At 41.1% G+C, this 284,498-nt stretch overlaps 3 long non-coding RNA genes across 3 annotated transcripts; 1 reads left to right on the top strand and 2 right to left on the bottom strand.

Annotated features, from left to right (window-relative positions):
• Window positions 1-56,156: 56,156 nt before the first annotated feature.
• LOC309608652 lies at window positions 56,157-284,189 on the bottom strand. The gene is made up of 2 exons (XR_014233038.1): window positions 284,015-284,189; window positions 56,157-66,878 (listed from the first exon to the last, which is right to left on the bottom strand). It is a non-coding gene; the product is annotated as an uncharacterized lncRNA (long non-coding RNA).
• LOC309608651 lies at window positions 112,344-230,563 on the bottom strand. The gene is made up of 2 exons (XR_014233037.1): window positions 226,972-230,563; window positions 112,344-112,430 (listed from the first exon to the last, which is right to left on the bottom strand). It is a non-coding gene; the product is annotated as an uncharacterized lncRNA (long non-coding RNA).
• Window positions 232,450-249,830, top strand: LOC309608647. Its single transcript, XR_014233033.1, has 2 exons — window positions 232,450-233,238; window positions 245,559-249,830. It is a non-coding gene; the product is annotated as an uncharacterized lncRNA (long non-coding RNA).
• Window positions 284,190-284,498: the final 309 nt, after the last annotated feature.

The following is a 284,498-nucleotide window of genomic DNA, read 5'->3' as shown; positions in this document are numbered from 1 at the left end:
GTTAAAGGAAGTCCTCTTCTAATCCTAGTTTTCCAGTACTTCTTTTTTTTTCTTCAAAAATTGGTGTTGAATGTAGCAATTAAAAAAATCCATCTATTGTTATGATCGAATTGTTTTTTCCTTGAATTTGTTAATATGGTAAAATAGATTGCTAGATTTGGTTGTGTTTTTGTTTTGTTTAGTACTTTGATGGGAAAACCTTGTGTCCTGGGGTATGAAGGTATCCTTATACAATGGTCTTCTGTTTCTTCTGAGACTCAGAGGTTTTACTATTTCTGGACTAGTCTTCACATTAATTTCCTGCTCTGGGATCCTCATACTGTGTGAGTAGTGTAAATTCTGACCACATATCCACCTGTGGAGTAAACTTGGACTTTGACTTTTCATGAGAGATACTTCATTTCTCTACTTAGATCCTTAGGCAGAAGACACTCTTCTTTGCTGCTTCCCTGGGCTTATATTTTTCAGAAGGTCAGGCCTTTTAGGATTCTGAGCCCTATTCTCCTAATCCTTGGGTGTTTATTTCTCAAGCCTCTAGCCATTTGTCCTCTTTCTGGGCTGGATGCTTCCAAACTGCTGTGACATAAATGGAAACTCTTGAAGGTTGGACTTTGAGCTCTTTGTTTCTGAAATCTGGGAATTTCTTTTTCTCTTCCCAGGATCAATGTATATTAAATTATTTTTATTATTATATTTCATCTGAGTCCAAATCTGGCCTCTGTACCTCGACACCAAATTACATCTTGGAGACAGAGTTTTGTGTGAAGTAGAAAAGAATAGCTTTATTGCTTTGCCAGGCAAAGGGGGCCACAGCAGTCTAATGCCCTCAAAACTGTGTGCCCTGACCTGGAGGGAGTAGTGAGGAGTTTTATAATAATGGTTCAAAGAGGGCGTGATCAGCTCGTGGACATTCTTCTGATTGGTTGGTTGTGAGGTAAGTGGGAGTCGGCATCATCAATCTTTTGGTTCCAACCGGTCTGGGGTCTACGTGCTTGTGGGCAGCATACAGTTAACTTCTCCCACCAGGTGGGGGGTTTCAGTATCTGCAAAACAGCTCAAAGATATTGTTATGTGTATCCCTTGAAGGGGGGACCAGGACCCTGCCCCAAGGCTGCACTATTATTTCTTGACTGTTCCTCCTTTGTCTCCACATCCCCTCCCTTCCTTAATTAGCATCTGTTGAACCTACCTGGTGGAACTCAGGGAAGGTCATGGAGGCTGAACGAAGCCTATTTCCTGGGGGGACACAGAAAAGCTTTTGTGCCCAGGAGCCCCACAGGGTCCTGCTTGGTATCACATCTAACATATCTATAATTGGGGGGTTGGAGGAAGAGTTAAAGTAGCTTAGTCTACCATATTTCTAAAATTTTTCTCCTTTTATAATATTTTTTTCCAGGAAGGAATATTTTTAGATTTCCAAACTGCTGTGATATTATAAGGAAATACAATGTAACTATAAAGTGAATCTCTAGCAGCCAGCTGCATCATTGGGATATTAGTGCCTACCTCATGGGGTGATTGGAGTGATTAAATGAAATAATGCCAGATAGTAAGTTTATTCCAGTTTCCGGGCCATGCTAATACTCAGTAATTGTTAACTATTATTAAAATGATTCAAATTATCCACACTATCTAGAGACACCTACTGCTCTGTTAGGGTAACTTTTTAAATTTAAATAAACTTTATTTTAGAGTACTTTTAGATTAAAGAAAAGTTGTACAGAGAGTTCCCAAATACTCCTCACCCAGTTTCTCCCACTGTTAGCACCTCACATGACCATTGTACATTTGTCACCAGTGAGGGACCCTGTTGGTCATTAACATTTCTATTAACTAAACTCCACACTTTATTTGGACTTGATTAGCTGTTACCTAATGCCCTTTTTCTGTTCCAGGATCCCATCCAAGATACCATATTACATTTAATTGTCATGTTTCCTTAGGCTCCTCTGATCTGGGAGAATTTCTCAGATTTTTCTTGTTTTTGATGAACTTGATGGCTTGGAGAAGTACTGGGAAGGACTTTTTAGAATGTCCCTCAATGTGGGATTGTCTGATGTTTTTGTCATGATGGGACTGTGTAGAGTTACATTTTAAAATTGAAGGAGAACTGTCAGGATGGAATGTGTTAGCTGTTCACTTCCTGTTGAGGTAAGAAGGAAGGGAAAGTTTGTTGAATTTCATCCCCAGGGTAATTACATAGGGCTATCATCTGGTGACTCATCCAGGGACAAAAATGTCCATAGCCACCTCACAAACACCTAATGTGTTATGTATGTGATATATATCTAATCTGTACCTGTGTTTATATCTGTATCTATACCATTTCTTTTTTTTTAATTTATTTTTTATTTTATTTTTGGCTACGTTGTGTCTTTGTTGCTGCGTGCAGGCTTTCTCTAGTTGTGGTGACTGGGGGCTACTCTTTGTTGCGGTGCACGGGCTTCTCATTGCGGTGGCTTCTCTTGTTGTGGAGCATGGGCTCTAGTTGCATGGGTTTTAGTAGTTGCAGCACATGGGCTCAGTAGTTGTGGTGCATGGGCTCTAGGGCGCAGGCTCAGTAGTTGTGGCGCATGGGCTTAGTTGCCCTGCGGCATGTGGGATCTTCCCGGACCAGGGATCGAACCTGTATCTCCTGCACTGGCAGGTGGATTCTTAACCACTGTGAGACCAGGGAAGTCCAGTATCTATACCATTTCTATCTCTCTCTATATACACACACACACGTGTGTGTGTGTGTGTGTGTGTGTAATGGATTATAATCTTAAATCCTAAAAACGACTCATCCTGGTAGGTTCTATTTTCTTTATCTTACAAAAGAGAAAACGAGGCTCAGAAGCCTTACGTTACTTGCTGGAGGCTTCCTACTGACAGGTGCTGGAGTTGGCATTTAAACCCCATCCAGCTGTCCCCAGAGCTGAAACTTCTAGCACTATGCTCCTCTGCCCCCGACTAGCTACATCTTTGGGTCACATTTGACCAAGGACCACAGTGGTGAGAATGCCCATAAGATTTATTAAACCTTTGTCCTTTCCCCAAGTTTGTTATTTTTTTTCTTACCTTCTGTTTTCCCTTTGAGGGTCAGCTGTAAAACTCCTAAAATAAAAAGGGCTTCTGTGATTGCTTTCAGGGAGAGTCTGGAAGAAGCACGCTGGGGGAGGTTACATCCCAGTCTGCAACCAGACCTTAGGACAGCAACTCCCTTGGGAAAAGAGTGGGGGACAGCAGCTTTAAAAGTAGAAGGAAAATAGCTGAACCCCCTAGAGACCAGCAGGAACCAAGCCTGAGACTGAAAAGAGACCCTGGAACCTCGGGTCCAAGATGTTTTGGAATACAGCTGCTCATGAGTGTGGGATTTTAAAATAATAGTGACACTGCTAATTGTAACAGTGAAAATAATTTTCAGCACATCGCTTCTCATCCTGTTCCCCTTTCCTTTCTTTATCTTCATTGGGTTTGCTCCCCATTCAGACATCCCCCTTACTAACAGTCCCTGCTCATCTGGGGGTGGAAGGAAGGCTGTGCATGACCAAAACATTCATGATTATCCATTTATTGATCAGTTTCCATAAAATTCCCTCACAGTTTTCTCAAGTTGTCTGCAATCTGATGTCCTGATTACTCCCTTATTAGGTTTTGCTTTGGATGGAATTACTAAGCCAAATTGAAATTCTTGGTTGTTATGAAGCATTTCCAAGACATCGCTCAGAAGCAAGTCAAGAGATGCCTCTTGCCTGCTTCTGCCCATTAGATTTTGGATCAAGATTCCCATGCCATGCCCATTAATGTGAGGTTGTTGCTTTATTTATGACCTTTACTCAGTATATTGCAGTTTATTTCTGTTGTCTCATTTTCACCAACTTATATCAAATTCTGACTCTCACCTTGCAAGGCTGCAGAAGCTGCATGTCTGCATTACTTTATTTAGCAGATGCCTGGACCAATTATAATTCCTTTGCCTTTTCCTCCTCTCTCCTTTCCTTGGACAAGGTGGAGGAGAGTGAGTAAAACCAGGACTTTCTCTATGTTTATTTTTAAACACAGCCTCTTTAAAACTTAAAAGATATCATCTCCTTCCTCAGGAAGCTGGCAGCTGTCTGGCCCAGGGCCACAATTACAGGTTTGTCATTAAGATTGGAAGTCACCCATCAGTACCTCCTCTCCTCTGTTCAGCACATGCCGATGGGAATTCATTTACTGGATCAGCATGGAGGACAGCATGACCTCTTAGGAGTTCTGAGAAGTGGGAGTTCAGAAGTGCACTCGTGTCAATGGGGCACCACCCTACATTGCTTTCCCCAGAAGTTCCTGGATTTTTCTCTTGCTTGTCACCTGCCCAGCAGGTCTATTGAGGTCACTCAATAGACGCTTAGTTGGGTGGGTGTCAGGTGATGTGGCTTCAGGGCAATGAGGGGGCAGTTCTCTAGAGTGGAACCAACAGAGGGGTTGAAGTCAGATAGTCCTCATTTCTAGTTCCAGCACCATCACTTATGCCCTTAGCTGTGAACTTGGGCAAATTACACCATATCCTGAAAATGCCATTTTCTCACCTATAAACTGGGAGTTAAAATACTTAATCCATTCGGGTGAGCAGCAAGCATATCAATAAGGGAAATATACCTAGTATTCCTGCTTACAGCATGCCCCATTGTGATCTCAAAATAATTTTCTAGAAAACTGTAAAGCTTTGGGCTAGACTGAAGCACAGGCTCTTGGGGGAAGGGCTTGGACCTTGGAATGAGATAGACCTGCATTCAAAATCTGGTTCTACCACTTATTAATTTTATGACCTTGAACAAATCGCAAAGATTTTGAGACTCAGAATTCTTACCTGTAATACAAGAAGAATTATGTGGAGTACATAACATATATGCAAAAACTATTAGTGGTTTCCTTTTCCTTCAGCTTTGACCTTGACCTTGACCATCGTTTGTTTGGGTTATTTCACTTCATATGGCTGATGTTTGGTCATCTGAGAAGGTGGTCATGTGGATTGATAGTCTTAAGATGACCAAGCACCTGGAGAAATTTTTCCTGTTCTAAGTTGTGTGTGTATATGTGTGTGTCTGTGCTTTTCCTTTTTCTTCCCACACATTTTTATCTCTTTTATTCTCTCCACCTGTGATCTACAGGCTAAGTCTCAGGCCTTTTATTGACCTCTGGGTTAGCCATACCATTTGTACCTTTGAAACCTGCCATCTAATGCAGAGACAGGGTGGGCTGAGGCTGGAGTGTGCTCCTGTCCACTGTCCCTGCAAAGACCCCAGCTCTGGGGATTATGAAATCCCTACTTCTTGCCTCCTAATGACCACAGGGATGGAAATTTAACCTTCACAACTCTTGAGCAAGGATATAAGAGAAAAACTCAACTTCCTCTCATTGCTTATTCTCCAAAAACCTCTCTTCCATGAACTTTTACTGCTTCTACCTCCCAGCCCTGATGAACCTGGCTCAGTCATCACCACAATGGATCTCAATGCCCCTATCTGCAGCATGGGGATAATATGGCCTCTTACCCCATATGGGGATATCAGGGGTGCTAAAACAGGTGTTATAGACAAAAAAGCTTGCAGAATCTCTGTCCTTTGTGAAGTGTGAAGATGGGGTGACTCCTTCCTGCTCCCTCAATTCCTCTGGTTTTCCAAGGACCTTCAGAGTTAAACCAAAGATGGTTTTGTTGTGTGGTTCTTCTGTACTAAACACTTTCGTTACCGAGTCTAAGCTCACTCTGTTCGCTGCACAACAGGCCAATAAATTGGGAGACAAATTGTTGAGGCAAGGAAGAGTGGCTTTATTTGGAAAGCGAGATGTCCGAGAAGATGGTGGACTAGTGTCCTAGAGTACCATCTTATCGGAGTCTGGATGCTAGTTTCTTTTATAGAACAGAGAGGGAGAGGAGGTGAGGAAGTGAAGTAAAAAGGCCATATGTCTTGCAAACTATCTCCTGGTTTTGGCCAGCCTCGGGGATAGGATGGGTTAATTTCTTCTTTTTTGCAGCCATTCACAGGTGGGTAGTGTCAGGGTGTTTCCCTGTGAGCTGAACAAAAGCACTTTAGTTTAACATTCAGGCTGAGGGGCAGGGTTCCCCGAGGCAGGCCAGTATGTATGCCTATAGCTATAGGCAGAACATAAGCAATGGAAAGCAAAGGTCAAAGTAAAAGAAACAGATTCAACATGGAGTCAGATTTTCTTCCCTGTTACACTTTTCCACTATGGGGCCTTCCATAGCAGCAGTGCGAGGCAGGTATTACCCTTCCAATGTCAAGATGAGGAAACTGAGGCTTAGTTGTGCCAGTCACCCAAAGTCACTCAGTTACTGAGCTGCAGAACTGATCCCCCCATTAGGTGCTCTGAGCACAGAGCCTGGAGTGTACACTCTTTTCAAGAGCCTTCAGAAATATTTACGACCTGAAAAATGATGATTAGCTCAAACATAGTAAAAGAACACTATACAGTCAAAATGAATATTCATTTAATTAAATATTTACAGACTATGACAGGTCAACTTGCCCTGTGCAACTTTTCGCTTATATAGTTATACATAAATTATATCAACGTGGAATGTGTGTTCATTTTACTGGTTTGTAAGCTGCGAGATATATGAGATAGGGCCTACAGAAGCAAAGGAGAGGAGATTGGTTCAAGATGGCAGAGTAGAAGGATGTGCTCTCACTCCCTCTTGTGAGAGCACCACAATCACAACTAACTGCTGAACAGTCATCGACAGGAAGACACTGGAACTTACCAAAAAAGATACCCCACATCCAAAGACAAAGGAGAAGCCACAGTGAGACGGAGGAGCACAGGAGGGGCACAATCACAATACAATCAAATCCCGTAACCGCTGGGTGGGTGACTCACAAACAGGAGAACAGTTATACCACAGAAGTCCACCCACTGGAGTGAAGGTTCTGAGCCCCACGTCAGGCTTCCCAACCTGGGGGTCTGGCAATGGGAGGAGGAATTCCCAGAGAATCAGACTTTGAAGGCTGGTGGGATTTGATTGCAGGACTTCGAGAGGACTAGGGGGAAAAGAGAGTCCACTCTTGGAGGGCACACACAAAGTAGTGTGCTCATCAGGACTCAGGGGGAACCAGACCTACCTGCTAGTGTTGGAGGGTCTCCTGCAGAGGTGGGGGGTGGCTGTGGCTCACCACGGGGATAAGGACACTGGCAGCTGAAATTCTGGGAAGTACTCCTTGGCGTGAGCCCTCCTGGAGTCTGCCATTAACCAAAGAGCCTGTAGCCTCCAGGTCTGGGTTGCCTCAAGGCAAACAACCAACAAGGAGGGAACTCAGCCCCACCCATCAGCAGACAAGCAGATAAAAGTTTTACTGAGCTCTGCCCACCAGAGCAACACCCAGCTCTACCCACCAGCAGTACCTCCCATAACGAAGCTTGCACAAGCCGCTTAGATAGCCTCATCCACCAGAGGGCAGACAGCAGAAACAAGAAGAACTACAATCCTGCAGGCTGTGGAACGAAAAACCACATTCACAGAAAGATAGACAAAATGAAAAGGCAGAGGACTGTGTACCAGATGAAGGAACAAGATAAAACCCCAGAAAAATAAGTAAATGAAGTGGAGATAGGCAACCTTCCAGAAAAAGAATTCAGAATAATGATAGTGAAGATGATGCAGGACCTTGGAAAAAAGAATGGAGGCAAGGATGGAGAAGATGCAAGAAATGTTTAACAAAGACCTAGAAGAATTAAAGAACAAACAGAGATGAACAATACAATAACTGAAATGAAAAACACACGAGAAGGAATCAATAGCAGAATAACTGAGGCAAAAGAACGGATAAGTGACCTGGAAAACAGAATGGTGGAATTCCCTGCCACGGAACAGAATAAAGAAAAAAGAATGAAAGGAAATGAAGACAGCCTAAGAGACCTCTGGGACAACATTAAATGCACCAACATTTTCATTATATGGGTCCCAGAAGGAGAACAGAGAGGGAAAGGACCTGAGAAAATATTTGAAGAGATTATAGTCAAAAACTTCCCTAACATGGGAAGGGAAATAGCCACACAAGTCCAGGAAACACAGAGAGTCCCAGGCAGGATAAACCCAAGGAGAAACACACCGAGACACATAGTAATCAAATTGACAAAAATTAACAACAAAGAAAAATTATTAAAAGCAACAAGGGAAAAACAACAAATAATATACAAGGGAACTCCCATAAGGTTAATAGCTGATTTCTCAGCAAAAACTCTACAAGCCAGAAGAGAGTAGCATGATATACTTACAGTGATGAAAAGGAAGAACCTACAACCAAGATCACTCTACCCGGCAAGGATCTCATTCAGATTCAACAGAGAAATCAAAAGCTTTACAGATAAGCAAAAGCTAAGAGAATTCAGCACCACCAAACCAGCTCTACAACAAATGCTAAAGAAAATTCTCTAAGTAGGAAACGCAAGAGAAGAAAAGGACCTACAAAAACAAACCCAAAACAATTAAGAAAATGGTAATAGGAATATACATATTGATACTCACCTTAAATGTGAATGGATTAAATGCTCCAACCAAAAGACATACACTGGCTGAATGGATGCAAAAACAAGACCCATATTTATGCTGTCTACAAGATACCCACTTCAGACCTAGGGACACATACAGACTGAAAGTGAGGGGATGGAAAAAAGATATTCCATGCAAATGGAAATCAAAAGAAAGCTGGAGTAGCAATACTCATATCAGATAAAATAGACTTTAAAATAAAGAATGTTACAAGAGACAAAGAAGGACACTACCTAATGATCAGGGGATCAATCCAAGAAGAAGATATAACAATTATAAATATATATGCACCCAACATAGGAGCACCTCAATACATAAGGCAAATGCTAACAGCTATAAAAGAGGAAATCGACAGTAACACAGTAATAGTGGGGGACTTTAAGACCTCACTTACACCAATGGACAGATCTTCCAGACAGAAAATTAATAAGGGAACACAAGCTTTAAATGACACAATAGACCAGATAGATTTAATTGATATTTATAGGACATTCCATCAAAAAACAGCAGATTACACTTTCTTCTCGAGTGCACATGGAACATTCTCCAGGATAGATCACATCTTGGGTTACAAATCAAGCCTCAGTAAATTTAAGAAAATTGAAATCATATCAAGCATCTTTTCTGACCACAACACTATGAGATTAGAAACCTATGGACACTAAGGGGGGAAAGTGGGGCGGTGGTGGTGGTGGTGGGATGAATTGGGAGATTGGGATTGACATATATACCCTAATATGTATAAAATAGGTAAGTAATAAGAATATGCTGTATAACATAAATAAAGAAATAAAATTTAAAAAAAAAAGGAAAAATAGCAAAGTAGATTAAATCGCTGGAAGAGACTGAAACAGCCCAAAGTGAAACCCAGTCATAGAGCGTGGTCCATCCAAACTGCTTTAGCCTTTTTGGGAGTTTAGCTAAGGCCTGGTTCTGGGTTTGTCTGTTCTGTGGGTTGGGTGAAGGTGCTTTCAGATTTACTTCTAAGGCTTACAGGTGAGTCAGCGACTTCTACAGTCCCTCATCTTTCCACAAAACTGTCTATGACCATATTCACTTTTTCTTCTTTCCTTTATGCCACATGTTTGGTCTTTAGGACCTACGTGATCTTAATTAATCCCTTGTATGCTTCTGCCATGCAAAACTGTAATTGTTGGTGGGGTTCATTGGATTTCTGCCTCATACTCAAAAGAGGTTGTGGTCCTCCCATTCCCATTGTTGGGAAATGTAGCTGTGACTGAACTCAGGTTTGGCTGCTTGCTCTTCAAAAGCAAGTACTTGAGAAGCAAGTGTTGGTAGATAGGAAAGTTGCTTTAATTAGAAAAGCCAGCAATCTGGGGAGAAGATGGACTCATGTCCCAAGATCCAAAGATTCTGTTTGGCCATGAAAGTTTTTGAAGGGAAAAGGAAGAAATAATCTCAGTTAATCATTAAGGTAGGAGGTCAGATTCTTCCTCATTTTTCCATTGCTGTCTTCTCCTGATCTTCCATTGGATGTTATCTTTCCCACGTGGTCCACTTGCAGTTGGATGCTATCTTGCCCACTTGGTCCACCTGCAAATTTGCTAAGGGGGATGCTGAGGGTACAGAGTCAGTCATTCTTTAACTACTTAATTCTTCATTCTTTCTCCTTTTAATCTAGGAAAGGAATCAAAGGGTTAGGTAAGGCGTTGTGTACATTCAGTAGAGCAGAATTCAGGAGTTAGGTTAATTGTTACCTAGTGATCTCATTTTTATAATTAAGGTCTAAAGAAAACAGAGATGAACAAACAGAAAAAGGGGCAAAAGAGCTGCTTCCATAGCTACTGCTTTCATTTCCTATAGGTCTACACTGAAAACAAACCCAAGGACACCAGGCCTAATTTGCCTATCAGTGATGACCTCCCTGCTTGTCTGCCTAGTTCTATTGGCGGAAACATGCAACATATTCCCCAGCCTGGGCACTGCCATCTGTCACGGTGTCTTCTACCCTGGCAGCGGGCTGACTCCCCACAAAAATTAGGTAAATAGAGAGCCCTGAGTCTCTCTAAGAACTGCCCTCAGCAGAAGTTCATGTTCTCACCTAAGCTCATGCCCCATCCACAGGGACCGCCTGCATCTAATGACGGGTACATGTAGGAGGATGGGCTGAGGCCTCTGTTGTGACTATCTCACAGCTCAGCTTTTCCCTCTGCCTCACCCCACCCCCTCTCGCTTCTTCACAGCTTATCCCAAGGACACCCTCCAACATGCTTCCTGCATGAGGATTTTCATCTCAGAATCTGTTTCCTGGGAAACCTGGCCTGAGACCCTTTTATATTACAAATGTTTTATTATGTCCCCTTTGTAGGAAATTTATGGATAATATACCTACTTCAACAGAAAATTAAAAAAAAAATCCCCAACCACAAAAAGCACATTAATGTTTAATAAAATAGTAACGCATTTAATATTCAATAAAGTAATAATTTATCAGGTGAAACTGTATCAGAAGATAAGAAGCATTCAGATGCATGTGCCATAAAATCACCATGAATTTGAGAGACGCATGATCCAGGGGTGTTGTTTTGCCAACCTGAATGCTGCCAGCAGTGCTGCTGTGGGAGACAGTTTGTGAATTAGTTATCAACTCCTGGGAAAGTTCTGAACAAAAATATAATATTCTCTTGATTTACATGGTAGTTTTACTTCTGGATAATTCAGTGTAAAAATAGTATAGAAATAGGGAAAAATACTTTGTGTTTTTATGTAAAGCAGAGAAAGTTCTCAGGCTGGATAACTATATATTTGTGGATTTTTTTTCCATACACGTTTGTCTGTAGGGATGCTAGGAGGTCATGAGGGTCATGGGACAAGTTTTTTGTATATGAACGTGACCATTGCAGAGAATAATCACACTGGGTCCCCACCTATAAGCGCACCCATCAGTGAGACAGTCCTAAACATTCCCATAAGTTTTCCATATGCCTCCTGGGAATACTGCTGGCTCTGCTAAAAGGAAGGCCAGTGGCAGCTGCTCCCAGTGTCTCTGATTCTCTATTAAAACTCTCCAAAACTTTTTTCTACAAATGAGTGCTGGACATTTCTTCTCTCTCACCTCTTTTCTCCATCTTTTCAACTTAACTTTTTTTCTTTTCTTGCATGTGTCTTCCTCACATGAATTAATATGGCCTCTTAGACTTACACAGTGCTCTAATTCACCCATTTCCTGGATCAACACAGCAAAACCTCATGCCTGAAATTACCAAAACAAAGTATCCTTCCTCTTTGGGAGGTAGAAGAGAAGGCTTTGGAAGAAGAGAGACAGATGAAAATATGTATATGTTAATTTTTGAAAATATCTGTCATAGAGAATTTATCATATTTGTCTTGTTTATCATTGAGAATATTTGAAAATCTAATCATCCAACAACAGTAGACTGGTTAAATTCATTATGCTAAATTCATGCAATAGTCTTTGATGATATAGCTTTCAAAAAGTTTGTGTGTGTGTGTGTGTGTGTGAGTGTATATATGAAGTATCTTTAATGACACAATAATATTCATATATTAAATTTTAAATCACTAGTTTAAATAAACCGGTGTGTATGATTAACTCCTCCACTTTTTATTACTGGTTATGTTGATACATCAAAATATCTCTCAGTAGGATAAGAAATTATGTCTTCTTTTTCTTATGTCCTATGTTTTCTAAATATTTTATAGTGAACATTTGTGATAAGATTAAAATTAACTTATTTGTAAAAAAATAAATAACTAAAAGGAAGGCCAGTGGAGTAAAGGAAAGGAAGTGAATTTTGAGTAGTAGCCCCCAAACTGAAGACATCCACATGTCACACTTGTCCAGCAGGACCCAAGTTTGAACCCAGCCCTGGTGCCTCTCCTATCAGCCCACTCTCCTGTTCTTATTTAGGAAAGGTCAAGATTGAAGGAAGGGCTTGTCTGACTTCCAGGGACCCCACTGCCATCCTCTCTTTTATCCTCACCAACTTGAGGAGTGTTGAAATGCAGAGCCTTTTTAAGCGGACCCTCCCCATCCAGCCTCAGGGGTCATGCCAGTGCCCTCTGAAATGCTGCCACGTGGTCTCTGCTGAATTAGCAGCTTCTATTTTGAGCACCATGGTGGATAGGCTGTGGCCCCACCCTTCTCAAACTCCTTTTTGAGATAGACAGTTTAATGGGCAAGTTTAGCTTTCACGGTTTGACAGCCTGGTAATTGGTAATTAGTTGGTGAAGGCTGTGTCTTAACAGTTGCAGAGGCCATTTGTGAGGGTAGTTACTCTGTGGGGGAGCACACCTCCACTCCCTTCCCTTTTCTTTCTTATTTCCCGTGTCTTCCTCTGAGTCTTCCTCTTTTCTTCTGAATCTTTCTTTTTTTATTTTTCTTTTTTTAATCGAAGTATAGTTAATTTACAATGTTATGTTACTTTTTGGTGTACAGCAAAGTGATTCAGTTATGTGTATATATATATTCTTTTTCAGATTCTTTTCCATTATAGGTTATTACAAGATATTGAATATAGCTCCCTGTGCTATACAGTAGGACCTTGTTTTTTATCTGTTTTATATATAGTAGTGTGTATCTGTCAATCCCAAACTCCTAATTTATCCCTCCCCCTTCTTCCCCTTTGGTAACCATAAGTTTGTTCTCTATGTCTGTGAGTCTGTTTCTGTTTCATAAATAAGTTCATTTGTGCCATTTTAGATTCTGCACATAAGTGATGTCATATGATATTTGTCTCTGCCTGACTTACTTCACTTAGTATGATAATCTCTAGGTCCATTGCTGCAAATGGCATTATTTCATTCTTTTTTTTTTAATGGCTGAGTAGTATTCCATTGTATATATGTACCACATCTTCTTTATCCATTCAGCTGTCGTTGGACATTTAGGTTGCTTCCATGTCTTGGCTATTGTAAATAGTCTTCTTCACCTTTCTTAATTAGACTGCTCCACTTCTCATGTGAAGATGTAGATGGTGAGGGGAGGGAGAGAGTTGGTGGGGGAGAGAGAAAATACACTTACAAATGCCCAATTTCAAACTGCACTTCCTTTCCAGATCCTTACTCCTTGCCACGTTGTCTTAGTCTGTCTGGGCTGCTATAACAAAATGCCATAAACTGGGTGATCCAAAACAATAGAAATTTATTTCTCACAGTTCTGGAGTCTGGAAAGTCTAAAATGAAGGTGCTAGCAGATTTGGTGTCTTGGGGAAGAGGGTCTGCTTCCTGGTTCATAGATGGCCTCACATTGGAGGTAGTGAGGTTGCTTTTATAAGGGCATGAATCCCATTCATGAACGCTCCACCCTCATGACCTAATGACCACTCAAAGGCCTTAGCTCCAAATACCATCACTCTGGGGATTAAGATTCAACCCATGAATTTTGGGGAGACATAACATTCAGTCTACAGCACAATGATGTAACAGTCCATGGCTGGAGGATGCTGAGAATCCCCTTTGCCCTGTGCTATCTCTTTGGTAGAAGATTGGGGGAGCATATAAGGCTATGGGTTGCAGAATTAGTCATAGAACTAACAGAATAATTTTCTCTGCAAGGGTTCTTTCTTTGTAATCAGTGGAGACTGACACACTAGCCTAAGTAAGGAAGAGGCTTGTTCAAAGGCTATTAGGTATCTCACAGAATTATAGAACTTTCTGAACAAGCCAGCTGGCAGGTAGGACAAGAACCAGGGCCCACCATAGCATCTCAGCATTAGAAACATGTGTACTGCTTCTGTGGGCTGCTGCCATCAGATGACCAAGGGCAAGCACCCTCTGGCTTTGTGAACCTTTCCTTACGATTCAGATTCCTCCTCAGAAACAGATGCTGATGGCCCTAGCTTAGGTCAAGCCGCTCCTTCAGTGGTGGGGGTAGGGGAATGGTGTGTGTGGTACGGAGTGCAGCCCTGTGATTGGCAGGGAGAAAGGGAGGTTTCCCTAAGGGAAGAATGCTACCTAGACTAAAACCATGACATCCATCAAAGGAAACTAGAACTGAAGGCTGTATTGCTCATTTTCCCTTTTAATGCTTGAGAGCTAACCCCATGATCCCGTGCTAGAACACGCCAGTAACAGACAACTCAACAATATTGAGGCCACCCTCAAATCTAGCATCTGTGGGAGAATCAGCCCCAAAGCAGAACTGAGTTGTTCTACCTCCAGGTAACTCACTCCTCTTGCTCCTAGCACGTTTTCCTGGAGTTCCATAGAGAGTCAATTCTGTCATTCAAGAGATGATGCATTAAAGATTTGATGATGGAAACCACATCTTCTTGGGTCATTTCTTATGCAGGCTTAAACATCCATCGTTCCTTCAACCATTCCTCAATCTCTTGGTGGTTTCTGGCCATTGAACACGTGCATTCATTTCCAGAATTACACATCTCTTTACAGTTGCTTAAGGCAGATTCCAATTTGCAGATCATACCTCCATTCAAGAAATATTTATGAAGCACCTGCTTGGGTCAGTCACTGTAATAGATGCTAGAGATACAGTACAAGCAAACATAGACCTCCCCTCTACCTCATTATCTGGATCTTGGTCTAGGACTGACCACCTTCCCCCCTCCCATGCCCCTTTCCCTCTATTAGACAGGCTTCATGGGGAAAAAATGGAAGAGGTAACAGAATTATCTCCACCTTTTCCTGTCCCCAGACCTAGAACACCCTGAATTAAGTTTCCTTACTTTCCAATCAAGAATGGAATTTGTTCCTTTCCAAATAAAATATGTAACTAACAATTGTTGAGCATCTGTCACATGTTAAACGTGACATTAAGCAATTTCTTTTCCTTTATCCCTTATCAGCAGCCTCTTGGGAGTAAGTACACTGGTCCACTTTTTACAGATGAGGTGCCTGGGGCCCTCAGAGTGTAAGTGAATTGCCCAAGGACAAGCTGGTATGGGGGCCAAACCACGTGTCTGTGATTTATCAAATAGGAAAAAATCCTTTGTTTTCTGCTGATGACAAGACCATGAGCCTCTGGAAGAAAGACACTATCGTTGGTTCATCTCTGAACTCCTAGCACCCTGCACATGCTAGGGGCTCAATACATGTTGGGTGACTGGATAATCGTCAGGTTCTTGGGGTGTGAACAGACTTTTGAGGACGTGGAGTCCATCCATATCTTACATGCTTTCCAAAGGGATGAGGGAGATGTCTGTAGCTCCCTCTATAGGCCAGGCTCCCTCATGCCTTTGTTGATCCTCCTGGAGGGCAGGTTCCCCGCCCCTGTGTTATTTTGGCCTGGCAAATACCCATTCATCTCTTAAGCGTCACGTTAAATACCATCTCCCTGCCTTCCTGATTTGGAGTTCCTGCACTCTCATTTCCACAGTGCTTTGCACAGACTACCAAGGTACCAACTGCCTTGCTGTGTCAAATTATCTGTTGGCTTGACTGTCTTTCCACTAGGCTGGGAGCGTTTTGAGGGCAGGGGCTGTGTTTCTTCTTTGCATCTTCAGCATCCAACATAATGGGTGTCATATGGCAGATGGTCAGTGAATATTTGTGGAATGAATGAATGAGTGAATAATGGATATATCTTGGAATTGATACAAAATCCAAGAATGATTATCTCATGACCATCGACTTCATGAAGTTCCCGGTGTCAAAAAGTATAATCAATAAAGCCTAAAGCTTAGCATTTTGTTTAGATTTCAGGAAAACAGTCAGAAATCACTTTATGAAACGATTCTGTGCAGCAAGAATAGGAACCAGGAAAATTATCACTTTCCACCAGAAGGAGATCAATGAGTTTTTATAGCTCTGTAGACAATGTGTCTACAGAAAGAAGCATAGTTAGTACTGATGATAAACTTTATGAATATGCACAAATTTTCACACTCTATTTAATGACTTAAGTAATTACCTAAAAATGTTTCATAAACTTGACCTTAACTAAGCAAAAGGGTCCTAATGTGAATTCTCTCTTAGAGAAAAACATGGTCCAGGCTAAAAGGAATTTTTGTTTGCTTGGTTTTTATTGTGTTCCTCCTCCAGTGTCAAGAAGTTTAGGGAGTTAGAAAGAATAGCATGAAGTAGAAATACGATCTGATTTGAGACTTGTCATTCTTAGCAAAACAATTCCACAATGGAGAGCATTTTAGTGATTAAAGCCAACTTCTTTCTTAGAGGGGAAGCTCACATTATGTTATTCTACATTTCCTCCAGAAAGAGGGTCTTGTATTTTTTGTTTTTCTTAGTCATATGTGGAGCTATGCAAAGAAAATCCCAAAGATATGCACCCAATTTTCTACAAGTTTCAGTCCTTCATGTAATAAGGCCTGCCCATAGGACATTGGAATTGGGATGAGAGTGAAAATGATCTTCTTCCCATGGAAAGGGGTCAATGTAATAATAGGACCCACTTATATACTGGGTCCTATTGTGTGTCAGGTGCTTTCCAAACATCACTTCATTTAACTCTCACTGGCCAGCCCTGTGGTATTGTCATCCTCTCCTGTTATCATCTGCCTGGTGGAAGGCAAACTCGTCTCTCAAAACTCTATTCACTTCACAACGGCCAAAATAGGCCTTGTAAAATTGAAGTCTGATGATGTCGCTCTTTCACTCAAAAGATACATGCACCTTTATGTTCATAGCAGCACTGTTTACAATAGTCAGGACATGGAAGCAACCTAAGTGCCCATTGACAGATGAATGGATAAGAAGATGTGGTACATATACACAATGGAATACTACTCAGCCATAAAAAAGAATGAAATAATGTCATCTACAGCAACATGGAGGGACCTAGAGATCATCATACTAAGTGAAGTAAGTCAGACAGAGAAAGACAAATATCATATGATATCACTTATTTGTAGAATCTAGAAAAAATGATACAAATTAACTTATTTACAAAATAGAAATAAACTCATAGACATAGAAAACAAATTTGTGGTTACCAAAAGGAAAGGGGTGAGGGAGGGATAAATTAGGAGATTGGGATTACATATACACACTACTGTATATAAAATAGATAAACAACAAGCTCCTACTGAATAGCGCAGGGAATTATATTCAATATTTTGTAATAACCTATAATGGAAAAGAATCTGCAAAAGAACAGATATATATGTATGTATAACATAGTCACTTTGCTGTACACTTAAAACTAACACAATATTTAAATCAAAACTCTACTTCAATAAAAAAAAGGTGGGCTTTCCTTGTAAAATTGAAGTCTGATAGTGTTCACTCCTCTACTCAAAACCACCTGCGGCTCCCCGTCTTACACAATGAGAATGACTCCCTTGGCTCAGGCAGGCTCTGTAGGACCTGCCCCCTGTGCCACATCACTTGTCCGGTCTCATCTCTTATCACCTCCTGTCACTCAGTCTCTCTGCTCCTGCCTTTCTGGCCTCCTTGCTGTTCCTCCAACTGCCAGGTGAGTTCTCATGGCCTCACCTGTTGCCATCTCAGGGTCTTTGCCCTTGGTCTTCCCTCTACCCAGAGTCCTCCCCCAGATATCTGCACAGTTTTCACTTCATTCCTTCAAGTCTGAGCTCAAATGTCCCATCTCAATGAGACCTTCTTTGACCCTCCAGTGCATTTAAAACTGGACCCCTCTAGTAGATTTCCCTTACTCCTTCTCTTTTCTTTTTCTTCTCAGATTGCAACACCTTCTAATATACTATGTAGTTTACTTAGTTATGCTGCTTGTGGCTATCTCACCCCGTCCCTCCACTGTGTCCTCCATATACCACTAGAACGTAAGTTTCATGAGGGCAGGCACGTTTGTGTGTGCTTCCTTTATCTTGGCCAGTTGCCCAGCCCATGACATGTGCTCAACACGTATCTGTGGAATGAGTCAACAAGAAAACAGGATTAGAATGATAGAATAACTTGGCTGGAGTGACACAGCTATTAAACAAAGGTGTAAGTGTTCCACCAGGCCAGGTTTGTCTCAGCCTGGAGCCAATGCCATCCCCCTCTGCAATGCTGGGTCTGTATCTCTTTGTGGGCAAAGAAAAAAAAAGAAGGATGAAAAGGCAGTACATATTTAAATGGCAGGAAACTTTTGTGGGGCTGGTGGTGTGTGTGCTTTTTTAAGTCACACTGGGTGAGAAAACACAGTACGGAGGCCAGACCTGAATCTGGGTCCCAGCTCTCCACTTTCTAGCTGTATGACCACAGCCATGTTACTTAACTCCTCTGAAACTCATTTTTGTCATCTGCAAAATGAGGATGATGACGGTCATCATGAAGTCATCATTAGAATGAAATTATATGATGCCAGTAATGTCAAGGTAAGAGTTCCATAAATATAGGTCATTACATCATGAAATGATAAAAGTTAATAATGCTTGAGTGCTCTCAGATTTTCTCCCTTTTCCTGGTTGCTAAGATGAATTCTGACCTAGCCCAGTTCAGTCTCTCCCTGCTCCCCATCTTGCCCAATGGAAGGACATCCAGTGTCGGTATTTAAGTTACGTGTATCTTGCGTGGGGTTCAAGACACACAAGCAAAGACTAGTTGAAATTATTTTTACCTGTTTGAACTCTGGTCTTTGGCTCTTGCACTGCCTCACCCAGGGCCTAAGCCCAGCAGGTCCCAGCTCTCTAAGGAGTGCACTAAATTATTGAATTCCTTCTCGACCATCCTCTTCCGATGGAGCCGGGTCTCGTTTATCCCTAATACGTCCCTAATTCTCCATCCAGATTGTGTTAGGTTTCACATTCCACCACTACTGTACATAATTTACCACTTCCCCTCACAGCTAGCTCACTGCCTATTACTTTGAATTATTTACAGAAGAAATTCTGACTTGAGAAACTAAGATTATGTCACAAGTTATTTGTGCAAAAAAGAATGCGAGCTTTCTCGGACTTCCCTCCTGCTTTCTAACTTCCCTTGTTTGCATTTCTTAGCTCTGGCCCAGCATTTTAGAAACATTAACCAAGTTGGTTTCTACAGTCAATCTCACGTCAAAATGAGAGAAGTTACTGCTTCCATTGAACAGAAGGATAAAGGGACCAGTTCCCACGTAGAGTCTTGGGAAGATGCCCTTTCACAACTTATGGCTACAGAAATCCCTGGAGGCTAAGATTAATTTTCCTCTATAGCTTATTTAGGATATAATGTAATTGTGCCTTTTATTTCAATTTAATTATCATTCAGGGCAGCAGAAAAGACATTACGGAATTTTTTGCTAGTCTTATATATGTACTTGCATTGCTGCATACCATGAATTTCTTCTTTCAGAAGCTAGTTCTTGACCCTTTTTATAGTTTTAAAATGACACTGTCCTGAATGTTTCTCTGACCACAGGCACAGGTGAGGAGTTTTATAAGGACCGTAAAATGACTTCTGTCATGGCCTGTCCCTAAGCATTGTTCTCCACACTCCATCTTCAAACCCATTCTGTTGCCTAGATTTGAGGGGTGGGAATTAATCACACCCTTCCTCTCAACTTTGAGTCCAGAACAGGATGAGAAATAGTTGTCAGACAATAGAAGGGTAAAATACTCCTTTTATAAGGGATAATGCTAGGTTGAAGAACCTGCCTTGGGTCTGTGGCAACAATCAGGCATCTGAGTTTTTATCCTTGAACTGAGGCCTCAGAATGATGCATCCAAGGGAAAGCTGGGGTCTATGAAGCTGTCCCTCTTATCCAGAATAGCTGCATGAAACATATCAAGGTCAAAGAGTGAGGTCAGAGAAGGATGAGCCTTGAGACCTGCCCCTAGAATGTAAGTGTGGACCCTGATCCTAATGTGTGTGCCCCATGGTGACAACAGTGGAGTAGAACATATCCAATTTGCAGCAGGTAGATCAGAAAGGGAGGCCCAGATAGGATGAATCCACACATGCTTATTTCCCTTTTCTGGTATCACCTCTCAGATAAGTCATCACTGTATCCAGAAAGCAGGGGATGAAATGTTACTTACATAGTGTTTCACCATGGGAGCAGAAGTTTCTGTATGGAAACATGAAGGCTGGGAAGAAAAGGTACGCCTAATATCTCTCTTGCAGATTATGGTCCAGACCATTTTCCTTAGACCGACTGTATTGGTCAAGCCCCTTGTGGTTGCAATTCATTGAAACCCCAGCTCAAATTTAAGCAAAAGGGACTAGAGTGGTTCATCAAATCACAAAATCCAGGACCACCACTCATTTTGTACATGGCGTATCAGGAGCTCAAAGAATATTGTCAGGATTCTGTCTGCTTCTTTCCTTCTCTTGTTTTCCTCTGTTTTGGCCCTATTCTCAGGCAAGCTGTCTGCTTTTGGTAACAGGATGGCTGCCAGCTTACATCTTCTCAGTGATACTGGTGGGGAGGGGGAAGAGAATCTCTTTCCCAATAGTTCCAACAAACTTACTGGAGGTGAGTCTCATGGGCCTGGCCTGGGTCATGTGCCCATTCCTGAGCCAATCACAGTGCCCATGGTGAAGGAATGCTGTGATTGGCTGGGCCTGGTTCATATACTGTTCCTCCACTGGAATAAGGATGGAGGGAAAAGTTTTATCCAAACCACATGGACTAAGGTTAGAGGAGGAGAGCCTTCCCCAAGAAGACCAGGAGACACACACAGAAAAAAAATCACAGCCTTTTATATTTTTACTGATCCCTATGGATTTTTTTTTAAAATAAGCTTTTTATTTTAGTATAGTTTTAGATTTACAAAAAGCTTGTGAGGATAGTACATAGAGTTCCCATATACCCCACACTCGATTTCCTCTGTTAGTAGCATCTTACATCACTATGGTACATTTGTCACAAGTAATGAACCAATATTGATGCATTATTACCCACTAAAGTCCATGCTTTATTTGGATTTACTTAGTGTTTAGCTGATGTCCCTTTTCTGTTCCAGGATCCCGTCCAGGAAACCATATAACACAGAGGCATCAGGTCTCTTAGATTCCTCTTGGCTGTTATACTTCCTCAGATTTTTCCTTTTTTTTGATGACCTTGACAGGTTTGAAGAGTGCTGGCCAGGTATTTTATAGAATCTCCCTCAGTTGGGATTTGTCTGATGTTTTTGTCATAGTTAGACCAGAGTTGTGGGTTTTAGGAGGAAACCCACAGAGGTAAAGTACCATTTTACCTCTTTCACACCATATCAAGAGTATATGCTATAAACATGACATGTCACTGTTGACAGATACCATGATCACCTTGCTGAGGCTTTTTTGGTCAGGTTTTCCAGCTGTAAAGGTATTGATTTTCCTACCTTTCCATACTGTACTCTTTGGCAAAAAGTCACTAGGCACAGTTTATACATAAGGAATGACAATTATGCCCCATCACCTTGAGGGTGCAGTATCCACATTAATTATTTTGAAAATTTCTGTGCAGGAGATTTGTCTATTCTCCCTCATTTATTAATTTATTCAATCAATCATTTATATCAGTATGGACTCATGGATATTTGTTTTATACTTTGGGTTGTAACCTGATTCCACATTCTTTATTTAGCTCAAGTAGCTCCAGCTTTGTTCTTGGGAAAGGTCTTCTTGCAGTTGGTTCCTGTGTCCACTTGTCTTATCCCATCATTGTGTTTTTTCCCCCTACTTTCTTGCTTCCTAGCATTACAGGATGCTCCAGGTTTATCATGTATATTTGTGTATTTCCTGTCCTGATCCTAGAATCAGTCATTTCTCCAAATATCTCTGGTTCCTTTTATTGTGGAATGGTTTTAGAGACCAAGACCAGGGTGTTCGATGTGCTTGTTGCCACTGGGGTGTCCATGCTTTTAGGCCCTTTCAGCTGATAGAACAAGGAAATAACACGTTGTATACTAATAGGTGTATATACATATATCTATAAATACTTCTGTATGTAACCGTCTGTATCTATATTAAGCTAAACATGAGTTCATGTTTATGTGTTGAACTCTGGTCCATTACCACGTGGATCAGCCCAACCTTCTCCCCTTTCTTGTCTGTAACCTTCCACTCTACAGCGAGAAACCGAGTTCCCATCTCTGTTTGTTCAATTCCAGTATAAATGGTTGGTTGATTCAATTCCAGTATAAATGTATAGTGGTTTCAGAATTATTAACCCTTTATCTCTTTGGAGTTGATGTCTTCCTTGTATTGCTATTTACCTTGCCTTTCCACTAACTGTGCTATTCAATCCAGTAGCCACTAACCATGTGTGGCTATTTAAATATAAGTTAAAATTAATTAAAATTAAATAAAAATTGAATGTTCAGTTCCTCAGTTACCCTTCAAGCCACAGTTCAAGTGTTCTATAACCACCTGTGGCTAATGGACAGCATTAGAAACAGCATACTTCCATCATTACATAAAGTTCTATTGCATAATTTAGACCCTGTTTTTTTTCTGTGTTCCTCTGTTACGTGTCTGGTAGCCACAGACCAGTTCTGTCTTCCTAGCCTTGGCTCTCAGAGAGAACCTTGGCCCAGGTCAGATCCAAGAACTCCTACTTACCCAAGAAAGGGAGTTGAGACATCATATGCTGAGATCTGGGAGCCAAATGTGCTCCACCCCGAAGAGCACAGTTCTGTATAAGGGAGAATTGTCATAGCTCACAGAGGAATACAAGACTGAGACTGGGGATTGATCAGAGAAGGCATCCCAAGGGAGACAGTGCTCGTGCTACGTCTTTAGGATTTCTGCAGGTATGGTAAGAGAATGGAACAGCACATGAAATGTAAGGGCGTGAGTACTGGATGTATCATATTTGGTAAATGGAGCCATAGAGTGTCAGAGTGTTTGCAATGGTGAGTGGGTTTTGGAACATGGAGGAAGTGGCTGGGTATAGACTTGGAGAGTTGACTGTGAATGGATTATGTCTTGCAAGCAGTTTTGGACTTCATGATGAAAGTTGTGAGGAGTTAGGAGAGAGTTTTACACTGGAAAGTGATGTGATTTGATCTCTAGTTTAGAAATCTCACCCTGGTGGCTGTTGGTGAAGCTGGGAATAGAAGAGGTGGGTTAGTATTCAGGGGGAAGAGGACCAGGATTTTTTTTTTCAGTTCTCATATCATTTAATTTTCCAGTAGTTCTTAAAATAGTTAGCCACCTTCTATTTCTTGAAACTAACCTCCAAGAATTTTCTTGACAAATCCTCTCTCCTAGGTCTTTTATCTTCCTGTTTTTCTTGAGTGTATTAGTTTTCTATTGCTTCCATAACACATCACCAAATCTAGTGGCTTAAAACAATGAAAGTGTATCATCTTAAAGTTCTGTAGTTTAGACACCTGACACATGTCTCACTGGGCTAAAGTCAAGGTGTCAGCAGTCTGCATTCTCTTCTGGAGACCGTAGGGCAGAATTAGTTTCCTTGTCTTTTCCAGGTTCTAGAGGCGCCCACATTCCTTAGCTCATGGCCCCTTCTTCCTTCTTCAAAGCCAGCCATGGTGGATCAATTTCTCTCCCCACATCCCTCTGGCCTCTCTTCTCTCTCCCTCTTCCACTTTTACCTTGTGATAACATTGGCCCACCCATATCATCCCAAACAATCTCCCATCTCACAGTCATTAATTTAATAAGTCAATTCTGCAAAGTCCCTTTTGCCATATAAGGTAATATATTCACAGGTTCCAGGGATTAGGTGGGGGCATCTTTAGGGGACTGTTATTATGTCAGCCCCTCTGAGTGTCCCATAGTCGTTTCTGGAGTCCATCTGTAAATTCACAGTCATCCTTGGTTCTTACCCCAGACCAGCTACTGGACTCATATTTGGAATCTGTTTTTATCTCTGTGCTACATATTTGGAAAAATAGCCTTGTGAGGAAAGGAAACGTTTGTTCTGTGGAGCTACCTAGGATAGAATTAGCATAGAAATGAAGATGAGGTTGCCCCCAGCATCTCATATCCCCTCGTTGCCCTGGCTATGCAGCACTGTCAAGTTCACGGTCCAGCCATGTGAAGGAGCAGAGTGAGGTCCAGTCAGAGCCCGCTGTGCTGCTCCAGCGAGGCAGAAAGGTGGGAGGGGGTCAAAGCAAAGACACCAGGATGGTGGAACTGCACCCACAGAGGGAGCTTCTCATAAGAACCGGAGGAGAATGAGCGCAGAGAGAGCCACGCAACCTGGGGGTGGGGGGGCAGCGTGTAATTGGATTCAGACCTCTGCTGGGGCAAATTAGGACCCTGCTTTCCCCAGAACAAAAAAGATTGTAAGTTTTTTATGGGAACAGATGCAAAGACTTCTGGCAAAGAGCAAAGCTTGCCTCTCGGACTGATTGCTCTGTGATATCAGACTTCATTAGTAGAAGTGTCTACCTAGAAAGATAAAGATAATTATTATTTGCTGAGTGTTTAGCATGTCCTGGGCTCTTTACAACTATCATCTCTAGCCCTCCTAGTAACCCTGCAGTCTGTATTTAAGAGACGAGGGGATTGAGGCTTAGAGAGATGTAAAATCCCTACAGGATTTATATGAAGGTCTGTAAGATATTAAAGCTAGAGCTCTTTCCACACTACTATATATAAAATAGATAACCAACAAGGGAACTATACTCTATATCTTGTAATAACCTATAATGGAAAAGAATCTGAAAAAGAATAGATTTATGTATATATAACTGAATCACTTTGCTGCACACCTGAAAAGAACACAGCATTGTAAATCAACTATACTTCAATTAAAAAATACAGACAAAAAAAGAAAAAGAAATCTAGAGCTCTATCAAACATACTGCACTTGAGGGCAGTTGTTGGGGAGAGAAACAAGGTAGCCCAAGAGCCCTGGAGGACTCAAATCCCTGGAGCAGTGAGATGGGCTTGTGGTGCCATCCTGGAAACAGGTATTCACAAATAAGACTGTGTTCAGAGGAGGCCAGTAATGACGAGTCTGAGAACCATATATGGGAACTGTTCTATGGGAAGTTTAGTCTGTTTCAGAGAGGACTCTGAAGGCAGCTAATTTATCTTTCTAAATATCTGAGGGTGGACACATGCAAAAACAACCCAGCAGTAATTACAGGGAAGTAGTTCAGTGTCGTAGAAGGAAGCGCTCACTAACCGTCATGGCTTGCCAGCCCTGGGGTGAAGCCTTGTGGTTGCCTACGTCACATGGCATGGCACGTCTGCCTCACTGCAAGAGTTCCAGCAGAATGTGTCTAAACAGGTATCTGTCAGGTGTGACCCAAAGAGGATTCCATCCTGAGGACAAGCTGCACACGTGCCTCTCAGATTCCTTTCGCTCTGGGATTCTAAGATCATGGAATTCTTCCTTTCTCTTTGCTTCTGCATTACCTGTCCCCTTCTTAGGGCTCTCTCCAAAACGCTTTCCTCCAGAGAGCCTTCCAAGACCACAGCAGCTCACTATGATGCAGGCTCCTTAGAAGATATATCTTTGGTCTTATAAACCAGGCGCCAGTAAACTGTATTTGTAAAGGGACAGGTACTAAATATTTTAGGCTTTGTGAATAAAATGGTTTCTGTTGCCACTACTCAGCTCTGCTATTGTGGTAGGAAAGTAGGCACAGATAATACTTAAACAAATGCGGTGGCTGATTTCCAAAAAAAATTTGTGTTTATGAAGTCAGATTGAGGGGCTGAATTTTGTGTTCCTGGGCAGTTACTTGCAGATGCCTGATCTAGACCATTTATTTTGTGAAAAATAATGTCTTGTTTAGAGTTATCTTCTAATTTTTATTGAAATATAGTTGATTTACAGTGTTGTGGGGTATTTTTTTTTGTTTTTTGTTTTTGTTTTTTTGGCTGCATTGGGTCTTTGTTGCAGTGTGCAGGCTTCTCATTGCGGTGGCCTCTCTTGTTGCGGAGCACGGGCTCTAGGCGAACAGGCTTCAGTGGCTGTGGCGCACAGGCTTAGTTGCTCTGCAGCACGTGGGATCATCCCGGACCAGGGCTCGAACCCGTGTCGCCTGCATTGGCAGGCAGATTCTTAACCACTGCACCACCAGGGAAGTCCCATAAATAGTCTTTAAATAGCCTCATAAGCCTAGCATGATGACTCCAATCCCAAGTCAATTTCACTAAAACTTGTGGCTTTGAACAAAAAGTCATGGAACCATTGACATTTTTGTAGGTCCGAATGAATGACAGAGAGCAAGTGATTAAAAATCCCATTTCTCAGATGAAAACCTTTAAAGCCAAGGCAGGAGCTATGTCTTTTCCAATGTCACACAACTAGTTGGAACCAGATGTCCTGCTCTGTTGGCAAATGAGCTCATCCTGCACTGCTGGGGGCCATGGTGGTTTCTGGCCACCATAAGACTGTCACTTATTCTGGGCCTGCTGTTTGCCAGACAGAGAACTAGGAGCTGGAGACCCAGAGGGGAGGAAAACTCAGCCTTTACTCTCAAGACCTATGTGGGATAGAGATGAGGGGGTCAGCTATGCCCCACAATGCATGCCTCTCTTTGTGTTACTGACAGTGAATTCTCCCAGCGAGTTAGATTCAGACAACGGGACCACGCGGGGTCCTCTTAGTAATAATGGCTGCCATTTATTGGGCGTTTCCCACATACCTGGCATTGTATTAAGCACTTTGAATGCGTTTAGTTCCTTTCCTTGGATGACCCCAAGCCCTCTTACTACAAACATATTAAAATTTTAATTAAAGGAACACACCATGGCACACACACAGTCTCCATTTAGTGTGTTGCTTCATTAAGTATCTTGCTCCTAACAGGAAGTGGGAACATCTGGGTGACTTCAGACAGCAAAAAAATCCATGTACCTCAACTATGTGGGTAAAGTGTAGCTATTTCCAGAGTCAGGCCTCAAGGCTTCACGCTGCTCTTACAGCTGGTCACCCCACTGGACATGCTTCCTTTGGTCCCCTCAGGCAATGGACTTTGAAGGGACACATTGCCGCTTCTACACAGACCAGGTCCTTCTTAACGCACATTAATTCCCGTTACTCCTACAGCCCCAACGTCTGTGGAAATTTCCTGCATCAGTGACATATGTTAGCCATTGCCAGGCCCAATTCCCATCACAGCCAGGTAGATAAAGAAATGCTCACCCTAAATAAACTGTTACAACCTAACAGCTCCACTCATGGTCTGGAATGCATGATAGGCACTTAATAGATATTTATTGATCGATCATTTATTTTTCCCCAAAATCGTGCTCACACGGTGTTTGTAACACAATACACATACCATCAATTTTCTGTAAAACTCCAGGGACTTGACAGTGAGCTCCCTTCGAGCCCAAGCCCTCTCTTGGTTATTTTCTGCTACTGTCTGTATCTGATGGTGAAATGTGCTCACAGGGGAACAATGGCAGGGAGGCCTTTCTCTTTTGCCGTCAGTCCCCATGCCGAGAGGCAAGCCAACATTTTCCTGTGTCTGTTTGGGTGCTCATAAACGGACACCAGAGCAGAGAGGACAGAGGAAGAATTTGTGTCATCAACCAAGATTCTGTGCTTTGCCGGTCAGAATGGCCATCATCAAAAAATCTACAAACAATAAATGCTGGAGAGGGTGTGGAGAAAAGGGAACCCTCTTGCACTGTTGGTGGGAATGTAAATTGATACAGCCACTATGGAGAACAGTATGGAGGTTCCTTAAAAAACTAAAAATAGAACTACCATATGACCCAGCAATCCCACTACTGGGCATATACCCTGAGAAAACCATAATTCAAAAAGAGTCATGTACCACAGTGTTCACTGCAGCTCTATTTACAATAGCCAGGACATGGAAGCAACATACGTGTCCATCGACAGATGAATGGGTAAAGAAGATGTGGCACATATATACAATTGAATATTACTCAGCCATAAAAAGAAATGAAATTGAGTTATTTGTAGTGAGGTGGATGGACCTAGAGTCTGTCATACAGAGTGAAGTAAGTCAGAAAGAGAAAAACAAATACTGTAGGCTAACACATATATATGGAATCTAAAAAGAAAAGAAAGTGGGTCTGAAGAACCTAGGGACAGGACAGGAATAAAGACGCAGATGTAGAGAATGGCCTTGAGGACACGGGGAGGGGTAAGGGTAAGCTGGGACGAAGTGAGAGAGTGGCATGGACATATATACACTACCAAATGTAAAATAGATAGCTAGTGGGAAGCAGCCGCATGGCACAGGGAGATCAGCTCGGTGCTTTGTGACCCCCTAGAGGGGTGGGATAGGGAGGGTGGGAGGGAGATGCAAGTGGGAGGGGATATGGGGATATATGTATACATATAGCTGACTCACTTTGTTATACAGCAGAAACTAACACACCATTGTAAAGCAATTATACTCCAATAAAGATGTTAAAAAAAAAAAAGATTCTGTGCTCTGAAGGCTGTGTACAGAACCGAGTTGAAGTCCATTGCAATGCAAGTGGTAGGGAGATGATCTTGACCCGGTGTGACAGCACGGTGCGTTTTATAAGAGCACGGTCCCATTGAGCTTGCTGCAGCTGACCTAATCAGATCAGGCAGAAACATGGGAGGTAGAGAATTGGAGGTGTGTCTATTTCCCCAGGGAGAGCAATGGAAAAACACAAGGAGAGAGAGCTGAACAGGTAGGGCCAGAGTCTAAGCTCAGCTCTGCTGCCCTGAGTGGAGCAACTTGGGGTAAATGACTTAGCTTCTCATAGGAAAAAGGAAGGAGCAGCAGAAAGGGCTGTACTGGATGCCCTTTAATGTCCCATCACACTCTGACACTTAGGGATTCTCTGGAATCAGGAAACATTGCTTTGATTCTGAATCAGACAATGGGACACCCCATCGTGGATTGACTTGTGCCCATCCCCAAAAGATATGTCCACTTGCTAAACCCCAGCACCTGCAAACGGGACTTTATTTGGAAAAAGAGTCTTTGCAGATGTACTTAAGTCAGAGATCTTGAGATGAGACCATCCTGGATTACCTGGGTGGGACCTCAACCCAATGACGAATGTCCTTATTAAGAGAGAGAAGACAATATGAACACAGAGGACAAGACAATATGAACATAGAGGCAGAGATCATAGCGATGGGGCCACAGCCCGGGAATGCCACCCAAAACTGGAAGAGGCAAGAATCGAATTCTCCCCCAGAGCCTAGATGAAGGGCAGTCCTGATGACACCTGGCTTTCAGACTTCTAGCCTCCAGAACTGTGAGAGAATACATTCCTGGCTTTTTTTTTTTTTTTTTAACATCTTTATTGGAGTATAATTGCTTTACAATGGTGTGTTAGTTTCTGCTTTATAACAAAGTGAATCAGTTATATATATATACATATGTTCCCATATCTCTTCCCTCTTGCGTCTCCCTCCCTCCCACCCTCCCTATCCCACCCCTCTAGGTGGTCACAAAGCACCAAGCTGATCTCCCTGTGCTATGAGGTTGCTTCCCACTAGCTATCTATTTTACATTTGGTAGTGTATATATGTCTATGCCACTCTCTCACCCTGTCACATCTTACCCCTCTCCCTCTCCCCATATCCTCAAGTCCATTCTCTAAGAGGTCTGTGTCTTTATTCCCGTCTTACCACTCCTGGCTTTTTTTTTAAAGTCACCCAGTTTGTGGTAATTTGCTCCAGAAGCCATAGGACACTAATATACACCCCCAAAGACATATAGAAAGAGGGACTTATGTCAGGAATGAAGCAAAGCCGTGATTTTTCAAATTCCATTTAATTTTTCCGACTTAAGACCCCTCAGCTATTTTTTGGCTGCAGCTTTCTGCCCAGTCTCCTCGGAGCATAAGCACTTGACAACTGATCTTGCGGAACATTCGAACACAGGTGGCTTTGCTGCCTGCTTCCCCTGAAAGGATAGAATTGCCACTGTCCCTTTCCTGCTACGGCCCGGGGAAGTGACGACCAGCGGGAAGACAGCCGCCTGGCTGGTTCTGCACCCACAGACTTCCGCAGCTCTGCGGAGCTAGCCGAGGAGGTGGCCTTTCACATCCATTTTTAAGGCAGTCCAGATCAAAAGGGTGGCCTCCAGAGAGCTGCCATGGCAGGCAGAAGCTCTGGACAAGGATCCCCTGGGACTCTGCAGGTAACACGTGGGGGATCAGAGACTTGTACTTAGGTGCTGGAGGTTATGCCTTTCTGCTCATGCTTCTGTCCTCCAGAAGTCTTGTCTTTGGGTATTGCCTCCTTTCCAGAGTGGGGTGGAATGAGAACGAGCTGTAGACTCAGAGAAGGCAGATCCTCATTCAACACTGGCCCTTCCCAGCTGTCACCCTTCATCCTCCAGAGACTTTGTGTCTTCATCCATGGCGTGCAGGCGATGACGGCCACCCCGCAGGGCCCTTGATGATTAAGTATATGCTGAAATCACTGCAGCTCATTTTACTGAATGTTTATTTTGTGCCAGGCATGATGTTAAACACTGGACAGGTATTATCTAGCAATTCTTATCCAGCTGCTGAGATAGGTGTGGCTGTGATTTCCACTTACTACAAGAGGAAACAAGGACTTAAAAAAATGAAGTAACTTGCCCTTCATTATGGAACCAGTGTGGGAGCAAAGCTGGACTCAGGCACAGGACTGTCTTTAGTAAAATCTGTGCTTGACCCTCCCAGCTGTTACGAGAGTAAATCTGTTGCATTGCTCTGGTTTGCATTTGTTACAGTTTTAAGAATATTATTTTCTTTCCATGAGTCTCTGAAGTATTCCTTTTCTTTCCTTTTTGTATTAGAGCAGGCCAGGGGTGGCAAATTATGGCCCACAGGCCTTATCTGGCCCACCACCTGTTTTTGTAAACAAAGTATTGTTGGAACATAGCCACGCCCATTCATTTACACAGAGTCTGGCTGTTTTTGCATGGCAATAGTTGAGTTGAGGAGTTGCAACAGAGACCATCTGGGCTGCAAAACTGAAAATATTTTCTATCTGGCACTTTACAGAAAAACATAAAGCTGAGCCCTGGGGTAGGGGAGAGAGCATGAGCTTCGGGAAGAACTGGTTTCAAATCCTGACTCTCACCGTTTCCTAGCCTGGATAAACCCCCTGGCCCTCACTTTCCTCCTCTGGGAAGCAGGCAGGCTGACACCGGTCCCCAAGGGTTGGATGAGGAAGCCTAGCAGAGTGCCTGCACACGTGTCCCCTCCCGTGTGCCCTCCTCCCCCCACCCCCCTGGCCCCTGTGACCAATCTAACCAGGAGCCTTTCCCAGCATCCTACTCTACAGCCTCCCCAGCCTTCCTGGAAGGATGCTTCTTCGCTCTCTCTGTTACTGGGTGGTGTGCAGGCTTCCCCACCCAAACTCTGCCCTGGCTGTGCAAGACTTCTGTTCATACCAAACAGGTCTGCCTCTTCTGGTAGGCTTTCCTTGCCTCTGAGAGCCCCAGGACTCTCCTCCAATGGAGAATTGGATCAGTCCTGTCCGGTCCCGACATCCTTCCACCAAGCTGTGCAGAAACCTGGCATCCTCACGGTGAGCAACCTTTAGATTCTTTGAAACATCCCGCGGCTTGGCCCCTGTTTTCCTTGACTCCCTGCCAAACCCATTACATGTGTCAGAGCAGCAGGGGGCTGGAAGAATGACGATTTCCATTTGGCTTCTGCGGCCGCTTAGTCTAATTTGCAACTGGCTTTGAAATATAGCAATTGCTGTTTTTGTTGGGATTTGGAGGCTGTTTCAAGTTCTGTCTCTTTTCTCCTGTTTTTCTCTTAGCTCTTTCTCTTTCCGGGATGGGGGTGGGGCAGGAGGCCTCACAAGTGACGAAACTCAAGCTTAGCTGCCACCATCAGAGCCCGCACTCTTACATGGACTCGTTTGCTCCAGCACCAGATTTCATTAACTGAAGGGCTGCATTGCAAAGCGAAGTGTGATCATGAGGTTGAAACTAATCTGAACATATGGGATGATTTTACCATTAGCTACAATTCCGGACTTGGGAGGGGGCGTGCTGGTGTGGGTGTGTAGTTTAACCAGGATTGTATTACCCACGTGGGGTTCCATCCATGATCCCTGAGTCCCTTCTCTCCAGGGTGGCCTTCTTCTCCTATTCGCATCCTTCACCCCGCAGCCCCTGCCAGCCCTCCTGGGGAGGAGATCTTGGCCACAGGAATGAATGAAAGTTCACAGAATCAAGGACTGGTCTTGCCAAAGAAAGTTCCCAGCACCTCCTCGTTGACAAATCCAAATAAGACTCTTCTATCCTTTTCTGCTTGACTTCTTGGCAGGTGTGACACCACTGACCATGCCCCTTTGACCTCAAATGAGTTCTGGGACTTTGGCCTCTCTTGCTTTTCTTCCTTCTCTGGACCCTTCTTCCTCCATCCATTTTTGCAGGTTTATTTGTACATGTTTAGAAGCAATCTCATTGCTAGACAAAGTTAGGAAGTTTTGGGAATCAAAATAGAGTAACTACCATACTACTTCCCCGATACTTGCCCAGCTGCCCTGTCCCCCTCCCGTTTTTCTACCTCCTTTTTTTTTCTTCTTTCTCTCCCTTTCTTTGTACAGACTTTTTTTTTTGGTCACACCACACAGCATGCGGGATCTTAGTTCCCCGACCGGGGATTGAACCCTCGCCCCCTGCAGCAGAAGCACAGAGTCTTAACCACTAGACCTCCAGAGAAGTCCCTCCCCATCTCTTAAACGAGATAGTTGGCCTGCAACAGGGCTGTTGAGACGGTGCAGGCAACAAACATACTCTAAGTGCCCTCGGCGTGGCCCTAGAAGTCCACACAAAGAGGTGGCCTTCGTCTCTGTCCTCCTCAGAGAGCAGCGTACGCCCTTGAAACATGTAAGGTGAAGAGGCGGGGGAGGTGTTTCCCTGGCAGAGCCAGGAGGGTGTCTTGACTGAAGTAGAAATGGTTATGAAAGCCTGATTTGCGAGCACAAGACCACGAAGCACTGCCTCTCTTCTGACAGATGTCAGGTGAATTTCCTCCAGGCAGATATGCTTTGGATGGGATGACACAGGTTAGGTTGCCTTCATCTGAGAATGGCTCATAATTAGATGACATGAAGGGCCTACACTTAAGAAGAAGAAAAATAACCTGGATTGGATTCAAGCATTTTCCTTTTGCATGCTTCTCAATGCACACCCATCCGAGAACTTAGGGCTGCTCCCTGCTAGTACATTCCGTTTAGAAGTCAGTGCAAAGAAACATATTTACTGAGGACATCCTATGTGCAAGGGGCTGGCACGGGGTGTGGGAAGGCAGAGTTTGATGGGAAAGACATATTCATGTGTAACTAGATGACTAAGTGGATTCCAATGTTGTTTACATGGGAGGGTTTGTAATCAGGAGGAACTTGTGTTTCTCTATCACATGTTCTTTGAGGTGCCCCATCTCCATGGCCAGCCCCCTAGCCCAAGATCCATCCTTTCCTTCCTGGACCGCAGCAATCACCACCTCACTGGTCTCTCCACGTCCAGTCTTGCCTCTTTTCTGTCCAGTCCCAACACGGCAAGCCACAGAGAGCTTTTAAAGAGGCAAATCATTCAATGGCAGTCTTTTGCATTAAGCCCTTGACCAGCACCTTGTAGCCTGGATCCCCCACTTGTGTATAAGGGATCTTAGCTCTCCTCTTGACCTTGCTCTTGAGTCCAGCTACTTTGACCTTTACAGCCGCGCTCCTTCCTGGCTCAGGGATCCCACTCACATACTCTTCCCTCTTCCTGGAACTCCTACCCAACCTTTGGCTCTCTACTCGACCACACCTCCTCCAGGGAAGCCTTCCCTGCCCTCCCAAAGCAGGTCAGCCTCCTTTCTGTAAGCCCTCACTTTCTCAAACTCTGCCTTTAGAGTGTGTGTGAAGATTATTTATTGACTAAGGAATGTGTGATTGGTGGTTTGACTGTTTTATTCACTGCTGCGTCCTTAGAGCCTATCACAGGGCTATGCACACTGTAGACCTTTGATGTATTTTAATTGACTGTATGAATAAATGGAGAGGTTAAATCAGATAAACAAATCATATTGCGCCTATCTGTTGATCTCTATCACTCTCTCCTTTCAAATCCTTGGGCTGGTATGTCGTAGCCTGGTAATAACAGTGACAGAGAATATATATAGCACTTTTTGAATTTTTTAGATTTCATAAAATACCTTCACCTGCATTCCCTAACTTGATGTTTACAACAAGCCTGTGACTGTATTCCCACTTTACAGATGGGAAAACTGACCTTCGGTGGGATGTAGGTATTTGGCAGAAGCTGTGCCAGCTCTGCTGCTTACTAGCTGTCTGAGCTTGGACAAGTCAGGAAAACTCTCTGAGCCTCAGTTCCTTCAAGGGCAAGTCAAGTTCTCCCCACTGAGCCTGCCCACAGCAGCTCTGCCTACCCACACCGTGGTGTGTTTCATACTGTATTTTAATTTAAAAAAAATTCTCTTCTCTCCTGCACCAGACCCGAAGCACATTGAGGGTAAGGATTGTGTTTTATTCACAAGCACAGTGCCCAGCACAGAGTAGCCCTATCTTAGTCCCTTCGGGCTGCTATAACAGAATACCATAAACTGGGTGGTTTGTAAACAACAGACATTTAATTTTCACAGTTCTGGAGGCTGGAAGTCCAAGATCAAGGTGCTGGCAAATTTGGTGTCTAGTGAGTCCGGCTTCCTGGTTCATAGACAGCTGTCTTCTTGCTGTGTCCTCACAGGGTGGAAGGGGGGAGGGAGCTCCCTGGGGTCCCTTTTATAAGGTCACTGATCTCATTTATGGGGGTTCCACTCTTACTACCTAATCACCTCCCAAAGGCCCCACCTCCTCATACTATCACATTGGAGTTAGGATTTCAACAAATGGACTTTGGGGGGGGGAGGGGGACACAAGCATTCAGTCCATAGCAATCCTCAAAATGTCTGCTGAGTGAAAATCTAATGAGACAGCGCATGGGGGAAATCTCCCAAATCATGATACTAACATGGTGACCATGGAATCATCGCCCAGAGTGGGAAAAGACCACGGGCTTTGGACAAAAGTCTGTAGCCCCTCTTGGCTGCAGCCAAGGTCGCTCCGAGGGTTAAACCTCATTGCTGGGCACATGGGAGGGACTCCTGGTGCAGACACATCATTTAAAATTGCTGCTTGCACTTATCTTGCAAGCTCCGGCGACATAGCGTATGTCTCTTATGATTTGTATGGAGATTTCTAGGTCCCTGAATCTTTAAGGATCACTCAGAATTGAGTGGGTCTGAGTCTGCCTTTTAAGCCTATGATTGCAAACTTGAGTCTTTACCTCATTCTCCTGATTGGGTTTTCTCTTGATTTTTCATTGTGTGTGTCTGTTAGTTTTCACTTCCCACGAGTTACCTGATTAACCCGCCATGTTTCCTCACCCAAGAAGAGGGCAGTGGTAAGAAAGCTGGTCACAGGCCCCTATTTTTGTGATTCTACTTTTTATTTTTTTCATGTACCTCTTGGTAAATACTCTATTCAATCTGAAGAATGTTAATTTTTTTCTATCAATCATTTATCTGTCAACATCTTTCTCCATTCCCTTGCACTTGATTGAAATGACCCTCTGAGGCCATTTTTTTCCTTAGGCAACCATGGGGTGTGTGTGTGTGTGTGTGTGCGTGTGTGTGCATGTGTGCACGCGTGCATGCGCATGTGCGTTTGTGCAGGTTTCAGAGGGTCAAGGATGATTTTGGTGCATGACATACGCAAGAATCAAGTAACTGTATCAGGCTATTAGTATTTTTTTAAGTCTAATTTCAGTTGGTTTATGTGCCTGGTGACATTTGTTTACACAGCTCTGGTTATTTACGGCACATGGTGAAAGTGGGCAAAGAAATGAATTTACAGCCTGGAATGAGTCAAATAATTCACAGTAACAGCATCTCCCTAACAGCCCCATTAAGGGCGCTCACAGATATAGCTTTGCAGCATTGTGCTCAAAACGGGTTCCTGGGCCTTAAAAAGCCCAAGCTTCTAGGCAAGCACTTTTCATGTCACACAAGCCCTCCCTTACATGGACCCCATCTCTCAGGCCACCCGCAGTGCACGCCATTTTAAAACTCCTAAATCAGATGGGTGAAAAGTATGAACTGATCACTCATGTGTGAGGAAATACAAATGGGAATTAAATACATGGAAAATGTTCAACCTCACTGACTGTCAGAAGAAAATATGAAGGTTCCATTGTATCTCTATTATATAATAAAAAATGGTAGCCATCCGGACCACCAGTGCTGGTTGGGTAGTTGTATTAATGCTATATTTATAGACTTTGGATGGCAGTGCAAATTAGTAAAACATTTTTGCAGGGCAATTTGGCAACACACATCCAGAACTATATGATGCTTCGTACCTGTTGGCCCAGCATTTTTCCTCATCTGTGTGGAAAATGAAGAAATAATTCAATGAAAGAGGAAAAATACCCAATGTGCCTGAAACCCTTGCAGGCAGCATTATCTATAGCATGTAAAATTGGAAATGACCTCCGAGAGTGGGAGAATAATTAAGTTTACTTAATCATTGTACAGTCACTCACTGGAATACTATATAATTATTAAAAAGTGATTATAAAGACCATAGAAACAATAAAAATGTGTCCAACATAGTGCTGAGAGGAAAGAGGCTAAAAATCTAATCTGTGATTACAAAGTAAAACATGTAACCGCATATGACAAAACTAGAGAATAGAGCTCAAAATGAGAATCTTTGGGAAAAGATCATTGTATAAATATGTTTTCTGTGTGTATGTGTGTGTGTATGTATAAAATAACATATTTTCTTTTAAAAAAATCTTGATGTTAAAAATACTGGTGGAGGTCAGGGAAAGGCAGTATTCCATATTTATTCAGTTATTTTGGAATTAAACATGTCATGAAATCTTAGCCACTTACTGGTGGTGTAACCTTGAGCAAATTATTAGACTTCTCTGAGTCTCAGTGTCTGCATCAGTAAAATGGGAATAAAAAAATACAGCTTGTGTTTTTGGACTATGGTGGGGATTAAATGAGGCAATACATGTAAAGAACTTACTACAATACTTGACATAGCTAACCTTCAATGATTACTATTATTATTATGTCTATCTATCTATCTATCTATCTATCTATCTATCTATCTATCTAATCTGATCATAGTTTTAAAAGACATAGTTGTTGACTATCCTATATCCATTTACCACAAACCGCTAGTCAAAACCATCATGGTACCCCCTTCCTCTTGCCAGTGATTGATCCAGGCATTGGCATGAGAGCTAACCCTAAATAATGATACTCGGGGGGAGAAACACAAAAATAATGGATCTGTTTTCTTTCTCTGGGCATTGCCAAGTTTCGATGTAAGACTTGGACCAATGGTGGCCTTCATCTTCTGAGGATGAACGCAATACCAGGAATGGCAAAGCAGAGGGATAGAAAGAATCTGGGTCCTCACTGACATTATTGAGTCTTTGGATCAACAACGCACATGTCCACCCTACCTCACTTCTTCCAGATAGATGAGAGAATAACTTTTAGAAATGTTTTAGTCAGTTTGAATAAAGGCATTCAGTTACTTGCAAATAAAAACATCCTAATATAATTAGGATACAATGGTTACCTTTCTTTGGGAGGCCTGAAATTTATTGGTCAGAAAATGGTTTATATGACACCTGGCTGCTCTGATGTCTTCCTTTCCCTGAACTCTAGACCTTCCTATATACTGTGGACTTGATAGCTCCTCTTGGACATCCAAAAAGACACAGCCCAAACTTTACATCTCCAAAACTGGGCTCATGATTTCTGTGTGTGCTGGTGTGTGGACACACATGTGTATGTACATTCACACACACATGTACACACACATACACACACACACACCTCCCATGGTTCCTTGTCTCAGGAAACATCAGCTCTACCCAGCTGTATAACTCAGATCTCATCCTTGACACTTCCCTCTCCTTCTCTCCCCATATTCAATCTTTTGGCAAATCTTATTGATTTCACTTTTTAAATATTTTTGAATCTATCCACTTCTCCTAGTTTCCACCACCACTACCCTGGTCCAGGCTATTATAATCTCTCACTTGACGTGTAACAATAGCCTGATGTTGGGATGTTCCACATTGAAAGTTGTTTTTCTCTAATCTATTCTCTATTTAGGCTATAGATCTATATATATCTATATCTAGATCTGATACACATCCCATCATGTCACCTTTTCGTTTAAAACGTTTCAGTGTCTTCCACTTGCTCTTGGAATAAAGGCATAACTATTTTACATAGGCTGAGGGACCCTACATGATCTGACTCCTTTTCCTCCAAATGTTCACCCACCATTGTTTTCCAGTCCTGGATTTCTCTCATTTCTTCCCTATATGCCATGTTCCTGCCATCAAAAGACTTTTTGCATATTCTTTCTACAGGGAAAAAAAATCTTTCTTCTATTTTATGCCAAGCTAATTGTATTGATTTTTTTAGATCTTGGCTCAACTGTCACTTCTTTGGGGAAGAGTTCCAAGACCAGGTCAAATCTTCCTGTCAAACATACTCGTGTATCTCCCAAATGGATATAAGGGCCACTGAAATTTTGCATTGATTTTTGTGACTGTTTGATCAAGGTCTGTTTCTTCTCCAGTAGACTGTAATTTTTATTGCCCACCATTCTCTCCCCAAAGGAGGGATTGAACAAATATTTGTTGGGTGACTGATGAATGAATGGATATTGCCCTAGTTCATCCCCTTTATATTACATGAGTTACAGTCATAGCCCCATAAAATGGTTTTGTCTCTCCAGTTATGCATACAGCTTCCAGAATTAACTCTGAATCATAAAATCTGATTGTTGTTATTTCTTTGCATGAAAATTTCCAATGGTTCTCCACTGCATCAAGAACAAAGCATGTTATATTCCTGACTTCATTTTTCAATTTTGTCTCCTAATTCTACTCTTTCCACTGCCCTCTGCATTTGTTCTCTCACATGCAGTCACACCCAACTGCTTTCTGTTCCCTGACACTTTTGCTTTTCCTAGCCTTGTTCATGCTGTTCCTTCCAGCCAGAACCCCATTCAACCATCGCCTCCTTTCAAAAGTGAACCCGTCCTTCTAAATTCAGAGTAAATGCATTCTGCTTTAAGTTTTCTGTCATTCCTCTGATTCATTTTAATTTCTCCTTTCTCAGTGGTCTCATAATCTACAAGATACTGGGCACAGAATGATCCCAAACTGTAATATGCCTTAACCACTACACCCAGGGATATCTTGCATGTGTTATTGGGAAGAGCCACATGAGTCATGTCTCCACACCATAAAGACTCCATTTTCAACTTCAATCCTTTGTTAGGGTTGTTGTTCACAAATATCTGCTACTCCTCTCTGGGAGCCTCAGTCAGTGTAGTGCCCTGGAGTTTGGGGTGACAGAGGAGAGAGGAAGGAGAAAGTTTCTCAAAAGAGGGGAGATGAATGCCCTTGGATGTATACGTGTGTTATGTGTGAGGTCAATGGGGTTCTACTGTCCAGCTCTTGGAATTACGACCTGGGCAATCTCTCTTTGGGGCAGGTGGGAGAGGGAGAGTTGTGTATGGCAGTTTGGAGCCATTCGCACTCAAATACCCCTCTGCTAGCTTCAATCCCGAGCTGCATGTCCTTGCCACCGCAATCCTTGGGTCCCTTCCCAAATTCAATTTCCATAGATCCCTTTTAGGCTTAAAGGAAGGAATTCTTCTTGCCCTTGACACAGAGTTTCCTTTTAAAACGCGTTTATCTAAGGTGTTTTAAATGCATCGATGTAAGAAAAAAATAAGTAAATGGTTGGTTCAGACTGGTAGTAAGCAGATAACTGAGGTCTGGGAAGCAGGGCGAAGCCCTCCACAGCTGCCTGCAGAGAATTCTGAATGTCAGCCCTCAAGCCGGCTCCCACAAGGCCACCTGGCCAGGAAGCCTTTGAAAGAAAATTAAAGCAACTACCTGCCATTTTGCTGTTCACTCCTTCTTAATGGTTCTTGAGTTGCTGACTTTTTTTTCCCCTTAAAAATAAGTGGAAAATGTCCTGAACTGACAGATAAGACTTGATGTCCTCCTGGGAATTTACTATACAAACAGGTACTGGTTGGAGTCTTGGAAAGATAGAACAGAGGCAACGTTTGAAAACAGGGAAGTAAAAATACTGCTGACAATGAAATTGGAAAAAAGGCAGCCAACAAAGCAGCTCCTTCACTTCCCCAGACCTTCTCCTTTACATGGCAGGAAAACTTGTAGCAAATCATGCCGCTGTCTTTTTAAATTAGACTTTTTGATCTTTGTTAGAAAAAAATAATCCTGCAGCTCTCCCCTGCAGAATGAAATGTGTTGGACAAAACCTTTCTGCTTAAAGCAGAGAGAGGAGTGCCCTTACTTATCTCTGGGGGGCCGTTTGTAGAGCCAGTGTAGGGCAGGTGAGGGGGGCTGGCGAGGGTCTATAGCAAATTACAGTGTGTGGGACTCCTGTAGCCACCTGGATGTCTGGTTAAATAAACGCTGTGCCAAAGTCTTTAATTGCTGTCTGGACCTGAAACAAAAGCTTCAACCATCAATTTGGCAATTACCCCACCACCCCGTGGTGCTAAGCCTTCAATTACTCTGTCGCCGTGTGCTGCCCACCAGATCGTTAACTTCTGTGCCACTCCACTCTGCATAGCAGGTAAATTCCCGGGGATCTAATGCCACTGTTTATCAGGTGAAACTCTAGTGCAGTTCTCATGGGGGGAGAGATATGTCCATTTCTTATTAGAAATGATTATGATAGCTGCCAGTTTCCATCCTGGCTCTGTCACTGAATGTCCAAGGTTTCTGATTTGCATCATAACTGTCTGTAATTGACAGGTGTAACACCCACTTTGTCTCTCCACAAAATATAATGAGATGCTGTGGAAAGCTACTGAACATTTAGAAGATGTGTTCCAATGCTAGGTTGTGGGCCTGTCGAGAGATCTAAAGTCTCTGGTATCTTTCTCACCCTTCACCCGCTACTCTCTTTAAAGGAAAGAAGAGCTGGCAGAGACGCCTCAAGCTCAAGGTCAACTTTTGGCGAGAAAGTATAGAAAGAAGGTCATGTGATAAAGGGATTAAAACTTTGGTCTCAGTATGGGGATGTTCCCTTTCTCCTCTTTTTCTTTCTCTCTCTCATTTCTCTCTTTTACTCTTTTCTCCCAAAGCAAGTACAGTATAATGGGCCAGGGATTGCCCCCTGAATGCTTCTTCACCCAGAGAAACTCAAGATGGCCAAGGCAGCTGCTTTAGACATTCAGAGAAGCCAGGGTTATATGGTAAATGTTTAACTGTGGCTCTCTGGAAACCGAAACAACAAAAAAATGTCCGCATTTGTAGTGTTTGCCAATTTCTGTGGTGTAAATGTAATAGGGAAGAACAAATCTGACTCCATACTGGATTTGTCTCTTTTGCTCTAACCTGTGTATTCTATTGCTTTTGCTACAAGTTAATCACTTAAGGGATGTTGCTTATAGCTTGAAGTATGCATAATGGCCCTACTCTAGGAACCCTGCTTCCCATGCCTAAGCGTTACTCTGAAATACCTCACAGGAAACATCCTGACTAGGCCCACCTATGAATGGTTTCAGGAAAGAAGAAATTAATACATCCCCTTCGGAGTCTGGCTGGAACCAGGAAATATTTGCAACAACTTATTGCCTTTTTCACTTTACCTCCTCACCTCCCCCTTCTTTGTTCTATAAAAGAAACTAGCATCCAAACCTGGGCAAGATGGTTCTTAAGGACACCAGTCCATCGTCTTCTCGGTCTGCTGGCTTTCTGACTAAAGTCGTTATTCCTTGCCCCAACACCTCCTCTCTCAATTTATTGGCCTGTCTTGCAGCAAGCAGTAAGAGCATGGACTCAGTAGCATAAATACTCCCTCCATGACCAGTTTCTAGCCATCAATTTGAAGTGGCTGTACATGATATTGAGAAGAAAGGCATGCCTTATCTCCCATGAGCCAATAGGAGCCAGCTCTGCACACCCTGAGGCCAACCCCCTTTCCCGTTCTTTCCCTGGCATGCTTTTCCTTAGGCCCATCTTTCCTATCCACTGGAGTGCACCCACAGGGAAAGGGGAAAGGAGATGGCTTGATCTGCTCTGGCCCTGGCCTTGGACCTGTAGCCTTGGGGCTTCCTGAAGGCTGGCTCAGCTCACCAGGACTGTCCACATAAGGCTTTGGGGTCAAAACCCCAGAGGTCATTTGCTTGGTCTTGTCTGCAGTACAGGTGGGTGATTGTGGAAGGACAGGGTTTGAGCTCAGGAGACAGGATCCCATCCCTATAAGGCTACTCACACAGGTGGGTTCTCAATAGGTGATGAACTTCAATCATAGTACAATGATTATAGATAAGTTTTACTTCATTCACCTTTTTAAAACTGAAATATAGTTGCAGTACAATATTCTATAAGTTACAGGTGTACAATATAGTGATTCACAATTTTTAAAAGTTATACTCCATTTACAGTTCTTACAAAATATTGGCTATATTCCCCATACTGTACAATAAATAAGTCCTTTTACTTCATTCACTTTTACTAGAATATGAACTTTGGCTGCACAATACTGCCATGCAAAGGGACATTAAGAATATTCTCAATGAGATCACAGGATTGCAGTGAGGCTGCTACTATTTCGGCTGGGATAGAAGTAACCATGTAGGTGGTACATAGGGATTAGAGTCTCCTCCAAAGTGCAGTGACTCAGGAGCAGCTTGTCCCTATCAGGACAGCTCTGACCCTCACATACCTGGGGCCTGCTGGATAAGGCACTAAGCCAATCTCTTCATTCAGACACTAGATACCTTGACAGCTGTGACTGGCTGCTTCAGGAAATGTCCGATTCCACTGTCACATATAGGTATGTTGCTGCTTCCTTCATGAGATGATGCCTTGGGAATCTCATTTAGATATATCTAGATTAAGAATTATAGTAAGGATATATACATATTCTAATATATATAAGAACACATATATACACACACACACACAAATGCATATTATATATATATATATATATATATATATATATATATATATATATATATATCCCTAGTTCTCCAAACATTTCCAGTTGTATTTCTTCTAAGCAAATGATAAGATTGCACTTCCAGAACACTTTGAAGTTGGGCAAGACCATGTGATTTGCCTTGGACAGTGAAATGTGAAGCCTTTATGATTCCATTTTCATTCTGCCACATTAGTTTCTCCTTTCCATGGCAACTATTATGTTTCAGATGGCGGTGGCTCCATTAGCCTGGGTCCCTGAGTGACAGAAGCAAGGAGCAGAGACCCTAGATGACCCATAATAAACATGTAACATGAATCTGAAATAAACCTTTGTTTGTGGAGCCACTGAGATTTTTGGAATTGTTTGTTACTGCAGCATAACTTAGTTTACTCTGACTGATGCATTGAGAAAGATGGCAGGGTCTGAAAAGGGGTTGCTCTGACAGAGTCTCCTGACAACACAGAGATAGGAAACCCAGAAAAATCTGTCTTGATCTTTTACATTCAGTGATTTCATCCACTTATTTATGACCAATAAACGTCGTAAAATCTGGCCAATCAGATTACTCTTTCCTTCTCTTGGGGGAGAAGTGAGTAAGGGGGGGATACAGAGAAGGAGGCAGAGCAGGAAAACATTTCCTCTATCTTCCCTTTCCTGATTGGTCCCTTCCTAGGTCCTTTACTGTTCTCCCTCTAGCACACTCCTTGAGTGACGTAATTCTTGCTCCATGACTAGCCACCATCTCCATACTGATGACTCACAAATCTCTGATTCACTTTGATATAAAGCAATTATACTCCAAAAAAGATCTTAAAAAATAAAATAAAATAAAATAAAATAAAATAAAATAAAATAAAATAAACTGCAACATGTCAAAAAAATTAACTCATGTCTTTCTCTCCAAACTGGCTCTGTTTTCCCATGTTCCTTATTTCAGTGATAACACCCATTTACTTGTCAACCAAGCACAAAGCACAGCAATCACTCTTAACCTCATCTTCTCCTTTCATCTTCACATGCAATTAGTCACCATGTCCTGTGAATTCTCCCTCTGAAATGGCTTTATATTCTGTCCTCTCTCTCTTTCTACCTAGTTAAGGCTCTTATCACTTCTTGGCTGGATTATTACAATAATCTCTAAGAAATTTCCCTCCAGATAATCATCCACATAGTAACCAGAGGGAGATTCTTAAAATGCAAATCAAATGGAGCCAATTCCTTCCATAAAAATCTTCAGTGGCTCCCCCTCGCCCTAATTATTAAGCATGACAAACAATGTCATCCCCTGATTGTCACCTCCTGCCTGTCCGGCCTCATGCCTTTCCGATCCCTCTTCAGAATTACACCTTAGCCATAATGAGTCATTTCATGTGCCCCAAACATGTCATCTGTGTGAAGGTCAAGTCCTCTTTATTGGAGCTTTTCCACATGCCGTATCCTCAGGCTAAAACACTCTCCCTATATCTTCTTAAAATTAAAAAAATTAATTGTATTTTTACTTGCCATAGTAAGTAAATATTTTATTTTGGGGGAAAAGTTATATTTATTTGTATCAATGTATATTATGTTCATAGTAGACTTGGAAATTAACCTTTTTTCAGCTTTATTGAGGCATAATTGGCAAGATTGTAATATATTCAAAGTGTACGATGTGATGATTTGATATATGTATATATTGTGAAATTATTCCCATCAAGTTAATTAAAACATCAATCACCTCACACATAGTTAACCTTTTCTTTTATGAGAAAGCTTAAGATCTACTCTCTTGTTAATTCAAGTATACAATACAGTATTGTTATTAACTATGGTTACCATGCTGTACATTAGACCCTGAGAGCTTATTCATCTTATTACTGAAATTCTATACCGCTTGACCAACATGTCCCCATTTCCACCACCCCCCAGCCCCTGGCAACAACCAGTCTACTGATTCCATACAGTATTTGTCTTTGTCTGGCTTATTTCACTGAGCGAAATGCCTTCTAGGTTGATCCATGTTATTGCAAGTAGCCATATTTCCTTCTTTTTAAAGGCTGATTAATATTCCATTTTATGAATATATATGTAGTGTCTTCTTTATCCATTCATCTATAGAAGGACGCTTCGGTTGTTTCTATTTCTTGGCTATTGTGAATAATACTGCAATGAACATGGGCATGCAGATATCTCTTCATGATAGTGATTTCATTTATTTTGGCATATACCCAGAAGTATGATTATTGGATCAAATGGTAGTTCTATTTTAATTTTTTGAGGAACTTCCATGCTGTTTTCTATAACAGCTGTATCAGTTTACAATCCCATCAACACAAGGGTGCACAAGGGTTTCAGTTTTTCCACATCCTCACCAAAATTTGTTATGTCTTGTCTTTCTGATAATAGACATCCTAAAATATATGAGGTGATACCTCACTATGGTTTTGATTTGCATGTCCTTGATGATTAGTGATGTTATTCTTTTCATGACTAGTTGGTCATTGTAATCTTTGGAAAAATGTTTATTCAGGTCCTTTACCCATTTTAAAATTATCTTTTTTTTTTGCTATTGAGTTGTAAGAGTTCCTTATATATTTTGCATATTAAGCCATTATTGGGTATATGGTTTGGAAATATTTTCTCCCATTTTGTGGGTTGACTTTTCATTTTGTTGATTTGTTTCCTTGCTGTGCAGAAGACTTTTGTGTGGTGTAGGCCCACTTGTTTATTTTTGCTTTTGTTGCCTTTGCAACAGATTTTATATAATTAACTACTGTGATCCTGTGTCATCATGATAGCTGACAGCAGAGGATGCTTTAGTCAACTTAATCTCAAATTTTTAACTATGAAATATTCAATTATACAAGATTGTAGATTGGGGTTGTCCAATAGAATTTTCTATAATAACAGGAATGTTCTATAATATGCTCTGGCCTATATGACAGCCACTTGTTTTCCAGGACAGCAATCACTAGCCACATGTGAGCACTGAACACATGAAATGTGTCTAGTGTACTGAGAAACTAAAATTTTAATTTTATCAAATTTTAATTAATTTATTTATTTTTGTTTTTATTTCCATTTCTCTAGGAGTCAAAAAGGATCTTGCTATGATTTATGTCATAGAGTGTTCTGCCTATGTTTTCCTCTAAGAGTTTTATAATGCCTGGCCTTACATTTAGGTCTTTAATCCATCTGGAGTTTATTTTTGTGTATGGTGTTAGGGAGTGTTCTAATTTCATTCTTTTACATGTAGCTGTCCAGTTTACCCGGCACCACTTATTGAAGAGGCTGTCTTTTCTCCATTGTATATTCTTGCCTCCATTATCAAAAATGCGACCGTATGTGTGTGGGTTTATCTCTGGGCTTTCTATCCTGTTCCATTGATCTATATTTCTGTTTTTGTGCCAGTACCATACTGTCTTGATTACTGTAGCTTTGTAGTATAGTGTGAAGTCAGGGAGCCTGATTCCTCCAGCTCCATTTTTCTTTCTCAAGATTGCTTTGGACCTAATGAAACTTAAAAGCTTTTGCATAGCAAAGGAAAACGTAAACAAGATGAAAAGACAACCCTCAGAATGGGAGAAAATATTTGCAAATGAAGCAACTGACAAAAGATTAATCTCCAAAATTTACAAGCAGCTCATGCAGCTCAATATCAAAAAAACAAACAACCCAATCCAAAAATGGACAGAAGACCTAAATAGACATTTCTCCAAAGAAGATATACAGATGGCCAACAAACACATGAAAGGATGCTCAACATCACTAACCATTAGAGAAATGCAAATCAAAACTACAATGAGGTATCACCTCACACCGGTCGGAATGGCCATCATCAAAAAATCTACAAACAATAAATGCTGGAGAGGGTGTGGAGAAAAGGGAACACTCTTGCACTGTTGGTGGGAATGTAAATTGATACAGCCACTATGGAGAACAGTATGGAGGTTCCTTAAAAAACTAAAAATAGAACTACCATATGACCCAGTAATCCCACTACTGGGCATATACCCTGAGAAAACCATAATTCAAAAAGAGTCATGTACCACAAAGTTCATTGCAGCTATATTTACAATAGACAGGACATGGAAGCAACCGAAGTGTCCATCAACAGATGAATGGATAAAGAAGATGTGGCACATATATATAATGGAATATTACTCAGCCATGAAAAGAAACGAAATTGAGTTATTTGTAGTGAGGTGGATGGACCTAGAGACTGTCATACAGAGTGAAGAAAGTCAGAAAGAGAAAAACAAATACTGTATGCTAACACATATATATGGAATCTAAAAAAAAAAAAAAAAAAAAGGTTCTGAAGAACCTAGGGGCAGGATGGGGATAAAGAAGCAGATGTAGAGAATGGACTTGAGGACACGGGGAGGGGGAAGGGTAAGCTGGGACAAAGTGAGAGGGTGGCATGGACATATATACACTACCAAATGTAAAATAGGTAGCTAGTGGGAAGCAGCTACATAGCACAGGGAGATCAGCTTGGTGCTTTGTGACCACCTAGAGGGGTGTGATATGGAGGGTGGGAGGGAAATGCAAGAGGATGGAGATATGTGGATATATGTATATGTATAGCTGATTCACTTTGTTATACAGCAGAAACTAACACATCATTGTAAAGCAATTATACTGCAATAAAGATGTTAAAAAAATTTAATTGGTTTAAATCCAAAATGAATTAGCCACATGTTTACTACTACTAGTGTCTACTGTACTGGAAAGAATAATATTTAAAAGCCCCTGTGTCCACTACCCAAATTTATCAAATATTTTTCATGTGTGTTTCAGACTTTTAAAAAAGAAACAAACATTATAGAAGCAGGTAAATTTCCCTATAAACACTATCTGCATACTCCATCTCATTTGTATCCCTTCCTTACCAGTTGGAATCATTCCTCTGGACATTCCATGCACATTTTTATCCTTGTACTATATATCTATCCATAGGCAAGTTGTTGATGTATTTTGCATGTTTTAAAAGTAGGTTTATGTCACACTTTACATATCTTTACACAACTCGTTTTTCTCCATATGCTCTTGGGATTCTTCCATTTTGATATAGGTAGTGCTAGTTCAATCCTCTTGCCTCCTGTATTCTATTCCAATAAATTAACCTATTTATTTATTGGAATAGAATTTATTTACCTGTTCTCCTTCAAAGGGACATTTAGGCTAATTTGAAATTTTCACATATATAAATAATGTTACAGTGAACAGTCTAGTACATGTTCCTGAGTGTGGGAGAGACCCTCTACATCTAGGAGTGGAGAAGTTGGGTCACTGGGTATGTGCATCTTCAACTCTGGAAGATGCTGCCAAATCCTCCTCAAAAGGCTTGTTGCAACGTGCTCTCCTATCCCACCAGCAGTGCATGACTGGGACTCTTTCTACATCTGGGAGTTTCTGGGAAAAATGTGTTAGCTGGACACTTCCAAGTGTCTGCCTCAGGATATGCATGGGACATCTGCCTTTTATCTCAGTAACAAACTCACTTTTGTATGAGAAACTGAAAGTAACCTATTGACCTTCCGGAGAGTCTGTATTCTTTTGTTACAATAAGAAATGCTCTCTCATTCATTGCTAAGACCCCTCCCTCGCTTCCTCCCTTTTCTCCTTTCCTCTCTCTCTCTGATTCTCTCTTCCTTCCTATTCGCTAAAGCAGCAAACACTCACAGAGGAATTTAGAGTGTAAACAGAAATAGAGCTGAAAGGCACAGCTGTTTTCTCAAGGAGCTCCCAGCTGAGTGCACACATAGGGCTAAACCCCTGTGCATACGTAGGCTGCAGGAGGTGAAAGATGGAAGTATGGAATACATGGTAGCCTGAATATCAGGAAGGGCTTTCTCTCTCTCTCTTTTTTAATTTGGTGCTTTTATTTATTATAATTAATGTCAAATTTCACAGGTGTCACTTCTGACATTATTGAGAATGACTATTCTCACTGTTAATTTCATTTATTTTATTCTCTGCCTTTTTTTTCTAATTCTATTGTAAAGTCCATCCTTACTCTTAAAAATTGATCATCCAGCAAAGCCATTGTTCTAAATAGGACATCTTTCCTCTTAGTAGGAACTCTATTCATTCATTTTTTTCTATCAAAATTTTCTCTTTCACATCTTAATTCTTCTGTTTAATCACATGTTATATGTTCTTTTATATGGCAGTTCAGCCTGGTTCTTCTTTTTCTTCATATTTTTATTGAAGTAGAGTTGATTTACAATGTTGTGTTAATTTCTGCTGTACAGCAAAGTGACTCAGTTATACGCATATATACGTTCTTTTCAAATATTCTTTTCCATTATGGTTTATCACAGGATATTCAATATAGTTCCCTGTGCTATACATTAGGACCTTGTTGTTTATCTATTCTAAATGTAATAGTTTGCATCTACCAACCACAAATTCCCAGTCCATTCCTCTCCCTCTCCCTCCACTTGGCAACCACAAGTCTGTTCTCTATGTCTATGAGTCTATTTCTGTTTTGTAGATAGGTTCATTTGTGTCATATTTTAGATTCCACATGTAAATGATATCATATGATATCTGTCTTTCTCTTTCTGACTTACTTCACTTAGTATGATCATCTCTAGTTGCATCCATGTTGCTGCAAATGGCATTATTTTGTTCTTTTTTAGGAAGGGCCTTCTGTTAAAACATCACATTAGAGCTGAATAAAACAGGGTTTGGGCAAAGACACAGGCAGGGGACATTTCCAGTAGAGGTTCAGAGGTAAAATAGAAAGCAGGATCTCCTCCAAGTACATACCACCAGAGCACAGTTATCGACAGACTTAAGAGAGGAGGCAGGGGAGGTAGACAGGACCAGATGGTAAAGGCCCTTGTATGTCACGCTAAAGGGTGTGTATTTCATCTTTAGGACAATGATGTACCATTAGTAGTTGGCGTCTGTTGTTTTTGTCCGCCAAGCTTTCATTTCCTTCTCCTGATATCACTCCCCCCAGTCTAGCCTTTGGCAGAACTGCCTTTCCAAATTCCGTATGGTTCTGGGGAGCTAGCCAATCATAGCCTTCTTCCACCCATATGACCCAAGTCTGACCAATGCTAGTTCCCTAACTCCTTGATCCAAACGCAAGGGATATGTAATCTAAATGGACCAATCAGGCTCCTTCTCTAAAGTTCTAAATAAAGACAAGGAGGAGGAATATTTCTTTTGGGAGAAAGAGATAAAGATTTTATTTTTCGATTGATCATAGGACATAGGTAGAGATGTTCAATAGGATGTTGAATACCTGAGTTTGGAGAAACACTTTCCTGGAGATATGGATTTGGGGACTGTTTGTTTTTTTAAAGTTTTATTTATTATTTATTTATTTTATTTATGTTTGGCTGCATCGGATCTTAGCTGCGGCACGTGGGATCTTTGTTGAGGCATGCGCGATCTTTCATTGCAGCACGGGTTCTTCGTTGTGGTGCGTGGGCTTCTCTCTAGTTGTGGTGTGCGGGTTTTTTTCTCTTCTCTAGTTGAGGCACACAAGCTCAGTAATTGTGGCATGTGGACTTAGTTGCCCCTGCCACGTGGGATCTTAGTTCCCTGACCAGGGATCGAACCCATGTCCCCTGCATTGCAAGGTGGATTCTTTACCACTGAACCACCAGGGAAGTCCCGGGGACTGTTTTTGACTGCTCACTTTCTCTCGTCCCCTACGTTCAACTCAAAAGTAAGTACTTAAATATCTGCCTCCAAAATTTATCCTCATTCATTCAACAGATATTTAGATATAGTACCTAATAATTTTCAGGCAATACAACAGTGAAAAAGATAGGTCCTTGTTCTGATAGAGCTTACATTTTAGGGGGTAAGGAGAGAAAATAATTAAAACACATAAACAAGACACTTTCAGTATATATAAAGACAATAAAATAGAATGATATAAGAGAGTGATTGGTATTGGATTAAGTGAACGACACTAAGGTTGGGTGGCTTTCTCTTTCTCTCTTTTAAAAAAAATTTTTTTTTCTAGATGAAGGGGTCAGGAGGTTAGGAAAGATGAGTAAAATGATCTTATTTACATGATACATTTTTTTCTGACTATTGTGTTAAAATACAATGTGTGTGTGGGGGGGTCAAGGGTAGAAGCAGGGAGAACCAGTTTGGAGGTTCTTGCAAGAACTGAGACAAGACAGTACGGTAGCTCTCTTTCTCTATTTTAATGTAAGATTTTTTTCTACCTCAGGGCCTTTGCATTTGACGCTCCATCTACTTGGAGCCCTTTGCTCCTAGATATCCTTATGGCTGCCTCATTCTTTCCATTAACTCAGCTCAAATGCCATTTCCTCCGTGAAGGTCCCCAGACCACCCCATCCAGTCTAGCTATAACCGTAGTGTCCATCTGTTTCATGAAATGCCCAAATAGGGACCTGGGTGTCTGTGAGCCTGGGAATGGGTGAACATCTTCAGAAAGGGGAGGAGTACTAATAGGAAATCCACTCCCAAACTCTTTTTCCAAGCTCCTGCCCATTTTGAACTGTGGAGGGCTGTTCCACAGCAGTGTTCTAGAATGTTCTTATTTAATATAAAGTCATCATAGATGAAAGACTAATAATACAGATGAAAATAAAATCTGGACACCAAGAGGTAACCAGAGATGCAGGCAATTTCTCCAAAGACCCAAATGAAGATAACTGCCACAAAAGATCTCTCGCTCTCTTGCTCTCTCTCTCTCGCTTGCTCTGGATCTCAGTTATTTCACCATAAAATGACACTATTAGATCAGGAAGTGCTAGAGGACCTGCTGTTCTCTGAGCTCTGCCTGTATCGTGCCTGGTGTTTGAGGCACCAGGTCGCTCCATAGAGTTCCGGAGTGCTTGGTGCCGGCAGAGCCCAGAGTCGACCGTTAGCTGGGAGAGTTCACTTCACATTCAGTGATTCTGGGGGCTTCACCGCAGACTCCACAGTAAGCCTGGAGGGGAGCAGGAAGGCCAAGGGGGCTCGTGAAAAGCTCTTTGATCACTGGAGGGAGGGTGAGAAGGAGAGGTGGACCCAGGAGTTGCATTTGCAGCTACATATTGCTTTTCAGGCTCAGAATTGGCTCTAAGGAGAGACCTATCAGGTACGAACTGCTCCCCACAACCACCTCCCGAGTTGTCACGTGAGGCTCTCCTAGGAACTCATGGAGAAGGCAGGGGAGGGGATTGCGAGATGCATGCTGATGGGAGAGCAGGAAATTAGCCTTAGCTGAACCATTCTATATATCCGAGGCTGCAATGTGGTCTCTGTGTATCTAAAAGAGGCCAGAAACGAATGCCCCTTCAGTCTCTGTCTGCTGGACAAAGGTTCCTCCCACTCCTGGACTCCATCAGGAAGGACTGTTGTCTCTGCTTTTGTAGCAGCTACAGTCATAGGACTGGGTATACCTGGGGATGAGCCTGGGCATCTCTGGGGGCATTGAGTCACAGCTTTCTCCTCACCTGGCTGGACCAGACCAGGCTCACAGACAGGCTTCCTGCCTCAGTTTCCTATCGAACACATCACTTCCCAGGGGCAGTTGGAGCTCTGTCCTGACTCTCAGCTCCCTGACTCCTTTATCTACCTCTTAACAGTCCCTTGGGGTCCTGTCCCTGTTGCTGGAAATGTTCTGATGACTAACACATGGATCACAGACATGACACACCACCTGGAGTATCACACCCTCATGGGATCAGACCTGTTAGACTAGATTGTTGAGCCCCTGCAGATATGGTGTATTGGACCACAGGGTGCCATGCCCCACTACTACCTAGACTCATCTTCTTACCTGCATAACTTTCAGCCGAGTCCTCCCAATCTGTGCAAGTCAGAGACATGAGAGCCATTCCCTGCCAGGCACTAGTGCCATAATGATAAAGAAAACAAGATTCTCAGCCCCAGTGGGTCACAATCTCATGGAGGACTGAGGCATTCACAGTTGACCAGAGTGTGACTTGAAGCAAAGTAGAGGAGATGAAAACAAGATCGTTCAGAGAAGGTTGTTCAGAGAAGGTGGAAAGCAGAAAGTGGTCAGTTCTGGTCAGGGGGGTAGCAAGAGCCCTCCCCCCTCTCAGCCATCCTCTCCTACCTGTCTTCCTTCCCCTCACCTTGCTCCAGGTGTGCCACCTTCCAGCTGTTCCCTGAACTCGCCCATCCTTCCTTTCATTCAGGTCTCCACTCAAATGTCAACCTTCTCATGAGAGAAGTCTCCCCTCACCACCCTGCCTTCCCTCTACCCCATCACTCCCTATCACCATACACTTCTTATTCTTCTCTAGAGCACTTATCACCACTTGACATAATTTGGGTGTTTATTTGTCTGTTTGCTTATTTTCTGTCTCTTCCAGTTAGAAGGTAAGCTCCATCAGGGTAGGGATTTAATATTGTCCACTGCTGAATCCCCAGTACCTCAAAGGTCATTAGGAATGTAGTGCATGCTAAATTGATACCTATTAAATGAATGGGTGGATGGTACAGAGGGTTTCCCGCAGATGGTACATCTTGGGCTGACCATGAAGGATGGGTGGGATTGAACTGGGTTGGCCTTCCAGGAGGAAGCATTAGTACAGGCAAAAGCAAGAAGGTGAAAAAGTGCAGGAGAAATAGAGCAGGTGGGGGATTAGGATGATCGAAAGAGGAAGGGATGAGAGTTAGTAGCTAGAAAGGGGAAAAGTGGAGGTTGGTTTGTGTAAGCAAACTCTCACTTCAGCCTGTGATTGTGTCGGATACCCACCCAGCCACCTCTCATGCTTCCTCTCCATTCCAAACACTGCATACCCTTTGAAGCTCAGCCAAAGTCCACCCCTCTAATGAACTCTCAACCATGTGCTTTGTAATCTCATAAATTTCAGTTAGAGTCTTGCCTTTGCTACTTACTAGCTATATGCCCTTGCAGGGTCTCTTCTCAGGGTCCCTGTGTCTTATAACCTGGACCACACATTGTAAATGTGTTCCCTGGGGTCACCTCCCAGCCTTCAGGTGATGTATTTCATCCATCAGACCATGAACTTCTATGGGACATGGCCCCGATTTTACATCAGTATTATGAAAGAGCGACTCTCAGGATGAAGAGAAAAGCAGAGGTGAATCTGATTCCTGGTCCTACTCCCTTACTGGCTCTATAACTTGGGCGAGTCACAACCTATGTGGACCTCAATGTCCTTATCTATAAAATAGTAGTTCAAACACTTCTGTTGTGTGTTTGCTGTGAAAATAAGCAAATGCAATTCCGTTTAAAGTGCTCAGGGCAAAGAGGTGCTCAAAACAATTAGATCTTGCCTCCCTCACGGTCAGTTTCATTTCTGCACCACCAACCGCCCCCCCCCCCCCACAAAGGTACTGCGGCTTCCGGTGTGAATCTTCCCACGTGACCAACTCCACACCACTTCACAGGGCCTGGGCCACCACAGACAGCCAGGGCTCTTGCTAATTAATGGGTTGAATTTTTCGAGCAACTTTAACCTCTCAGAGAGGATCATTAGCCCTATTAATCATTAGACGGGGACTTCCCTGGTCTCCTGTAAGGCAGCCTCGGGCATTGTGCAAAATTCATCATAAAAATCCAAATGAGATGGCAAAAGTATGTTTCCATTTGAAAATTCTGATTACCCGTTTGCTAATGCAAGCTGGCACCGAGAAGGGGTGACATTTTTATTTATTTATTTGTGGGTTGTTGTTTGTTCTTGCAATGATGTTTTTATCCTTCTTCTGAGCACTGATTGGGGCCCATTCAGCAAGTAGGGTGCGTTTATTTGCTTAGAATCTAATCACATTATAAAGCAGTCAGGGGTGGCATCTTGCAGTTTTTCTAGTCTGCTTTCCTTTTCCAAAGCATGAGGGCAGGTGGACAGAAGAGAAATGTTATAAAGCAACCATTTTTCTCTGAGTTGGTAAATAAGAGGGACCAGAGGATATGAGTGGATCCACTTCTGAAAGTGAAAAAAGCCAAATCATCCCTTTTAGTTACATGCCATGAAAATATTTCACATTCAGCTCGCATACATCAATGGGAAATCTGTATCCAGACGATACCCTGAAAAGGTATTTCTTCCTTCCCATATTTACATGGTAATAAGCAAAAATACTTACTGAGCTCTTATGAGGTGCCAGATACTGTTCTAAGCACTTTAGTTGCATTATTTCATTTACTCGTCATGAAAACCTTATTGGGTAGGTAGTTTATTATCCCCATGTAACAAGGAAATGGAAGGATACAGAGTTTAACTTGCCCACTGCCAGTTATTAAGTGGTGGAGCTAGATGTCGAAACCAGGAAGGCTGGCTCCAAAGCTGTATTTTTAACTGTATTAGTTACTAATATCAATAGATTAATACACAGGTTAGTTGAAGGATAATGGCAGATCATTACATTGATACATGATGATTCTGGTGGAGTCTGATGTTTGTTTTCCAAACCTTTTCCTTCTTCCCGGATGCTCAGCTCAGACTACGTTTCCCAGCATCCCTTGCAGTGAGACAGTTATGTGACCAGGCACACCAGTGGAAAAGGAGTGGAAGTAATGTGTATCCCTGGGTTAATAAGAAGCATCTGTCCTGGACTTTGCCTGTTTCCTCCTCACTGATTGATATAGTGATGACTGGGGATTACCTCGGGAGCCTCAAGTTAAAGGCAGAGCCACAACTCATGCCCAAGGCAGCCTGGTTCTCATGATGATTTTATGGAATGGGGGCTGCCAACCTGCCCCTACACTGTTATGTATGTCATAAATTTCTTTGCTCTTTAAGTGACTGAATGTTTGAGTCTCTTTGTGATGGCAGCCTAGCCTTTAGTCCAACTAATATAGTGATTTTCTTTCTCTCTCATAGAATCAAAGAATCTTTTCCTTGAAAGGTAGTGTAGACTAACTTTTGAATCTATCACTTGATAGACCATCTCTCTTTTTTTTTTTCTTTATAAATTTATTTATTTATTTTTGGCTGTGTTGGGTCTTCGTTGCTCTGCGAGGGCTTTCTCTAGTTGCGGTGAGCGGGGGCTACTCTTTGTTGCGGTGCGCAGGCTTCTCATTGCAGTGGCTTCTCTTGTTGTGGAGCACGGGCTCTAGGTGTGTGGGCTTCAGTAGCTGTGGCACGTGGGCTTCAGTAGCTGTGGCTTGCGGACTCTAGAGCACAGGCTCAGTAGTTGCGGTGCACGGGCTTAGTTGCTCTGTGGCATGTGGGATCTTCCTAGACCAGGGCTCGAACCCGTGTCCCCTGCATTGGCAGGTGGATTCTTAACCACTGCGCCACCAGGGAAGTCCTGATAGACCATCTCTTGAAGACCTTGAGTTGTAGAGGACTTACTTCCTGTTGAGTCAGCCCATTCTATCTTTAAAAACTCTACCATTAGAAAGTTGGTAAAATTTAAATTCTAAGGTAAATGTAGCTCAGTATTTCACATGCAGGGTCCCATTCTCCTTATGGCCACATAATACAATCGTGATTCCCATTCCTACATTCAGAGTCTTCCATTTTCTAAAGATAATGATCATGTCCCATGAGTGCTCTCCCTGGGCTAACTGTTCTCCATCCCTTCAACTTTCTTCAAATAGCATTGCTTTGAGATCCAGGTACAAACTCCCCTACCATACTCCAGGGTTTCTGTAGTCCTCAAAGCATGGTGACACAAGACAGATCCCAATCTTGGACATATGTTTTGCCCAGCTTAGAGAACAACAGGATAGCTATTCTTATTTTCATGTCTATGCTTGTATTCATTCACCTTTTTTTCTTTTTTTTTTGGGCAAAGAAGAACCAAAACCTTATTCACTGATGAAAGGTCAGGGAAGGGAGAGCTCATGCTCTAAAGACCCCTTCCTATTCATTCATCTTGATACTAAATTCAACAAACATTTACCAGCTTTCTCTGTGTTCAGGGATGCTTGGAGTTTGTAGGCGTGGCTTCAGTATATTCTTAGCGCGGTTGATTTACTCTGAGCCTTCTGTGGGCTGCTGTGTTTTATTGTCCTCATTGCCCTGTGAGGACAAGGGACAGCTGGTCTTTTTGAACACAGGTGCAGAAGCTAACAAATAACCCTGTACAAGTCCATACAATGACATTTAATTCCCCACACTGTCCAGACAAATTGTTCCCTCCCGATTCTGTCATCCAATGCTTCCTCCAATACTGGTTAGGGTTATCAGTATGGGTAAAATTAAGCTGGAAGAGTTTGGAGGACAAATGTGTGGATAAATAAGTATCGCAATATTCTCCCAGCACAGCTAATTAGAGAAGACAGAGGCCACTCCTCATGTAAACTCATGGAGTCTCAGGATCCATTCATTGTCCTCCCGAGTCCCAGCAATTATTTCAAAAATGCAAGAAAACAGTGATAGGCCAGTTAAGTGCAAATACCCCTCCACTACTAAAAAGTTGGATGTGAATAAAAACTGGACTCTGAATGCCAAAAATAGTCTATAATGACTTTTTGGTATTCTTAATGAAGATTTGTTCATTTAACACATTTTTGCTTAGAACTTCTATGTGTGGGATTTTAATGCTGGAGGCTAGAGAATCACCCTGACAATGGTGAATAACCCATGACACCACGTCTTTGCTCACACTGTTCCCTCCACCTTGAATATGCTTCCTTCTAACCCCCTTGTCTTCTTGGCAAACTGATATTTCAAAACTCTGTTCACACATCATTTTCTGCTTGATGCCTTCCCCGATCTTTCTGTGTGTAATATTCTCTCCTCTGTGTTCTCATGGTGTTTCTTCCTGGTTTCACTTTAACACATCATATTAGGTTGCAATGGTTTATTACACAGGACTGTAAGCTCCTCCAAGGCAAGGAGAACGTCTTAATATTTGTCGTTGTGAGATCTTGTGTGGATCCCAGTAAATGTAGATGCTCAATAAATGAATGAATAAAAGAATGAAAAAAAAGAAAAAGGTCTGTCCAGGAGAACTCAGGGTCTAATAGGGAAATAACATTGATTTCATCTAGATCCCACAGAAATAATGAACGGTAGATTTTATTATGCCCATTTTACAGTTGAGGAAACTAAGTCTCACAGAGGCTAAACTACTTGCTTGAGGTCACATAGTGAACAACCAGCAGACTGGAGATTGAAACTGAATCCAGTGTTGTTCCTACTGCTTCACAAACACAGTTAACTGTGACATAGTGGTCTGAGAATTCCTATAGCCTCAGGAGGAATCCACATCTTGCAGGATTGAGGGTGTTGTAGAAGATTGTACGTTCTTCCAGGTCTGCGATAGATGGAAGAGGCTCAGAATGGAAATTGGGGAGGTAATGGCCTCTCACTGATCAGATATTAAAGCGAGACTCTGATGGGACTTGGGATTATCTGGTTGAAGTCAGACCATCAACCTCTGGATGACACTTCTGCCAAATTCATCTTCTTCCTCACCCGAGGGGAACAGCCTGGGAGGGAGTGTGAGACCATATTAAATCCAGAATATCCATTTGATAAAGTGGAAATGCCCTGATGTTTGATCCTATTTACTTGAGTAAGACTTTATATCCAGGCATCTCGAGTTTTAAATTACGTGTCAGAGGTAATTTTGCTCTCTGGATGTGACATGAGAAGTTGTCCTTTCAGGGAAGCCAATATGAGCTTAGTGTTGGGTATCTCCCTGTCTCAAGGAAGGGGAAGCTTCTTGGTTTCATTCATTCTGCAAACCTACACTGACCCTGTGCTGGACCCTGTGCAGACACGGATGACATGGTTCCCGTTTTTTTTTTGTTGTTGTTGTTGTTTTTAATTTTATTTTTATTTTTGGCTGTGTTGGGTCCTCGTTTCTGTGTGAGGGCTTTCTCCAGCTGCGGCAAGCGGGGGCCACTCGTCATTGCGGTGTGCGGGCCTCTCACTGTCGCGGCCTCTCTTGTTGCGGAGCACAGGCTCCAGACGCGCAGGCTCAGTAATTGTGGCTCACGGGCCCAGTAGCTCCGCGGCATGTGGGATCTTCCCAGACCAGGGCTCGAACCCGTGTCCCCTGCATCGGCAGGCAGATTCTCAACCACTGCGCCACCAGGGAAGCCCCATGGCTCCTGTTTTTAAAACGCTCAGAACACAGCAATGTTAATAACCACTATTAGCCTACTCATTCCTTTAACAAATATTTGTTGGTGCATCTACAGTGTGCAAAATACTGTGTCAGGCATGTGGAATCTATCAGTGAACAGGATAGACAAAACCTTGTTCTGCTGGAGTTTATATTCTAGCAGGGGAATAGTAAATAACAAGTACAATAAATGAGTAAATTATGTAATATGTTAGAATGTGATACATGCTAAAGAAAATGGAAAAAAATAAAGAACAGCATTAAAGGGATTGAGAGGGCTATAAGAATGAGAGAGAGGGTTGCAATTGCAAATAGGGTAGTGGATTAGATATTTTTTAGGAAGTAGTGTGGGATGGAAAACATGAAGGAGAGAATGAAGCATGTAATAATCTGGGGAAAGCATGTGTGAGGCAAGGGAATAGCCCATGCAAAGGCCCTTAGGTGCAGTGTGCCAGGTGTGTTTTGAGATACAGCAAGGAGGCCCTGGGGTTGGAGAGGAGAGAGAGGAGGGGCTGGGATCAAAGAGGAAATGGGGGGGGGCATAGCATGTGGGCCTTGTAGGCCATTGCCAGGACTTTGACTTTGATTCTGAGTGAAATGGGAAGCTGCTGGGAGGGTTTTAAGCAGAGGAAGGATGTGATCTCACTTACTACTAGAGAGGAGGATTCTCAAATTCCACCAGGGGTGGAAGCAGGGAGACAGGTGAGGAGGATGTGCCTTCATCCAGATGAGAGACAACAGTGACTGGGGGAAAGTGACAGCTTGGGGCAGTGAAGGCAGGTAGAACCAAGGAGAGATCCTGATGGATCAGATGCGGAGTTGAGAGAAAAGGAGGGCCAGGAGTTTAGCCTCAGCTAAAGGTTGGCTTTACTATCCACTGAGATTGGGAAAACTCTTCGGGGGACAGGTCTCAGTGGGAAATCACTGGTTCCGTTTTGGATATGTTACATTGGAAATAGCCATTAGGCATCCAAGTGGAGAAGCTAAGTAGACAGTTATTTATGCAAGGCTATAATTGGATGTGTATGTGGGCAGATTGGATGGCGGGGTGGGGAGGCTCGGACCGGAGATATAAATTCCTGGAGTACTTACCAATTGCCAACACTGTATTAAGAATTTTATACACTTTATCTCACTGAATTCTTAACACTACCCTGGGAGATAATATTTCCTACTGATGAGAAAACTGAGACTTAGATAGTTTCAGGCAACTTGACCAGGGTCATGCAATGAATCACTGGTAGAGCCAGGTCTCAAACGCAATGTCACTCTAGGATGAACAGTGGGCATTGGTACATTGGTCCACCAGTCAGGATTATGCTACATCAACTGTTAAACTGCATTGGGACAGAAATTGGGGGCCAAGGTAGGTTTGTTGTGGTGGTGATGGTGCAGGGCCAATGAAGTCTACAGGGTCAAAGAAACACTTCAAGTTAGTGTCGGTGGGATGAGTTAGGTACCCAATTCCAAAGGAATCATAGGCTACTAAGCCAGCCGTTAACAAGGGATGGAATTAGAGCCTGAGAATAATGGAAGCAGGAAAAGGAAACAAGGATTTTGGGATACTCTGTCTTTTGGTGGCTCAACATCTGCTTCCCTTTTCTCCTCATGAGTCTTCCAGGGCCATGTTGGTAAGTCTAACACACAGAGCTAGACATTTTGCTTTAAATCCTTCTCTGTGAAACAGAGCCGGACCCTGTGGTGCTCCTGGGCACAAAAGCCTTTCTGTGTCCCCCCAGGAAATAGGCTTCATTCAGCCTCCATGACCTTCCCTGAGTTCCAAAAGGTAGGTTCAAACAGATGCTAATTAGGGAAGGGAGGGGATGTGGAGACACAGGAGGAACAGTCAAAAAATAATAGTGCAGCCTTGGGGCAGGGTCCTGGTTCCCCCTTAAGAGATACACTTAACAATATCTTTGAGCTGCTTTGCAGATACTGAAACCCTCTCCGGGTGGGAGAAGTTAACGGTATGCTGCCCACAAGCACATAGACCCCAGCTGGAACCAGGTTGATGATTCTGACTCCCACTTACCTCACCACCAACCAAGCAGAAGAATGTCCACGATCATGCCCTCTTTGAACCATTACTATAAAATTCCTCACTACCCCCTCCAGGTTGGGACACACAATCTTGAGGGCATTAGCCCGCTGAGAGCCCCTTTGCCTGTCATAGCAATAAAGCTATTCTTTTCTACTTCATCTAAAATTATCTGAGATTTAATTCAGTGTCAGGGTACAGAGGCTGGATTCGGCTTCATCTATCATAATTGTGGCATTAGCACAGTTTAGCAGGTTTGGGGGTATTTCCCAAAAGGAAGGGTATCTGCCTGGGCCCATTGTATGTAATAGGCAATTAATAGTATCTCAGTGAGACCTCCGATCCTGTGGCTTTCCAAAGTCCCCTCATATGGAGCAGGTAATAATAATAGATAAAATAAATGTCCTGACAAGATCTCCATGCCTTTCTTAGCTTTGGATACTTGTTTCCATCTCAGGGAGCTCCTTGCCTTGGTCCTACTTCTGAACATTGGGGATTGACCAAGTCAAGAATGGTACAGCCAAGAAAGCTTTCTCTGCTAATCTTATTCATGGAATTTCAAAGGTAAAAGGACATTAAATTATCATTCTCTAGCGGATGCATTAATCTCTCCTAGTGTCCCTGAGATATCTATCTATATATCTATATATATATCTATATATAGATATATATATATATGGTTTTCCAATCTTTTCTTGGATGCCTTCCATGAGAGAAGACTTCTTAGACCATTGATGGAGAGACAGTTAAAAGCAAATAGGATTTGTAATTAGATGGATATGGGAACAAATTCTTCTACTGATACATTCATTACCTGGGTCCTTTAAATTTTTAGCAAGTTCTTACATTTTTGACTTCAGATCTCTCATCTGTAAAATGAAAATGCCATCCTATTCCAAGCTGGTTGCTGTAAGAATCTAGCATGGTCGGATAGTTCTATGGTTAAGAACATGGGCTGTGGAGTCAGACTAAGTTCAAATCTCTGTTCTGCTCAAAGCCTGTCTATTCCTGGGTAGTTTACTTAAGCTCCCTTAAGCCTCATTTTGTTTAGCTCCAAAATGAAAGTCAGAATAATGCCAACCTCCTAAGCAGGCAGGACCACTGTGAGTTTACACATCACCTGGATATAAATTAGAAAAAGGTTCTCCTTCCTCCAAGTGGACACAGCTCCGCACCTGGGCTCAACACTTGGCAGGCAGTGTGCTCCTTTAGTCAGGCAGGCCCCTTTCTGCAGGACATGCCTGCATAACAGGTCACAGTGGTCTGCTCACAGTGTCACTGCCATGATTAATTCCAGTGAGCCACTCAGAAAATTGTCTGATGCACATAATAAGCACTTGATTAACATTTGTAATTATTATGATGTAAAAATATTAGCTCTTGAGGGCGCCTTCAAGATGGCAGAGGAGTAAGATGTGGAGATCACCTTCCTCCCCACAAATACATCAAAACTACATCTACATGTGGAACAACTCCTATGGAACACCTACTGAACACTGGCAGAAGACCTTAGACTTCCCAAAAGCTTTGCTTTGCCATTTGTCCTAGGGGTCTGACTGTCCTTTTTTTTTTTTTCTTTTTTTTTTAAGTATAGTTTTTAGCGCTTGTTATCATTGGTGGATTTGTTTTTTGGTTTGGTTGCTCTGTTCTTTCTCTCTCTCTTTTTAAATTATTTTTAATAATTTTTTTGTATTTTAATAACTTTCTTTTGTTTTCTTTGCTTCTTTCTTTCTTTCCTTCTTTCTTTCTTTCTTTGTTTCTTTCTTTCTTTCTTCCTTCCTTTCTTTCTTTCTATCTTTTTCTCCCTTTTTTCTGAGCCATGTGGCTGACAGGGTCTTGGTACTCTGGCCAGGTGTCAGGCCTGAGCCTCTGAGGTGGGAGAGCCAAGTTAAGGACATTGGTCCCCCAGAGACCTCCCAGCCCCACATAATATCAAATGGTGAAAGCTTTCCCAGAGATCTCCATCTCAATGCTAAGACCCAGCTCCACTCAATGACCAGCAAGATACAGTACTGGACACCCTAAGCCAAACAACTAGCAAGACAGGAACACAACCACACCCATTAGCAGAGAGGTTGCCTAAAATCATACTAAGTTCACAGACACCCCCAAAACACACCACCAGATGTGGTCCTGCCCACCAGAAAGACAAAATCCAGCCTCATCCACCAGAACACAGACACCAGTCCCCTCCACCAGGAATCCTACACAACCCAGTGAACCAACCTTACCCAATGGGAGCAGACACCAAAAACAATGGGAACTACGAACCTGCAGCCTGCAAAATGGAGATTCCCAAACACAGTAAGTTAAGCAAAATGAGAAGACAGAGAAATACACAGCAGATGAAGGAGCAAGGTAAAAACCCACCAGACCAATCAAATGAAGAGGATATAGGCAGTCTACCCGAAAAAGAATTCAGAGTAATGATAGTAAAGATGATCCAAAATCTTGGAAATAGAATAGAGAAAATACAAGAAGCGTTTAACAAGGACCTAGAAGAACTAAAGAGCAAACAAACAATGATGAACAAAGCAATAAATGAAATTAAAAATTCTCTAGAAGGAATCAATAGCAAAATAACTGAGGCAGAAAAACAGATAAGTTACCTGGAAGATAAAATAGTGGAAATGATAGTAAAAATCAATACAACTGAAAGCTGGTTCTTTGAGAAGATAAACAAAATTGATAAACCATTAGCCATACTCATCAAGAAAAAAAGGGAGAAGATTCAAATCAATAGAATTAAAAATGAAAAATGAGAAGTAACAGCTGACACTGCAGAAATACAAAGGATCATGAGAGATTACTACAAGCAACTATATGCCAATAAAATGGACAACCTGGAAGAAATGGACAAATTCTTAGAAAAGCACAACCTTCTGAGACTGAACCAGGAAGAAATAGAAAGTATAAACAGACCAATCACAGGCACTGAAATTGAGACTGTGATTAAAAATCTTCCAACAACCAAAAGCCCAGGACCAGATGGCTTCACAGGAAAATTCTACCAATATTTAGAGAAGAGCTAACGCCTATCCTTCTCAAACTCTTCCAAAATATAGCAGAGGGAGGAACACTCCCAAACTCATTCTACGAATCCACCATCACCCTGATACCAAAACCGGACAAAGATGCCACAAAAAAAGAAAACTACAGGCCAATATCACTGATGAACATAGATGTAAAAATCCTCAACAAATTACTAGCAAACAGAATCCAACAGCACATTAAAAGGATCATATACCATGATCAAGTGGGGTTTACCCCAGGAATGTAAGGATTCTTCAATATACACAAATCAATCAATGTGATACACCATACTAACAAACTGAAGGAGAAAAACCATATGATCATCTCAATAGATGCAGAAAAAGCTTTGACAAAATTCAACACCATTTATGATAAAAACCCTCTAGAAAGTAGGCATAGAGGGAACTTACCTCAACATAATAAAGGCCATATATGACAAACCCACAGCCAACATCATTCTCAATGGTGAAAAACTGAAACCATTTCCACTAAGATCAGGAACAAGACAAGGTTGCCCACACTCAGCACTATTATTCAACATAGTTTTGGAAGTTTTAGCCACATCAATCAGAGAAGAAAAAGAATTAAAAGGAATCCAAATTGGAAAAGAAGAAGTAAAACTGTCACTGTTTGCAGGTGCCATGATACTATACATACAGAATCCTAAAGATGCTACCAGAAAACTACTAGAGCTAATCAATGATTTGGTAAAGTAGCAGGATATAAAATTAATGCACAGAAATCTCTTGCATTCCTATACACGAATGATGAAAAGTCTGAAAGAGAAATTAAGGAAACACTCCCATTTACCATTGCAACAAAAAGAATAAAATACCTAGGAATAAATCTACCTAAGGAGACAAGAGACCTGTATGCAGAAAACTATAAGAAACTGATGAAAGAAATTAAAGATGATACAAACAGATGGAGAGATATACCATGTTCTTGGTTTGGAAGATTCAATATTGGGAAAATGACTATACTACTGAAAGCAATCTACAGATTCAATGCAATCCCTATCAAACTACCAAGGGCACTTTTCACAGAACTAGAACAAAATATTTCACAATTTGTATGGAAACACAAAAGACCCTGAATAACCAAAGCAAGCCTGAGAAAGAAAAACGGAGCTGGAGGAATCAGGCTCTGTGACTGCAGACTATACTACAAAGCTACAGTAATGAAGACAGTATGGTACTGGCACAGAAACAGAAATATAGATCAATGGAACAGGATAGAAAGCCGGGAGGTAAACCCACACACATATGGTCACCTTACCTTTGATAAAGGAGGCAAGAATATACAATGGAGAAAAGACAGCCTCTTCAATAAATGGTGCCAGGTAAACTGGACAGCTACATGTAAAAGAATGAAATTAGAACACTCCCTAACACCATACACAAAAATAAACTCCAGATGGATTAAAGACCTAAATGTAAGGCCAGACACTATAAAACTCTTTGAGGAAAACATAGGCAGAGCCCTCCATGACATAAATCACAGCAAGATCCTTTTTGACCCACCTCCCAGAGAAATGGAAATAAAACCAAAAATAAACAAATGGGACCTAATGAAACTTAAAAGCTTTTGCACAGCAAAGGAAACCATAAGCAAGATGAAAAGACAACCCTCAGAATGGGAGAAAATATTTGCAAATGAAGCCATTGACAAAGGATTAATCTCCAAAATATACAAGCAGCTCTTGCAGCTCAATATCAATAAACAAAGAACCCAATCCAAAAATGGGCAGAAGACGTAAATAGACATTTCTCCAAAGAAGATATACAGATTGCCAACAAACACATGAAAGGATGCTCAACATCACAAATCATTAGAAAAATGCAAATCAAAGCTACAATGAGGTATCACCTCACACCGGTCAGAATGGCCACCATCAAAAAATCTACAAACAATAAATGCTGGAGAGGGCGTGGAGAAAACAGAACCCTTTTGCACTGTTGGTGGGAATGTAAATTGATACAGCCACTATGGAGGTTCCTTAAAAAACTAAAAATACAACTACCATATGACACAGCAATCCCACTACTGGGCATATACCCTGAGAAAACCATAATTCAAAAAGAGTCATGTACCACAATGTTCATTGCAGCTCTATTTACAATAGCCAGGACATGGAAGCAACTTAAGTGCCCATTGACAGATGAATGGATAAAGAAGATGTGGCAAATATATACAATGGAATATTACTCCGTCATAAAAGGAAGTGAAATTGAGTTATTTGTAGTGAGGTGGATGGACCTAGAGACTGTCATACAGAGTGAAGTAAGTCAGAAAGAGAAAAACAAATACCTTATGCTAACACATATATATGGAATCTAAGGAAAAAAAAAAGGTTCTGAAGAATCTAGGGGCAGGACAGGAATAAAGACACAGACATAGAGAATGGACTTGAGGATATGGGGAGGGGGAAGGGTAAGCTGCAAGGAAGTGAGAGAGTGGCATGGACATATATACACTACCAAATGTAAAATAAATAGCTAGTGGGAAGCAGCCGCATAGCACAGGGAGATCAGCTTGGTGCTTTGTGACCACCTAGAGGGGTGGGATAGGGAGGGTGTGTGGGAGAGGCAAGAGGGAGGAGATATGGGAATGTATGTATATGTATAGCTGATTCACTTTGTTATAAAGCAGAAACTAACACACCATTGTAAAACAATTATACTCCAATAAAGATATTTAAAAAAAATATTAGCTCTTAAGGCCCTGTTTTATTGTGGTACAGCTTGGACTATTTCCACCCATCTTGTGAGATGTTTTCTGCCCCCTCACAACCAGATCTTCACTCCTCTCTCTGTGGCTTCATAAGCTCTCTTCTGCAGCATCACCCCTGGGGCAGTTCTTGTGGAAGATTGATTATAGAAATGTCCCCAATTCTCCCCTTCTCTCTGCATCCGTGCTCTTTGCCTTTGAACTTCTCCTCCTGTTAAGAGTTAGAATCTATTTTCCCATCCGGTGAATCTGACATGGCCTTGGAACTAGTCCTTTTGTGCTTCCCTTCTTTCTTGGAACTTTGTCATCACCATACGATCAAGCCCAGTCTGGATGATGGGAGATATATGGGATGATGGCTGGATGATGGGGTTCAGGACTTGCTACCCCAAAATATGGCACTTTGGCATATTGAATATTTTAAGCTGAGGGAGTTTGAGAAAAATAGCAGAAGTAAGAAGGTCACTCGGATCTTCTCCCTGCCTTCTCCAGTGAAGCAATTCATAAAACCCTCATGTGAGAGGTGCCCTCCCTATATCCAGAGGAAAGGAGCATCCTTATCTTTGAAGACAAAGGGATGCTGAGAAGCATCTGAACAAACAGGTCTTACTAAGTTTCCCTCAGTTTTAAATTCTTTTTTTAATTTTTATTTTTTTAAAAAAATATTTATTTTATTTATTTATTTTTGGCTGTGTTGGATCTTTGTTGCTGCGTGCAGGCTTTCTCTAGTTGCAGCAAGTCAGGGATACTCTTCGTTGCAGTGCACGGGCTTCTCATTGTGGTGGCTTCTCTTGTTGTGGAGCACGGGCTCTAGGTGTGTGGGCTTCAGTAGTTGTGGCACGCAGGGTCAGTAGTTGTGGTGCATGGGCTTAGTTGCTCCACAGCATGTGGGATCTTCCCGGACCAGGGTTCGAACCCGTGTCCTCTGCATTGGCAGGAGGATTCTTAAGCACTGTGCCACCAAGGAAACCCAGTTTCCCTCAGTTTACTGCACTTACTTCATACTCTTTGCCCTATCATATTTTTCTATGACAATCTACTCTTTATCAAACCTAGCATAAAAATACTCAGGTTTAACTTCTTCTTTGGCTTTTCATTTCCTTATGAAGATTCCTATGTGATGTAAAACTTTTATTAAATAAATGTATATGCTTTTCTCCTTTTAATCTGTCTTTGTCAGTTTAATTTTCAGACCCCATCAGGGACCCTAAAAGCATCAAGGAAAACTTTTGCCTTCCCTCCACCTCCATGTCCGTTGCTTTAGCTGATAGCCAGCCAACTGAAGGACAGGGGAGTGAATTAGATCAGCCATCCCCCAAATGACCCAGCAGCTGACCACAGACACAGCAGCGAGATCAGCTGAGATTAGCCAAGCCTGGCCCACAGACTTGGGAGAGAAGATCAAATGCTTCCTACTGTATGCCTGTGAGGTTTGGGGACTGTTTGTTACACTGCATTACTGTGGCAGTAGATAACTGATACAGGTCTGGATGATTGGTGGCCATATCTAGCCATGTCTCTATTGCAGACAGAATTCAATCTACCCCATGTCATTACTATCATCCTTCCCTCTTGTCCTGTTATCCACCCAGCTCTGAATTTATAAGTCCCCCCCCACACCTCTTTTGCCCCTAAGGCCAAAGTGATTTTCTGCTCCCCACGATTCTTTCCCTGCCACCTCCTGGATGAGACTGCAGGGGCCAGACTTGGTCTGGAGGAACACAGCACTGGCCCTGAGGCTGTCTTTCTGCTGGTCTCCATTTCAAAGGACATTTGATTCTGGCACCGCCACACACAGTTTTGGGCTTAATGATATCTCAGTGCTCCCACTAGAAAAGCCCTGGTTTTTCCAAGGGTGTATAACTTAGCTATTATGACTCACTCTAGGGTAGAACTGGGCAAACAAGTCCTACCGCCTGAAGGCGATTTTGATTTTTAAATTATGAAATAAATCATCCTGAGCTTGTATGTTTTCTTGGGGTTGTTTTTGTTTTTCTCTTTTGCTCCAAAACTTCCACAGTAGCTCTCTGGTTTGAAATTATTTATCACTTGGCTCTCTTCTCATCCAATTTATCACTTGGCTCTCTTCTCATCCAAACTGTATTTGTTTTGTAAAATGACAAATCACCCCTGTACACTCTAGGCCAGAACCTTGTGCCAAGTGGCACCTGTGGGCACAGAAAGGATTGAAAATAAAACAACGGAGGTTAGTTTCAGTTCAGCAGTGGGGCTAAGGGTCCCAGGGGTAGAAGAAAAAAAGAAAGAGTTCCCAAACCATGTTAGTATGGGGATAGGGTTTGAATACACATTTGCTTGACACTGACATACCTGCTTTGGTGGATCTGCTTTTCTTATTATGTACTTGTCTTGGTTTCCTCATTTTAAAAAATCCCCAGAGGGTTGTTGTGAACACCAAATGTTTTAACCAGAGGTCAGACACCTCCCAGAAATGATGGAGCTATTGTTCAGGGCTCTCAAATCCACAAGTGTTCCAGAACTGTCTGTAGAATAGATGGATACGGTGTCTCACAAATTCACATGTTCATCTTTGTAGTAAATGTATAAAGAGTCACCACCACACATGTGAAATTCTATTTTGATTAAGAAAGCAGAAATTCATTCAACAGCATCTCTAACTTCATCATAGATTTTAGCCATTAGGCACCTTTTCCATTAGTGAGTATTAATACATGACTTCTACCAGGAGGGAGGAAGTTGGCTACATTTTACTTTGTTATATATGAGTCTTAGCACTTGAAACTTATAGGAAACAAGTTCAGATATACAAGGAGAAAGGGTACCTGAGTGATTGGGCGTGAGGAATGGTGGGAGGATGAAATATATTCCTCTTGGGGGTGTTGACCAGATTTACGGATGAACTAAGATAGCTGCTAAGGTTGCAAGTCTGGGAAAGGAACAACAGAACATCAGTGGCAGGTTCCTGGCTGGCTCAGAGCCACGGCCACCAACTATGGGGTAACTGCGTTGAGGAAGATGACAGACAGCTTGAATTAGGAGAGCTGGGAGAAGGTGATGATCTGGCTACCCACTGGCTAACACACTAATGTGATCTCCAGACTTGTCACATAAGGTAACTAAGGTCTTTTTGCTTAAGCCCCTGTTATTTGGGTCTTCTGGAACTTGTGGTCCAAAGTGTTCCCAAGTGTTTGCTGAATATGAATCTGTATTGCATTGTGCATCTTGAGGGTAAAATTCAGTATTAATCACATTTCAGCTCCCCACAGCCTTCAGTGCAGTGCCCATTACAGTGTTGGGCCAAAAACACGAGTTGAGTTACATTCTCTTTTTCCCCCAAAATAAGAAACCAGAATAAATCTGATGAATCTCACTGCTTCTAGTCTCTGCTGCCATCTGTCCTTTGCACAGACACCAGGCTGATGACAAAATTCCTCTTTTCTAAAACTTACCATGGTTCCCCACAGGGTCTATAATAAAGTCAAAAATACATTGATAAGGGAGTTGAGTTTCTCAACAACTTGACCCTAACCTGTTTCCAACTTCATCTTCGTCTGCATCCAGACCAATTCTCTACGCCTTGTGCACTGCACTGGTTTCTTCGCTGTCCTCTGTCCTCTCTCCAAGCCGGGCACACACCCACGTGGTTCTCCCATCCTGGAACACCTGGTTACCTCCCCTCTATTCGTCCGAACTCCTTCATTTAAGGTAGAATGCAAGCTCTACCACCTTGTCTATTCATCCGAACCGGTAGGAGCAAGGGCTTGCTTGAAAAGGATAAGATGGATAGAAGAGACATTAGAAGGGGAAATCAACTAGATTTGGACAATTGAGCCAAAAGGACAATTCAGCCTGATCAGCTAAAAAGGGACCTGTGAATATGTCCGTACATTTGCAAGAAGTTTTAAAAGATTACCACTGAGTCTGCCCATTCGTTTAAGTGGAGTAAATCACCGCCATGGACTTTTACACTGCAAAGCTACGAGATCAGAAGATTTTTTGGGGGAAAACACATCTCAGATGGCCAAACTGGAACTGTTGTGCTGAGTTCCCACCTGGCCAGAGCCCCTCCTTTTGCAAGGCTGCAGAAAAACATGATGAAGAACAAAATTATCCCTAATTGAAAAATCGTTCTTGCACCTGTGAGTTGTAAACTCTCCACTCCGGTGGGGGTCACTTACCCATTTCTGTGAGGGCTACTAGAAACTCATAGCCACATAGGGTCTGGCGCTTGGTTCCTGCAACCTGCTGGTTGTTTACTTCTATTGCTCCAAGGGGGGGAGTGAACGTAGGCATGTTTTTTTCTCTTTCTTTGGGAGAAAGCAAGAGAAGACACCTGAGTGCATAAAACCTCAGTCCAAGTTCACATACAGAGAGTTAGAAGAAGTCCACCTAAAACAATGCATGTTGTATTCGGTCAGAAATTGGAAGGGAAAAATTTCAGATAAAGCCAGATGCCAAGAAATTTCTTTTCTGGCTAGAAATGTGTGGCAGTGGCAGTGGCATTGGGTGTGTCAGCATCAGGAGAAGAGAGAATCAGTACTTGCTGAACTATTATGCGCAAGATGCTTTGTAGGCTTTCTCATTGAATCTTTGTGATAAACTGAGAGGCGGGCTATAGGAAGGCATCTTTCCGTTTCATAGATTGAAAAAGGGAGGCACTGTGAGCTTACCCAGAGCAAGCTGGTGGGAAACAGTGGCACTGCCTCTCACACCCATGTCAAGCTAATGCCCCGTGGTCACTTTCATTCATTCCATCAGTATTCTTTGAATGCCTACTGTGTGCCAGACACCAGTCTACGGCATATCTGGGAAATACCTGCTTCCGATGGCAATGTGTGAAACATTCAGAAATGAAAAATAAGCTGGACAAGTCTTTCCCATTCGACTGTACAAGGTCATGGTCCAGAGGGGTTGATCCCAAGGTCACAGAGCTGGTCAGCAACAGCATTGGAAACAGAACTCAATATATTCTGGCTTCAAAGTTCATATTCCCTTTATTGGATGCAGGGTCCAAACTACTTCCGCTTCAGCCTGGCTAGGCTTGTTTCTCATTTCTGTACCCCACAACTCTCTCTCAAGAAGCTCTCTCAGGTCTAAACTATACTTTCCTGTGTTTCAGCCCTTCGCTGCTTATGGGGTGGTTATTAACTGATTCAATAAATTACTCCGTGCCAAGGTCTTAAAGGGTACCTTAATGTCGTGTGCAGCCCAGACAGCATATTTACATTTTAACAGCAGCTTTTAATTCAGCCCCATTCACCTCAGCGTAATTCAAGCAATACGACGAGGTTAGCTACGTACAAGGCACTTGGCTACGTTCTATGCAGGGTACAAAGTGAAAAAGGCCCAGGGTCTCTCTTCAAAGGACTCTCAGGTTCTTCAGCAGGGGCAGGGGAATGTAAATAACTAACCTAAATACACAGAAAAATAATGCCAAATAAAATTTTAAATGCATGCTATAGGAGCTTGAAGAAGAAGCATTTTGCCTTAATACAAATGAAATTGTATTATTGAAAACTGAAAATATTGAGAAATGAGGTCAGAGGGATAAATGTCCTTTGGGGTCCTTCAGAGACTCCGAAAAGACATCTTGATGTATACATCTTAGCTATGATATTCGACTAAGAATTCTTATCCTGTGGTCTATGAATAGTGTTCAGGTTGTCCACAAGCCCAATGCAATATCAGGCAACTTTTCCAATAAGCTTGTGTATTTTTATGGCATGTGGTTCCATAGCCTTCATTAGATTTCCAGAGGGGTCTATGACCTAGAAAAAGGTTAAGACCACTGATTTAAAGACACCAGACCATCAAAAGCTAACACTGCCCTGTCTTTGATGCATTGCCCACCATGGTGGCTTTGAAGCTGAAAAGGCCATTCTCAAAGGTTTTCATGTTAAAGCAGGGGGCCCAAGCGTTTTCTGATGAGGAGCTTTTTTAACTTCTCTGAAGCCTCCTGAAAATGGGCCTAGCAGGTGTAGTAGTGAGGTGGTGGCTGGTTCTGAGAGTGCAAGTCGGCAAGGGATGGTGTGGGCAAGTGCAATGGCACCAGTGGCCATGGTCTATTCCCTACTGGGGATCCCAGTGGGCTCCAGAGGAGGGGGAAGAATGTAATTGTTGCATTCAGCTGGGAGATCAATTCTGTTAAACTTTGAATTCATCTGGTGATTCTATACACAGCTTTAGGAAAGATCTTGCAGGGAGCCCCAGCTCTAGTCTAGAGCAAACACAAAAATGTGCCAGACGTTGAAAACTGGATTCTGTTAAGCCAGTTGACAAGGGCCCTCACAGAATAGCATTGATGGTTGGATGGGCTTGTTAGAGGCAAGTGGGTAGTTTGGGGAGGAAAAGGTGCCATTTCTGCTACTGACATTGTAGGTTGCAAACTCTGCCGTAATATTTATCCTCAGCCTTCTTCTAGAAGGGTGTGATATGACTGATAGATAGACAGATACATAGATAGATAGGTATCTAGGTAGATAGATAGATTTTGGACCAGAGCTAGGCATATATTCATACATGTGTTTTTTTCAAAGAATTGCAGAACTAATTATTGTTTTATAAATACACTCATTTGTATACAATTCTAAATGAAATCTTACTTGCATAGTTCAACTATGGCATCGGGGTCCTTGAAATATCCAGTCTGGAAAGGCCAGATCAGCCCTGAACAGAATAAGGTTCAGCCTTCCTTGACTCCAAGGCAGATGCCTGAGCTTCTCCAGACACTGCTGTATGCCATTCACATGCTTTCTAGGATGATTCATTCAATCATTGATATACATGCTAACACACGCACACGCATACACACACACACGGGAAATTATTTCCTGTTAATTTTTCTTTGGAACAATAACCCTTTGCCTGTGAGGACCCAAGATGGAAGTTTCCAAGCAAATCAAGTTCTGCTCCTTTAAGAAATGATATTAGGCTTTTCTCTGGCTAGCTGGAGAGAGGGGAGGCACAGGCTGTGCTCCTGGGATGTGTCGTCTGCGACTACAATGTGTGGCAGCCGAGGTCCCTTCTGAAATCAGGGGGCCACAGACTTCAATTAAACTTTCTTGACTGAACCTGGCTCTGGCTAATGAAGCAACGAACTCTCTGGCATGAGCAGCCTTTCCCAGTGTGGTCAGGTGATCAGGCATCCCGTAGAGCTCAGATTCCCTACCCCTCCCTCCATCTTTCACCCCTTCTATTTCTGCATAGGGCGGTTTAGCCTAGACTGGCTTCCTTGGCATTATAGCCTTTATTTTCGTTTAACGTAGTCCCAGCAGGGATCTCAGACACCTGCCCAGAGCAAACATCAGGGGCCTTCCTGTTGTGTGTGTGTTGGGGGGGTTTGGGGAGCTCTTCCTATCCCATATTTATTCTGTCGTTTTCACTCTGGAGCCCACAGCACACATAGAGTGAGAGAGCTACAAGATTGGTTACCTGGTCTCCTTTGAGTGACCACGAAAGGTGCAGTTAACCCCCAACAGCATCCTAAACACTTGTACAAATTCTTGAGGTGACTTTTAGGGATTAGATTCCCTCATTCTACAAGAAGGCTTAAGGGTAAAGAGGGAAATACTCCCCAGAGAGAAAACCCTTTGATCTAAGTTTATTTACAAAAGGTACACAAGGAAGGGGATGGGACAGCTTATCTGGAGGAGTCAAGACTCAGTGACTGCACCCCGATAGTTGTCAAGAGGCAGGAGGTGCACCTTGGACTGGACAGCCCAGGGAGCTGCTTTGTTGCTCAAAACAGGAGATGCAGGAGGGTGATTTCAGACCAGAGCCAGGCTGGCACTTCCCCAAAGAGGCAGCAGCACAAGGGGCAATGGAGAAATGAGATGCTCTCCAGACAAAGGAGGGACTGTCTGCCAGAGTGTCGGGAACTGCATCCTCCCTCCAAGCCCCTTTGAAAAGATAATCTCTAAATGTCACACCTTCACATATATACGATGGAGTATCACCCAGCCATTAAAAAGAATGAAATAATGCCATTTGCAGCAACATGGATGGACCTAGAGATCGTCATACTGAGTGAAATAAGTCAGACGAAGACAAATATCATATGATATCGCTTATAAGCAGAATCTAAAAAGAAATGATACACATCTTCTGTATCCATTTGTCTGTCGATGGACATTTAGGGGGTACATATATACAATGGAATATACTCAGCCATAAAAAGGAACAAAATTGAGTCATTTCTAGAGACGTGGATGGACCTAGAGACTGTCATACAGAGTGAAGTAAATCAGAAAGAGAAAAACAAATATTGTATATTAATGTACATCTGTGGAACCTAGAAAAATGGTACAGATGAACCGGTTTGCAAGGTAGAAATAGAGATACAGATGTAGAGAACAAACGTATGGACACCAAGGGGGGAAAGCAGGGTGTGGGATGAATTGGGAGGTTGGGACTAACATATATACACTAATATGTATAAAACAGAACTAATGAGAACCTGCTATATAGCACAGGGAACTCTACTTCACTTTGCTGTACAGTAGAATCTAACACAACATTGTAAAAGAACTATACCCCAGGCTGGACCTTCAAGATGACAGAGGAGTAAGACGCGGAGATCACCTTCTTCCCCGCAAATACATCAAAAATACACCCACATGTGGAACAACTCCTACAGAACACCTACTGAACGCTGGCAGAAGACCACAGACTTCCCAAAAGGCAAGAAACTCCCCATGCACCTGGGTAGGGCAAAAGAAAAAAGAAATAACAGAGACAAAAGAATAGGGACAGGACCTGCACCTGTGGGAGGGAGCTGTGAAGGAGGAAAGGTTTCCACACACTAGGAAGCCCCTTCACGGGCGGAGACTGCGGGTGGCGGAGGGGGGAAGCTTCAGAGCCACGGAGGAGAGCACAGCCACAGGGGTGCGGAGGGCAAAGCGGAGAGACTCCCGCACAGAGGCTTGGCGCCGACCAGCACTCACCAGCCCGAGAGGCTTGTCTGCTCACCCGCTGGGGCGGATGTGGGCTGGGAACTGAGGCTTGGGCTTCGGAGGTCGGATCGCAGGGAGAGGACTGGGGTTGGTGGCGTGAACACAGCCTGAAGGGGCTAGTGCGCCACAGCTAGCCGGGAGGGTGTCCGGGAAAAGTCTGGACTAAGAGGCAAGAGACCATTGTTTCGGGATGCGCGAGGAGAGGGGATTCAGAGCACCGCCTAAACGAGCTCCAGAGATGGGCGCGAGCCGCGGCTACAAGCGTGGACCCCAGAGACGGGCATGAGACGCTAAGGCCACTGCTGCCGCCACCAAGAAGCCTGTGTGCGAGCACAGGTCACTCTCCACACCACCCCTTCCGGGAGCTGTGCAGCCCGTCACTGCCAGGGTCCCGTGATCCAGGGACAACTTCCCCAGGAGAACACACGCTGGCCTCTGCTGCCTGCAGGCTCACCCCGGATTCCATACCCCTCTCTTCCCAAGGCTTGAGTGAGCCAGAGCCCCCTAATCAGCTGCTCCTTTAACCCCCTCCTGTCTGGGCGAAGAACAGATGCCAGAGGGTGACCTACATGCAGAGGCAGGGCAAAATCCAAAGTTGAACCCCAGGAGCTGTGCAAACAAAGAAGAGAAAGGGATATTTCTCCGTGTAGCCTCTGGAGCAGTGGATTAAATCTCCACAATCAACTTGATGTACCCTGCATCTGTGGAATACCTGAATAGACAATGAATCATCCCAAAATTGAGGTGGTGGACTTTGGGAGCAACTGTAGACTTGGGGTTTTCTGTATGCGATAGACTAGTTACTGATTTTTATGTTTATCTTAGTATAGTTTTGAATGCTTGTTGTCATTAGTGGATTTGTTTATTGGTTTGGTTGCTCTATTCATTTTTTTATTACTTAAAAAAATTTTTTTATTTTAACAGTATTTTTTTATTTTTTATTTTAATAACTTTATTTTATGTTATTTTTTCCTTTCTTTTTTTTCTCCCTTCTCTTCTGAGCCATGTGGCTGACAGGGTCTTGGTGCTCCGGCTGGGTGTCAGGCCTGAGCCTCTGAGGTGGGAGAACCGAGTTCAGGATATTGAACCACCAGAGACCTCCTGGCCCCATGTAATATCAATCAGCGAGAGCTCTCCCAGAGATCTCCATCTCAATGCTAAGACCCAGCTCTACTCAACAACCAGCAATCTCCAGTGCTGGGCACCCCATGCCAAAGAAATACCGAAACAGGAACACAACCCCACCCATTAGCAGAGAGGTTGCCTAAAATTATAATAAGTTCACAGACACCCCAAAACACACCACTGGACATGGTCCTGTCCACCAGAAAGAAAAGATTCAGCCTCATCCACCAGAACACAGGCACCAGTCCCCTCCACAAGGAAGCCTACACAAACCACTGAACCAACCTTACCCGCTGGGGGCAGACACCAAAAACAACAGGAACTACGAACCTGCAGCCTGAGAAAAGGAGACCCCAAACACAGTAAGTTAATCAAGATGAGAAGACAGAGAAACACACAGCAGATGAGGAGCAAAGTAAAAACCCACCAGACCAGACAAATGAAGAGGAAATAGGGAGTCTACCTGAAAAAGAATTCAGAGTAATGACAGTAAAGATGATCCAAAATCTTGGAAACAGAATGGAGAAAATACAAGAAACATTTAACAATGAGGAAATAAAAAAATACTTAGAGGGTTTCCCTGGTGGCGCAGTGGTTGAGAATCTGCCTGCCAATGCAGGGGACACAGGTTCAAGCCCTGGTCTGGGAGGACCCCACATGCCGCGGAGCAACTGGGCCCGTGAGCTACAACTACTGAGCCTGCGCGTCTGGAGCCTGTGCTCCGCAACAACAGAGGCCGCGATACTGAGAGGCCCACGCACTGCGATGAAGAGTGGCCCCCACTTGCCCCAACTGGAGAAAGCCCTCGCACAGAAACGAAGACCCAACACAGCTAAAAAAAAAAAAACAAAAAAACAAAAAAAAACACTTAGAAACAAATAACAATGGACACCAAAACCTATGGGATGCAGCAAAAGCAGTTCTAAGAGGGAAGTTTACAGCAATACAATCCTACCTCAAGAAACAAGCAAAATCTCAAATAAACATCCTAACCTTACACCTAAAGCAATTAGAGAAAGAAGAATAACAACAACAAAAAAAACTCCAACGTTAGCAGAAGGAAAGAAATCATAAATATTAGATCAGAAAGAAATGAAAAAGAAATGAAGGAAATGATAGCAAAGATCAATAAAACTGAAAGCTGGTTCTTTGAGAAGATAAACAAAATTGATAAACCATTAGCCAGACTCATCAAGAAAAAAGGGGAAAAGACTCAAATCAACAGAATTAGAAATGAAAAAGAAGTAACAACTGACACTGCAGAAATACAAAGGATCATGAGAGATTACTACAAGCAACTATATGCCAATAAAATGGACAAACTGGAAGAAATGGACAAATCCTTAGAAAAGCACAAGCTTCCAAGACTGAACCAGGAAGAAATAGAAAATATAAACAGACCAATCACAAGCACTGAAATTGAAACTGTGATTAAAAATCTTCCAACAAAAAAAGCTCAGGACCAGATGGCTTCACAGATGAATTCTATCAAACATTTAGAGAAGAGCTAACACCTATCCTTCTCAAACTCTTCCAAAATATACCAGAGGGAGGAACACTTCCAAACTCATTCTATGAGGCCACCATCACCCTGACACCAAAACCAGACAAAAATGCCACAAAAAAAGAAAACTACAGGCCAATATCACTGATGAACATAGATGCAAAAATCCTCAACAAAATACTAGCAAACAGAATCCAACAGACATTAAAAGGATCATACACCATGATCAAGTTGGGTTTAACCCAGGAATGCAAGGATTCTTCAATATATGCAAATCAATCAATGTGATAAACCATATTAACAAATTGAAGGAGAAAAACCATATGATCATCTCAATAGATGCAGAAAAAGCTTTCAACAAAATTCAACACCCATTTAGGATAAAAACCCTCCAGAAAGTAGGCATAGAGGGAACTTATCTTAACATAATAGAGGCCATATATGACAAACCCACAGCCAACATCGTTCTCAATGGTGAAAAACTGAAACCATTTCCACTAAGATCAGGAACAAGACAAGGTTGCCCACTCTCACCATGATTATTCAACATAGTTTTGGCAGTTTTAGCCACAGCAATCAGAGAAGAAAAAGAAATAAAAGGAATCCAAATCAGAAAAGAAGAAGTAAAACTGTCACTGTTTGCAGATGACATGATACTATACATAGAGAATCCTAAAGATGCTACCAGAAAGCTACTAGAACTAAGCAATGAATTTGGTAAAGTAGCCAGATGCAAAATTAATGCACAAAAATCTCTTGCATTCCTATACACTAATGATGAAAAATCTGAAAGAGAAATTAAGGAAACACTCCCATTTACCATTGCAACAAAAAGAATAAAATACCTAGGAATAAACCTACCTAAGGAGACAAAAGACCTGTATGCAGAAAACTATAAGACACTGATGAAAGAAATTAAACATGATACAAACAATCTACAGATTCAATGCAATCCCTACCAAACGAACAATGGCATTTTTCACAGAACTAGAACAAAAAATTTCACAATTTGTATGGAAACACAAAAGAGCCTGAATAGCCAAAGCAATCTTGAGAAAGAAAAATGGAGCTGGAGGAATCAGGCTCCCTGACTTCACACTATACTACAAAGCTACAGTAATCAAGACAGTATGGTACTGGCACAAAAACAGAAATATAGATAAATGGAATAGGATAGAAAGCCCAGAGATAAACCCACGCACATATGGTCACCTTATTTTTGATAAAGGAGGCAAGAATATACAATGGAGAAAAGACAGCCTCTTCAATAAGTGGTGCTGGGAAAACTGGACAGCTACATGTAAAAGAATGAAATTAGAACACTCCCTAACACCATACACAAAAATAAACTCAAAATGGATTAAAGACCTAAATGTCGGACTGGACACTATAAAACTCTTAGAGGAAAACATAGGTAGAACACTCTATGATGTACATCACAGCAATATCCTTTTAGACCCACTTCCTAGAGATACGAAAATAAAAACAAAAATAAACAAATGGGACCTAATGAAACTTAAAAGCTTTTGCACAGCAAAGGAAACCATAAACAAGACGAAAAGGCAACCCTCAGAATGGGAGAAAATATTTGCAAAGGAAACAACTGACAAAGGATTAATCTCCAAAATTTACAAGCAGCTCATGCAGCTCAATATCAAAAAAAAAAAACAACCCAATCCAAAAATAGGCAGAAGACCTAAATAGACATTTCTCCAAAGAAGATACACAGATTGCCAACAAACACATGAAGGGATGCTCAACATCACCAATCATTAAAGAAATGCAAATCAAAACTACAATGAGGTATCACCTCACACCGGTCAGAATGGCCACCATCAAAAAATCTACAAACAATAAATGCTGGAAAGGGTGTGGAGAAAAGGGGACCCTCTTGCACTGTTGGTGGGAATGTAAATTGATACAGCCACTATGGAGAACAGTATGGAGGTTCCTTAAAAAACTAAAAATAGAACTGCCATACGACCTAGCAATCCCACTACTGGGCATATACCCTGAGAAAACCATAATTCAAAAAGAGTCATGTACCACAATCTTCATTGCAGCACTATTTACAATAGCCAGGACTTGGAAGCAAACTAAGTGTCCATAGACAGATGAATGGATAAAGAAGATGGGGCACATATATAGAACTGAATATTACTCAGCCATAAAAAGAAAAGAAACTGAGTTATTTGTAGTAAGGTGGATGGACCTAGAGTCTGTCATACAGAGTGAAGTAAGTCAGATAGAGAAAAAGAAATACTGTATGCTAACACATATATATGGAATCTAAAAAAAAAAAAAAAAAGTGGTTCTGAAGAACCTAGGGGCAGTACAGGAATAAAGATGCCAACATAGAGAGAGGCCTTGACGACACAGGGAGTGGGAAGGGTAAGCTGGGACGAAGTGAGAGAGTGACATTGACATATATACACTACATATGTATACTACATATACTACATACATATGTATACTACATATACTACTACATTTTACTAAATGTAAAATAGATAGCTAGTGGGAAACATCTGCATAGCACAAGGGAAATCAGCTCGGTGCTTTGTGACCACCTAGAGGGGTGGGATAGGGAGGGTGGGAGGGAGCCGCAAGAGGGAGGGGATATGGGGATATATGTATATGTATAGCTGATTCAGTTTGTTACATAGCAGAAACTAACACAACATTGTAAAGCAATTATACTCCAATAAAGCTGTTAAAAAATAATAAAATAAAGATGTTATGGTATCAATCCTCCCCCCACAAAAAAGCACTATACCCCAATAAAAATAAATAAATAAATAAAAATAAATAAATTAAAAAGAAATGATACAAATCAACGTAGAAAACAGAAACAGGCTCACAGACTTAGAGAACGAACTTATGGCTACCCGGGGAGAAGCGTGGGGATAAGGGATAGTTAGGGAGTTTGGGATTGACATGTACACACTGCTATACTTAAAGTGGATAACCAACAAGGACCTACTGTATAGCACAGGGAACTCTGCCCAATATTATGTAACAACGTAAATGGGAGAAGAATTTGAAAAAGAATAGATCCATATATATGTATAACTGAATCACTTTGCTGTACACCTGAAACTATCACAACATTGTTAATCAACTATACTCCAATATAAAATAAAAAGTTAAAAAAATAAATGTCCCACCTTGTCTAAGATTTGACAAGAATCCCTGATGCCTACCTGGGAGCTTGTTGACTTATACAGGGTGAGAGAGAAGAATGAGAAGTTGAGGTTCTGAAAAGAAACTGTACCAGGGGGGCACCAGGGGGACAAAAGTGTGTGGGAGAGGGTTCTGGGCCCCAGACCTGAGCTTTGCCTGCTGTGCCCTCTGCAGACTGAGAGGAGGGGCTTTTAAGTAGATCTCAGGTTCTCTTACTGCTGATGCAGAGAAGACTTGGAGGGGCATGGAGGGCACACTGGGTTTAGTAAGGAAAGCTAGGAAAGGAAGCCAAAGAACTACAGCGTGGGTACACTTTATTTACAAGCAAGCATCAGTGTTAGCAAACCTATAGTCTAGCAGTCAAAAATCTCTGCACCAATATCTCCCAACAGTGTGCCATGTATTATGATTTTGTCTTTTAGATAGAAAGTGATCGATTGCATTTCCCAACAGACCAACAGTAATGCACTTCCATTGAATGGAGCACAGGACAGCTGGGCATTCCTCTCCAGCACTCAGATGACTTGGGAATGTCAGTGAAAATCTCCCAAACTGCTACCTTATCTCTGACATGCAAATGACATATATGAGTGGTTACAAGTATCAGGGGTTCAGGGTGGGGCCTCCACTATGCTACAATGATCTCCTCTCTTCAGGGGAGGAATGTACACAGGGAGAAAGAACCAAGTAAGGACCAGGGAACTGTTTTTATTGAGAGCTTGCACACCCAGGTGCGGGTGGCATTAGAGAGCAAAGAGGCACAGGTACCAGGATCAAGTGAGACATCCTACTTTGTGCCCATAATCTGAATCTAGAGAAGGTAAATGCTTTCCTAAGCCTACTTTTATACTGAGAACCTCTTCCTTATCACCAAGTAAATTTGACTTTCAAAAACATGCTTCAGAAAGGTGGAGGTGAAATCATAAATGTAACCAGTGGCTAGCAGTCTAATTATAGCCATTTGATGAGGGCAAGAGGTCTGAGACACTCAATTTATTTTGGGAAACATGTTGAAGAACAGTAGGACGCACCTGGGTTTCTAATACAGTCGATCTTTGTTTCTGTTGGTTTATCTTAGGCAGAGGCATACAGAGCTTTCAGAGCGGTGTGTTGTAGGAAAATGCACAAGACTTGGAGTCAGAAGGCACAGCTTTTTTTTTTTTTTTAACATCTTTATTGGAGTATAATTGCTTTACAATGGTGTGTTAGTTTCTGCTGTATAACAAAGTGAATCAGCTACACATATACATACATCCCCATATCTCCTCCCTCTTGTGTCTCCCTCCCACTCTCCCTATCCCACCCCTCTAGGTGGTCACAAAGCACCGAGCTGATCTCCCTGTGCTATGGGACTGCTTCCCACTAGCTATCTATTTTACATTTGGTAGTGTATATATGTCCATGCCACTCTCTCACTTTGTCCCAGCTTACCCTTCCCCCTCCCCGTGTCCTCAACTTCATTCTCTAGTAGGTCTGCGTCTTTATTCCCATCCAGCCCCTAGGTTCTTCATGACCTTTTTTTTTTTTTTTTTTTTTTTTAGATTCCACATATATGTGTTAGCAATACGGTATTTGTTTTTCTCTTTCTGACTGACTTCATTCTGTATGACAGACTCTAAGTCCATAAAAAGAAGGCACAGCTTTTGGGCTCGTCAACTCTGCCATCCGAGGAACTCTCTGTGCTTTAGTTAGCATATCTGTGACATGAGTGTAGTAACACCAGCTTCGCCAGATTGCAGCCAGGGTCAATACAGACCTTCTTTCTGAAACCCGGGACATCAGAAATAGGGTGTTCAACTATTATATATAAAATAGATAACCAACAAGGACCTACTATATAATACAGGGAACTATATTCAATATTTTATAATAACTGACAAAAGAATCTGAAAAAAATATATATATGTACAATTGAATCACGTTGCCATACACCTAAAACTAACAGAACATTGTAAATAACTATACTTCAGTAAAAAAAGGAAAAAAAAGAAATAGGGTGTTCAATAAAGTTACTTGCAACTGAACTAAGAAAAGTTTCAATCGAATTAGAAGTCTCTTTTCTAGCCTCCACTTTCCTCATTTAGAAAATAAGGGGCTTCCCTGGTGGCACAGAGGTTGAGAATCTGCCTGCCAATGCAGGGGACACGGGTTCGAGCCCTGGTCTGGGAAGATCCCACATGCCGCAGAGCAACTAGGCCCGTGAGCCACAACTACTGAGCCTGCGCGTCTGGAGCCTGTGCTCCGCAACAAGAGAGGCCGCGACAGTGAGAGGCCCGCGCACCGCGATGAGGAGTGGCCCCTGCTCGCCGCAACTGGAGAAAGCCCTCGCACAGAAACGAAGACCCAACACAGCCATAAATAAATAAATAAAATAAATTTAAAAAAAAAAAGGATAAATGAATCAATGTAAGGGAAAAAACACATGAGGAACAACAAAAGCAAAGCTAAGAGCTTTGCCCACACTCAGTGACCCACACTGAGGATGTTATGTCTGTGTTCTGGTGAGATTCAGAACGTCCAGAGAGAACAGGAAGCAGGTCCTAATTAGGGGCTTAATCAGAATGAAGTGATGGTCAGTTTAGGTTTTGTGTGAAGAACATCCAGGTAGAAAACAAGAAGACTTGGGTCGCTGTCGTGGTGCTGGGCATTTTTTGTGTGCCTCTCCTGATCTGCTCCCCACCCTTCTCCACCTGCTGTGAGCCCAGAGGCTGACTTCTGTGAACAGCATCCACCTGGCTCCCTTGCCCCTTGGCTTCCTGATGGCCTTGGCCAATGGGAGAAGCTGGCAGGAGACGAGCAGTTTGGAAGGGAGAGAGATTGGGGTCTTAATTTCCCTGGATTCCTACCCAGTAAGCCTGAGTCCTTGTGCATCTCGCCTGAAAGTCACAGCTCTAACGGGTCAGATATCTCCTACAGCTTCAATTCTTGCCAGTTCTGGTAACTATTCCCATCCCTTGTCCCTTCTAGACCTCGGAGTGGTTATAGCGTCCTTCTCTGTATGGTCCAGGTGCTCCACCCTCCTTTGTTTTTATTTTTTTTTATTTTTTAATTTTATTTATTTATTTATTTATTTTTGGCTGTGTTGGGTCTTTGTTTCTGTGCGAGGGCTTTCTCTAGCTGCGGCAAGTGGGGACCACTCTTCATCGCGGTGTGCGGGCCTCTCACCATCGCGGCCTCTCTTGTTGCGGGGCACAGGCTCCAGACGCGCAGGCTCAGTAATTGTGGCTCATGGGCCTAGTTGTTCCATGGCATGTGGGATCTTCCCAGACCAGGGCTCGAACCCATGTCCCCTGCATTGGCAGGCAGATTCTCAACCACTGCGCCACCAGGGAAGCCCATCCTCCTTTGTTGTTGCTCCTTACCTCTGTCCATGCATTTGTAAATAGTTCCTTCCTTAAACACTTAGCCAGGACTCTGGCTTATACAGTGATTGTACCAGAACTAGTTAAACAGGATTAAGGGATTGGATTGCTCACATATCGAATAGCCTCCTTGCTGGGAAAAATGAGATGCTGGCAATCTGTGGGATGTGTTGGTGTCAATTACTTAAATTATTGCTGATGGTAGCACGGGAGAGTGCTGGTGGAGGCCAAGACTTTGGGAGATCAAAGAATTGAGATGCTTAGTTACTATGGCAACAGTAGAGATTTCAGAGATGTCATGTGGGCAGGTTGCATCTGGTGGCGCTGGAGAATACATACAGAGAAAAGGACAAATGACAAATTGTAAGACTTGAATATCCTTGAGAGGACACAGGGGTAAAATAAGAAAGCCCTTATGGTCATTTTGAATGAGTCTTTAATGCCCAGTAATAGCTGCTGAGGGTCAGGCTCAGGGCCTGATTGTAAGGGTTGTGGAGTTGCAGAGCCAACGGCTGGTGTATTTCTTATGGTAAAGCAAAAGGCTGGAGGATAGAGAAAGACCCTGAAACATGGCATGGGGATTTTTCAGGTGCACAGCAAAGAGACTCAGCCATACATATACATGTATCCATTCTCCCCCAAACTGGATGGGGATTTTGGATGGACATAGCTGCAACTGAGAACACCCCTTGAATACTCCTTGTTGTTCCTGTGTGAGGGGAAGACTTCCCATACATAAATTCCTTTCATTACCTTCACCCAGACAACTGTTGAATTCTCAGGACTTACCTCCTATCTCTTTGCCTCCAGGCTCCTAACGACAGTCAGAATCTTGTTCAGACAGACAGAGAGTAGAAGACCTGCTCCAAAAGGAGCTAACCTATTGCTTTAGTTTAGTTTAGGGTGACTAACAATCCACCCTGAAACTTAGTGACTTTAACTAACCACTATACATTACCTCTCATGACACTATAGGTTGGTTAGGGCTCAAACGGGCAGTTCTTTGGCTGGGAGCTTAGTTTGATGGGGAACATTCAAGATATTTTGGGGCCTTCCTCCACATGACCTCTCTCTCCAGCAGTAGGGGTCTTCTTATATGATAAGTGGCTTTGAAGAGGGAGTGGTCTGAGGTGAAGGCAGAAGTTGCATATATCTTAAGGTCTAGCCTCGGACCTTAAGAAAGTAAGTATATAATATTACTTCCACCATATTCTGATGTCCAAAACAGATCACAGGGTCAGCTAATATTCAAGGGGAGGAATGACCATTTTCCTCATTTATGGAAAGGATTGTATTATGGGCTGAAGTGTGTCCCTCCCAAATGTATATGTTGAAATCCTAAACCCTAGTCCCCTGGTTATGACTGTATTTGGGGATAGGGTCATTAAAGAGGTAATTAAGGTTAAATGACGTCACTAAGGTGGGTCCTAATTGAATATGACTGGTGTTCTTACAAGAAAAAGAGAGTAGGACACAGACTTGCACAGAGGGAGGACCATATGAAGACTTAGGGAGAAGATGGCCATCTACAAGCCAAAGAGAGACCTTATAAGAAATCAACCCTGTCAGTATCTGTATCTTGGGCTTCCAACCTCAAGAACTCCAAGGAAATAAATTTCTATTGTTTAAGCCACCCTGTGGAACTTTCATATGGCAGTCCTAGAGCAAACTAATACAAATAACAAAGTATTTTCAGCCATCTTTACCAGATCTCTAAACTGCTAGATTTGCAGTGTCTTGTTGACATTTATCAACAGAAGCCTAGAGATTATGGGAGTTGATTCTAAGAGTAATAGATCAGGTAAGAAATCACAATATATGATGAAATCAGAACGAATTTATCAATGGGGGACATTCATCTAAGATTTGAGATTTAATGTATTGATGTAAACAGCTGGGAATGGCATTAGATTGGGTTACTATTACTAGATTGGGTAATTGAAGCCTCCATTTAATAGCACCCTATAGTCAAAGAGATATGAATGCTAGAACTTTCCTGGCAAAGAGGAGGGAGTTCTTGAAAAGTTCTGTGCTGACTGTGCCATGTAGACCCACGATGATGGTGGGAGATGCTGCAATAAAATTGGGCTCACAAACTTCAGTGAGAATAATGGGATCCAGGAGTTGTAGAGGCCTGTGGGGTTACTTAATTGTCAGAGATAAGTGAGTGCAATTACAAGATTAAGCCTCAGGGAGAGAGTGGCAGTCAGAGTGTTTTGACTCACAGGAAACTGTGGTGATGGCTAATTGATCAATGGGTGCCTAGTAATGAAATAGATGTGCAGCCTACTAAGATGATGCTTGACTTACAAGCGGAAAAACTTTAGCTTTTGTGCATACCAATCTGCCTCAAGTTGCCATAGTGAGGATTCACGATCTTATTTCCAGTTCTCAGATCCAGGATAGCTCATCTATCTACAGCCCATCCATTGATGGGGAGGTCAGGTCCCCTTGAAAAAAGACTCTTGGGAAGCTTACTTAATGAATCTTTCCCTAGTTTCTTCAGAGGGACCTGTTACCATTTCCTAGGGTGAAAGTGAACTAGGGAATGAGAAGTATCTGGACCTCCCAGAAATGATAAGGTATTGGCTCTAAGCTGATGCCTATTCCTCAGAGACATGACATAAAATAATGTGGTCCCATCATTCAGAGTGGAGGCTTATGGAAGTCAGGTGATGAATTAAGTATTGGCATGAGTCTAACTCACAAGGGACTAAGGGCCTGTGAACCCATACTGGGGTTATATTCCCAGACTACAAATGTATATTGACATGGCAGGTAGATTTCTGTGAATGACTCCCAGTGACTCTCACCCCTTGTGTAACGTCCTATTCCTTGAGTGAGTGTGGAACCTGTGAATATGATGACTTGTCACTCCTGTGATTATGTTACATTATATGTCAAGAGGGACAGCATCTGAATGGGCCTAATCTAATCACGTGAGCCCTTTGAAAGCAGAGTTTTATTCCAGCAAAGTAAAGGAAAAAGTGGCAGAAGAGGAAGTTAGAGATTCGAGGCACAGAGGGGTTTTGAGGTGCCATTGTTGGTTGCAGAGATGAAGGGGGCCACATGCCAGGGAATGCAGGGGGTCTTTAGAAATTGTGAGCAGTCCTCAGCTGGCAGCCAGCAAGGAAATGAAGACCTCGACCCTCCAATTGCAAAGAACAGAATTCTGCCAACATTCTGAACGAGTTTGGAAGCGGATTCTTCTCCTGAGCTTCCAGATAAGAGTCCAGCCCAGCCAACGCCTTGATTCTGAACTTGTGAGACCTCAAGCAGAGAACCCAGTCTATTCCACCCAGAATTCTCATCTTCAGAACAGCAAGATAATAAACATGTATTTTTTTAAGCAGCTAAATTTATGGTCATTTGTTACTCAGCACAGAGAATTAGAAATACCATTGGGAGTAGACATATTTAGTAACTGGCAGAATCCTTATGATTCACTGACCCATTAAGTGAGGAACAGTTTGATATTTGATAGGAAGGAATTGTCCACATTTCTTCCAGAAGAAGAAGCAACACTGTATCTCTGGGGGCAACTGTGGACATAAACACCACCATAAAACACCTGAAAGACTCAGGGGTGATGGTTCCCTGTTTAACTTGCCTCTTTGTTCAGTGCAAAATCCAAATAGCTTGAGAATGACTGGATAATCACAATACAATCAGGTAGTGATGCCAATTGCAGTGGTAGTTCAAGATGAGAGATGTTAAGTAGAACAAATCAAGTCTCTGTCATCTAGTATACAGCTGTTGATAAGGCAAATGTTTTATGATTTTTTCCCCCAATATCTGTTGATAAAGGTAATCAGAAGTAATTTGCCTTCATGAGGCCAGGACATGAGTCCATTCTCTTAACACAGGGTTATGTCAGGACTATGTCAGCTCTCCTGCTCATTGTTTCAATATTGTCATGAGGGAACTCTATTATCTTGATATCCTGTAGAATATTATGCTAGTCTACTACATGAAAGGCATGATACTAATTGGACTAACAATTTATATACTTTATGAGACACATGCATGCTAGAGAATGAGAGAAAAACTGAAAATTCAGGAGCCTGATATATTGGTAAAGTTTCTAGGAACCTAGTGGCCTGGAAAAATTTCCCTTAAGAGTGAGATACAAGTACTCACCTCTTCAAGGGAATGTGTGTGTGTGTGTGCGTGTGTGTGTGTAGATAGTGTAGTGTAAGCTCTGACAGTTGGCTTTTATTTTTGTAATTCATGCCTGACAAGTTTTGATTGCCCAGGTATCCACTTCAAAGAGACATCCACTTCAGCGAAGGCTATCTCAAATAAACACTTGCCGGCCACAGGACTAGATAAAGGGCAGAGCAGGACATGTGCTCACCAACCCCCAGCCCCCCAACCCCCCGCCCCACACACACACCATAAGACTCCTTTGTGTAGAGATCCTGGTTGATTTAGATACCTGGGCATTTAGGGTCCCCCCCCCATTTTTCTTCCTTTTTCTTCCCATGCTTTAAATTTGCCAATAAAGAGTGAGCTTAGGAGACCTTAGATCCCCACACTTGACCCCCATAAAACCAGAACCCCAGGACCTGAGCTTGCATTCTCTCTCTACCTGTGACCTGGCTGTCTGCCTGCTGGTGTGCCTTGTATGCGCCAGGGTCTATAAGTAATAAACTCTTTTTTCTTCAGAGTTTCCTAATAGTTATTGCTGAAGGGTGTCTTGCAATCGTAATAAGAACCACAAGCGTCGGTCCACTCATAACACTGTTTTGGAAAGAGAAGATGTCCCTGGGAAGCTCATCAGGGCTCAGGTGACTGCCCCCAGGCATTTCTAGCCGATAGCATTACCGTTGATAGGCTAGGACCAGCACAAAACAGATGGATGGATGGTTAGATAGATAGATAGACAGATATAGGTATTCTCGATATAAACTAACCTTCCCTGCTTGCAATGCTTTTAATGTATGTATGTATGTATGTGGCCATGCATTGCGGCATGTGGGATCTTAGTTCCCTGACCAGGGATCAAACCCATGACCCCTGCGGTGGAAGTGCAGAGCTTAACCACTGGACCGGCAGAGAAGTCTCCTGCTTGCAATACTTCTGCCAGCACCACCAGTCAAGGACTTATAAGCGTTTATTCTATTGCCATGTTATCCCATACTTTATGTCTCTGATATAGGAACTTATTTTATGGTGAAAGAAGTACATAGCTAGACTTACACTCATTGAGTCCCATTGCTGGGGAGAAGCTGGCTTGATAAACTGATGGAAAGCCCTGTTTGAAGTACTTACAGTGCCAGCTGGGAGAAAACACTCTGTGAGGTCAGAACTTACAGGGTACAGCGCATGCCTTAAATCAGTGGCCCAGGTATGTTTTTGCTTCCCTCCATAAAGGATTGGAAGTGAAAGTATACTGAAGGAATTTTTGCTTCCTTTCCCAAAAACCTTACCCTGAAAGTGTTTGGAGGTCCTTGTTCCCAAGGGAGGAATGCTTCTACCAGGAAACGCAGACACAGTTCTGTTCGATTTGAAGTTGAGAATTCCTCTAGCCATTTTTGGCTTCTTATCCTGCTGAACCAACAGGCAGAGGTGGTCACTGTAAAGACTGGATCCAGATTACCAATGAGAATGTTGCTTGTTGCCTTTTCCCTACAGTAGCCCACATTATATCACTTATTATATTATTAACCTATTGCCATATAATAAATTACTTGAACTTCAGTGGTTTAAAACAACAGGCATTTATTCACTGAGTCTTATGCTGAAAAATCTCTCACAAGGCTGCAATCAAGTTATCTATCAGGGTTGCATCTCATCTGAAGGCTCAACTGGGGAAGGATCCACCTCCAAGTTTACTCACGAGGTTGTCCGCAGAATTCAGTTCTGCAATCACTATTGAACTGGGGCCCTTGGCTGTTGATTGGAAGCCACAGGGTCCCTGACAACATGTTGGCATGCTTCTTCTCAGAGCAAGTATACCAGGAGAGCAAGAGAAAGGCTGGAGTGGGCGGTAGGGAGAGAGAGAGAAAGAGAAAAGGAGGTCAAATCCTTAATAACCTAATCTTGGGAGTAATATACCATCATTTTGGCCATAATCTATACATTAGAATCAAGTCACTAAGTCTCACCCACACCTGCACAATCAGGGGGAGGAATTTACACAAGGGTGTGAATGCCAGAAGGTAGAGATCACAGGGGTCATTTTTGAAGGCTGCATACCTCAAAGTACTTATTTTATGATAAAAGAATTGAAGCAATAGGCTTTCTTCCTTTGTGCCCTATCTCCCAGGAGGACTAAATTGAAAACCAATCTGGGACCCAAGGAAATTCTCTGGGTCCCTCTTAGTACTTCCTTGCCCAAGAGTCCTAGTCAATGGAAAATAGTTACAGTTCAGTAAAGAAAGATGATCAATGTCTAAGACCCTAAAGAAATGAGGGTGTGGTCATACAACCTGGTAAAGAAGATGCAGGAGATGTTCTGTAGGTAGTAATTGTAACATGGTAGAAGGAAGCTATGGTCATCAATTCATGCCTTGTGACTACTTACAGAAGTGTGAACTATAGCAGCTAAATTTTAGGTGAATTAATTTTTCCTTTGCCTTCTCCCTGCCCCCGCTCCCCCCCACTAACTTATATAAAGAGCACTCTTGGTGTTAATATTTAAGGTTTAAGGTGGGAATATGACAGGATTGGCATTATCAGATGATGATAGAATAGCTGATGGAATTTTGTGTGTTCTACCTGTTAAGGACATGAATTTTCCATCCAAAGCTAAGAGTGAATGCAAAGGGACAAAGGAAGGTAGATTATGCTGAATGTTCTTCATTTTCTCTCCCAGATCCACTCCGTACACTTTTCCATCACTCCTCTGTGCCCTGAGAGACTGACCTCTAAGGATTTTTGGATTCCTGTAGGATTCATTCAATGAGAGTCTTTGGCATAAGATTAGAGGCTGGCAGGGGAGAAATCTTGAGTATTTATCATCTCCCTGTGTCCCTTTTGCTTCACAGTTTGGCAATGGATGCTTTCTTCTAATGAAAGTCACAGCTCCAACTGGAAGACCAGGTCCTGCTAGATCTATAGCTGTCATCAATTTTGGTAACAGCCTCTTCCCTTGCCCCTTCTGGTATAGGGGAGGTAAAAGATTTCCACTGTTACTGGCCTCAGGGTGCTTCACTGTCCCTTGTGGGTTTCTCTTAACCCTCCCATCACTTTTATAAACAGTCCCTTCTTAAACTCCATTCCTTTTGTGCAAACCTTCTGTTTCATGTTAGGACCACAATCAGTTCAGTTACAGTGATGCATTAGAAGTTTTTCTGAACGGCGTTGCTTTCCTTTTCCATTCAGAAGATATATACGATTGAAGTTTATGCTCATGAATTATTTAGTACAGTTATGATAAAATTTGTTTTGTGTTTCACAAAGGATATTCCAGAAAAACTTATTGAATGAAATGTATGAGTTGTGACCTGAAATCTAACAAGAGCATCCTTTTCATAGGGACAAAACTAAGGAACCTTCCAATATAACAGTCACTGCCAGAGTCTGAAAGGATTTATGTGACTGGCCAGAGTTCGTGGTGTTCTGAATTTTCCTTAAAATGGAACTGTCCACATTTGGTCCTTTACAGAACTTATTTTGATAGAGAGAGGAGAGAGAGAGAGCACTGGGGGTGAGAAAGTTCTCTGGTGAGGGGCTTTCAGGAAGGGGACATGAAAAGACAGAGAATGCTAAACACAACTTTCTGCAAGTAACAAATACTAAAGGCTGACCCTGAACTTCAACTCCAGTCTTCCTAAAGCAGGGGAGTGAGTAGTGTGGCCGTCTGCTTGTTCCCTTGAGATCCACCAAAGCCTGGTCCTCCAGTGACTGGAAACTCACCGTGGGTTATTTCACTCCCCTCCCCCCACTTCCTGTTTGCCAAATGCAGGCTGATGCTATCAGTGTCCATAACATCTCAGAAGGACTAATTCGGTTTGCAAAATGCCTCTATTTTATTTATTTAAAAAAATTTTTAAATTTTTATACAATTTTTAGAGGTTACTTTCCATTTGCTTCTGACTATTTTTAAGGCTTGACTTTCAATTGACTTCAAAGCACCATATTTGGCTAACATGCTATCCTTGGCTTTGAGAAGCTGGCATGAGTTGGCCCAGTGAGGCACTTTTTGATCTAACTTTCCTCAGATGGGGAGAGTCATGGACCACAGTGAGTACCAGATTTCTTGAGCCTCATCCTAAGTCCTTAAGACTTTCACTTTGACTCTGGGAAAGTATCTACCAAAACCCTGGTCTCAGAGTTTCCATATGTATATATGTTTCTTTCTTTTAATTTTTTCCAGAAAGATAGTCCCTTGAGTTCTTTGTTCATTTTCAGCTGTCTTTGGCCTTTCTCTGAGTTTCCTAAGATGTAGTGGTGTCTTTCTGATTGATATCTATGGAAGAGCCATTTAAACTGACATTGCTAGAGAATTTGTAGAATATGGAAAGAGTTTGTATTACAATGTTATATTAAAAAAGGACTTTACAGAGCCATATAAATAGTATGATCACAACCCCTTAAAATATACTCAGGAAATATAACAGCAAACATGCCTTTGGGATGTGGAAAAATGAGTTAATTATAGATATTTAAAATAATTTTTATGATGACTAAATATTGCATGTATAGTGAAAATGTTAACTTATTTAAAATAGGTTCACCATTTGCAATTGTAGAGTTTGTACACTGCTCATGGCACCTGGCTGAAGAGATCAGCTGGGGCTGAAATTTAGACCAAGCTTGGCTATAGTGTGGAGGTCACCTGTCCAGGGTCCTATCTCTTTTTAATCTATCTGCCCAGAGGAGGCATATTTTCTAATCCCCATGGAAGCTTTATAAGGAAGAGTGGAAGCTCATAATATAGAGCTCTTGAGTAAGCTGGTTATCTTCAAAATGGTGAGGTTGGGGTCCTAGGTAATTTGTCTAAATGGGACAATTGTGTTTTACATGTTCCCCATCCTCTGACATCAGTTAGAAGCCCAGAACGACCGTTGCATAATTGTGCTTTGTTGGTTCCAAATAGAGCTGAACGATTCAAATCCAATCCCCTGTGCTGGGAAGGCATGCCAAAGCCAGTGGCAACTTTGCAGCCTAAAGTTTGATTTCAGCAAAACGTTGTAGGTGTTTTGGATCATTCAGCCTAAGACTCTCTGAGTAAGTGTTGCTCTCAGAAGAAACTTGGGTTGATTCTATCCGGTAGAAGTTAATCAGAAATTTCTTAGCCCGGGTTTCCCAAGTTGACTTCTGCAAGATATTAATGTGGTTTATATCCATACAGACACACATGCACACATAAATGATGGAACAATACTTTTAATAAAAGGATATTAAATGAGGTGCTTCCTATTTTCTCAAAGGACTCAAAGGTCAAGAGCAACACAATAGCCCTTAGGAATCCCACTTGCTAGAGAGATGTGTTTCCAAGGATGTGAACACATTTCAGCTTGCACTGGCCCAACACCCTTTCCAGCCTCAGTATTAGGGGAGGTGGATGGGATAGAAGACTTTGGAGAGATTACAAAGTGAAGACTTTTCAGAGAAAGAGCTGTCAGGGAGCTGTGAGTCCCCAATCTCCTCTCCACCATATAGCGGGGGGCTGCTTCCCTCACAACTCCAGGCAAGCAAGGAGAACTTCAAGAAGACATATCAAGAATTTGACGTGTGTTCCCTGGAGTTGAGGAGTGCAGGGTATCTGACTCGCATTTGAAAAGTCTGAAAATGAGAACTGGGTTGATGCTTCCCCAGCTGGAACGAGAGCAAGTAGAGCTGCTCTGGGAAGGGCCCTGACTTCTAGAATTTTGGGCACAAGAATGCATGTTTTTATGGAAAGTCAAATAAGGACCCCTAGGAAGGGCATGTGACTTGGGGGTCATGAGAGGGACTCTCCCCCAAAAGACCACCTGGCAGGGGGTGGAAAGGTAAATAGAAAACAGGGGTGGGCCCCTGGAAACCGGGGAGCTGTAGGGAAAGTCATCAAGGAAACAGTGACTGAGAAGATGCAGAGACCCAGGGAGTTTATAAAGACCCTAAAAAGATACTGTAAGAAAGGAAGAGTCACTTTTGGACATGCATCCTATCTTTAAGGTTCCAATAGCAAACTCAAACAGTGTTTGTCAGATCCGAACTTCCTACCCTCTCCAAACTACAGGGGTCTCAAATAGCAGCTGGGAATTGGAAGAAAAGGTCATATAAGGTGGAGAAGTAGAGAAAAAGGGACTCTAATTCCTCTTCCCATCTAAGCTTCCCATCTCAGCCTAAGGTTGACCTGAACTGGGGACAGAGAAAGGTTTTAAATTGTCTGAAGTTTGGAGTTTTGATATTTCTTTGGTCTATTTTTTTGATACCAGGGCAAAGGCTACTTGTTAAATAACATAGATATGAAACTATGAGATCTTTCTGAGGTTTCATCATAGATAAGGAGGAATAAGTCAAGAGAGAGAGGTTCAAAGAAAAGTGCTGTGAAAAACACAGTGAGTTTCTGCTCACATCTTACCAAGTTCAGCTCATTCAGTTGACTGGTTATGGATGTTTAAGTATAACGTCTTGGGTATTGACCTCACTTGCTGATAATAGCAACTTGAACTTGTGCTTTCTTTACAATGTTGTTATAGAATGAGCACCCAGCATCCTACTTGTTAGAGATGATTTCACATCAAAATGTCCCCTTCAAGTCATTTGAGTTTTTTCTGTGATGTTGCAATTCTTACCCGGAAGGGCATGTCTTTTTGGTCCCCCCATTCCAATTTTCTTGTTGCAATTTGCTGCCTCTTCTGTTGTTGATTCTATGACAAACAGCTAGTCTCTGTTGATTCCACTGGGCTGACCTCGATGACTCCTCCCCGACCCCAGTGAGAAGGCAGTGCTTTCCTCATATCCACGGTGTCATCTTGGCTGGTTGCACAGCTTCCCTGGAACAAGAAATCAGACCTGCCCCTTGAAACAGGTGCTTTTACAACAGTTGTCTGTTTCAGAAACCAGCTACTTCTTCGGCTTCTGGTGCTGATGCTGACACCTGTTGAGAGTTCCTGAAAAAACAGAATGCCCAGTGGTGCCCCTCATCCTTAGCTGTCTCCACATATCTGGGGACCATTTACCTCAACCACCTGGACCACTTCTGCTCTCTCCACTGCTTCCAGCCCCAGAGAGGAGGAAGTCCCTCTCTCCTTTGTTCCAAAAGCCACTCTATTTTCTGACCCCAGATTAACGACTTCCCCAGGATGACTGACAAAGCAAATGTTAATTTCCTTTACGGAAAGTGCCCTATCACTAGTGCATAATTTTGGCTCCAACAACCTAGTAAGCTGATGACAAAATTGACTTTTTCCAGGGTTGAGTATCCATGGTCACTTTTTCACATAAAAAACTAAATACATTTACAGAATTGTCTTAATCAATATGTGATAAACTACTTTAAAAATGTATCCTGTTGCTACATTAATGTCATACTTTTTAGCATATTATCTTATAATCTCAATACACGTTTATGGTAGTATTCAAATTGTATTGCATGGTAGATATTTATATGATTTCAACTTATTCCCCATGTATCTATGGCAGAAAGAAGGAAGCTTTGAACCAACTGTGGAGTCTCATGTTCTTCAAACTGTCTGAATCAAACAACAACAACAAAAACAAACAAAAAACCCCTCAGCATGCAATTCCAAGTGAAGACAAACAACTGCGCTTTATAATGCATGAGCTGCTGTTGGCATCCCCCAAATGCATAAAAGTTATGACAGTGTTCAAAGTGTCAAATGGTTTAATAATTGGGAAATACTGTATTATCAGATGAGTGGGGGCTGGTAGTAGGGAGTAAGTGGGGGCTGGTGAGGTTGTCTCCAAATCACATGCCCGTGAGTCCCTGCTGGGATCCCAGTGGCAGAGAGAATGAACAATCAGAGTTTGCTTTGCAGTTAAGAGTGTGGGAGTTTCAGGAGGTGCCACAAAAATTGTCATTTATCTTTTGCTGCCCAGGAGGTGTGGATGGAACTAACTCAGGTGACCTGCAAGGAATGAATTAGGTTTGTCTTTCTCCCTGGAGGCTCTTGTCAGTTATGGGTTCTATAAATGTAAACTGGGAACCCTGCTGTGGAGAAGGTTACAGGGCTTTGGGGATTTCTCTCTGTGCTGCTTCTTATTAGTGAGGATGAAACAGTCCCTGTCTGGGTGGGAGACATAATCCAATAAGGTCAAAGAAAAGAAAAAATTCAAGGGAGGAAGAAGAGGAATTAAAACTATTGTCATGAGGTTGGCCAGAGGAAGAAAGCAGTACAGAAGAGCAAGGAAAGGGACAGGCTTTGAAACTAGAGTGCTGGCAGGTCTGGGGCTCTGCTTGCAGAAGGTAACCCTGTACCTTTTGAACGAGCTGTAGCAGCTCATGCTTGAGAGCAGTAAAGGAGCAGAATCAAGGAGTCTTACGACTATGGATCCAGGAGAAAAAGACACCAGGGGTGGTCTGGAAGTCTGCTGAGCTGTATGGGGGTGTCTGCAAGCAGATCGGATATGCCTGATCTGGAAGGGAGCTGGCTTCTTGCAGTGACTGAGTGTCTGCCAAGATGTATCAGACCTAGCAATCACTACCCACTTCTTCCAGGATGTGTGGGTAAAATTGATCCAACCTTATGTAGCTTGAAACTTCTCTCAGTATTAAGAGTTTGATGACTGGGAAAGAAGACTGAAGGCCCCCCAAACACAAGCTATTGACATTTCTTTTTCCCCATGAAAGGATGATCATTGAGGAGAAAGGAGGATACGTGGAGTGAGACTTGTAGAAAATGTCAAAGAAATGGGTCATGGCTTTCTAGACTGTGTTTTGAGATACTAGGATAATGAGCTTGCTACTACCAGAGGCAACTGGAAAGATAGGCTTTTGTTAAAAGCAGACTTGCTTCCCCGATCAAGAGAGTTTTAAACTGAAACTTGAGAGGGATGTGAGAAGGATTCAGATAAAATGGTACATCAAGAGACTGTGGTCCAGAACAGCTATTCCCAAATGTAGGCGCTTCAGTTCTCCGTGAGGTTAATTGTTCAGCTAAAAAAGGTCTGTGATGAAGGAAGAATGGGAAATCTCAGGGTACACAACCTAATCAGGTTTCTTTTGGGAAGGACTTCTCACACCAACTTGTGCTCTGACTTTCAGAGGGGGTGAGGGAACAAACTGTCCCCTAAATTCTTTGACCACAGAATCTTGTTTTTTCATGGAAATGTCTTAATGTATCATAAAAAAACTAGTGATCCATGGCAGCCGTTGGGGAAACTTTGATCTAGAGGAATGTAGCAGTTCCATAGAATCATGTCCACCTCCTTCCACGATTTTATAAATCCCTGAGCAGATCGGCTGATTTTGAGAGGGATCAATAAATGGCAGGTTTATTCTCTGTCAGAGTTAGGAATAGATTTAGAGATGATCAGCAGAATCAAAAAGGAGGGCATTGAGGAGGACATTTTACTAATCAGAACCGGGTGGAGAATGTGGCTTTAGATCTTTTATTCAGGTGGTGCTATAGTCATAATTGTGCCCCTCCAAAATTCATATGTGAAAGTTCTACCCATCCCCTCCCACCCCCCGCCATGTGATGGTATTTGCAGATGGGGCCTGTGGGAGGTAATTAGGTTTATATGATATCATGTGGGTGGGGGCCCTCATGATGGGGTTAGTGCCCTTAGAAGAAGAAACACCAGAAAGCTCTCTTTCTCCTTCTCTCTTTCCCTCCCTCTCTGCCATATGAGGACACAGGGAGAAGACCACCATATACAAATCAGGAAGAGGGCTCTCACCAGAACCTGAACAGAGTACTTTTACCCTGTTCTCGGACTTCCAGCTTCCAATAACTGTGATGTTGTTGAAGCTATCCAGTCTATGGTATCTTGTTATGGCAGACTGAATCTAAAGCATGTGGGCTTCCTGAAGTGAACTCAACCCACTCAGTCATAAAGCTCTGGAAAAATGCAGTCCTCTGCAATGGGGAAGTCTACTGCTTGGCTAAGAAATGACCAGAATCCATGCAGATGAGCAGAGCTGCCATGCAGACCAACTGTGTTCTTCCAAACTCACCAATTAGATATGTCATGCCTTCTACTTTAGGGAAGAGTAGAAGGAAGCATTAGGAATGGATGAAAATGTGTTCTTCCCTCACAAGTTTCCTATTCACCCCCGGAGAAGTTAAACTAGTGAGGAAGAGTTTTCAATAATATTTACATCCTGTGTGACCATGGAATGAAACCAAACAAAGAGATTAACTCAAGAGTAATCTCACGAGTGCGTAAAGCCCGACTTGGTGCCTGCTGCATTGTGTGTGCTCAGTGAGTATTTGCCAAGTGGGTAAAATCTGTAAGATGCATCTGTGTCTCCCTGCCTGGTCATGGAAATTCCAATGAGCTCATTAAGACGAGGAAACACTTCAATATACACGAGTTCACACCTGTGGACCCCCCTCAATGGCATATCCACGTCTCCACGCATTGAAGAGAAAAACTCAGTGAGCTAAGTGTATCCTTAGGAGATAAAGGGGAGATCGGAAGTTCAGGGTGGATTCTAAGGACTCTTGGCAAAGAAGTCAGGAACTGGGGGCCATGGCTCTGAGAAATTCTGGGACCTTTGTAATATTCTTCCATGATGTATTTTTCCTGGAGCTTCTCCTTCCATTTCCATTTGTTTCCACCATGATTCATAGTAAAATGCATAAAAGGCAAAGGGCTGTGAATTTGCCTTTGGAAGCATCCAGGAGGAGAGAAATGAGAGAGATTCAACCAGGCTTGGGGAGAGGGATGCCCAGTGATCAGTACCTGTGGGATTAGTGGCAAAGCAGAGTGGGGTCCCCAAGCCAGAGAAGGGACCCTGATCTTCAACAGTCATAGGACTTGGGGGTTTCACAAGGGTGGGACTTATGTCTTAATATGAAATATAAGGATGCAACTCATTTAACTAAAATAGGTCTAAAAAGTAGGCTTGTGGAATAGCACTTCCACCAAGGTAATGAACCCTGGGGTGGAGAAGTTCAAATTTACAAGTTGAAGCAAGTGCTCTATCATATTGAGCTCCAGGACTTCCCATACAACAGGCATCTTCAAGGTGTATATTGGTTATAAAACCATAAACTAATTAATTAGGTACACAACTTACATAGACTCCTGTTGGTTATAACACAGTTGAAAATTAGGGATGCATAGTAAAAAATAATAATTGCCAAGGTTCCAGCGTTGTCTTTTAAAAAAACTCTTGTGATCTTTGGTCTTTTAGTTTACTCAGATGTATGCTACATGCAAAACTATAAGATCATGGGACTTCCCTGGTGGCGTAGTGGTTAAGACACTGTACTTCCACTGCAGGGGGCACGGGTTCGATCCCTGGTGGGGGAACTAAGATCCCGCGTGCCGTGAGGTGCAGCCAAAAAATTGAAACAAAACAAAACAAAACAATAAAATCATGGTCAAGGATGATAAGAGAGACACCTGTGAATTGAAGGGCAAACAAAGCTGCGCTGACATTTGGTTTTAAAACATTTTTTCTAACCAATTGATTATTTTTAGCTTGCAATAACAAGGCCAACTTTCAGCTATGAAAAACACCTTTTGTTCTGATATTTTTGAAAAAAACCCAGCTTTGTTATTTTGAGTCTGAAATTCTCTACTCCACATCCTTTCTTTCCTAGAAGAAACAATTGTTATTATAACACAATTTCCTGATAAAAGTTGTGTTTTCTCAAAAAACCATCCTTTATATTTTATAGGAGAACAAAGAGTGGACAGAGGACCTGTCGTGTGACAAGTTCCTTCTTTTCTAGTCAATGTCTTACCTTGGATGTCTCTTTTAGGGGAAATCCTCTCCATCTCCATTCCAAGGTTGGACCTTATCACAGTGGGTTGTTATTATGTACTTACATGTTGCCCACCCATTCTGGACTAGATTTTACCTTCCCAAAGGGCAGGGGCTGTGTCTTGTCTACTGTTTATAGTACACCAAGCACAATACAGACCTTCAGTAAGTGCTGATTGAATGAGTGAATTGACAAAAGAGATTTTCGGTGAGGTTTAAAAGGAGAAGGAACAGATGAGGTCTTGCAGAATCTGGAGGAGCTCATTTGGCCAAATCAAGACATGAGGAATAAGTATGAGCAAGTGAGTTGAAGAGGTGCAGGGGTGGGGAGGAGGGATACGGAGAGCAAGAAGAGTTCTATGAAGAAGGAACAGCATTTAGAACCCAAAGAAGGCAAAGAGACAATGCACTCTGTTCTGCTAGAAAAGGAATACAATGTTCTTGAAAAACTTCATATGATAAAAAAAATTAAGTTATTAAAGTATCATTTCAAGGCGAAAAGAAGTTCAGGGGGTTAGAGATTTTCAGACTCAAAATAACAGATGATGCCCTCTCTATATGGATTTCAAAATCTGCAAAGAACTAAGGTTTCTTACCAGTTGGAATTTCAACGAGGCAGACATCTGCTGGAGGTCTAACTCTGTGAAAACACATCAACTGATAAATTGTTGTAAAAGCCTAATAATCATTTCATTTTTCAGAGGCTGGAATGAGAAATAAAGGAGAGGGACGCTGTGAACTTAGCAGTGATAGACACAGAACAGGACAGTGATACGGAAGTGGAGGCCCTTTATTTGAGTACTTCCCTCTGTTCCTCTCCCTCATTCTCCTATCTCCCTTCGACACTTACTGTGTGCTCAGTGCCAGCAATACAAGATGAAGATTAATAAGAGTCCATTCATTTCTGTCCTTGAGGAGTTCACAGCCCATGGAGAAAACAGCTAGACAAAGATAACTAAAAAGTAATGTAAGAGATGCTATATCTGGGTTCAAAATGCAAAACTATATATACAAAGAATTATGTGCACAAGATGGCATTGTCTAGGGGGATGTTTCCATTTTGAAATTGCCTTTTTAGAATGTATAGGAGTTTCTACTTCAATTGAATGAGATATGCAAAGGAGTTTTCAAGAATTCCAAGTGGAGGGGGAAGCTTGGGAGAGGCATGGACATGAAAAGGTGTCATGGTGATGAACAGTCTGGTGTAGCTGAATAAAGAGGAATAAAGAAAGAACGCCAAGGCAAGACTAGAAATGTGAGCCCGTAAAAGGTGTCTGCCTCACACATGTTGTATGTGTTAGATAAATGTGAGTTGTAAATGCAAATAAATAGAAGAATTTTAAAGAAAGGAGTTAAATGATTAGATTTGCATTTTAGCACATAGAACTGAGTGGCTAATGGCATAGAAAGGAACACCGACCATAAATAATTAATGTAATCTACCTTACTTAGCTTGGAAGACAGTAGACTTTGAAAAGGGTCAGAAAAAAATAGGGAAGGTCTTAGAACTTTGGATGTGAGAAGAGAGAACTTGTTAGGAGATGCCACAGAAGAAACTCGATACATTTATTTATTCATTAATTCAACTAAGTTTTATTAAGTAACGAATATATGTCAGGGATTTTAGTAGGTTCTTGGGATAGAGCTGTGAACCAAACAGCTCTGATCCCTGCTCTTGTGGGCTCACAATCTAGAATGTACAGTCACAGCTCATTAGTTGGCTATGGAATGAACTTAATGAGTCTGTCAAGAAGAAGAAGGAGGAGAAGTAGAAGGAGAAGAGAAGGGGAGGAGGAGGAGGAGGAGAAGGAAGGGAGAGAAGGAGGAGGAAATAAATAATGTGGCGTAGAATGGAGTACAATAGAAAATGTCAGGGCACATCCCACATAATAAGAGCAAAACCTGCTTCATTAAAATGTTTCTCCTGTGGCACCCATATATGAATATATGTACTGGGTCATGGTGTAATATATGTGTCTCACTGTGAGTGAATGGTTTCAGGCATATCACGTTGAGGGCTTCCTCCGTTGAAATCCATTCCAGATACAACTCAAGTCCCATCATCCCCAAGCCTCCTCTGTTGACTGCACATCACAGTGTCTCTCTCTCTTCTGCTCCTGGTACCTCTTTTCTCTTCCATTCTTTTGGCACTTATTTAATGGAATTCTTTTTTCTTTTTTTTTTTAAATTTAATTTTATTTATTTATTTTTGGCTGTGTTGGTTCTTCGTTTCTGTGCGAGGGCTTTCTCCAGTTGTGGCAAGTGGGGGCCACTCCTCATCGCGTTGCGCGGGCCTCTCATTGTCATGGCCTCTCGTTGCAGAGCACAGCTCCAGACGCGCAGGCTCAGTAGTTGTGACGCACGGGCTTAGTTGCTCCGCGGCATGTGGGATCTTCCCGGACCAGGGCTCGAACCCGTGTCCCCTGCATTGGCAGGCAGACGCTCAACCACTGCGCCACCAGGGAAGCCCTAATGGAATTCTTATAGTTACCTTTGTGAGGGATAGACTGATAATTATTTAATTAACATAATAACATTTATTGAGGCCCCACATCATGCTAAACACTGATGATTTAAAGGTGACTTGAAACAAACAAGATTCCCTAGCACGATAGGGTTTATACTCTAGTGGGTGAGATAAACATCAATAAAACATCACGTGAATAAATGCATAATTGCAAACTATGATCAGTGATACCAAAGAGAATCTCTGATTGCCAGGACAGGATTTAACTGGGTGTGTGTATGGAAGGAAGTTCAGTTTTGAACTAACTGAAAAGGAGGAGCATGGATTGGGGAAGGTATATTGGTTTTCTAGGGCTGCTATAACAAATTAGATGGGTTAAAACAACAGAGATTTATTCTCTCCTAGTTCTGGAGGCTAGAAGTCCAAAATCAAGATGTTAGCAGGACCCTTCTCCCTCTGAAGGCTCTAGGGAAGCTCCCTTTTTCTGGTTTCTGGTAGTTGCCAGCAATTTTTGCTCTTCCTTGTCTTGTAGGCCATCATTCCAATCTCTGTCTTGTTATCACATGGACTTTGTTCCTGTGTGTATTTCTGTGGGTCCTGTTCTCTTTTTATAAGGACATCAGTCATTGGATTTAGGGCCCACCATAATTCAGTATGAGCTCAGCTCAGCTTAATTAATTACATCTGCAAAGACTGTATTTCCAAATAAGGTCAAATTCTGAGGTTCTGGATGGAGCTGAGTTTCGGGGAATACTGTTCAACCCACTACAAAAAGTTTTCTTGAGCAAGAGTCAAGAGCTGAAAAATGAAAATTATGCATTAGGCAAAATTATGCATTATGCATAATTATGCATTATGCATTAGGGGCTTGGGGAAGAGAGTGACCAGCGAGAGGGAAGAGTGTAGTTGGAGGGAGTGTGGAAGAGGTCATCAAGTGTGGTCAGAGCCTCAGGGAGGGACAGGAGAAATGTAGTGTGAATAGTGGTTGCTCTTCCAGGGACCAGATCATGCAGGGCCTGACCTGCCATGTTAAGGGGCTGGGTGTTCTTAGGATGAGGGGCAATGGAAGGACATTGACAGCTTTAAGCTGGGCCAGATTTGCCCCTTACCTGTCCAACTGGACTTTGTCCATAAGGATGTTTTGTCTCAAAGGTGCTGAAGATTACTTCTGTCCTCTTCACAAACACCTGTTCTTTCTATGAAGTCCTGACTGAATAGACCTCCTGAACAAAACCCTCTCTGACACTCCTCTTTCTCACCCCCCAGCATGGGATTGGGTGTCTCATGATAGGACTCTCATCCAACTCCGTGTTTCCTCCACCCCAGCACCCACTGCACTGTACTGAAATTGACTGCTGATTTGTTTCTTTCTCAGTGTGAAATGTGAATGTCCTGAGACAGAAAATTGCTGAGCCTTAGCAGTAAATATTTAGTGAAGGAAGGAAGGGAGGATGGAAGGAAGGAAAGAAGGAAAGAAGGAAGAATGAAGGGAGGGAGGGAGGGAGGAAGGAAGGGAAGAGAGAATTGGAGAGGGCAAAATCTCTGACAGTGAGGCAAAGACCTTACTCACCAAAGCAGAAAGTGGTCAAAGAAACCTTGTACTTGTTTCAATGTGTGTCTCTTGAGGCCATTTTCTCCTGTCTTCCATAAAACCTAAGACCAAAACCGCCCCTTGTCTGCATCCCAGGGCAATCTTCAGGCTCCATTAAATATGCTCCATGTCTGTGGCATGGGCTCTAAGGGAAGAAGACTATTTCTTTTCTTTTTCTTTTACCTTATGATCCCATTTATGAATATATGATATATGTATAACTGAATCATTTTGCTGTACACCTGAAACTAACACAACATTGTAAATCACCTATACCCCAATAAAATTAAAATATTAAAAAGAAGAAGGCCATTTCTAATGGAGCCATTTATTCTACTTTGTAGTCTAACGAAAGCCTAATGTAGCTTGGGAGGTGGAGACGAGGTCATTACTTCCCAAATTAGGAGTTGAAAGTGAATTGTATTATCACTGACTGGCTTCTTATTTTAGCTACAGGTCTGTGCGGGAATTTTTTACCTTATTTTTTTAGATCCATACTTAGGATATATGAGCTGGACTCACTCTGCTATTTGGATTTTACTGATGCGCAGGACTTCTGCACCCCCTTCCAAAATATTCCTCTGCTTCTCTCCCTCAAGATCCACCTTCCTTCCAGGCCAGATGAAATAGTCTTTCTTTCCATCCAAGTCTGTAAGGCAAGGAAATCAGTTGGGCCAATGACAGCGTGATTCAGTGGGCACTGGGCAGAGGCTGTGGGATTGTCTCCTGGCTCTGTGGGTGAATGGGGAAGCAAAAGGTGGAGAAATATGAATTACCAGGCAAGGTTGCTGTGAAAGTGTTTTTTAAGATGAAGGCACGTAGCACACTAGAGCTATTAACAGAAGGGGACTCTGACGTCTTCTGAAAAAACAGTAAAAATAAGAAGAAGAAAATAAAGTAAGAGTATACTCTGACATCCAAGAATCTCAGAGATATGATGCTGCCTTAGTGATTCCGGCTCTGCTCCCAAGTCCCCCCAGAGGCTCCCAGCAGGGCATGGATGCTGGGAAGGTCTGAGAGCCAATTCTCTGCCAAGCGCTGAGCAAGGAGCTCTTCATCCTCAGGCTTGGCTCTGTGAGAAAGACCTGATCATGCCCGGAACAGCGCGGGACACTGAGGCTCCCAGAGGAAAGTAGCTTGAACGAGGCCATTCATTCATTCTACAGGTAACGTCCTCTGTGTGTGGCTCGGCCCTGGGCAGGGGGATACAGTGGTTAACAAATTAGGCAAGATCCCTACCCTCAAAAAGCTGTGAAACCTGGACAGCTGGTATCTAAAGAAATAAAAATGTAATTTTAGAGAGTGATCAGTACCATGGAAACAATAGTGATGTAACATGATTAAGATTAACTGGGGGTTTATTTTAGGTGCTGTGGTCAGGGAAAGCCTCACGAGAGAGAGGATATTTGAGCTGAGAATACCTGATGAGAAGGAGCCGGGCGTGAGGATGCCTGGGAAAGAGTGTCTCAGGCAGGTGACGTGCAAGCGTGAAATGTCCTCGCTGGGAATGAGCTTGACATGCTCAAGGGGCAGGAGGGAGGCCAGTTTGGCTGAAGCATCATGTACAAGGGGACACAAAGGCCCCTCAGGGTTTGATCAGAGAAGCAGAAAGACTGCGATGATATAATGAAGACATTTATTGTGGGGATTTGATTTGGGCAATTGTGGGAGCTCGTTAAAGAGTTTACATAAGGCTGTTACTTCTACACCTGGTGTTGGGTCTGAAGTCAATAGGACAGGTGGTTGGGAAGGAAAGATGGACATGAAGTGGGGGAGACCAATGATGTATGCGACCAGCAGCAGCTGGCACCCTTTGCCATGGAGTTGCACACACTGGGCCAGGATTTGGAGGAGCTAAAGGAAGAGATGGAGTGGGAGCTAGAGTTGCCCCAGCCGTGTAATCAAGGTAAGGCTGCAGATTAAGGACAACGTGTAATATGTGAGTGGTAACAGCACTTGGGCTCCGTACAGATCTTCATGGTGTTTAAAAAGAAAAAAAAATAGAGCTGCCATTTTTTCCCTTCCACTTCTCAATCTCATGCAAGTGCCTCTTGTGGCCCGTGTATCCTGATGTTATACCGGGAATTCTGGGAAGCCCAGTTCTAGATTACTATCTCAACACATACTCCGTTCTTTGTCAACTTGGCATGCATTCATATCTCTTTTAACCATATTTAACTTCTCAACAGTGACAATAGCAGAATATAGTATCCATCTAACATGCTTTTATACACAACTAAAAACACCCTAACCATCTCCCTAAAAATAAGATGCACATTCTTTTACTCACCTTTAGGTGATATCCCTTCTTTTTCCAGTTAGGTCACATTCCTCTGATATCTTGTAGCTTAAATATTGAGATATAAGATTAAACACATTTTATGTTAAATGGTAGGGAAATGAGAGAGGGAAAGAAAAAGTGATTAATATATGCACAACTATATTCACATCAAAATAAGGAATAAATACTCATAACTATTACAGTCTTTGTTTCTCAACTGGTCATGTGGCAGTAGCTGATATTTATAACTTCCTTTTATCATATTCCCTTTACCCTCAGCAAGCAGGTTGGCTGCTTGTGGTCCTGTGCCTTTTGGTGACTCAGAGTTTATTCCTGAAGATCATTGATAGTCCTGCCTATATTGGGTTGTGGTTTTCCATTTGACTTTAATCATGGGACATGGGAGTGTAAGTGGCACCTCAGGGCATCTCGTCTTCCCAGACATACCCCTCCTTATCCCAACTGTGTAATAACAACCTAATTCCCTCTTGGGAATATAGATTATAAAGAAGATTAACTATTTGGGCAGATCATCAGGAAGGTGGGATCAAACTAGGGATCTGAGGGACAACATTGGCTCTAACAGAAGAGGTGGGGAAAGTATTCTAGGCAGAGATAAGACAAGAAAAAAGCCCACGGATGGGGATTACTGAGACTGCTTAAAGGAAAAAGAGAAGCACAGCATACCTGAGATTTCATGTACACAAAGAGAGAGGACCACAGAGGCTGGAAAGACTACAAACAGTATTTGAGGCCAAGCCATGGGTGGGTAGGAATGCTCTCTCGGGGATACAGACTTTCACTGTACAAGTGAAGAGGAGTCACTGGTGATCTGAAGAGGAGTATGGTATGATCAGACCTATATGTGGAATATTTCTTCTTCCCTCCCTCCCTCTACATAGACTATTCCAAGTGCTAATCAGCATGCTAAGCCTGGGGAACACGGAGGTGAATAACATAGGGTCCCTGCCTTCAAGAAGCTCATAGTGTGTGTACAAACGATGAAGTATAATAGAATAAAGAACCCCAAATCCTATGGTTAAAGTCTGGACAGGCCCCCTGGGGGAGGGGTCAGAGGAAGGAACAGCTAATTATACCTGGGGAGCGGGTAGAGGTCCATTCAAGAATAAAGTACAGGAGAGGGAAATGGAGACAGAAAGAACACTTAGAAAGGCTCTTCATTCATCTATCTGACTAACATCAATTGAGTACCAACAACATGCCAGGCATTTTTGTAGACATTGGAGGTGGAAGTGCACAGGCATGTAGGGATCTTCTGCCTTCATGAAATTACATTAGAGCGGAAAGAGAGAAACTGCAATAGGAAAATCAGATAATAACAAGAATAATATCTGACATTTATGGGGTTCTTAACAATGTGCTCTAAGTGTCATCGATGAATTAATCTTCACAACAACCTTGGGAGGTAGGTATTATTATTCTCCCCCTTTTATAGGTGGGAAACAGGCATACAGATGGTAGTTAGATATCTTTCCTGAGATTTTACAGTTAACAAGTGGTAGAACCACGATTTGAACCTAGAGAGCTGGAGCCCAGAGATAAAGGTCTTAACAACAGGGCCACGTTACCTCTTCAGTAATTGAATAGAGATATTTCAGGGAATGAGAAGTGCCGTGAAGAAAGCAAACCAGGGCAATGGGCTAGAGAGTAAAGAGTACGGTGCGGTGGTGCTACTATAATGGGATGCTTCTGGAAGACCTCACTCAGGAGGTGATTCTCCAATGATATCTGAATGATGGGGAGGATTTGGCCATGAAATGATCCCAGCAGGAGGGTCTAATGGCCTCCCCTGGACCACTGAGAGTGAAGGAGAGAAAAGCAACAAAAAGGCAATTTGTCTCCAGGCTGGATGCACAGGTCAAAGGAGGGCTGAGCTGGAGATGCTTTCAAAGGAGACTTAAGCCTACGTGGCATCAAGGCAGGATGCCAGCCTCTGCCTTACTGCATAGCTGCCCTGGGCCCCTGCTTGCTGCGACTCTCTCCAAGTCCCAGCCATTTCTGGCTAATGTTCATTGGCCTGGTGCTCTGGCTGAGAACTTAATGATATACCTAGGCAGTCTGAGCTTTGAACAGGTAAGCATGTATTTCCTAATTCTGCCAGAGTTGGGGGCCAAGTCTCAGGGAGAAACATGTAACCAGGTGTCTTTGGAGTGGACGAGGAAGTGAAGCCTGTGGCAGAAGGCTGAGGGCTCTCTGCTGATCAGAAGACCAGAAACCTTGTCCAGGAGGTTGTGTGGGAGGCCAGGTCTTTTGAAGGAACACTGGCTAACTTTCTGACAAAGCAGATGGGGAAAAATGCAGTTTTTGCAGAGCCCTGGATCAGGAATTTGGCGATCTGAGTATTTACACTGTTTCTGCCACCAGCTGACTGTGTGATCTTGGCCAAATCATCTTTTTTTTTTTTTTAATTTTCCTCTCTGGGCCTTATTCTTCCTGTTAAAAAAAGGGGCATGGGATTGAATGAACTCTAAAGTTCCTGGCAGGTGCCTTGTTCCCAGGGCTCTGGCACTCAATTCGTGAGCTGAACCCCACATAGGGCAAGTGCAATGAAGGGGCAGCAATCAAAAATTGTTTTTCCAAATCATTTGATATTTCAACAGATGCTTCTAAGTGGTTATCATGGGGAGGAATCAGAGCTTTGTGGGATTCTTTGAAGTTTAATACAACGTTGTCAAGATGAGAAATACAATGATGAAGAAGTACCATCCCTTTCAGTACTAAGTGTCCCTGAGGGTGCTAGACCAGGCTTGCTCAGTCCTGCTCTTGCCCTCATTCATGTCTGGGGCAGCTTGGAGGGTGGGTGTGGGGTCCTACTTGCCTCCCCGGATTCATGTTCTCAACAGAAAACTCATATTTTTGCCCAAAACTTGACACTTAGGGATTACTGGGCTGGGCCATTTGGCTCAGGGATCCCATCAAATTTTTGCTTCTATTTCCCTCTGAACCCAGCCCCTGCACTCAAGACTCAGAACACAGCTTGAATGATAGAATCGTAAAGTGTAGAAGCTCTGATTCCCAAAGGATTGTGACAGCAGATGTTTCTATAGATCTTTCAACGCTAACTACATTTATTCTTCCAAATTATAGGCTTCTACTTCATTCCTGTTGCAACTAATGTGATTTTTAAATTACAGTGGCTGATGGCCAATTGGCGACTCGGCTTAATAAGCTTCAGACTTAGCAGGTGGGGGGAGGGTCAGTGGGTACAACCATTGGCCCCATTGTTAGTGCATCATTTCTTAGAGAAATGAAAATAGCTATTTCAAATTTGGATGCTGCCTCCTTCAACAGGGTGAATTCTCCTCTTATTCTTTTTCCTGTCCTATTTTCAGGAGGCTCAGTTACCTGTCTCTTCTCCTAGAGACATGGGACATGGGATCTGATTGTCACAAATAGAGAGACAACAGACAAAAGGCACAGACTGTCCTGGGCAGCCCTCACCTGGAGCTAGCATGCTAAGGAATCACACCTCACTGGTACCAGCCCAGTACCAGGACTTTTTCCTCCCCAGGGTTTATAACCAGAGGTGGGTTTACCTCGAAGCCAATAAATGAAATGGAAGATTCAGGACCCCTACTTGCACAAGATCCTTTTGAGGCTTGGAGGAAGCCCTAGCAATATGCTCACATGTGCATTGCTGTCTGAATCCATTCAGGCTGCCATAACAAGTACTATAGACCAAGTGGCTTATAAACAACAGAAATTCATCTCCCACTGTTCTGGAGGCTGGAAGTCCGAGGTCAGGATTCCAGCATGGTTGAGTTCTGGTGAAGACCCTCTTCTGCACTGCAGACGGTCAACTTCTTTCGTCCTCAGGTGGTGGAAAGAGAGCCAACTTCTGGCCTCTTCTTAGAAGGGCACTAATCCTATTCATGAGGACTCCACCCTTATAACCTAATTACTTCCCAAAGGCCACCTCCAAATACCATCACATTGGGCAATAGGTTTCAACATATGGTTTTGGAGGGACTCAAACACTGAGTCCATAACAATGTACTGCTGTAAAATCTGTGAAAGTAAGATGTATTAACCACAATCGGTTAAGAAGGCTATCCCCTCATGGTGGGTGGTTGTTGGTCTTGAGGGACCTTGAGAATCTTTGGCATTGGCAAAGGGGGCATTGGGGTGGGAACACATTTATTCTGGGATTAGTGAGGTATTTTGATGTGGTTGCAGCCTTGCAGCCATTACTGCATATAATCACAGTATCGCTGGTCATTCTGGTGTAGGAATGGCTTCCTGCTGTGTGCAATTCCCTTTGCAGTGTGACCTGAAGACCCGGCTGGGGCCTGTTGTGAATGAATATGTCCTGTAGCACCTGGCACTGGTGGTGCATGGGTAGTGGGAAGAAAAAAACAGGTTTGAAATGTATGGAGCCAGAAATTAGTATGTGGAAGATTCTTCCCCTCATCAGAGGATGTAAATTTTTAAGTAGAGGATTGATTCCTCTCCTATCAATGCCTCATCAACATGAAAGCTCCCTTGTCAGAAATAGACTTGATAATGCAGCATGTGCAATGAAAAACACCAGGTACTTTTGTTTGGGGGGGTGTCTTTTTTGAAGGGAGTTGTGGAAAATATGGTTTATCACAATTGCCATGTTTTTAGGGAGAAAACCTATAGCAGTACCACATACAGTGAGTGCAACCTTAACGGCTCATATGTGAAGCACACATGATAAAAGATTTACCGCATTTTGACTATAATCATAACAAATTACATGACATTACCAACACTGAGTTGTGAAGCCGGGAGCCTTTTTATAAACTATTAACAAAATTGTTTTGATCTGGAGTGAAGCCCAATCATCTCCCTGTTCTTTGTATAGAATTACGCTACAAAATTGTTATCACCTGGAGAGCAGGTGACATGCAGAGTATGCTGCCCAATGTTTAGAACAAAAGGATTGTGGAAGTGTTCAGTTCATAGAAATACGTTATTTCTCTGACGTTGTGGGGTTTTTTGTAAGTGTCTTTTTAAAAGAAGTATTTATTGGCATATAGTTGATTTACAGTGTTGTGTTACTTTCTGCTGTACAGCAAAGTGAATCAGTTATACATATACATATATCCACTCTTTTTTAGATTCTTTTCCCATATAGGTCATTACAGAGTGTTGAGTAGAATTCCCTGTGCTATACAGTAGGTCCTTGTTAGTTATCTATTTTATATAGAGTAGTATGTATGTCAATCCCAATCTCCTAATTTATCCCTCCCCCAACCTTTCCCCCCTGGTAACCATAAGTTTGTTTTCTACATCTGTGACTCTATTTCTGTTTCGTCAGTAAGTTCACTTGTACCATTTTTTACCTGTTTAATTCCATTTTAAACCTAATTTTGCATTCCTTTTCTTAAAGAGGGCCCAAATTATCCAGACCCCATAAAGCATGGATCCATCCACACCTCAGTCGTAACCACCAAAGCCTTCCACAGTAGCCTGCAGCCAAGCCCTGATCCTGAGCAAATCCCAGCAGGGGCAGTAGCTGCTTCTCTTCCTCTTGTCTGTAGAAGTTGGGGTGCAGTCCCACTTTCAGATCTGTTCTGGGACCCACCATGGTGGCTGGAGTCTTCTGCCACCCTTGGAACCTCCACACATCCTGCCCAGGCCTGAATCTAGCTGTGTGGAGGTGAGCCCTGAAATTTGGAAGGCAGCAGCCCTTCCTCTCGCCGTTTATGCACCCCTACTCTACTCCCCGATCCCCCATCAGAGTGACTGTGGTCAAGGGTCTGGGCCGTATTCAGGCTTCATCCAATTCAAGCCAATCCACATGACTGAGACTTACTCTGGGTCAGCCTCTGTAGGATGTAGGAATGAATAGGATGCAACACTAGGAATATAGGAATGAATAAGAATAAATAAGAATAAGGGGCCTGCCCTAGTGCCAGATGAAGACAAAAAGACAGTGACATGCCGATTGATGTAGACACTCTTGGAGGTTGAATGGAGAAAACAGGGTGACAGGAGAGAAAGTGAGGTCTCCTTAGTTATTTGTAATAAAGGTGATGATAACACTACACTTACCTCTAATAATATTAATAATTCTCAATAAGAAGGGTGATCAATTTTGAATTCTATAAGTACAGAAGCCACACTGGTTTATAAACTTGTATATCTGCAGCATCTGGTGCATAATAGATACTCAACAGATTGCTGTTAAATGAGTGAAATGATAAGTATTTTGAGTGCTTACTTTGTGTCATGCATTTCCTTTAAACCTCACAGCCACCCTGTTAGAGGTGATAAGAACATCCTGTTCCACAGATGAGAAAACTGAGGTGGGTGAATGTTCCATCGAAAAGGTCCTACAGCCAGTAGGGGCAGGTCCTGAATGGTACTGTTTTCTTGCCTTGTTCTAAGCCAGGCAAATTGCTTTCCCTTGCTCACTACCCATCTCTGGCCAAATCTCAGACCATCTGGTTGGGACCCAGGTGTCCCAGCTGCCAGTCTTTGTGCTAGCCCAAATCTTGCTGCCTGCAGAGACAGGTTCTGGAATGAGAACAGAACCACAAGCTCCCAGGTGTTGGGCCATTGGCTGGGCTTGCTACTTGGCCTGTCTCATCGGCTGGCTGCAGATGGCCTGCTTCTGAAATCAAGGCTCATCTTGTTCCCAATCTGAACCCGTACAACATGACCAGGTTGTCCTGCATGACAAGTTTAAACTCATGCCTCTCTGCCACCTGCCTGCTGGGTTTCCAGTTGTGTCCAGCTTTCCCCCCCACCCTGCCCATCCACTGCATCTTTAGAAGTCGCTTAGAGCTTGGACTATTATAAGCATCATCAGTGTTTTGTACCTGCCTCCTCCAAAAGACCATGAACTCCCAGAGGCAGGGGTTGTGTGATCTGTCTCCCTCTATGCTCTGTGCCCTGCATGGAATCCTATATGTGACAATTTAACAGGAAGATTCCAATCTTGGTTCTGCTCCCTACTGGTCATTGATCTTAGGCAAGTGACAACTTCTGTTTCCTCAGTTTCTTCATCTGTAAAATGGGGAGGGATAATAGTATATACCTAGTAGGGTTGCCATGAGGATTAACTTAGCCAATAAATGTAAAGATAAAATATGCCTGGCACAGAGAAGCTCTATATTATTGTTAGTCATTATGATTCTTAATGATTCATAAAGCACCTTCTTTCCTTCCCTTTTAGGGTGTTAATAATCCACACAATATATTTTAACACCAAAACATTGGCTGGCTGGTGTTTTTTTCTGATTGTTTCTTATGGGTAAGTTTTGTTGCCCCGATTACATTTTGCAAACTCCCTAACATTAAGGGATGTTCATTAGGACACTGGTGGCTTTTAACCTGGTTTGGGTTACAGACCTTTTCAAGAATCTAATGAAAATTATGGCTGCTACTGCCTTGCAAACGCACATGGGACCATAGAAGCAAAATATTGCCCACCACTTTTAGGAGCTTTACTCACTGCCAGCAAGGGCTTTCTAGTCAAGAATCTCTGTTCTGACTCCAGGTCTGGCTCTGTCACCAACAAGCTGTGTGTTACTGGGCAAGCAACTATCCCTCTCTGGGCACAGTAGGGGAGACTAGGGGCTCAGTGGATCCTTCCAGCAGGGACATTTCACACTTTTCATCCTCTGCTTTGCCAAGCAATAACTTCCATCTAAATTCCATTAGATCAGATAGAAGGGGTAAAAAAAACCCAATCAGATTCCATTGCAGCTAAAAGTTTTCTCTGCTCTTCCTAGCATCTTTTAAATGTGACAGACAGAAGGCTTCATAAATCTCCAGTAAGCCAAGAGCTTGACTATAATAATTGCAAGATGGGGTGGGAAGGGCAGCTTGCCCTCCCACCTGCTATGGCTGGAATCAGCTTCCCTCAACCCCCATATATCAAAAATCAAACGGAGGGCACCCCTGTATATCATCTCACTCCAAAATAGAGGTGGGGGTCAACAGCTGTCAGACTTTCAGGGATCTGCTCTCTCCATCTCCTGTCCCTTGGGTCTTCTCTTGAGTCAGCTGTCTAATAGGTCCATTACTCTGCCTCCATTTCCTAAACTTGTCATTCTGCCTTCTCCATCACCCCCCACCCCAGATGTGCTTGTTGGTACTAGGAAGAAAGTACATAAAATATGTGACCTTCTGTAAGCACTTGGTCTTACTTTCTTAGACCTTAGAATATTTTCCTAAACCCCCAGCTTGGCATTTCCAAGGTAAGGCTCCATCAGAGAGAACTTGGTATACAAAAGTCCTGTGGTGGAGGTTCTCTCCAAGAACTGAAAGGTCAGAGCAGCTGGACACTGAAGGGTGTGGTGTGAAATGTGGTGGTGAGCAGCGGCTGGTTCTTGCAGGACTTTGAGCTTCCCATGTAGTATTTTAGTGTCCAGGAGAATTAGGAAGCCTACTGACAGGTCTCAAGCAAGGGTAAGGATGGGGATGGTGGCTTAAGTTCAATGGCAGCCTACAAAGCAGGATGTCTTAGAGGAGCTGGGACATGGCAGGTCACCCAAGCAAGGCTCAAGCACCAGGTAACTAGGTGGGACCCAGAAGCAAGCAGAAGCCTGGTTTCTAGAATTGGAACCCAAGTTAGCAAGAAAAGCAGCAAAGGCATCCTTAGTTTGTGATTAAACTAGAAATTCTTGAAACCACACCGCTCCTCCTTCTTAGGAAGTGGATAAACTATGGCCAGCACGTTGGCAAGGACAACTGTGTCTGCAGGTGAGGGGCAAGTGACACCAACTGGGGGCTGGAGGGCCACAGGATGGGCCATGGGGAGTTTGGGGCTTGATATCAGGGATGTTGTAAAGGACCTGTGCTTCATCCTGTCTTTGAGGAGCTGTGAAGAAGAGGGATATGGGGGAAGGAGGATTGCTGAAGGTGGGGCACTGGTGCATAGGTAGAGTGGCTGTTTTAAGATTATGTTAAAAAGTAGTAATGCGGAGACCCACTTCCTTATTTTTAGTGCATTTGCATTCAGGATCACTGGAGCTGAGAGCTCGCCAAGGTCATTATGATGGGCATTTTCTCTTGCAGGGACTTGTTAATTTATCCCATTATGGCTATGCTTCTCCATTCTCCAAAGTTACTTAACAGAAGTCTCAATTCTGCCCCCTTTAAAGCTGAGCCATGGGAATGGCTCCCTGAATTATGGGGTCAGTGCCCCTTTTCCCAGCCCACCCTCCCAATTTCCTCCACCCTCAGTTGTCACAGAACCATCATCACCTGTCTGGAGTAACCCATTAGCTAAAGAGCACCTTAGCATAGATGGCTTTCTCAGATGCGTATCTTTAGGAAGCAATTCATCCAGCTCAATACCCTAAGGGGGCAGGAGTTCAGGAAGATTCATTTTGGTGGGAGGCAGTGTGGTCTCCTAGAAGGAGACAGGACCCCAGATTCTGGTTCTCATTATTCCATTTCTCGTCTATTTATTCATATAAAAAGTTTTTTTTTTTCCTGATATTTCCTAAGTGCCAAAGACTCTGCCCTCAAGGATTCATAAAATCCTATGGTAATGATATGATGGGCATACAGGCTTATTTTAATATCTCCATTTCTTCAATTAAAGGAGTTAAGGGAGTTCAGGGGAAAATACATTCATATTGCAGTTTGGGGTAAAACAAGAAAGTCTTCATGGAAGAGTTAGCATTTGAACTAGGCTTTGAAGAATGAAAAGAGGTTGAACAACTCTTGATGTGTCACCTGGAATGTGTTACTTATCCTTTCTATGTCACAGTTTTTGATCACATCTGTAAAATGGAGAAGCTTGCATCTAGCTGTGTAAATGGATCACCCTTTAGTGAGCACATTTTCTGAGGCAGGGACTGAGCTAGACACTAGGGATAAAGAGATGGAATGGGTGGGATCGCTCAGTAAACAACCTCAAAGACATCACAATATGAATCACAAGGGCTAAGCATGAAACCATCTGCTTACCAACTTCTGACTTTTCCAGACACGTCCAAATCTTTATTTCAGAACCAAGGCCAGCACCTACGCCTGCCTCCTTTGAGAAATGTTGGTCAGATTCTATCATTAAATTGTCCATTAGCATATATACACTACCAAACGTAAAATAGATAGCTAGTGGGAAGCAGCCGCATAGCACAGGGAGATCCGCTCGGTGCTTTGTGACCACCTAGAGGGGTGGGATAGGGAGGGTGGGAGGGAGGGAGATACAAGAGGGAAGAGATATGAGAACATATGTATATGTATAACTGATTCACTTTGTTATAGAGCAGAAACTAACACACCATTGTAAAGCAATTATACTCCAATAAAGATGTTTAAAAAAATATTGTCCATTAGTATCTATGATATGTTTGCAGTATTCATGCCTAGTCTTGAGGTGTTTTATGGACATGATTACCACCATTGTGTCAGGTAGGGGAAAAAGCAGATACGGTGGAAGTTTCCAGGAAAAAAAACACACAAAAAACCAGAGTGTAATTATGGAAGGGATAAAAGCAGAAAACTGTGAAAAAAGAAAGATGCTGTAATCTCTATGGGATGATCTGATCCTAAAGGCAGAACACAGACCACGAAGCACATGAAAGAGGCTGTGTAGGTGCAATCATCTCTCATGAGGAAAAGCAATATAGAGACACCATTAGAGCACCTGCAATTTGCCAGGCAATTTCTAAGTGCTCTCTGTATACCTTAACATGTTTATTTCTTGCAAAAATCCTCAGGAGGTGGGGGTCACTATCATTATCTCCATTTTACAGATGTGGAAACCGAGTCACAGAGTGGCTAAGCAACTTGCCCAAGGTTACAGTTAGAAAAAGGCATTCTCTCTCCATTCCCCACTAATAATGGACACAGTTTAATATATATTGAGACACTGTTTCAAGCTCCATCTAACCATCTGTTTCCATGTAACTTCATTTCATTCTCAGCACAACTCTATGAGGTGGGATCTAACTATGGCTCTCCTCCTGAGATTGAGAGGTGTTGAGTAACAAGGCAGAGCTGGGAAGTGAATCCAGCCTGCCTAATCCCAGAGCCTTCCTTTGCCTCAGAGAATGAAGGCAGTGCCATGTTTATGGAGGAAGGGGACCAAACTGACAAGCATTCAAGAGGTAAAGCCCAAATGGCTCTGTGGCTGAGGATGCAGAACAGGAAGAAACCAAGGTTTCTATATTATTTCTTCCAGCTCCCCATCTATGCTTCAAAGGAGGAGAGCAGATGCGGGGCCATTGTAAGCTGTCTGGGGCTCTTGAAGCAAAGACTGAACTGGCCTGGGATTGCAAAGGCTGGAGCTGGTATGCAACCAACTGCTGACTTCAGGCAAATTTTTTTACTTCGCTAAGTCTGTTTCCTCATCTGGAAAATAGAGGAAATAAGATCTGCTCTCCACTTAACCTCACGTCAGTGTTTTCCAGATAAGAGACTGAGTTATGCAGAATGTTATGACTTAATGACTGTGTTGGGGGGTGGGGGGAGCCCGTGGGTGAATGACTGACATCTGCAAATTCATTCATTCACTCACTCACAAATTCACTATTTCAGTTATGGTATCATAGACTTTTTTTTTTTTAACATCTTTATTAGTGTATAATTGCTTTACAATGGTGTGTTAGTTTCTGCTTTATAACACAGTGAAGCAGCTATGCATATACATATATCCCCATATCTCTTCCTCTTTATCCCACCCCTCCAGGTGGTCAAAAAGCACTGAGCTGATCTCCCTGTGCTATGCGGCTGCTTCCCACTAGCTATCTATTTTACATTTGGTAGTATATATTAGTCCATGCCACTTCCTCACTTCATCCCAGCTTACCTTCCACCTCCCCTCGTCCTCAAGTCCATTCTCTACATCTGCGTCTATATTCCTGTCCTGCCCCTAGGTTCTTCAGAACCTTTATTATTATTTTTTTGATTCCATATATATGTGTTAGCATATGGTATTTGTTTTTCTCTTTCTGACTTACTTTACTCTGTATGACAGACTCTAGGTCCATCCACCTCACTACAAATAACTCAATTTCATTTCATTTTATGGCTGAGTAATATTCCATTGTATATATATGCCACATCTTCTTTATCCATTCATCTGTTGATGGACACTTAGGTTGCTTCCATGTCCTGGCTATTGTAAATAGAGCTGCAATGAAAATTGTGGTATATGACTCTTTCTGAATTATGGTTTTCTCAGGGTATATGCCCAGTAGTGGGATTGCTGGGTCGTATGGTAGTTCTATTTTTACTTTTTGAGGAACCTCCATACTGTTCTGCATAGTGGCTGTATCAATTTACATTCGCACCAACAGTGCAAGAGGGTTCCCTTTTCTCCACACCCTCTCCAGCATTTATTGTTTGTAGATTTTTTGATGATGGCCATTCTGACCGGTGTGAGATGATACCTCATTGTAGTTTTGATTTGCATTTCTCTAATGATTAGTGATGTTGAGCATCCTCTCATGTGTTTGTTGGCAATCTGTATATCTTCTTTGAAGAAATGTCTATTTAGGTCTTCTGCCCATTTTTGGATTGGGTTGTTTGATTTTTTGATATTGAGCTGCATGAGCTGCTTATAAATTTTGGAGATTAATCCTTTGTCAGTTGTTTCCTTTGCAAATACTTTCTCCCGTTCTGAGGGTTGTCTTTTCATCTCGTTTATGGTTTCCTTTGCTGTGCAAAAGCTTTTTTTTTTTTCTTAAATTAATTAATTAATTAATTGTTTTGGCATGTTGGGTCTTTGTTTCTGTGTGAGGGCTTTCTCCAGCTGCGGCAAGCGGGGGCCACTCTTCATCGTGGTGCGCGGGCCTCTCACTATCGCGGCCTCTCTTGTTGCGGAGCACAGGCTCCAGACACGCAGGCTCAGCAGCTGTGGCTCACGCGCCTAGTAGCTCTGCGGCATGTGGGATCTTCCCAAACCAGGGCTCGAACCCGTGTCCCCTGCATTGGCAGGCAGATTCTCAACCACTGCACCACCAGGGAACCCCTGTGCAAAAGCTTTTAAGTTTCATTAGGTCCCATTTGTTTATTTTTGCTTTTATTTCCATTTCTCTAGGAGGTGGGTCAAAAAGGATCTTGTTGTGATTTATGTCATAGAGTGTTCTGCCTATGTTTTCCTCTAAGAGTTTTATAGTGTCTGGACTTACATTTAGGTATTTAATCCATTTGGAGTTTATTTTTGTGTATGGTGTTAGGGAGTGTTCTAATTTCATTCTTTTACATGTAGCTGTCCAGTTTTCCCAGCACCACTTATTGAAGAGGCTGTCTTTTCTCCATTGTATATTCTTGCCTCCTTTATCAAAAATAAGGTGACCATATGTGCGTGGGTTTATCTCTGGGCTTTCTATCCTGTTCCATTGATCTATATTTCTGTTTCTGTGCCAGTACCATACTGTCTTGATTACTGTAGCTTTGTCGTATAGTTTGCAGTTAGGGAGCCTGATTCCTCCAGCTCTGTTTTTCTTTCTCAAGATTGCTTTTGCTCTTTGGGGTTTTTTGTGTTTCCATACAAATTGTGCAATTTTTTGTTCTAGTTCCGTGAAAAATGCCCTTGGTAGTTTGATAGGGATTACATTGAATCTGTAGATTGCTTTCGGTAGTAGAGTCATTTTCACAATGTTGATTCTTACAATCCAAGAACATAGTATATCTCTCCATCTGCTTGTATCATCTTTAATTTCTTTCATCAGTGTCTTATAGTTATCTGCATACAGGTCTCTTGTCTCCTTGTGCAGGTTTATTCCTAGGTATTCTATTCTTTTTGTTGCAATGGTAAATGGGCATGTTTCCTTAATTTCTCTTTCAGACTTTTCATCATTAGTGTATAGGAATGCAAGAGATTTCTGTGCATTAATTTTGTATCCTGCAACTTTACCAAATTCATTGATTAGCTCTAGTAGTTTTCTGGTAGCATCTTTAGGATTCTCTATGTATAGTATCATGTCATCTGCCAGCAGTGACAGATTTACTTCTTTTCCGATTTGGATTATTTTATTTCTTTTTCTTCTCTGATTGCTGTGGCTAAAACTGCCAAAACTATGTTGAATAATAGTGGTGAGAGTGGACAACCTTGTCTTGTTCCTGATCTTAGTGGAAGTGGTTTCAGTTTTTCACCATTGAGAACGATGTTGGCTGTGGGTTTGTCATATATGGCCTTTATTATGTTGAGGTAAGTTCCCTCTATGCCTACTTTCTGGAGGGTTTTTATCCTAAATGGGTGTTGAATTTTGTCAAAAGCTTTTTCCTCATCTATTGAGATCATCATATGGTTTTTATTCTTCAATTTGTTAATATGGTTTATCACATTGATTGACTTGCATATGTTGAAGAATCCTTGCATTCCTGGGATAAATCCCCCTTGATCATGGTGTATGATCCTTTTAATGTGCTGTTGGATTCTGCTTGCTAGTATTTTGTTGAGGATTTTTGCATCTATGTTCATCAGTGATATTGGCCTGTAGTTTTCTTTCTTTGTGACATCTTTGTCTGGTTTTGGTATCAGGGTGATGATGGCCTCAGAAAATGAGTTTGGGAGTGTTCCTTCCTCTGTTATAGTTTGGAACAGTTTGAGAAGGATAGGTGTTAGCTCTTCTCTAAATGTTTGATAGAATTCACCTGTGAAGCCATCTGGTCCTGGGCTTTTGTTTGTTGGAAGATTTTTAATCACAGCCTCAATTTCAGTGTTTGTGATTGCTCTGTTTATATTTTCTATTTCTTCCTGGTTCAGTCTCAGAAGTTGTGCTTCTCTAAGAATTTGTTCATTTCTTCCAGGTTGTCCATTTTATTGGCATATAGTTGCTTGTAGTAATCTCTCATGATCCTTTGTATTTCTGCAGTGTCAGTTGTTACTTCTACTTTTTCATTTCTAATTCTATTGATTTGAGTCTTCTCCCTTTTTCTCTTGATGAGTCTGGCTAATGGTTTATCAATTTTGTTTATCTTCTCAAAGAACCAGCTTTTAGTTGTATTGATCTTTGCTATCGTTTCCTTCATTTATTTTTCATTTGTTTCTGATCTGATGTTTATGATTTCTTTCCTTTTGCTAACTTTGGAGTTTTTTTTTTTGTTCTTCTTTCTCTACTTGCTTTAGCTGTAAGGTTAGGTTGGTTATTTGAGATGTTTCTTGTTTCTTAAGGTAGGATTGTATTGCTATATACTTCCATCTTAGAACTGCTTTTGCTGCATCCCCTAGGTTTTGGGTCATCGTGTTTTCACTGTCATTTGTTTCTAGGTATATTTTGATTTCCTCTTTGATTTCTTCAGTGATCTCTTGGTTATTAAGTAGTGTATTGTTTAGCCTCCATGTGTTTGTATTTTTTACAGATTTTTTCCTGTAATGGATATCTAGTCTCATAGCGTTGTGGTCGGAAAAGATACTTGATACGATTTCAATTTTCTTAAATTTACCAAGACGATTTGTGACCCAATATATGATCTATCCTGGAGAATGTTCCATGAGCACTTGAGAAGAAAGTGTATTCTGTTGTTTTTGAATGGAATGTCCTATAAATACCAGTTAAGTCCATCTTGCTTAATGTATCATTTAAAGCTTGTGTTTCCTTATTTATTTTCATTATGGATGATCTGTCCATTGGTGAAACTGGGGTGTTAAAGTCCCCTACTATGATTGTGTTGCTGTCAATTTCCTCTTTTATGGCTGTTAGCATTTGCCTTATGTATTGAGGTGCCCCTATGTTGGGTGCATAAATATTTACAATTGTTATATCTTCTTCTTGGATTGATCCCTTGATCATTATGTAGTGTCCTTCTTTGTTCTTGTAATAGTCTTTATTTTAAAGTCTATTTTGTCTGATGTGAGATTTGCTACTCCAGGTTTCTTTTGATTTCCATTTGCAAAGAATATCTTTTTCCATCCCCTCACTTTCAGTCTGTATGTGTCCCTAGGTCTGAAGTGGGTCTCTTGTAGACAGCATATATACGGGTCTTGTTTTTGTATCCATTCAGCCAGTCTCTGTCTTTTGGTTGGAGCATTTAATCCATTTACATTTAAGGCAATTATCGATATGTATGTTCCTATTTCCATTTTCTTAATTGTTTTGGGTTTGTTATTGTAGGTCTTTTCCTTCTCTTGTGTTTCCTGAGAAGTTCCGTTAGAATTTGTTTTAAAGCTGGTTTGGTGGTGCTGAATTCTCTTAGCTTTTGCTTGTCTGTAAAGGTTTTAATTTCTCTGTCGAATCTGAATGAGATCCTTGCTGGGTAGAGTAATCTTGGTTGTAAGTTTTTCCCTTTCATCACTTTAATTATATCCTGCCACTCCCTTCTGGCTTGCAGAGTTTCTGCTGATAAATCAGCTGTTAACCTTTTGGGGATACCCTGTATGTTATTTGTTGTTTTTCCCTTGCTGCTTTTAATATTTTTTCTTTGTATTTAATTTTTGATAGTTTGATTAATATGTGTCTTGGCATGTTTCTCCTTGGATTTATCCTGTATGGGACTCTATGCACTTCCTGGACTCGATTGACTATTTCCTTTCCTATATTAGGGAAGTTTTCAACTATAATCTCTTCAAATATTTTCTCAGTCCATTTCTTTTTCTCTTCTTCTTCTGGGACCCCTATAATTCAAATGTTGGTGCATATAATGTTCTCCCAGAGGTCTCTAAGACTGTCCTCAATTCTTTTAATCCTTTTTTATCTATCCTGCTCTGCAGTAGTTATTTCCACTATTTTATCTTCCAGGTCACTTATCCCTTCTTCTCCCTCAATTATTTTGCTATTGATTCCTTCTAGAGATTTTAAAATTTCATTTATTGTGTTGTTCCTCATTGCTTTTTTGCTCTTTAGTTCTTCTAGGTCCTTGTTAAACGTTTCTTGTATTTTCTCCATTCCATTTCCAAGATTTTGGATCATCTCTTTTTTTCAAATTTATTTATTTATTTATTTATAGCTGTGTCGGGTCTTCGTTTCTGTGCGAGGGCTTTCTCTAGTTGTGGCAAGCGGGGGCCATTCTTCATCGCGGTGCACAGGCCTCTCACTATCGCGGCCTCTCTTGTTGTGGAGCACAGGCTCCAGACGCTCAGGCTCAGTAATTGTGGCTCACGGGCCCAGGTGCTCCACAGCATGTGGGATCTTCCCAGACCAAGGCTCAAACCTGTGTCCCCTGCATTGGCAGGCAGATTGTCAACCACTGCGCCACCAGGGAAGCCCTGGATCATCTTTAATATCATTACTCTGAATTCTTTTTCAGGTAGACTGCCTATTTCCTCTTCATTTGTTTGGTCTGGTGGGTTTTTACCTTGCTCCTTCATCTGGTGTGTGTTTTTCTGTCTTCTCATTTTTGCTTAACTTACTGTGTTCGGGGTCTCCTTTTCACAGGATGCAGGCTTGTAGTTCCCGTTGTTGTTGGTGTCTACCCCTAGTGGCTAAGTTTGGTTCAGTGGGTTGTGTAGGCTTCCTGGTGGAGGAGACTAGTGCCTGTGTTCTGGTGGATGAGGCCGGATCTTTTCTTTCTGGTGGGGAGGACTGCATCCGGTGGTGTGTTTTGGGGTGTCTGTGACCTTATTATTATTTTAGACAGCCTCCCTGCTAATGGGTGGGGTTGTATTCCTGTCTTGCTTGTTGTTTGGCATAGGGCGTCCAGCACTGTAGCTTGCTGGTCATTGAGTGGAGCTGGGTCTTAGTGTTGAGATGGAGATCTCTGGGAGAGCTTTTGCTGCTTGATATTACATGGAGCTGGGAGGTCTCTGGTGGACCAATGTCCTGAACTCGGCTCTGCCACCTCAGAGGCACAGGCCTGACACCTGGCCGGAGCACCAAGACCTTGTCCGCCACATGGCGTAGGCTTCTAAAAATGCATCAAGCATCCACTGCATAGAAGTCTGATTTTCTCCTGTTGTAATTCACTTTCCAGTCCTTGCAGATTGTCTCTATTAGGTCATTCTTCTGATGCTCAGCAAGGCTCCTCACCGCTCCAGTCAGCAGCTCATTTTCTGCCTTAAGTGGGAAGATCAGACCGACTGGAGGGGATCATAGACTCTTATAGCGAGTTAGAAGGGATCTTGGGGTTTCCTCCCTCAAAGCAGGAATTCCATTCAAAATATCCCTGCGTAATCCTTTGTGCAAACATTTCCAATGATAGCTAAATACTGACATAGCAAGGATATGCTTCCCACTGTTAAAAAAATTTGTCTGATGGAGAAGGTTATTCTTCCATTTAACTAAAAGCTGCCTCTCCATAGCTTCCCCTTAATGTTCTTATTTCATTCATTTAAAAATTTGACTACTGATAACCGCTAGCCATGTACTAGACACTGTGGAGGACCAAAGAGAAACCGCCATTGACATTTCCCTGAAGGAGTTTCTAATGTGTTTGAGGATATAACGTGAACATTCCTAAAGATCTATACAACAAATGAAAAAAATATCAGAAGGCTGAGCACTTCTGATAGAAGGTAGGTATAGAGGGTATGTCACAAGGAAGGTATAGAGGGTATGTCACAGGGACTCAAAGGAGAAAGAGAAGCCAGTGTAAACTTAGTGACCAGGAAGACCAGCTGGAGGTGGAATTACAGGGGAGCTTAACAGGAGAAGAAGGTTTGAACAGGCAGAGAGGAGAAAAGCACAGGGAGCAAAGTGCAGGGACAAGAATTCAGAGAGGCTGTGCATTTTGTCCTTCAGAATTATCCCTACTGTGTGAGGAGCTGAAAGGTCAGACCCATAATTTTCTCCAGATTTAAAGTGAGAGAGAAATCTGGACAGTCCAGACTATGATGAGCCTAGAATTGCAGCCCCAAGGACTTTAGGTTGTAGTGGAAGGTAATGTGTCCAGTGGTTAAAATCTGGAAACTAAGAGTGGCATTGGCTGGGGTGAATCTCTGCTTTCATCTCTTACAGACTGTGTCCCAGTGCAACTTCTTTAACACATTTAAGCCTCAGTTTTCCCATCTATAAAATGGAGTCAATAATGATACCCAACTCACAGGACTGTTGTGGGGATAAAATGAGACACACATGCAGGTAAAATGCTTAGCACAGATCCAGGCACAAATTGAGCAGTTAGTGAATGTGAGCTGCTATTGGTATTGAGGCTTTTGTTGCTTCACCTATAGTCTCAGAAATGTGGAACTATAATCCTCTGTAAGCTTCAGGTTACTGTATTTTTCTTCCTGGGAAAACCCATTTATCTTACTAAGATCCAAACTTGTGGTCAGACTATTCTCTTTTGATTGTTCCAGATCTTTTCCTGGTAGGAGATAGTAATGACCCCCCAAATAACCAAGAGGTCTCTTAGCTAAAGGAAAGAAAGAGAAACCGACAGACTGGAGGGAGAACTGTAGGTGTTAATATCAGTTCCGTTATCACTAACCTTGGGTGAATCCCCTACCCTTTCTTGCCCCATTTTCCTCATCTGTCAAGGGAGGGTCTTCATCCTGGCAATCACTAGGGACCATCTTCCTGCACCCTAATGTGTCTGACTGCAATACCCAGACTAGATATGCCGTCTGTGAATAATTGTGGCTTGTCTCTATATGAAGTGTAATCATTATTCAAATTAATTCTTGTATTTGTCTAGCACTTTTTACACTTCATGAAGCTTCCCCATTTATCATCTCACCTGTGTCTCTTCACAGCCCTGTGAAATATTCAGGGCAACTGCTCTTCTTCTCCTCTGACAGATGGGAAACTGAGGTCTAGAGCAGAGTAGTCACTTGCCAATGGACCCAGAGCCCCTACGTCTCTGGATATGGACTTCCCATCTCTCGGTTGATTTCACTCCAGGGAATCTTCTAAAAATATATGTTATTTAGTAAATTGAAAGTTGTTTCTCTTTTTCCAAATGAAGCAATCTATTTAATTTCTCCTCCAACAGTAATCTTTGCTGCTAATTCCACTCAACCTTTTTCATTGCAGTTGCCAAAATTTCAGATTGCTTGCAGTACCAATATTAATTTGACTAATGAGACTTGAAAACTGTCTGATCGTATTTTCCAGTTACCGTAATATAGAAATTAAACATGCAAAGATTGGAATAACGAAGCAGTCTCAGATGTTTCTGCCTCAAGAAAAACTTGATAAAGGCTGAGATCTCTGGGTGGGTGGAAAGGTCAGATAGGTATGTACACCCATCGAAGCTGGTTAAGTTACACTTGAATATTTGAAATACTGATACTTGAAAACATAGGGTTTAAAAGTATGAAGACTGGAGAACATGGACTAGGTTTTGAGTTGTATCTTTGTCTCTTGCCAGGTGTGTTACGGTATGGGAGGTGTAATTTGACCTTTCAGAGCCTCAGTTTTATTATCTTTAAAGTGGTGATAATCATAGCATCTACTTCATAGGGTTGGACTGAAGATTGAATAAGGCAATTAGTATGGAGTGTCCTTTATAATGTTTGGTGCATATAAGAGCTCAGAAAGGATAGCTGCCATCAGCATTAGTTTAGGACCTAGGATCCCATGGATCTAAGATACCCTTGTATGTTAAGGTCCCCAGGGCCTTTGCATCTCAGTTCAGGCTCCTCAGCTGGGCTTCTAACCTACATATCTCACTATCCATTCAACATCTCTTCCTGAAAGTCATACAGGCTCATTGGTCTCAACAGATCCAAAAGAAAACTCATGATCTTTCTCCCAAACCAGCTTATTCCCCAGTGTTCCCCAACTCAGTCAGTGGTACAAATTTCCGTCCAATTGCTCAGCTGAAAAGTAGAAAGCAATCGTAGATCTCTCCCGCTCCCTGCTGCTGCTGTACACCAGGCATTCCTGTTAATTTCACCACCTAAACATCTTTCAACTCTTTCTATTTTCTTCTACATCCATTGCTATCATGCTAGCTTAAGAATCAGCGTGTCTCACTTGAAACGCTGGCATGGTCTCTCCTTGTCCTTTCTTGGCCATCTCTAATCCATTTTTCACAACCAGCCAGATGGACTTTTGAAGTCAGTCCCAGGATACTTATTGGTATCCTTGCAATCCCGTCCCCCGCCCCTTACACACTAATGAATTTCTAACCACAGTCCTGTATATTTTCAACATCATCTACAACCTGTTCCTGCCTCTCCACTGTGGTTTCATCTCATGGTTCTGGGTGGTTTTTTTTTTAACCAGTAGACTTCATTTTTATTTATTATTTATTTTTATTTTTATATTTTTTAACATCTTTATTGGAGTATAATTGCTTTACAATGGTGTATTAGTTTCTGCTTTATAACAAAGTGAATCAGCTATACATATACATATAACCCCATATCTCCTCCCTCTTGCATCTCCCACCCACCCTCCCTATCCCACCCCTCTAGGTGGTCACAAAGCACCGAGCTGATCTCCCTGTGCTACGCGGCTGCTTCCCACTAGCTATCTATTTTACATTTGATAGTGTATATATGTCCATGCCACTCTCTCACTTCGTCCCAGCTCACCCTTCCCCCTTCCCGTGTCCTCAAGTCCATTCGCTATGTCTGTGTCTTTATTCCTGTCCTGCTCCTAGGTTTACAGGAAAATTGAGCATATAATACTGAGAGTTCCCATATACACCCTCCCCCACACAGTTTCCCCTATCATTAACATCTTGCATTAGTGTGGTAAATTTGTTAAAATTAATGAACCAATATTTATATATTATTATTAACTAAAGTCCATAATTTACATTAAGGTTAACTCTTTGTGTTGTGTTATTCTATGGGTTTGACAAATGCATAGTGTCATGTATCCATCCTTACAGTATGACACAGAATAGTTTCACGACCCTAAAAATCCTATGTGATCTGCCTATTCATATCTCTTCCCCTCCCCTAAACTCCTGGCAACCACTGATCTTTTTACTGTTGCTATAGTTTTTCTTTTCAAGAATGTCATATCGTTGGAACAATACAGTACATAGCCTTTTTAGGTTGGCTTCTTTCATTTAGCAATATGTGCTTAAAGCTCCTCCATGTCTTTTTGTGGCTTGATAGCTCACTTTTTATTGCTGAATAATATTATGTTGTATGGACGTAACATAGTTTGTTTATCCATTCACCCACTAAAGGACATCTTGGTTGCATCCAGTTTTTCACAGTTATAAATAAAGCTGCTATAAACATTTGTGTGCAGGTTTTTATGTGAACATAAGTTTCAACTCCTTTGGGTAAATACCTAGGAATGCGATTGCTGAATTGTATAGCAAGACGATGTTTAACTTTGTAAGAAACCAGCAATTGTCTTCCAAAGTAACTGTAGCATTTTGCATTCTTACAAGCAATAAACGAGAGTTCCTGTTGCTCTACATTCTTGCCAGGGTTTTGTGTTGTCAGTGTTTTGAATTATAGCCATTCTAAGAGGTATATAGTGGTATGATCTTTTAATTCATAATTCCCTGATAACATATGATGTTGGGCATCTTTTCAAATGCTCAGTTGCCATTTGTATATCTCTTTGATGAAGTATCTGTTTAGATCTTTGGTCCATTTAAAAATCAGATTGTTTTCTTGTTGAGTTTTAAGTGTTCCTTGTACATTTTAGGTACAAGTACTTTATTAGATATGTATTTCCTCTTAGTCTATGACTTGACTTTGCCATCTCCTAACGGTGACTTCCACAAGCAGAAGTTTTTAATTTTATGAAGTCCAACTTGTCAATGTTTCTTTCATGGATTTGTTTTTGGTGTTGTGTCTAAAAATTCCTTACCACAACCAAGCTCACACAGATTTTTTTCCTATGTTATCTTCTAGAATTTTATGGTTTTGCATTTTACATTTAGGTCTATGGTCCATTTTTATAGATTTTTGCGAAAGAAGTAAGGTCTGTGTCTAGATTGGTTTCTTTTTGTTGTTGTTGCTGGGGTTTTTTTTTTGTTTTTTTGCATATGGATATCCAGTTGTTCCAGTACATTTGTGGAAAAGACTATCCTTTCTCCATTGAACTGCCTTTGTGCCTTTCTTTATTTGTATGGAAATACGTTAATATAAATGTTTCAGACACTACGTGAAATTTCTAAAAATCTTATATGTTCTGGTATAATGTTATAAGTCATAATTCTAGTTATTACTTTAAAATGTATATCTCAGAAATAACTAAATTTCCTTGTCAATTGTATTATTATGAACTTTCATCAAAGCTTTTACCATGGCCATTTTTAAGTCTTTTGTCATTTACAGACAGTTCTGGGTGTACTCTGATGCTTTTGCAAAAATGTTCCTATAAAAGGGTTTCATCTTCAAGGAATTCATGGAAAAGACTCTGACAAGTACAGGTTTCTGGTAACTGACTGTACTGCTGAACTGAATGTATAAGCATTTTCAGAACTCTAATGGAAAACTGATAAATTCATAAAAGTGCTAACAAAAGATCAAGATGAAAAAAAATTAATTACGTGGGACTGAGTGAACTGATGAGGATGATTATAATTTTTGTGACTTTCTGTTTGAATTAAAAAAAAAATCCCACAAGGACTCAGAGGCAAAGAATATACAAATCAATTTTCACTGCAAAGTAAAGGAGCTGTTACAGTGGAGGATTACTGGACTGAATGTCAATATTATGACACAGTATGAGTGTGTTTCGTGTTTGGTAATTGCAATCATTGTTGCTTTTGTTGTGGTCATCCATTTACAATGCTTGGTGTCAGTCTATTTATCTCTTGTAAAAATAAAATACAGTGTGTGTGTGTGAAAAAAAAAAAGGTACATCATATAACAAACAAACAAAAAAAAATCAGTTGACTCTATTTCTTTGGTCCCTTTCTGGGCTCTCTATTCTGTTCCATTGGTCCATATGTCTGTTTTTTCACCAATACCGCACTGTCCTGATTACTGTAGGTTTATAGAAAGTCTCGAAGTGGGATAGTGTCAGTCCTCTAATTTTTATTCTCTGTTCTGTGGTTTTTGATAACTTTAGTGCACACCTGTCATGTCTAGGAGGTCAACTCCTAAAGGATCCTTCATAAACCTCACAAATGTAAGAGTGTTGAGATGTCCCTAGTTACTCGTTCTGTAGGAAAATTTCAAGCAAGTTTTGTTCACTTCCACACTAGCCAGGGAACAATATTTTCCCTCCTGCCCATCCTGTGTAAGTCTTCTGCCCTCTGATCACTAGAAGGGGTGGCTTACCATTGGGTGGTGACAATTGACCAGCAGTTTCCTTAGAGAATGAGTTCGTGAGAGGGTCCACAATAGTGGACACACATGTTTGGAACCTCTTTCACTCTTTGTCCTTCCCATCCATCCTTCCACCATGATCAAGTCAGCTCTCCACTTTCAGAAACCTGGTGAGAATTGGTCGCTGAGTCTCTTGTCTCCCCCAGAATTTTCCTGGCATCTCTACTCTAGCAGCAGATTAGAATAAAGGTATGATACCTGCATCTCAGCTGGTGTCCCAACTAGAAAGTAAGATGTCAGTTCCCTTCATGGAAAAAGAAAGCAACATTGCAATAGGGTTCTTTAGTAATCCTCTCACTTTCCTTTGAGTTAGAGTAGTCTTCTCTCATACCGAGGGCAGGAAAAGTGCAACCACGACTCTTGATGAGGTCCACAGTTTTCTGAAGATTTTCATCTTCTCTTCCTTGGGCTGCTTGGGATAATGGAGGTGAGGAGTGAAGGATCAGGTCTTCTATCTTTTAATGAGATCTGTGACACAAAATCTGGCCCCTTCTAGAAGGTGAGCATAGTTTGATCCTATTGTTTTTAACTATGGGTCTTTAGTCAAACATGGAGACCACAGAGAAACTGCCAATTAATATCCAGTCACATGCGAACCTGCGAACCTGAGTCCCTTTCTCCAACCCTCCAAGTTTCTTGCCATAACTTATTAAGACTCTGCAAGTCAGGCCCTGGCTTCTTTCCCGAACTCAGCTTCCACCACTCTCCCTCTGGTATGTTCTGCTCTGGCCACACTTCTCCATGCTGTGGGTCACACATGCCACGTTTGAGCTGCCCTGTGATCTGTGCCTTCTCTGTTCCCTGTATCTGGGACTCTCTTCTTTCAGACTGTTACATGGCTTAGTCACTTCATACAGATTCCTGCTCAAATGAGACCTCTGGCAAGTGGTCTTAGCCACATCCCCTCACCCTCTATCTTCTCATCCTGCATTTAGCACTACCCGTGTATTGTCTTGAACATAAATTCTATAAGGGTGGGTGGATGTCTTGCTCACCTTTGTGTCTCCAGTGCCCGGAACAGTGCCTGGCACGCTATGGGTGTTCACGAAATATTTGTTGCAGATTCAATTCATTAATTACTCTGACGATGTTGACTAAATGCTTGCTATAGATTGTGTCATTTGCTATCATCTTTATATGTTATTTCTAGCACTTTCCAAATTATTTTGATTCTGTGACAGAGATTATGATGATAAGATTGTAGAAGACCTAGCACAGAGCTGGGCACACGAGGACACTATCATGTTTGTGGATAGACTGATATCTTTGCTCTTAATTTGTGCCTTTGAGCTGAGGACGGTATAAGCAACACCTACATGGAGCGTATGGAATTAAGTGTCCCAGCAGCCTTTAATAAGATATTCAATTCTGTACTAATTTTTGTCAGTTGCTTTTAATTTTAATTCATTCCAACATTCTCTTTTCTTTTGCACTCCCTCTGAAGTATTTTCACTGAGCAGATGTCCTCATCTGAGCAGATGTCTTTGCTGAACTTTCTGGGATGACTCTGAACTCTCCCGAGGGAGAGTTCAGCCCATCACAACATGAACAAAGACTTACCATATTCCTTCCAGCACACTCTACCAAGCACTAGTCTTATGTCCTATTTTGTTGTCTGAGTATAGGGTAACTGCCCAATTGTTAAAAAAATTCCTAGGGGTTCTCAGAGTCTTCTTTTGCCCCAAATCCTTTTGACACAAATGGAAACTTTCGGCTTCACATTAAGTCAGGATTTTAGGAATATACCCTAATGGGACTCATTCTTTAGATCTACCCTACCCATGTGTGTGCTGCAGGATGGGGTGTGGGGGAGGCCAGGGGGTTAGAAATGGGTGCTGGTGCCCACAAGGAAGGAACCAGAGTGGAGAATTCCTAACTGAATCAGCCAAGGGTACTGAGAAACAAAGAGTCACATAAAATCAGAGTCTTTATGGGACATTATAAATTCAAACACCAAGCACACCAAGTCAAACCCTCAAACCAGAGTTCCAAAGGCAAGGATGAGGACAGGGACTTGAAGCCAAGAGCTGACAGCTTGGCTTAGATGGGGTGGGAAACACAGGAGATCAGGATGGGATTCTGAGGATTCTCAAACAGTTTTTTTGAGCCAGAAGGCTCATGGAGAGAAGGAGGGAGGTGGGTCCAAAACAGGGAGAATAATCACTGTTTTGGAAGGACTTTTGATATTTCTGTGTGACCACAACAACCCTCACATGAACATGTGAATCTTGATGTAGAGTTTATGGAGAACTTTAACACGTGTTATTATTATATGTGACTAATTCTGCTAGTTAAAAATGATTATATTTTCTCATTTTATAGGTGAGAAAACGAAGACACAGAGAAGTTATGTGACTTACCCAAAGTTTCATGGCTAGGAAATGGCTGAACCAGGATTCAAGCAGAGTTATATCTAATATAGAAGTTCTTTTCCTTTTTATTTATTCCATGATAGTTACTTAGTACTTACCATATGCCAGACACAGTTCTAGATGCTTAGGAAATATCAGTGAATCACAAATACAAGGCATCTGCTCTTCTGAGTCTTACATTTCTCCATTATAGCTGCATCATGCAGACCTTTTTGGCAGGATCTTAATCCAATGAGTAGAGGGTGATTGTACCTTGTGCAGTATAACATATCTGTTCATGAAGGAGACACTTTCCAACCACAACTAATAATAATAAGAGCCAGGACTTATTAAAAATTTAATATGTGCCAAGCATTGTGAGAAGTGCTTTCTATGCATTATCTAATTTATCTTCACAGTAATCCTCTGAGTAATCCTATTGTCACTATTTTACAGGTGAAGAAATTGAAGCTCTGAGGAAATTTTAAAAGTTGGGCCACACAGCTAGTTATATTAGAGCCAGATTTAGATCTAGGAGGACCTGAATGCCAAACTCATGTCCTTTGTCATATAGTCTGACTGTTACTAGAAATTTTATTGCATAGTGTAGAAAAAAAATAGAGATGGTAGGAGATATAATCAAGGGTGGGATACTATACCAACTTCTGTGAGAGTTGCACCTTTCTTTCGTCTCATCTTCATGAACAGGACGATGGTTCTGCAGTATTTTCAGCAACTGTGGGATACAGCCCCTCTCCTGAGAAGGTCCTGTGAGATTAAAAGCAATTAAAAATCAAGATGACCATTAGTGACTTTGTTAATGTGGTTACAAAAGAGAATTCAAATGCAAAAATATTCACAAAAGAATAAATTATAAAAGAGTAAAAATAAATGAAGTAGGTATACACACACACACACACACACACACACACACACACACACACACTGGAATATTACTCAGCCATAAAAAAGAATGAAATAGTGCCATTTGCAGCAACATGGATGGACCTAGAGATGATTATACTAAGCAAAGTAAGTCAAAAAGAGAAAGACAAATACTATATGATATCACTTATATGTGGAATCTAAAATATGACACAAATGAACCTATCTATGAAACAGAAGCAGACTCACAGATATAGAGAACAGACTTGTTTTTGCCAAGGGGGAGGGGAGGCGGGAGATGGAAGGATTGGGAGTTTGGGATTAGCAGATACAAACTATTATATATAGAATGGATAAACAACAAAGTCCTACTGTATGGCACAGAGAACTATATTCAATATCTTGTGATAAACCATAGTGGAAAAGAATATGAAAAAGAATATATACATATGTATAACTGAATCACTTTGCTGTACAGCAGAAATTAACACAACATTGTAAATCAACTATACTTCAATAAAATTTTAAAAAACAAATGAAGTATTTAATAATAATAATCCAGGACTAAGCTCCAAATTCTATAAGCAAGACTGGAAAGTTGGTAGAGAAGCATTTAGAGGGAGAGATGTATGCTTATGTCTTCATTATATAAGGAATTAATCATGGTTTCATTCTTGAAGTTGATAAAAAGAAAAATATAATTTCAGATATTTTCTGTAACATACACGGGATTTGACATTAAAGATATACTTATATTCTCCTTCCACTAAAGGAAAAGTAACTATAAACAGAATGAGAGAAGACTCATTAGCAAATGAAAGAACTGTAAAAACCTGGAAGGAAGAAGCGGCAACTAATAAAGCAGCATGAGACTCGATTTATGGTCCAGCATTTTGTCAATTTTAATAAGTATTTTTCCCATATGCCCTTGAAAAAGTATGCATTTTGCAGTTTCTAAATGCATGTTTTATATTTTTTATGATTTCTAAGATTAAGTAAGTACCTGTTATTCTTAATTTACCATACTGGATGCTAGGGATTAAGAGTTTTATTTAAAAGCCACCCTCCTACACTATTGGTGGGAATGTAAATTGGTGCAGCCGCTATGGAGAACAGTATGGAGGTTCCTTAAAAAATTAAAAATAGAGCTATCATATGATCCAGCAATCCCACTCCTGGGTATATATCCAGAGAAAACCATAATTCAAAAAGAGTCATGTACCACAATGTTCATTGCAGCGCTATTTAAAATACCAAGACATGGAAGCAACCTAGATGTCCATTGACAGATGAATGGATAAAGAAGATGTGGTATGTATATATATATATATATGTATATATATATATATATATATACACACATATACATATACATATACAATGGAATATTACTCATCCATAAAAAAAGAATGAAATAATGCCATTTGTAACAACATGGATGGACCTAGACATTTTTGTACTAAGTGAAGTAAACCAAAGACAGATATCATATGATATCATTTATAAGTGGAATCTAAAAAAACAAAAGATACAAATGAACTTATTTACAAAATAGAAATAAATCCACAGACATAGAAAATAAACTTATGGTTACCAAACGGAAAGGGGTTGGGAAGGGATAAATTAGGAGGTTGGGATTAACATATACACACTACTATATTTAAAATAAATAACTAACAAGGACCTACTGTATAGCACAGGGAACTCTACTCAATATTTTGTAATAACCTAAGGGAAAAGAATCTGAAAAATGTCATATATAGTAAGTCCCCTACATACGAACGAGTTCCTTTCTGAGAGTGCGTTCGTAAGTCCAATTTGTTTGTAAGTCCAACAAAGTTAGCTTAGGTACCCAACTAACACAATCAGCTATATAGTACTGTACTATATAACTTTATAGGTTTACAATACTTTTCACACAAATAATACATAAAAAAACACAAAAAATAAAGAAAACATTTTAAATCTTACTGTACAGTACCTTGAAAAGTACAGTAGTACAGTACAAGAGCTGGCATACAGGGGCTGGCATCGAGTGAACAAGCAAGAAGAGTTACTGACAGGAGGAGGGAGAGGAGGTGGGAGATGGTAGAGCTGAAGGATTGTCAGCAATAGGAGACGGAGGGCGAGCTGCAATTTCACTCACACCTGACGTTGATGGAACACACGTTCGCATCTTTGAAAGTTCGCAACTCTAAGGTTCGTATGTAGGGGACTTACTTAGTATAGATAGCTGAATCACTGTGCTGTACACCTGAAACTAACACAGCATTGTAAGTCAACTATACTTCAATAGAAAAAAAAGCCATAGTGCCTATTCTTAAAGAGTCTACAATCTAGCTCCCACTGCAATTCAAATTTTTCAAAAAATAGGTTTACGAAGGTAATAAAACCATCAGTAATCTAACAAAAACATTAGTGTTTTATTTTATTTATTCCAGTTTTCCCTCCTAAATATCTATTACTAATCTTAATCATATCATTAGGGCAAAGTAACACATTGCGTTTCCCCACTCTGTTAGATATCTCTACTTTGTCTTTTGACATCCACTCTCCTTAACCCTACTCTATGTCCTGGGATTCTGGCTGGTGTGGACACATCAACAGTTTCTCTTCCCTCTGGCTTCCAATAGGCATTTGGCTAATGGGAAATCCCAGCAGGAGATCAGAAGGAGGGAGTAGAATGATACTGGGTTAATTTTTCTCCTTGCTCCCTTCCTGCAATTCACCACAGGCAGATTTCATTCTTCAGCTGAAGATCAAGGCGCCTGTCGAGGATCTTCTCTCCATGTGACCTCCTCCTTTCAGGTTCCGGAAAGCATTTCTTTCCCCCTTTCCTTCAGACTGAGGGGCTGCACCACCCTGGGGGAATGCACTGTGCAGCTTGACCCTTCTCTGATCTTCCTAAGTAGTCCATTTATTAGGCTCGTATCAGATTAGCCTAAATAGAGTGTGCCATTTGTCTCCTGTTTGGATCCTGATTAAAATGATAAACGGTACTGAAAGAAGTTCCAGAACAGAGACCTTCAATACTGGATTCTGGGATTGAGTGGCTCACATGTTTGACTAATATAGGGATAACATCCGTGCCAAGGGGAATGGGGTATGGGTAATCCACGGTAAGTGGTGGTATGCCACGTGATTATTTGTTTTCATCAGTGGTAGCATGGATGAAGTGCACGTGAGGGAAAGGTGGAGGGAAGTTAAGTGCCTGTGACACTTTGTTGCTATGATGATAATGATCGTAAATATTGTGAATTCACATGGCTTCTTTTGATGGCCTTAGAAAGTGTCATTTAGGAAAAGGAGAATTTGCAAGCTGTAAATATCAAGCTGAGAACACTGATGGACAATCAGGAAGCTTTGATGCCATGTGTGAAGAAGCCCCTCATCCAATGTTGTAAGATAGCTATATGGTGAAGACCAAGCCAAATGTCTCTGTGATGGGTTGCAGAATTCGTAACATCCATCATTTGCACATTTTGGGTGCTCTACACCACAGGTAAGAGATAGTGGTGGGGAAAAGTATGCGATCCTAAGATATGGGATGACAACATCTGGCAGACATGGATGAGGCTGAGAATGAAAACTAAGCCCTCAGATTTCTTAGATTCTTCTGAACCTCCTTTGTCTACAGAAGCAGCTCTACCCCTGTGCCTTCCTTATCCCCAGCCGCTGTCAACACTCTTGCCATCCGAGGGGCAGTTGCTTCAGAAGCTGAAGCTGATCATCTCAGGACTCACTGCCAGCACATCTCATTGTCTCTAGGCCCATGACCAGACCCAACATAGTGAGGACCAAGAAGTACAAGGCCTGTTCCTACAAAAGAGCTTATCCACCAGCTTATTCCCAGGTCTCAATGCCTGGGAAGCATGTGTGGGACTGAATTATAAGGGTGTTAGTTCAAGGGGGATAGAATGGTAAGTTCTAATGGGCCAAATTCATGGACGTGGGAGCATCCTTCTAGGATTTGGGGCTTAATGTGTTAGTTAGGCTACATACCCTAAGCATCCATCATTTCCTAGGTTGGATAATTTAAACTTGGGTTCAAATAGTGGAAGTTAATAAGGTTTAAATACTGGAACTTTTTTGGTGTATTTCAGCAGAGGAGGTTTGAAGGATCAGGGAGACGTGAATGTTAGAATGGATCTATCATGTGTCATCTGTTTAGACTGCCCCTAACCATATCCTCACAGGAGGGTGTGGCAGACATGTCCTCCAAGACATTAAGAAATTCATTGGTGAGAGAAGAGAAGCATCAGTGAAGTATATTGTGTTGACTGTTTTCTGTGGGCTGGAGATTTTGGAATTGGATTTCTCTAACATGATGGAGTTAATGGAATCCCAGACTGGCATAAACTAGGTGGCAGCTCTTAACCACTGGAGACAAAGTGGGTGCAGGTAACAGGATAGCCACAGGTATAGAATGGTCATCAGAATGTTTTAACTCTCAGAGATCTGTGAAGATGGTATTGATCAGAGTGTCCCTAAATACAAAATAATCTACAAAGGTGCTGCTTTACATATACAGTAAAAATTCTAAGATGGCTGGACAGAACTATGACTTGAGTCCCTGCAGTGGGAAATTTTCAGCCTTTTACTTAGTCCCTAAACCTAAACCAGTTCTTGTATCCACAACCTATCAACTCTGGGTGAGACTGGCCCTCCTTGAAGAAAGATTCTGCAGTGTTCTTCTACGTGTGTAATGTGAATCTTCCCTAAAGCCTTCTCCAAAGGTATCTGTAGCCACTTATTAGGATGGTTATACACTGACAAAATGATAATACCTACATCTTCTATGGTCATCAGGTACTAGCTCCTAACTGATGTTAATATGCAGAAACCTGAAATATCCCCATGGTCCACTCATCTGGGTGGGGCCTTGTAGAGATAAGATGATAGATGGGATCTTGGTTTGAGAATGTCTCACATGGATCCAGTGGCCCCAAATCCCACCCATTTCCCTCCAATCTTGGAATATATATATATCCTGGTTAGCAGGAAATTTCAAGCACCCTGCAAACCTTAATAAGATATGTCCTTGTCAGAAGGTAGAAGATAAAACCTGTTAAATTTCCAATGCCTATCACATTGGTGTGGTTTCTAGGGTCCAATGGCCCTGTGCTTATCATTCACCATGAAGAAAGAAGCACAGCTCTTTTTTTTTTTTTTAACATCTTTATTGGAGTGTAACTGCTTTACAATGGTGTGTTAGTTTCTGCTTTATAACAAAGTGAATCAGCTATACATATACATATATCCCCATATCTCCTCCCTCTTGCATCTCCCTCCCACCCTCCCTATCCCACCCCAGTAGGTGGTCACAAAGCACCTAGCTGATCTCCCTGAGAAGCACAGCTCTTGGTGGGTCTTTTTGTGTTTTGTAGGCAACATACATCACACTTGGTCATGGTCCTTTAATCCATTTATTGAGTAACTCATAATGATGACAATTTTGAATGGGGCTTAGAGCAAAATAAGGCTCTGGAACAAGTCCAGTCTGTGGTGCAAAGTGCTACAGAGCTTTTTGATGCTGCTGCAGGCCCAATGGTATTGGAAACATCAACAGCAAAGAGTGTTACTGTAGGAAGCCTCTGGCAAACCCGAAAGGTGCTTGACTCTTAGGGTTTGTTATGAGACCTTCTTCTATGACTATTATTCTCTATTTGAAAAGCAGCTCCTGGACCCAGGTAGAAGCTGAATGTCTAGCCATGAGATGGCAAGTGACTATGGGACCTGAGGGGCTCATCATGACCTCAAAGTTATTTGATACACTCAAGCATAACATTGGCATGTAGAGTAGCATTTCGTTGTTAAGTATACATGGAATATATGGGGCCAGGCCTGCACTGTCCTGGAGATACAAGTAAGCTACAATTACAGATGGTAAGACTCCTCTAAATTCATCTACTGCTTTGCTGCCTGTCTCCCAACTCACTCCTCTAGCTTCATGAGGAGTTCCCTATGACTAGTTAAAGGAAGAAGGAAAAGTATAGGCCTGATTCAATGATGGGTCTGCAAAGTATGAGAGAATAAGCTGGAAATGGATGGCTGCTTCAGCCCCACTCTGGGACATCTCTGAAAGCAATGGAGGAAAGAACCTCAGGCACTGCATCTGGTTGTCCAATTCATGGGGGAGGAAAGGTCTGAGCGTCAGATCTACACTGACTCATGAGCAGTGGTCAATGGGTTGACTAGCTCCTTGGGGGAAAGAAAAAGACTGGACAACTGGGGATAAAGAGATTTATAAGGAAGCGATAGACCTGGACTTCCCAGAATAGGTAGAGGTATTTTAATCCTACATGAATTCCTGTCTGTGGGCATCCATTGCAGAGGAAGCTTTTATAAATCAGGTGGACAAAAAAGAATGTTTTGTGCTTGTCAGTCCCTAGACACCCTAGGGTTTGCTCAGTGGATACAAAGTGGTATCCATGACAGCAGAGATGGAGGCTACCATGATCTCAGCATCACTGACATCACCTTATCAGTGCTAGCTTGTCTGTGCCATGTTGGGTGCTAACTTGGCAAGATCACAGGCCAACTCTAAGCTCTGGATATGGAAACATTCCAGGGGGAACAAGTCAGCTATCTATTAAAATGTTGATATCACTGCATCCCTCCCGTCACAGATAGGGTAACACTTTGTTCTAACAAAGATAGGCACAAATTGCAAGTACGGATTTACCTTATCTGCTCAAACTGCTGTTAGCACCAATGTTCTTAGTTCATAATTACATTATGCTTTATCCTTATCACTATGTCTGATATACCATCTACTTTGACTAACTCACTGTATAGCAAATGAAGTGGAGTCATGGACTCATATCCATGATCTGCACTGTTCTTATGAGTTTCTCCACTACTCAGAAGCAACTGGCTTGATAGAATGATGGAAGGGTCATTAGAGCCTCACTATGGTACCATATGGGGGCCACACTGTGGGCGGTTGAGGTACTAGGCTACGAGATGTGACAAATGCCGTCAGTCAGTAGCTAAACCACAGAGCCAGAATGCATCCTTCCACGTGGAGGTGGGAATTGACTCTCATACAATACCTAACGACCCGTTTGAAGAACTTACGCTTCTTGTTCTGGTAAACTTAGGCTTGGTGGGCTTGTAGGTACTACTACCCAAGAAGTAATGTTTCAACAATTATAGTTATGGTTCTGATGATTTGCTGAGATTATTCTCTGGCCTTTTTGGATTCCTTATGTGGGCAAGTGAACAGGAAGAGAAGGGATCTCTATAGTGGCCAGCATAACCCTAACCCTAGCCCTAACGCTAACCCTAACTCTAACCCTAACCGTAACCCCAACCCCAACCCCAACCCTAACCCTAACCCTAACCCCAACCCCAACCCCAACCCCAACACTAACCCCAACCCCAACCCCAACCCTAACCCTAACCCTAACCTCAACCCCAACCCCAACCCCAACCCCAACCCCAACCCTAACCCTAACCCTAACCCTAACCCCAACCCCAACCCCAACCCTAACCCCAACCCCAACCCTAACCCTAACCCTAACCCTAACCCCTAACCCTAACGCTAACCCTAACCCTAACCCCTAACCCTAACCCTAACCGTAACCCTAACCCTAACCCTAACCCCAACCTCAAACACCCCACAAATCTTAGAAAGATATTTCTGCATCAGAAATACCCAGATCGTCCCTTGACTTAAAGGCATCTGAGCTCCTGTCAAGGTGAACCTCTCCACACGAGCGTACTCCTTGCAAGTCTGGCAGTTCCCACACTTCATAAGGCTTAGAGTGGCAACAGCATTTCTTTTACTAGCTCCATGACATAAGTTTTCCTATACTCTGTCCCTGACTCTGTAAATAGTTTCTTTCCTGAACCTGCCTCAGATTATTCTAATTTGAACTCATCATCTGTTTCCTTCTGGAACCCTGACTGATATACCTACTAACCATAGGTGAATATATCATAATTGACTCAATTGCCTTTCTGTTATTAATGTTACTTAATATAATCATTGATTATTTTAAATTATGCTGTAGAGAACCCCTTGCTGATGGCTCCCTCCCCTTCTGTTTCTCTTCTTACTCTAACATTTAAAAATACTTTTAGCTTAGATCCTGAAAATTGGAAATACAGCTTAAAATTTTCTGAAGTCTTTTCAAGTGTCTTTGCAAATTATGAAAGTGTTTTGTAAAAGTATTACACAAATTCATACTACTTCATGCAGTAGATAAGTGTGATAATTTCTTTACACATTTACCAGAATTGAATATTCTTATTTTAAAATAATTTTACCCATTCCATGGTTTTAAAAGTTAGTCCTTTTTTTTTTTAAATTGACCATGTTCTTAATTACCAGTGAGTTCATATCTTTTCCCATGTTTGTTTATTGAATATATTTTCCTCATACGTGAATTTTCTCTGTCTTCACCCACTTATTGATCTAGGTCTTAGCAATTCTTTCATATTAATTGTTATGAGCTATTTATAGAAAAATTAACACATTGTTAATATTTGCTGCAACTATTATTTTAAGTCTAATTTTAACCTTTGAATGTCCTGTGTCGAGATTTTTAAAAATTGTGAGTAGTTGAATCTCTTGATTTTATTCTTTGTGTTTTATTTCTTGCTCTAAGCTTGGAAAGTTCTTTCTCTTCTGGGGATTGAATTCTTATTCACTTCTCTTTTTTCTCTAGTTTTTCTAAGATTTGATATTTTTTGTATTTAATTCTTCAATCCATCTGGAACTGATTTCTCTGCATGATGTGAAGTAAAGGCCTAAAATTGATTTTTTTCCCCCTAAATTGCTACCCAGAGGTCCTAGTGCCATTTGTTAAATAATCCTTCCTTTTCTCATTGATGTATGCTGTCTCTTTTATCACATATTAAATTCTCATACATAGTGGAATCTATTTCTGGGCTACCTATTTTGTTCCATTGATCTTTCTGTCCAGCCCTGTGCAAGCATCACACTAGTCAAAAAGAACTTTAGACATGTTTAGAATAAAAAGATATGCAGGGAAGAGATAGGCTGACCATTTGAGGCCAGTCGTAAAATTCTGAGGTAACAGTGAGAAAATCATATTCTTTGTTTTTTCCCTTTATGTCTGTCTCTTTCAGGGAAATATCTCATTAAGAAAGAAAAGGCAGGGACTTCCCTGGTGGTGCAGTGGTTAAGAATCCACCTGCCAATGCAGGGGACACGGGGTCGATCCTTGGTCCAGGAAGATCCTGCATGCCACAGAGCAGCTAAGCCCATGCGCCACAACTACTGAGCCTGCGTGCTGCAGCTACTGAAGCCCGCGCGCCTAGAGCCTGTGCTCGGCAACAAGAGAAGCCACTGCAATGAGAAGGCTGCTCACTGCAACAAAGAGTAGCCCCCACTCGCCACAACTAAGGAAAGCCCGCACGCAGCAACGAAGAACGGATGCAGCCAAAAAAAAGAAAGAAAGGGCAAATATTAGTTAACAGGGTATTAGGAGCTAAAAATGGGTGGAAAGTTACGGAAAAAATAATTAAAATTTTCGTTTACCTTTTTCAAATGAGCATAAGTCTTCTGACCTACGTTAGTTACTGGTGTCTTCTACGGTCCAAGAATTGTGTCTGAACTTTAAATATGGATCTTATTTAATCCTGAGATAATTCCTTTGCAGGACACATGTAGTTATCCCTATTTGCCATGTCTTTAAGATTTCTCAGGCCTCTGCAGCTCAACCAGGATCCAAAATAGAATCCCAAGGAGTTGGGATCAAGATGGCAGAGTAGGAAGATCTTGAGCTCACCTTCCCCCATGAACATATCAAGACTACCTATAGAACAACTCTTGCTGAGAATGACCTGAAGACTAGCAGGGTGGCTCTTCTACAACCGAGGCTGTAAAGAAAGAGGCACACAGAATCTGGTAGCGGGGAAGGAGATGTGATCTAGTCAGGACCCACACCCCTAGCAAGTGATCCAAAGGAGGAGAGGGATATCACAGACTCAGGGATTCTCCCTAAAAAGCGAAGGGTTCAAGCCCCATATTAGGCACCCCAGCCCAGACATGTGACACTGGGGAGATGAGCCCCCTTAGCTGGTTTGAAAACCAGTGGCGCTGATTGGAGGGCTGTAAGGAACTGAGCCTCCACTCTTGAAGCGCACACACACAGACTTGCTTGCTCCCAGGCCCAGTGCAGAGGCAACAGATCGAAAACTGCCTGGTGCTCCGGCTGGCCTGCTGGGACCAGCCCAGGATGCTCCCCAGTTCACACTGGGCACCTGCTCCAGCCCCTCCTGCTCCAGTACTGCTCCTCAGCAAGGTGGGGACTGCCATTGCCATTGTGTGCAACATATACACTCGGGGGTGGGGGAAGTGGAGCCAGCTCAGTAGTATGGCTCTGACCCCTCAGGCCTCAGCCCTGCCTCTAGCCAGGTGGGGACTGCCATCGCCATCCTGCGCACACATGCACACAGAAAAAGCAGAGCCAGCTCAGAAGGGCAGCTCCAATCCCCTGGGTCCCAACCCAGCCTCTGACTAAGGTGGAGACTGCCATCCTTCAGGGGAGAATCCCAACACCCTCAGGGCTCCTTCTCCAGCCCTTCTGGCCCCAACCTTGTGCCCCCAAGAAGGGGGTGACTGCCGAGCTTGAGAGAATGCCCGGTTCTCACCTGGCTCTGCCTCTGGCTCCTCTGGCTACCAGCACACCCCAAAAGAAGATGTGTTCTGTGCTCACTTCAGATCCAGCTCTCCCACCAAAGCCGCTGGCCACACGCAGGCTGCACCACGGTGCTCTCACACAAGGACGCACCTTCAACACCGGGACAGGTAACAGTTTTGCCTAATTTCATAGAGACAAACAGAGAGAGTCAAAATGAGAAGACAGGGGAATATGTTCAAATGAAAGAACAATATGAAACCCCAGAAAAAAATCCTAATGAAACAGAGATAAATAATTTACCTGATCAAGAGTTCAAAGCAACAGTAAAAACAAATGCTCAATGAACTTGGGAAAAGAATAGAGAGAAACACAGTGAGAATTTCAACAAAGAACTAGAAAATATAAAAAAGAATCAACCAGAGCTGAAGAATACAGTAATTGAAATGAAGAATATGCTGGAAGGAATTAACAGCAGATCAGGTGATACAGAAGAATGCATAAGCAACCTGGAAGATGGAATAGTGGAATAGTTTGATGAAGATGGAATAGTCTGATTCATCCAATCAGAACAGCAAAAGGAAACAAAAAAATTTTTAAATGAGGATTGTTTAAGGGACCTCTGGGAAAACATCAAGCATTTTACCATTTGCACTATAGGGGTCCTGGCAGAAGACGAGAGGGAGAACAAGGGGCAGAAAATATATTTGATGAAATAATGGCTAATAACTTCCCATTTACAATTGCATCAAAAAGAATAAAATACCTAAAAATAAATTTAACCAAGGACGTGAAACACCTACACTCTGAAAAGTATAAGACATTGACGAAGGAAATTGAAGATGATACAAAGAAAGGGAAAGATATCCTGTGTTCATGAGTGGAAAAATTAATATTGTTAAAATGTCCATACTACCCAAAGAAATCTACAGATTTAATCAATCCCTATCAAAATATCAAGGGCATTTTTCACAGAACTAGAACAAATAATCCTAAATATTGATGGAACCATCAAAGATCCTGAATAGTCAGTGAGATTCGAAGTGTGAAAGGAACTTGATGCAATGTGGCTGGTTTGAAGACGGAGGGACTATGAAAGAAGGAATATGGGCAGCCTCTAGGAGAAGAGAGTGGCCCCTGGCAGCAAGGAAATGAGGACCTCAGTCCCATAACCACAAGGAACTGAATTTTTCCAATTAACGACGTAAACTTGGAAGCAGATTCTTCCCCAGAGCCTCCAGATAAGAGCCCAGCCCAGCTGACACCAGGATTTTAGCCTTGTAATAGCATGAGAGAGAGCCCAGCTAAGTTCACCCAGACTTCTGACTCACAAAGTATGAGTTAATAAATGGATGTCAACTTAAGCTGCTAAGTTTTTGGCAATTTGTTATAGAAGCAATGATAGATAAATATCCAGACAGACCTCAGAGATACTGCAGGTTTGGTTCCTGCAAACATCGTAATAAAGAGAATCACACGAAATTTTTGGTTTCTCAGTGCATATAAAAGTTATGTTTACAGTCTACTGACTACTATAGTCTATTAAGTGTGCAATAGCTTTGTGTCTAAAAATAATGTATATACTTTAATTAAAAATGCTTTATTGATAAAAAATTCTAACCATGATCTTAGCCTCCAGTGAGCTGTAGTAGTAACATCAAAGATCATTGATCCCAGATCACCACAACAGATATAATAATAACGGAAAAGTTTGAAAAACAGCTAGAATTGCCAAAATGTGACACGGAGACATGAAATGAGCAATTGCTGTTGGAAAAATGGCACTGATAGACTTGTTGGATACAGGGTTGCCACAAAGCTTCATTTGTAAAAAACACAGTGTCTGCGAAGCACAATGAAATGCAATAAAACGAGGTCTGCCTGTACTTGGTTGATGTGCCTTGATAACATAGTAACAACAGTAACAAACAGTTTATTGGTATGTGCTGAGTATTTTAAAGGGATTCTCTCAATTAATCTTCATCCCAGCTCTATGACCTTGGTTACAAATTGCTCAAAGTAACCTACTAAGTAGTAAAGCCAGGCTTGGAACAAAGCTGAATCCTTCTATTCAATTGTAAAAGGACGCTACTCCCCACACTTTCATGCATTGGTTCATCAACAACCCCTGGCCTGCAATCACTGCCAGTTTTTCAAATACAGATGCCACATCCCATGTATCATCTTTGCTGTCTCCTCTTTGCTAAGGGACATCACAGGGCTATATGCATGTCCTCCTTTTGCTCCAGCTTCCCTGTACTCCCTTTCAAGGCTTCTCTGGCTACCCAAACACTCGGGTGCCTCTACTTCCTCCCCATTTCCTGAGCACCAGGTATTAGCATCACTTATTTAGCATTTAGTGTCTTGCGGCATTATGACAATTCCTCTGTATTTTATTTCTTGTATTTCTACCCCCCCAGCAAAATATAAAACTGTTAAGAGAAGGAACTTTTCTGTTTTGGTCACTGCTAGGTTCCAAGCACCAAGAATAATTGTTAATTCACTAGAGATACTCAATACATTTTTGTTGAATGAATGAATAAACAAGTGAACTTAGACTATTTTCACCTCTTTTATTCAAATTATGTTGATTGGATCCATTTTTTTTTAAACATTTTTATTGGAGTATAATTGCTTTACAATGGTGTGTTAGTTTCTGCTTTATAACAAAGTGAATCAGCTGTACATATACATATATCCCCATATCCCCTCCCTCTTGCGTCTCCCTCCCACCCTCCCTATGCCACCCCTGTAGGTGGTCACAAAGCACCAAGCTGATCTCCCTGTGCTATGCAGCTGCTTCCCACTAGCTATCTATTTTACATTTGGTAGTGTATATATGCCCATGCCACTCTCTCACTTTGTCCCAGCTTATCCTTCCCCCTCCCCGTGTCCTCAAGTCCATTCTCTACGTCTGCGTCTTTATACCCGTCCTGTCCCTAGGGTCTTCAGAACCATTTTTTTTTTTTAGATTCCATATATATGTGTTAGCATACGGTATTTGTTTTTCTCTTTCTGACTTACTTCTCTGTATGACAGTCTCTAGGTCCATCCACCTCACTACAAATAACTCAGTTTCATTTCTTTTTATGGCTAATATTCCATTGTATATATGTGCCACAGATCTGATGCATTTTAAATCAATTTCTTCCAGAGTTCTGCATGACTTTCCACTTTCTACCATATCTGAACTTCATGGAAATTATGCAGAAGATGAAATATTGGAATTTTCCCTTTTACCCATAGCCATTAGTGCTCTAGCTAGGCATGGGAAATACTATTTATTAAATGCTTTGTTCCTGGCCTTTATTAGGTATTTTACATTTATGCACTATTTCATGTAACCTTCATACTACTGTCTGAGGTCGGTGCTATAGCTCCCATGTGACCAAAGAAGTTGAAGATCAGAGAAGCCAGGCCAGATTACTTGTCTAGTAGAAGCTATGACTGCCATTCAGATAGTTCTGAATACAAAGCCTATGTCTTTCCACTATAGCGTGACCACTAGAATGTAAGATCTATGAAAATAGGCTCTTGGTTATTGTTTATTCCTATATCTTTAGTGCCTGGCACATATTTGGAGATCAAATGCACATCTATTGAAGAAATGAATGAATCAAAGAGCAAATGAATGAATCATGCCTCTTCTCTGGTTCTGCTTCAGAGGGAAAGGCTCTTATCTTTCATCCAAGTAACTTTGATTTAGATTCTACTGTACATGCTTTAGCAAACCTTCTACTTTCTTATTGACTTAATAGAGGTATTAGCATATTGGAATTGGAAGCATTCTTAGAAGGTGGTTTTCAGTTTCCCACCAACGTAGAAATCCTTTTTATAGCCTCCTGGACAGATGGTTGCCAGACTCTGCATGAACACCTCCAGTGACGGAAAACGGAAGAGAACAGGAGGCGGCCTGTTTCATTTTGAAGACAGTTCTGATGATTAGAAACATTTTCAATTGATTGAACTGGATTCTGCTGTGTCAGTAAGGATTCTTCATGTTTCAAGAAAAGGAAAGCGCAACCGAAGTTGGATTTTTAAATAATGAGGGCTTATCAACTCAGTGATTGAGAAACTCAGTGTTAGGGTGAGTTTTAGGTGTAGTTTGAGTCAGAAATCCAGTGTCCCCAGGGTTCTCTTCCATTTCTCGGGAATTATCTCTGCCCTGACATCCTCCAGGTGTCAGCACCTTGCTTAGGATGATTTTCCTGTGTAATAAGAAAAGAATGAGCAGTTCAAGGGCTTTCTAGCCACACACCACTGTTACATAGAGGAAGAGAGAAAGAGCTTTTACTCCAGCCAATCAAGCAAAACTTGTGAGGCTTCTTCTGACTAGATAGGATTAAGACCTAATAATTCATGCGGCCAGGATGGTGAAATATGGTGATGGACTGAACCTAAGTCAAGCGTCCCGAGGGTTCCAAGACCATGAGAAGGGGAGTATAATGAACACTGTTGGCTACCCTACAATCCTTCCACTGTTCCAACAGAAACCAGATTTTATTCATTATCCATGCAGTTCATGTGACCCAGAAGAAGCCACTCTACCCCTGGGTGAATTTCATGGTTGACTCCTGATTAGCCTAATACAGTCAGTACATGGAACTCCTCTGGTGACTGTTATTGGCTTGGGGTTAGACCATAACCTAAGTTGAACCAACCAGATAAAGAGGGAAGATTTATATTGTGTGCTTACAGAAGAGGTTATCCTCTCTCCTTGAGGGAGATAAAGAGGAAAGTATAAGGTCCTGATTGCCACCAGCAGCTGTTTTGTGACAATAATAGTGGTCAGACTTAGAAAGAAGCTACTGCTATTGGTAGCAGAAGGGAGATGGAAAGGACCTGGTTACCAGCAATGTTGTTGAGCTCCTAGTAGTTCCATGCCGGGACACTTCCCCAGCCATAGCTCCCTATATCTCGATTATTTAACTGTTTGAGTTGGGATTTCTACTCTTTGAAATCAAAATTATCTTTACTGACACAGGTAGAATGGATATTGGAGAGGCTATCAATTGGCAAGTGTGACCTCATGGGATTCCTCTGTCATCTATCCATTGGCTCAAAATCTACCACTGAAGAATTTAAGAGTGAGTGCCCTCCAAGATGGTGCAATACTTTGTCAGCTAACATGCCTTAGAATTCTATCCTTCAAGCTATTACTCCCGGGCTATTTGATAAATCTCCGTATAATATGGCATCCAGACTCTCATCATGTTGGTAATTCTCTCAAAGCTTACAGAATTGGACACCATATTCCAAATGCAGTCTGTTCTCCTTGGGTATGAAGAGAATATTATGCTCCATATATATGATTCAGCTTGGTGTAATGGAAAGAAAACTGGAGTGTCATAGTAATGGATTCAAGTCCAGGATCCACCCACTATAAGCAAATCTTTTAACCACACTAAGCCTCAGCTTTCTCTTTGATAAAATGGGGAAAGCAATCCCTGTTTACCTCAAAACGTGGAATGCAAATCAGATGAAATAACATATGTAAAAGTTCTTTGTAAATTGTAAAACTATTCAAATGTAAGAATGATGATTAATGCATCTTAACATGGTGTCAGCTTCCTTCGGCAGTTGTATCACATGGCTTAATTACACCCTGCCTTGTTTCAGAAAGAATTTCAGGCATCTTACAAGAGAACATAAAAAAGAAAAGATAGCATAAATTAGAAACAAAATTAAAAAAAAAAAAAAAAGGAAAAGAACAGTGTAGCCAAAAAGCAGACATTGAAAACCTGGCTTAGAGTAGGCACTGAGTAAACATTTTTCAATGAATATTGGGGTTGGTCAAAAATTTTCCTCCAAGCTTTCTAGAAGCCAGTGTGATTACAGACATTGTGTCTGTTAATGCAGTTCTCAATTCCCATGAAATAAAAATGAATGTAACCTCTCTGTTGGTAGCTTTTCTGGATTTCCTAGCTGATAAGACACATTATCATCACATTTGCATTAATATCTCAAAACTCATATTTACATTTACTACATTAGCATATTATGGAACTTGTACCTCTGAGATGTGGCTCTACAGGCCAAGACCCACCCTATGAAACTTTTCACTTGGAGTCTCCTTAACTAGTTTCCAGGCTATCTTCACAGGTCAGAGGACCATGGATGTACTTTCCACCATGCGTGTCCTTGTGCATATCCCCAGCACCAGTCCCAAAGTCCTCAGTGTCCAGTTCAGAAGGAAGAAGAGGTTCTGTCCTCACCCAGATCAAGGACAACCTTCTGCATCCTCATTTCCACCCCACATTCTGCATCTTCTCATTAGATTGGCAGATTGAGTTGTGCTTTCAGGTAAACCCAGCCCCATCCAGAGAGATGTGACTTTACTCTCTGGCCCCAACAGGACAACTACATAAACATGCAAAATTTTCACCTGAGTACAGTTCCCCAGGGCAGAGTTATTCAATCTTAAACGTCCACTAAGCTCAGGTTGAACTTTGCTCTTGAAAGCTGGTTTTCATGGTCCCTTTAGTCTGAGGAGAAGATCAGACTTGCTCCTCCAAAAAACAGGTTTGTTGAATGAAAGCATGAATAAATGATTTGAATGAAAGCATGAATAAATGATACGTACAGTTTAAAGCAACTTTTCTGAGTTGCATTTGTGTAGTCAAAGTACTCAAGTCTATCAAAATGGTCATGGTGATTAACTGAATTATTTTATATAGGTTTCACTTAATTGTCAGAGAAGTGCTGCAATTAAGTGTACACATAAGGAAATTGAGGATTAGAGTCAATAGTAGCCTTTCTAGGTTGGTAGAACTAGTGGGCAGCAGCCAGAAGGTTTGGATTCAGACTTGTCTAATTGTAAACTCTATCACTTAATCTGGCCTTAATGCAGCTATGTAGGACCTACATGATTAAAAGAAGAGATGAATTAATTCAACAAATATCCCTTGAACCCATACTGTGTGCTAAGCCTTGCATTTAGCCCTTCAGCTCTATTACTTATCTTTCGTTAATGAATTTATTAATTTTTCCAATAAAATTTTTATTCTCTAAAGCAGAGTAGAGCTTCCTCCTTGGATTTCACCTTTAAGGATATTGCCTAAGACTTGGTACCCAAATGACAGATGCCCCCATGAATGCAGAACCATTAAACAGAGGGAACACAGCGCTTCCTCCCTCTCCCCCATGCGGTACCACTTACTTTATGTATCATTATCCCACATTTAATTAGCCTAGGGAATTCCTTCCAAAGCTGCATGCAACTGCCTCCAGTCCTGAGATCTATCACAGTCTGCTTCATCTTGGGTGGTCTGCCATTTGCAGTTAGGGACCTCTGTCTTTGGTTTTCCTACCTGGAAAAGCAGTAGCATCTGTCACTGTCGCACCAGTGCTGACTTGAGGTCCTTGTTGGAGTTTGGTTCCGATAAGCTCGCAAAGGAGGCTATTATGTTAGCTTCCCAGGGCCAGAGAGTGAGTCAGAGAGAGAGGACAGGTCCCTGAAACCTGGACGGTATATGCATGAGAATGTGTTTGTTGGAGGCATGCAACCGAGAGAGTGTAAATCTGTCGGTTAGCTGGAAATGAATACAAATCAGCCCTCATTTGTATTCATTGATTCCACGAGCTATCGGGCTTGAGAGGCTGGAGGGCTTAGAACACTCCAGACAGGGAAGAAAAGCCTGGCTTCTTGTCTCGGCTGTGCCGCTAACTTGCAAGCAAACTTGGGCACATTATTTGCTGCTTGAGTCTCAGAGTCTCCCTCTGTAAGGCAGGTTCATTAATAACTGCCTGTCTACAGAACAGTGGGTTTCTCATGGGTCAGACAGGCCCATTCTTTTTTTTTTTTTAACATCTTTATTGGAGTATAATTGCTTTACAATGGTGTGTTAGTTTCTGCTTTATAACAAAGTGAATCAGCTATACATATACATATATCCCCATATCTCCTCCCTCTTGCATCTTCCTCCCACCCTCCCTATTCCATCCCTCTAGGTGGTCACAAAGCACCGAGCTGATCTCCCTGTGCTATGCTGCTGCTTCCCACTAGCTATCGATTTTACATTTGGTAGTGTATATATGTCCATGCCACTCTCTCACTTCGTCCCAGCTTATCCTTTCCCCTCCCCGTGTCCTCAAGTCCGTTCTCTATGTCTGTGTCTTTATTCCTGTCCTGCCCTTAGGTTCTTAAGAACCTTTTTTTTTTTTTTTTTAGATTCCATATATATGTGTTAGCATACAGTATTAGGCCCATTCTTGAACCCCATCTCCACCACTTGCTGGTTGTGTAGCACTGAGCACGTTACTTAAACCTCTGAGCTGCGATTTCTCATCTGAACAGTGGGAATGAGAGTAATAGCTAACTCACAAGGCCATTGTGGAGCTTAAAGGAAGCAGAGCATGTAAAGTATTTAACACAGAACTTGGCACATGGTAAGCACTGAAATAGTGTCAGTGGTTCTTGTCAATATTATTTTCCCATACGGTGCTTGTAAATAGCAAATGAGACTTTATGTATACTCCCATTTGATACAGCCCCATGAAGTAATTGTAATTATATATGGACAATAAAAACTACATTACGGGTTTAAAGGATCATTGATATTGAGCTCTACTCAGCAATATACTAAGATAATAGAAACACCTATCTTTAGACTCACAGGATTTTAGAGATGATCGGACCCTGCTCTCTTGTTTTATAGGTGAGAATATGGAGGCACAATGAAATAGAATTACTTGCCAATATCCCGAGCTAATTAGGGCCAGATTGGGACTGGAAACCAGATCTTATGACTCAGCATATGGTTATATTTCCATCTGTTCCATTTAACGTACCAGGAAGCTAAAGTTGGAGAGAAAATGTATTACCCGTAGTCACATAGGTGAGTAGTGATAGATCTAGGAATTACATTTATAACAGTTCACCTTTATGGCGTGCTTTGTAGATGCCAAGCCTTGGCTCAGTGCTTTGTGTATATCAAATAATTTAATCCCTACAGCCTTATGAGTTACTAATAGGATCCTCATTTTTCAGATGTGGGGTTGGAGACCCAGAGAGGTCAAGTAAATTGCCCAGGGATACACAGGAGGCAACCACATTTGAACACAGATCATCTGGATTCTGAGTCTGCATGATTCACCTCCACAGTATTCTGAGTCTCTCTACCTGACCCTGTTATTTTTTTTCCCCCTTGAGGTACAAACAAATCTGAGCTCTAGTTGGGGAAATAAGGTATAAAGGTAAGGAACAGTGTCAGTAGACATACAAGCCAGTCACTGGTGATGAGAGAGAACATGTTTGCATGGAGGCTAAAGAGCCTGTGGGTATCAAAGGAACCAGCATTTATTTTGAGCCTGTTGCTTTTTAAGTTTCAGTATTATTAGAACCTCTCTGATGATTGCACGGGACACTGTTATCTAAACTAACCAGCTATGGCCCATAGAAGGATCAGTAATAGTACCTGCCATTCAAGTGTCACTGTACCTAAAGGATAGACCCTGGACCAAAGATCTGCTTTCCACTGGGGATGGAAGCTGCCTTGCCCTCCACCTACATATCGTGGAAGAACCGCTGCTGGCGGCACTGGTATCACAGCAGCAACACATGGGCTTGCTGGACAATGTGGCCCAGATTTTAGAGTCAACCCTGTATGAAGCAAGGGGAGGAAATAGAGGCTCGTCTGCTGGCTGGTGATCCAGCCAGCAGCCTCTATAGATAGATCATCTATCTTTCTGTAAAGTATCTGTAAACACAGCCGCCTTTTTTTGTGCTGATTAAACATTCTTGGAGCATTCAGGAGAAATGGGGAAGGCCCCCATAGAAAACTCTGGGCTTCTTGATAATCTGGGCATATGGGAAGCTTGAGAAATTAAGTGTACTATTAAAAGAGCTGTGACTTTATTTGTTCTACAGCTAGTTACATGAAATAATAGTGGGGATGTTAATGAGAACTTACGATGCTCCAGGCACAGTGTCAAGTAATTTACATAACTTAACTCCTTCAATCTTTGCAATACGAAGGGGTACGCTGTACTATCCACATTTTACACGCAAGGTGACTGAGCCCCAAGAAGAGAAATCACTCGTCCGAGGTCACAAAACTGTGGTGGGGCAGAGCCAGAATTCAGACTCAAGACTTCTGATAGCAAAGGCTATCCCTTCCCACTGGGAAACACAGCCATGCTTGGAATAAAGAGGCAGAAGTATTATAGTAAACATGGTAAACACAGTGGATTAAAGGATGTGTATGGTGAGTTTTGGTGAGTTCTCTGGCATGGAACAAGCTAAATCATCAGTGTGTCTTACCTTTAAGAGAGAAGGTCCAGTGGAAGAAGCTGGTGTCCAAATGGAAGGAGTAGCCCTACTGAGCTCATGACCTGCCAGGTGAACTTGCCCATGTGGATTTTCTTTCTAGTCTAAGAGCTGTCCTGCTGGAGAAACTAGGCACGGCACAAGAGCCTTTGTCTGAAAAACAAATCTCGTAACTGAGCCAGGCTTTGTCACTGGGGGAAAAATTGCCACAAAATGAGAGGCAGGAAACATCCTTTTCTAACCGCCAGAGCTACTCCAGGGCTGTGTGAAAACATGCCAGCAGGCAATGTAATTAGCAAATCCGGACACCAGTGGCTGCTTCTCTCCTGGGCAACGTCTGTGTTAGAGCCAGCATCTGTCTGCTTACCTTGCCCAGCCAGGACGGAGGCTGTACCAGCCCTGCTGCCCGCACACTCCACGCCAGGCACACCTGGCAGAGCCCCGCCCCCCAAGGGCTGTGTGGCATGGCCATCTGGAGGAAGGGCCCAGCCTAGAGGCCCAAAGGTCCCAGGTGGTCCCACAATCAATGCTGCAGCTGCCAACGGAACCCCTTGCCTGTGAATACTGACCACGGCTCAGAAGACAAGATAAGCACAGTAAATAAGATTGAATTGGACCCTGAGCATATTAGAATGTCTTTGCTGCAAGGCACTGGCAAAATTTGTTTGTTCAACAGAACTAATAACATTAGCTAGCACCGACTGAGCAGGGGTATTAGGTGCCAGTTCCTCTTCCAAGTGCTTTGGGCACATGATCTCCATCGATCTTACAACACAGGGAGGAAGGTGTAACTACACACGCCATTCTCCAGATTGGGAAACGGAAGCTCAGAGAGGCTAAGTAACTTGACCACAATACCGGTAAGAGGCAGAGCCCAGGTAGAATTAGAGTTAGTCCCAGCTCAGAAAATTCTCATTCCACACTGTCTTCCCCCCGCCCAGTGCCATCCTTGGTAAAGTGAATCCTGAAGCACATACCACAGGGAGTCAATCCCTTTTAAAAGGAAGACACAAATGCACGTCTGCCTATTTCATGCATTTTTGTGACTATATATTCACAATCACGACTCGTCACAGCACACTTTCCTGGGGATGATGAATCTAGATTGGAACTCTGGTCAAAGAAGTGATTCTCAGGAAAAGTAAATTTTGGAATTTTAAGCAAGAGTCCGTATGTCTTTTTTTTCCCTCTGGGTCTTAATTTTATCTCTAAAGCTAGAGAGCAGGACAACAGAGTATCTGAGTTTCCTTCCACCTCCATAATGCCGTGATCGCTCAGAAAACCTGCACCACAGGCATGATGAGAGCAAAGGGGACGCAACCAGCCCCCATGCATGGAAATGATGTATCAATGTTGGGTCCATTACCCTCTGTCCTTCTTCCCCCCCAGTAACCTCTTTCTCCTTTTTCACCTGTCCGAATTCTCTCAAACAGCATAATTCCAACTCTTGTGCCATTTGTTGCCCGAAGACTTCGATGAGCCACTGAGATAGAGGTGGCTTCTTTTTCTTCAAAACCACCGGAACTCCACCAGCATATCAGTGCCTCTTCTGTGCTGTCTTGTAGCATAACAAGGTTGAGAGTTGCATGTTAGTGCCACTTGGACTGGCCAGCAGGTGTGAGCCAACAGGGGCCTAGGGGTGGTGGCGGCTGGGGTGGTGGAAGGAGGAGCATTGCATGAAGAAGTTGCATGTAGGGACTCGGGAAGTGGAGACGGGAAAGATATTCTGCTGAGTGCGAGAGTTTAGGGAGAGGGACACAAAACTTACAAAAAGAATTATTGGGAATTATTAGGGTCAATTGTATCCCCATCCCTTAACCTTTAAAGTAAGATAGCTGGGAAAAATTTGATTGCCATTAATTACCTCTTGGCAACTGGACTCTTTGAACGTGACTCTGAAGAGACTGGGCCACGTGGAGCACTGAGATTAATATGGTTTACAGTTATGTGAACTGACGTTGTATGTAACTGTTTATGGTGATTTCCCACCGTGCTCTAAATTCACCTGCCTCCCACCCCGTGCTTGAGATTTGCTCCATTGCCCATGTTTCCCTTCACGTCAGCTTGTTTTTGTTCCTACTTTTCTTTCTGCCTGGAATTTCCTTTCTTTTCACCCTCTGGAATCCATCTCTCTTGATTCATCTCAAACATCACCTTTTTGAAGCCTCCCCAGGTATTACAGCCAAGTAGATCTATCCACTCACTCCAATGCCTGCACTGTAGCCAGGTTAGATATGCACCACGGACGGATGCTATAGACTTTTACCTCCACTGAATTATTTACAGATCTGTGTCTTCCACCACATAGTGAACAACTAGAGGGCTGAGGCCATACCAGACTCCTTTTTAATCTCCAGTGCTTGGCAAGTGTTTGTTGAATTAGCAAAGATGAGAACGTTCAAGGCACCAAGTGCAAAGTTTTTATGTGATTAATAATTAATAATATCTCACAGTTATTCAGTGTTTACTATTTATCAGAGAGAATGCCAATGCTTTCAATGATTATCAGATTTAATCTGTTCAACAACTCTATAAATAACCATATAAAGTAGGTTCTACTACTACCGCCATTTTATTTATGAGAAAAATGAGGCTTAAGAGAGAATAAGTAGCTCAAGTCTCTACTACTAGCAACTGGATGATCCAGGAATCAAAACTAAATTGAACTCATGTATTAAACTTCAATATTGTATTGTATCAGGATGGAAAAAGGTGAAGGAGGGAACAAATTATATATAACATGAAAACAGGAGCCAAATATTACCAAGGTGTTATAATGAAGTAACATGTCTAAATTTTAAATTAGCACGTATCACCTTATAAAACTTGATAGGTATTGATTACGCATCCTCTGATTATTATATGTGGTTGATTATTATCCCTTTTTTGGGTAGCCACCTAAGGAAGCTGCAGATTCTAGGCCATATTTACTCGAATTTCTTCAGTAAGAATAACCAACTCAAAGACATCTTTGTTCACCAAGAGGATGCCCTATCTGGAAAGAGTTGAAGGTCACTGGGATCCAAGTCTGAGCAATATGGTGGGCTACCAGGCAATATGGAGAAACTCCATTCTCTTAGTTTAGGAAAGGAACGTAATGTTATAGGAAGAGAAGGGTCTTTGAAGCCACAAAGCCCTCAGTTCCCATCTCCTACCTGGCACTCAGAAAATGTCTGACTTTGGAAAATCACGTAACATTTCCAACTTCCACTTCTTGTAGTGAAATGGAAATGGCAATAGCATGTATTTCACAGTGCAATTGAAAAAAGATAAGGTGTGTAAAAAACATAGTACAGTGCCTGGCACATAGCCAACATGAGATAGTACTCTGACAGGCAAGATTTTCAAATGATAAGCCTGATTTTCAAGTGTACATTTGGGTGTATGCTTATGAAGTACAGGCCATTCCTAATCGAAGATCCAGAAAAGTTCTAAGGCAAGACTGTATCACGTAAGATCTGCAAAGTATTCCCCTTTGAAGATGAGCTTGCATTCCAAATGCATTAATTCAGGTGAAATCGGTGAACATCTTACTTTAGACACACCTCATACATCTCTGTATCCTCTAAGGTATTTTGTGCACAAAAAGACCTCAGCAAATAGTTGGCTAGTTAACTCACAATTTGAGAACTTGGATGGAACTCATAGCGGTAGAGAAGAAGTTACCATAGGTTGCTCCCTCCACTTCTTATGGCCACCTCCTTCAAGTATCCTTTCTTCAGTGCTACAGAGACTGGAAAACTAAAAGTGGATTTCTTAGACTCCCTTGGAGCTAAGATTTTGGATATGATTTTTGGTTTTGCTTTCAGACACACTTGACAGCACTTGAATCAGACCCAGGTTAGGCCAGGAAGGTTGTATCATAGGAGGCATTGACCTTGCAGTCTTGATATGACCTTGGAACCAAGAGTCCCTGCAGTGCCTTCCTAGCCTTTAGCATCCTTCCCGTGAAACAGGCAGTAGTTCCTCTGGTAGCCAATTCTACAGTGCCATTCTAGAAATCAATCTTGAAGGACATATCTACAGCCTGTGTCTCTAGCTCCTCTAATAATTCCCTGTATTAAATCTCTCAAAAATTGTTAAAGGAGTCTTGCCATCTGTAGCTAAGCCCTGATGGATACAATATGTGGTGCCAGAAATGGTTATAGCCATTGGATTCCCAAGGATGAAAATCTGCAGTAGGTTATGTAACCTGGCTAAGTTGAAGGTAGTGAAGCCCTGGTTACCGTTAAAGACTAGAACGTTAGTAACTTACAGTACCCAATGGTAAAATAGTACTTAAATGATCACACGTGGTCATCTGGAATGAAGCATCTACTGAAGGCATAGGTTTTTTTTTTATGCAAAAATAGTTTATTATGATATTGTTTATGTAAAGTTAGGTAATATTTACAATAGAAATGATCAGCTACATCCATGGGAATCTAGCAGGTCACACAAAGAAATAAATATTTTGACAAAGTAACACTTCAGTTGTAGTGAGCAGCTGATCAGAAATTTTGTTTTTAAAAAAGAGCCTCAAACTAAACCGTAAAAGTCTTGAATTGTCAGAGAGCAGCGAACTGACCAGGCTCTTCTCTTCAAGAGACCCCTGCAGTCCCACGGGAGATGGACCCCTCCCGGGGAAGACATAGTTTTGACAAACAGAGTGATAGCTGTTTTTGTTCTGCTGACACCCAGTACCTGGCATCTGACAAAGGTATAGTGAACTAAGATAGTGAACAGAGGAATGGGTCTGGCTTACCTTCTCTTTCCAACATGCAACATATTTGAACATCCACATTACTTTCCCCTGAACGGTATTTGACACTAGCCTGAAATTGGTGGGGGCTCCATGACTATGCCATGTCATTCTTCCAAATGAAATTATTACAGTTTTGGATAAGTGAGTATGTATGTGTTTATACATACAAGTGAGAGTGAATTATTCCCTAAAAATAACTTAAATTCATTTTAGGGAAAACAAAACTGGCGTTATGGTCTTTATGGATATGCTAGTGAATGTCAGTGTTTTTCCACAAACTGTCCAGCCCCAAATTTGAGAAATGTCAATCTATCAGAAAGCCTGGAGGATGCCTGCTCTCTTTGCTTCACCCCTTCCCAGGTGGCTTGACAAGTCCCACCATTTGGGAACTTGGACTGGTCCTGTTGGCAACAACCATGGAGAGCCCCCAGAAGTCCTCCCTCAAAATTTGGAATTGTGTTTACTAAAATAGGTACTGAAGTTTCCTATCTCTGCTGCCAGATAATATTGTCTACACAAGAACAAATTTAATCTGTGCCACACACTAATTGCCTGGCACCCCCAAGGTGATATGTTTCACTATGCAGCAAAGATAAAAGTTTCTCCAAGGACCAGCTCTCAGCATATTTGGCAAATTTAATTTTATATTCTTACTTACAAGGTTTTTTTTTCTTGCATTACTTATTAAGAAAAATAGAAGTGCTGTAACCATTTTTCTTTTGATAAAACTCAGGCAGCCACAGCCCAGTTTTCCCTTGGGTCCTCAACAAAGCAGTTTTATCTCTCCACCACCTGGCCACAGACCACTCAGAGATCAATGCTTCTGCAGCCCCTTCTGTCTTTAATGGAGAAGAGGAAAGAGAAGCTGGGCTGCTGAATGTGTAAATCCTCCCTGGTAGACAGCCTTTGTTGTCTGTTCTTGGTGTGGGGAGGCTGAACTCTAACACCAAAACCCAAAAAAGCTTAGAAGAAGGCTCTACATGGTGTTCATGGAGAGGATGTTGAAGGTTAAAGAAGAAAGCTAAAAGGAATCTCAGTGAAAAGGACTTGACTATGGTGGGTTTTTTTTTTCTTTTTCTTCAATTCACAGGATAAAATGGTAGCACCATGTCAAAAGAAAGGAAAGGCATGTCTCTGGCAATATCGACCCTGATGAAGGCTAGTCTCTATACCATTTGGGGGGTTGGGGTTCCTCAACTGCGCCATGTAAGCTAGGCTTCAGGGCCATCTGACCATAGACCCAGACAACATCAGCTGTGATGCTCAACAATACTGATGTCAAGATCCAGGGGTATCCAAGCCAGCAGAATAGAATAGTGATGAGTTCCAATGTACCAGTGAGTGGCACCTAGCATTAGAGTTTTGCTACCTTGATTCCCACAGCCTGGCCGGGGGTGGGGGGTGGGGTGGGAGTGGGGGGGTGGTCTTTCTTTTTCTCTTCTCTATTTCCTCATTCTGTCTTGCCTTCTGATTGACTCTCCAGTGTCCCTCCTAGTACTAGAACTTAATTCCGATCTGTCCCCACCCCCTGCAGCCTACTTGATGGGTTTCTGAAAAGCTGTTCATGTCTGTCTGTCTCACCATTGTATCTGTCTCCACAGAACAGTGGAGCCGGCTCTAATCCAGGCTGGGTGGAATTCTCTGGCTTCTACCTAAATGACTCCAAGTATTGCTTCTTCCTGAGATCTCTGCTGTGGGCCCCACTCACCAGATTTGACTCGCAGGATAACAACATTGGCCCCTATCAAACTTGCCATGATCTTTGAATGTGCTATAGCTTTCCCTGAGATGAAATTGTTTCATTTATCAAACATTCCTTAGTCTTGGGAGCTGGGATCCAGAGAAGAGTAAGGACGTGGTCTCTGCTGCAACAGATAGGCATAGAAATAATCAGTATTTCAAAAATAATCAGGTGTTGCAAAAAAAAAAGTGAGTTGAGGGGTGTCTTATACTGTTTCGGCTGCTGTAACTAAATACCATAGACTGGGTGGCTTATAAACAAAAGAAATTTATTTCTTCTAGTTCTAGAGGCTGGAAGTATAAGATCAAGGTGCCAGCATGTCTGGGTGAGTGCAATCTTCTGGGTTGCAGGCTTCTCATTGCACCATCATGTGGTAGAGGGAGAAAGGGAACTCTCTTGGGCCTCTTCGATAAAGACATTAATCTCATTCACGAGAGCTCTGCCCTCATGACCCAATCACCTCCCAAAGGCCTCACCTCCCAATACCCCCATCACACTGGGCAATAGGATTTCAACATACCAATTTCGGAGGGGACACAAACACTCAGACCATAGCGAGAAAACAGTTGTGCTAGAATGTGAAGAAGAAATAAGAATTTCCTCGGTGATGAAAGGAAAGACAATTCAGCTAGAGGAATCAGCGCGTAAGAAGACATAGCGTTGTGAAAGGCCATGGTGTTTTCAAGTTACGTGGAAAAGTTCCATTTGGCAGGAGCAGAGGCTGTGGGGGAGGGCAGGAGGCAGAGTGGTCAACTGGGTGCTGGGGTTCAGATCATGAAAAGGTCTGGGGTCTCATGCTAAGGAGATAGGGGCCTGTGAGTGACTGTAAGTCAAGAGTGGACAAATTACAACCCATGGGCCAATCTGGCAGACTGCCTGTTTTTGTAAATGCAGTTCTATTGAACACAGCCACCGCCATTCATAGACTTGCTGTGTCTGGCTCTTCATTAGTTTTGCAAAGACAGAGTTGAGTAGTTTCAACAGAGGCTGTCTGGCCTAAAAAGTCTAAAACATACGCTATCTGACCTTTTATAGAAAGAGTTTGCAGACCCTTGTGCTAAGCCAAGGAATGATATTGTCAGATGGACATTTTAGAAAGACCATTCTAAAAACTGTGTGAGGCTCTGCATAAGACCTCATTTGGAAAAATAAAAGATGCTGTTTCTAGAAGACTTGAAAACCTCTAGACTGCTTGATAAAATCCAAATCTCTTGGCCATGTACAGCATTATTAGAATTTCTTTGCTTCTCTCAAACCTGAAATCATGTTTATATATCGGTCTCTAAGTCAGAACAAATTCCTTTAGGGCAAGGAATTTTAACATTTTAATTTTTTTGTCTTTGTATCCCTGATGTCTATCTTACTGTCTGCCCCCTTTGACTTAATAACTGAATTGAAAGGAATTGTTGAATTACTGCCCAATGGACATGGAGAACCACCATTATCTCATTCACCGGCTCTGAGTATCCCCCTGGCTGGGTGTCCATTTGCAAGTGGGAACACCGAGAGGTGGTGATCTGGTCTTTTGCCTTGCCTGGAGCCCTCAGAAAGACTCTGATTTGAGAAGGCTTTTATACTGGTATGTCTGCAACTCTTTTTGCCTTTAGGTACCTGGAGAAGATCTATTCTGAGGTCTTTTCCAGGCTGTGTCCCCAGGTAGGCATCTCCTTGGCTGAGGTCCTAGAGAGAAGAGAGCAAGGTGAGGGTTGGCTTTCCTTCCTGCCACCGGGAGTCCTTTATGAGGCTAACGGGCATTGGCAAATGAAGATCAAGAACCAGGCAAACAACCCAGCAAGTGATAACTGCAAAGCTGGCCTAATCTTAATGAAATCTGCAACATATATTTATATAAATCAGAATGACTCTCTCTTGCTTGTTTTCCATGTAATTTGCTCAGATGGGTTTGGAATGACATGGCCAATTGTTTTGCTACTGACTTTGTCTTATTTTGAAGAGCCCCTCAGCAGCCCACGCCATGCTCACAATGACATCCAGCTGGTCCAGTGGGACCTCAAGCCCATTGAAAATGCATTACCTTTAACTCCTTCTCCTCCCAAAAGCCAGGAATTGTCTTTTAACCTGAATCTCAAAGAGGATGTGGTGGAGGGAAATGTGGGTGTGATGACTGCTACTGGGGTCTGATTGGCAATAATTTGCCTCCATCTCAAAACAATTCTCCATCCTGCTGTCCTCAGGGATTCCAGGGTTCCCAGAATGGAGCTCTTTAGCATCCATTGCTGTCATTATGACTCAGCTTGCCAATCTGGGCACGAAGAAGCCAGAACAAATAGGTCACGACAAGGTATGGAAGCAGGATGCTGATGGTATAGCCTCACATCCTCACTCTGATTCACTCCCTCCGCCGGCATCCCACACCTGTCACGCTCCTCCTGTGTCCTCCCTTCTTGTCTCTTTAATTCAATGGTTCTCCAAATGTGCTCTGAGGATGACCTGCATCAAAACCAACTCAGGTGTTTGTTTAAAAATTTTCTAAATCTCTTGGGCTGTAGCCCCAGAAGGTGCTTTTTTAACAGACTCTCTGGATGATTCTTATGCTCATTCAAGTTTGAGAACCATTGAGCTTAACCTAGATATTGAGGGGACTTTGTTCTGTTATTATAGTTTGGATCTGTCCTGTTTTTAATTTGTCCAGTGTCCAAGACGCCTTCCTATGATCCCCCCAATTCTTTTTACCCATGACTGAGATTACCCGGGTCATTTCTGATCCTTTTATCTTATTCTTTTATCTGTAGAGTCTTATACTTGCAGTTTTGTCTAGCTGAACCAGTCTTATCCCATCGCTCTGCATGGCTGGCTCCATCTTATTTTTTTAGGTCTCAGTTCAAATGTCACCTCCTCAGAGAGGCCTTCCCTGATCATCATATTTAAAGTTCTACCTTCAACTTAGTACCTATCACATCATTCTGCTTCTTTTCTTCAGAGCGTGTAGCACAGTCCGTAATTATGCTGCTGTTCACTCATATGTGTTTGCTGTGTTATATCCCATGGGAATATAAGCTTTATGAGGTCAGGAGCCTGCTTCATCCCATTCTCTACTGCATCCCCAGAACCTAGCCCAGTGCCTCACATGTTGTAGGCATTCAATAAACATTTGCTAAGTGAATGGATGGATGATGGAATCAAGGAAGATGACAGATTTCAATAGAAGTCAAGCCATACATGCCATCCTCAGCAAATGGTCCGGGGGTCCTAGATGATGGAGCAGAGGCAGAGGTGCAGGGTCTCACTCTGGCATTCAGGGTTCCCCACCATGTGGCCCTAATCCATCTATTTGGACCCCATCTCTCATTAGACCCTACATGTACCCTATACTCTGCTTATCACTCCCTATTCCTGAACCACACCTCTTGTATTCTTACCTCTAATACCTTTCCTCAACTGTTCCCTCTACTAAGAGTTCCTACTCTCCCTTTGTGGCCTCATAATTTTACTCCTTTGAAAGTACTGTGTATAAGACTCAATCAATAAATGCAGAAATATTTAGTGAGTGACTTGTAGGTGCCTGGCATTGGGGCTACAGGGCTGATAAAGCTGCCATTACCTCTCTGTGTGACCTCAGGAAGCCACTTCCTCACAGTGGGTCTCAGTTGACTCATCTGCCACTGTCCAAGGTGTTTGTGTCTCTACAGGTTCCTCTGGCTCTGAACTTACTCTGACGCTCATAGTGGAACCATAGGCACTGTGTTAGGTCAGAGGAGAGAGGGAATATCTGGGGCAGATTCTGCATCCCCTCTAATGCTGCCACATAGAAAAACTCCACTCTGTCTTTGATCAGCTCTTGTGTTCTCTCGCCTCAGTGCCTCTCAGACAGTCAGGCAACATGTAACATTGGGCAGAAATCAATGCAGCCAATTTCTAAAAAACAAACACACAGCCCCAGGGTCACATGGAGGGTCATAATAGATTAGCAGCAACTTCGGTTCAGGGGAGTCCTTAAATATCGGGTTCCCCTGAGCACTTCCAGGAAAAGAGCTTCCCAAACCAGATTGAACCTGTCCCAAAGTGAGACTCGGGTCGCCTCCCTACAGGAAGAAGAGTTTGAATGTGGAGCTGCAAAGAGAGTTACAAGTGTACTGCCTGGCCAGCATCCCGCCTGCCCCAGCTGGGGCCCTCTTATTGGAACAAAAGACAACAGAATGAACTTTAATTCTCCTTGTAGCCACATCCTTTCAAGACGCGTCTGAGCTGAGTGAGAAAAGGCCTCCATAGGTCTCCCCCCAACAAAATGACATGTAAGGGCTTTGGGGGTAGACAGACCTAGGTTTGAACCCTGAGCCCTCTTTTTATTGGCTACAGAACCTTAACCCTGTTGCTTAATGTTCTAGTTTTGTCTTTTGTCAAAGGAGCCATTGGGAGAATCATTAGCTATCATATGGAGCGCCTGGCAACACGCTGGGGACATTATAGGTGATCAATAAATTATGTCTCTTTTCTCCTTGTCTATTATTCTTGTCCTTGCTCTGAGCCTATATGGTCATCTTTGAATATACAATTCTTTGAACACGCCCTGCCTCCCAACCCATTTTTCAGTCCAGGTGTTTGCTGGGAGGTATAAAGCTCCGTTGCCTGCCATAGGCCAAATTCATCCACTCAGCCTTCTGACTTGTACTCCTAACCTTGTGTATCATCTTTCTGGCGTCATGCTTATCGAAGTCGATCAAGATTGTCTGAGCTGCATCCCAACTTCCCTCCCAAGATGGAGAGTTGTTTAAGGATCTGCACATTGTATTTGTTTCTATATCCCTATCACCAGGCAAAGCACCTGGTACATAATAAGTGTTCTGATTTCTCGTGATTGAGAGATTTGAAACAATACCCTGGATGAGGGGGAGACACAGTGAAGGCAGGAGATTCAGCAGCTGATGGCTGGCATAGAGGTCAAGAGGGACACATAGCTCTATTCGTTACAGAAATTCAACGTATAACAACAGCACTTCATAGGCAAGAAATGACTTTTTATTCTCTACACACTCATTCATTCAACAAATATTTATTGAACATCAATTCTGCATGAGATGCTGTGAGGCAAAACTAGAAATGAACTTTGAATCCAGCCTTTTTCAAATCAACCCAGTTCAGTTCGGAAAGGATGGATGAAGTGGCTCTGAAATGAGAGTCACTATAAAACCAAAGACTTCCTCTTTGCCTTCAAGGAGTCCAAAGTCTGGCTGGAGAGACAAGACTAAAAAGCAAGGAGTAATTATGTATTTAAGATATTAATCATATTATCTGTCACGTTAGTGCAAATATTTTGTCAGTTTGCTTTTTGCTTTTTATTTTGTTTATGGGGATGTTGACATGGAGAAACTTTTAATTTGTGTGTAGTCAAATCTATCAATCATTTTCTTTCAGCCTCTTTGGGTATATGAGTGTGCCTATGAAGGCTCTGATTGTTTCTGTGTTGGTGGGATTTTTATTTTTGCTAACTGGCAATTTTTATTTCTATGCAGTGAGACTATATTGCATTTGTAGTAAGAAAAACTTTTTTTTTTCCATTTTGCAAAGGATCATTATAAAATCAAACAGAATACATCAGAATTGAACAAAGAACTTAAGTATATCCAGGAAGAGTGAAAATGTGTTCCAAACCTTCTGATGAAGAAAACAAGGAAATGTGTATTATCTTTAAGAATTATTCCCATGAAAAATGTCAAACTAAAAGAAAATAAATCTTAAGCTGTATTGAAAATTAACTTCTGTAGACTAACTTCTTTCTTAGCCATTTAAATAAATGAAGTATGGTTGCAAAAATGAGAAATTGTGTGAGGACTGAGGAGTATTCATGTCGAGATTGTGCCACCTAGGAGTAGTAACTGGGAAGGGAAATAGACGTGGAAATTACTTGTGAATCAGACTCAACACAGATTTATTGAGATCATTAGAGTATAACTCGTTTAGCCAGTATAACAACTGTGCAGATATATGCTTTTATTCCGATTTTAAAGATGAGGAAACTAAGACACAGATATACCAAACTATTTCCTTAAAGTGTGTGCATTTGAAATTCAAACCTATAACTTTCAATAAAATTGAAACTGGAGACCCTCCAGAAATTTCCCTACATGGAGTCTGAGAACCCCTTTCCCCCTTCCCCCAAGCTGCCTTGTGATGTTTTTCCTTTTAGGGGAAGCAGGTGAGACTGTTAAAATGGAGACCAGGTTTGAATATCCCCAAGAAGACAAAACCATTTAGGTCATGCAAGCAGAACTAAATTTAGCTTATTTCATGAACATAAGCTAAACTTAACTTAGGGTATTTCTTACAAATGTCACTGATAATCATAAACAAAACTTGTCATCTTCTTAAAATAGTACAGGATAATAACTTTTAACCTATCCCCCGCTGTCTGGAAACCCCATTGTAATAACCAATCCCTGTAAAGATTATTTATTAATACAACTTCCTCATTTTTACTTTATAAGCTTCCTATAACGTCGTGCCTCTGAGCTTCATACGAATTTTGGGTTTGAATTCTCCCAGTTTGTGAACTGTTCTTTTGTGAACAATAAACTCTTACTAGATACTATTTTACTGATCCGGTTTTAATTTTTACTGTTTCTGGATTTTAGACAAGACACCCAGGCTGTGGCTATTATCAATTATTTTTAACAGGGTGCCCAGGTCTGGTTGCCCATCTCAGAGATGCACCACCCCTTTGTCACATGGGAGAAAAGTGTTTGCAACCTCCTGTTTCATGCTCCTTTGTTGGCAAGCATACTCACTTGCCTGTTCTGTTGGTATCAACATCAGGAAGAAGCGTGCGTCCCTTTGGAGCTTAAATAAGAAAAAAGATGATTATGAATTGATTTTCCCATAAGGAGTGACCTGTCTCTCCAGGGGGGCATTATCTGCAGGCTGTTCTCTGCTTCCTCCAACAGCTGAGTGAGCAATAGCCGCCCTGGGTCTTTGCCACTCGCACAGTTGAAGACTCCCACCTTCACAAGGCATCTGCGTAAAGATGGTTTGCTGAACACATATGTTTACTACTGCTCCTTCCATCACCAGTTTTTGTTCTTTGTTTTAAAGCTTGAACTTATAAAGCCAAAGAGAATAGACAACACTTTTGGGGAACAGGGAGTCAGATGGACCTAAGAAAGCTAAACTGAAGCAGTAGTGAAAGCAATTGCAGGGCTTCAGAAAGGCTCAGAACCAGGCTCAGGTCCAAGTAAATATGGAGGTGAATGTGGGGCTGCAAATACAGGAGTGATTGAAGGTCTATGAAAGGAGTTAAACCCCATCCATTCCCCTACACTTCCAGAAGAGTGGTGCCTCCACGTTGGAGATAATGAAAGAAAATGGCTGATAAAATGAAAATGAGGAAGTTGTTTAACCTTTACAATGATAGGTTGTTACCATGGGTGTTTCCAGACAGCGGGTGATTGGCTAAAAGTGATGATCTTGTACCATTTTAGGAAGATGACTTCAGTTTTGTTTATGATTATCAGAGGCATTTACAGGAAATAACCTAAGTTAGGTTTAGCTTATGTTCTTGAAATAAGCTAGATTTTGTTCTGCTTATGCGGCTTAAGTGGTTTTATCTGTTTGGGGGATTTTCAAGCCTTGTCTCAATTTTATTTTATTGTAACAATTCTGACTAGAAATTCTCATAACAGATGGTCAAATGGATTACCTCATAGTAAAGCCCCCCAGCTTATACTAAGGTATAAGCCTTACTAAACCTTACCCCACCCACACAGGGCTTCCAATCATCTTGTTAATGCTCTCTCTCGTGATATGAATAGATAGCCAAATATATCCAGATATTTGAGGAAAGATTCCAGAGACAGAGACATAAAAGAAAAGAAAAGAAAGGAAAGGAAAAAATGAAATGAAAACAGTAACTTGGAGAAAATAGAAATGCTTTCAGAACAAGAAAACTAAGAAAATTAAATGCTCAGGCAGATAAGGAAAGATACTATATTCATGTAACAAAAGCAAGATGCTATAAAAAGGAACCTCAGAGAATGAAGCAGAACTCTTCAAAATTAAAAATATGATAGTAGAAATGAAAAAACTCAATAGCAAGTGTGAAAGATCAATGTGAGTAAATATCTCAGAATAAAGATCGAAATGAGAGAAATGGAGACTAATAGGAATTCTAGGGAGAGAGAATTCAGAAGACAGAGTGGAAAGTTATCTTTAAAAAAAAAAAAAAAAGGAACGTTTCCAGAACCTCAGGACATGAGTTTCTAGACCAAAAAGTCCCCGAATACCCAGCCTAATGTATGAAAAAGGCTAACATGGAATTTCAGAACTCTAGAGAAGATCCTTAAAGTTTCTAGAGAAAAAAAAAGTCACAATCAAAAGAAAAAGTAGCAGGATGACATCAGATTGCACAACAATAGCAAAAAAAAAAAAAAAAAAAAAGATAAAAGACAAAGAAACATTTTATAATTCTGAAGAGATTATAACAATGTTGAATGACCTTCAGTCCTATACTCAGCCCAAAGAATCAATGAAGTATGCACATATAATACATTATTAGATATGCAAACTTCTAAAGATTTACCTACTCTGCATGCTTTCTCAGGAAGCTACTGGAGAAGGGTTCTACCAAAATGAGGAAGTGAGTGAAGAAAGAGACGATATGGGAGCTAAGAAACAGATGAACCAACACAGGAGAGAGGAAAAGTGGATTCCCAAGGTGATGGTGGTGGTCCCTGAGACTGAAGCAAGAGGAGAGCAGGTGTCCTGATATGATGATGTCTCTTAGAAGATAAAGCTGATAAAAATGCAGGGTGTTTGAGCATACTGAAGGGAGATTTACAAATGTGATAGGGCTTTGGAGATTTGTGAGAGGGACACAGGAAATTATGTAACTGAATGAAAAATAAATTGTTAACTCCAAGGTTGGGGGGTGGGGCATGAAACAAGACAGGAAATGGAGTAGGAGTATACCACCTGGCTCAGCTGTGAATGTGGATACACAGAAATGGTAATATAACCATAGGATAAATTCTCATCTTCTAATAGTGGGGAGTCAACATATGATGGCCAAAACTGGGAGGTGATGATTTTGCAATATAGGTATATTATTTTGAGATAGGAAGTTTTATTCTAAAAGACACAACTCAAGCAGTTGAAAATGCTTGCCTCTGGGGAATGGGGAAGATGAGGATGGGAGCAGGGGCAGGCCAGGAGCAAGAACTGCTATTTGTCATTATAAGCCTTTTAGAGCTATTTGACTTCTCATACAATATTCGGTATATCCTTAACAGAAATTAAAATTACATTTAAAAAGCAGATAGAGGGCTGGTGATGTGCAGGTCATACCTGGATAATGTTTTGCACTGCATTTGATAGGAAATAAGAGGAGAGTGAAATGGGGCAGGGAATAATCATGCAATTTAGGAAAATTATGGAAATAAAATTATGGATCAAAGTTTGGCTTGGATATGAGGGGAGGTGGCCTAAGCCTGGCAGACCCTAGAACCTGAAATTCAAAGCTGCGAAGTGAAAGCACACACACTGTTTAACCCAGTTTCCATGTGAATCCATTATCATTATAGGAAAGGTAATAATTTATCTCCATTCTACAAATGAGGAATCTGAAACTCACAGAGATTAAATGACTTGGCAAAGGTAACTGACTCATGAGAAACAGAGCTGGGATGTCAAATGCCAAGTTCAGCAATCTTTCCAGTTTTGTAGTGCCTGTTACTCTAAAAAAATTGAGCCTATCTCAAGGATGGATTATTGATACAGATAGCAAACAGCTCGAGAGGTACATTTATTTAAACAGTTATTGACTAACCATCTACATTCACTGAGATGGTTACACGGTGCTCAGCCAGGTGGTCAGTATTCATTGCCCACATGTTTTGGAGCTGGATCCCACAGAGAAATTGATAAAATAAGGTGACTCAGATACTGGCAGCTTTAGCTCAAGAGTGGAGGCGGCTTTCTCAGGCGTCTTGCCTTCCTTGCCCGGTTCTACTACCTATTTTCCGTTTGTCAGTGTTCCCTATTTATCTCTGCCTTTGGAAACACTCCAGCCTCACTACGTAAGGAAATAAAATCTGGTCTTGGTCTCAGCTACAGTGACCAACTTGTCTCAGTTTACCTGGGACTGTTCTCATCTTAGCACTGAAAGTCCCCCACCCTAGGAAACCCCTTAGTCTCAGGCAAAATGGGATGGCTGGTCAACCTAGGGGAGGCATTAGCCACCTTTAGGAATAAGAGCTAGTTCAACCCACATGCTCAAAGATGATCCAACACTTTGAGAATGCTTCTCTGGGAGCTCACTTTGTTTGTCTCTAGGTCATGGCTTCAGCTGACTTGAAAAGCAGGGGGACACTTGTGTGCACATGCATCTTTCTTGCCTCCCATCCCCTAATCTGATCCTCATTGAGCAAAGATCTGGCTACATAATCTTGAGCAAGTTATTTAAACAGTTTCCACCTCCTCTCTGGGACTAACAATGCTTCATAGGGGTGATATAAAGATTGAATTATGCCATTTATCAAATGTTTGCTACGTGCCAGAAATTATATACATGATAACTATTTATATTCTGTCTCCCATCAATAGAAGGTTCATGAAGATGGGAATTTTATCTGTTTTCTTTACTGTCATATCCCAGTGGTGGGGGGTAGGGGTGGTGTTGGAATATATATATATATATTTTTTTTTAATATATATATATATTCTGAATATTTGTTAGGTGACTAAATGAATGATTATATTTAGTCCTACACAAAACTGTAAGGTAGCGATCCCCATCCCAGTTTTACAAGTTAGGAAACTGATGCTCACAGAGTTTAAGTAACTTGCTATGCCCACAAATGAGTGGCAGACTCAGAACTCAAAATCAGGTCTGCCCAACCCAAATGCCAGGCTCTTGGCCACTGTGCTAAACTAAGACAAGGCATGTGAACCACATGATACCCAGCCCATAGTAGAATGGTACCCAGCCCACAGTAGAATGATAAACCCCCTTCTTCTCGCTCTTCTGTACCTCACTGTTTGATCATTGCTGCCACCAGCACAGAGACTTGTGGCCTATAAATTTAAAGCCCTGGAAACTGCTTCCTCCCTGCCTTCCTAGCACATTGAGGTCTGTTCCAGTAGGAAGGCAGGGCCGATGGAGTGGCATTAATTGCTGGTGACTAGTGTGCAAATCCAAGAGAGGAAGTGGCACCTTCCATCAGCACTTGTCTCTTCACATCATCCTGGGAGTAATCTGACCCGACATACCATCACCATTTGACAGGAATGTCACTGCCTGGAGATACAAAAATAATAAACGGGAAAGCTCCTGCCGAGTGACAGCCAGAACATCTGTGTCTGGCAGTGGGGAGCGGCCAGCACAAGCGAGGTGGTGGCTCACCCCATTTCTCAGCCCGAAGTGCCCCTCATCTGTGTCTGGGTCTGTCGAAAGCATAGGTGGAGGAACGTGAGCCCCCCTGGGTTTGCATCCTGGTGAAACTCTTCTATGGCTGGATACTTACACCAGCTCTTGGCTCTCTGCTTCCTCCCCTGTCACTTACCTTTTCATCCTTTTCCCAAGGTCCTCTGAGTTCTTGGAGTTTTGCAGCTGTTCTTTTATTCCCTTTTATTCTCTCTTCCACTCCCAGAATTCACCTGCATATAAGACATACCCCTTGTCATTAAATTTATCTTTTTTCCAAAACAAGATAAAAATAGAAAGAATACATGTGTGCATAATGTGGATTTCACTGGAGACTCTGGAACAATCGGCAGCTGTCAAGAGCCATCAACTCAAAATCTCATAGTGGATTTTTTCCTAATGCCACCAGGGGCTTCTTCTTGCCCCATCCTGCCCCCTCACACTGCTTAACCTACCACTGCCTTGCAAAATTCTCTCACCCTTCTTTCTTTGCCCTGCAACTCCTCCTTCCAAAAAGAACCCTGGACCTCTGAATTCTTCATTTATGACTCAGAACAGAGCAGATTTCCCTACCTCAAGATAATCAGAAACAAAGGGCCTTAGAAGATAGTTGAGGTTAAACTACAAAGCAAAGAGAAGAAACAGAGTCCTGTTGTATTATTGTTAATATTAATGACTGTGTCATCCTTGGAGATCACCTCTCTACCTCTTTGCACCCACAGCAGGTTGCCTGAGCTTTTAGGCAGCCCTCCCTGCCTCCCTCTCTGTACTGCTATGCATTGAATTAGTGCTTATGGCACCGCCCCCTCCAGTGGACCACTGACATCGCCCCTGGTGGTCTCTAACCTAACTTATTCCCCTTACCAGGCTTAGCACAGAGCAGGTGTGCTGGAAGTTGTGTCCATTTAGGCTAATTAGGACAGATGTAAGACCCCAAGTTTTCCAAAGGGACAATGCCACAGCAGGATGAACTGATCGCTTTACCCAAAGCACACGCAGCCCCGGAATCACCTCTGGCTGACCTTTGTGCTTCCTTTGGAAGCAGCCTTTGGATTCAGGTCCCACCTTTACTTCCAATGAGAAGTGGCTGCTCACCTGCTCATGGACCCAGTGTCAGCTTTCCCCACTCTGCTTACACATTTTTCCCTCACTAGGTTTTTTGAAAGCACCTACTCCCACCATGCAAATAAAAAGTGAGAATGTGGCAGAATTGAATCACCTGATGCTGTACAGTGTGCGATCATTATTATCACTGCAGTGCAATAAGACATGGTTTATTAATTTCTGAGAATTCCCAGCATTTCTGCTTCCTTCTCACCCCTGCCCCTCACTTAGGAGAATTTATCTTCTCTCACTCAAATTTTTCTTCTTTTCCCACCCTTTAGGAGAACTCTGTGTTTGCTTGGAGGTACCCAGACATACTGGGCAGAATCAGGAATCTGAGTAAAGAGAAAGAGAAGACGAGGGATTGGGGAAAGAAGATGTTTGCTGTCAAGTTCAGGTGCTCTTTTATTTTGAGCAATGGATGAAACTTCAGAGAGGTCATGTCATCTACATAATAGAGCTTGGCGGAGGAGGAGAGACGGCAAAAATATGGCAGCTGGATGCGGGTGAGAACTTGGAGGATGAAGGGTAAGGCCCTCTGTAGCTGTGACGTCCATGTAGTAGCCACTAGACACATTCAACTCTAGAATTTCAACTTAAATTAAGTAAAGTTAAATAGAAGTCAAAATTCCTATCTTCAGTCATAGTCATGGTACAAGTGCCCACAAGTCTTGAGTGGCAAGTGGCCACTGTATAGAACAACATAGACATAGAACAAACACTTCCATCATCACAGTAAATTCTTTTGAAGAGTGTTGCTCTAGAGCTATTGTAAGGTGTGAAAAAAAAGAATAGAAGAAATTTTAAAGAATTATTATTGTGAATTATAACTTAGATATTTTTTATCCTAGATTTTCTTTAGCTTATCCTATACAAGTGAATGTTGGATTTTTCTTTCTTCTTTTCTTTTTTTCTGGTCATGGAGATACTTTAGACAGCTAATCTCTGTTTTCTTTTGACTATAACTAGGTCTAGAATTGGTTTCCATGAGTGCACGCTTCTATGAGTTCCATGGTTCTTCTTAGAAAAGCTTGCAAATATAGTTGTCAATTGGGGGTGTCATTACATAGGAGAAAGACTATGGGAGTTGGCTTCAGAAAATCTGGGTTCAAATCCTAACTTCTCCACCTACTACTTAAAGTCAAAGGACACTAGGTGATAAGAAAGGCTCACTTTCCCACTGGTTTCATCTTGTTATGTGGGAAGAGAAATGTCAGGCAGTGAACATTTACCGAACTCCCACTAAGTACAAACTGTTCCACAGCTTGGTTCTGAGAGCAAATCAAATGTGAACAAATGGGTCTTCTAGAGGAACTCTTATCATAGCAAAGAGATAGAATACAAAGCAAACAAAAAATATCTCAGGGTATCTTCACCTAGATGTACAGACACAGGACAATCTCAAAGAATCTGGAATCAGGTGGAACTTAGTGTGATTTGAGTGGGTCAGGCATCCTTTAGTCCTCGTCTGTCTCCTTGGGGCTATCTACCCACCTCTTAATTAGTCTTTTATGCCTGGAGGTGATTTTTATCTATATCCATTAACTCAAAACACTCATTGGGGGCTTCCCTGGTGGCGCAGTGGTTGAGAATCTGCCTGCCAATGCAGGGGACACGGGTTCGAGCCCTGGTCTGGGAAGATCCCACATGCCGCGGAACAACTAGGCCCGTGAGCCACAACTACTGAGCCTGCGCGTCTGGAGCCTGTGCTCCGCAACAAGAGAGGCCGCGATAGTGAGAGGCCCGCGCACCGCGATGAAGAGTGGCCCCCACTTGCCGCAACTAGAGAAAGCCCTTGCACAGAAACGAAGACCCAACACAGCCATAAATTAATTAATTAAAAAAAAACCCAAAACACTCACTGGTACTCCATCTCCCAGACTTTTCAGGCATTCATCGGCATAAGTGAAATGAAATCACTTTTGCAAAGAGCCCATCACCAGATGAAGGTTTGCATCTGAAGGTCTTCAGGTCTAAAAAGATGTTTAGATTGGTTTTTGTCAAATCAGGAATTTATTTGGCCTTCCTTTTGTTCGTCTTCTGAAATTCCTTCCCAGGGATCCATGCATTTGTAAAGTAGGATGGTTGTTTGACGGTTTTCTTTGGAGTTTAAGATCTGGATGCCTGGTGAGAACTATCCCTAAATAAAACCATTGTTTAAGAGACCCTATACCCTTCTCTTGCTTTGTCCAGATCATTGAACTGTGCTTCAGAAAGACTACAGAAAGATGGTGTTTTCCCTAAATAGTGTAAAGACAATCAGAGGCTCAAGTGCATTATAATCACATATGCCCTAACCTCCTCCCTCAATCCTATGTTTCACCAATTCACTGACACATTTTTTTTTCCTCCTGTTTTACAACTTGGGCAACTGGGCAAATGAAACCACATGCACTGAAGATGTTCTAACGAATCAAGCCCTAACAAAATATAACTTAAAAATCTTTTAGAGTCTTTGATAGCAGACCTGCTCATTCCCTCTCAAATATCCATTGACTTTCCTTGCAAACAGACCTGTCTGTTAAGATAGGCAGTGTGCTCAGCAAATAATTCCTATTTCCAGCCTCCCACGCAGCCAAGGTTGGTCTGTGACATCGTTCTTAACAATAACGACAGCAACCCTACTATGACGTGTAGCATTTGCCCATTTCTGTGATGTAAATGCTTCCAACATGGTTGATTTCAAGCCACCAATGATTAAGAACTGGCAAGCAAAGTCCCTAAAGATTTAACAATCATCCCTTGCAAGCTAATAAAAGCCAGTTTTGGCAGGCAACTAGTTCTAGCCAATTAGACATTGGCCGAGTTCTGCTTGAATTTCTGGGAACTTTTTGCTTTTTTCCAAAAGAAGATAATGCTGGAGTTACCATGGTTCTTTTTCCTGTCTTGAACATCAATGTGATTCTGAAATGTCATCAGTAGTCTTGCAATCGTAAGACAACAAAACGAAATGCCAACGTAGTAAAGTAGAAAGATGGAAAGAACCATGGAGCCGTGACTGCAGCTGTGGATTACCTACCTACAGTCTTCTTGTTATGTGATATAAACAGATCCCAGGTTTGTTAGCTGCAGGTACCTCCGTACCTCATATGTGAAAGGAGGCTTTAAGCTGAGAGTGGAGGTGAGGAGCAGGAAAGAGGTGGGTGGTGTTGAGGAAGTCACCATCATAGCAGGAGGTTGAAGCTCATGTTACATTAATGACCGAGGCACCATTCCCCTCCCCCCCCCCCGTATGATATTTTCCCCCTTCAGTGTTTGGAGGTTATGTATTCTATTTTTATTATTTAAGAGCTACTCCGGCAATTTTAACATACACATTTAATAAAGTCTAAAGTTAAAGTTACTCTCCTCCTGAAAACTATAAGGCACTTAGAACATTTTAAATCTGACCAACTCTTTCCTTCTTTGTATAACATTGTGGTCAAACATTTTAGTTCTATCTTGTTTTTTAACCTTCAACTTATCCTCTTCCCCACTCTCTCTATTTTCTCCTCTGACCCTTGAAGAAACATATATTAAAATGTCTTTTATTCCTGGAAGTTTGCATCGTTTGATCACCTGCAGCCACTCCCCTAACCTCCTCCCATCCCCGCCTCTGGTTCTCTGTTTCTATGAGTTTTTATTTTTAGATTCCACATATAAGTGATGTCATACACTATTTGTCCTTCTCTGACTTATTTTACTTAGCATAATGCCCTCGAGTTTCATCCATGTTGTTGCATATTGTAGGATTTCCTTCTTTTTTATGGTTGAATATATATATATATATATATATATTTTTTTTTTTTTTTCCATTCATCTCTTGATGGACACTTAGGTTGTTTCCAAGTCTTGGCTATTGTAAATAATGCTGCACTGAACGTGGAGGTGCAGATATCTTTTCAAGATCCTATTTTCATTTTCTTTGGATATATGCCCAGAAGTGGGATTGCTGGATCACATGGTAGTTCTATTTTTAATTTTTTGAGGGGCTTCCATACTGTTTTCTACAGCAGCTGTACCAATTTAAATTGCTACCAAAAATAAGTTCTGGGTATGTAATGTACAGCATTGTAAATATAGTTAATAATTCTGTATTGTACATTTGAAAGTTGCTAAAAGAGTTAGATCTTAAAAGTTTTTATCACAGGAAAAAAATTTTGTAACTACATGAAGTGATGGATGTTAAACTTAATGCGGTAATCATTTTGCAATATATACATATGTGAAATTGTTATGTTGTACACTTTAAGCTTGCGCATTGTTATATGTCACTTATATCTCAGTAAAACTGGAAAAAATAATAAAATCACAATCATTTAAAAAATGAGATAAAATGTATCTCTCACCTATATCTCTTCACATTTCCCTTGTAATTTGCATTTACTTATCTCTGTGCTTACATTCTGCATTATTTCTTGAGATATATCCTACAATTCAAAAAGACTCTGATCTTTTCCTAAATTTTTTTTACCACATCAATTCTTCTTTTTAATCTTTCTATTGAGGTATTTAAAAAAAATACTACATATTCTGGGTTTCTTCAAGGTCTAGTTGTTCTCTTGCAAGTATACCTGATCATTTTTGTTCATTTCTTGTTCCTGTTTCTTTAATCATACCACATTTATATTATTTTATAGCTTGCATCTGGCAAGTTGATCTGTGGGATTGGGGTAAAAGTCAATCTTTCAAACTAAGGAGCAAAATGCCCCTTTTTTGTGTGTTGGTCATGCTTAGAATCATGAAAACAGAATTGGAGATGAAGATGGCTATAAACGGATTGGAGCCAATGTCCCTAGGAGAGGCATGAATTCTGTGACATTCTTGCCAGCAGTACTGACCATGGTCTGAGTCCCCAGTGAGAGAAGGCTATCACCTACCAGAGCAGTACTTCCAGGTATCTACACTTCTGACCATTAGGCATTCTTGAAGTTATCCTTTTTTTCTAAGTAGAAACCAACATTTCTAGTTTCTTCTCATTGGCCATGGGTCTGATTTCTGGAGTTAACAGAACCAACTTAATCTTTATTTCTCCTACAACCTTTCAGATATATGAATACAATGATATTCATCTTCAGTCAATTTCTTCAGATACATAGAAATAGTTGGTAGAAGGAAGGCACAGGGCATGCAGTATTTCCAAATCTCTAGCTCTCTTAGGATAATAAACTCCTTTATTTGCCCTGAACCTAAGAGTTTACAAGGCATTTTCATAAGCAGCAGCTCCTTTATCTCACAACATCTCTGTGAGAAGAGTATCACATCCCCATTATGCAGATGGCACCTATGAGGCTCTGAGAGTTTAGGTGACTTGCTCAGACTACAAGCTCTGAATAGTAGAGTGGAGTGAGAGTTCAGTGCAGAGCTTCTGAGGCCAAATGCATGTTTTTCTCACTTGTTTTCTCTTAAGATCCTGCCCATCCCTGTTCCTGAACAAACATTTTGATTTTATGATCAGTTGCCAGCTGCTGATTTATTTTGGAAGCAAGGATTGGCTGGAACTGAATGATACTGTGTGACCATCCCAGGATTACAAATTGGAAAACTCATAAGGGGAGGGAACAGGGTCTTTATGAAAAAAGGCACAGAGAATGCCACTCCTTCGGAAGAGGAAATGCAAATGGGTTTAGGGTAGACAGCCAGCCAGCTTCAGTCCTGGGTTCACAGTGGCTTTGCTGATTACGGGAGATAAGTCAGGGCACCCCATTCTGGGAAATGTGAGGGACATGATTTCTCAAAGGCTCTTTGTCTCAGTCAGAGCCCAGGTGAAAAGCAGTGAATCTGCCTCATAGCACTCACACTTGCTCCAGCTTCTGGGTGCTGCTGGCTGGTACATGGTTTTGAGGCATCATTCCTTGATCCAGACAGATTTGATGTGGGTTTTGTGGCTTATCTTCAGAGAAGCGTCACAGGGACTGGCATTCTAGAAGCATATAAACAGCATGGGCATGGAGCTTAAGCCATCCAGGTTCCAATTGAATCATTAACTTAATTTATTCTTCCAACAAATATTTACTCAGGGCTTACTCTACATCGGGGACTGTGCTAGGTGTGAGGGCACCGTGCTGGGCTGAGTCAGACAGGTGAGGCTGCTGCTTTCAGGTAAGGCCTTGAGCTTGCCCCATCATAATAGCAGTGACGACTCTGTACCAGGGACCAGTGTCAAGTTCTTTCATGTAATTAACCCTCACAATGACACTATGAGGAAGGAAGATGTCACCTGATAAGACAAACTTAGAGAAGTTAAACAGTTTGTCCCCAATCCAGGAATTAGTAAACAGCAGAGCCAGGATTCAAACCTACATCTGTTGACATCAAAGCCAGTATTCTTAACAAATCTCAGTGCCTAAGTTTTATGACCTATGAAAAAGAACAACTAAATAACCCTGACTTTTTAATTGACTCATTGTTAGTATCAAATAAAAACAGTTTTAATTTTTAGTTAGGTGCAGGGTCACCTGGAGTTGACAATATTTTTCCAGTCCCCCTGGGACCTAAGTGCAGTCACGTGACTAAGTTCTACATAAAGAGAAATGGTATACGTAATTTACGATCACACTCTTAAAGGGAAGAGGTATATTTTGCTTTTCCTCATATCCCTCTTCCCTGATGACTGGAATGCAGAGGAGAGGTGAGCTATTTTGTACCATGAGGCTGAGGGCAACACCTGAGGGGTGGTGAAGCCACAAGACGCAAAGAGTCTAAGCCTCTGTCACCATGGGGAGCTACACCAGCCCTGGATTTGCTACTTGGCAGACTACTGTGGGAGGGAAATTAACTTTATCTTGTTTAATCTTTATTATTTTAGATTTCTGATATATACAACTGAACCTATATCTTTACCAGAATATCATCTATTAAAATAGAATTACAGCAGAAAGGATTTGTGATTAGGGATCAGGAACCCCGGCGTTCTTAGCTTTCTCACTAATTTACTGTGTGACTTTAGGCAAGTCACTCTCCCTCTCTGAACTTTAGGTCTTTCCTTGCGAAGGTAAAAGGAATATAATGAGACATAAGGATGTCCATTCCAGCTTGTGTCTGTGAATCAAGTAGTTTTACTTATAATAGAGAGTTATTTATTCTATAACTATTCATAAAGTATCAACAATTTCAGGCACTGGGCTATGTATCAGAGCTATAAAGATGACCCCAAACAACCTTGTTTTGGTTCACAAGATGTTTATAGTCTAGAGAAGACAGTCATGCAAGTCAGCAGTTACCAACCAATGATATTTGTAATTTGACAAACATGACTGAAGGTGTAATACGGGCATAAAGAAAAGAGCTCCCAGATCTGTTTGGGAAATTTGGGAGGAATCTACAAAAATGGTGACATCCAAACGAAAACTTGAAGAATAAGCAGAAATCTGCCCTATAGATTGAGCGGGAGAGCAGGTTAGAAAAAAGGGCATAGCAGGGGAAAAGAATAATGTCATCAAAGGCATGGAGGAATGAATTAACATGGTGGATCTGAGGAGGAGAAGACAATTCCAGATGGCCACAGTGCTGTCCTCGTGGAGAAGCTGGTAGGATGGGAGGCCGCACAGGTGAGCAGAGAACAGGCGAGGAAGAAACACTGCTTGACGATCATTACCCTGGATGTGACGTGGAGATGGTGAAGAGGTTTGCTGAGGAAGTGGCATGATCATATTTGCACAAAGGAGAAGTGATTGTGGCCAAAGTGCTTGTGGTAGAAGAACTTAATGGGAATAAAAACAGAGTAGGGGCACAAGTTAGAAACTGTCCCAATAGCTTAAGGCAGGATGCTTTGTGCCTGACTAGTTCTATGCCAAGAAGATGGATTCAAGAATATTCATCTATTTGCAAGACTGTTTTCAATATAGATGAGGGGATAAGGAAAAGGTGATGTTAAATTTGGGTTTTTGGCCGGGAGGGACCAGAGAGATGATTACCTGAGATAGACAATGTAGGAAGGTGAGCAGCCTTCTATGTTTAGGAGGAAAGAGACGAGTTGGGAATGGATGTATTGAGGGGAAGTGTCTGTGGGGCATCTAGGTGGGCTTGTCTAGTGACAACAGGTACAATAACCAGCAGTTACTAGGATCCAGGCACTGTTCCAAGTGTTTCATGTGTACAATGAGGCTTTTAACCATTACAACAACCCTACATAGGTAGGACTACACTCCCCATTTACAGAGAAGAAAATAGAGGCACAGAGAGTTTAAGTAACCAACCCAAAGTCACTTATTTAATAAGTGGAAGAGCTTGGACTTGAACCCTGACAGAGGGGCTCCAAAATAGTGCTCCTAACACTGGATCATACAAGCATGAGCTGTAACGTGATGGTGCCCCAAAGTAGAGCCAAAATTCTGAAGTAGAAATCTGGGCTGGGAGGAATCAGCGCCTTTATCACACGATGAACTATTAGGCAGAATGAGATAATTCCAGGAAGGAAATTAGAAGAGAGCCGAGTATGTGACTCTGGAAAATATCAATATTTAAAAGTTGTGCCAAAGACCTCCAAAACCTCCAAAAAGATAACAAAAATGCAGGGATTAATATCGGTGATACCACACAAATGAAGCAATTAGTTGTATGAAATACCATTGAGCACTTACCAAGCAACAGGTATGGTGCAGTAAGTTTCACTGTTGTTCTTGCACGTGTTTACTGGGGAAGAAGAGACATAGAAATACTCAGTATTATGTTGTGATACAGGAAATGTCTCCAGGGTAGTGCAGAAGCCCAGAGGAGAGAGCCCCTAATGACTCTGGTAAGTTCTAAGAGGATTTCACAGACGTAGGAGAACTTGAGCAGAGATTTAAAGGAAGAGCAGGAGTTATTTGATTGACAAGGAAATAAACGGGTGCTCTAGTCAGAAGGAAAATGCTGTGTTCTGGATAAATTAGGACTCATGTTTGTTAGCAAGAGCTAACCTGACAAAAAATGGCTTACTGCAACAAGAAGCAGGCAGGAATAGGCAATGTCGTGTTGGTGTAGTGGTTGCACAATGCCATAAGGATGCTAGGCTCTTTTCATCATTTCCCTCTGCCATCCTTCTCCTTAGCATTCTGTCCCAATGTTTATCACCTCATGGTCCCAAGGTAGCTGCTGGACTTCCAGACGCCTATGTTTACATTACCGTCAAAATGATAAGAAAGGGTCACAAGGCTGAAGGGGAGGGCTGAGGCTGTATTCTTTAAACTGTTTTCTCAAACACTTCACGTGGCCAGTACAGGTCCACGTGGCCACACCTGGCTGCAGGAAAATATGAAGAGGTGAGTACTATTAGCTGGGCACTTTGTTGTTCTCTCTTAGTGAGAAGAAAGGGAGAATGGATGATGGGTAGGTAATAAGTGTCTACCATGTTGCTGTAGAAAAATTGTGGGTCTGGAAGACAGGGAAACATGTCACTAGCAGTAGCTATGACCTCAGCCAAATCAGAGAAAGGCTCTGTGTCTCAATTTTGCCTTGTGTAAAAAATAGGCAGTGAGTGATATGAACCCCACCATGTCATGCCATTATTAACATTAGGCCTAAAGGCACATCACAAAGTGCTTGGGACTAAAAGTAAAAAGCTCCCCGCTATGTAAAAAGAAGCACCGCAGTATCCTTTTAATCATTTTGATAAGGAGACTCAGGAAATGGACCATCATTAGTTCAGGAAAATGTTCTTCCAGGTACTAGGGGACATGCATGATGTGTCTTTAACTGCAGTGACATTTTTAGCATGTGCATCTAATGCCTTAGACTTTATTCCAATTGTAGCAGATAGGGTTTTTTTTAATTTAATTTTTTTTTTTTATTTTTAGCATTTAGATAAAGTGTGTATTGTTGGAACATATTGAAACCAGATTAATCTAAGGAATAACAATGCTGGAAGCACGAGGCTGTTGTGCTGGGAACCTGTCGCTCTGGGCGGTTAAGTAAGCAGCCATAGCGAGAAAGCTGATAATGCTCGTATCTGATGTGGAGGAGGTAGTCCATGGGGCCACTCCCTCCAACAATGCCATCTTCCTTCTTTATTTCCTGAACAACCCCGCCGGTGGCAGGGAAGGGGGCAAGCTGGCATTCTGGCTGCCTGCCTGCTGAGTAAAGCCAGGATGGTTAATTTCCATTTGCAGAAGGCTGAATTATCTCTGCTCCCCACATGTTCACATGCGTTGTCCAATAATTTCTTTTCTCCTCCAACTTTGTTTCAACATGAGTCTAAATGGGACTCTGGGCCAGCAAATCAGGATCACTAAAGGGCTGTGTCCTTTGGGAATTAGTATGTTTGCCTGAAGATGATAGTCAATGAATATTTATTATTAATAGTAATAACAGCTAATGGTTATTGAACACTCACTATGTATTGGACTTCAAGTGCATGATTTTACAGATGATGAAATTGAAGCATGGGGAGGGTAAGTAACCTACCTAATGCCTTACAGCTAATGAACAGTACAGTTGGAATTCAAACCCAGCTTTCTGGTTCCTGTATCCTTAACCACTATGATGTACAGGGACCAGATATGGCGCCCGCTATGTGCCAGACACTGTGTCAGGTATGGGAAACTGTTACTGACCTTGAGGAAACAGGCTTGTAAACAAGTGCTATAAATGTTCATTGAAATCTGGATGGGAAGGTGACACAAAGGGAAATGGGCAGTTCTAGCAGGGAGAAGAGGAAGGCTCATGAGGAAGTGATGCTTGAGCTGTGTATTACTGGCCATTGAGTCAGGAGTCCTGACTGTCATTCCTTCCATATTCTTAGTGGCTCTGTGACACAGGGCAAAGTGACTTACCTCTCTGAGCTTCAGTTTTCCCATCTGAGGAATGCCAGCTAGGTGGCAGTGAGCCTGTGTAACTTTGTAATTGCCACAGTTGGGTAAAGCTGGAAGGGTTTACTGCTGTGGACTTCTCTTATGCTACAGGGTGGGGCACTGGGACAGGGAACATTTACTTCCTAATTCCTCTTCCTTAGCTTTCACGCTCTCCCCTTGCTCCTTTACCTATTAGTGCATTTCATTCTGATGAGCAGCCTAGGACCAGAAGCCTTTCCTTGTACCTCAGATGGAAGCCTGGTGTGCCACCCTCGGAACAGAGGATGTTGTAACTATCCATGCACGGATGTGAGTCCCCCACATTGATAGGTTGGGTCATGAGGACTAGTGGACAGCCTGGCCAACCTCCCAGGACATCCATCTCAACTCAGCTTTGTGATTCTTTAATCTTTACAGAACATAAGTTTAATAGGGACACATTTGGGGATTCATGAATTGATTCATTCAATCAGTAAATATTTACTGAGTTCTTGCAGGTTCGCCCCTCATTCCGTACCCCTTCCTTCCCCCAGCCTGAGTGAGCCAGAGCCCCCGAATCAGCCACTCCTTTAACCCCGTCCTGTCTGGGCAAAGAATAGATGCCCTCAGGAGACCTACATGCAGAGGCAGGGCCAAATCTAAAGCTCAACCCCAGGAGCTGTGCGAAAAAAGAAGAGAAAGGGAAATTTCTCCTAGCAGCCTCAGGAGCAGTGGATTAAATCTCCACAATCAACTTGATGTACCCTGCATCTCTGGAATACCTGAATAGACAATGAATCATCCCAAAATTGAGGTGGTGGACTTTGGGAACAACTGTAGACTTGGGGTTTGCTTTCTGCATCTAATTTGTTTCTGGTTTTATGTTTATCTTAGTTTAGTATTTAGAGTTTATTATCATTGGTAGATTTGTTTATTGATTTGGTTGCTCTCTTCCTCCTTTATATAGATATATATATATTTTTCCTTTTACTTTTTTTTGAGTGTGTATGTGTATGCTTCTTTGTGTGATTTTGCCTGTATGGCTTTGCTTTTACCATTTGTCCTAGGGTTCTGTCTGTCCATTTTTGTTTTTTTTTTTTTACATAAAGTTTTCAGTGCTTGTTATCATTGGTGGATTTGTTTATTGGCTTGGTTGCTCTCTTCTTTCTTTTTTTCTTTTTCTCTATTTATTACTTAAAAATTTTTTTATTTCTAATAATTAAAAAAATTTTATTTTAATAACTATATTTTATTTTATTTTTTCTTTCTTTCTTTCTTTTTTTCTCCCTTTTCTTCTGAACCGTGTGGCTGACAGGGTCTTGGTGCTCTGGTGGGGTGTCAGGCCTGTGCCTGTGAAGTGGGAGAGCCAAGTTCAGGACATTGATCCACCAGAGACCTCCTGGCTCCATGTAATATCAAACAGCAAAAGCTCTCCCAGAGATCTCCATCTGAATGCTAAGACCCAGCTCCACTCAACGACCAGCAAGCTACAGTGCTGGACACCCTATGCCAAACAACTAGCAAGACAGGAACACAACCCCACCCATTAGCAGAGAGGCTGCCTAAAATCATAATAAGGTCACAGACACCCCAAAACACACCACCGGACACAGTCCTGTGCACCAGAAAGACAATATCCAGCCTCATCCACCAGAACACAGGCACCAGTCCCCTCCACCAGGAAGCCTACACAACCCACTGAACCAAACTTAGCCACTGGGGGCAGACACCAAAAATAATGGGAACTATGAACCTGCAGCCTGTGAAAAGGGGACCCCAAACACAGTAATTTAAGCAAAATGAGAAGACAGAGAAACACACAGCAGATGAAGGAGCAAGGTACAAAGCTACCAGAACAAACAAATGAAGAGGAAAGAGGCAGTCTACCTGAAAAAGAATTCAGAGTAATGATAGTAAAGATGATCCAAAATCTTGGAAATAGAATGGAGAAAATACAAGAAACATTTAAGAAGGACCGAGGAGAACTAAAGAGCAAACAAACAATGATGAACAACACAATAAATGAAATTACATATTCTCTAGAAGGAATAAATAGCAGAATAACAGTGGCAGAAGAACGGATAAGTGATCTGGAAGATAAAATACTGGAAATAACTACTGCAGAGCAGAATAAAGAAAAAAGAATGAAAAGAATTTAGGACAGTCTGGGAGACCTCTGGGACAACATTAAATGCACCAAAATTTGAATTATAGGGGTCCCAGAAGAAGAAGAGAAAAAGAAAGGGGCTGAGAAAATTTTTGAAGAGATTATAGTTGAAAACTTCCATAATATGGGAAAGGAAATAGTCAATCAAGTCCAGGAAGCACAGAGAGTCCCATACAGGAAAAACCCAAGGAGAAACACATATATATCAAACTATCAAAAATTAAATACAAAGAAAAAATATTAAAAGCAACAAGGGAGAAACAACAAATAACATACAAGGGAATCCCCATAAAGTTAACAGCTGATCTTTCAGCAGAAACTCTGCAAGCCAGAAGTGAGTGGCAGGACATATTTAAAGCAATGAAAGAGAAAAACTTACAACCAAGATTACTCTACCCAGCAAGGATCTCATTCAGATTCGGCAGAGAAATTAAAAACTTCACAGACAAGAAAAGCTAAGAGAATTCAGCACCACCAAACCAGCTTTACAACAAATGCTAATGGAACTTCTCTAGGCAGGAAACACAAAAGAAGGAAAAGATCTACAATAACAAACCCCCCAAAATTAAGAAAATGATAACAGGAACATACATATTGATAATTACTTTAAATGTAAATGGATTAAAGGCTCAAACCAAAAGACATAGACTGGCTGAATGGATACAAAAACAAGACCCATACATATACTGTCTACAAGAGACCCACTTCAGACCTAGGGACACATAAAGACTGAAAGTGAGGAGATGGAAAAAGGTATTCCATGCAAATGGAAATCAAAAGAAAGCTAGAGTAGCAATTCTCATATCAGACAAAATAGACATTAAAATAAAGACTATTACAAGAGACAAAGAAGGACACTACATAATGATCAAGGGATCAATCCAAGAAGAAGCTACAATAATTGTAAATATTTATGCACCCAACATAGGAGCACCTCAATACATAAGGCAATGCTAACAGCCATAAAAGCCGAAATCGACAGTAACACAATCAGAGTAGGATACTTTAACACCCCGCTTTCACCAATGGACAGATCATCCAAAATGAAAATAAATAAGGAAACACAAGCTTTAAATGTTACATTAAACAAGATGGACTTAATGCACAGAAATCTGTTGCATTCCTATACACTAATGAAAAATCTGAAAGAGAAATTATGGAAACACTCCCATTTACCATTGCCACAAAAAGAATAAAATACCAAGGAATAAACTTACCTAAGGAGACAAAAGACCTGTATGCAGAAAACTATAAGACACTGATGAAAGAAATTAAAGATGATACAAACAGATGGAGAGATATACCACATTCCTGGATGGGAAGAATCAACATTGTGAAAATGACTATACTACCCAGAGCAATCTACAGATTCAATGCAATCCCTATCAAACTACCACTGGCATTTTTCACAGAACTAGAACAAAAAATTTCACTATTTGTATGGAAACACAAAAGACCCCAAATAGCCAAAGCAATCCTGAGAAAGACAGACGGAGCTGGAGGAATCAGGCTCCCAGACTTCAGACTATACTACAAAGATACAGTAATCAAGACAGTATGGTACTGGCACAAAAACAGAAATATAGATCAATGGAACAGGATAGAAAGCCCAGAGATAAACCCACGAACATATGGTCAACTTATCTTTGATAAAGGAGGCAAGAATATACAATGGAGAAAAGACAGCCTCTTCCACAAGTGGTGCTGGGAAACCTGGACAGCTACATGTAAAAGAATGAGATTAGAACATTCCCTAACACCATACACAAAAATAAACTCAAAATGGATTAAAGACCTAAGTGTAAGACTGGACACTATAAAACTCTTAGAGGAAAACATAGGCAGAACATTCTATGACATAAATCACAGCAAGATCCTTTTTGACCCACCTCCTAGAGAAATGGAAATAGAACCAAAAATAAACAAATGGGACCTAATGAAACTTACAAGCTTCTGCACAGCAAAGGAAATCATAAACAAGATAAAAAGACAACCTTCAGAATGGGAGAAAATATTTGCCAAGGAAACAACTGACAAAGGATTAATCTCCAAAATATACAAGCAGCTCATGCAGTTCAATATCGGAAAAGCAAACAACCCAATCCAAAAATGGGCAGAAGACCTAAATAGACATTTCTCCAAAGAAGATATACAGATTGCCCACAAACACATGAAAGAATGCTCAACATCACTAATCATTAGAGAAATGCAAATCAAAACTACAATGAGGTATCACCTCACACCAGTCAGAATGGCCATCTCAAAAAATCTACAAACAATAAATGCTGGAGAGGGTGTGGAGAAAAGGGAACCCTCTTGCACTGTTGGTGGGAATGTAAATTGATACAGCCACTATGGAGAACAGTATGCAGGTTCCTTAAAAAACTAAAAATAGAACTGCCATATGACCCAGCAATCCCACTACTGGGCATATACCCTGAGAAAACCATAATTCAAAAAGAGTCATGTACCACAATGTTCATTGCAGTTCTATTTACAATAGACAGGACATGGAAGCAACCTAAGTGTCCATCGACAGATGAATGGATGAAGAAGATGTGGCACATATACACAATGGAATATTACTCAGCCATAAAAAGAAACGAAATTGAGTTATTTGTAGTGAGGTGGCTGGACGTAGAGTCTATCATACATAGTGAAGTAAGTCAGAAAGAGAAAAACAAATACCGTATGCTAACACATATTTATGGAATCTAAAAAAAAAAAAAAAAAAATTGTTCTGAAGAACCTAGGTCCAGGACAGGAATAAAGATGCAGACGTAGAGAATGGACTTGAGGACACGGGGATGGGGAAGGGTAAGCTGGGACGAAGTGAGAGAGTGGCATGGACGTATATACACTACCAAATGTAAAATAGCTTGTGGGAAATGGCCATAAAGCACAGGGAGATCAGCTCTGTGCTTTGTGACCACCTAGAGGGGTGGGATAGGGAGGGTGGGAGGGACACGCAAGAGGGAGGAGATATGGGCATATATGTATACGTATAGCTGATTCACTTTGTTATAAAGCAGAAACTAACACACCATTGTAAAGCAATTATACTCCAATAGAGATTTAAAAAAAAAAGACTTGTATCCAAGTTATATAAAGAACTTCTATAACTCAATAGTAACAACAAGAAAACAACTAAAAACGTGGGTAAAAGTCTCTAACAGAAACTTCATAAAAAAGTATGTGAATATCTAATAAGCACACATAAAGGGAAATGAAGGTTAAATCCACAATAAGAAGCCACTACAGAATAATGAGAATGGCTAAAAATTTTTAAATAATAATAGAAAGAGAGAAAGGAAGGAAGAAAGAAAAATATCTGACAGCACCAAGTGTTGACCTGTATGTGGGGCAAGCACAACTTTTATTAATTTTGGTATAAATTGATAGAAACACTTTGAAGAAAGGTCTGGCAGTTTCTTATAAAACTAACCATACACTTATCCCATTATTCAACAATTCCAGTCCTAGATTTATCTAATAAAAAGAGAAATATATGTTCATAAAACACTTGTAAAAATGTTCATTACAGCTTTATTCTTAATAGTTCAAAACTAGAGACTGCCTACACATGTATCAATAAGGGAATGGATAAACACATTTTAGTATATTGAAACAACAGAATAGTATTCAGCAATTAAAAGGAGTAAACATAAATATAACAACATGGTACAGCTCAAAGGCATTATACTAAGTAAGAGCAACCTCACAAATTGTGTGATTCCATTTATATAAAGTACATATGGTGTGATTCCATTTATATAAAGTTCTGCAACAGACAAAACTAACCTGTGGTGGAAAAAAATCAGAACAGAAGTTGCCTTGGCAGAGGGAATGTGGAGTGTCGCCTGAGAAAAGGCATTCAGGAACTCTGGAGTGATGATTCTATTCTATGTTTTATAGGAATTTGCATAACACAGGTACATGTATTTGTCAAAAGTCTAAGAGAATGTACACTTAATATATGTGTGTTTATTACATGTCAGTTTTACCTTAAAAGAAAATATGTAAACAAATATTGCATTCAAGTTAGTAATATATTCTGAAATATTTGGGGAATTGACTGATGTGTACAATTTACTTTGAAATGCATCAAAAATAAGATAGATTGAGGGATGAATAGAGGAAAAGACAAATAGATAGACATGTAATAAAGCAAGTAAAGTAAAATATTAATGGTGGCATCTAGGTGGCAGGTATATAGGAACTCACCATAAATTCTTTTAACTTTTCTGTATGTTTGAAATTCTTAATATTGGAAACAATTATGCTGAACCAAAGAAACCAAACACAAAGGAGTACGTATTGTATGATTCCATTTATGTGAAGTTCTAGAATAGGCAAAACTAATCTCTAGGGATAAGAATCAGCTCAGTGCTTAGCTGAAAAGCAAGGGGAGTTGACCAGGAAGGGAAAGGAGAGAACATTTTGGGATGATGGGAAGTCTCTAAGTCTTGATTGGGGTACTGTTATGTGGGTGCATACATTGGTCAAAATATTTCATACTGCTCGCTTAAAATGGGTGCATTCTTTAATTGTATCTAAATTCTAGCTGAATAAATTTGATTTAAAAATTTTCTCTACTATTCTATAATCAAGTGTCCATCCCAAGCTTCATGTGCAGTTGGTGGGGGAGGGGTTGGACGGGCGTATCTAATGCCTCCTAGTCTGTCTTCAGCCTACAGAGGCTCAAACCTTCCCCTGCTCCTATTGGTGACATCCTTCAGCTGGCTTATCCCTGGTGCTGACAAAGGGTCCATACTTAATAACAGAGCATCTCAGAGCAAGTCCAGGCTGGCCCCTCTCCTTTGCTCCATGGGGAAGGGCGCTGGCAGTGATGGAAGCCAGCTTAGGTGAGTTGTGTCTGAGGTTCAGGGGGGCACTGCATGTGTCATCACCGGGTGTGGGGAAATGGGAGCTGATAAGAAGACGCTTTGAGGCAGGGTGGGGACACAGAGGCAGAAGCTGGGCCATCCTTTCTGGATACTGCCATGGGCTTGGAAATAAAGTCCTTCAATCCACCTGTGTGAGCACATTCTATGAAAGAAGTCAGCCCTGGGTTGGCTCCAAGTCGGGGTAGCATGTTGAGTCCACGGAAGTCCCTAGAGTTCTTCTTTCCTCTTGGTCCTCTTCCCAGGCTCAGGTGGGTTTTATTTTAGGACCAAAACACACAAAGTGTCAGATACCTTTCTGAGGACAGCTTCTGGATACTCGGTCTGAGATAAGGGAGACTGCCTGTAGTGATCTGAGGATGCCGGTCTGTTTTCTTCCCATCTGAGTTTTAACTCAGAGCATCTCTACTCTTTAGCTCATAGACTTCAGAGAGTTTATGTTCCTTTTTGGCATCTTATGAAGCGAGGGTGGGGTGAAACAAATTCATTCTCTAGCAGAACTCTGACACATCTCTTTAAATGCTTATGTTTCCTAGGCGATTGGCAGCTTTTTGAGGGTGGGGATATCATTCTGTTCATCTCTCTGCCTGAATAGCCTAGCATAAGCCATGGTACTGTTTCCAAATGGACATTTATTTTTTGAGCATCGCCTATATATATTAAATATCATTAGGGGACAAAATAAAGAGAAGACATATTGTTTTTCCTTAAGGAATGTGTTCTCCTGTCATGAAGATAAAACATTTCCACATAAAACAATTAGGAAAAAAATCACAAGTGAGTACAAACTTGGCTCTTGGCTTCCATTTAGTCAATTTCCCATTCCTCCTATGGGAAGGCAGAAATCAGGAATGGTGTGTGCAGAATGCAGTTATTATGAACATTGTCATGGAAGGACTATATTGACCCAGTACTTGGTGGATTGGCGTAGCTTAGATAGACAGGGAGGAAAAGGGGAATGACTTCTCAGCAGAGGACTGGTATAAGTGAAATCTGGAGATGTGCATTATTATTATTACCATTGTTTATCCATTTGAGACTTTCCATCTTTTTTTCTTTTTTTAAAAAGATTTTTAAAAATTAATTTATTTGATTTATTTATTTTTGGCTGTGTTGTATCTTCATTGCTGCGTGCGGGCTTTCTCTAGTTGCAGGGAGCGGGGGCTACTCTTTATTGTGGTGTGCGGGCTTCTCACTGCAGTGGCTTCTCTTGTTGCGGAGCATGGGCTCTAGGTGCGCGGGCTTCAGTAGTTGCAGCATGCGGGCTCAATAGTTGTGGCTCATGGGCTCTAGAGTGCAGGCTCAGTAGTTGTGGCGCACGGGCTTAGTTGCTCCACGGCATGTGGGATCTTCCCACACCAGGGATCGAACCCGTGTCCCCTGCATTGGCAGGTGGACTCCCAACCACTGCGCCACCAGGGAAGCCCTGAGACTTTCCATCTGAAATGCCTTCAGATTTCTTATCGCCCAAAGATGTGGGCTCCTTTTTCCTCTACTCTAAGTTGTAGGATGGCAAAATCTCATTGGCAATCCAAAGAGAGTGGTCTGAATGTCTGCTCCATGAGGACACTGCTTGGCGCTATAGTCAAAATTTTTTGCACAGGGGTGAAAACAATGAATTCTATGCATGTATTATTTCTCCCACTGGAGTGCAGGCTCCTTGAGAATTGGTGTTATGATTTATCTCTAAGACCAACACCTTAGCACCAGACACAGAGCCACGTATAGGTTAAATACTCAGTATCTATTTGCTTTAGCAAACACAAGTTATCAGAATTTAGTTATCAGCTTTTTTTTTTTTCTTACAGCTAAGCCCCCTGAGAGCTGGTTTTAAAGAAGAAGGAAGAAGGAAAGAAAAGCTCAGGACCCAAGGTTTGAAAGTACGAGAAGACTATCTATGGTCATGGTATAGAAGGTATAGTCTGGGGTATAGAGAATGGAAAACATAAGGTTATGAGTGGGATTTAAGGGGAAAGGGACACTGGAAGGGTTGGCTGTGATCACTGCTTCACTTAACTTCTGGCTTTGTTGAGGCTCAGTCCTGCAGATAGCAAAGAGCAAAGATGGCTGTGTGTGTGTTTCTTATTTAAAATAAAAATAATTAGCGATCGCAAAAATAACCCTAAATAGGGCCTAAGGAGACCTGGATTTGAATCCTAGACGTGTTAGATTGCCTTAATGATTCTTGTTTTGTGCCCCTCCTTGTAGCCACATCCTTTGTCATGAAACTTCTCAACATTCTCCTATTATGATTCTGGGCTTAGGTATTTGATCTCCTTAAGCTGACAGAATGAAGTAGAAGCAAACCTTTTCCATTTCCAAGACTTGCTTTGGCCAACAGAATGAGACAGAAGTGACCACGTGCCAGTTCCAAGACCGTGTGCATGTTTCCACTTGTTGTCATTTACCTTTGCCATAACCAGGAGAGGGACCTTCCCATGCTAGCTGCTCATCCGAAGAGGAGGATGAGAGACACATGGAAGAAACTTGTCCAAAGCAGAGACCAGCCTTGATTGGCCAACTCCTGGAAAATTGGCCGATACATTATAAATCATAAATGATTGGTGTTTAAGTTGCTGAATTTCCCGTGGGTGTGTTACATAGTAGTAGCAAACTAATACACTGGCCCTTCCATAGATTCACTGGGGGGGCTTTAAGCGAAACGTTGACCAGCCTGTCTTAGTCAGCTAGAGCTGCCATAACAAAATACCATAGACTGGGTGGCTTAAACCACAGAAATTTATTTTCTCACAGTTCCGGAGGCTAGGAAGTCTAAGATCAAGGTGCTGGCAAGTTCAGTTTCTGGTGAGAGCTCTCTTCTCTCTTCCTGGCTTGCAGATAGCTGCCTTCTTTATTTGTGCTCAGGTGGCTTTTTCTCAGTGCTTGTGCAAGAGCAGGAGGTGGGGTGGAGTGAGTGATTTCTCAGGTGTATCTTCCTATAAGGACATTAATCCTATCAGATCAGGGACTCACCCTTATGTCCTTCTAAAATTTTAATGACCTCCTTAGAGACTCCATCTCCAAATACAGTTACACTGAGGGTTAGGGCTTCAACATAGAGATTTGAAGGGGGGGGGACACAAGCATTTAGTTCGTAACACCTTTCTTAGGCTTCTTTCACTCATAGGTGTGCCTAGTACATAATGCACATTCGATAAAGAATTGTTGAACTGAGAAGACTGGACTATATAATTTGTAAGAGTTCTTCCAAGGTGGTTTTCCTTTAACTTTTTTCTTTTGTTTTTGCCAGAAAATCATCCAGAGTTCATGTGAAAGGGAGAAATGTCCTCTTCTATCGAAATGAAACTGTCATTGAGTAGTGAGGGGCATGGAGATGCCTGACATTTAAATGCACATAAGTATATTTAATCTTATTGAGAAAGAAACTCAATTATTTCATTCAGTGTGGTTTCTCTAGATTCTACATCCGCTTTTGACATATAGTAGGTACCTCTATATATTTACAGAATAAAATAAATTAATGATTGAATTAATGAATCAAATAAGGGCTCATGCCTGCCTGTAGCTGTTCTCAAAGAGTTCAGGGAAATGAGGCAAAAAAAAGTCTGAGTCATTGGAGAGATGAGGTCCTCTGCTTGACTAATAGGAATTGCAAAGACGGAGGCAGAGGAACTTCTGAGCTATCCTGGTGGGTTGAATTACCCTGGGGCAGTCAGCAACTCCTGCCTCTGTCCTCTGCCTCCCTTCCTGATTATCCTTTCTCCCCAATGTCCCACAGGCCTGTCAGTTACAACCTATTCCAAACCACACTCATTTTCCAGCTTCTTTCTCCCACACTAATTGTGCTTGTCTTCAGTAGCTGCCTAGTTGTCCAAGAGAGAGATCTGAGTCATTGGCTTCCCTACAACTGCTCCACTGAAATGGAGAAATCCAACTTGACCTTAATTACAAGCACTGCGTTACCATTTGCTGAGGATTTACCATGGGCCAGACACTGCTCTGGATGATCAGTGTGAAAGATCCCATCTAATCCTCACAAAAACCCCATGAGGTGGGTATAATCTTTATATCATAGTGAAATAAATATGGGCTCAGAAAGGTTAAGTGACTTTCCCAAGGTCACAGAGCTGGATAAGGGGATTTGCACCCATCAGATGGACTTTAAAACCCCTGCCCTAGGGACTTCACTGATGGTGCAGTGGTTAAGACTCCACGCTCCCAATTCAGGGGACCTGGGTTTGATCCCTGGTCCGGGAACTAGATCCCACATGCATGCCACAACTAAGGAGCCCACCTGCCACAACTAAGACCTGACGAGACCAAATAAATAAATAAAATATTAAACAAACAAACATACCCCTGTCCTTTCCACGATGTCAGATTATCTCCAGGTCAGATGTTCCCTTCTCTCCCTTCTCCATTGTCTCCATTCTAAAACGGGGCACTCATCTCTGTTCCCAAGCAACTGGCACACCTCTCTAGGTTAGCTCTTATCACATGAGATGATTCATAATTATTCATCTGCTCACCTATGACCTGCTGAGAAGTGCCTTATTCTTCCCTCTATTCCCCATTCTCAGCTCAGTGTCAGGTCTACATAGCACCCGCTCCATAAATACTTTTAGAACTTAATTAAATCCTACATTTCTAATGATCAAATATGTTATCTTTCGTAGAGTGGAGTAGAGGGTTACATCTTACAAGAACTGTGACAGAGAAAAAAAATCCTCCTATTAGTCCATTCTTTTCTGTAAGAATAAATCTTTTTGGTCCACCACATGTACGTGGTTCTCTTCAGGCACACCTGCCATAAGACAAGGGCAGGAGAATTATCCCCACGCCCCTCTGGTTGGAGGGCCTGGAAATCTCAGGGTCTTGATGCTCTTGAAAGGATTGACCTGCCATGGGAGGCTTAGTGAGTCCAGCTAAACAAGGCTAAATCAGAGACTCTCTTCTTTCTAGAAGTCTGAAGCTGCTTCACCCTCTTTTCTTACTGCATTTTCTAGACCTTGTGGCCACAGTATGTACCCTCCAAAAGCAAACAAGCAAACAAACAAACAACAACAACAAAAAGAAATAGTACCCTCCGTCTTTCTGTATGGCTCTTGCTATATACCTGTACTTTCCCTTCCTTCAACACCAAAGCTCAACTTTTCTTTAGCTATTTCATTCTCTCTGTCTTTCAGAATTCATGCCTGGGCACCAAGCAGACTCAAGAAAAGACTTCTAAAAATTGCCTGCCATTTCAAAGAGAGAAAATACAGCAGGACAAGCCCAATTTCCTGAAGAGGGAAGGGGAGGCAGCAATCTTGGCTGCCAACTCATTCCAACATCCAAGCAATCCCTGAATTTACTTGGCAAAACACAAACCAGCAATTACCCAAGACAAGAAGTGAGGTGGTTTTTATTCTTGCCTGCCTTTTTTTTTTTTTTTTTTTTTACCTACATGAGAGAAATGACTGAAAGATTTTTATCTTGCTCTCCAAAGAACCAATCTTGGCCCAACGGAAAAAAAGCACTGCTGTGTCGTGTCCAATGATGAGAATATTTCTAGGATGTTTCAAAGAATCAATCATGGGCCTAGAGCCTTAGGAAACATAGTGGGTGCCACAGTTTGAAGAAAATGGGTGTTTCTGTGAAGAAAGTAAAGCAGGGCTTACTTCTGATTGTCTTAACCTTAGCTTGTTCAGACTTATCTCTGTCTTCACCCCCTAAACTTCAGCATCTTAGGAACATGAGTGCAATGACTTCTGAAACCAACTACCTGGAGTTAAGCCAAACCTCACAGGTTAAGTTCCCAGCCCTCCAGAAGACTGCTTTTAATTCAGACATCAGTCACAGGACTGGGGGTTCCCAGGCCCCCTTGTTTCTGACCAGCTGTCACAACTCAGGGGTTCTCACTACCTCTTCAGGTTTGATAACTCACTAGAATGATTTGCAGAACTCGGGAAAACGCTAGACTTATAATTATATTGTTGTCATAGCAAAAAGATACAAAGGGAGAGAAGCATAAGGTGAGGTCTGGGAGGACCCCAGACAAGAAAGTTCTACTGGGCGAGGACGTGTACCCTTTGGTGCACTGTGGAGCTCACTGGAGCTTATTACTGGGATTTAATTACATGAGTATGATTGATTGGCTCATTGGCCACTGAACTCAATTTCCAGCTGCTCTGTCCTTCTAGAGGTGAGGCTGATGCCACATGACACAAAGCCCCAACCCTCTAATCACATGACTGGTCTTTCTGGCATGACCAGCCACCATTCTTAGGCATCTCATTAGCATAAACTATTTAGCTGCCCACCAGGAGTCAACTAGTTAGCCTACATTATCAGGTGATCAGGTGTGGTCAGAGGTACTCACCAGGAATAACAAAGATGCTCCTAGTACTCAAGAAATTCCAAGGATTTAGAAGTTATCTCCCAGAAATTAGGACAAAGACCAACTAAATTCTTTATGACACAGTGAGGAAGCTGAGATTCAGTCTGAAACGTGATCTAATGGATTTCGCCATTTAACTCTTCTCAACCTTTGTTTCTTTAGACTGAATGATCTTAACTGATGTAGGGTGCCACCAACTCAGCATAGGATTCTGAGAGTTCAAACCTCTGAATGTCTTCTTGGATCGCCCATCTCACCGTGTAATCTTGGAAAAGTCTCTTAACTGGCTGAGCCTCAGTGTCCCCAATCACAAATGAAAATGTTAGACTGTAATATCTCTATGAACTACATCAAACTGATGATTCTATGGCTAAGCCACTAAAGGTCTCTGACACTCTATTTCCTCATCTTTAAAATGAGGGTTGGATTAAATGATTTCTAAGGTCTCTTGCTGAGCTAATAATCATGATTTAAGTACCTTAAGACCTTCTCCACGTGTAAGGAAAAGATGACTCATCCTTATTCCACATGACCATACCATTTTCTAGTTTATTGTTCTCTCCTCTCCAGGAATAAGATGTTGGCTGGTTACTACCTTATCAGCAGCCTCTCACACAGATGCATGAGAGGATGCCAAAGATTTTTCTATCTTAGTTCTGGGAAAATGAAAGAAACAGAAGGTAGGAAACAGGAATAAATTTAAAGTCTGTGCCATAGAAGGCTGGGTAATGGACCAGCCAAGAAGGCATGGCTAAAAGAGTTTTGCTCCCTAGATAGATCTTAATTTTTCATTAAATACTGTGTTGCAACATAAAGGAAACCATTTACAGGAAAAGGACCTCAATTCCAAAATGTGGCCATTTTCTAACTGTCAAGCACACGTGTTTTTCTGGAGGCCCATGAAACCTTTGTACTTAAAAATATGAAGTGGGGCTTCCCTGGTGGCGCAGTGGTTGGGAGTCTGCCTGCCGGTGCAGGGGACACGGGTTCGAGCCCTGGTCTGGGAAGATCCCACATGCCGCGGAGCGACTGGGCCCGTGAGCCACAACTGCTGAGCCTGCGCGTCTGGAGCCTGTGCTCCGCAACAAGAGGGGCCACGATGGTGGGGGGCCCGCGCACCGCGATGAAGAGTGGCCCCCACTTGCCGCAACTAGAGAAAGCCCTAGCACAGAAACGAAGACCCAACATAACAATCAATCAATCAATCAATAAATAAATCTTTAAAAAAAAAAAAAAATGAAGTAAATAAAAACTACATGATAACGCTGCTGATACTCCCCAAAGCAAAAGCAAGAAGTGTCCCTTTTGGGGTTCCTAAAGCCCCCTGTTCCATGCCTTTGCCATTGATGTTTGAAAAAAAAAATCTATTTATTGCTGTGTCTGACCCTCTGAACCAATAGCTTCTAAACTTTTTCATCATACACCTCCAAAATGGGTATAAAATTTGAGCACATCCCCCAAACATATATCGTTTATTTTTAAATCACACATATGTCTTATTTTATTAAAATATATCTATTTAACACAAAATAATAGAAAGAATAGAGAGCTAAGTTAAAAATAAATTTATCTGCAATAATTTTATTTTACATGATAATGAAACAGGAGGGAAGGGGGCAGGGCACAACCTTTGAAAGAATGACATCGTCCGAGGACATGACGTAAACTGATTAGAACTAAATGGGTCCAAGATGGCGGACAAGTCGACTTTTTCCACTAGACCTTGAGCCTCAGTATATGCTCACATCAGCAAGCTAAATAACACATCCATAGGCGCCATGACAGTTCCAAGACCGACCATAAGGATCAAAAAGTGGGCAGTGGCCCAATTCCTGGAAATCCCCGTCCTTCCTAAAATAGTTGGAATACTCCTCCCACTCATTAGCCTATGAAATTACCCACTTCTATAAAAACTGACAACCCCATACCCTGGTGCCTTTCTCACCTTCTGAGATGGCCCACATTCTGTCTGTGGAGTGTCCTTCTCTCTAAATAAATCCACTTCTTACCTATCACTTTGTCTCTCACTGAATTCTTTCTGAGATGAGACCTCAAGAACCTGAACTTCATTAAATCCTGAAACCAGGTGTGTGATCTCAGTTGGAAGACTGTGGGTTTTGGCAGGGTTCAAGTCCCAGCTGCATGGGTTCAAGTCCCAGTCTGGGTTTAGGCTGGGTTCAAGTCCCGGCACAGAGGTTCAAGTCCTAATCTGAGGTGCACAGTTTTAATAACACCACAAAAATCCTGTTTCTTTCACTAAAACATCTCAATATTAAAAATATTTTAGTGATGACAATGTGATGAAATATGCTTTATTACTTTTGGAAATTATAGTTTGTTATAATGTGATACAACAGTTTGAAGATTTGGCTCAAAATCCAGTTTATTTTGATGTTTGATTTTAATGGTCATCATAGCTGAAAATTATAAAACCAAATAGTACAGGGTTCAAATAGAAGAATTGTGTCATTGGCTGGGCTGATTAAATCATAATAATTATTTTTCAATTATGCAAATGTTTTAGTTCATATCTGACAAGTATATTTTTATAATCCCTCAGATTCACTGCTTTTCCTGCAAACAACATGGGAGGTGCTGCATTGCTATATATGTGTGTGTGTGTGTCTCTCTCTGTCTCTCTGTCTCTATGTATTATATAATACATAAAATACATATATAATATGTATATAATATTTATTATATTTATATTTAATGTTTACATATTTATAATACACTTCATATTTTTAGAACAGTTTTAGGTACATAGCAATTTAGTAGTCATTAGAGAGTCCCCATAGAACCCTGTTCCTTACCTGCACTGCTTCCCCCATAATCAACATCCCATACCAGGGTGATAGATTTATTACAATCAACCTACATTAATCCATTACTATCACCCAAAGTCCATAGTTTACATTAAGGTTCACTCTTGGTGTACATTCCTTGTGTTTTGACAAATGTGTAACATGTATCCACCAACAGTGTATCACATAGAATGGTTTCAGTACTCTAAAAATCCTGTGTGATCCCCTATTCATCCCTTTCTTCCCCAACTCCTGGCAACCATTGGTCTTCTATGGTTTCCATACTTTTGACTTTTACATAATGTCATATACTTGAAATCATACAGTATGTAGACTTTTCAGATTGGTTACTTTCACTTAATAATATGCATTTAAGGTTCACGTCTTTTCAGGGCATGATATCTCATTTCTTTTTAGTGCTGAATAACATCTCATTGTATGAATGTACCATATTTTGTTTATCCATTTGCTTACTGAAGGACATTTTGGTTGCTTCCAAATTTTGGCAATTATGAATAAAGCTGTTGTAAATATCTGTGTTCAGATTTTTGTTCAGATATAAGTTTTCAACTCTTTTGGGTAAATACCAAGGAACACATTGTCAGATTGACTACAATTGGGCACACCAGTATCAATTAATATTTTGCTTAAAAAAGATACAGTTGTCTACATATAGAAATATTTATAATTATTATATATAAGGCAATTAGTAGACACACACATATTTTCTCATTCTGTTGGCTGAGAGGACCTGGAAACAAAGTCACCTCAGTAGCAATGAGACTACCTTGCACCCAGATCTTGGTTTTCAATAACATTTTCTAATAAAAGGAACCAGTCCTCTTGGAGAAGTGGCTGATTCTAAGACTGGGGCAGTGAATTTACAAGATGACTCTGGGGCATCTTGTAGTTCCAGAAAAATAAGAAAGTACTTTCTTTTTTTTTTTTCCATAGAAGTACAATGATGGAGGTTGTAAAAAGGACATGGGAGCATATTGAAAGAGCTCACAAAGGAAAAGCTGGAACAATTTGAACAACAAAATAAGATAATATTCTACTCGAAGTATAAAATAAAAATGTATGAATGCACACTGATGTAATAAATTAATGAATAGGTAAGTGAGGGAGAAGAGATACATCTCGCACACAGAAGAACTCCAAATAACTTACACAGATAATCCACCCTCAAGGCATTGGAGCATCTCTCTCCACTCCTTAAGTGTGGACCATACATGGTGATTTCCTTCCAAAGAGCACAGTATGCCAAGAGGGAAAAAAGAATACAGGGGAGAAACCTGACAAACGCTGCCTTTACCAGATGATCAAGGTTAACATCTTGAAGTGAGAACTCATGATGCTAGTATGTACCCTTGATATGATGTAATGAGAATGGCGTTTTACCTCTGGTTTTCCTCCCAGGAACTCATCATCCCAGTCAAAACATGAGAAAAACATCATAAAATCAATTGAGAGGCAGTCTACAAAATACTGCCAAGGTCATCAAAAACAAGGAAATTCGGAGAAACTTCATAGCCAAGAGAAGCCTAGGAAGACATTATATAAATATTATGTAAATGTAAATATAATGTGATGTCCTGGATGTATCCTGGACCAGAAGAGGCATATTAGGTAAAAACTAAGGAAATCTCAGTGAAGTAATGACTTTAGTTAATGATAATGGATCAATATTTGTTCATGAATTGTGATAAATATACCTTAGTAATGTAAGATGTCAATAATAAGGGAAAGTGGGTGCAGGGCATATGAGAACTCTGTACCATTTTCTTAATTTTTCTGTAAATCCAAAACAATTCTAAAACTAAAAATTTATTTAAAAATTTTAATTGATATTAACAAATTACTCCATTAAAATGCAACAACAATATATGCTTCCACCACCGATGTGTGAAAGTTTTTTTCTCTACACCCTTGACAAAAGTGAATATTATCAATCCTTCTAATATTTATACAATTGAAAGGTGGCAAATGATATCTCACTGTTTAAATTTGCATTTTTAAATTATGAAAGAGATTTAGCATCCCTCTTCTCATTGATTGGTCATTTACAGTTCTTTTTCTACAACTGTATGTTGCTATCTTTGCTCATTTTTCAAACTGGGTCATTGATCTTTTTCCTGTGTAGAGCTTTTGGTATGGTTAAAAAAATAATCCTTTTCTTTAATACGTTTGCAATTTTTTGCAGATTGTTTTCTTTTGACATTCTTTCATTTTTTAAAAATTTGCAGAAAATTTAAACATTTTTGGTAATCAAATCTCTCTTAATTTACAATTTCAGAGTTTCATCACACTTCTATTTTATTCTCAAATTAAGTCCTCAGAACCTTGATTACTATAAATGGGTCCCTTCAAGCTAGTCCCTAATTATTTTAGGTGTTCTTGAAAGGATGTCTCACATGGGTTCACAATCCTCTGTCAGTTGAAATCCCTCCTGGGCTTTGCTCTTGTTCTTCTGCTGCCATGTCACTTGTTTTCTGAAAGCCACATGGAAACAGGTGCTATGTCAACCCTGGAGACACTAATCCCCAAACCAAGAGTGCTGTCCTTCCATCATGTCAGGTTCCAGTCCTCAGGATGTCGGAATAGGTCAGTTCAGTGCAAATATATTTTAAAATTTGTTTCCTGTATACCTCTGATAACTCACCAGTTACTCTTAATATCCTTTGCTGATTTCTCCTAACTTCCTGGCGATTAAATGCCAGCTTTATGCTGCAGGACCCAGAGGAGGTCAAGACCTCCTCTCTAGCAACAACCATTTCTTGGATGATCTCATTTCACTTCATGGCTCTAGCTAGTGCTTCCCAGTGGTATACATTTCCAGCTGTTAATTCTAGTCTGGACCTCCTCTCTCCTCTCCAGACTCATATACCCAAGCCTAGTCAGCCTTTCCGCTCATTTATTTAATAATCATTTCAAGGTTCACATGTCCAAAATTGAATTCCTGATCTTTGCTCCCAGTCTTCAACTCCTCAGTAACCGGGAACTCCATTATTCTGGCTACTCAGGCCAAATTCTTGGAGTCATTCCTTACACTTCATCCCACACCTCATATCCAATATGTCTGGAAATTCAGTTAGCTCTAACTTCAGAATATATCCACAATCCAAACATTTTCCGATACTCCTACTCATAAGACCTAGGTCACAATCACCATCGCCTCTCTTCTGGAACATGCTTACGCCTCCGAATTGGTCCTCCCACTTCAGGCTTTGTCTGCATCATCTATTCTCTATACAGCTACCAGAGAGATGCTTTCAAAACATGTCAGAACATTTCACTTCTCAGCCTAAAACCCTCAAAATGGCTTCCCCTATTACTCATTAAAACCCCAAACCTTACAATTGGCCTCAGGTCCTAACTTTTTCTGGCCCCCTGCTTTCTCCCTGAGCCCTCCCCACACAGGGCTCTTTGCTGCTCCTTGAATACACTAAGTGTGTATCCACATCCTGGCCCGGGCCCTGGCTGTTTCCTCCACCAGAACGCTCTTCCCAGATAACCACGCGATTCAGTCTCACCTCATTGGGGTCTCTGCTCATATGACGTTTCTCCACAGAGGTCTCCTCCAAACACCCTAAAATGACAGCTCTCCTCACTCTCTGTCATCCTGTTACTTGCTTTATTTTCCACCTTTGCACTTGTTGCCAGCTGATATACTATTGTTGTTTATTTGTTTATTGTATAACTCCCCCCCACTAGGGTATAAACTCTGTGTGGAAAAGATACTTTATTATTTCACTAGTTATATCCCTAGCAAAAAGAATAATGCCTGGGGCTTAGTATATATTCACAGATATTTGTTGAATAAGTGAATACATCCCATTATGTGCCTGGCAGCCAAATGTGAAGTAGACCCCGGACTCTAGATCTGATCCTGGTCCCATCTCTTTCCCTTTTTCCTCCTAAGCTGTGGCCATATTTATTTTCCCTGGTGGTTCAGAGACCAGCACATTGGGCCACTTCATGTTTTCTTGATGAATAGAATTGAATTCCAAGGGCCTTGCAAACTGGAGAAGGGTCCAGAAGGAGAGCAGAATAGGATCTCTGGGAGGAATTTCAGAGTATGACGTCAGGGAGCATGAACAAAAGCACAAAGTAGAGATGACTAAGGAGCAGCCTCGTGCCAGATCTACTGGCAACGTGGATGCAGAGATAAGTGAACACAACTCATTTTTCTGTGCCCTTTCTCCTTCCGTAGGATCTCATTTTCTCTATTGGATTCCAATTCCTAGCCACTCTTGGAAAAGGAAGTAGTGTCACGTGGTGGAAAGAGTCCTAGATTCTTAGAAAGGCTTGGGTTAGAACCCTGCCTCTGATACTGAGAGCTGAATGAACTTGGACACATCATTTAATCTTTGGAAATGTCACTTTCCTCATGCGTAAAAGGCAGCGAACAATGACTACCTCAAAAGGTAGGAAAAAACCTTAATATCCCAAACCCAACATAAAACAAGAACTTAGTAATGTAAATTGAACCTATCAAGTTGGCAGGAAGTGATCAACCTTATATGTGACCTGACATCTGTCTGGCTTTATTTATAGCATCCACTGATGGAATTTGGTGTGTTTGTCTCTCTTTTAGACTCTTTCCCACTCCTTTCTTCCTTGAATATCCTCTTGTCTCATTCTCTGGACCCATGAAATTTTTACATCAGTCTGATTCCTCTATGCACAAGACGGTGAACTCTAAGTTTTAGAACAAAGAGAAAAAGAAGAGAAGGTAGTTGGGTATTTTTATCTGGAGAAGTAGAGGAACCAGTTCTCTCTCTCTCTCTCTCTCACACACACACACACACACACACACACACACACACACACACACATTGCCCACGGTGATGGAAAGGAAGATATTCCATATCCCTGCCCCACACTGCCGGCTACAAAAGCAGAGCTGCATAACAGAGCCCTGGGATGCCCCCTAAATGCATCTCCCCTGGCGTGACATCAGCAGGTTCCATCATTAGGAAGCAGCAAGGGCAGGTGAGGGTTTAGAATAACAGAGGCCCCTGGGGCGTGCAGAGCTGCCTTGATGAGAACAGGTTGGGGCACCCTCAGGAGCTCTGGTTTCTGACCCACGGGAGGGAAAAGGAGGCTTCAAGAGTTAGAACTAAACTTGAATTCTGGGAGGAGGAACTGTCGCCAGCACCAGTGAGAGTTATCCCAGGAGTGACATACTTGAAAACATTAGAGAAATTAAAAGCCACCTCCAGGATGTGTTTGTCTGAGCTGCTACGGCTATTTCCTTGGGCTCCCCTCTGAGTTCCAATGCACTGCAGAATAATTCTCACCTTGATTAAGACAAATTTTTCTTCCCAGCATGGTGTCCTCAAAAGGACACCTTTTAGGGCCATAAAACTCTGTTTGAATTCCATCTCTGCCAGTCAGTAGTGGTTGCCTTCAGGAAAGTTACATAACATCTCTGAGCTTCAATTTCCTATCTATAAATTGGGAGTAATAACATTTGTCTCTCAGCATTGTTTGAAGTATCAAATGGGAGAGCGTATGTGTAATACGAATATGGTGCTGTCAATCATTTCTCATTTGCATAGAATGTTTCCATGTGGCAAAGCCCCTGTCTCTTTCCTAGTTCTCTGGAAATTTTCTTAAGTAGGGGTATAAATGTTAACCAAAGGGAATGTGATTTACATTCCTATCATTGGTGCTCCCTGCCCGTATTATTTCTCCCATTTTTCCACCTCACCAAGATCTGTCCTCACTTCCTTTTCTCTTCGGAAAGACAATATGGTCACCCATGGATTACTCTGCATAGCTGGTCTTCCAAAAACTGGTCTCCTTGAACTGTCTTGTATTTCTCACCTCTGCTATCAACCAGGGAGGCCCAAATATTCTATCCTTATAAATAAAGGTAACAGAGTATGCAGTAATGCATAATTCTCTGCTTTAACCCTTTCTTTTTTTTTTTTTAATTAATTTATTTTTGGCTGTGTTGGGTCTTCATTGCTGTGCACAGGCTTTCTGTAGTTGTGGCAAGCGGGGGCTACTCTTTGTTGTGGTGCTTCTCATTGTGCTGGCTTCTATTGTTGCAGAGTGCGGGCTCTAGGTGCGTGGGCTTCAGTAGTTGTGGCACGCAGGCTCAGTAGTTGTGGCTCACGGGCTCTAGAGCGCAGGCTCAGTAGTTGTGGAGCACGGGCTTAGTTGCTCTGCGGCATGTGGGATCTTCCCGGACCAGGGCTCGAACCTGTGTCCCCTGCATTGGCAGACGGATTCTTAACCACTGTGCCACCAGGGAAGTCCCTAACCCTTTCTTAATCCTTTCTGCACATAGTCATGACAGTGTTTCGTTAAAAATTCCTAAGGATTTCACTCCTCTGCTAAAACGCTCAGGTGGCTTCCTATCTCACGAAGAGGTACAGGCCTTTACAGTGACCTGCAAGACCTTCCTTTGTCTTTTCCTCTGTTTTTCAGGTTTCTTCTCTAAGCTGAGAAGCAGCTAAGAGTGCTAAGGTGTGTCATTCCTTCATTCTTCGCTCTAGGTGAGCAGCAGAATAATCTTCCTAAGTAACCAGTCTTAGTGCTTCACTTTCATCTTAAGATGGTTTATCAACTTTTGTTTGTTTATTGGGGAACACTGAAGAAATTAATTTAATTCATGAGCTCTGTAGTCAAGCTCCACCCCCTGGGATCTGTGTAACCCTAGGAAACTAAATCCCATTTTGCCCATTTTATTTATAAAATGAGGATCATGAGAATACCATATGTAAAATCTCCAGTACACTGCCTACCAACTAGTAACTAATAAGTAACTGACAACTAGTTCTGCTGAATTATATGGCAGAACGCAGACTCCTACTGTATCAGGTAAGACCCTTTTAAATATCATCTAAACCTACCTAACGTTTAGATTTATCTTGTTTCTCTGTCCTAATGGATAGTGCTTTCAAGCTATATTTAATTTTTCATTGTTACCTAAAGAAATTATGTGTTTTCATAACTGCCTTGCCTTGGTCTCCATTTCTACCTGGCCAGGACCCACTCAATCTTCAAGACCCAGTTCAAAAACTGGGTCAAGATGGTAGACTGAATTCACCTGCTTTTTATACCTTTTGCATAAAAATCCCTTTCGATGATAGAAAAGGTATTGTAAAAGACAGTAAATACTGAACAGCACTGGAAAATGTAAAAGGATGCCATCAGTGGGCCATTTTTGATGTATATTTAAAATATAGAAAGAAGTCAGAATATCTCTACTTCCGACTATCTGAGAAACTTTTAGAAGAACTCCTGAATAAAAAAAAAATACTTGGAAATGATGGATAAAATGTTATAAGCATTCTTTTAAATGCATAGCTGAGCTTCTGAGAAAGAAGGATAAATCTCCAGGGACCTGAAACAGAGGGAGATGTGAAAATTCAAGTTGTAAGCTGCCGCCCATGTAGAGTCGATCCTGGGAGCATTTGCTATGCTTATTAACCAAGAGGTTTGAGCTTTAGTGGCTGTCACAGAAGAAAACAAGGTCTTTGTTTTCTTCTTGCAACTGAAACTCTGCACAAACCTGGAACCCTCAAGAGGTTACACTGTGGGTAAAGTAGTGTGTTAGGAAAAAAATATCTCCTGTAACAAAGGAGACTGCAAGGGAAAGCACCTGTTGCAGCATGGGCTTTGGGAGGGAAAACGTCTTCCCTGTATATTTATACTCCTGGGCTGCCCATTAGGAGGAATTGAGATTCTGAGACAACTCAAGCACATCAGGGTCCCTCTCAATAACAAATGAAAATCTCTCAGGGAAGAAATGCCTTCAATTTAAGCTTCACAGGGTTTTGAAAGCTGGAGATGTACTGAAGAAGATAGCCAAGTTCAAGAAGGAACGCATGAGAAAATCAAATCAGAGAGAAAGATGCAGCAGAAAGAATAAACACCAGAATTAGAGCCACAATAACCTCAGCAAATAGAATTATTTGATTCAGAACATATATATAGGTAGACAATTAAAAGCTGAATTGAAAATATACAAAATGAACAATATACAATAAAAAATACAAAGTAGGATTGACAAAGAACCAAACAGATCTTCTTATAAATAAGATATACTTTTCCCATACAGGCCATTACAGAGTAATGAGTAAAGTTCCCTGTGCTATACAGTAAGTCCTTATTAGTTATCTATTTTATATACAGTAGTGTGTATATGTCAAAAAATCTAAATTGAGTGGATATATGTATAAGTATATCTGATTCACTTTGCTGTACACCTGAAACGAACACAACAATTTAAATCAACTATACTCCAATAAAAAATAAAAAAAGGTATACTTATTGTAATCAGCAGTTTAGTAAATGGTTTTAAAAAGAGAATAGACAAATTTTTGAAATGGAATAAATATTAGGAGATTTTCAGAATGCAGCCCAGAGAGTAAAAGAGAGAGAACACGTAAGGCACAGAGAGTAAACAGAGAAATTTACAAGACATATTGAATCAGATTTCTAGGGAAGAAATTGAGAGAATGGGGCATGTGGCAATTGTTGAAGATATAACGGGTAAAATTTTCCATAATTGATAAAGGAATCATGTTTTCAGATTTAGGAAACAATGAATACCAATCAGGATAAAATTTTTAAAAATCCACATCTGAACACATTGTTATAATACTGAAGAACACAAAAATAGAGGAAATTTGCTAAAGCAGGAAAGAAGGAAAGACAGAGAGAAAAATAGCTTCAATTTAAAATTAATAGCTTATTATTTACCAGGAAAAAAAGAGTCAGTTTATTACTAAAATTTCCTTACTAACAAATGTCAGAAAGACATATGTCAGGAAGAAGAAACTTGTGTCCAGAGAAAGGACTTAGATACGAGAAGGAGTAGTGAGCAATTTAACAGATAAATGTGGTAGAGAATTTTAGAAGTATTATCTATATGAAACAATGATAATAATAACAACAACTAACTTGGAAGTGTATTAAAGGCAACTTGGAAATAACAATATACTGGGTAATAATAAAAATAATATACTCATATGATAGCGAAATTCTTCTAAGTTTCTTGTATAATTCTGTAGGAGATTGTACACTTAATTAAATTCTAATGATTAGTACAAAGAGAATAGCAACAGTGTGTAACTAAGATAAAGCAAACAAACAAAGAAAAAACTATTTGATAAATTAAAAACAAGTCAGGACATATATATACTACCAAATGTAAAATAGATAGCTAGTGGGAAGCAGCCACATAGCACAGAGAGATCAGCTCGGTGCTTTGTGACCACCTAGAGGGGTGGGATAGGGAGGGTGGGAGGGAGACACAAGTGGGAGGGGATATGGGGATATATGTATATGTATAGCTGATTCACTTTGTTATACAGCAGAAACTAACACAACATTGTATAGCAATTATACTCCAATAAAGATGTTAAAAAAAAAAGTCAAGAAAAGAGAAAAATAACTATAAAATAGATAAAATAGAAAACAAAATAGATGTAATTTCACATATATATGAATATACAAATATATAGTATTTATATACTATGTATATACTGTATCTATATATAAGATATTTACATTATTGTATATAAGATAATCATGTGTAGTATTATATACACATGTAAATATATGTATATATAGGATTTTTATAACTTGGTGTCATGGGTGGAATTGTGTCTCCCCACTCCCCAAATTCATATGTTAAAGTACTAATCCTTAGTACCTCAAAATGTGATCTTATTTGGAAATAGGGTCATTGCAGGTATAAATAGTTAAGGTGAGGTCACCCAGAAGTAGGGCAGACCCCACATCCACTATGACTGGTGTTCTTAGAAAAAGGGTAAATATGGACTCAGAGGCATACACACAGGGAGGACAAATGTGAAGATTAAGGCAGAAATCAAGGTAATGCTTCTGTAAACCAAGGACTGCCAAAAATTGACATCAAATAACCAGAAGCTAGGGTAGAGGCATGGAAGAGACTCTTCTTCACAGACCTCAGAAAGAACAAAAGCTGCTGACACCTCGTCTCAGACGTCTAGCCTTCAGAATTGTGAGACTATAAATTTCTATATTTAAGTCATCCAGTTTATGGTACTTTTTACGGTACAGTTATAGCAGCCTTAACAAACGAATACACTCAGTTACATGTGTTTTGCAAGAGACATGTATTTAAAAGATAAGTGCTAACAAAGGATGAAAGTAAACTAATTAGAATAAAGATGTATCAGGTAAATTCTGGAAAAAAGAAAATTTGTACATTATAGTAATATCAGAATTTTAAAATAACTTTAAAACCAAAGCTTTGTGGTAATAAAAAGGATCACTATGTGATGATAAAAAATAAACTGGGAAAATATGATAATTCCAAAATTGTATGCATGTTACATAGCTACATGCATATTACATACATGTACATATATACATACATACATAATTTATGACAGAAAACAGAATTCAAACTTAAATTGAAAAAAATCAAATTATGGTGAACAACAGGAGGATATTTTAATACGCCATTCTTGGTATTCAAAGAAAAGGCAGACAAAAAAGCTGAGTATATAAAAGAATAGTACAACACCATTGACAAATAATTTGAGAAACATTATTGACAAGCTTGATTTAAGAGTACTGAGACCCTTGACCCCAACTCAAAGAATATACATTCTTCTTGAGCATATAGTCAATATTTATAAAAATTAATAACTACCAGATCATAAGGCTAGTCTCAACAAATTTCCAAAAATTATTATCACATGCATCCCATTTCTTAATGCAATGCAGTTTAAATTAGAAAATTTTTAAAATTAAGTATTTCAAGAAAGAGCAAGCATTAGAACAATGTAAATAATACATATCACACTTTATGGGATACAACTGAAGTCACAATTAGAACAAAACTAATGTTTTATAAAAATTGTACTAAAAATCTGAAAATTGATGAGATAAAAATTCACCTAAGAATTTAGAGTAAAATAAAATGGAATTAAAACAAAGAAAATCAAATAGGGGGATAACAAAGATAAAAACATATAACAATAAATAGAAAACAAATTTAAAATGGACAAGACATCAATGCTAATAGTTTTTTTTAGACTAATAAAACAGATAAACTAATAAAATAGATAACCTGGCATGATTTGTCATACAAAAAAGAAATAAGGGCTAAGTAAATAATATGAGGATGGAGTAGAAAAGAGAGACAGTGAGTGAAGATTCAAAAGATAAGTGAAAGAATGCTATTTTTAAATAGATTTTTTAATTTTATTACATGAACAACTTCCTAAGCACAAAGAAAACATAGCTTACTAAAACTAACACAAAGGAAAAAAATCAGAATAGACCAATATCATTAAAGAAATTGAATATGAGTTTAAAAAAAATACCACCATAAAGAGATTTACAGGTGAGTTCTACAAAAAAAATTAAGAAACAGAATTCCAATATTATGGAAATTATCATAGAGAAATCAAAGAGTATTAAGACAATACTATAGTTTTACTATATACGACTAATAAGACTTTTATACCAATACCCAACAATGATTCTTTGAACATAAAATGACAGGTTTATCACAGTTATGAACTTAGAGGCCCAAAATTATCAAAATATCTTAGCAATCTTGATAAAGTTGGGTTTACCCCAGAATACATGAACTTAATATGAGATAATCTATTATTGAAATTCACCATATTTAGAGATTATAGAGAAAAATCATATGATTTTCTCAATAGGGAATGAAAACACAGTGGATAAAGATGAATACGCATAGGGACAAAAATTCTTAGCAATTAAATTAGAAGAGAACTTTATTTCATACAGTGTATCTCTATAAAACCTGCAGAAATTGTCATAATTATTGGGCAAAACATTAGAATCTCGTGCCCTATCACATCAGAAATATAACAGGGCTGTCTGCTAGCGCTGCTTCTATCGGAGGTCCTCGTCAGGGCACAGTATTGCTGCGTTGCTCAAGGTGCATTACTACGTAAATGGTGTTCCCTAGAGTCCTACAGCACTCAGCCTGTATGGCATTGCATTGAGGTCTTATTAGCAGAACTAGAAAAGAAACAAAAAATATTAGGGTTGAAAACTTTCCTAATTCCCAGATACTATGGTTGCATATGTAGAAAATCCAAGAGAATCTACAAGCAAATTATTAAAATTAATCAGCACATTTTCCAAGTTGTCTGGACATAAAATAATCATACAAAAGATATTTGTTTTCCTATACACCAGCAACAAATGGTTAATTAGATAATGATTATTTACAAGGCAGAAAAACGATTAGATACACAGAGGAAAAAAAAATCTAAAGAAAGTGTGCAAGACCTTTATGATGAATATTATGACATAGTATTGTTATAAAACATTGTATAGGACTTCCCTGGTGGTCCAGTGGTTAAGACTCTGTGCTTTCACTGCCGAGGGCCCCTGTTCAATCCCTGGTCAGGGAACAAAGATCCCACAAGCTGTGGCAGTTTGTGTAAATTACATACAAAAATGGGAAAATAGCCTGTGTATCCTGATAGCATTAAGATTACAAAGCTGTCTCTTATGCCCAAATATGTGTAAATGTTCAAATAATTCTAGTTAAAATCCCAACAGGGTTATTTGTGGACTTTAACAAATTGATTCTAAAATTTATTTGGAAAATTGATGGGCCAAAAGTAGTCAATTTCTTTTTGAGAGAGAAAAATCTGGTGAGGGGACATGCCCTATCAAATATCAAAAATAAATTCTATAAATACATAGTATTTTTAAAACATGGCTTTTAAAAGGAATAGACAAATCAAACAATAGACTAGGATAAAGAGCCTGGAAACAAAACTGCATAAATAGAAACTTAACAAATTAAAATAGGCATTGCAGACCAGTGGAAAAAGGAAAGTTTACTGAGTGAAAGATGTGGGGCTATTTGATTACATATAGGGGGAAAATGGATTCCTAACTCATTCATATATAAAAATATATTCCAGGCGAACTCAAGACATAAATATAACAAGCAATCTTTTTAATCTTTAAAACAAAACTTGAGAAGGCTATCTATATAAACTTATGGTAGCAAAGTTTTATTTTAATAAAACACAAAAACATAGAGCATAAAGAAAAGTTACCTTATACTACATTAAAATCAAAAATTTTATAAATCAAAGCTTATGTAAATAAGTATAAAGACAGACCACAAACTGGTAGAAGATACCTGCAATTCAATACGATCAATAAGAATTACTAACTAGAACATATAAGAAATCCCTTAGCAATAAAAAGATAAATTAACCAATAAAATGTTCATTTACAGAGGAAATAACAAAATACCCCCCAAAATATGAAAAGATACTCTATTTCACCAATATTCAGGGAAATGAAAATTAAACATACGAGATACCTTTTCATACCTACCAGTTAAGCAAAATTTAAAAAATATGACAATACTAAGTATTGTGAGGATGTGGATAAATGGGAACTCATATGCTGTGGTGAGGTTGAAAATTGTTTCAAACACTTTGGTGAACAATGTGACAATATCTATTATAGACGAAGATGAACATACTTGATGACCCAGCAATTCCAGTTGTGCTTATAAATCAGAACACCAAAAACAAAACATCAAAGGGAAAGAAAAATAAGGCATATTGGATTGGTCTAAAGAAGAAACAAGTACAGAAAAAGTCAACTCTGAGGAGAAGCAACTACTGATGTTAAAGCTAGTTCTCCCATAGAAACTCCAAAGAAATGCCGAGCTAAGAGTGAACGTATACAAAGGTCTAGAGGGAACATGAGGAAATCATCAGATAAATTAATTAAAGGACTAAATTGGAAACAGCTGCTCACACAGACCTTCTCTCCCTCCTCCATTTTGAACATCTGGTGACAATGGCTTTTGCCCGTGGGAAAAAGCCTTGAGAACTAATATAAAAACAAAGGGAATAACTTTTCTTGGAAGGGCTCTTAGCATATGTGTTGGCACTGAAGAAATAAACATATAGTCTGAGGTAAATCTGTAAGAATACACATGCAAACATATAGAACATTTCATTTTTGAAAAAGTCATTTCCCGTCAAGGTCTCCAACAAAGTAGTCGGAAGTATAGGTTTAACTTGGGAGACAACATGTTCTGTGTCCAGAGAAACAAGACATGACACTCAGATGTTAAAGCACAAAAACTTTATATATTCACCCTTCCCTTCATTTGTCATCACTCATTAAATGCTTTTGTAATGTTCAGGATTTAGATTCATTGACAGGTAAACGAAGATATGCAGTCAGTCAAATAAAGTGTATAATAGTTTCCACTCTATTGTTCAGTCTAGCCTTAGGCTACTGATCAAGAACAGCCAAGAATCATCAAATATTTGAATAAAAATGCACCTTGAAAGAGGCATCCGACTGAATAGTCAGAAAAACTGTCCCCCCCCCCGCAAAAAAAACCCAAGTACAATTGAGGATATAGAGAAACTACTTCAGAATAAATAGAGTTAATATCCTCAGGGAGATTAAAAAACCATCTGCTATGAAATAGAACCATAGTTCTGGAACTTACAAATAGGATAATTAGAAAAAATATATTAATAAATAAATGACAGAATATGAATAGCTGAAGATTCAGCTAAAAGACTGATGAGCTAAAAGACTGAACCAAGTAATTAGCCTAAGACTATAGGGCAATACGACGAAGAGATGAAAAATATGAGAGAAGAGTTAAGAGGTATGAAGAATAGATACAGAACTTCCAATATCTGTCTGTTGATATGTTCAGAAGGAACAATAGTAGGCAAAGGAGAGTGGTAGGCAGAATAACGGCCCCCCAAAGATGTTTATGGCTTAATCTCCAATCTGTGAATATGTTATGTTACATAATATAGTAGACTGAATAATGGCCCCCCAGATATTTCCATGTTCTAATCCTCAGAACCTGTGAATGTTAATTTATCTGGCAAAAAGGGACTTTGCAGATGTGATTAAGTTAAGGATCTTGAGATGCGGAGTTTATCCTGAATTATTCGGGTGGGCCTGCTGTACTCTCAGTGATCCTTATAAAAGGGACCCAGGAGGGTCAGAGACAAAGGAGAAAGTGATGTGACAACATAAGCAGAGAGTGGGGTGATGTAGCCAGGAGCCAAGAAAAGCCATCAGCCTCCAGAAGCTGAAGAGGCAAGGACTAGAGTCCTCCTTGGAGCCTCCAGAAGGAACCAGGCCTACTGACACCTTGATTTTAGTCCTTTAAGATTCATTTTGGACTTTTGACATCCAGAACTGTGAGAGGATAAATTTTGTTGTTTTAAGTCACTAAGTTTGGGTAACTTGATAAGCAGTAATAGGAAACTAATACGCATGAGTTGCAGATAAATTCAAACTTGTTAATCAGCTGTCCTTAAACATCTGAAAACCAAAGTAATGCACCATATTAACAGACCAAAAATGAAACATTATATGATCATTTAAAAAAAAAGAAGAAAAAGCATTGTAAAATTCAATATCCATTCTTGATTAAAAAAAAAAAAAACTCCCAGTGAACTAGGAATAAAAAGGAATTTCCTTAACCCAACAATGAGTACCTATTGGAAACATACAAGGAACGTTTAATACTGAAAGACTAAATGATTTCCCACTAAGATCAAAAACAAGATAAAGCTGTCCACTCTCAACACTTACACTCAACATTGAATTGAAAATTCTAGTCAGTGTAAGAAGGCGAGAAAAGGAAATAAAAGGAATCCCAAAGAGAAAGAAGTAAAGCAGCCTGAATTCAATGATGACATGATCATCTACATTAAAAAAATCACACAGACTATACAAAACTACCAGAAAAAATACGTGAATCTAGCAATGTTGCAGGATACAACACCAATACACAAAATCAAGGTGTTCCTATATACTAACAATAAACAATCAAAAAGTGAAATTATAGAAACAATACCATTTTAATGACATCAAAAGTACTTAGGGATAAACCTAGCAAAGGGATAAATCCACGTGCATGGAAGACTATAAAACCTTGCAAAAGAGGGCCTAAATAAATGAAGAGATGTGTCATAGATTGAAAAGCCCAATAACTCAAAAAGATGTTAGTTTTTTCCCCAAATTGATCTGTAGATGCAACACAATCCCAATAAAAATTGTCCCCAATTTTTTTTGTAGCTGATTCTAACATTCATAAAGAGATACAAAGAACTAAAAATAACCAAAACCAGTTGAAAAAGTACAAAAGATTTAAACTATTTGATTCCAAGATTTATTCTAAGGCTACATAAATCAAGATAGATGCTGGTGTAAAGATAGACAAATAGATCAATGGACCAATGTAGATTTTTCACAACTATACCCACACTTACATGGTCAATTAATTTTTGACAAAGGTGCAAAAACATTTCAGTGGATAGAGTATATAGTTTTTTTCAACTATATACTATGTACAACTATATTTTTTCATTGCAAGAGCAATGGTTGATCAATCTATCATCCATCATCTATATCTGAGCTTATATTTATGCTTTGCATCATATAAAATTAACTCTAAGAGAATCATAGACCTAAATGTAAAACCTAAAATGGTAACATTTCTGGAAGAAAACATAGAAAAGATTATTTGTGATCTTGGGTGAGGAAAAGATTTCTTAGATACAAACCAAAATCATGATCCACAAAATAAAATATTGAAAAATTGAATTTTATTAAAATTAAGAAGTTTTGCTCTTCAAAAGATACTTTTTAGAACAATGGAAAGACAAATGACTGGAAGTAAATATTAGCAAATTACATATCTAATAAGAGACTTGTAATTGTAACACATAAAGAACTCAGTACTCATTAATAATAATAGAAGAGCTCAATAAATGAGCAAATGACTTAGTAGACATTCTATCAAAAATATATGGATGGCAAATAAGCACATAAAATAGTGCGTATCAGTGGTCATAAAGGAAATACAAATTAAGATACACATAATAAGATGCCACTATCTATGTATTAGAATGTCTATAATTAAGAAGACTGACCATACCAAGTAATGGTAAGGATATGGAGCAACTCCAAATATCATGCACTACTGGTGTCAATGTAAAATGGCATAACCACTTTGGAATAAAGTTTAGCGGTTTCTAAAAATCTATACATATAACTTCCGTTAAGGAAGGTAACTAGGGCATACCATTTCTGGGCATTTACCCAATATAAATGAAAGCGTATGTCCATATGAAGACTTATACACTAATGTTCATAGCAGCTTTATCTGTAAAAGTCTCAAACTGGAAACAACCCAAATGTCCATCAACAGGTAAATGGATAAACAAATTGCTGTTTATCTATACAAATGACTACTACTTAAAAACAAAGACTGAATTATTTATACATGCAACAACATGAATAAATTTAAAAATAACGATGAGAGTTAAAAACAAGACAGACAAAATGAGGTACATAGAGTTGATTTCATTTATATAAACCTCTGGAAAATGCATACTAATGTGTAGGGCAGAAAGAAGATCAGTGGTTGCCTGGGGGAGGGTGTAAGGTGGCGAGGTGAAGGAGGGAGGGATGACAAAGGGCATTAATAAACTTTTGGAGATAATCTATGTTTATTACCTTGATTTCTGTGATAGTTTCATTGGTATACACATAGGTCAAAGCTTATGAAAATGTACACTTTAAATACATTCATTTTATCATATGTAAATTATACTACATCAAAGCTGTTTAAATAAAAACTTGACAAAAATGATAAGTGAATAAAATTCAATTCAATAAGTTATAATTGAATAAATTACAATTGAATTGAACTGAATAATTCGCAATTGAGTAAATTTATTTTATTGAATAAAATTTTAATCATTTAAAAATCAATAAATGGATAGCAAATCTAAATGTGAAAGAGAAAACAATAAAGAATCTAGAAGATAACATAAGAGATATATTCGTGACATTGAGATAGGCGGAGTTTTGTCAAAGTAGATACAAAGAGACTAATGTTAAAGGAAAAAATTGGATAATTTGATCCAGTTAAAATTAAAACTTCTGTTAATTAGACAGCATTAAAAAAAAAGTAAAAAGGCACGGCACAGAGTAAGGATAGGTAGATAGGTGATAGATGATAGAGTATATTCTGAACAATTCCATTTAACTAAAATAAAAAAGGGCAAACCTAATCTATGGATATATAAGTGAAACCACAGTTGCCTTGATTGGGGGTGAGTTGTCAGAGGTTGTGGTACAGGCAGGTTTCTTGGGTACTGGTGATGTTTTATTGTTTAGTCTGGGTGGAATTACAAGGTGTATTCACAATGTGCAAATTCACTCAATTTATGATATGTACACTTTTCTGTGTGTATGCTACCCTTCGAATTTATTTTTTAAAGAATAAAAACTGATTATAATAATTAATAAATACTTCTGAGTTGTTTTACATAAAATAAATGCTGTTGAAGAATTCCATAATAAAGAAAGAATGTATGTTTTCGTTCACTTATAAATGAATTCAAATTCTAAAAAAGAATAAATGAGGAAAACCTTTACTAATGAGATTGTGTATCTTTTCATTCATAGGTTTAATAATCATTTGTACACCCTCTTTTGTAAAGTGCCTTTTAAAATATCTTGCCCATTTAAAAATTATGCTATTTATCTTTTTCTTAGCACTGTGTAAGAGTTCTTTATATACTTAGAATACAAGTTCTTTATTTCTATCAATCTATCTATCTATCTATCTATCATCCATTTGTTTATCCTCACTCTGTGCCTTGCCTTTTTACTTTTTAAAATATTGACTTTTAATTAACAGAAGTTCTAATTTTAAAACAATGGTGAGAGACAATATCAGGAGAGAGAACTTTTGAGGTTTTGAAACAATTGAAATTTTAAAAAAATATTGCAAAAGAAATATTGCAAAAGAAAATATAAATGGGAGGAAGGAAGAAAGAAAAGGAAGGAGGGTGGGTGGAAGGAAGAGAGCCTTCCAAAACCAGAGCCAGAAGAAAGATGGTTGTCCATCCTGAAGATGATCAACAAGCCACAGGACTTCTAGTGAGGAGCTAAGGAGAGGATTCATGTCTTTTGTGGTAGGTGAGAAAAACAGAGAATCATGCTGGGGGCTGAGATTTAGCTGGTGGGTATCAAAGGCATTTGTATCAAACAGGAATTCCTTAGTTAAACATTGCTCACACTCGGAAAAGTTAATTTTTCTCACAACCAGGAAAATCTAGAGTAAATGGATGCTGGTGTAGGGTCAACAATTCAAGAATGTCCAGGTGATGTCTCTGGGATCTCTTGTCTTTCAGCATCTGCTTGTTGTCTCATGGTTTCGAGATGGATGCTGTAACTTAGGATTTCATGTCCAACATCCATGGTGGAAGAAGAGAAAAAAGACAAAGAATCTAAGCTCTGTCCCTTTTAAATGCTTTTCTAGAGCTCCTTCCATGATTTGGGTTTGTATCTCTTTGGCTAGGGCTCTGTCACGTGGCTACACCTGGCTGCAAGGTAACCAAGGAGATGGGGATCCTGGGTAGGAGTTTGTCTGTTAATCAGCAAGCTGCCACTGCACTCAATTCTAGACCTAACTGGTAGGCTTGATTCCTTGTCCAGTCTTTTTGGACTGGAATGCATCCTTGCTTAAAACTTTCTATGGTCCCCATAGCCTTAAAATGAGCTTAATCTCCTAAATATGACATCTAAGATTTTCATGATCTGGATCCTGTCTACCTCTTTGTCCTCATTTACTAATCCCCTCTGACTGGCACATAAAACTCCTCTCCTGAATAATTTGCTATTTCTTTTGCATGCTAGGCTACTTTACCTCTTCTCAGATGCAGTTCCTTCTGCCTAAAATACCTTTTACTCCCCTACCTGTCTAATTAGTGGTTATCCTTCCCGACACCTCTTTCAGGAAGCCCAGCACAGAATGCTGTCAGTGCCCATCCTCTGGGTTCCTGCATCACCTGTGCCCTTCCTTTCAGAGCAGCAACCAATCTTTACCACAGTAGTCTGCTTATTTGTTCTATATCCCTTATTGAATTGGGAGTTTTCGTGGTAGAAACTATGTTGTTTGTCACTGCAATCACAGCCCCTGAGATAGTAGTTGCTAAATTAATGTTTATTGAATGAATAAAGGATAACAAGAAAGGAAATAATATGCCAGCTCTATCATTTTACCAAGCATAAACCTCAAAACACTTGGAGAAGGCACTTCTCTCCCACAAGATAAAGCAACATCTGGCAGGCATCTGCAAGTCCTCCTCTGTTGAGAAACTTCTGGGAAATCGGAAATGCATGTAATAAAAGGTTTGGGCTTTTTTCTTCCACAGGGTGTTCACTGAGCCCCTTGGAGAGCTATGGGGAGGGGCCCAGGGGAGCAGTCAAGCAGAATCTGATTATAGATCAGCTGTCAAATTGCAAAAGAAATCTTTCTCATGCTGGACAGATTGCTTGCTGAGGACCATTAACCATTTAGGACACATGATTTTTTTTTTTTCCTTTAAAATTGCTTTCAAACCTAGCAATATGAAAATGAAACCCCATTATGACAAAATCGTCTTTCATTCGTTATCAGAATCTCATCCTTCAAGTGCGATTAGGGAGAATTTGAGGTTGTCTCCCACTCCCTGAGTTAGACCAGGATCAATAAAATGGTGACGTTGGTTGAGAGGGGATGAGATTAGGTTTAGAAGAGGTGGCCTCCATCTGCTTATATATATTGAGCTCCTACTATGTACAAGAAACTTAACACAAATTATTACATTTATTCTTTTTTTTTTTTTTTCTGGTTAGAGGATTTATTTTTGTGCTATTGACAATTTTTTTTTTTACATTTATTCTTAACATGATGAGGTATTTATTTTTATAATGACAAAAGTGAATCTCGAAGAGCATAAGGAAATGGTACAAACTCACAGGCAGTGCCAGAACCAAGATCTGCCATTATTAGTTAATTAATTTATTCGTCCAATAAATAAATAATTATTGACTGCCTAATGAAAATTCCATCCCTGGATACAAGAGTCAGAAAAATGTAGTCACAAGACATAGTATTTGGTTGTCACAACTGAGAGGGGTGGTACTAGCATCTAGTGAGTATTGGCCAGGAATGCTGCTAAATATCCTACAATGCACAGGACAGTCCTCCCTCCCCAGCAAAGAATTATCCAGCCCCAAATGTCGATAGTGCTGAGGTTGAAAAATCCTGATACACACACACACACACACACATAGGCACACACACTCCATCACCATGGCCACCAACCCTCTCACTCACCATTTCTTTATAAATACTTCAAAACTGATGAATGTCAACTCTAAATTCAGAAAATCCATTTTTATTGAAAACATCCAGATTATGGCACTGTATAGACACATGTTATGACTGAATAAACAAATTAGGAGTAGATAAAAACTGGAATTTATAAGATTAAATTAGTGTTATTAATTTAACCCATTAGAGGTACTCTAAGCACTTTTCCATGTCTTTAATAATTATATTAAAAAGTTAAAGACTGCAATTTTCACAAGAAATGAGTAACTAAATGGTAGTAGGGTCCTTAGGGTTCTCTGAGGTGTTTTGGTTCGAAATTTGTAATAAAATTTTTCCCTACAGAAATCCAAGAAAATACCAAGACATTCTTGTTTGTAGAAGTACAAAGCAAAATTAATTCTTTTTTATAATAACAACAAGAAGAAGAACAGTAATAATTCAGTCGGACTTCCATGTCCTAAAAACTGTGTATATCTCTTAAGAGAAAGAAAATACAAAGATAGCTTAAATAATATTGGAAAAAAACTCATAAAATATTTGCACAATTAGAAACTGAGGATACAAAAATCTAAAGATAGACACTAATGAATTCATGTAAGTGGCCTCTTCAAAAATCATCCCCAAACCCTTAATTGCCTACTCCTATGCCTGATTCACTTTACAGGAGCTGGTGACAGCAAGGAATTAAAAAAAATATTTATAGAATAAAGAATGAATAGCAGGCAAAAGTCCTTGAATTTACATTTTTATGACTTGGGCAATAGCACAGAATAGGGGCAAAGGGTATGGGTCTTGGAGTTGTACAGCCTAGAATCAAACTTGGCTCTGCCATTTATTACTTGTGTGACTGTGGGCAATTCACTAGCCTGTCTGTGCCTCCTCGTCCGCCTCTGTAAGTAGGGTAAGAATAGAACCCAACTCATACTTTTAAATGTTTAATATAAGTAATGCACTTCGAACCATGCTTAGCTCATACGAGACGCTACATAAATATTAGGTGCTATCAGATCAGTGTTGTTGCTATTGTGACGGATATCATTATTATTTTTTGTAAACTGATAAGTGGTTGGAGAGTTGGGGTCATTAGAGAAGAGACGCAGGCAAAGCAAAGGATCAGACCTGTGTAGACCGGAGACCCAGTTGAATTTGCTACATCAGTTGGACCCATTCACTGTCACAAATTAGTGGTCACTTCAACTTTATTTTCTTCCTGAGCTCCCAAGCCCTAAGGAATGTTCTCATTCTGTACCACCTTCATCTCTCACCTGCCTCCTAGTAAGACTCTGCTTTTACTCTTGCCACACACAGTCCCAATTTCTATGCAAAAGTTGAGGGATCCTTTTAAAAAAAGAAGTTAGACCACGCCACTCCTTGGCTCAAGACCCTACAATGACTCCTTATTTCTCCAGAGTGACAGACACGGTCCTTATGATGACGCTCTGGGCCTTCCATGGTCCAGTTCCTCTCACCTCTTTGTCCTCCTGCTATTCTCCCCTCCCTCACTCCACTCCAGCCCCTCAGGCCTCGTTATTGCTTCTCAAACACACACAACATGCTCCTGCCCCAGGACCTTTGCATTAGCATTTCTCTCTGCCTAGGGTGCTCTTGCCACATTTACGCACTTAGCTAACTCTTTACCTACTTCACATCTTTGCTCAAATATCCTTTCTCAAAGCAGCCTACACCAGCCACCCTATTTAATAAGGCTGCCTGCCTCCCCAACTCCAACCCCTTGGCCCACCTGATCCTTCTTCCCCTGCAATACAGTTACTACCATTATCCTCTCCTGGACCAACCCATAGCATCCAAAGAGGATCCCTGCCACTACCTTTGCCACCCAGTCTAATCCCCACAGCAGCGAAGATGTACAGCATTCACTGCATTCCAATATATTACAAATTTACTTAATTGTTGTTCATACTATTTATTTCCTGTCTTACCCTGCTAGAATGTAAGGTCCAGGAGGGCAGAGCTCCTTGTTTCGTTCAATGATATCTTACAAGTACCTAGTACAGTGCCTGGCACACAAGAGGAATTCAAAATATGAACCATGAATGAATCCCTTTAATTCTTATCCAGGCCACATGGTAACCAGACTCTCCAGTCAACGAGAGCCTTGGGAACATTTATCCATTCATTCAATCATCCACTCTCCCTACTAAGATATATTGAGTGCCTATTTTGCTTTCTGCCTTTGGCTTAGTATTAGCAAAACAAACTATGAGGTCTTATCTCTAACTCTTCCCACCCATTCATCTCATACTCCATCTTCATTTAGTTTCTTAATTTTCCCCAAGCATGCAATGTGCTTTCAAACTCTGAGGCCTTTGTCCCTGTGATTTCCTCTGCCCAATGAATAATAACAAATAATAGCTAACATTAATTGAGTGCCCTGTTCTAGTGCTTTAAATGCATTTACTTATTTAGTCCTCATATCAATGCAGTGATTTAGGCACCTTTAATATCTCTGTGTTGACAACGGAAGAAGACCAAGGCCCAGAAGGGTGAATTAAATTGTCTAATGTAATGTAGCTGGTAAGTGAGTGATTCAAACACAGTCCATTTGATTCCAAAATATCTCCTCTTTTAACCACTATATAATAGGGGGGGCCCTTTTCTGTTCTTTCTATGCCCCAAATCTTGTCTCTGTCTAAATTAGGGGCCATGAACTTAAAAGCATTCAGGAACCAGACAGGTAACAAAAATATGTGAAGGCATTAGATGTAATTAAAGGGAGTAGTAGGCCTGCAGTAAATTAGGAACTTCTCTAGTTTTCTTACAAACACTGTATGTGTCTACCAAAATGTGTTTCTGCTGGATTCAGTCCATAGCTTGAGAATCAGCAACACTGCTTTGGCTACATCACAGAGGTCAGTGTTAGTTACTCCCTCTTTGGTGCTCCCATAGCCTTTGTGTACTTAGTACTTCATCTATAACAGCACCAAGTAGGTTGTTAACACACAATTGACTGAGCGCAGATACATGCAATAGGGTGCTGTCCAAGGTGTCCAGGTGCCTTCCTTAACCTTCAGTCTGGTAAGGAGACAGACCTACACTAATGGTACTCAATAAGGAGATAGACCTACACTAATGGTATCCAACATGGAGACAGACTTACCCTAATGGTACTCAATATTATAGCTGCAGTGATAGAAGTCTGTCCAGGATCAAGTAGGGGAGCAAAGGAGAAAGGGGTGAAAATGGTCAGTAAAGGCATCAAGGAGGCAGAGACTGTTGAGTCTTTAAAGATGAACAGATGACCAACTACCCGTCGGGTGAAGCCATGGAGGGAACAGAGAGCAAGGGCATTCCAGGCAGCATGACTTAAGTCTTGGAGGCTTGAACAGACTGGAATTATCAGAGGAATTCAGAAATACCCATCTGGCCAAAACTAAGGAGGTACAAAGGGGAGGGGACAGCAGAACAAAAAGCGAGGCAAGAGTTTTTGTTTGGATACAAAATTTACCCTGTGGGCTAAAGAAAGTACTGAAGAGTTTAAAGATGACAAGTACCAAGACCAGGAAGGTTAGGTACAAGATAATTTGAATAGGTGGGTGGGAGATAACATGCTTCTGGATTTTTTGGATGGGAAAGGAGGCAATGAAAAATACTTGAGAACAATAAAAATTTTGAGAGATGGAAAATATATGGAATCTCAAGGACTTGTTAACTAACTGGGTCCAGAAGAGTGAGAGATAGTCTAAGATGATGGCCAGGTTCTTGGCTTTGGGAGGATAAGCACATAGTAGTGTCGTACAAGGATATAGAGAGTATGGATTAGAAGAGCAGGATTAGGGGAGATATACTAAGTTCAGTACAATTTCAGGTGCTTGAGACATATCTGGGTGGAGGTTCTTAGCAAAGTTTTAATACATGGGTCTGAAATACAAAGAACAGCTCTGGGCAGTAGTTGAACCTGTGAGAGTAGATGATTTCAAGTGTATGCAGACTGAATAGAGGGGAAAAGATAGGATCCAGGACAGGACTCTGGGGAAGTAAGAAGATATAAGGGGTAAGAAGAGAAATACAAGGCTGCAAAAGCCGCTGAAGGAAGTATGATCAGAGATCAAAAGAGAATCGCGACAGAAGGAAGCCAAGTCAACGTCACTGAGGATGCCAAAGTATCCATTGCATTTATCAACAGAGTGGCCAATGGTGACTTTGCTGGGGGGCAATGCCAGTCAATAGATAAGGAGGATCTTGGTGGCAACGACTGAATGGTGATAAGTAAAGAAGTGGAGACAGCAAGTGGAGAAAATTATTTTTTTTTTAAAAACTATATCTGCTATTTTTATTTTTAAAAAATTTTTATTGGAGTATAGTTGATTTACAATGTTGTGTTAGTTTCAGGTGTACAGCAAAATGAATTAGTTATACATATACATTTATCCACTCTTTTTTTTTTAGAATTCCTTTGAGGAGCTTGGCTCTGAAGATGAAAGAGGGAAGCAACTGGAGGGAAATAAATGGTTGAGGGAGGGTTTTCTTACTACAGAAGACATTTGAGTACTTTCCTCATCTGAAAGGAAACAGCCAAGAGGGAGAGAGAGTCTGGAAATACAGTGTCTGGGTTGAGGTGGGAAAGCATGAGGTCAACAGCACTGGTGGAGAATGTCCACACCCAGAAAAGAGACCACAGCCTATGAGCCTGGGAGAAAGGAGGTGTAAACTCAAATAAATGTATATTTTAAGTATCCCACAGGAAGTGTGGGGAGATCTCATCTGACACCATTGATGTTCTCCAAGAAGTAGGAAGGAAGGACCTCCATTCTGAGTACCATTTTCATAATCACATGGCCCACCCTCCATAGAGTTGCTTCTGGGCTTCTGTCTCCATGTGTCGTTGTACTTTCCCAGGCAGTTGGAGGGCTTCTGTTGCCATAACAACAGGATGTGGCATTTTAGATTAGTCCTTAAAGTATGTGTGTGTGTGTGTGTGTGTGTACCCACAAATGGACTTGAGTGTTCTAGTAAATGTGGTGTAAATATAGGCTGGAGTGTCTAAGAGTGCTAGACTAGGTATTTCTGTGATTATGCGTGTGGATAATAAGCTGGCAAGAGTTTGTGAGTCGTTTTTGTGTGTCAGTATGTGGAGATGGAGAGGCAGCATGTGAGTGTATCTCTTTAAGCTCTGAGTGTGCTTGAGTATGTTAGCATGATGATGTGTACACAAGGCAAAGTTTGGTGTATAGGCGTGTGTGTGCAGCACGTAGGTTTCTGTGGGGAAAAGCTCATAGGTGTATGAGTTTTCAGTGGGTATGATCAAGTGAGTAGGTACATGTCTGTGTTTGTATATCTGTGTGATAGTAAATGTGTGTGAATGTGCATATGGGGGTGTGAGAGTGTATATATGAATCTGAGTGTGCATACACGGGTAGCTACCAGAGCCTACTGTATGGCCTTAAAGTCCTTATGAAGACTTGTTACAATTTTCTGTATGCTTTATTGCATTCTCCACACAGATTTCAAATTTTATTTTGACCATCTTCTATGTCAGTAGACCCTGTGAGCTGGTCTTAGGTTTCTGGTGTTAGGCGGAGTCACATACAGGGGACTTTGTGGAAACCTTGTAGGTGTGTAAATAAGAGAGTGATAAAGAGCAAGTGTACATCAGAGGGTATGTGAGAACAATGGTGTTGTGTATATGTTTTGAGTCTGCATATAAGCTGTATGTGAGAGCCGACTTTGAGAGAAAAGGGAAAGAGCCCAGCTCTCTTTCGATAAGTATTTATAGAGCAAATTCTACGTGTCAAGCGTTGTTCCAGATGCTGGGAAACAATAGTAAACAGAAAATCCAGTTCCAGCTCTCCTAAAGCTTACATCTAGTGAGGTGTGACAGACCATAAATGAATAAGCTGATACGTAACATGTAGGGGGTGAGAAGTATTTAGAAGAAAAATAGAGCAGATAGAGGGGCTGGAGAGTGATGAAAGGCACTCTTTTATATAAGATGGCCCAGGAAGGCCTCTCTGGGGAGGTCACCTCTGAGCAGAGGCTGGTTTGGGATGATGGAACAAATGGTGAGGTAGCTGGGGAAAGTGTTCCTGAAAAAGGAAAAGCAGGAGAACCCAAGGGTGGGGGGAGGCATGTGAGGTGTTGAGAAGGGCAAAGAGGCCAATGTGGCTGGAGCAGGGCGATGCAGGGAGAGAGCGGAATAGAAGGACGAAAGATGGGTCAGGAGCCACAACATCAGAAGTTAGCATGTTATTCTGAGTGCACTGTAGCAAGTCAGAGGAGAGTTATATCAGAGAAGTGCCATGAATTGGCAAAAGTTTTATAAGGATTGCTCTGCATGCGGTGTAGCATTTAGATTCAAAGAAGAATAGAAGCAGGGAGACTGAGTAGAAGGCAGCTACGGCCGAAGTCCAGAGGCAATGAAGACGGTGAGAGGAGGGCAGACCAAGGACACATCTAGAAAGTAGATCAGACAGGACTGGATGATACACTGAAATGCGGTGTGAGAAAAAGCAAGGACTCAATGGGACTCCAAGATTTCTGGCTTAAGCTACTGGAAGGATGAAGGTACCATTTACAAAGATGGGAAAGAATACAGGAAGTGCAGGATTAGTGATGGAATCAAGAGTAAGCTACTGGACATGCTAAGTCTGAGATGCCTGTTGGATTTCTGAGTGGAGATGTCAAGTAAGCATTGCTCGTAGGAGTCAGCAGTTTGAAAAAGAGCTCTGAGATGGAACTAGAAATTTAACAGTTAACAGCCTATAGATGGTATTTAAAGCTTTGAGACAGAGTAGAACCGTGTAGAGAGCACCTAGAACTGAGTCCTGGCATGGGGAAGTTGCCCCAACATGTTGAGTTCAGGAAACGGCAAAAGATCTCACAGAGAGACCTTGAAAAGATGTCTCTAGGAAGGTAGCAGGAGAACCATTTGATTCTGTTGTCCTAAGACCCAAGTGAAGAGAATAGGTGAATGAGAAGTGAGTCATTATATGTGTCAAATGCTCCTGATAAACAAGTTAGATGAAGACTGAGTAGTGGCCTGGATTTAGCACCATGGAAGTCATTAGTACTTTGACTTGAGCAACTTCCATGAAGAGGTGGAGATGGCAGACTGATTGGAGCAGGTTTAAGGGATGCAGCAAGCTGGGTGGGGACAGACATATTCCAGCCTATTAGAAGGCACCAACAACAGCTCTTGTGGACGTATGGCCCATTGGCGGGGTAGGGCGTGGATTAATAACTTGTTCCTGGTTCAGGATAAGAGAAAGCAGTGGCAGGGGTTCCCTTTGGAGAAGCTAGACACATGGTGACATTCTCCAAGGGCTGATAGTCATACAAAAAGGGACTTTACAGCTCCATGTTCAGAGTTGGCCAGTGTACGGTGAGGAAAGAGAGGCACCCTATAGAGGATGTGAGTTGCCAGGATCACCAAGTCCACCCTCTCTATTAGGGGAGTAATCAAGGCCCAGAACAATCTCTATGATTAGACCAGGTCACATAGCAAGTTGAAGGAGGAGCAGAACCTTGAGGGTCTATGACTTTCAGTGGTTTACTTTTTCTAATCTTAGGTCGTAAGATTTCTTGGGCCAAAAGTCCCCAAATCAGAATCTCCAAAAGATTTTACCCAGGGATATTGAAAATTATGTTTCTGGAACTTAATGATTTCAGGCAAGCATTTGAATTCTACTAAAACATAAAATCCTCCTGAATCCTTAAGTATTTAAGTTATCATAAGTTAATATAAATAAAGGATTTGAGATCAGTCTTTGACTAGCGGTAGACAAAGGAAGTATGAAGGCCCTGATCATCATGAAAGGTAACAGAGCTGGGGAGCCTAATGGAAAACACGGATGTGCCCAAAGTTTAAATCTGCTTGGGTCACAAAGCACCGAGCTGATCTGCCTGTGCTGAGGGAGGAGATATGGGGATATATGTATATGTATAGCTGATTCACTTTGTTATAAAGCAGAAACTAACACACCATTGTAAAGCAATTATACTCCAATAAAGATGTTAAAAAAAAAATCTGCTTGGGTGAGAACACCAATCAAACACGAGACAGGGTGGGAAGATCTGGTCTCCAAACCAGTCTGTGTCACTTGAGTATTACATGATCTTAAGCACATCATTTGTCCTCTTCACGTCTTTAAGACGTGAACAATAATCCTCTATCAAAGGCCTGTTCTGAGAACTGAATATTGTTTAATCCTCATTCAACAAATATTCTTTAGAATTCTTCAGAACCGCTTGAGCATTGGGCATAAACAGACTGTCCTCAGCTCGTGGCTGCTCCATTCTCTTTCCAGCTGCCCCCTGGGTGGAATGCAGAGCAGGGGTGAGCTACCTGACCACACGGTCAAGGATAACACCCCAAGGAAGCCAGAGGAACAGGCCAAATGCACCAAGGGTGCTCTTTACCTAGTGTGTACTCTGGAAACTGCCCTATGGAAACCGAGTTTGAAGAAAGTAAATCCTATTTCCCCTCCACCTCCCTGTAATGTCAGAGGAGGGTTATCTCCATTCATTATTAAACTTCTGTTTAGGTTTAAGTTTCAAAGAGATCACACATGAAGTCGCTGCCATTTACACATGTGTGCTTTGGGAAGAACTTCTTACATTCCCTGTGGCTCCGCTTCTTCATTTGTAAAATGGGACAAATATAGTATCTTTCTCCTAAGGAGGAATAAATGAGTTAAAATGTGAAGAGTGCTTAGAAAAGTGCCTGGCACATAGTAAGTACCATTATTATTATTACTATTATTATTATTATTATTATACTGTATAAGGATAGCTTTAAGTTTAGATTGCCTCCACATAAGCCTGTTAGACAAATTCTTCAAATACTAGGCTGCACTTCCAAATTTGCAAGAAAGCTATGGGTCTCTGCTAAGTATTAGGATATAGGTTTGGCTGCATGTAACGGAGACCCCAAATAAGGGTAGCTTAAGCAAGATGAAGGTTTATTCTGTCTCACAAAAAGGTTGAGCTGGAATATATTCTCCACAAAGCCAGCATGAGGCCGGTCTCCTTCTCTCCTGTTACTCTGGCTTCCCTGGAGTTTAGCCCATGTCTACATGGCCCACGGTGGCTCACCATCCTCCCCATTTCAGCCTGGGGGTGGCAGGAAAGAGGAAGGTGAGACCATGAACTGGAGGCGTGGTCATCAATTCGGCTTGCCCTCCATTGGCCAGGACTAGTCCCGAGGCCACATCTGGGGTGCTAATTCTCTATGGCCACGTGCCTGACCTCAAATTCTGTTATTCTGGAAGAAGGGCAGAATGCATACTGGGGGACAAGCCTCTGTCACACTCTTGGAGTTCACAGTGGAACATCTGTTTCCAAATTTCAGATATTAGGGCATAACCAGGGGTTAAGGCAGCAGTTCAGAGCACAAATTCTGGCTGCCTCAGTTTAAATCCCAACCTTGTTGCTCACTGGCTGTATGAACTTGGGCAAGTTTCTCAAGCTCTCTGTGCCTCAGTTTCCTTATTTGTAAAATGCAAAAAATAGTACTATCCAACTTATAAGAATTAATTATACAGACAAATCTATATCTATATCTAGCTTAGACTATGGTCACTTTATAGCAAGCACTATTAAAATGTTCGCTATTACTGTATTGATGAACCCTTTGTTTTTACAGACATCTGTTTTTTTTTTATTAAGTTTAACATGTATCTAACTTCTTCCAAGACAATGGTATCTATGTGCAGGTAGTACATGAGGTATAGTGTACCAGTTATAGACAAGCTTTTTTCTAATATATTCTAACTTATAATAAAACAAAGCCATAAGTCCTAAAATATTGCTTTAGAGGCTTATACAAGAGACACCTGCAATCATCTTGTACATCACCATTGCACATGCCCCCCCCCCCCCGCCCCACCACTTCAGGAAATAATACCTGACTTACAACCAGAAGACTCAGACTCCAATTATCTGCTGTTTGACCCTGGGCTGTCATTTCCCTCTTCTGACACTCAACGTCCTCCTCTATCAAATAAAGAGAGAGTAAAGTCTATCTCCGGGTGTGGTTGAGAAGACTAGGTGAGAGAGTGCATGGGAAAGCACCAAGACTCTGAGCCTGGCATGGGATAAGTGTGCAGCAAAGTCCACCCGAATCTGAAACTCCCAAAAGACAGATTTTGTCTTTGTTACCCTCTGAGAGGGGCCGACTGTGGGCAGCTTCTTCCTTTGAAGGCGTTTGGAGACGAAGTAGCAGTTTTAGAAACCAATGGCCCACGACTGCCTTCCTTGCTGGATGTAGACGTCTTTCCTTTGAAGAGTGAGGTACAGAACCTGCCATATAACTGTCCATTTCTTACAGTTCTGGTGAAAAAGAGGGCATACGGAGGTCAAGAGCAAGATGATCTCCAAAGCTGAGAATGTCCTTGAGACAACAGCTCCCTTCTGCCTGCCTCCCCCACCTCTGTTTCTTTTTTCCTTCTCACCTGTTCCTTGGACAGGTTCTGGAGATAGAATTTTCTTAGAACTGGGGAAGAATCTGTTAGGGGGATGCCCCTCCTTATTGCAACACTGTCGCCACTGCCTCCACCCACACTCCCTTCCTTTTCTCTCTCCCAGGCTCTTCCAGATCTCCGGCTCATCACATGTCTCGTAATTTCTTTCTCCTTTTTTTTTTAATGCTCCCATCCTCATCTCTCAGGTTTGTTTTGCAAGATTAAAAGGAAGCGAGTGTGCTGTCTTAAGACCTGATATGACTTTCGGGTCTCTTCTTTCTTTTCAAGGAAGTTTAGTTTCTTTCTTGCATCCCTGATGGCAACTTTGGATGCCAGGGGTGGGAAGTTCTGGATTCTAATCAGTGTGCTAGTTGCATGACTTTGGACAAGTCAAACTACCACATCTCCAAAATGCCCACTTTCCTCTTCTGGAAATCCTCTCTTCCAGGGGAAATAAAATCAGGAGATATATTTAAGAGACCCAGCACGATTCCTGGAATGGAACAGCCATTCAATCAATGTTTTTTCTTCTTCTTTGCCTTCTTTTGGTTTTCTTCACTCCACTTCTAATTCTTCCGTTACTGCAAAGGCTGTAGAGCTTATCCACAAATAGTTGAAGTCCCCAAAACTCACAACTGGGCCCAGGGAAGGAGATGAATTTATTTATTGTTGATACTGATGAATATGATGCTAGGTTATTGAGTATCTACCTTGTGCCAGGTCATTTTTATACCATTTTAATATATGTTAATTCACTTAAAATCTTTCCAGGACTCCTAAGAAATCGGTATGCTTGTCACTGGCTAGAGGTTGCAGACCTTGCCCAAAGTCACTCCAATGAAAAAGGAGCAGAATTTGAATCTGTTCCCAGGTATCTTTTGTGATTAAGGTGAATACACTTTCCATGCTTTCATGCTGGTGTGAGATGAAGCATCATTCAGGCTCACTCAGGAGCACAGAAAATATTCCAGGTATCTAAAGCAAAGGAAATTTAAGATAGGGAATCTGTTATATAGGTGATAGAAGAGCTGAAAAACACTACAGGGTTCCAATAGTAAAAAAAAGCTGCAGGCAACTCAGAGGTTCCAGTAGCAAAATGGTGCTGCCACCCCCTTTAGGGCTTCAATGTCATGGGGAAATGATGGAGTGAACAGAACCCAGAAGTGGAGGCCCTCCAGTGGGAGGAGTTGAATCCCAGAAGAGATGGTGCTAAAGCTGGAGAAGTTCCCTGAAACCCAGGGAAAGATGGAGAGAAATACCCAGCTTCTCTCCTCTCTGGTCTTCTGCCAGTGCCTCCCATTGGCCAAAACCACTTGGAGATAAAGGGCAAAGGATCCTGGGGAGTGTAGTTCTCTGGGTGGTGAGTGCAGCAAGAGATGACCTGGGAACAAACAAGCAAAAGGTCCACTGAGGTAGCAATGATGGAACAGGAAGAGAGCTTAAAAGAGGCACCAATTAACCTTTTACACATGCACTTAAAGAGAAGAACAAAGGAAACTTGTTTGATGAAGGAAGGAGAGCTCACTTCCATTTGAGGTGATTTTCTACCTGACTGGTTTGACTGAGAGCCTAAAATTAAGCAGTTTTTTTTTTTTTTCCCCAGGGAGATAGAGATAGAGATAGAGAAAAAGCATACTTCAGGGGAAGGAAACAGTCCAAGAGAAGTTACTGTAATAGGAAAACACCTGCACCTACTGGTAAATTGGGCACAAGTGCTTGAAGAAAGGTTTGTTATGGATACTAATGACCCAGTGCAGGATTTTGAGGAAGGGAGAGATGATTAGAGCTTGGAAGAAGGCCATTTTCAGGACTGCAGTAGGTGGTGGTATGGGCCGAATCCCCTTATGTTCATTGTAGCTTAGAATGGAAAAGACTTAGAAAACCGTAGGAAGACCATCCCAGGTTGCAGTACCTCTTGAGGGATGTTGCAGGGACTCTGCGCCTTTTCTCTCTGGTAACTGCAGCCAGTCTGCAACCAGGACGTCTCCTGTATTATCCACCCCGTGGGGATTACAGCCAGAGACAGGGTCAATTCTGTGTTAGAGCTAAAATATATATTTGTCTGGAGCTAACAGTGCAACGGGTGGGGAGACATCCACTGCACTTTTCCCCATTTCCTTGTTTCTGTTCATCTCTCCAGGTTGGACATCTGCCCTTCTCTGCCCAGCAGAAAGACTGTGTCCTGGGGCCACCTAGTATTCTGGTTTCTCATTGGGTTCAGCCAATGGGAGGCACCAGCTGAAGTCTGAGAATGGAGGAGAAAGACATGCAGGCACTTGTCCCCTGCTCCCTCCCTGCCAGCTTCAGGTGGCTTCCTTACCTGAGGATATAGTGCTTTAAGCCTAAGGCGATAACTTTCTTTGGTTGCTAGTCTCTGGCTGCTTCACTGGTCCTTACAGGTCTTCTCAACTCCACCCTGGTTCTTGAGGAGGATTCAAGATATTTGTCTCCAGTTTTTGTCAAGGTGAACATCTCTGATGGTCTGCCCAGTTTCTAAGAACATCCTAATTTGCTCTCACTTCCAGGGGTGGTCCCCAGGAATTCAGTGTGTATGGTGGCATTTCCCAGTAGGAACTCTGGTCTGAAGGAGCAGCTGTGAGGCCTCTTCACATGGCTCCCTATGTGCAAGTGAAACTAGACTAAGTGCAAAGGAATAAAAGGACATCAGAGAGTCCAGGAGTCTATGTGACCTGGTGGGACCCCTCTCCCAGGATCTCCCTTGCTAATCCTGACGGTGTGGCTGACAGGGTCTTGGTGCTCTGGCTGGGTGTCAGGCCTGAGCCTCTGAGGTGGGAGAGCCGAGTTCAGGACAATGGACCACCAGAGACCTCATGACCCCATGTAGTATCAATCGTTGAGAGCACTCCCAGAGATCTCCTTCTCAGTGCTAAGACCCAGTTCCACTCAACAACCAGCAAGCTCCAGTGCTGGATACCCCATGCCAAACAACTAGCAAGACAAAAACACAACCCCACCCATTAGGAGAGAGGTTGCCTAAAATCATACTAAGTTCACAGACACCCCAAAACACACCACAGGCCTCAGTCCTGCCCAACAGAAAGACAAGATCCAGCCTCATCCACTAGAACACAGGCACCAGTCCCCACGATAAGGAAGCCTACACAACCCATGGAACCAAACTTACCCACTGGGGGCAGACACCAAAAACAAAGGGAACTATGAACCAGCAGCCTGAGGAGACCCCAAACTCAGTAAGTTAAGTAAAATGAGAAGGCAGAGAAATACGCAGCAGATGAAGGAGCAAGGTAAAAACCCACCAGACTAAACAAATGAAGAGGAAATAAGCAGTCTACCTGAAAAAGAATTCAGAGTAATGATAGTAAAGATGATCCAAAATCATGGAAATAGAATGGAGAAAATACAAGAAATGTTTAACAGGGACCTAGAAGAACTAAAGAGCAAACAATAAATGATGAAAAATAAATGAAATTAAAACTTCTCTAGAAGGAATCAATAGCAGAATAACTGAGGCAGAAGAATGGATAAGGGACCTAGAAGAACTAAAGAGCAAACAAACAATGATGAAAAATAAATGAAATTAAAACTTCTCTAGAAGGAATCAATAGCAGAATAACTGAGGCAGAAGAACGGATAAGGGACCTGGAAGATAAAATAGTGGAAATAAATACTGCAGAGCAGAATAAAGAAAAAAGAATGAAAAGAATTGAGGACAGTCTCAGAGACTTCTGGGACAACATTAAATGCACCAACATTCAAATGATAGGGGTCCCAGAAGAAGAAGAGAAAAAGAAAGGGACTGAGAAAATATTTGAAGAGATTATAGCTGAAAACTTCCCTAATATGGGAAAGGAAATAGTCTATCAAGTCCAGGAAGCGTAGAGAGTTCCATACAGGATAAATCCAAGGAGAAACACACCAAGACACATATTAATCAAACTATCAAAAATTAAGTACAAAGAATAAATATTAAAAGCAGCAAGGGAACAGCAACAAATAACATACAAGGGAATCCCCATAAGGTTAACAGCTGAACTTTCAGCAGAAACTCTGCAAGCAAGAAGGGAGTGGCAGGACATATTTAAAGTGATGAAAGGGAAAAACCTACAACCAAGATTATTCTACCCAGCAAGGATCTCATTCAGATTTGATGGAGAAATTAAAACCTTTACAGACAAATAAAAGCTAAGAGAATTCAGCACCACAAAACCAGCTCTACAACAAATGCTAAAGGAACTTCTCTAGACAGGAAACACAAGAAAAGGAAAAGATCTACAATAACAAACTCAGAACAATTAAGAAAATGGTAATAGGAACATACATATTGATAATTATCTTAAATGTAAATGTATTAAATGCTCCAAGCAAAAGACATAGACTGGCTGAATGGATACAAAAACAAAAGCCATATATATGCTGTCTACAAGAGACCCAGTTCAGACCTAGAGACACATACAGACTGAAAGTGAGGGGATGGAAAAAGATATTCCATGCAAATGGAAATCAAAAGAAAGCTGGAGTAGCAATTCTCATATCAGACAAAATAGACTTTAAAATAAAGACTATTACAAGAACAAAGAAGGACACTACATAATGATCAAGGGATCAATCCAAGAAGAAGCTATAATAATTGTAAATATTTATGCACCCAACATAGGAGCACCTCAATACATAAGGCAAATGCTAACAGCCATAAAAGGGGAAATCAACAGTAACACAATCAGAGTAGGATAATTTAACACCCCACTTTCACCAATGGACAGATCATCCAAAATGAAAATAAATAAGGAAACACAAGCTTTAAATGACACATTAAACAAGATGGACTTAATTGATATTTATAGGACATTCCATCCAAAAACAACAGAATACACTTTCTTCTCAAGTGCTCATGGAACATTCCCCAGGGTAGATCATATCTTGGGTCACAAATCAGGCCTTGGTAAATTTAAGAAAATTGAAATTGTGTCAAGTATCTTTTCCGACCACAGCACTATGAGACTAGATATCAATTACAGGAAAAAAATCTGTAAAAAATACAAACACATGGAGGCTAAACAATACACTACTAAATATCCAAGAGATCACTGAAGAAATCAAAGAGGAAATAAAAAAATACCTAGAAACAAATGACAATGAAAACGTGACGACCCAAACCTATGGGATGCAGCAAAAGCAGTTCTAAGAGGGAAGTTTATAGAAATACAATGCTACCTCAAGAAACAAGAGAAATCTCAAAAAAACAACCTAAGCTTACACCTAAGGCAAATAGAGAAAGAATAACCAAAAAACCCTGAAATTAGCAGAAGGAAAGAAATCATAAAGACCAGATCAGAAATAAATGAAAAAGAAATGAAGGAAATGACAGCAAAGATCAATAAAACTAAAAGCTGGTTCTTTGAGAAGATAAACAAAATTGATAAAACATTAGCCAGACTCATCAAGAAAAAAGGGCAAAGATTCAAATCAACAGAATTAGAAATGAAAAAGGAGAAGTAACAACTGACGCTGCAGAAATACAAAGGATCATGAGAGATTACTACAAGCAACTTATGCCAATAAAATGGACAACCTGGAAGAAATGGACAAATTCTTAGAAAAGCATGACCTTTGAGACTGAACCAGGAAGAAATAGAAAATATAAACAGACCAATCACAAGCAGTGAAATTGAAACTGTGATTAAAAATCTTCCAAAAAACAAAAGCCCAGGACAAGACGGCTTCACAGGCAAATTCTATCAAAAATTTAGAGAAGAGCTAACATCTACCCTTCTCAATCTCTTCCAAAATACAGCAGAGGGAGGAACCCTTCAAAACTCATTCTACCAGGCCACCCTCACCCTGATACCAAAACCAGGCATATATGTTACAAAAGAAGAAAACTAGAGGCCAATATCACTGATGAACATAGATGCAAATATCCTCAACAAAATACTAGCAAACAGAATCCAACAACACATTAAAAGAATCATACACCATGATCAAGTGAGGTTTATCCCAGGAATGCAAGTATTCTTCAATATACGCCAATCAATCAATGTGATACACTATATTAACAAATTGAAGGAGAAAAACCATATGATCATCTCAATAGATGCAGAAAGGCTCTCGACAAAATTCAACACCCATTTATGATAAAAACCCTCCAGAAAGTAGGCATAGAGGGAACTTACCCTAACATAATAAAGGTCATATATGACAAACACACAGCCAACATCATTCTCAATGGTGAAAAACTGACACCATTTCCACTAAGACCAGGAAAAAGACAAGGTTGTCCACTCTCACCATGATTATTCAACATAGTTTTGGAAGTTTTAGCCACAGCAATCAGAGAAGAAAAAGAAATAGAAGGAAACTAAATCGGAAAAGAAGAAGTAAAGCTGTCACTGTTTGCAGATGACATGATACTATACATAGAGAATCCTAAAGATGCTACCAAAATACTACTAGAGCTAGTCAATGAATTTGGTAAAGTAGCAGGATACAAAATTAATGCACAGAAATCTCTTGCATTCCTATACACTAGTGATGAAAAATATGAAAGAGAAATTAAGGAAACACTCCCATTCACCTTTACAACAAAAAGAATAATATACCTAGGAATAAGCCTACCTAAGGAGACAAAATCTATATGCAGAAAGCTATAAGACACTGATGAAAGACATTAAAGATGATACAAACAGATAGAGAGATATATCATGTTCTTGGATTGGAAGAATCAACATTGTGAAAATGTCCATACTACCCAAAGCAATCTACAGATTCAATGCAATCCCTGTCAAACTACCAATGGCATTTTTCACAGAACTAGAACAAAAAATTTCACAATTTGTATGGAAACACAAAAGACTCCGAAGAGCCAAAGCAATCTTGAGAAAGAAGAACGGAGCTGGAGGAATCAGGCTCCCTGACTTCAGACTATACTACAAAGCTACAGTAATCAAGACAGTATGGTACTGGCACAAAAACAGAAATATAGATCAATGGAACAGGATAGCAAGCCCAGAGATAAACCCACACACTTATGGTCACCTTATTTTTGATAAAGGAGGCAAGAATGTAGACTGGAGAAAAGACAGCCTCTTCAATAAGTGATGCTGGGAAAACTGGACAGCTACATGTAAAAGAATGAAATTAGAACACTCCCTTACACCATACACAAAAATAAACTCCAAATGGATTAAAGACCTAAATGTAAGGCCAGACACTATAAAACTCATAGAGGAAAACATAGGCAGAACACTCTATGACATAAATCACAGAAAGATCCTTTTTGACCCACCTCCTAGAGAAATGGAAATAAAAACAAAAATAAACAAATGGGACCTAATGAAACTTAAAAGATTTTGCACAGCAAAGGAAATCATAAACAAGACGAAAAGACAACCCTCAGAATGGGAGAAAATATTTGCCAACTAAGCAACTGACAAAGGATTAATCTCCCAAATATACAAGCAGCTCATGCAGCTCAATATCAAAAAAGCAAACAACCCAATCCAAAAATGGACAGAACACCCAAATAAACATTTCTCCAAAGAAGATATACAGATTGCCAACAAACACATGAAAGGATGCTCAACATCACTAATCATTAGAGAAATGCAAACCAAAACTACAATGAGGTATCATCTCACACCTGTCAGAATGGTCATCATCAAAAAATCTACAAACAATAAATGCTGGAAAGGGTGTGGAGAAAAGGGAACCCTCTTACACTGCTGATGGGAATGTAAATTGATACAGCCACTATGGAGAACAGTATGGAGGTTCCTTAAAAAACTAAAAATAGTACTGCCATACGACCCAGCAATCCCACTACTGGGCATATACCCTGAGAAAACCATAATTTAAAAAGAGTCATACACCACAATGTTCATTGCAGCACTATTTACAATAGCCAGGACGTGGAAGCAACTTAAGTGTCCATTGACAGATGAATGGATAAAGAAGATGTGGCACATATATACAATGGAATATTACTCAGCCATAAAAAGAAACGAAACTGAGTTATTTGTAGTGAGGTGGATGGACCTAGAGTCCATCATACAGAGTGAAGTAAGCCAGAAAGAGAAAAACAAATACCTTATGCTAACACATATGTATATGGAAAAAAAAAAGGTTCTGAAGGACCTCGGGGCAGGACAGGAATAAAGACACAAATGTAGAGAATGGACTAGAGGACACGGGGAGGAGGAAGAGTAAGATAAGATGATGTGAGACAGTGGCATTGACATATATACACTACCAAATGTAAAATAGATAGCTATTGGGAAGCAGTTGCTTAGCACAGGGAGATCAGCTCGGTGCTTTGCGACCACCTAGAGGGGTGGGATAGGGAGGGTGGGAGAGAGACGCAAGAAGGAGGAGATATGGGGTTATATATATACGTATAGCTGATTCACTTTGTTATACAGCAGCAACTAACACAACAATGTAAAGCAATTATACTCCATTAAAGATGTTAAAAAAAAAGAGTGTATATGGTGATTCTGCCTCTCTGGCCACAGATGATTAGACCAAGAGATGGGAGGTATTTGACTCAAGTCAGCCAACCAGATTCTCTTTCCCAGGGATCTGGAAATAGGAGAGGAAAACTCCTGAATAGAGAGAAGCAGAGAGAGAGGCAAAGAGAGAGGCGGAAGGTGCAAAATCATGTGGCCCGAAAACTCCAGAGCTGTGGTTGGTATTATCCACCAAGTGGACTGGAGAACAGAGAAATCAGAGCCACCAAGCCCGAGTGGTGATATGGCTTCTGTTACCAACAGCTTCCACCAAGACTTGGCCATCTGAGATCAAGGTCCATGTCCTCCCATATTAGAATACTTTCTACTTTTATTTTGCTTAATGCGTAAGTTGGTTCCTGCTATTTAAAAAATGCCCCTACTGCTCACACACCCTAAAAAAGTTCCAGTCAGCTATGAAAAGATAGAGCTTCCTTGAGGGACAAACTCAGAAGTTCTGGGCTGAAAATGGACTCAGAATCTGTCCTGTGGGTGATGACACCTCTAATGCAGTAGGTTTCCTTAGTGAAAAGGAAACTAGTTGGTTCAAAACCAACTTCTACTGCTTACTATCTTTTGTGCCCTTGGACCAGCTACTCTATCTCCCTGGACCTCATTTTCCTCCTATATTTGCAAATCAGAGAAGTAATATCCTCCCCACAGTGTTGTTGTTAAGATCAAACAAGCAAAGGGCCTAATATAGTGCTTGACACATAAAAGATGCCCCAAAAGGTAAGTTATCTTCTTCAATTTTTCAGTTTACAATGTGTTTTTTCATATATTGTCTAATGACACCTAGAATATATTTGATCTAAATTTTAGCTTTCAGGCAGGGCCATTGCATAGTCCCAAAAGTTAGGAAACCAAACTTCTAGCTTTTAGTGTAAGTCTAGCTAGAAGCAACTCACCTGCATGAGCTGTCTCAGAAAAACTCCTTGTCACTCAGGTGAAGGAAGAGTTTACTAAAAAAAAAAAAAAAAAAAAAGTTTACACTTTACCCTAGGGGTGGAGATACAGAGAGGTTAAGTTACCACTTATCCAGGGGCTATTTCCCACAAGTTGCATCATTCAATTCCCAGAAAACTTATCTTTACTTCCCCTCACCCCTTGCAAATGAGAAAATGAGAGTGAAAGAGGTTAAGAAATATGATTCGAGTTAAAATAACAGTTGGGTGCTAGAAGTGAAACTTGGAGCCTGGATGCTCTACGCACAAGACAATAATTCCTCCTGCCTTGAGGACCCAATCTGATTATTCCCTCAGTTTTCAGCTTCCCCCACTCTCTGGGGCTGGCATCAGCCTGCCATCCACACCTTCCAGAATTTCTTCCAGGTGCAGAGAGTACTTAGCACTTGGCGAGTCCAGTGGTTCTCCAGCTTTGCTGTGGTCAGAACCTCCTGGAGGGTTTATGTAAACACAGTTTATTGGGCTTCACCACCAGAGCATCTGAATCACTAGGTGTGGGGTGGGACCGAGGTGTGCATTTCTAATAAGTTCCCAGGTAAAGTTGATGGTGCTGGTCTGGGGACTGCAGTTTAAGAACGTGGTCCCGCCCCTTTTATTTGACAGGTGAAGATGCTGAGATTCAGAAAGTACAAGCAAACTTCCCCAGGTCACACAGTGAGTAAAGGAACCTTACAACCCAGATCTGCAACTCCTCATACACCGTCTTTAATTCCGCTTTAACATGCTCATGCATCTTTCAGGGTGAACGTGGAGGTAAAAGTAAGTATAGCGGGGATTTTTCAGTTCCTCTGGGAAAGAATGATTCAGGATGCAATTTAGACTTACACTAAAAGCTAGAAGTTTGGTTTCCTAACTTTTGGGACTATGTACCCTTTCTCCGTTCCATGATGTTCTCTCTTGGGAATGAGAGTACTGGGTTATATAAGGACTCTTGTATTTCTCAGTAGTGGGACAAACATCCCCTTCCCTGAGTTCATGTCCTCATATAAATTAGGAAACTCTGTTAATTACTAATCATGAATGATTTGGCCAATTTATTAATCTCTATGACCTTCTCCATCTACCTGTGAGAAAGGAGCGATCATAACTCCCTCACAGAGTGGTAGAGAACATAAAATGGTGTTTAACAGAGTATCCAACAGAGCCCCTGGAAAGGAGGAAGTCCTCGAGAACTGTTAGTTCTTCCCTCACTTCCCCTTTAAAAACAGAATAAAACAGCTGTAGATTGCTATAGGAGTAATAGATCAGCATAAGAATAGAGTATAAGACCTTAGAGTTTGTCTAGTTCAGTCTAAGTATTTTGTAGATAGAGAGACAGAAGCATGAATAATGAAAGTTGGGTAGAACAGAGAACTTTTCAAGGATGAGGCTGTACAATCTCCTCTATAGTTTTTTTTTTTTCTTCCTAAGTTAGAGTGTATTTACACATGCAATGGCCCTGCCTGAAAGCTAAAATTTAGATAAAATATATTCTAGGTGCCATTAGACAATATATGAAAAAACACATTGTAAACTGAAAAATTGAAGAAAATAACTTACCTTTTGGGGCATCTTTTATGTGTCGAGCACTATATTAGACCCTTTGCTTGTTTGATCTTAACAACAACACTGTGGCGAGGATATTACTTCTCTGATTTGCAAATATAGGAGGAAAATGAGGTCCAGGGAGATAGAGCAGCTGGTCCAAGGGCACAAAAGATAGTAAGCAGTAGAAGTTGGTTTTGAACCAGGTCTGTCTGGTTCATAGCTCCTGCTTGTGTGTGTTTACACTCTATCTCTCACTCTTAAGACTTCATACTTGTGATGTACAAACGCTGTCATTGTGTGTATACAATGATGCCCCACATATACCAGGGACCACTTGACAATCTGGCACCTAAACAAGGGTGCCATTTGCATGCAAACTCCACATTTGTTAGGGTCACTGGGTATCAAAGTCAGGTCTCCTTTAGGGCACTGAGAATGAGCAATTTCATTAACAAATGAAATGGAGATGTATCAGGACCCATGACATCCATCCATAGCCATTACCTGTACCCTAGCTGTCACACTCCATTTGGCTGTGTACACAGAGGGGATCTCAGATCAGCAGATCAACAGTGTCTTGCCTGAGCTGGGCACTGAGCAGAAAAGTCAATTACAGAGAAACGGCCAACACTTGGGAATATCTCCTTCCTGTGGGTTATCAGAACTTCATATAGCTAGAGGGAATTGTAGTAAAGTTGAAGAGCTGCTGTTACACTAAAAAGGAATAAGCTTCTTAAATTCATTCCATTTTAGCCCTGAGGGGTAGACATAGGGCCATGGGATGGAAGTTACTGGGGATCAGACTTGGCTTGACACACAAAAGAACTTTTTATTCATTAGAAATGTGCAAAGGTGGAAAGAGTGACTTTCTAAGGTAAAGAGGTCCTTGTCACTGGAGGTGTATAAATACAGCTTTCATGAATGTTTTTAGGAGATATTGATGATAACATTCAAGCAATAAATAAGTGGTTGTAATATTAGGAATTCCTTCTCTTACAAATGGGTCAAGGTTCTGATAGCAATATTGCCAAGGAAGTTGGGAATACCCAAATCCTAACCTCATCCCAGTGACCTCTTCCCTGCGAGGTTCTTGAGGAAACTGTACTTACAAGGAGCAATGGAAAATGAGAAACAAAAAGAATACTTTATGACTGATTGGGCCAGTGTGTTTTACCCCAAAGGGAAAAACTTATATCGTTAGGTTACAGCAAAAGTCCCACCTATACGCCCATTAGGATTTCCATTTCCTTCAAGCCCCAGTGGATCTTAAAATCACAAGTTCTCTGAATTGTGGCACTGGTCATGAAAACAAAATGATGACATGCTTGTTAGACATGCATGCAAGGAAGAAAGGAGAGGAAATCATGCTAACCAGATGTTATGTGGGCTCTAGCTTGGCTTCCAACCCAGCTGTATGGAAGTAGCGTGGAGGGAATACCCATGTGCATTTATGCAATGTCTTGATGCATGGTGGCACTGTGCACTACCAAATGTGGTATAATGTGTGATCTGCACTGTGACACACAGATTGATAATTCTCTTGCCCTCGTAGAGGGGCCAAGGGGTTGGAGTTGGGGAAGCAGGCAGCTGTAATTTTCTATTCTTGTAGTATCTTTTTCTAGCTTTGGTATCAGTGTAATGCTGGTCTCATAAAATTAGTCCCAGTGGTATTTTTTTTTACAGAAATAGAGAAAAATTCTAAAATTCATAGGAAACCACAAAAGATCCAGAACAGCCAAAATGATCTTGAGGAAGAAAAGCAAAGGTGGAGGCATCATACATCCTGATTTCAAAATATATTACCAAGCTACGATACTTAAAACATTATGGTTCTGGCAAAAGGACAGATATACAGACCAATGGAATAGAATACAGAGCCCAGAAATAAACCCATGCATATAAAGTCAACTGATCTTTGACAAAGTGCCAAGAATACACAATGGGGAAATGATAGTCTCTTCAACCAGTGGTGATGTGAAAACTGGATATCCATATGAAGGAAAAGAAAGAAATTGGACCCCTGCTGTACACTATACACAAAAATCAACTTAAAGTGGATTGAAGACTTAAATGCTAAGACAAACTGTAAAACTCCTACAAAAAAACATAATGGAAAACCTTCTTGACATTGGTCTTGGCAATAATTTCTTGGCTCTGACATCAAAAACACAGGAAACAAAAGGAAAAAATATACAAGTGGGATTACATCAAATTGAAAAGTTTCTACAAAGAAAAGGAAACAATCAACAGAATGGAAAGGCAACATACAGAATAGGAGAAAATATTTGCAAACCATATCTCTGATAAGGAGTTAATAACCAAAAATATATAAGGAACTCCTACAACTCAATAGCAATAAAATAAAATAACCCAATTAAAAAATTGGCCAAAGACTTGAACAGACATTTCTCCAAAGAAGACATACAAATGGCCAACAGGTATGTAAAAAGATGTTCAACATCACTAATCATCAGGGAAATGCAAATCAAGACTACAATGAGATATCATCTTCATATCTGTTAGGATGGCTATTATCAAAAAAATAAAGGATAATATGTGTTGATAAAGATGTGGAGAGATTGGAACCCTTTTACATTGTTGATGAGAATGTAAAATAACACATTGTCTATAGATACCAGTATGGAAGTTTCTTAAAAAATTAAAAAATAGAACTACCATATGATCCAGCAATCCACTTCTCGGTATACATCAGAAGAATTGAAATCAAGACCTCAAAGAAATACCTGCACTCTAATGTTCATTGCAGCATTATTCAAAGCAGCCAAGACAACCTGTGTCCATTTACAAATGAGTGGGTAAAGAAAATGTGCTATATACATACAATGGAATATTGTTCAGCCTTACAAAAGAAGGAAACCCTGCCATTTGTGACTATATAGATGAATCTGGAGGACATTATGCAAAATGAAATAATCCAGCCATAGGAGGACAAATGCTGCATGATTCCACTTATATGAAGTATCCAAAATAGCCAAACTCATTGACACAGAGAATACAGTAGTCGCTACGAGGGGGTAGGAGCTGGGGAAAATGGGGAGTTATCATTTAATGGATATAAATTTTCAGTTATGCTAGATGAATAATATCTAGATTTCTGCTGCACAACATAGAACTTACAGCTAACAATACAGTATTGTGCACTTCAAAGTTTGTTAAGAGGGTAAATCTCATGCTAAGTATTCTTACTACAAAGTGAAACAAAACAAAACAAAATAAAAACAAAGGGACTCAAGGAAACTTTGGGTGGTGTTGGATGTGTCTATTTCCTTGATTGTGGTAATGGTATCATGGGTGTTTGCATATGTCTAACCTATCAAATTGTATACATTAAGTATGTGCAGTTCCTTGTATATCAACTATACCTCAGTACAGCTGTTCTATATGTTTCCTTTTAAAAAAATCTTTTCTGTATTTTCCATTCTTTCTGCACTGAATATGACTCCAAAATTTATTTCATCAGTCTAAACTACTTCTTTGAACTTCAGACTCAGATATCCAACTGCATCCTTGATATTTGTACTTGGATGTTTAATGAGTAGCTTATTAAACTTAGCATGCCCCACACCTGCTCCTCCCACAATCATATTCATCTTGGAAAATAATAACTCTATCTTTCCATTTGTTCAAGTCAAATCATTGAGGCCATTTTTCACTTATTTCTTTTTATCTACAGCTCAGGTCCAATCCATGGCAAATCTGTTACCTCTACCTTCAGAGCAGAACCGGAATTTGACCATGTGGTCAATTATGTATTCTCCAACTATCCTGACTTCTTTCCTTGAGATGCTCCTACCTGTGGGAGGATTTTTCATCTTTGCTTTGCTGAACTCAGGAGCAGTTCTGTGACTTGCTTTGGCCAATGTCTCTTTTCACAACTGCCAGTGATCCAGATGGAAGCTGTCTTGACAGCCTGGGTCTTGAAGTAAAACTGACATGAATCAGAGCCACAGACGTTCCATGAAGCACATGTACTTCAACAAAAAATAAACTTTTGTTGTTCTATGCCACTGAGATATCAGATATCTTTTATTATCATGGCATTATACATCCTATTCTGATGGTCACAAATCATTTCTGGTCAGCTCTACTGTGACTACACTGGTCCAAGCCTCCTTCATCTTCAGAAGCGAGCTTGCAATAGCTTTCCTGTTTCTATCCCTTCCTCTTCAGTTTATTCTCAACACAGTAGCTGAAGTGATCCTTTAAAGACAAATTGAATCATGTCACCCCTCCACTCAAAACCTTCCAACTCCTTTTCTTCTTACTCAAAATAAAGGATGACAGCCTCACGCACTTGTTTACAAAGGCTTACGTGACCTTGCAGGGCCATTTCTGCCACTCCTTGCTCAACACCACTGTCTTTCAGACCTCATAACCTACTCCTCTCTCCCAACCACTGAACTTCAATCACCTAACCTCCCTGCTCTTCCCCAGACATGCTAAGTACGACCATACCTCTTAGCCTTTGCACTTGCTGTTCCCACTGCCTAGTTGCTCTTCTCTCAGACACCCCATGGCTCCTCTCTCACTTCCTTCTGGTCTGTGCAGTGTTTCTATGCCCCACAACTTACCTTTAAGCACTCCTTTTTCTACCATTCTTTGTTTTTCTCCATAAGGTATATTATCACCCGGCATGCTCTACATTTACTTTATATTCACTGTTCATCTCCTCCACATAAAATGTAAGCCTTGCAATTATACTCCAATAAAGATGTTGAAAAAAAATGTAAGCCCCATGAGGGCAGGAACTTTGTTTAGTTACTAGATATATTCCCCAGTATTTTGACTTGTACCCAGCACATGGATCAATAAATATTTGCTGAGTCAATGAATAAGTGAACTGTTTTATAACCATAAAAAGTAAATTAAAAACAAACTGAAAAATGGGTAGAGAAGAAAGTGTTTTTTTAAAAAAGCAGCTTAGCCATGGAGGAGACAGATATGCACATACCAACATGTCTCAAATTTTGGGACTATATTACTGAATGCGGGATTCATTCAGAGTGGCGTCTCTGATATATTGAGCTTCTTACTTTGAATTCAGTTGGCACCCTATAGAGTTGGCACAAATTTACTCATGCTTCACTTTCAAATAAAATTCATTAAAAAAACTCTCTCTGTTTTGCTGATAACAGCAATTAAAAATCAACTAAGAAAAAGTTGAAGTAAAATGTTACCATATTTTATATTTTGGTACAACATTACAGCTTTCAAAGATCTTTTGCATTCTTTGTCTTGAGAAGCTTTGTTCGTCCTCATTTTATAGCTGGGGAAACAAAGGCTCATAAAGGTGAAGTGACTTGCCCAAAGTCATAGCAGAAGAGAAGTGGCAACACCAGAATTCTAACTGAGGCCTCCTGCCACCAGAGCCAATGACCTTTTTTTTTTTACTCTCCAAGGTACCTCACTCTGTGTAAGGTCCTGTATGAAATATAATGCCATGAATGAAAATCCCTTGCAAATGGTAAAGCCTATGACAAATGCTTTTTATTGTTATTATTTTTATTACCACTACTATTACCATTCACATGGCCTATTTTGAAAACTGTGACCTCACTGAAAGGGTTTGGACAAAAGCATCTCCCGGGGTCTTTTTCAGCATCAGTAGTCAATAATTTATTTTCCTTTAAGATCCTCTGGCATTACTAAATGGGCCTGAGCAAATCCTTCCAGAAAGATCAAAGAAAAGGCTGTCAGGGAGGAGAGAGAAACATGAAAAAGTTCAGCACCTCAAGAAAAAGTAATTATTTCAGAGCAGGAAAAGCCAGCCAACAAAAACACCACGCTTGAGGGTTGCAAATGAAAGTCTCTTTTCAACCATAGCTTTAATGGAAACCACTAATGAATCAGGGCACCCGGTAAGGAATAAATAACAGCTTCAAAAGGGGTTGAGGCTAGGGTGGATTACAGATGCTGATCTAAGACAGCCAAACAGGACACGGAAGGTTGGTTTTATTTTGCTGGAAGGCACTAGCATCAAGCGTGTTCATGACTTTTTCATTTCTTTCAACAAATGCTTATTGAATGCCTACTATGTGCCAGGCTTCGCTGTAGAGATAATTCACTTTCTAGTTGTGATAAGAAGTAAGGAAGCTAACAGGAAACAAGTTAAAGAGTTTGTGATCTCTCATTGACTTAAATATTCAGCTTCTCCTTTAAATATTAAAGACTTGGAAGAAGCTGCCTAGGCAGCTAGGTGCTTGGGTAAACTGAAAAAGATGCATTTATTGGTGGGGATACACTCTGTAGTAGTTTGCTGGGGCTGCATAATAAAGTACCACAAATGGAGCGCTTAAAGGACAATTTATGGTCTCAAGGTTCCCGAGGCTAGAAATCCAAGATCAAGGTGTCAACAGGGTTGGTTTTTCCTGAGGGCAATGGGCAAAGGATGTGTACCAGGTCTCTCTCCTTGGCCTATAGATGGTTGTCTTCTACTTGTGTTTCTTCACATCATCTTCGCTCTATGTATTTTTCTGTGTCCAAATTTCCTCTTTTTGTAAGGACTCCAATCATATTGGATTAGCGCCCACCCTGATGACCCCATTTTAATGCTATTACTTCTTTGAAGACCCGTTTGCCAAATAAAGTCACATCCTGAGGTACTGGAGGTCAGCTCTTCAACATATGAATTTGTGGGGGGACATAATTCAACCCATAACGCACCCCTTCTCAGGCAAAACCAGCCATGATAGGGAGTAGACAAGGAGGTAGTTTAGTTCAATTGAACTAAAATTTAGTGAAAGCCTAGCAACCCGTGGGGCACTAAGTATTGGTATCTTCAGAGGTGCCTGGGACACGGCCCTGCTCTGCGTAGTAATTATATTCACGTCTTATGTTTAGTGAGCTTCGCACTAGAGGCCAGGATCTCTGCTGGGCACTGGGCATACAAATATGAATAAGAGGTGACCCTAATTCTCTAAGGAAAATATAGAAACAATTATTACATAATGAGAAAAGGCATCTGACCCAAAGTTGAGACACCAGGGAAAACATTACTTTGGAGGTAACAAGCTGAACTAAATCTTGAAGGAGGAATGGGAGTTATCCAAATATGATTGAGCTGTCCATTCCCTTCTGTATTAGTCAGGGTTCTCTAGAGACACAGAACCAATAGAATGTGCATGTATGTATGTGGATGGATAGATGGATGGATGGTCTGATAGATAGTTAGATAGGTAAATAGATTAGATAGATAGATAGGTAGGTAGATAGATAGATAGATAGATAGATAGATCAAAGCTATCTATCAAGAGATCAATTTATTTTAAGGAATTGGCTCACATGGTTGTGCAAGGTGACAAGTCCCAAATCTGTAGGGCAGGCTGGCAGGAAAAGTAGATGTTGCAGCTTGAGTTCAAATGCAGAGTATAGGGAGAATTCCCTCTTCCTTGGGGAAAGTCAGTCTTTTTTCTCTTAAATTGATTGGATGAGGTTCACTCACATTATGTAAGGTAAACGTATTTATGCAGAGTCTACTAATTTAAATGTTAATCTCATTTGAAAATACTTTCGCAGCCACATCTAGATTAGTGTTTGACCAAATACCTGGGCACTGCAGCCTAGCCATGTTGAAATACACAATTAACTCTCACTACCTCTGTCCCCTGTGTACTAGGGGACACAGAGCATAGTAGCATGGCCTGGTCTTACTCTCAGAGAAAACCATGGTACATCCTGCCTCATTCCACCTGGCATCTGGTGGCCCTTTAGACTAGTTCACAAATGACCTAGGTGTTGCCAGGACGCATCCTCATATGGTAGATGATCATATGATGTGTGAAGACTTGTAGCACACTTAGGTAATCGATTACACTTACTCAGTGAGAGATGGTTGGCAGACAAGTTCTCAATACCCAAAGTGATGCTTCCCTTCTGAGATTCCCAGATACACCATACCCAAAATCTGAGAGCAAAGGGCACGGTTGCTTAGGATGATAAGACTGCCCTAGGGGGCTATCCCTTGGGCTACGGTGCAGGGCTGTTTTCCCAATCTAGAACAGCTCCTACACACATCCATGTTTCCCCTGGCAATAGACTTGTTTCCCTACTGGCCTAGTGATATCTCTATCCCTACCGATATTACGACCATTCCCAGGAAACATATCTCACATCCGATTCATTCAATTTCTTCAGAGCAGCAATCAGTAACTGGCATTAAATTAGTGTGTTTTTCTATCTCCTTCACTAGAATATAAGGACCCTGTGATTGTTTTGTTCACTGCAATTTCCATTGTATCTAGAAGAGCTTCTGACACATGGTAAACACTCAGTAGATAATTGTGGAAAGAAAGGAGGAAGGGAGGAAGAGAGGGATGGATGATCCTCAGACCCAGGGCCCCTTCTCCTGACCCTTTCCTTCCCAGTATTTTCCTTGGGGTCACATCTCCCTAAGCCTCTTCCTTTCTGACTCTCTGGCTTATTAACAAATGATCATGGGCCTTAGTAACATTAATCACTAATACTTATCAGTTGCTTGCTATATACCCAGCACTATTCTAGGTGCTTTATGGTAAATCCTCATGACAATCCTATGAGGTGGATACTATTATCATCTATACTTTACAAAGAAATGGAGGCACAGAGAGATGATTAAACTTGCAAAGGCTGAAGAACTGATATATTGGGCAAAGCTTAGATTCAAGCTTAGACAGTCTAGATGCAATTTTGTCCTTTTAACCATTGCATTATTTAACACACATGCACACACACACACACACACACACTACAAGCCCACTTGTTTTCTCGTCCCTTGAAGGTAACTTTGTAGAAACTTTACCTTATGCCAAGTTACCCCAATTTGACAAAGGTTGACAGAAGGACTTACTACAGCTCTGTAAACCCTCAAAGTGATATCTCAGTGAGTCACTGGGTCACACCTCCATAACTCCCTCCATATTCATTGGGCAATCTGCACTGCCTAGTCTACGACTATTGGAATCAGCAGTCCACACATATAATTATGCTATAAATTGTACTGACACTTGGAGGGACCTTAGGATTCCCAGTTCTTTCATTCTTTTAGAGTTGAATCACATATTTTGGTTTTTTCTCCTAATAGCATTTATTTTTAGAAGTATTATTATCATTTTCCTATAGCCTATATTTGGCAAGCTATAAATGTACTTAGAAAAAATATGATTTTTAACATTTTTACATATTACACATAGTGCCTAAAACAAGGCTGAGCACATAAGACAGATGCTAAATAAAATACAAAATAATTGTACTCTGACTCATTAGGGTATTTCTATCAATTCAGTTCATCAAGCTGTTAAAATCTAGGTGTATTCATGCTGAATTGCCGAATCATCTAACCCCATTCACGTGCTATATGGACACAGGAATTACCCAACATTTCCCATTTCTTTCACAAACCAAACTAAAAATTCCTTAATGCAACATTCAAATACTCTCCCAACATGGGCCATCTTACTTTTCCAGCCATGTATTTTACCAGGTTCGCATATTTCCTAACACAGCATGTATCTTCACAGCTTTGTACTTCTGCTTATTATTGTCTCTTCTTAGAATGGCCGTCTCCCATTTTTCTCAGCCTAGATAATCCTATTTATCCTTCAAAGCCCAGTTAAAAATCATTTTCCCCATGTAGTATTTATTGATAACCCTAGAGTTGGTTATTCCACTCTGTGGTCCCATAATTCTTGGTACATAAGGTAATGACAGCACATAATGTAATGCATTGTGATTTTTAAAAGGAAACATATTCATTGCTGTATCTTTACTACCTAAGGGAGTTCCTGGCATGAGCTATGCATTCATGAAATTTTTTGCATGATTGCTTTGATCCTATATCCTTTTAAACAAACCAAGCTGGAAAATATCCTAATATTTATTAATATTCATATAGAATAGCCTAATATTCATTAATTAGAATCATTTGCATGCTTTGGGTGTATATCCATCCAATACCTTGAACTACTGACTGACAACCAAGCACAAAACATTCCAGACATATTAAGATTATAAATTCAAAAAACCTGAACAAAAAATGCTCATAACTTCCTGAATTCTACTGAGTTGGATTATAAGACCCAAAATGTGTCTTATTGGCAAGCTAAAGAAAGCAATTTAAAAAATAGATTGTTAAAGTATCTTTTAAATAGTTGTTTTTCTTGATAATAGAATTAGTTCACACTATTAGCACAAAACTTGGAAAATACAATAATATATGAAGAAGAAAATAAAGCAAAACCTGTAATCCCACATTTCCCCCAAATAACCACTATGATGTTATTTTATTCTAGTTTTTTATTAGCATATTATATAAAGAATTAGTGACAAAAATTCAATGAAAGTGTTTAACTATTCTATTCTCCTCACTTAATATATTCTGAGCCATTTTCCATACCATTAAATATTATTTGAAAACATGATTTTTATGACAATACTACATGCTCACATTTATTTAGCTGTTCTCCTCTTGTTACACATTTAGATTATTCCCTTGTTCTTTTGCTTCTATAAGCAACATTGTGATGCACACGCTGTAGCAGAAAGTTTTCTCCAACACTGGCTTGCATGAAGTAGCAGGATAATGTTTTAAGATTCTAACTTGCATGCCCAGAAACTGTGTGGGTATAAATTTATGGACTATGTTTCTTGTCCGGACTACTTTGGAAGAGCCAGGACCTAGGAACAAGGATGGGACCTAGGAACAAGAATGGTCACTGGCCATTCGTTGACCTGTTTGACAAAAATTCTCAGGTGATGGGATTGTATGAGGGGTCTTTGGTCCTTAGAGGCGGGGCTCTGGTCCCAGAAGGATATCACATGATGCCCTTAAAGAGAATATGCCATGTGGTCACACAGGAGCGTTAACCTTCTTCAGGATGTGTGGGGCCTCATTGCAGGGCTCACTGACTGTTCTTAATCAGGAGAAAGGAGAATGCTGGGGCCAAACGAGAATGCTCTTGGACGAGAAATATGGAAATCACCTCTGAAGCAGCAAAAGTAGCTCCAGACTCCATATCCAAAGAGACTGCCAGCTCAAACCTAAGCAGAAATGAAGTTCATTTCCCAAAGGGAAGATCCTAGGGCAATCTGGTCAATTCAATGCAATAAACCGGGTGCCTCTAGATCTGAATTCAGTCAGGTTCTCATCCTAGCTTTGCCTCTTGGAGCTTTTTGAGCTGGTAGGGAACCACTCAATGTCTTGGCCTCCTTGTTTTAAGACAATAAATAATATCTATCTTGAGTTATATCTGTAAGGATTAGAAGGGCTTTATAAAATATTAAGAACAGTGTTGTAGCATATAGTGCACAGTCTGCAAATAGCAAGAAGAGGAAGAAAAAAGGAAAAGAGAAAGGAAAAGTGTATTATGTCAGCTTCTCTGGGAAACAAACTCTGAGACAGAGATGTGTGTGCAAGACATTTCTTGGGGAATGATCTCAGGATCACCACCTCTGAGAGAGTGAGGGAGGCAGATGGGACAGAGGGAGAAAATAAACTGCTGTGACATGGCAACAGAGGCTCTGGCCAATCCCAAGGGTGCTCTGAATCTGGGATGACCCTTAAGAGTTGTCCTGAATCATGGCAAAGGAGCCAGGCCCAGCTCCCGAGCAACGACCTGTCTTTGGATACAGGCTGGCCCCAGGGAGATGTGACCTTGGGTGAGGCAGCTCTCCTCAGCCAACAATCCCCGTGTCTGGGGGAATGAGTGTGTCGGTCCTAAAGAAGAAATCTAGATGGTAAACTGTTGCATTCCCCTACAAGGAGAAAAACTATTGTTCAACTAATGCTTCTACCACGTCCCAGACACATCTTCACAATAAAATCGAATATTTTCAGTGTTTGCTTTGTTCCAGGCACACTTCCAAGTTACAAATATTGACTCATTTACACTTTAAAACAGCCCTAAAATAGGAAGTTTTAGTGACGAGCACACTCAGAATGATTAAAAAATTGACCCACTGTTACCCAGCAGTACGCATCAGAGGCAGGATTTGAACCCAGTGGCCTAACTCCAGAGTCTGTACTCTTAACCTCAAGGATAATAGAAGATACTCACTGCTCTGAAGGAACTCGCTGTTTCATCAGCTGTGAGACAAATTCTTCTTAAAGGCAGTGATTAGTTATCTCTTGCAGCCCTAACAAATTAACATAGATTTAGCAGCTTACAACATCACCTTCATATCATCTCACAGTTCTGTAGGTCCAAAGCCTGGTGCAACGTGGTTGCACTGGGTCTTCTGCTGAGTTGTCACGGGGCTGAAATCAAAGTGACAAGAAGGCAGGTTCCTTTCTGGAGACTCTGGGCATCCACCTACTTCCAAGCTCATTCAGGTTGCTCACCAAATTCAGTTCCTTATGGTTGTAAGACTGAGGTCACTCTTTCCTAGTGGTGTCACCTGGGAAACAGTGTTTGCTCTGAGAGGCTGCCAGCACTACTCCTGTTTTCCAGCTGTCCTCCCCCAGCAACAGCAGGTTGAGTCCTTCTCCTGCTTCAAATTTCCCTGACTTCTCCACCTGTCTCACGTTTCTTACTCCAGCCCTTTCTGTGCTTTCAAGGGCTCATGGGTTAGATTGCACCCACTCGATAATCTGAGATAATCTCCCTATCCTAATTACAACTGCTAAGTCCCTTTTGTCATGTGACATAACATATTCATTTGCAGTATCCAAGGATTAGGGCAAAGACATCTTTCGGGGGAGGGGGCACATTCTGCCTTCTACCAGCGTTTAGGGCAACAGTCACTCCAGGCTTATCATCACAATGACTGTTCGCTGTGATCTTTACCTTTACACCAGGCAGAGCTACCTGGCAAGCTATCCACGCAGCCAGTATCCAATAATGATGAGGGTGGGGCACCACAATTCAACTGTCAATATTATTTTGGCTCTTTTCCTGCTTAATATTTTACTCCCCCCTTTGCTCTTTAATTTGCCTGCACTTTGGCCTTCTTGTTTTTATCTCCCCCCCTTTGAACTCTGTCCTTGTTCCCTGGGCTTAATAAAGAAGGGGGCTTCCCTGGTTTCCACCCACATCACTTAAATAACAAGGCTCCTGTGGTTAGCCAGTCCAGGAAACCTCTCCACCTGACTGATCCCTCCTTGTACTTCTCCAAGACCTTCACTGCCCAGCCTCTGCCTCCCTCTCCAGCTCCATTTCCCTATGCTCGGAAACTTCCCGCCACGAGAGGGCAAGAACGGTGTCTTATTCCTATCTGTAGCCACAGCCTCTATAATAGTGTCTGGCATAGGGTAAGCAATCAATACAAGCTTGTCAAATTTTGAATGGAAGAAAGGTGGATGGATGGCTGGGTGAATTAAACAAACAAAAGAACTCAATTAGTTATGGGATAAGAAACATTGCCTTTTCTTAAGTGTGATGATTCATGAGTTAGGTCAGCAGGGTGAAACCCAAATTTATTTTGCTTTATAGTTTACTTATTAAACAAATATTTACTGAGTGCCCCTATAAATGAGATTCTATAATGAGTTCTGTTGGTGATGAATAAGACAGGCTCCTTGGCCTGAGAGAGGTTTACTTTCCATCAGGGAGCATAGCTATATACACATTTGTTTCCGTTTCTCTCCTCCGTGTCTTCTGACCCATTCCTTCCTCATTTATGTTTCTGCCATTCTGCCTCTCCTTCCTAAATCAATCCCAATATGTTGACCTATGCCAGCAATTCTTCAAAGAAAGAAATTGCTCATCATAGGTTCAACTTTAAAAACTAAGAAAGGGTTTGAGAGCCGGTTAAATGTCTTTATTGGCAAGAAAGAGAATAAAAAAGAATTTAAAAGAAAATTTTGTTATTTTTATTGTTTCTTGGTTACTTCTGAGGTCATTTGCATTTAACTTCCATTCTTTCTGACATAGATAAACCAGTTTTGCTGCTGGTTTCATGATCAAACCAAATGTGAGAAGCACCACGGCCATGGAGAAGCAAGAAGACTGCAAGCTTTGGGGCCAGAGAGGCTGGGATTTTCTTGTTCTTTTTTGCTGTTGTTGCTGTTGAGGTGAAATTCACATAACATAAAACTAACAATTTAAAAGTGAACAAGTCAGTGACATTTAGCATATTCACAATGTTGTGCAACCATTACCTCTATCTAGTTCCAAAACATTTTCACCACTCCAAAAGGAAACCCCATATCCATTAAACCATTACTCTCCACTCCCCCTCTCCAAAGCCCCTGGCAGTCACCAATCTGCTCTCTCTCCATCTCTATGGATCTTCCAGTTCTGGATATTTCATATAAATGGAATCATATAATATGTCACCTTTTGGTTTCTGGCTCATTTCCCTTAGCATAATGTTTTTGAGGTTCATATGTACACATTGTTGTATGTATCAGTACTTCATTCCTTTTTATGGCTGAATAATATTCCATTGTATGTATTATATATACCATAATTTGTTTATCCATCCATCCACTGATGGGTATTTGGGTTGTTTCCACCTTTTGGCTATGGTGAATTACGTTGCTGTGAACATGCATTTATGTGTGTTTGTATGAGTATCTGTTATCAATTTTGGGGTTATATACCTAAGAGAGGAATTCCTGGGTCATTCATATATATATATATATATATATATATATATATATATATATATATATATATATATATATATATGTATGCATACATTCATATATATATATATGTTTAACTTTTTGAGGACCCACCAAACTGTTTTCCACAGTGGCTACACCATTTTATATTCACACCAGCAATGTATGGAAAGGTGTTCCAATTTCTGCTATTCCTTGCCAACACTAGTTATTTTCCTATTTTTCCCCCTTAAATTATAGCTATGTTAGTGGGTATGAAATAGTATCTCACTCCTTACCCATCAGTTTCCATATACTCCATTTCCCACTTTCCTTCCAGTTGGAAAGGGCTTATTCTTCAGAACTTTTGCCTCTTTCATACCTCACTATCTCTAGGAAACCCCATAGTCCTCACCCACTCCAGACTAAGCCCTTTTATTTTGTAGGGATGCCTTCTGGGTTCTTACAAGTTATCAGAAGATCTGAGTTCCAGCCTCTGCCCACAGTATTCTAAATAGGTGGTTTGGAGGAGGCGACTTGACCTGGAGTAGCCTTATTTGTTAAATACATGGGAATTAACATCCCTCACAGGGTTGATATGGGACTCAAAGAGGGTATGAATAGCAAATGCTTTGTTGTGCTATTGTTATTATCGGCCAGAAGGACTGGATCTATTTTGACTGTGTTTCTCAAGCATAGGATCTGACCAACAATAGAAGATCTGTGATGAATGAATGAATGACTCTTATTATCATTACTATTTCACTGTGGAAATGGCATAGAGTTGGAAAAGATATTCCAGTTCTTCTTTAATCAAAGAAGTGTAACAGATTGAAGTATGTGCAAACTGGAGAGTGCATAAATCTAGTCCTGCAAAAGAATTCCCTCCCCTCCCATATGGTGTAATATTTGGTCTACTTGCAAAACAAGGTAGCAGGCTCAAAAAGCAACCCACTTTCCACCAGCCACATCTTGCTGGCATAGTCCTGGCCACAATATAACATGGGAAGGCAGAGGTATTATGGTCTCAGTTCATGGGCCGTCCAGGCCCTGGCTTTGCATGGAGAACAGACGTACAGTCCTTTCCATGCATGAGGTGTACTTGGTCCTCATCCCCATTTGGGAAAGGGGTCTCCAACCCCAGCTACCTGTATCTGATCCAAATCCCCACGTTTCATCATAGTTTAGCTTCAGGCTTACAACCCTGGGTTCTCCATTATCTTTTTAAAATTCCTTTGAATACAGCCATGTTCTTCTTATTATTATATAAAATATTTTATGTACAATTTCTATGCACCTGGATCAGGGAGAGAAGTTTCAGAACACGCTCACATCTCTAAATTACCCTAGAGGGATGTTTGTTGCTCTTTCTACCGTTCCATCAACCAGGGCTGTCTGGTTCACATTACACTCTCTCCACCTATAATCAAATAAATAACTATCAGGGAGTAACTTATATAAGTAACTCTCATGTTTGGTCTTTAAAACAACCTTGCATGGTAGAGGTTTTATTATCCCCCTTTTACATCAGAGGTATTAATTTGATATGTTCAGGATGCCCATGTGAAGTCGGATTCTTGCTTTATTCTGACTCTCACTACCATTAAATTTGATGTCTGTACACACTATGTGGGTGTGAGAAAGAGAGCACACACGCACACACACACTTATGTGGACACACATGCACAGATACCCATATACACACACTGTAGATACATTTTTTGGTCCATGCTGCTAATCAAATGTTGAAAGGATCTTTGCTTGGGGCTTGTCAACATAATTACTTACTTCTCAGCTGTTTAAATAGCAGCAGAATTGTTCAGTTGTCTTTCCCACTTGGACTGATTGGAGAAATCAAGGCCTTTTCAGTGAGCCCAGTCTATTAGCAGGCTAGAGAATCGGGTGTCCTTTGCCCCTTCCCAACCCCTTTTTCCAGAAGGCAGGGGATATGGAGAGACAGGGAGCACCAAATCCGACAGTAATGGGCTGTAATTGAGTTCTCAGTTTGTTTTAACTGCCTGGGTGTGATTGCCTGTGAAAATGGTTTGATTTTATGCTCTTTGTGAAGCTGCGTCAAGCCTCATTTGCAATAACAAGGGCTTTCCCTTCCTTTGCTTCTGTTCAAAGTGGGGATGAGTGGAGTGGGGGAAAGGAGGGAGGGTATGTTTCCAAGAGAGCTTGCAAGGGAAGAGCTGTAAGCGATCATGTGTAGAAGTGAGCAGGCAGATGGGGGAAGCAGTGCTATAAAACCGCTCTCAGGAAACCTGCAGCCTCGGCAGACGACAGGTGGAATATGTATCTGGCACCTAACAAACTTCTCCTCCAATCAGCAGCTGCTCTGTGAGGACTGGTCAGGCAGGCATTTGATGAGACCTGCTCCATGTCTATGTACAATGATAAAGCATAAGGGAAAAGTAGGAGAGGCCCTAACTAGGACACCATAGAACCCATACTGTTCATACTGCCTTGTCCTGGCTATTTCTTACAGAGGCAGAACTCATAGCTGTGATGTCCAGTTCAGTAGACACATGTAGCTACTGAGCACTTAAAATGTAGCTGAATTGAGATGTGACTGTGAATGTAAGATACACACCAGAGTTCAAGGACTCAATGTGATAAAAGAGCTTAAAATATCTCAGTAATAATATTTTATGCAGATTCAATATGGAAATGATAATGTTTTCGATATATCGGGTTAAATAATAACACATATTATTAAAATTAATTTCTCCTGTTTGTGCTTTATTAATGTGGTTACTGGAAAATGTGAAATTACATGTATGGCTCAAATCACATTTATATTCGACAGTGTTGGTCCAAAGACCAAATCCAGCATCCTTCCTTAGGCTCCCATAGGTTGTAGTGGTTAGAACTGAGTTCCCCACATGGCAACCTCACTTTGGCAACCCCAATGTAGCTCAGTTTATTATACATAAGAATGGCTTTAAGAGCCCTTAATTGCTGCATTAAAAGCTCAAAAATGCTTGATATTCCAACTCCAAACACAGTCAGAGCTGCAGGATATCATGTGGGCAGAACTGGGAAAAACACTTAAGACAGCACAGAAGTCACAGTCCCCAGGAAGGCATTTGCCACCTTTGCCGTCCACTTTAAATCCTTGTTCTTCTTCTCTCCGTTTATATCATCACCTTTGTTTCTTTTCTTTTCTTTATTTCTCCTAATGCTGGAGAGTCAAACTAGTATTGATTGAATAGCTACCATGTGCTAGGTTCATGCCTATGATCATCACAAAACATTCCTATGAGGTAGGTACCATTGTCCCCATTTGAAAGATGAGTAAACTAAGGCTTGGGGAGCTGAGGGCATTTGCCTGAGGTCACACAGACAGTACGTAGCAAAACTAGCATTCTAAATCCAGACAGTCTGAATCCAGTGCTAATGCTGATTCTGTTCCTTAATTCCACCACTCTCTTTCCCATTTTGCTAAAGCCATCTCTGGCTGTTAATTTTAATACCCTCACCTTCAATCAGTCCAAGAAGCCCTGGGCTTCATGCTTCACAGAAAGGAAAAGTATAGCACAAACAGGGAAGCAGCCTTGTCTTACCCTTTGTAATACATACATTGTCTTGCCTATTTTTTTCTTTTTGATGGGTTGATCTCCCACCTCCATACTCAAGATTTTGTCTACTGTGTCGACAAATCTGAGAAATGTACAAGTAGAAGTGAGGGGCTACTCCATCCTGGACGCCCACTTCCAACCTAACTGTCTTGCTCACGCTTTGTCCTGTATGTTTCATTCTTGCTGGTGTGACACTTCATCTTTTGTCCCAAAGCCTAGGATGCTCAGAGCCACCTCCTCTGGTATATCCTAGTCGACCTCATCTCTAAGGTTCAACTTAAGTGCCTTCTCCTGTTGGAAGTATTCCCTGATCCTGCGCAGCAAGACATGATCTCTCCCTGTACCTGTCTTATGTTGTTCAATTAGCCCTTTTCATCCTTGTATTACAATGATGACGCATTCCTCTCATCTCTCCTACAAGGTTTTGAAGGAGAAATAGGCACTGTGATTATTACGTAGACTTTGGAGGCAGTGGGACTTGGGTTCACAGTCTGGTTCTGCCACTTACTAGCTCTGTGACCTTAGGTAAGTTATGGAAACTCTCCAACTCTCAGCTTCTTCATCTCTAACATGGAAGGACAAAGGATCCTCAATTTATGATGGTTCAATTTAGGATTTTTCAACTTTATGATGGTGTGAAAGAGATACGCATTCGAACTTTGACCTTTGGTCTTTTCCCTGGCTAGGGATGTGCGGTGTGATACTCTCTCCTGATGCTGGGCAGCGGCTCCCAGCCAGCCACGTGACCGTGAGGGTAAACAAGCGACACACTTACAACCATTCTGTACAGTATTCAATAAATTACATAAGATTTTCAACACTTGATTACAAAATAGGCTTTGGGTTAGATGATTTTGCCCAACTGTAGGCTAATGTAATCGTTCTGAGCATGTTTAAGCAGGCTAGCTAAGCTGTGATGTTTGATAGGTTGGGTGTATAAAATGCATTTTCGATTAATAATATTTTAAATTTATGTTGGGTTCATCGGGATGTAACCACATTGTAAGTTGAGGAAGATCTGTACTAATATCACAGGTGTTACACTAATATCTACATCACAGGTGTTGAAATCCAGCTCTACCTCTTACTAATCATTTGACTTTAGATGTCTCCTTGAGCCTCGGTTTCTTTATCCTCAGAATAAGAATAATAATACTCCTCTAATAGGTTTTGGGATTAAAAGATATCATATGTAAAATGCACAACACAGTAAAATATGACATAAAGTAGGTATTCATTAAATGTTTATTGAATGAATTAATAAATGAGGATAATGGTGGTCAGGTCCAAGGATACACAACAGACAGAATCAGAGTTAATTCTGGCTTATTTAAAGGCTACATGACCACTTATTGAAGATCGTACATAAAAAATTAAAGAATAATAATAAGAACAATTTAGTGAGCACCTCCAATAAGCAAATATTTTAAAATGGTACCTGATAACCTTATGAGACAATAGTTATTACCACCAACGAAGTTCTGTCCAATTTAGAATTCAAGCTCCTCACCACTCCATCATGTTGATACCCATCAGATGGGGGAATCCAGGTTTTTTGGGAGTCAAGACACCGTTAGTCTAAGTGATAGAAAGGAACCTTAAGATAGCTTAAGCCAAGGGGAAACTTATGATTCATATAGTTGGGAAGAATAGAGGTCTCTGAGAATTGAAAGAACTCCTGGAACCCTGTGTTCTCCAGGAGCCCTAACTATACCCACCCAATTTCCAGCTGTTAAAATTTGCATATTATTTAGGTATCAAATCAAATGCCATTTCTCTTCATTACCTTTCTCCTTCTCTTCCCTTTGAAGCACTAATTGCTCCAATCTCAGATTTCCCTGAATATTTTGTTTATATAAAAGTACTTGCCATATTTTGCCTTATATTGTAGTGGTAGTTATCTTTGTATTCACATATAGACCAGTTCAGAATTCTGTGCAGATTGGATGCTTAAATATTTTTGAATAGATTGATGGATAGATCAAGAGATGGCTTGATAGGTACATGGATAAATGGGTAGAGGTAAGGTGAACATGTAGATGAATGGTTAGATGGATAAATAAATGAGAGATGGAAAATATATTGATGGATAGAATTGTGGTTGGATGAATGAATTGAAGGATGGATGGGTACAAATAAATGGACGGAAGGAGATATTGTATGGGTGATAGATTGATGTATGAATGATTTACTGAATTAGTGGATGTATAGGTGAATGGATAAATGGGCAATGAGACGGGTTGCTGAATGACTCAACCTATGCATTTGAAGGACACCTGTTCCTTTCAGGTATGCATAGAAATTTAGTTTTCTCTTGTATAAATAAAATATGCAGCCAGCACAACTTTCCTTTTTTCCACGGTAAACCTCTTAGAGGACATCAAGAAAAGTTGATGCTTTCTTTAGATGGAGACTGAGGAAATGCAAGTAAAATGTTTACCTGTGTTGTGGTTTTTGTATTACACATCATAATGTGTCTGAGTATCTTACTGAAGAAGAAATGGAAAAACAGATTTTATATAAATATGTGACAGTCCATTAATCTTGGATTCTGAGAGTAATGCTGCCCACTTTGACTATGGAGAGAGAAAAAGGTCGGAGGTGAATGGAGCAGTTAATGGACTAGTTAATCACGTATTATCACTCATGGGGGAAAACAACACTCCAGGAAGCAAGTCCTGCTTGCTCCCTTTAACCCACTTTTTGCTGCCCTCCTGCTACCAGGCTCAGCTGCTTTCTCGCCTTTGGAATGAGCAGAAACAAAGTTGTATTCTGGAGCTAAGTCATAAGGAAAAGTCATATAAGTTCTTAGAAATAAAGGTAGCACCCATATTCTAATCCGACTCAATCGAAATAGAGTAGGACCATCACTACCCTGGTATTAGATGTAATATGTTTCAGAAGCTGTACAAAAAAATTGGTCCTTAGAGACAGGCAAATTTCATTTGTGTCCAAATTCTTTTTCTTATTGAGTGAGGGACTTCTCTTTCTAGCATGATGGTCACCTAGGTGTCTCCTACCAGCTCCCTGCTACCAACCCTCTTGCTGAAAACAACTGTCAATCCTAGATAAAACATTTTTATACCTTTTTTAAAAAATTTTTTATTTATGGCTTTGTTGGGTCTTCGTTTCTGTGCGAGGGCTTTCTCTAGTTGCGGCGAGTGGGGGCCACTCTTCATCCCGGTGCGCGGGCCTCTCACTATCGCGGCCTCTCTCGTTGCGGAGCACAGGCTCCAGACGCGCAGGCTCAGTAGTTGTGGCTCACGGGCCTAGTTGCTCCATGGCATGTGGGATCCTCCCAGAGCAGGGCTCGAACCCGTGTCCCCTGCATTGGCAGGCAGATTCTCAACCACTGCGCCACCAGGGAAGCCCCTTTATACCTTTTTGAATGCTACTTTGAGCTGGCAAGAAGTTCAGTGATGCTCATAATAAGGACCTAGAGATGTAAGTGTAGCATTGAAGCTGCCCTGTGCCTAGAGGGCATTTTTCTGATCTTTGTGAAACTTAAGTTTCTACAGCCTTACAGGGCTTAGAAACAGAATACAAAACTCAGAGTCCACATAAGACAAGAGGATGTCTAACACAGGATGTCCCCAATAAAGCTGGGCTCTACAGAGCTTTAGTACACTTTAGTGTACAAGAGAATTAGAAATACACATTCTGGAGGACTGCAAAGAAATTTGCAATAAAAGAAGTTTGCCCAAGAAATTGTAACAATGAATGGAGAGGAAAAATATCCCATGAGAAGTTATAAACACAAACCAGCCATCATACAAAGTTGCAGTCAGAAGTCACTCTATCTGTTGAAAGTCTAGCTAAGAATTTAGTTTAAAATGGTCCTAGTCCTGTTATCCCAGGCAGTTGGCAGAAACCTGGGTCAATCATCTCCAGAATAACCATAGGTAAAGTTTCAAGGAAATGTGCATGTCTCAATAAAGTAAAATATTAACTGTATACAACGTTTTATAAGCTAGACCTAGCTTTCTCCCTCAAAATTACAGTTACCAGCTTTCAAAATTGCAAGCTTTCATTTGGGTCCTGGAAAATTTAGCTTTATTTGAAAGAAGAAAATAGAATGGAAGATAAGAATAAAAATTAGAATGAGAAGGAGGAGAAAAAAAAGCAAATGTATAGGAAGAAACGTATTTTACATGAGTGTTACTGTATTTCTGGACATACAGACTATGGCCAGTTTCAATTAATATAAATAATGTTTAAAGGGGTATATTTGCATTCAAATGTTTGACTAGATTCTTTTTATGTATGTGAAATAATTTCCTAAAAGTATAATAACTGAATTAAAGTGACTGAACATTTTTATATCTTCTAATTCCTGATGGAATAACTTATACAAAAGAGCCTTATGAACGTCAGTGAGGTAAAATATAAGGGACTTAACATTATTTTTATGAAAAGGTAGGGAAATATGAAGAGTAAGAAAGGCACTGAATTTTAGTTTGATTAATTCACTAAGTATCTCTTAAGCTCATGTTTTTTGTTAAGGAAATCCAAGGTGCTGAGGATACTCTCATAAGAAGTAGTCACAATATTTGCCCTCCAGGAACTAACCAGAAGTAAAAGGAGATGGATAAACAGTGTATATCCATGCTTGGAACTGTGTCAGCACATAGCAGATGTTCCATAAATATTTGTTGAATTAAATAAACAGGTATTTAGAGTACAATGATGCCACGATAAGGATGTAGAAGGGATTTTTCTGCTGAGCCTAAGCAAAGACAGGATGTAGATTTGATGGAGAACTTACAGAACCAGTTTCATGGTAAAAAGGCGGTGCCCTGGAATAAGATGTGTAAGGTGAAATTCTATCTTCTGCCAGCAGTCTTACTGGGAGATTTGGGAAGCAAATGGCGGTGGTGGAGAGTGGAAACACACGATACCTTGAGTTTGAGCCTTACTGAAAATCCCCAAGATGCAAGCCAGAATTCTGAGCTGCTAAACACCTCTTGTCTCAGGAACTTGGAATTTGCTGTTTTCCATGTCTGGACCACTCTTCCCCAAGAGAGCCTATGGGGAAGAGTGGTCCAGATATGGAAAACACTTCCTGTGGATCAAATATCACTTCCTCAGAGAGAATTTTCATGCCCCTCTTGAACTCCATACCCCTCTTACCCTGCCTTATTTATCTGCATTTTACTACCAGCAGACTACTCTTCTTATTTGTTAATTGTCAACCCCCTGCAAGAAAACGTAGAAGAGAAAGATATTTGTCTCTTTCGTTCACTATTATAACCCCAGTGTTCAGAACAGGCATGCAGTATGTAGCAGAAGTTCTGCATAGTTTATAGTTAATAACACTCATTAAAGATGTTGTGTTCTTACCACAAAAAAAGGTGGGGGAACTCAAGATATTTTTAGAGGTAATGGATGTCTATTATCTTATGGCGATGGTTTCACAGGTATATACATACATCCATACTCATCAAATTGTACGTATTAAATATGTGCAGTTTTTGTATATCAATTATACCTCAGTAAAGCTGTTCAAAAAGGAAGCTCAATAAATATTTGTTGAATGGATAAATGAATGAATAAGTAAATAAAGGTGATTTTGCCTGAAAACCCATCTTATTCAGCTACTTAGTTCTTGTAATAACTGCCATTCACTGAGTGATTACTATTTTCAATCACCATGTTGACTTTTATTTGTACATTACTTCATGTAATCACCCAAGAAATGTATGCAATGAGTCCTATTTATTTCTCATTTTATAGAGAAAAATTTTACAAGACAGAGAGGTTTCAAAATGTTCTTGGTACAGTAGTTTTACTTACTGTTGTTGGTTTTTTTGCTTTATTTAACATAAAGAGGGCTTTGTATGTCATCTGAATTATACCACGTAGCAGCTAACATAACAGAGTGAGGTCATGGAGGGGACGTGGGGTTTGGAATCGGGTCACCTGAATTCTAGCTCAAACTGCACGACTATGTGGGCCCTCACTTTCCCCATCCATAAAATGAAATCTCCTCCCTGTCTCCCCTACTTCACAGGAATATTGTGAGCATAATGCAAATTAATAAATGTGAAGGTTCTTAGCACGCTATAATTTGCTATACAAATCTGGCTATACTTTTGTAGCTATCCCCTCAGGGGAACTAAGTGTGAAAGACCTGAAGTTTCTTCCAAGTTTATCTTCCTTTGCATATTTCATTTGCCTAACTTTGGTGGACAGGATCATTAATATTAATGTCCAGGCTTCATGAATTATGCACCTGAACCAAGAAATTTTTCTTCCACCTTTCCCATCTTATACTTCATTTCACAAGCCTAATGAGCTTCAGCCACTAACAAAAACCCCACAGAAAAGGAAGATAAGATGTGTCCTTGGGATGGCAGAACATGGGGCCATTCCCATACCAGGCATCATACACTGCCAGCAGAAAGTCTAGACTTATCCTTATACCAGCATGCATTTACATTCCCAAGTATTGATCTCTGTTTTCACCAAAGTCCAGTTGGGCCATTTGCTACCTACTGACTCAGGTGGAAATGAGGTTGAAAATGCCTCTAGTGGAATTCTGGTTACACACTCAGTCAATGGCTTGTCCACAAAGTAATGGACCCTGAGGAGGCACACTGAAGATGTAACTTTAAAGGAAGAGAGGGAAGAACATACATATTTGGTAAATAATGATGTTCCTACCACATTTCCACAGCAATCAACAGGTGCCAAGGGAGGTAGGCGGAAAATGCTTATGGTAGGGAGAATAATGCCCCCACCCCAAAGATGTCCACATCCTAATACCCAGAAACCGTGAAGATGTTACCATACATGACAAGGCATTAAGGTTGCAAATAGAATTAAGATTGCTGATCAGCTGACTTCAAGATGGGTCGATTATCCTGGATTATCCAGGTAGACCCAGTGTAATCACAAGAGTTTTTAAAATGGAGAAGACGGAGGCAGAAGAAAATGCATGTCAGAATGAAAAAGACTCAAGTTGCCATTGTTGGCTTTGGGGATGGAAGGCGGCCAAGAGCTAAGGTGTGTGGGCAAGCTTTAGAAGCTGGAAAAGGCAGGTAAATACGTTTTCTCCTTCAGAAATGAGTCCAGCCCTACCAGCACTTTGATTTTAGTCCAGCGAGACTCATTTCAGACTTCTGGTCTCCAGAACTGCAATATAATAAATCTGTGTTGTTTTAAACCGCTGTTTGCAGTTATTTTTTACAGAAGAAATAGGAAACTAGTACAGTCCTAACACTCTGAATATCATCTACAAGTTTCTGACCAGAGTTTCTGGCTCATTGCCCTGAAAGCTAGAATACAGAGATGCCAAATCAATCCGGAAATTACAAGATCCAGGGCATTATCCCTACACTAAGACCAGTGAGTTGAAAGATTTGCCTCTTCTTTGAGTCTCCACTTATTCATCTCTGAGAAGGCTGGACATTGGTCTCTAGGGTTCTCTTAGGTCTGTAACCAAAGTCTCCAGGAATGTTTTGGCATGCGCCTGGTCACTACTGTCCTAACGGGAATGGAACCGCTCATGTGGCTGTAGAAGACAGGTGTACAAATACCAAGACTGTTTTAAAGACAATTCACAAATACATGTGACATTTCATAATGTTGCTGTGTTAGATATTCACAGCTGTATAAACAATTTCCCCCCAAATTTGCAGTTTAGGACAAGGAACATTTGCTATCTCACAGTTGCTGTGGGTGAGGACTCTGGGCACACCTTAGCTGGGTGCCAATGGCTCAGCATCTCTCACTAGGTTGTAATCAAGGTGTTATCTGGGGCTACAGTCAAGACTCTACCGGGGTAGGATCTGTTCCCAAGCTCACTTATGTGGCTGCTGGCCAACTTCAGGTCCTCACTGGCTACTGGGTAGAGAGATTACTTCCCTGCCATGTGGACTGTTCATAGAGCAGCTCACAACAGGGCATCTGGCTTCCCTCAGAGGGAGCGAGCCACAGTCTTAATGGGGTCTAACATCTGAAGTGACACCTGATCCTTCTCCTGTATTCTATTCATTAGAAGAGAATTAATACGTCCAGTTCGCAGTCAGTTGCTTGGGGCAGATGATGACAGAAGCACATGAATACCAAGAGGTGAAACACCTCAGATGCCCTGTATAATACGTAGAATGATGAATCAGTAAATATCCCCAACTACTACAAAGGATAATGAGTTTGATTCTCAGGTAAGGGGGAAAATCATATTCTAGTATGGCTGGCTTGACTGAAAGTCAGGAGATTGATCTAATGAGGCTGAAGCCATGTCTTCAAACCCCTCATGGGCTTACCACCTCAGCCTGGCCTGGGTCTGCTGAGGATGAAGGATGGGAGACTTTCCACTGCGCTCCTGGTACAAGATACCATCATTTCACATCTAGATGATTGCAATAGTTCCTTAAAGGCCTACTGCCTTTTAATCTTGCTCCTTTTCAACTCATTTTCTACAAAGTAGCAAGAATATCTTTAAAATAAATTATGCCACTCTTCTGCTTAAGATCTTTCAATGGTTCTTATATACTTAGGATAAAGCCTGAAATTCTTACCAGCCTGCAAGACCAGCATGACCTGGCAGCTGCCTATCTCTCCAGTCTTGTTTCAGGCTTTTATTTCCCCTTATTCCCTGCTCTCAAGCCACCATTTCCTTTTTTTAGTCCCTTGAACCTACCAAATTATTTCTTGCCCAGGGTCTTTATACAATGCTGTTGCTTCTTGCCTGACACAAGTTTCTTTGAACTCTACCTGGTTAATTTCTACTTAGTTTAAATGCCATGTATTCAAGTGATGTAATTTGTCATTTTACAAGTGGTATCCTTGTTGAAGGTCTACTCTTTCATTTGACTCCAAGTTTTAGAGGAGAAAAACCATATCTCATAAGCTCACTACTATATATCAGCATCTTTGAAAAGTGCCTAGCACATAGGAGCTTGATAAATAGTTAATGAGTGAATGAAGAAAACTCAGGACTATCCAAACTCTAGGTTGGACAAGCCACATCTCCTACCTATAGGTCTTAGAAGAACTATATACACAAAGAAATAAGAACAAGGCAGGGAACTTACATGAGAGTCGAACTCTAATAATCATGTAGGACCTCTTTTTTCCTATACTTGTTAGCTCTAAATATAGCCTTACATCAATCAAACTGAAGGTATACTCTGTCTATTTCCTCCCATTGTTCAAATATGTATCCTAATTAATTCAATGAACATAGAGGCACCACAGAAAAAGATACAGAGGAAAAAGGAATGGTCGCTCCATAGCATAGAGCCAAGCTTGCTTAGCCTGCCACAGACCTCTCAGCCTGGGGCAGCATCTATAGGACACACTGTCTCTTGGAAGAAAAGAAAATGGCTAAAAGGAAGAGAAAGAGAGAAGTAAGACTGTACCATCATCGACTTGTAGAAGGAAGAAAGAGAAGGGCATGTGTACCATCCTTTTATTCCCTTGAAAGTTCTACCCATCAGGATCATGGTCCTCATAAAATAGCCTGGAATAAGGTCAGCGTTCCCCTTCCAACTCTTCCTCCCTAATAGGGGAATGCCATGACCTTGAGCCTGCTACATCTTTAGGGAGGACCAAAGATAAGAGTGGAAGAAGGATGGATTGGGGCCCTGGGCTCTTTTCCCTAAAGAACAATAACAGCAGTTATTGGAATGAAGTGGTTCCTGTGTATGTGGAAAATTGAGGTGCTATCTTGAGGATTTTATTCTTTCCCCTTAGATAACACTAACGTTCAGAGAGACTTCACATTTATTATATTATTTGATCCTTATAGCACCTCTGCAACATTGGTTGGGGTAGGACTTTGATCCTATTTGAAAGATGAGGAAATCTAAAAAAAAGAGTGGCTATATGTATATGTATAACTGATTCACTTTGCTGCACAGCAGAAACTAGCACAACATTGTAAAACAACTATACTCCAATAAAAATTAATAAAAAAAGAAAGATGAAGCAATAGACTTAGGTCAATTGCAGACATAGAGAATGGGCTTGAGGACATGGGGAGGGGGAAGGGTAAGCTGGGACGAAGTGAGAGAGTGGCATGGACTAATATACACTACCAAATGTAAAATAGATAGCTAGTGGGAAGCAGTCGCACAACACAGGGAGATCAGCTCAGTGCTTTGTGACCACCTAGAGGGGTGGGATAGGGAGGGCGGGAGGGAGATGCAAGAGGGAGGGGATATGGGGATATATGTGGACGTATAGCTGATTCACTTTGTTATGCGGCAGAAACTAACACACCATTGTAAAGTAATTATACTCCAATAAAGATGGTAAAAAAAAAAAGCTCCTCATTAATTTAAGCAAATTCATTCACTCATTTAACAGCTATTTCGTCTCTCCCCCCGCACCCCCTGCAAGTGTAGTTCCATGGGGACAGAGGCAACCACATCAATTTCATTGCGTTCAGGAATGTTTGCTCCCAGGAAAGTTTGATGAATGAATAAAGAGCAAAGAGAAAACAAAACAAAACAAAACAAAACAAAAAACAAAAACAAAACCCTGCCTGCATTGAAATATTTTGAAATAACTCTTTTTTTAAAAGTCTATGATTTTCTATTAAATGATACTTCCCAAAAGTATTAGAGGATCTAAGCTTTTTGTTAATTTATGCATGTATTGGTGAAAATGCCGTTTGGTTGTTAAGGATCTATTTTTTTCCTCACATATTTCTTTCTTCTTCTTCTTCTTCTCCTCTTTTTCCACCTCCTCCCCTTGCTTGCTCATTCTTTGCTGAATAATTCAGTCCTAAGTCTATTAGGTGGGACACAAGAGGATAGGCATCTGTATCGAAAGGGGAGAAAGCTGTGGTGCTCGAGTCCTGGACCAAGACCAGGGAGCAGGGAAGGGCCACATGTGAGGGCTGCCCTGAGCAGAGTAGCCTGAGTCCAACCAAGTGAGGAGGACGTCCAGCAAAGGGGCAGCCTGGTGTGAAATGTCAGGGCCTTGAGCACGTGGGGAGGTTGTCCACATCAGAAGAGTCATCCCAAGTGTGGTAAGAGGGGCATCCACAAAGAGAAGCAGCCCTCAGGGTCCAGGTGGGATGAGAATGTGTCTTCAGGTAGGGAAGGGGAGTTGCCCAGCCTAGGAAGTGAGAATCTGAGCAGGAAGAAGAGCATGAGCCCCAGGAAGGGCAGGCTATGGGGAGTGTCATATGGGGTGAGGTGAGGGGATTAGCTTACAGTGGAGAGTCGGAGAATGACCAAAGTGAGGAGGGGTGCCTGGCAGAGGGCACTCAAACCCCAAGCACAAGCCGCAGGAGAATACTTATGTGTGGGGGAAGCCCGATTCTGGGGTATCCAAGACACAGCAGGGTGAAGAGGTGTCCAAACAGGGGGTGGTCCTGCACGGGGTGTTGGAATTCAAAAGGAGTGTGGGTACCACCTTCTCTGGAGGAGGGAGAGGAGATAGGAGATTAGTTGTGCCGAGGGATTGATCAAATAATAAATAGAGTAAGGATAGCAGGGACCATTTGGAGAAGGGACATACGAATACGGAAAGGCAGAAAATTAGAATGAAAACTGTAGTGCTGAATTACAATCAGACCGAATTCATGGTCTTTAATACAGACAGAAAAATAAATGTAAATGTGTGAATATACACACATACATTCCCTGGCTCTGTCCACCAAGAAGATGTGAGTGTAGTGACATCCCAATAGCAATGAGCACACCTAGAGCTCATATCTTGGTTTCTTAATACCATTCTCCAGTAAAAGAAACCTGAACTCCTAGGCGAATAGCTAATTCCAGGAGTGGGGGAGGGAAAATACAAGATGAGACTGAAACATCTTGTGACAGAGAGAAATAATAGGAACATCTTAAAGGGGTGTAAAACCCAGCTTGAATGGAACCCCACTGGCCAAACTGGGAACAACTTGAGTAACCAAATAAGTAATGATAGTCATAGATTATAATACACCGAATAAAATAGAAAACTGTGCATCCATACTGATAAAAATAACTTAAAACTGTGAAGACAACGACATATTTACATAATGTCAAAATACTTTCCCATAAAATACTTACTAGTTACAAAAGGAAGTGTAGTGACTTCACAGTGGGGAAGCCTGGCAGACACCACCTTAATCAAGAGATCAGGTAAACAAATGGAATCATCCAACCCCTGAAGGGATGCAGTGAGAAGAATGTAGCATCGGTTCTGCAATATTTCTGCCAAGAATGCAGAACCTGAATCTAATCATAAGGAAATAGAATATAAAACCAAATTGAGAGACATCCTACAAAATAAATGACCGGTACTCTCAAAAGTGTCAAGGTCAGGAAAGTCAAAGAAAGATTGAGAAATGACGGAAGAAGACCAAAATCACATGAAACTACATGCAATGCATGATTTACGTCAGTCTTTTAGCTATAAGAGACAATTGGAGGAACTTGAATGGGTCTGTGGAGCAGGTGGTGGTGACATATTGATATTTATGCTACCTTCCTGATTTGAGTGATATCTCGTGGTAGTGTAGGAGAATGCCATTTTTTGTAGGAGATATACGCCAAAGTATTCGGAGGTAATTGGACCACAGGTTGCCAACTCACTCTCAAAAGTTTAGAAGAAAAGTGTTTGTACTGTGTTTGTAATCTTTTGGAACATTTCAGTGTTGTTTCAAAAAATTTAAAAGGCAATTGGAGGGATAATGCTTCATTGGTTAACAAAAATGCCAATAGTCTTTGCTTTGATTAGAATTAATCTGATAACACTGCTGGGGTTTCCGTCCCCCTCAAACAGAAATCCTGATTTGTAGTCAGGAATATCTTTGATCCACTTTAATGAAGTGGTAGAAGAGGGAAGAAATTAAGCATTCCTTACATGGTTGAATACACCATATTTTCCAATTTTTGCAATTCCTGGGGGAAAAGACTACAAAGAGGACCTTAGTAACAATAGTAACAGCTAACAATTTCTGGGAATCTTCTGTGTTCTAGGTATTATTCTATGTGTTTTGTATTTATTAACTCAGTTTAATACTTTCCACAACCCTATGAGATAAGGATAGGTTTTATTAATACCACATTTTATGGACAAGGCCACAAATCTGGTTAGTAGCATAGTTGAGATTCAAACCTGGGTAGTATGACTCTTGGGTCCACAACTACTATGTTGGTAATAATAACTATTTTGGTGCTAAGTATTTAAAATGTCCAAGGCACAGCACTAGTAACTTGCCTTGTTTAATAGTCAAATGAACCCCATGAATTAGAGTTTTCAGATAAAGCAAATTTGACCAACGATACACAGTTAGTAAGTAGGGGAGCAGGAATTCAAACCTAGGTCTGTTTGACCCTGAAACCTGGACCCTAAGCAATTATACTACATCATCTATCTGATGGTGGAAAAGTCAGGAATCCTAGAATTTTACTGTGCTTTTCCCTGTTCCCCATGGGGTTTGGATTCTTTGTGCAATGTCATTTAAAAAAAAGATAGAAATGAGGTTTGATGTTCATCAAACCCTGTTAGGAGCTGTCATGTTTAAATAATCTGGTCCTGTGAATGGTTGGTCAGTTAGTCAGTATACATTTTTTTTTAAAGATTTATTTATTATTTATTTATTTATTTAATTTATTTTTGGCTGCTTCGGGTCTTAGTTGCAGCACACGGGATCTTTGTTGAAGCATGTGGGATCTTTCGTTGTGGTGCACAGGCTCCAGGGAGCGTGGGCTCTGTAGTTGTGGCGTGCGGGTTCCAGAGCACACAGGCTCTGTAGTTTGCGGCACATGGGCTCTCTAGTTGAGACACACCAGCTCAGTTGTTGCAGCGCATGGGCTTTGTTGCTCCGAAGCATGTGGGATCTTAGTTCCCTGACCAGGGATTGTACTCTCGTCCCCTGAATTGTAAGGCGGATTCTTTACCACTGGACCACCAGGGAAGTCCCAGTCAATATACTTTTGAATAACCTGGTCTAGCAGAAATCTGACTTTGAAAGTCTCCCTCACACACACACTGTTCTTGTAATCCATCTTTTTGAAAGGCCAAGGTGATCAAAATCTTCTAACAGGCAGCCAAGTTGTTTCCTGAAACTTCACCTAATGGGCTCAGAAGCAGCGGTACTCTGCAGAATTTCCTGGGCTGTGCTGTCATTTCTGAAATGGAATGACTGGGAAGGCTGGACTGTATATAAGTGAAACCAAATGTCAAAGGTAACTCTTTCTGTTGTCTCAGAGTTTCAGTAGACATCCCAAAAGCTTAAAATGTATAATAGGTGATAGGTACCCCCATATCCTAAAATGAGATGCCATATCCCCCATATGGGACATAGAAAGGACATGATAAAACTGGTTCTGCCAGCAAAGTCCCTTACCTCCAGCCTGTAAAAATGTTGAACTGCAAATATTTAGAGAGCGGAGCCCTTTGGGGAGGGCTGTTGGGATGCCGTAGGGTCTCTTTTCCTTTTCCCCCACAAGATGGAGGGAAAGGGTTATAAGTGTTGATATTAAATTAGATAATAGAAGATTAACGGGATTACAGAGAGAACTTGGCCATGTCCCTGGAGATTAGGAGAGCATTAGAATGGCATGAGCAGCTGAGTCGACTGTGAGTAGAGTTCTACTGGGTGAAAGCCATCCTTTCACTGATAGTGGGACAGAGGCATGTATTTTCTTGGACCAGATATCAGTCACAACTGAGAGAGATTGCCTAGACTGTCTCTGAAGAATCCTGTCCATGAGGATATCTAGAGGCACCCAATCAGAGGATGAACTACCAGAAGACCAAGGACTGATGGGAAACACAAGATTGTCCCTCAGAGAACAAGTTAGCTTCAGTAAAGGAATTGCCCTGATGGAAAATCCCAAGGAAAACACACAAAAGTGATCCAAGAAAGAGAAGTCAGTTTTAACTGTTCACCAAGCCTAGAATCCAACATCAGCTTCCAACAATGTCAGCCACATGAAATTACTCCCCTCTTCATCTGGGCTGACCCTGAAGGTGACAGAAGCAGCACATTCCCAGTGGAGTAGAAGGTGATCGAGAGAAAGACAAAAGCCAACCATACTCTGTACCCACTAGGGGCCAGTTTCCATCTGAGGGAGGGGATGGGTTTAAATTTGAATTATGTTTGGTTTACACTGCATTATTAGTTTGAACCATATGAAATTGCCCTTTACATAGATCAAAAATTATCAAATACTGGCAATTTCTCATGGTTCAGCCTAAAACACTAGATTGGATTAAATAGTTTAATGCCAAATTGAAATTACTCTTGAGAATGAAAGGAACTCAAAAAAGTTGTGGTATCTGCATGAGATTTCCTCCAGGGTCAGGGTAAGGACTGACCCTGGTGTAGTCCCCCATCTACTCAATCCTTGGCTGGGAACAGCCCAAGGAGACTGTGACCTCAACATAAAAATGCTCCAATGGGTCCTGAAGGTGTCACAACTGGGAGCTGTCAGCCAACTCCACCCCTCACAGCAGGTTCTCTCTTGAAGGGAGGTTTTAGTGGGACACTCTCATGTCTGTACAAATAACCTACTTTACAAACGGGGCAACTGAGGTCTGGGGAATTTGGGTACCCTGTCCAAAGTCACTCAGTAACTGACAGTTGTTATTCTAACCCAAGTCTATCCAAAAGTGAAATATTTTCCACCACAACAAAAGGACAGAAGAAAAGTAACATGGATGGAAATGTGTAGCACCTCCAACATTCTCTCACTCTTCCCCCCCGTTGTTTTCACGCTCTCCTGATTTTAACCTTCACTGCCCCACCCAAGCCTTATCTTTCAATCTTTTTTTTCTCTTACCCAAAGGCCAGGCTATACAAAATTCTCATGGGCATGTGAGCACCCTCATCTGTTTCCTGTCTCCATGGCTTCATACATGCTGTTCCCCCATCTGGAAAATCCTCTCTGCTCTTGTCTTCATTGGTGGCTGTTTATTTTCATCAACCATTTATGTCTGCCTTTTGCCTTTGGCCAAATGCCTTAAGTTCAGTGGTCTGTGTATGATTCATCATACACTGTTTCTTCATTCTGTGGTCCAGTGCCAAACACATAGTAGGGCTCAGAGAGTATTCTTGGAATGAATGAATGAACAAGTAAATGAATAAGCAGCTATTATCACGATGAAAAATCATTCCTGGATCTTTGACCTTCCTCCTTTTTTCCCATTTGTCCAATCAGGTGAAGACGAAGGCGTTACACAACAGTTCCATGAGGTCATTGTAATAGACATTTCTACTGTTTACCAATACCCAGGTCATCTCTACTTTGGGGCACACAGGGATGAGTGCCCTTATTTGCCTAAAATAGAGCATTAGGACTATTGCTCTAGGCCATTAGGCCAGTAGGGCTTACTTTGAACAGTGAAATGTAAGCAGAAGTGGTGCGTGCACTTTGGAGTGGAAGTGCCCCATTGCCAGGGCTCTCTTCCCATGCCAAGGAGCATCATAGGAGCATGTATTGCCATGGAGGTGCTTTAAGTCAAGACCTGGAATGGGAGCCACCACATGGAGGAGAGCTGCTCTAGAGAGGTACCCACGTTGACAATAGACATTACAGGAGCAGGAAATACACTTCGGTTGTGTTAAGTCATGCCACAAAATTTGGGATTTGTTTGTTACTCTGTAACCTGGCACACTTGACTAACACAGGCAGGGTCTCATAGAACATGATAACCAGTGAAACTGCAGTAGTTTGCACATTGTTCCATGTGTCAGACATGAGCTAGTTCAACTTCAGATTCCCAGGTCCCATCCACAGAGATCTGAGACTCTCTAAGCTTGGGTTAAAGTTTAGGAATCTGTTTTGATTAAGCTTCTGGTGAGACAGATGTGCAGGCATGTTTGGGAACCACTGCGTTACAGACTATTAAATGTAAAGTCTTTTTCATATGAAAGGCTTTCCCACTTGGCAGAAGGGACCAGCCCAAGGATACCCCATAGGTATCCAAAGAATCCTTTGTTCTTGCAGCAGTCCACAGAGGTCAGGCCACGATGTTCCTATAAACCTCCAACAAGACAAATGTTATTCTCTGCTCTGCAACTTTTTATCTCTATATGAATGGAAAATGTTATGCCGTTGAGAATGGACTATCCTGTATATTTCAGGCTATAGTCAACATTCTTAACTTGTAGTCAAAGTAGTAGAATACAAAGATCTAATATGGAGTCAGATTTGTTCTTCCTATTACACTCTAAGTCCAGGTTCCACTGCATATCAACTATACAACCTTGGACAAGTCACTTCACCTCTCTGAGCCTGCTTCTTTGAACATAAAATGAATAAAGCCTTCCCTACTGGGTTGTTAGATGGATTAGAATGGGCCTGAATTGAATTCATTAAAGACATTCAGTAAATGGTTCTTACTATCATGAAGAGACTGAAGTCCAGAGAGTCACATGAACTTGCCCGAGGTCACACAGCAAGTTTGTGTAGAGGAAGGAACAGACCACAGGATTGCTTCTACCTCCCCAGCTACACATCTGTGTAACTGAACCAGGAGATGGACCTTCAGGTAAAAAACGACCTGGGCAGGGTTAAGGAGAGCAGCAAGCCAGCTCTGCTGTGCGGGGTACTGGGGCATGGCTGGCTGCCTGCCTGACACATCAGTCCCCAGATACCTGGTCCTAAGTGAAAGCCCACAGGCAGGCATTGGGAGTGCAAACTCTCTGCAATTAAAAAGCTAATGGCTTTTAAATGGAGCTGCTCCTTAAGCCAGCAAAAGCCAAGTTGCCTTCAGGGCTCCAGGTCATAATAGAAGATGGAGAGAGAGGAAGGTGGAGCTTTTAAGCCCAATCCAAGAGCATTAATTTTAAATGACCCCAACTCTTCCTTTCCTCCAGCCCACAGGCAATGTCTTCTCTGAAGTGTGGGCTAGGTGTTCTTTGTATGGGTAGAGAACTCAGACCATTGGGATTTGGACCAGTTTAGCTATTCTCTTCACACCCAGCAAGTTCTGGGGCCTTCTGGTTGGGTTCAGGGATCAGTCGCTCACTTGAGAAACACATATGGAGCTGTAGCTGTGGGTTAAGTGTTGAGCTAGGACCTGTGGGAAGATCAAGAAGTGGTGCGATGCTGCCAAAAGAACCCTGGCTGGGAGTTATGACACTTAAATTCTGCTCCCAGCTCTGTCACTCACTATCTGTGTGAACTTAGAAAGGTCACTACATTTCTCTGTGCCTCTTCATCTATGAAATAACAGAGAAGCTGGTTGAATCTGATGATGATGATGATGATGATGATGATAGGCAACATTTATTTAATGCTTACCACTTCCCAGGCACTGTTCTAAAGGCTTTACATGGATGAAATTATTCAATTCTCATTCATCTCATTAGTCATTCCCATTTTACAGATGAGTAAACTGAGGCACAAGACATTTGAATAACTTTCTGAAAGTAACACATTTGGTAAGCACAAGAGCCCTCATAGTCTCAACTCTTATAGTCTGGCATTTAAGAATGTATTCATAAACATTGTGTTCTTCTGGCTCTCTAGACTCTGCCTAGCCTTCCAGGACGTGGTTCCAAGGAGTACTGGACCTCCTGCCCTCAGAGTTTTCTTCCTTAGTAGGGAAACAAGACCATCACCATATTGGGCAAGATGGTCTGAAACAGACTAGACTACAGGAGTTTAGGGAGGAGAGAGGATGGGTTCTAGTGGTCAGGGAAGGCTTTGTGGCAATGCTGAGATTAGATATGGTTCCTGCAGGGTAGGCAGGACCTGGATAAGTAAGGGAAGAGAAGGCAGACATTTCTAGTAACAGAAATGTATCAGGCAAAAGCCTAGAGGTTAGAATGCACATGATGTCTAAGCCAGAGAGCATGGCTGAGGACACCACCCCTTTTTTAACCATTTATTCCCTTGGAACACCCCTGCACCGTCCTTCAAGGCTGAGCTCCAGCGTCATCTCTTTTCCCAACCCCTTCATAACCACCCTACACCTAACATAAATTTGGCTACTGTCATCTCTGCTACACCTTGCCTCTTCTGCTGGACTGAGTTCCTTTTGGTCACAGACGGAGTTTTGTACTCTTTCCCATCTCTGTACCCTCAGTTTACATAGCCTGGCACCATGTGATATGCATTAGATGATTAATTCATACTGGAGAGATTTACACCAAATGAGGTCGGGGCATGGTGAGCTCAGACTGGCTATCTGAAAAGTTTGGATTTGATCTGAATTTAGGCTGAGGAATTGAATGATCCTGGGCAGAGGAGTGACCCCATAAAATCTGTGTTCTACGAAACCCATATTGGAGTGCCAAAACTTGGGGTGGGTGGGACAATAATTTTTTGCCCTTTTCATATGGATTTAAGACAAAGAGAAGAGGAGATACCAATGATTCACACTCTATAAACTTTATGAGGCTATTGGTAAGGATGAGGATGACGGTCATGGTGCTGTTGATGGTGGTGATGGTCAAGTTTGTCTTTTGGATGCTGTTCTTCCAAGAATCCTTTCCCTAAAAGAGGAATATGTTTTACTTATTTTTTTCCTTAGGATTTCTCTCTGCCAGCTCCCATTTCAGGTTCTAAGACAATGACTTTCACATAGTAGGTTAAAAAAAATGAGGATGGAGGAGGTGCCTTTTACAGCACTTCGTAAATTTTAGGTCAAACACTCTAACTGAAGATTTCCAGGAAAAATACATTTTTTCATATTACCCAGGTAGGCTATTTTAGCATTATATTACACTTGAAACTCAGTAGTTCTTTGCAGTTAATCAACCACCCTCCAGCTACATCAGAGACACAGAAGAAGGGGGAAAAAAGTTGGATCCTAAACCTAGAAACTCAGAAGTGCCAAGAGCATTTCTTTAAAAAAGTGAAAGTAGATGGAACTCAAGATAAATTGGGATGAACAGCTTTGAGGTCATTCAGACAAGGAGGAAGGTACCGAAAACTGCTCTAATCCCAGAGCTGGGCAAAAGAATTAGCAGGCACTTAGAGGTCTTATCAGCAAAACTAGAAGACAAGCAAAAGAATAGCTTTTTAGAAATAACTAGAGAAAAAAATGAGCTTCTCTAGTTGAAGAAACAGGGAGCTGAAATTGCAGGGACACTTAAACCTTCAGAATATAATTGTTCAGATTTTCGAGAGTGTCTCCAGAACCTGAGAGGTAAAGCCCTGGCTCTTTGAAAGAACACACACACACACACACACACACACACACACACACACACACCGATAGCCACAGTAAATGACTGCTACAAACAAAAGAAGCCACCTGGACTTTAGAACTTCACGTTTTATAGCCACATCTTACAGGTATGCAGGAAGACCTGTTACTCATTTGAGGGACCTCTTAAGAAAAAAGAATTCTATCTTCCCTTAACCCCATCTGTGCCTTATTAGGTAACTATGGCTCCTGAGACCCAGCTGTCTAGACAGGACTCCTCATTAAGAAGACACAATACAGCTTCAGGTCCCTGGAACCTGGGGGGGAGTCAACATCTGACAAGATATACCCCAGTGAGATTGCAAATGACATTCGCTCAAACATAAATATTTACACTCCCACCTCCCTCTCCATCAACACCAACCACATATCCTTTAAGTACACATTCAAACTTCCACTACATATTCATGTGCACACAGTACACAATCATACATAAAGCCAATCACCTCTACCCAACCTAACTCCACCTCTTCACTAACTCAATGAGCTACCTAATCCCATTTGCACTATCATAGCAAATTCCCTACCAGTACCTTATATATACTCATATGCATAGACACCCGACTATCACATCACCTCTCATATCCTTTTATTTTTTTATAAGCCATGTGCTGTTCTAAAAAAATTGATGTTGTATCAGTAGGTAAGATAGAGATGGACCCTGCTCTCACGGAACTTACATTCCAGTGGACAGATAAACAAGTAAAGTATATAAATAAGATAGATTTAGACGGTAATAAGTGCAAAGAGGAAATTTAAACAACTGAATGTCACAGAGGCAGAGAATCATTGAGCAGGATCCAGGAACTCACACCCCTACCACTCAAGTGCCTTATACCTCAGACTCCTTTTCTGCAAATAGTCCTGCTGCAGGAAGGAGAGGGGGGCTGGAGAGGATGGTCATGTCCCAGGTCTCAGGCGAGTCCCTGGGATGGCTGCCGAGTGTGGGTTCTTGGCTTCGCACAGGAAAGAATTCAAGAGAGAGCCATAGTAAAGTGAAAGAAGTTTTATTCAGGGAGAAACACACTCCATAGGCAGAGTGTGGGCCATCTCAGAAGGCGAGAGGCCCCAGGGTATGGGGTTGTCATTTTTTATAGGGGTGGGTAATTTCATAGGCTAATGAGTGGGAGTAGTATTCCAGCTATTTTGGGGAAGGGGTGGGGATTTCCAGGAATTGGGCCACTGCCCACTTTTTGACCTTTATGGTCGGCCTCGGAACTGCCATGGCACCCGTGCGTATGTCATTTAGCTTGCTGATATGTTACAACGAGTGTATACTGAGGCTCAAGGTCTAGTAGAAGTTGACTCGTCCGCCATCTTGGACCTATTTGGTTCTAATCAGTTTATGTCATGTCCTCGGGCTATGTCATTCTTTTAAAGGTTGTGCCCTGCCCCCTTCCCCTGTCTCAGTCCCACATGTATACCCTACACACAAGTACGTTTTCCTCTGCCACTCCAGCACTCCTACAGACAAATAACTATACACATGACTCTTTCTCTACCATGCTGTACAACACACCTGTTTATATACGAATATATCAGTTTCACACACACATTCTCCCCATCACAACTACCTTACTTTCCCACCCCTCACACACTCTTATACGTGGATATACCCCCACATAATTCCCCGCAACCAGAGTTCAACTTCACCAACATGCAACATGTCTCCGCAGGCATGTCTCCACACATCACGACACTCTGGTACCTATAGACTGCACATTCTATTTACACAAAGACGCGTTCACACACACTTCATTCACACACAAACACACACAGCAGAGATCAGCTAGGTGTTTTGTGACGACCTAGAGGGGTGAGATAGGGAGGGTGGGAGGGAGGCTCAAGAGGGAGGGGATATGGGGATATATGTATACATATAGCTGATTCACTTTGTTGTACAGCAGAAACTAACACAACATTATAAAGCAGTTATACTCCAATAAAGATGTTAAAACACACACACACACACACACACACACACACACACACACACACACACAGCAGATCTTGCATTTAGCCTCATTTTGCTTCACAAGGGAGTGCATCTGGTCTTGTTTACCAATTTACTTTAAGAAATACAACTCCTGTTATTCCTCCCACCAGCCCCAAGGATCATTCAGTCTGTAGTTCTGTTAAGAAAAGACAGAGCTTACTCTGATCTCAGACTAAATGATATCTGTAAACAGTGATAGGAAGAAAAAAACAAACAACTTTATTTGGTTGAGATCCAAGTCAGGAACTTGTTTGCCATTTCCCTTGAAGTCAAAGCCATAGGGAATTTACCTCTTC

Source organism: Balaenoptera borealis (assembly GCF_965194805.1).
Source record: "Balaenoptera borealis genome assembly, chromosome: 13".
In the NCBI taxonomy this organism is placed as follows: Eukaryota; Metazoa; Chordata; class Mammalia; order Artiodactyla; family Balaenopteridae; genus Balaenoptera; species Balaenoptera borealis.
Note: the sequence above shows the minus strand (reverse complement) of the source record. Positions and strands in the feature narration are given on the sequence as shown.